We start from the raw sequence: 220,178 nt of genomic DNA, 5'->3' as shown, positions 1-220,178 counted from the left end.
CGATGCGATGCCCGATCCACGAATACGAAGGAGACATCACGGCGATACACTCCGCTGCTCCTGACGAGGTTGTCTGGTTTGACCATCTGAATGGGAAATTGGAGTTGTTGCTCTGCATCTAATGAAGAGGTCATGGGGATTGTTAGAGGTTGCATTGTCACACAGACCAGTCAGTGGGGGTTGGTGAAAAGTGCACCCAGGAGACTTTTCAGGATATTATCACTCGCTACTGATGTTAGCTGTGGCCGGAATCAAAACCATTGTTCCACCAATCCATCCCCAATAATTCACTGGGATTCATTTGTTACTGTATTTGTTGATGTGAGTGCATGCACACTACTCCGAATTAGTATTTGAGAACTGTGAGTCACTTGAAGTCTTTCGTAACGTACATTGTCACGGGTGGCTACGTACGGTGCAAAAGAAGTTCAACATACATACAAATCGTGCGTATGAGTATTGATATTCAGTGTCGATGCCGCAGGCATAATTGCAAAAGGAAATTACATCAAGTCGGCCAAATTAAAACATTAAACATCCTAACAGTAACGGGGGAAATATCCCAAGCCACCCCAGAAAGGCTGCCTTGTGAAGTAAGTCATTTGCACAGATCACGAGACTTGTAAGGAAGCACTTAACAACGCTCAAACGGAAGACAAAATATTTATAAAAGTGTGTCTTAAATATCTTAGCAGCTTCTATCTCAATGTGTGAAAATTGCAATGAATTTTGTCAGTGTTTGGTGACGAAAAAAGTACTTGTGTCATTCCAAAACAATCAGCCATTCAAGTGTCACGCAATCATAGTTTGGAGATAAAACTCCTTTATTTAAAGTTCCATTGTTTAAAAATGTCATAGTGTTGAATTAGTAACGTTAAAATATTAACAATCAGTAAAATACACTGTTCATCACCACCACCACCACCACCGTACAAGCGTAACTCCATAACTATTGTTAATATTCTTGGTTCTTTCGGTAAAGTCACGTAGAAGGGAAATAATAAAATAAAAAAATTTAACATAATAAAATACAATTCTCACGTTTCGGCCACAACGCACGCAGCCGTCCTCAGGTGAAGAACAGGTTATGTTTTATTTGTATTATTTCCTTACTACGTGACTTTACCGAAAGAACCAAGAAGACGAATCCCTGCAGTCACGAAAGCTTTAAATCGAAACTATTGTTAATTTAACTTGTGTAAGCTTCTGCAGAAACATGCGTGGTCTTCGAGGTTAGGGTGGGTGTTGAACATTTGTTCCCTCAATCTTCCGATTCCCTACGGGATTTATGCAAGAGGAATACGTACATTTCCGTGAGAACATAGAAAGATATGGTTTTAAAAAAACACAGCTACCACCTTTTCCCACCTCCAGCTGGCGTTTCCCACTGCAGAGGCATCTTGCTTTCATCAAATTCTCTCCACCGCGTCTTAAAGTATTTTCTCATATAGCCTTTTAACATATTGTTAGCGAACACATATTAAGGCAGACACAGCACATCATATACACAGGCAAGTTAAATAAGTGTAAAAACACACTTTCTCACACACGCAAATGGACGTTCCCACGAAAAGAAACAGACATAAGTAATTACATATATGCATTCATACACTTGCACAACTAAATACAAAATCACACGTTATTTAAAAAAATACACCACTGACATATACCCGGCTGAACGGACGGAACGATTGCCTCATGGTGGCCATTCTTCTTCTGTGAACAAGGGCCTGCGTCGATATCTTCAATGTGCCGGCATCGCTTCCCGTGGCTGTTCCTGCAAGTTTCTTAATAATATTCACTTGCACAGGGACTTAATGCAACGCTAGCCATGCGACATCAAAATTGTTTTCCTGGCTGCCGATTGGCTGGTGTGTCGGGAGTGGTGACGAAATTCACAGCAACCACTGACGTGCGTCCATCGATGCGAACTGGCTGGGACTCGCAGATACTCTGGGTTTGTTGCACGATGCAAATTTTTGGAGCCTAAGCAAAATTCTTGTCTGTACTCAAGGGCCCCTTGATGTCCACTATTGTCGTGTGCTTTTGTCCTGGTGATCCTGTTGGCTCCCAGGACTATGATTGCATAGAAACTGGATGGTCACCACCCACAATAATAATTGGTTGTCCTGGGCCTGGCTGGACCTATCAGGGCACGTGCAGTTGCGCATCTGGAAAGGTCTGAAACGGAATAGCTGCTTTAGAGTTAATTAAAATGTTATGGTATATTTTCAATTCCAGTGGATTATTTTATTAGACAAGAGAAAGTGTTCTGTTATTGCTAGGGCCTCGGCACTGTTAGACTGTACGTTGAGTTAGACCCAACCAGCTATGTTCCACAATGGCTGATTGAATGCAAACCTGGTGTTCCTTGATACATGTTTTGATCTGCAAGTTTGTCCCACGTAGTTTTTAATTCTGTCGATACACACCCTCTACCTGCGGTGCAGGCAGTTGTCCTTACTAGAGGGCAGGAAGTTCAGCATGCCGAAGTGAAATAGATTGGCTACCACTGGGGAAAGCGAGGACTCCCATGGCAGTAATCTCTTATTGTTCGTAAAAGCACTCAATCCCACGTGAAATATTTAGCCTTTAAAGGATAACTCTGCGAGGTCAGGATAGTTCTTGGGTAGTCCTCTTAGCACGAGTCCATTCCTCATGTTGTCTAACACCTGGATGGGGACTTTGGTTAACACACACATCACAGCTCAACAATAACGCTCCTGTAACGATACTTCTGTAGTATTATTGTGGATTGTGCAGTTCTTCACATGTGATAGTGTCTTGACAATGAAGGGCTATATCCCTCTTGCCAAGTACTGAGCCAATGGGTGCTTACAATGAGCTGCAATGGAACACGCAGTGGCCATCGGCAACAAACGCTGTTGGAGATCTGGAGGCCGTTGATGACCCCATAACTAAGGGTCCTGGTTTCCTTCTGAAATTAGTTGGTTGGGGTCACTCCTTTTTTATTTACTCTTCGTCTGATCAAGCCACTCCTCAATCTTGTTAAAATGACAGATGTAAAATCTTGACTTAATGCTTTTGTGACTGCAGGGATTCATTATTTTTCGGGTCTTTCGGTAAAGACCCAAAGAATATGAAAGCTGTAGTTTGCCTATTCCTAAAATGCGGCCAGGAGGGTTTGTCCATCAGTTCACAGCATTGGCCACAAACTCCTTGCGGTAATTCCTAACCGTCGGGGGGCAGACGTAAACACGAAGAATCAAGACAAGCGCACACACACACACCTCACTGCTGTGAGTCATTTCCGACATGCATGCGCTCGTGAACTTTCAAGTGATGGCTACGCATAAAACTGCTGGAGCACACCTTGCACTGGTACGGCCGGAAGCCAGTGTGGGTGCGCTCGTGCACCTGCAAGTGGTGGCTACGCAAGAAGCTGCTGTCGCACATCTTGCACCGGTAGGGCCTCTCGCCCGTGTGCGAGCGCTCGTGTGCCTTCAGCATCCCCGTCCGTGAAAAACTATGATTGCAAATCTTGCACTGGAACGGCCTCTGGCCCGTGTGCATGCGCTGGTGCGCCTTCAAGTGGTGGCTACGTGAGAAGCTGCGGGTGCACGTCGTGCACAGGTAGGGCTTCTCGCCTGTGTGCGTGCGCATGTGCGTCTTCAAGTGGCACGACTGCACGAAGGACTGATCACACGTCTTACAGCGGTACGGTTTCTCGCCCGTGTGTATGCGTTGATGTTCAACCAGGTGCGAGTTCCACGTGAAGCTCTTGTTGCACACGGAGCACTGGTAAGGCTTCTTTTCCGCGCCGCTGTTAACGTTTGCTGTTAAAAAAACGGGAGGGCTTGTGTTTTTACTGAAAGGCTGCTGCTGCTGTTGCTCTAATGGTGTGTTGTCTTCAAAAATGTTTTGCCCATCATTTGGTAGACGGTCATTGATGCTCAGAGCCTCCACTCTCTCAGGAATGTGCTCTGTTGCCTTGATAAATCTGGTCACATGCACAGTGCTCTTGTCTTCAACTTCAGCGTGGCTCTCTGTCTGCTCCTCAATCTGTGAAACTTTCACAACGTTCATGACGTCCAATCCCACCTCTTTACACAAGAATGCATCTTCGATGATGAATCCGGAGTGACCTTCACTGTTGTCTCTACCTACACAGAAAACAACAATGAAACCAACTTTACACAATTTTAACTTATTAAATCCGACGCCAAAGCACAGCTACAGGCTCACGAACAGTTTAGCATCACAATAACACGTCGTCAATTTGGCAACGGCATCCATGAACTCTATCTTGAGGATGCAGCTTCAGCATTGGTGGCGGCTCACGCCTGTAATCCAGCACTGCAGAGGCAAGGGTTAGTGGATCACAGACATGTTTATCAAACTCCCTTCCCATGGATGTCGAGGTGCCATGCCCTGGCTTGCCAAAAGTATACGTGGAATCCATCCGCTCCAACGGTATGGGATAGAGTGTTGTCCCCTCACAAGTGTCGTTTTTTTATCTGGGTGCTCCTGGTTTTCCTTCCACATGTTCACTCTTATGAAATGGTTGATAACATCTTAATAAATAGACCGCACAGCTTGGGCCATGGTTGGCAACAGCTCACCAGCTGGCTGCCTTCCTGTTTGTTTGTGGTTCCTTGCACCTCAGGGTCGTCTCTCATCGACCAGGAGAAACTGTGCACAACTGCAAGTTGGAATTATTATTACAACCTAAGGCATGCAGTGTGTCAGTTGGTAATTGTTTCCAGGCTTGTGTAATATTCGTGTAGACCAGGGGTCGGCAACCTACGGCTCCGGAGCCGCATGCGGCTCTTTACAGGCTGCTTCTTGACGATATGTACGTATGTACTCAGATGCATTGCGGCTCTTGAAATACTGAATTTTGTACCGAATTGGAAATAAATGGCTCTTCTTGTTATTTTGGTTGCCGACCCCTGGTGTAGACCATAGAGCATTTTCGACAGGTTTACACATTATAAACGGAATTGTTGTGTTACCTTTATCAACCTCTGATTTTACTGGAAAAAATGTATGGTGGGGCTCCATGTCGTCCTTGTCTGGAGATGAGTTCTCTCCACCCTCATCTGGTCAAAACCACAAACACTCCGTCAAGGCAAAATTCTCAATCAAATATTGGAACACTATAGATTTAAAGGGTTGCTTAATCTAGTGTATTTTAACCAGCAGAGGTCACATTTATCATGCAATTTTTTGTTATATGAATAAACATTGGAAGTGCAATAATTGACAATCATGCATTTTAAAGTTTGTACAACTTAGGAGCTTCGTCAAAGGAAAGCATCTTACCATTTACTGCGTAATCATTCATTTCATGAATCTCATTGTCTAAAGGTGTTTCAGCCCCGGTGGCTGAAGGGGAACCAACAGCGCATGTTCCATTTTTGTCCATGTCTCCCAGCTTCTGTGCGGACAACAGCAGCTCGCGGCTCAAGCCACTGAACAGCGCGAGCAGCACGTCCACCAGGCCTCCCAGCGTCACATCACCAGGGGAGGAAGCAGCGTCGTCCCAGCGCGGCGTCCCAGCGTCGTGGGGCTCGGCACCCTGCAGGGCCTTCACCACCTGCCGCAGCACAGCGTAGAAGCCGAAGGGCAGGCGGTCGCGCGCCGTGGCCAGCAGCTCGGCCCGCACGAGGCCGTCCCCGACGCAGGCGCGCAGGACCCCGTAGTCCCGGATGCCCAGCTCCGAGTCCATGGCCCGGGCCACCTCCGCATTCACGCCTTGCGCCTCCAGCCACGCCGGGAAGTCCCCGCTCGGCTCCAGCAATGGGGTGGCCACTGCACACGCCATCCTGATGGGGTGTACAAGACCTTTGTTGGCCATAGCCCTAAATATCCTTTGCACTTTGGTGCATCTTAGGTAAGAAACATATTTTATAGCTCTAAAGCTTAAATTTATTCTGGAATGTATTTGCAATGTGAATACCATCATTTTACAATTGATACATTCATTTAAGCCTGAAGTCCCATTATTGAAAAGGTGTTTTATGCTATGTTCACAGTGGTGCATAAACACAAATAATACTTTCGTCAATAACATTGCCCTAAAAGAAAAATATTTTGTAAAAGGCGACAATTTGAGCAATAACCTTCGTGAAACGTGCTGTGAAGAACATTCGCTGTTCTTATGTAGTTTCCTTGTAGGGCAATCTTATAGTTTAATGTGTTGTTTTTATTATTGCATGGGGTCGGCCTCTCCATAATTTGATTATTTTGATTGGATTTTCCTTTAAGCTCAGTTGGACATCCCTGATGTCATATCCACTATTGTTGTTAATACGGGCTATGTAAATCATACCATATGGCTTCCTCCCCTGCCCCATCTACATTGCGGTTGGATCTTCTATGCTTTTGTGCCAACAAGTTCACCTCCAGCAGGTGCACTGAACCGTTTTAGTTTAAATCAGGACATTTATTTATACTGGAGGAATCCAATGAGCTATAAAGCTCTTTTTCACAGATGTCCAGTAAGGGCAGGTCAGAACGTTACAACAAACAATGCATAAATACGATAGGTGTGCAAGGTATAGCAAAGGAAAACAAATTACTTCAAAAAATATCAAAATAAAACTAAAGATATGTTTTTTAAAATCTAATAGCTTAGTGTTAAAGCCCACTGAGCTATTAGCTTCTTTTTCAGAAGTGACCAGGCCACAAATATCACGTGGAAATTTATAGCAGCAAAATCTAATCGCATGTTTCTTGATGAAGACGCCTTTGGACAAATGTCAGAGCTAAACACTGCACGACTGCTCCCACTGTCATTACCGTAATTTTGCTGTATCATTCATAGTACAGTGCGATTATAATCACTCCTCGACCGCGACACCCAAGCGATGTTTATATTATCCCACTCAAGGAGGGAACACGCCTCGTGGTTGATCGCACCTTGAAGTGGCCGCTCAATACAACTTCAGGCTGTCAGCTGAAGACCGTATCCTGAGCTTAAGCTCAGTATTGAGCATCAGAGTGAATCTTTGCCATGCATGGTGGCGCAACGGTTAGCGCGCTGCGCTACGGACCCGGCGACCTGAGTTCGATTCCCGCTCACGGGCCACCAACACCAGTGACGATTATCTGAACTGGTCCTGGGCCACCCCTAGGTTGACTCGGCCTCGAGTAAGTACCATGGTGCGTGGTGCTGGCCACCCACCCCCTCGCGTGTCGTGCCATTCCTTCATAGGTGCTTGCTAACAACACTTTCCCAAAAAGTCTGTTAAGGCTACACGGGGATCTTTGTATAATAACATTCATTTTAAAAAGCCAGCCATTCTCAACACACAGCATCAGTCATGGTAATTTTTTTTCTTTTACCACACTTTACCACACACTAATCAGCGCAAGTTGAAGGATGGAACGGCATGACCGGTACAGCTATCACTTGCGACTGATTGTTAGCTGGTAATCGAACTCAGGTAAATGGCTTCGTAGAGCTCCAACCACCACCGTTTGAAAATAATAATAAAAATTTAGCCATTCATAATTTACTGTTGAATGAATGCCCTCTCTGGATGCACAGCGACAAACTGCGATATCGCTTCACCGATTGCACTGAACGCAATCGTGTATTTGTCTCTAGCACAGCGCGGTAACAACTGCACCACCGCTCCTCGCTAAGAAATGTTTAATCCCCCCCAAATTGGGAGGGTCACGCACGTGTAAGGGTCACGCAAGGATGGGCCGGCAGGGTTCAATTTGGGATAAAAAGCGGGAAAGCAGGAGGACGTGGTGGAGGACTGGTTCGGGGTGGCAGAGGAGGGAAGGTGTAGATAAACGAAACTATACATATTTATTTTGACCAGGTAAGGCCCCCTCCACTAAGCGATGAAGCTCTGTTTTAGAAGCTACACGGCCATCACAAATGATAGCTCAACGAGTTGGCTTATCGTCACGTGGACATTTATAGCGGTAGCCAAATAGTACACTCAAAGTATGTTCCTAGATGTGGGGGGGGGGAAACCACGGAGGACCCGGAGAACAACATCCACGCGACCACGGGGAGAGAGAGAGAGAGACACGCAAACTCCAAATATACAACAGCAGGCGTCAGGGTCGGGATCGAACCCACGACCTCCTGTATACCAGGCGAGGTAGTTAACATCCCCTAGCCACCGTAGTGATGATGATGAGAGACACCGCAAACTCCACATATACAGCAGCAGCAGGCGTCAGGGTCAGGATCGAACCCACGAATCTCCTGTAAACCAGACGAGGCATTTAACGTCTCCTAGCCACGGCGGTGCACATGAGAAGATGCGGATGAACCAGACGGAATATTTTAGGATGGAGGAAGGAAACGGGGGGGGGGGGGGGTGTGTGGTTGAGAGTGGCGCTAAAGCTTCCTATGGAACAATAACGTAGCTTCTTCACCTTACCGGGACGACTCGCGTGGACTTTACTTTAAACGGGCAAACAACTGGCTGACACACAAAAGAAACAACTGCGGAAAACCAAACAAACACGCGGCACACAAATACATTGGCGTACGAGCGATTTCCCATTTTTTTTTTTAAACATTAAAACTTTCAAAGCACAACTCGCTTCAAGACTTACGGTAATCGCGACGACAACCTCTTTGTGTGTCTTTTTTTTTTAAACCGCGAGGACTTTAAGACCGGATTCCCCGGAATTAAACGCGATCGGCGGCAGGCTGCGGGGGGTGCTGACGAACACGTGTTTCCGCAACGCGCTGCAGTCAGGGGGGAGGGACCGCGGCGATTTGCAAAAAAATTGCAAGCGCGGTTTCAAATGTTGGTGCGGGATAACGACGTTTCGGGACTTTACCGAAAGAAGTAAAGAGTATGGATCTCTGTAGTCACGAAAACTTCAAATCTAGATTGTTCTTGCGGGGTTTTAAAAAAAAATGTTAACTCGAGCCAATCACTAATTCATAAGAATGTTTTTGTTTGGTTTAGATCGCGTAAATATGTGTCGTTAAAGCCGACGCCACCCGACACAGTCAATCAGTAAAGGGGGTTGTCACGTAAACAGAACGTGGCCAATTCGTTACTATTGTATACCAAAGAGTATGGATTCCTGCAGTTACGAAAGCTTCAAATCAAGGGTGACACCTGTCGGCCAGGAGTGGTAATTACGGTCGTAGCTGCATTACATAATGTCTTATTATAAAGGGGGCGTATCTGGGGTAAAGGTAGAAGGCGGAGTCAGTCGAGAAGCTCCGGGAACCAGCTAGAAGGTTCTGGAAAGGGGGCGTGGAAAGAGGTGGAGCTTGGCCGCGCCGGGACAGATATAAGGGGGACCGACCAGAGGTTCGTGGCTGTTACGGGTTTTGGCTGCGTCGATGTTTGTCGTCATCTTTTCGTCATCTCTTTGTCTCCGACCATGTGGCTGATCTTCTGAAGACTCACTCCGTCGCCTATGTGTAGCTGCGTTACACAATGTATCGCCCAGTGTGTTCTTAATAAATAAGAAGCCTTCTTCTACTCGACGTGTCTGAGAAGTCGCTCAATACACTAGTATAGCAGCACCGGTTGTGTGTTGGAGAGTAAACTCACAACAACTACTTTTCGAGTACGACGTTTCGCCAGTAATTACAACTCGCATCATCAGGAAATCTAAATGTGTCGTTAAACCCGTCACCACCCGACACAGCCAATTAGTAAAGTTTGTCACGTAAACAGAACGTAGCCAATTCGTTACTCATACAGCACACCGATGTGTTGGAGAACAAATCCATAACATTTACAATCTGAGTACGACATTTCGCCAATAATTACAACTAGCTTCATCAGGCGGACAACCATCATGCTGGACAGTCAAATCTGGCCAATTAGTAAGGGGTTTGTCACGTAAACAGAACGTGGTCAATTCGTTACTAGTACAGCACACCAGTTGTGTGTTGGAGTGTAAACCCACAACATTTACAATCTGAGCACTCGGGTGTGTTGGAGAGCAAACCCACATTTACAATCCGAGTACGACATTTCTCTGGTACTTACAACGAGCATCATCAGGCGGACAGCAAGATTGGTTTAACGACACATTTATATTTACGCGATCTCACCCCAAAAAAACCCATATATTATGGACAATTGAAAGCCTGTAAATGTTGTTGCGGGTTTTACTCTCCAACACACAACCGGTTAGTGCTGTACTAGCAATCGAATTGGCGTGTTCTGTTTACGTGACAAACCCCTTACTAATTGGCCGTGTCGGGATTGGGTGGCCAGCAACCACGCCCGGCCGCCTTTGTCTCCCCCAGTGACGATATTTGCTACACACCGCACTAGGTGCTCATTTGAGGCTGAGTCGACATACGGGGGAGGCCCAGGTCCTGGGGGAATCGAACCCGGATTACTGGGTTCGTAGCACAGCGTGCTAAACTGCTACACTACCGCTCCCCACTGACAAGAAGATACATATATACACACAGTAACAAGGCGACGTTTCGGGAAATGGCCCTTCATAGCACATAGAGAGGGCCAATAGGTATTGCTGTATAGTGGATAAGAAGAAAGACCCAAAGAGTATGAATAAGACGAGTTGAAGGATGTACTGGGATGCTTTGGCCAAGAAGAGTTGCATTGTATGTTTTGTATGTACCATGTTGAACTTCTCTCGCACCGTACGTAGCAAATTGTGATAATCGGAGGTGCGGGGAGCAGGGGGTGACAAGAAACCGAAGACAAAAAAGCAATTATCAAGAAATGAGTTATCCATGTAGATGACTTAAAAGTGCACCGGGTCTTCCAAATTGCTTTGGCGATGCGTGGAAATCGGATAACCGAGGCACAAGCATTGTTTTCCTAAAGCGGTTGTTGTGGTGATCATAATTATTATTTTCAATTAAACTTTTTTTTAAAGCGAGGCCCCCTGTGAGATCCCCCCCCACAAGTGTCAACCACGGCGATCACGAGGATTTGCTTCTGCATCGAGGTCTATAATAAGGTAGGCACTGATAAGGGGTTGACAGGTAGGTATGCTATACACTACATTATTATACGTTACACTACTATACATTATGGTACGCTACACTACACTACTATACACTATACACTACATGATTCCATACCCGTCAACCCATACGGTTTACCAGTATTCTTTTACAGGATAAATTTAGTTTTCAGGTTCATACGGCGTACAGCCGTTTCAATACGGGACATTTGTATTTGTGTTTCTCCCTTGTGATGGGACTTTGTAGGATGAACGTTGAGAAAAATCCACGCGACCACTGGGATAGAAAGAGACACCACAAAGTCCAAATATACAGCAGCAGGCATCGTCAGGGTCGGCATTGAACCCACCACTCCTTCATACCAGGCGAGGTAGTTAACATCTACTAGCCAAAGTCCAAATATACAGCAGGCATCGTCGGAGTCAGCATGGACCCCACGACCTCCTACACACCAGACGAGGTAGTCAACATCTCGCAACTGTGATGATGATGAGAGAGAGGGAGACACCGCAAACTCCAAATATACAGCAGCAGACATCATCAGGGTCAGGGATCGGCCCTACGACCTCCTGCACACCAGGCGAGGTAGTCAACATCTCCTAGCCACCACTACTGCTGCCCACCACGTTTCAGTTTCATTTATTTGGTATAGCCCTGTGAACCATTTGGCTCCTGAATCGGGTGCAACAGCAACAAGCAAAAACATGAACAAGAAAACATCTTAAAGTGACTATGCGCAAACAGAAAAATCCAGGAAAAAACAGCAAAATTTTCCTTGAAAAGCACCGTACACCAACGCTGTGTGCAAAAATCCCAGTGGGATGAAAGTCAAACATCAACAACCACAAGACAACTTAGATTAAAGCCATCAGTCTAACTCCGTGCTACAACAAACATGGCCAAACCAAAAAACGTAGCACCCCACCCCCTCCTCCGCCCCAACAGCAGCCCTGTAGCAACCCGAGGTACACTGGTGGGGTCACCCATCCCAGGCACGACCCAGGCCCTTGAAGGAACCCCGCAGCTTCACAGCTTTTGGCGGAAATTTCTCGCGAGGCTTTTAAATCCCAACCCCCACCCCCGCAACACGGAGTTGTTCGCGGACCCTAAGTGACGAATCTCGCGCGAGAGAGAAAGAGGGGACAGGGTTTTGTCCACCCTGTTCGTAGAGTCCTGGACATTTGTTAATTTTTATTTTGTAACATTTTTTATTTTATTTTTTTATTTGTTGTTTAATTCTTCTTCTTCTTTTAAGAATCCGACAAAGTCTAAAAAAAACCGACCCGAACCCAACAGAACCCATCAACGCGGAGTCCCCTGGACACGCCACACAAAAGCGCGGTGAGGTTTACCTGTAACAGTACTCGCATACAATTGTTATTGTGTTTTTAAAAATATTAATCTTTAACAGTCAAAAGTGTTCAATATGTGTTTTTTTGGGATCGTTTTATTCGTGATACATCCTCGCTCGCTCTCTCTTAATTTGTGTTGTATCGTTGCTTCTGCGCTACAACACAGCCAAAGAGAGCGATCTAAACTAAACCGTTGTTGTTATTGTACCACGTGTAAGGCCCCACTGAGCTACAATAGCTTCTTGTTTTTATATAAGCGACCTGGCCATCACAAACGATAGCTTGACGAAGTGGGATCATCATCGTCGTCGTGTGGATATGTGAGAGCAAGCCAGATGCTCTAAACGCCTCGTGTTGATTATAAACGCCTCGTGTTGATTATAAACGCCTCGTGTTGATTATAAACGTGGAGGGGAAACAACAATCCACGCGACCACGGGGAGTGAGAGAAAGAGAGACACAAAGTGCAAATATAAAACAGGCGTCAGGGTCGGGATTGAACCCACGACCTCCTGTACACCAGGCGAGGTAGTTAACATCTCCTAGCCACCGTGATGATGATGAGAGAGACACACAAACTCAAAATATACAGCAGCAGGCGTCCTGTATACCAGGCAAGTTGGTGAACATCTCCTAGCCACCGTGATGATGATGATGAGAGAGACACACAAACTCAAAATATACAGCAGCAGGCGTCCTGTGTACCAGGCAAGTTGGTGAACATCTCATAGCAACCGTGATGATGATGAGAGAGAGAGACACAAACTCAAAATGTACAGCAGCAGGCGTCAGGATCGGGATCGAACCCACGACCTCCTGTACACCAGGCGAGATAGTTAACATCTCCTAGCCACCGTGATGATGATGAGAGAGAGAGAGACACGCAAACTCCAAATATACAGCAGCAGCAGGCGTCAGGATCAGGATCAACCCCACGACCTCCTGTACACCAGGCGAGGTAGTTAACATCTCCTAGCCACCGTGATGATGATGAGAGACACACAAACTCAAAATATACAGCAGCAGGCGTCAGGATCGGGATCGAACCCACGACCTCCTGTACACCAGGCGAGGTAGTTAACATCTCGAAGACCACGTGGCGCCCCGATGGAGACCAGCAGCGCGCTCTGGGTCGTAAACAAAACGGATCCTCCCCACACCGTGACCTGCGTTTTGATGAATATTAATTCATCAATTATAATTGATGCATAATTATACGTGGTATTCGAGATGATTATTCATATGTATAATCATGCATAAATACTTTTTCATAAATTATAATTGATGAACCATTATTCATCAATTATAATCGATGCATAATTATTCATCAATTCTAATTGCTGCATAATTATACGTGGTCTTGGATATTATTAATCAATTATAATGTATGTATAATTACGCATAATTATATGAATACTTTTTCATATATTATAATTGATGAATAATTATTCATCAAATATAATTGGTGGTGTTGGGGGGGTTGGGCCGGCCCCCTCTTTGAATTCTGCTCCCTCGCCCCCAGCCAGCAGCGTAGTAACGACGACAATAACAGTTCAGGGGGGCAGTCGATCAGGTGCCCCCCCCCCCCCCCCAATATTTTATTTGTCTCGCACGGCCGCCAAACGTATGACGTAAATGACGGCATTTTGATTACAAAAATAATGTAGTTTAAACTGCGTTATAAATCATTCGTTTTGTTCTTTTACACTGTTGTTGAAAACGTGGTGGTTATCAAGGGGGGCCCGAACTCGTAGCTTTGGCCACCAGAGGGGGGGGCAAGGCACCCCCCTGCCCCCACGCTGGTTACGCGACTCCACCCAGCCCAAAGAACCTTCAGGAACCATTGGGCATCCCTGCTTGCACAAATACTTGCACTTTGTGTGTGGCGGTTAAGTAAGGTTGATATGTTTCACACGGTCAGATAATGTAATGTTGCACTGTTTTTGCTTAAATGTAACGCAGTTGAACACATAGGCTTTCGCAACCAATATCCATAATATAGGGGGGGGGGGGTTGGGTTAGATCGCGTAAAAATGTCAACGTGTCGTTAAACCCGCCACCACCCGAAACAGCCAATTAGTAAGGTTTGTCACGTAAACAGAACATGGCAATTCGTTACTAGTACAGCAACACCGGTGTGTTGGAGAGCAAATTAACAACATTTACAATCTGAGTACGACATTTCGCCAGTAATTACTGAAGTAATACATAAGTAAACTATAACATTCTCATCACTTTATCTCTCATCACATTCTCTCTCATCACTTTCTTTCTCTCGATGCAGTCGTGTAGCGGTACAGATGCGATTCGCGGATATCCACGAATAACGAGGGAACATTGTATGGTAAAAAACAATATTCCGGTGACCTCTTGGCACTTCGCTGCTCCTGACGCGGTTGTCCGGCTTGACCACCTGAATGTGAATTCGTAGTCGTTGCTCTCTGCATCTACATCAGCAGCCATACAGAAGAAGAAGCCTTCCTGGCAGAAACTCTTCCTCAACTGGCGACGTGACGCTGGGAGGAGACCTCTCGTGGACGTTCTGCTCCGCGGTGTTTGCCGGCTTTGGCTGAGAGCTGCTGCTGCTGCTGTCCGCGCAGGGACTGGGGAGCGATGGACGGTTCGGCGATGTGCGCCGAGACCTCTGCTCTTCCCCTGACTCGGGACAGTCTTAATAAGGCTATTAAAGTGGAAAAGGAAGAGTTCCTGGAGAGTGGTAATAATATAAACAAGTGAACACGTGCAGTCAACTTAAGACGTACATAACACATGATGTGATTGCTAAGTACTTGCATGGTGTTTGTGGTTTTCCCCAGATGCTTCTTCGGCCAAGACCAGCTTCATCCCTTTCCTGACCGGTTATAGGATTAAAACCGAAGTTTGCGATGGTGAGCGTCTCATCAACATGTTAAACGCACGCTTCTGTTGCACTCTACATCAGCAGTCGTGTTTCCAGCTACTTTATAGTGATAAGTGATAATTGGGGTGCTGCTGTGGCGAGAAGTTAACTACCGCACCTGGTATACAGGAGGTCGTGAGTTCGATCTCGACGATGACCCCTGTATATTTTGAGTTTGAATTTTCTCCCTGTGGTCGCATGGATTTTTCTCTGGGTCCTCTGATTTTTACCCTCCACATTGAGAATATTTGGCTGCAATACATTTCCACAAGATAAGACACTTCGTTAAGCTATCATTTGTGGCCAGGTCACTCCTCAAAAAGAGCTGTATAGCTCAGTGGGCCTTACCTGGTAAAAAAAACAATAGTTTAGTTTTTTAATTAGCATTTACAGATATTATTGCTCAACTAGAATATGGCTGTAAAAATTTGCAGACTTTGTTCCCTCCCCTCCCCAAATAACTCCCATTTGTACCCTCCCACAGACTTAAACGTAGAAATACATGTATAAATACAAGCTCAAATGCACAAAGACAAAGATCCCCCGTATAGCCTTTAACAGACTGTTGGGGCAAGTGCTGTTAGCGAGCACCTATGAAGGCCGGCACGGCACACAAGGGAGTGGGTGGCCAGCACCATGCCCGGCTGCCTTTGTCTCCATAGTGGCGAAATTTACACACCGCACGAGGTACTCATTTGAGGCTGAGTCGGCCTAGGAGAGGCCCAGGACCGGTTCAGATAACCGTCACTGGTGTTGGCCATGAGCAGGAATTAAACTCGTGTCGCTGGGTTTGTAGCGCAGCGCGCTAACCACTGCGCCACCGCTCCCAAATGCATACACATATACATAGACATATATAATATACTTGCATAAGGATGAGCGGACTGCTGTATAAACTTGGTGACCTGAGTTTTAATTTCTAAATACCACTCAGTGGCAGGTGATGTCTGAGCTGGTACTGCCCCCCCTTCACCAACTCACACTTATCAGAGCAATGAGGTATGATCATATAACCCCAATTACTACCACAGTTTGGAGAGGCCTTCATCCAGCAGTGGATTGATAAAGGGCTGTAATTTAATATTATTAATAGGAAGTAATGAATATTAATACATACTGTATATTCATCAGTAGGCAGCTGAATAATGATGATTAGGAAGCCAATGGAGTTATGCACTTTTTAATCTAGATCGAAAACTAATTTGTTTAGAACTGCTCTTTGTGTTTAGCTTCTTGTCGTTCACCCGCATCTCTGTTTAGCACGGTTGGCTGCGTACGGTGCAAAAGAAATTCAACATATATGCGGCTTCACAGTCTTTTGTTTGGTCATGTTCTACTTTAGATGGAGAAGACTTGGAGAAAAATGTAGATTTCGTCATCGAATTCGTGACCTCATTGGCCCACGAGGCACGAGAGACCTCACATGCTCCCAAAGCCGGCACGTCAAAGTTGCTGCAGCGTGGAGCATCTGACGCGGTGAAACGTGAAAAAGCAGATGTCGGTTCCAGCACTCGCCGCATGTCTCTAGCATGCACAGTGGGAAGATCGATTTGGATGAGTGCCGTGCGCCAGAATGCGGTGCGGCAAAGGAAATGTAACTTGGCGCTCAAAGAGATTGGACTGCGCTGCGCCAAACCGTACAGCGTGAAGCTCACCAGGGATGTCTTTAAGAAGCATAAAGCGCTAGGCAAGAGAGCTTATCACTGCGAACGGTGCGGACGAGGCTTTTTACAAAACGGTGCCTTTAAGCGCCATCGACGTATGCACACGAAAGGAAATCTGTATGGCTGTGACTTTAATGAGCGCATGTTCAGGATCTACGGGAGTCTGAGTTACTATTGGAAAAGAGACAAGGGCGGAATGTGGTATCTTTGCAAGGGCTACGGCAAAGCCTACTTGCGCACAAACCAGCTGGGATATCACCAGGGTACACAGAGCAGTGAGAAATCATTTGGGACTTTTAAGCAGTCAAAATCCTCGCTTTTCACCCAACTTAAGAACGAGCAGCGAATACACAGAGGGGAGAATTGCCACCGCTGCGAAAAGTGTGGTGAAACGTTCTCAAAAGTCACAAAACTTAACGGCCATCAGTGCATACACAGGCAAGAAACGCCCCATTGCTGCAAGGTGTGTAACAAAGTATTCTCGCTTGCCAAGCATCTGAACAATCATCAGCACATACACATGAGAGATAAGCCTTTTATTTGCAAAGAGTGTGGAAAAGCCTTCTCACAAGTAACCCAGCTCAATAATCACTGGCGCATTCACACTGGGGAGAAACCCTTTCACTGCAAGATGTGTGACAAAGCCTTTTCGCAGGTCACCAATCTTAACAATCACTATCGCACGCACACGGGGGAAAAGCCCTACCGGTGCCAGATATGCGGAAAAGCCTTCACACAAGTGACAAATCTGAACAATCACTACCGCACACACACAGGAGAAAAACCTTTTCGATGCAAGATGTGTGACAAGGCCTTTTCGCAGGTTGCTAATCTTAACAGTCACCAGCGCATACACCACCCAAAGTAGTAGCCTTTTCAGAGAAAGATGTGCTACATTGCTTTTTCCACACCGTAGTAATGTTAAGTGTTCACAGCATTAGAATTACCGTGTTATAATTCTCCAAAAATTATTTGCTGTAAACTTAACACTTTTTGTGCTGTGACTGAAAATTAAAATTGCTTAGCATACTGACATGTTGACAGCATTTGGGGGAAATTGAGTTTGTAACCAAGTGGTACCCCAGAAGTCAGAGGGCTAAGCTGGCCTCGCTGAGTTTCTGGATTCTCAAGATTCTCAAGTGTATCGATTTCATGGTCTCAACATAGAGACTAATGACTAGGTGCCACGGTGGCGAGATATTAACTACCTTGCCTGTTGTACAGGAGATCGTGGTTTCGATCCCGACCTTGACGCCTGTGGATTTTAATCCGGGTCCTCTGGGTTTTCCCTCCAAGTTTAGAAACATGCATTTTAAGTATTTGTCTGCTATAAATACCCACTTGATAAGCCACTTAGTTGAGCTATTATTTGTGGCCAGGCCGTTTCTGAAAAAAAGAGCTATTATAGCTCAATGGGCCTTGTTTGATAAAATAAAAAATAGATAGGTTTAGACTGCACACACACCCCCAGCACCTCTGATGAGCACGCTTGGCTACGTACGGTGCGAAAGCAGGTTAACATACATACACCATCACATTACGTTTGGTTCTGCACGTAATGTGACTCAAACTCTAGCTCTGAGAAGGAACACATCCTGTGTGTAATCGTTTTAGCCCAGCCCAGGGGTAAAGCGATGCCCACATCCGTGATCTGTTCTCGAACATCAATCGTTGCAACTGCTTTGCTTGAGATGCGAATTCTGTGGAAATGCTTCACACTCTTTTCAGGTAACAGCGTTACATTTGCATGAATCGTAAATCAGAACCGGTTAATCCGTGTGTGTATGTTTAACATGTGTCGCACCGTACGAAGCCAACCGTGCTTATAGTTAAATGCATCAAGCAGTGGTTATTAACCTTTACTCCAGCCTTCACTCCTTCGCTTCTCAATCGTAAAAAAACAATTACAATGTGAATAAGTACCTAGGTTTGATGAAACTAAGTAGTTGTACTTACGTGCCCGTGATTAATTTGCGTCTTTGATGATTTACTTTCTAAAAAGATCTGGCCATGACTCACACCCCCAGAAAAGGCCATGTCGCACCCCATGGGGTGCCTACATCCCAGGTTAAGAACCGCTGGCCTAGAAATAACCTTAAAAAACACATTTGCACAAACATTTGCATTCCTAGCATGTACTGTATATATATATGTGTGCTTTGGCTTAAAAAAAATATCTTCCCATTTTGTAGCTTATCCAGGTTAACGGCGGAGGAGGTGGCCTATGTGTTCTAATATTTTTTTTTCCAGCGCGGTTAATACACAACCCAGATATTTGAGTTCACTCTATGAACCTTATGGCGGGACCCCGGGGTCCCGAATAAACGAAAGTCAAAATCGTAATTAATCAATGGATTTTTGGCGACTCCGTCCCACCGCCCAACATAAACGCCGCGACCCACCTGGCGCGGATCATTCTGTTATGTCATGTCGTGTCCAAGCAGCAGCAGCAGCGAGGACGAATGCGCACAAGAGCTGAACAAGCGAATGCACTCAATGCTCGGGTATGGGCAGGATCACAAGTCTTATCCAAAGCTTCTCAAACTTAAGTCCTTTATTTGTCATCACGGTATGCATAATACAGTGAAACTGCTCTCTTACCTTTATTATTTGTGACCTACCAATGTCTCCAGCCAGGATCAATCGATGACAATCCTCTTACCTGCAGATATTTAACAGATGAGATGCGTTGCACCGTGAATTCCTCCTGTTTGATAATACTTCTCTTGTCCGTATGCATTTGTGCAGATAGGTTTTTTTGCGGTTAAGCTATAGTCCCCATATACCGCTCGTATCAATGCGGATAAGAGGAGTGGCGACCTACTACTCTGTAGAGTAACATTGGTATAAACGCTTGTTACAATATGAACAGCGCATTGAAAACACGTACTATTGTACGTATTTTTACAAAGTGTGTTCACATATCCACACTGAGAAACACGATGATTGACAGAGGGGTGTAAATTATTTTTTCAATAGTGTTTTTAACTAGAGGTACTGCAGGTAAGTAGTTTTCAGTTTTAAGGGCATAGTTTAACAATACAACATTTGCCACCATCCTTCAAACCCATTGGTGAAAAAGAGCAACGTTTTTGTTTACATTTTAATGTTTTATGCGAGATCCGGGGGCTTATGGGTTTTCGGGGTCCCGCCATAAGGTTCCTATATACCCGTGTTACGTATTGTGCATTTACCAGGACAGTGTCTGTGTTTATTTGAGAGGTTTGTTTTCATACTCTTTGGTTCTTTCGGTAAAGTCACGTAGGTATAAAATACATTAAATCACGACGTTTCGATTGCAACACAAGCAATCATCAGGTGGGAAAACCACACAAGAAAATGTTTTGCTGTGAGCTGATGGACAAACCCTCTTGGCTGCATTTTGGGAATAAGCAGGCAACAGCTTTCATATTCTTTGGGTCTTTACCGAAATAACCAAAGAGTATGGATCCCTGCAGTCACGAAAACTTCAAATATAGATTTGTTTTCGTTTAGTAAAAGCATTAATCTAAATATACTTTCCTCTATAATATTCACAATGCGATAGGATGTTAATTTTCGGGATGTGACGAATATTGTGATAACAGTTGTCGCATTTTCACAATTGTATGATTTATTTTAATGTGCTGTACTTCCAGTATAAATAAATATTACTTAAAAGTGCCTGAGCTGCTGTTCTCTGAACATTCACTTTCCATAAATCCTTGCAACTTTACAACCTACAATGCTCACAACTACGAAAATAACGAGGTAATATAATCACCATGGTGTGAATTACTTCGGATAACAATTTGCAAATCACTCATCTAAAGTGAACTATTTGTTCATAAGGATAACTTTGTGGCAGTTGTTTAAAGCAAAGATTTTTTGTCAGAAATAAATACTATATTAAAAAACGAAAAGTTTTCTTGGCTGGATTCCTAGCTGCCTGGCTGGATTTCCCGGCGCGTAAGATACGCAATCATATACCGGTGCCACAGTATACAGGATGAGAAAAAAAATTTGCTCGCTGGCTGGCTGGAGGATGCACAGACAGTCACGTCCAAAAGGATGTGCGGTGTTGTTCGTATACTACATTACGCAAAACGATTATCGGAGGACGTTATTTAGAAGAATCGCTAATATCGCGTCAGCCCGTTGACAGTAAATATTCCCTCGTGGTCAGGAAAAAATATAAACTCTATTCGGAAAAAAAACAATTTGTCTGGATTCCTAGCTGCCTGGCTGGATTTCCCGGCGCGTAGGATACGCAATCATATACCGGTGCCACAGTAAACAGGATGAGAAAAAGTTTTGCTCGCTGGCTGGCTGACTGGAGGATGCACGGACAGCCACGTCCAAAATGACGTGCGGTGTTGCTGGTATACTGCACTTTAAAGGGGGAAAAAACAAGTTGCGACAATCGCAATGCTCTTGTTACGTTATGCAAAACGATTATACGGGTGACGTTACGTTGCAGCATCGCTAATGTCTCGTCAGCACGTTGGCAGTGAACATGCCCTCGTGGTCAAATCCCCACGGTCCCTAACCCCCCGCGGTATTTACCATTAATGTGGGTGGTGGTGTTGGGGGTGTCTCTAGACGGACACACACCGTACACGTGACAGCACGCACGGTCACAATCACAATCTTTCGCATAACATTTAGTGCTCGAATTGTCTGCATTTTTACAGTTTCTTCGTTGTCGTCGTCGTCGTTCACTACGTCTCTTGCTGTAAACGCACCCACCTCCTTCCACCACCCCCACCACGTGCGTCTTCAAGAGGTAATCTCACCCACGCATCGATTTTAACTTCTCTGTCCTCGGCATTAGAGAGCTTAACCACCCTCCCAAAAAAAGCACAAACAGCCACCCATGGAGCCTCCACCGAAGCGACCGAAGACCTACCACTCGAAGTTCTTGCCCCAGTGGACAACTCAGTTCGACTGCATCGTCGCGTCGCGCTTGGGCGAGCAATTCGCCTTCTGCACCGTGTGCCGACGCGACATCAAAGTGGCGGCGTCCGGCGTCTACGACCTCACGGTTCACTTCAGGACGAAGCTGCACAGCGACAACGTGGGACGCGCCGAGAGGACGACGACGAGGAGCGGAGACACGTGGAGGGGGTGCGGGGGGTGGGGTTTATGTTTAAGTTCCATTTGTTTGTGTAAAAAAAAAATCATACATTTCGTTTTTGCGCGTATAAATGCGGTTGAGTGTTGAGCCTCCGATTGGCTGGGTACGGTGCGAAAAAAGTTCAACATACATGTGGGCAGGAGTCGTAAATGCTGTGCTCGTTAAGTGTTGTGCCTCCGATTGGCTAGGTACGGTGCGAAAGAAAGTCAACGTACATACGGGTAGGAGTCCTAACTGCGGTGCTTATTGAGTGTTGAGCCTCCGATTGGCTAAGTACGGTGCGAAAAAAGTTCAACACGTACGGGTAGGTGTCGTAAATGCTGTGTTCGTTAAGTGTTGTGCCTCCGATTGGCTAGGTACGGTGCGAAAGAAGTTCAACATACATGCGGGTAGGAGTCCTAACTGCGGTGCTCAGTGAGTGTTGAGTCTCTGACTGGCTAGGTACGGTGCGAAAGAAGTTCAACAGACACGCGGGTAGGAGTCCTAACTGCGGTGCTTATTGAGTGTTCAGCCTCCGATTGGTTGGGTACGGGGCGAAAGAAAGTCAACATAGGTACGGGTAGGAGTCCTAACTGCGGTACTTATTGAGTATTGAGCCTCCGATTGGCTAGGTACGGTGCGAAAGAAGTTCAACGTACATGTGGGCAGGAGTCGTAAATGCTGTGCTCGTTAAGTGTTGCGCCTCCGATTGGCTAGGTACGGTGCGAAAGAAAGTCAACATAGGTACGGGTAGGAGTCGTAAATGCTGTGCTCGTTTAGCGTTGAGTCTTCGACTGGTTAGGTACGGTGCAAAAGAAGTTCAACAGACATGCGGGTAGGAGTCGTAAATGCGGTGCTCAGTGAGTGTTGCACCTCCGATTGGCTAGGTACGGTGCGAAAGAAGATCAACATAGGTACAAGTAGGAGTCCCGCTGATGTGTGAACACTTTGGGGTTGACATGTATTCGGGACTACATGCTGTCACGTGCTATTAAGATTATATATTCTGTCCTTTTAAGGCTACAGTTGATGAATGTATTTCGGTTTTTGTTTATCTGTCTTGTTGTTCGGTGCATATGTATGTTGAACTTCTTTTGCGCCGTACGTAGCCAAACCGTGTTAATCGGAGGTGTGGGGGAAGGACAACAAACTCAACAAAAAACGCAGTTTTCAATAACTGAGTTTAAAAGTGCAGAGCTCCAGTGGCTTCCTAATATCGGAAGAGCGGTTCCAGATGGTCGCAGAAGCGCATCTGAAAGCGCCGCACGATGCAGTGACCATCTGTGTTTGATGGCCAGCCGAAAAAGAGAGATTCATACAAGAGTTGAGTGTGAGACTAAAAAATTGTCACTTTTATTTTACCCGGTTATAGCCCAGTCAGCTGTTCGCTCTTGTTCAGAGGCGACCTGGCTACACACGATAGCATACCTGTCAACCCTTTATCAGTGCCTACCTTCCATAATAGAGGTTTTTGGGTTAGATCGCGTAAATATATAAATGTGTCGTTAAAACCCGCCACCACCCGACACAGCCAACTAGTGAGGGTTGTCACGTAAACAGAACGTGGCCAATTCGTCACTAGTACAGCACACCGGTGTGTTAGAGAGCCAAGCCACAACATTTACAAACGGAGTACGACGCTTCGCCAGTAATTACAACTAGCTTCATCAGGCGACAGCCAGATTTGTGGAGAAGTCTTCCTGATGACGACCGCTTGTGTTGCGATCGAAATGTCGTAGTTTTTGTGACCCAAAAGACCCAAAGAACATATATTTAAAATGTCAGTCATGCCTCGTGAAGAAACATACAGGTTATCTGCACATCCCATCAGGATGACGGCTACAGTGGACACCCCGGTGCTGGAGCCGAGTGGGGACTTCCCGGCGTGGCTGGAGGCGCAAGGCGTAAATGCGGAGGTGGCCCGGGCCATGGACTCGGAGCTGGGGATCCGAGACTACGGGGTCCTGCGCGCCTGCGTCAGGGACGGCCTCGTGCGGGCCGAGCTTCTGGCCACGGCGCGCGACCGCCTGCCCTTCGGCTTCTACGCCGTGCTGCGGCAGGTGGTGAAGGCCCTGCAGGGTGCCGAGCCCCACGACGCTGAGACGCCGTGCTGGGACGATACCGCTTCCTCCCCTGGCGACGTGATGCTGGGAGGCCTGGTGGATGTGCTGCTCGCGCTGTTCAGCGGCTTGAGCCGGGAGCTGCTTTTGTCCGTGCAGAGGTTGGATGACATGGACAATCGTAAATATGTGGTAGCTTCTGCTTCATCGACAGATGCTGTCAATTCTGATGGCATGGAAATGGAAATGCATCCAAGTGAAGAAAATGGTAAAGCATAACTCTGTCAAATGTGTTTTTACATACATTGAGGTTTATGCATAGACAATTACAGGACCGTTTAACTCATGCCACTTTACATCTTTGGCTTGAAACCTCTTACCATGTTACAATTATTATCCCCATGCTCCCGAGCGCTGGGCGATACACATTCTTCGTGGCAATCTTGATGCAGTGATGGATATTACACATTATAATGGCGTTAGCACCACTTTATATGACAGCCACAGTCATCAGCTTAGTGTTCTCAAATGAGTTTCACCAGCTGCTTGACCACATGATACACTACGTTTTAGTTCTGTCACAGGCCAGATTCAATGCAAGGACTGAATAATGCTTAAAGTTATAGCACACACGATCGACATCTAAGGTTTTATTTCACTTGGTCTTCTGATTTATATAATTGTTGGTAATGCAGGTATTAAGGTAAAACGGTCATTCATTGATCCCAAATATAGTGAAAGAAAAATATTGAGGCAATGACTGCTCACAATGGTAATCTCGTGGTTTTATTTATTTGTCCAGTGAAAGCAAAATTCATGGAGAACCTCATTAAAAGCGAGCCCCCTGAAGGTAAAGTTTTTATCCTTAATTCATGAAGCTTTACGGACCATATTCCACATTTTTCTCCCCATGAATTCAATTGTAAATGTATGCACACGCATCGGCTCTAAACGTTTTGTGTTCGGGTTTGTGTTTGGATGCTATTCAATCACATTTGTGTTTCCCAGATACCACCGCTGATGTTTCCAGTTACGTGCTGCCATCTGAAGAATTGGAACAAGGCTCAGTTGAACGCACTTCAAGTGAGCCTATGTTATATTTGAATTCATGTGTTCGTGGAAAAAAAATGCATTGTTAATTGGCGGCTGGTGACTCAAGATTATAAATCTTCACGAAGAACCAATTGCGCACCTACTGAGGTGCTCCCCATTTGCTATCATGTGATAAGGCATCGTGTGATAAGACTTAGGTACCATTCAGATGTCCGGTACAATAGCAAGGGCGCAATTATGGGGTACGTGGCATTCGTTATGAGACACGTAGGGGCCCAGTCGGCCACAAGGGGGGCCTTGAATAAACGAATTAACAAGTAAAGAAAAATAATCGAAAAAATATTCCTAAAATTAACCATAAATGGCAAAAAACATTGTTACGCGTCAAATACACCATGTAAAATATAGTAGTGCTACTGGTGTTTGTTCCTGAACACCAGGCATTTTTGCTAACTGACATGCGCATGAAAGAAAGACGCGTGATTACTTAATTGTGAGTATTGTGTCCTTACATCTCTTTATTAATACTGTCACTGTGAGTCTGTCTTTTTCTACACCCAATACATGGTGCAACTAAAATAAGATATAGTTATAGCCTACATATTACTGTATACAGGTTAAAAACATCCATATGTATTTCACTAAAAGTGAGTTGGGAGAAAGTAGGGGGCTCACAGTTGTACCTTGCATACGCCCGTTAAAATAGGCAGTTGTGCCCTTTGCACAGTAGCGCAACCTTCACGTTCGTGAATGGCTCACCGAAGTAAACATCATACCTCTCAGATCTCTTAAAGTGACTGTGGTCAATATGCTAATGACAAGTACTTTCACAAGACAGTTGAAGTCAGAGCTGGAAATTAGTTAAATGAAGTTCAGAATCAAATGTAAAATGATGATTTTGTTGCGCAGTCATTAATGATCAGGCTGCCAAACAAATCACTGCACTTTAGAAGCCAGTGTTATACCAGGCAGTTGCCTGCATTCGAATCCAGGATCTCAGCGGTGCCAGCTCATTGCACTGATATTTGAGTCAACCCACCACCTCTAAAAGACTTGTTCTGTTTTAAGAAATTAATTTTATAATGCTGATGATAATAAATATACTGTTTTAAATATAAGACCTTCAGTTAAATATTACACTTTCAGTTATAGAGCCTTGACTTATATCAGTACACAATGCACATTAATTACGTATTGCAAAACAAACTTATATATAAAGTTTACTGGCCGTTCTTAACACGTGACGATGAACTGCCTTGTATTCTCTGAAGGTGATCCTCTCTTGAACTTCCACCCACATCTCATCATCCAAAGAAAAACCCCTCTTCCTGATTCAGGGGAACACCTCACATGTGCAGCTGACAATGAACCACACTCTTTACCACGAGAGGGGTCGGATGGAACACAACAGGAACCATCAGCTGCCATCTCTATTATTAATAGCACATTACACAAACTGGACAACCGACACAGAAGGAGTGTATCAACAGACCAGAAGCAGCCGCCTCCTTTGAGTGAGATTGAGTCACGTGAGTTTGAACTTGATGAAGCTGATCGCGGAGGAAACGCTCAGGCGAAGAACCATGGAGCGAAGCCGCATTGGTGCGAGGTGTGCAAGAGTAGTTTTTCGTCACCTAGCGAACTGGAGGCCCACCTGTGCAGGCACACAGACAAGAAAGTGCATCGTTGCCAGGTGTGCGGGCGCGTCTTCTTGCAGGCCACTGGTCTAAACATCCACCTGCGCACGCATTCGGGCAAGGCGCCATACACCTGCGGCGTGTGTGGTGATGGTTTTTGGCAGTCTAGCGACCTGAAGATCCACTTGTGCAAACACACGGGTGAGAAGCCATACCAGTGCGAGGTGTGTGGGCGCGGCTTTCACCGGGCCTTTGAGCGGAAGGTCCACATGCGCACGCACACGGGCGAGAAGCCGTACGTCTGCCAGGTGTGCGGGCGTTGCTTTTTACGATCGGGCGAGCTGAAGGCGCACACACGCATTCATACCGGCGAGAAGCCGTACGTCTGAAAAGTGTGCGGGCACGAATTTACGAGCTCACATGGCCTGGAGACGCACCTGCGGACGCACACGGGTGAGAAGGCGTACTCTTGCTCGGTGTGCAGGCAGTGCTTCACTCAGCGCTCGCAGTTGAAGAGTCAAGAGTGAGCAAAGCATGGCTTGGGCGAATCCCAAAAAGTTGACTGACACAGTGTTCCACTTACATGGATTACACTGGTCAACAAAAACATTTTTTTTTCTGGCCTGGACTTTTGCAGCTGTTTTAGACTAATTTCAGGGTGCTGATTCCAAATCTGATTTGCTCTATCACATCATTTTTATGCTATCGGCATACCTCATTTTCATTTATTTTACCCGAAATTAACTCTGTCACTTATGATTGCAAGTTGTTGCGAGTCAGTGACTGCTTTAGTGTTAAAATATGGTGCTGTATTTTTAGGATAGTGTGTTTATAATTTCATTTTATGTAGATATCCACATTTATTTAATATTTTTCTTCTGCAGTTTTTTTTATTGAAAATGCAATATTTGATATCTCAAAAACCTGATATGATAGACAAAAACTGATGCCAGATCAGCACCCCAAAATTACCTTAAAACCGTTGGAATACCTTATGCCAGAAAAAGTGTGTTGACCAGTGTTATTGAATGTCTCAAATGTTTACCCTGAAAATAATTAAAAAGCAATACAGACGTGGATAGCTTAACTACTAATTGCACATGAAACCAATACCGTGTTTTCAAAATGTAAAAAAGATGGATATTCCACATTTTTAGTTGGTGCTACTGGTTTGCAGTTTTTAAGAAAGCAGGAATCTGGGAAATGCATGTTGTGATATCCAAATGGTGAAACTAGCAATGAGACTTGAGTCTGACAGAAAAAGGCACAGATTTCTGGAGACATTTCTTTCAACAGAATCAATACAGCACGTGATCCCAAGCTGGTGCCATGTCAGTTGCACTTCAATGTAACCAAAGAAGGAGCAGAACTAATTTTATGAAAAACGAAAATGCTTAACATATGCTCACTCGTATATGCGCCAGAGCCGAGGGCACTGCACATAGACAAATCGCGAGAGTGTACGATCTTTCGTACATATACCTGTTACATGTAACATGGGGGTTTAGTTTCTTGGGATTTATGGAAATAATTCTAGATTTGAAGTTTTCGTGACTGCAAGGGTCCATACTCTTTGTTTTTTTCGGTAAAGTCACGCAGGTAAAAAAGAGAAAATAATTTAAATCACGACGTTTCGGAAGCAACACAAGCAACCGTCATCAGGTGTTGACTGCTCCAGCAAAATTACTGAGGCGTGTGTTTCTCGTAATAACTCTCTTCACACGCCTAAGTAATTTTTCTGGAGCAGTCAACACCTGATGACGGTTGCTTGTGTTGCTTCCGAAACGTCGTGATTTAATTTATTTTCTCTTTTTTTACCTACGTGACTTTTATGGAAATAGTTATTTTTTTTTTATTGTTGGGTGATGAGAGTTAGTGATCATCCCGGCTCTTTAGCATCATAAATTTCGCGTACACATTGCGGATTTAGCTGGGAGGCTCCATTCTAGTGGTTGTGTCCGAAAGTGCAACGGAGTATGCTGAGCAAGAAAGCAAAGTCGGTGTTACGGTACGGGCCTTGGTTATTCACATGAAAAGCTTCTGTCTGGAGCATGAATAAAGTACTGCCACCGTTCATTACTTGCTCACAGAGTTCTCTTGACACGACACGGTGACGAGAAGGAGCAGAACACAACTTAGAGCTCATCTTCTTGGTTCTTTCGGTAAAGTCACGTAGAAGGGAATTCTCACGACGTTTCGGTCACAACACAAGCAGCCGTCCTCAGGTGAAGAAACAGCTGTCGGAAAGACTGCTCCAATGAACACTGCTAAGCTTGGCAGCGTATTTAAGCTCAAGGTTATGTGGAATCCCTCCCCGTAGAGGCGGTTCAATTTCGATTTCAAGCTTTCGTGACTGCAGGGATTCATCTTCTTGGTTCTTTCGGTAAAGTCACGTAGAAGGGAATTCTCAGGACGTTTCGGCCACAACACAAGCGGCCGTCCTTGTGTTGTGGCTTTCTTTTGAGCCTCGTCTCAAATGGTGTTAGACCAGAGGACGCCAAAAGGCGTGTTTTTTTGCATTCTGTGGTTAATACAGACATGGTTCTTTGTAAAAGGGTTAAGTTTGGCGTTTTAACATCTTAACACCTGTTTTGTTGCCAGAAGAAAGGGGAAACCCCTATTATCATTGGATAATGTCATGTATAGTAGTGTACAGGGGCCGTCCATACATGACGTCACGCAATTAGGGTGGGGGTCAGATATTTGTGACGATGTGTGAAGAGGGGGGGGTGAGAAATGTGACGTCACATCAACATGCGCAACTTTAAATAAATATAGACAACACGTCCTACTTAATAAAATAGACGTTTTAATAAATGTTTTCTCCTACAACATCAGAGTGCAGCGCCACATTAAATTCGCACTACAATGACAGTAGTTTAAAGCGATTTGAAGCATGTGTTTTTTTTTTGGGGGGGGGGGCAGAGCTTTGTGACGTCATATTTGAGGGGGGGGGGTCTGACTTTTTGTGACGCCGTGTGACGAAGGGGGGGGGGGTCAAAAATCGTCCAAAATCGTGTGACGTCATTTATGGACGGCCCCTAAGGGGAAAAACAGAACCTCAATTTGCCCTGTACAATAATAGGGTAAGCCCTATGTGTTGAACAGCTGCGCTTCACCGCCCATTGAAAGCCATAAAATCGAGTCGCTTCGGGTTGTGTCCCCAACAAATCCATCATCGTTCGTTGGCTGATATTGGGTTAGGGGCCGTCCATAAATGACGTCACGCGATTTTGGACGATTTTTGACCCCCCCCCCCCCCCCTTCGTCACACGGCGTCACAAAAAGTCAGCCCCCCCCCCTCGAATATGACGTCACAAAGCTCTACCCCCCCAAAACCATATTTCCATTTTGAAGATAAAACATGCTTCAAATCGCTTTAAACTATTGTCATTGTAGTGCGTATATAATGTGGCGCTGCACTCTGATGTTGTAGGAGTGCCGTTATAACAATTAGCGTTGTTATAACAATTTTATATTTATTTAAATTTGCGCATTTTGATGTGACGTCACATTTCTCAACCCCCCCCACCCCGTCGTCACACATCGTCGCAAATGTCTGAACCCCCCCCCCCCCCACCTAGGTGCGTGACGTCATTTATGACCGTCCCCTTATGGCACGGGAATTTATTTATTTCCCACCCACTTTGATTTTCTCAAATGACCGCGGTCCCTAACCTGTGCGATTCGCAGCCGAAGGAGACCGGCGAATTGCGACGGGTCGGCGTGGAGACGGCTGCCCTCAATGATTTTGGTTGTCTTATCGAAAGGTTTCCCTCCACTTCTATATATTTTTAAAATATATATACCGTGTCGTCCGCCGGGCCAAGCCAAGCCAGGCAGGGCTGGGCTGTTTGTGAAGATTCAATTATTTTTTGTATTCCTGAAAAGTGCTGTTGTTGTTGTTGTTCGAGGCTATACGGAAGAGATGCCCTTTTATTCGCGATTATGCCAGAGGATTATTCTTCCAGTCGAGGATCTTGACAAACGCCACGGCTCACTCTTTCGGAGCGACCAATAGACGTAGGAGGAGGAGGAGGAGAAAAAGACGAGTTGGGGTCTTTGTTGCGTCGCACTCCTAATCTCAAAAGTGTCTTCCTTCACAACAGGGTAAGCGTATTAAAAAAAAAAAAACCCTGTATTGTGGATGATATTGTTCGCGAAAGCCTACGTGTTAAACTGAGGGTAAGCGTACTGGCAAGAAAAGCTATCCCACAGATGCTCTGAAACGTGGCATTGTCTTTGTGCTGTTCGCATTTTGGCGTTGTTCTCTGGGTCTTCTAACACGTGGTGAGACCAGGCCATAAACAAGAACGCTGTCTCTGGTGTAGACCAATCAGTTTAAAAGTCAATGCATACATTATTATTAGGGGCCGTCCATAAATGACGTCACGCGATTTTGGACGATTTTTTTACCCCCCCCCCCCTTCCTCACACGGCGTCACAAAAAGTCAGACCCCCCCCCTCAAATATGACGTCACAAAGCTCTGCCCCCCCCCCCCCCCAAAAACATTTCCATTTAGAAAATAAAACATGCTTCAAATCGCTTTAAACTATTGTCATTGTAGTGCGTATTTAATGTGGCGCTGCACTCTGATGTTTAGTTGATAACATTAAAAAGTTTATTTAACTAAGTAGAACGTGTTGTCTATATTTATTTAAAGTTGCGCATTTTGATGAGACGTCATATTTCGCACCCCCCCCCCCCTCGTCACACATTGTCACAAATGTCTGACCCCCCCTTCCCCCCAGGTGCGTGACGTAATTTATGGACGGCCCCTTACGTGACAACCCTTACTAGTTGGCTGTGTCGGATGGTGGCGGTTTTTAACGACCCATTTATATATTTACGCGATCTATCCCAAAAAAACCTCTTATGGATGATATTGGTCGCGAAAGAATACGTTGGAACACTGCACGCCAGAGGCCGCTAACGGGTTTTGATTCCTTACCCGTACCCGTACACGGCCGCACCAGGGTCGCAAACGGGTACCCGTACCCGGCCGGGTACGGGTACCCGTACGCTACCCGTACCCTACCCGAAATGAGTGACAAACGGTTACTCACCGGTGACTCATGGCCTACCCGTACCCGTACCTGGCTGCACCAGGGTCGCAAACGGGCCGGGTACGGGTAGCCGGGTATCGGGTAGGGTACGGGTACCCGGTTGCGACCTCTGCTGCACGCCAATGAGCCTCTACGCACAGCATTCCGCGCATTCGCTGTGCATCATACACCCAAGCTGTTTTCATTCAACCTCCGGACTATACGGCAGATGACTTCAGCCAAGCGCCAGCAAGACAAAAGTTAGCATTGTTATACCTGTCAACCCATACGGTGTACCCTGTATTCTTGTACAGGGAAATTTAGTTTTCAGGTCCATACGGCATACAGCCGTTTCAATACAGGTTGAAAAAAGTCTGTGTTTCTCCCTTGTGATGGGACTTTGTAGGATGAACGTTGAGATTTATAAGGGTGACCAATAAGGTCTGAATTGGTCTGTAATAAGGTAGGCACTGATATAGGGCTGACAGGTATACGTTATGTTCACACATATACAACAACATCAACGAAGCCACCTATGACCTCGAAACACACATGAGTGGACCAGTTGCTAAAGCGTGACCCAGAGTCTATCTTCCTCGGAGTTGACGTTGGACAGGAGTCTTTGATATTCCATCGGCACCCCGAGAGAAGATGTTCCAGCGACTGGCGTTTGCCGGAGCTGTCTGCCGTCTCGACCGGCTGTAGCTCAACGTGGGTCGTTGATGCCCGGACGTAGCAGCTACCGATAACAACCAGCCAAATTGTCCACAGCCACTTTCCCAATAGTCAACACAAAAAGATCGTCATAAACTCCGGCATCCAGGTCCTGTTTATTATCTCGAAACCCAAACACTGATGAAACTTCCAGAAAGCGGATTGGCAGAATTTTTACGAAAAAGCATCAAGTGCATCAACCCTTTCCCAGAAAACGATGATATCTTTGTTTCCACATTAATTATGGCCACTGCAAAGAACATCTTGTGCGGCCATTTTCCTGGTTCAGGAACAAAGCACTTGTTGGCACCTGATGATGTAGCGTGCTCTTTACCACGAGAGCGGTGGGATGAAACATAGCACGTTTCCCTTATGGAATCAGCTACCACCTCTGTCACCAAGATCACCACCGATTAGCACGGTTGGCTACATACGGTGCGGATGGTCATCTCCACCAGGATTATTGGTGTAATGATGACCTAGACAAAGCAGTGGCCCTTATGAAGTCACTGAACTCTCCCCACAGGCAGCAGTGGTGCGAGACAGTCCAGAATCTGGATTTCACACATTCAAGCACTGAAGCTTGGAACTTTCTCCATCGTCTTGGCATTGCAAAGCCGTAAAAGCACAGGCTGCGCAAAGCAATTTAACATGTGAAATTACCACCCAATGAAAACATTTGCACATTCTCTCTCCCAATCAGAATGGCGTGCGCGGTGGCCACTCCAATACTGGAGACGAGCAGGGACTTTCCGGCGTGGCTGGAGGAGCAGGGCGTGAACGCGGAGGTGGCCCGGGCCATGGACTCGGAGCTGGGCATCCGGGACTACGGGGTCCTGCGCGCCTGCGTCGGGGACGGCCTCGTGCGGGCCGAGCTGCTGTCCACGGCACGCGACCGTCTGCCCTTCGGCTTCTACGCCGTACTGCGGCAGGTGGTGAAGGCCCTGCAGGGTGCCGAGCCCCATGACGCTGGGACGCCACGCTGGGACGATGCTGCCGCCGCCTCCACTTCCTCTCCTGGCGACGTGACGCTGGGAAGTCTGATGGACGTGCTGCTCGCGCTGTTTAGCAGCTTGAGCCGGGAACTGCTGCTGTCCGTGCAGAGGATGCGTGACATGGACAATGATAAATATGTCATGGCTTCTGCTTTATCAACGGGTGCTGTCCATTCTGATGTTATGGAAGATGAAACACATCCAAGGGAAGAAAATGGTAATGCATAATTACGTCAAATATATTTTTTACAGTTACGTTTTGCATAGATAATTACAGGACAACGCTTTAGTTTCATTCACGTCACATCACTTTTATTTGCAACCAAACCTTTTTACAATAATTGTCCCCCATGCTCCTGAGCGCTGGGCAATGCACATTCCTTTTGGCAGTCTTGATGCAGTGGTGGAAATTACATGTTAGAATGGCTTCATCACCACTTTATATGCCAGACATTGTTGACTTAATTGCACTAAGTGGTAGGGATGTCACTCTTTCCACAGTGCAAAAAATTGTTATGACTTGGATAGAATCCATCATGGTTGCAGTGGATCCTTTATAAGTGGTGTAACCTCATCAGAAGGTCCTCATTTTCCCACAAAATTTCAGTTTATTTTGCTTAAGTGTTTACTAAGCAATAACGTTGGATATTAGATAGTTTTCCTGAATTCGTCTCTGACTCTGGTTGTACAGGTCTCAGTAAAAGGAATATCAGTGGATACGAGGAGAAATCTACTTTTTAAATGTTTTTCACCCGGCGACCTGCGTTTAATTCCCGGCTATAGATGGTGATAAGGTGTTGAGTTTATCCTGGCTAGCATTTCACTTTTGTAGTCACGAGCTTGGTGTTCTTAAATCAGCCTCACAAGCTGCTTGACACTACACCGTGTCATGCAGAATCATTGAATGATGCTTAAAGTTATAGCAAACGTGATCAACAACCTCAGGTTTGATATCACTTGACCTGCCGATTAATATTATTGTTGGTAACAGGCATTAAGGTAAGAAGGTCAATCATTGCCATTGAATGTTCCCAAATATATCGTTGATTCCGTGTTTCTCTTTTTTTGTTGTCCCGCGAAAGCAGAAAGCAACTGGACCACAGTACCAAATGACTCCAGATCAAACTTGACGGGGAACCTGATTAAAAGCGAACCCCCTGAAGGTAAAGTAGTTTTTTCTTCATTCAACAAGCTGCACTCGCCATAGTCCGCACTTGCCATGAGTTTACTTGGCTTAGTTGAGTTGCAAATGTATGCGCATGCATTAGCTCAAACTTTCAGTGCTAGCGCTTATAACAGGACGTCATTCAATTACATTTAGCGTGTTTTTGCATGCACCACTGCTATGATTACTAGATATCTGCTGCCACCTCGAGAATTGGAGCAAGGCTCCGTTAAATACACTTCCAAATATGGAGCACATACAATCGAACTAATTCTGAAACTACTGAGGTTTTCGGCTTGTGCTAGTACATGTTGTACGGCATGTACACTAAACATGGGGAATGGTTTAAAAAGTTGTATAATCTCCTGTAGATGTAGATGCCGCTCGTTCTTCATGTTCTGCAGAGGTAGATGCCAACACCTATTGCGCGGCGGTTGAGCTTATGACTCTCAGTCCGAACAGGAAACTGGACATACAGACAGGTTCTCTTTTAAGGGATTCATTTAGTAATGCTGATGCTGCAATAACATAACACTGTTTTTAATACAAAATCTTCACTTAAAATTACAGTTTAACTGATATAGACTTGAATAACAGCAGCATACATTACACATTAACTATATATTTTAAAAACCAGTGGACATATATATACAGTTTACTTGGTGTGCTTAACATGTGATAATTAACTGCTTGTTTTCGCTGAAGGTGATCATCTCTTGGACTTCCACCCAAATCTCATCATCCAAAATGTGACCTCACTTCTTGATTCAGGAGTAGATCTTGCTTGTGCAGCTGATGGTGAACCGCACACCTTAGTACGAGAGCGGTGGGAAGAAACACAGCAAGAAGAATCAGCTGCCACCTCTATCACTAAGAACACATCGCAGCAACTAAAGAACCAAAACATAAGGAACATCATGATGAACCAGAAGCAGCCACCCCTTGTGAATGAGATTGAGTCACACGAGTTTCAAATTGATGCAGCCGATCCTGTAGGAAACCCTCAGACAGAAAGCTCTGGTGTAAAACCGCATCGGTGCGAGGTGTGCAAGAGTAGCCTTTCATCACCTGGCGAACTGGAGGCCCACCTATGCAGGCACACAGCCAAGCGGTTGCACCGTTGCGAGGTGTGCGGGCGCGTCTTCTTGCAGGCCAATGGTCTAACAATCCACCTGCGCACGCACACGGGCAAGGGGCCATTCACCTGCGGGGTGTGTGGTGATGGTTTTCGGCAGTCCAGCGACTTGAAGATCCACTTGTGCAAACACACGGGCGAGAGGCCATACCAGTGCGAGGTGTGTGGGCGCGCCTTTTACCGGGCCTTTGAGCTAAAGGTCCACATGCGCACGCACACGGGCGAGAAGCCGTACGTCTGCCAGGTGTGCGGGCGTAGATTTTTACGATCCAACGAGCTGAAGGTGCACACACGCATTCATACCGGAGAGAAGCCGCATGTCTGCATAGTGTGCGGCCACAAATTCACGATCTCCAGTGACATGAAGAAGCACCTGCGGACACACACGGGTGATAAACCGTACCCTTGCTCAGTGTGTGGCCAGTGCTTTGTTCAGCGCTCACATGTAAAGAAGCATGAGCGAACAAAGCATGGCTTGGGGAAATCCTGAAAAGATGATTGAGAGATGTTTCGCATACGTGGAATATTGAATGTCTCAAACGTATATGATATTTCTACACCCCCACCGCATTACCTTTGGCACTCTGGACTAATATAATGTTGATGCACTCAGAATCTCTCCATTAGATACTGACTGCCAGAAAGTATTGTGGTTAAGGAAGGAGAGATGAGCTCTGGGAGTAGAATGGGAACAACGGTGAGGCCACGTAACCCTTTCCCGTTCCGAGATGACTGCAAGTGGCAGGGTGGGTCCCGTTCTCCGCTGAATCATGGAACATGCAAGCTTTCTAGCGTAAATTTTACGTAAAGGCATAGCTTTATCTACGTGACTTTAGCGAAAGAACCAGAGTAATTCCTGCAATCACGAAAGCTTCAAATCAAGTTTGAACCACCTCTACGGGGAGGATTTCCACATAACTCATACTTAACTTCAAATTTAGCAATCCTTGGAAGAACGTAATCAACCAGGTAAAGTGTGAACTGTTGTGTTAACCGATTCTCTGTGTTGCATTTCATTGCATTTCTAAGTTTAGTAGCTTTGTTTTCTTAAATTTCCAATTTCTCTCCCCCTGCCGCTCTCATTGACATGCTAATGTATCTGCCCCCCCCCCCCTATATATAATACCTCGTCACAGAGGCGTTCTTTCTCTGTGTGTGTCTCTGCGTGTGTGTCTCTATGTGTCTCTCCTCTATGTGTGTCTCCGTGTCTGTGTTTGTCTCTCTCTGTGTGTTTGTCTCTCTCTGTGTGTCTCTCTCTGTGTATGGGTGTCTCTCTCCGAGCTTGCATTCACACCTGATGACAGTTGCTTGTGTTGCAATCGAAACGTCGCATTCTATTATTTATTTTATTTTATTTCTCCTGTTTTATTTCCAGAAAGGGTTAACCTATTCTGATTTCATAATTTTAATACTGCCACATTGTTCCCCAAGAGGCTAAACATTTTCTCCCTGATCGTAAATGGTCTCAACCGCCCCATCAAGAGGCAATGGGGGACAACTCTTGTACTTACATTTACACTCAGCAGATGTTGCATTCCTTCAGGAGACGCCTCATGCCAGGCGAAGCTGGGACATTAAAACGCCATTGGGTTGGTGAAGTGTTTTCATTCCACACACTCCTTCAGCAGGAGAGGAGTTCCCATCTTGCGGCATAAAAACCTTTATTTCGTGCTCCCAAACAAATAAAATCCCCAGGGGAGATTTGTCTTGAACAATGGACCGATAAGAAGGGAAGGGAAATACGTGTCTTTGCTGAATATCTGCAACCCACCTCCAATCAGCTCCCATATATTAAAAAATCACCACCTTCGGGGGGGGGGGAGGGGGAGAAATAGCATGGCCCAACCGGTAAGAAGCAAGCATAGAGAAAGTTTGTAGGCCCCTCGACCAAGGAGGAAGAGGTGCTGTCGTTCAATCCGGTACCAACCAAATTTGAAATCCCACCTCCATTTCTTTACATATTTACAGATCAGAGACGCCATAACAAAATCCCCCGACAAAAACCTAGATGGACCCCCCCACCCACCCTATCATAGACTGGCTGTAAAAGCCAAGGCCTAACTATAGACTCGCGGGAGCTTACCATTTTCTGGGCATGGAAGGCGCCAGGATCAGATCAGCAGCCAACCAGAAAACTATGGAATAGAAGCCGCCTTCCCTGAGAGATCATACTGCAGAAATGGTCCCAAATCTGGCAAGCCCCTAGATCCGGCCCAAGGTTAACACCACTCAGACTGGTAGTTTAAATTTATGTCTGACACCTACATGACAAGTGGAACAAGGGCAAAATTCATGGCGGCGACTCCTGACTGTCCATGATTCACCTGAAGCACAACATAAACCTACTGGAATGCGTTCTGGTCATGCCCGGACATCGCAAAACTATACAAGAAAATCTCAGGCCTTTTAAGGCTATATGTGGCACCAACCTTCTCTCGAATTGAAACCACCCCGTGAGGCCTAAAACCAGGTACCCTTTCAAAACACCAGCACGGCCTACTCCAATATTTTAACATAGGCAGTGAAACCATCTTGGCTTACTGGAAAGACCATGAACCCCCTTCGTGGGGACAATGGTACAACACCCTGCCAGCCCACGCCGGGATCGAACACCTGTTCCACAAAGTTAAAAGGGGAACGAAAAGGAGTTTGAGGCCAAGTGGTCCCCCCTCTGCCGGAGATAAAAATGAGAGGCGGAGGCGGAGAGGGTTGGGGCTGGGAGACAGGAGCGGGTAAGGGAGGGGTAGAACCCCCAGCCCCTCCGCCACTTTTTTGACAGCTAAGATAAGATTGACAGAATAGAGAGGTGGACACCCCAACATGTAAAGCTGCGTGTATGTTGTATGATTTGTCACGTACATTCTCCCCACCCCTCTCCCCCCCCCCCCCCCCTGACGGAAGACTCCCTCACCTGTACATGGTCAAGTACCGAAAGTCCCCTCCCCTTCCTCCCCACAGAGGTTTTTCTGTTCCCCTCACCAGAAACCATCGAAACGTTGTACCGGGCTCGTGTGATTACCACAATAAAAATATTTTAAAACCCTCACCACCCCTAATCCGCCAATGTGAGCACCCCCCCTCCCCGCATTACAGGAGATGACTATACAAGACCCTCAGATTGATCAATCCCATTCCTCCAAATCAGACAACTTGAGTGCCTTGAGAAGTATGGAAGAAATTAAACTTCGGCACCGGCATATTGACCCCTGGAGAATGAAAAGGAGTACACGCACACATGCAAAGCACACGGTGCCCGATCGAGGATCAATTACATCTTCATCCCAAAAGGTCTGCTCTCACAAGTTACCAAACCTCAGATTTTAGATTTCCAGCTTCATGACTATGCCCCAATCCTGACACAATTCATCATGGACCCAGAAGATGTAGCCCATAGAGCCATGGTTCCTCGACCTTAAATTGCTATCAGACAAAGACTAATGTGGAATAGATCACAGTGGATATAAAGGGCTTCTTTGAGATACAAACTTTTATTCTTGGTTCTTTCGGTAAAGTCACGTATTATTTCCCTTCTACGTGACTTTACCGAAAGAACCAATAATATGAATCCCTGCAGTCACGAAAGCTTTAAATCGAAATAAAAACTCTTGATTCTACCTACCTCCCCATTGATAATCCGAGATACTCTAAAATCCTAGCTGGTCCTTAGCGTGCATGGAAGGAGAGAGGCATGCAAGGACATCCTGACACTAGATCTAGATGAGGGGGGGGAGGGGTGCAAAAATCTAGTGAGAGAGAAAGAGAGGGTGTGGGGGTAACTAGAATGCATGGGTAAGTTTCCACGCTAAAATAATAAACGTGTTGGTATTTAATACCTTCTCACTTGATGCAGAAAATCTGGCTGTGACGGTCCCACCTGATGACGGAGACTTGTGTTGCCTCCGAAACGTCGTGATTTTTATTGTTTTATTTTTATTAATTTTAATTTCATTTTTTACCTACGTGACTTTACCGAAAGAACTAAGAGTATTTAATACCTATTGGTATTCAAAGACTTGGTAGATTTGGCTGTCCATCCTTTCGGTTGGGGCTGCACTACCATACATACTCTTAAAAACACATTTTGGAAAAGGACACATTTTTATTACTGTCTGTCATCTGTGTTGACTATTAAGACACAAGAAACAAGAAGATTGGAGTTACTCTTTGGTTCTTTCGGTAAAGTCACGTAGAAAATAAAATGAAATAAGAGAAAACGACGTTTCGGTTGCAACACAAGCAACCATCCTCGGATAAGAATGGATGATAAAACAAACGCGGAAATAACACAGGCAGACACACATGCAGAGAGAGACACACACAAAGACACACCGAGCGTGACACACCACAGACACGGAAACAACAGGCAGACAACATGCAGAGAGAGACACACACAAATACCGAGCGAGATACGCACCAAGAAAAAAAACAGACACGGCAACAACATAGGCAGACACACATGCAGAGAAAGACACACACCAAGACAAACAGGAGGTTGCGAATGCTTCCATAATCCGTGGCACACCGCGGCCCACAGCAAAAGCATTGAACACCGCACGTAAAACTCTATCCGTAGAAGCACATGCGGAAAACGCAACGTTTTCAGAACGGAGCTGTAGAGAAACGGAGGGAGGATTTTAAATATATTTGCATCTCTGCGGACTGTATTGATGTGATGTGTTTAGTGTACACGCATTTAACATGCCGCTTTGTATTGTACGTTGGTGACGTTGGTTGTGAGAATTGTTCTTTAACTTACCAATGAGCTGAACAATAATTGGTGCACTAAACGCTTGCGCACGTGACAATGTTTGGCTGTGTCAGGTGGTGGAGGGCCTTAACACAAATTTGGTCATACCATTACATGACCTCACCAAAAAATATATTATGAATCAAATATGACGTATTGAAATATTTCACCGCCCATTTTTATAACTTTAATTCGACTGCTTTGTTTCTTAATAAACTCATTGGCTTAACTTGGATGAAAACAGCATTTCATTCGAATTGAAACTCATTAAACTAATTAATTTCTTCAGAACTGCTTTTTGTGTTGAGTTTGTTGTCCACTGACGCGTACGGCCATTTAAATCCAGTAACATTTCTGTGTTTCGACTTACGAACGGGGGCGTAGGGGTCCCAGGACCGAATTACGTTTCTTGTTTAGTTTGTTGTCCAACTGACACGTATGGCCATTTAAATCCAGTAACATAGCTGTGTTTCGACTTACGAACGGGGGTGGTGTGGTCCCAGGAACGAATTACGTTTCTTGTTTAGTTTGTTGTCCAACTGACACGTATGGCCAATTAAATCCAGTAACATTGCTGTGTTTCGACTTACGAACGGGGGTGGAGGGGTCCCAGGAACGAATTACGTTTCTTGTTTAATTTGTTCACTGACACGTACGGCCAATTAAATTCAGTAACATTGCTGAGTTTCGACTTACGAACGGGGGCGTAGTTGTCCCAGGAACGAATTACGTTTCTTGTTTAGTTTGTTGTCCAACTGACACGTATGGCCATTTAAATCCAGTAACATTACTGTGTTTCGACTTACGAACGGGGGTGGTGTGGTCCCATGAGCGAATTACGTTTCTTATTTAGTTTGTTGTCCAACTGACACGTATGGCCATTTAAATCCAGTAACATAGCTGTGTTTCGACTTACGAACGGGGGTGGTGTGTTCCCATGAGCGAATTACGTTTCTTATTTAGTTTGTTGTCCAACTGACACGTACGGCCAATTAAATCCAGTAACATTGCTGTGTTTAGACTTACGAACGGGGGCGTAGTGGTCCCAGGAACGAATTACGTTCTTATTTAGTTTGATGTCCAACTGACACGTATGGCCAATTAAACCCAGTAACATTGCTGTGTTTCGACTTAGGAACGGGAGCGGAGTGGTCCCATGAGCGAATTACGTTTCTTGTTTAGTTTGTTGTCCAACTGACACGTATGGCCAATTAAACCCAGTAACATTGCTGTGTTTCGACTTACGAACGGGGGTGGAGTGGTCCCATGAGCGAATTACGTTTCTTATTTAGTTTGGTGTCCAACTGACACGTATGGCCAATTAAATCCAGTAACATTGTTGTGTTTCGACTTACGAACGGGGGCGGAGTGGTCCCAGGAACGAATTACGTTTCTTGTTTAGTTTGTTGTCCAACTGACACGTATGGCCAATTAAATCCAGTAACATTGCTGTGTTTCGACTTACGAACGGGGGCGGGGCGGGGGAGGGGTCCCGGGAACGAATTCCGTTTCCTAAGTCGGTGACTTGAGAGCAGAATGCATTCAAATGACCGCGGTCCCTAACCCGGCGAATTCACGGGTTGACGAAACTGGCCTGGTGCGTTACTAAGAGAGCGAGAGACGAGGCCAGTTTGACGGGATGGGCTTCAGTTAAAGCTTAAATGTTGTTATTTTTTTGGTTAACACCGTCTCATTTTCTGGACGGGTTGATTGAAGGCTTCGTTATTTTTATTTCTATCTAGTGGTGATTATCATTTGTTTTAATCAACCCCCCTAGACAGAGGCGTTATTCCCTTCGCGAGGTTTTTTTGGTCGAGAGAAGATTTTTCACCTCCCAAACACATCAAGATGTTATTTATATTTCTGTAAAGTAGCGATTTAAAAAAAAATATTCAACCACCCTAGACAGAGGCGTTATTCCCTTCGCGAGGTTTTTTTTGGTCGAGAGAGGATTTTTTTCACCTCCCAACATCAGCCGGAAAACGCCACAGCGCGGTGAGATTGTACCACGTTTCACTCTCAAGCGTCACGGGGTTGTAGACAGACGCGTGGTCGTGCAACAAAGGCGAGTTGAGGCTTTTCGTGGACTTCGCACTCTGTCTAGACCAGGGGTGGGGAAACTTTTTCTGCCAAGGGACATTTGGATATGTATAACATTATTCGCGGGGCCATGCAAAATTATCAACTTGAAAAATTAGCCTGTTATATTTGGTCAAACAATTAATTAACTCACCCCTAATGTGATGGCTGGAACTGCATCTCTTTGGTGAGGCGTGTGATGTTAGCTGGTATTGATGATGTTGCTGCTACTCACAACTGCTTTGCCAGGTTTGCTCCTGAGATTTATTGAATTTCGAGTCATGCCTGCGGTTGCCTTGGCAGGGCCACACCAAATGATTTTCCCACCCCTGGGTCTAGACGAAAAAAACACCTCCCACGTTAACACCCACGGTTTACTTAAAATAAAATAAAAATTATTGCTGTGCTTTTCCCACCTGATGATGATTGCTTGTGTTGCAATCGAAACGTCGTGATTTATTTTAGTATTTTATTTTGTACCTACGTGACTTTACCCAAAGAACCAGATCAACAACTCTGCCGTATGCTCAAACTCTGGTCGGTGAATAGTGACCACGAGGCATTTCATCCGGAAGTGGGTTGGCAAAAGGGGCATCGTCGTACGTGTTGGTTGCCACATGGGCGGGCGAGGTTGCCTTCCACTCCTGCATAGGTGCCCAAGAATTCGAGCCACGGACGTATAAGGGGCCGTCCATAAATGACGTCACGCACCTGGGGGGGGGGGGGGGTGGTCAGACATTTGTGACGAGGGGGGGGGGGGTTGAGATATGTGATGTCACATAAAAATGCGCAACTTTAAATATAGACAATATGTTTTCTCTTACACAATCAGAGTGCAGTGCCACATTAAATACGCACTACAATGACAATAGTTTAAAGCGATTTGAAGCATGTTTTATATTTGGGGGGGGGGGCGGGGGGCAGAGCTTTGTAACGTCATATTTGAGAGGGGGGGGGGGTCTGACTTTTTGTGACGCCGTGTGACGAAGGGGGGGGGGGGGTAAAAAATCGTCCAAAATCGCGTGACATCATTTATGGACGGCCCCTAAATGATGTTAATATTTTACGAACACTAAAGTGAGCCTGTTTTTGCTGTGGACGCGATTGTTGAACTTCTTTGCTGTCCTTCCGATTGGCACAGTTGGCTACGTACGGTGTGAATGAAGTTTCGACATACATTCAAGATATTCTGGGACACTGCATGTTCATGATTCCGCGCACAACGTACATCTGAATGGCCATTTGCTCAAAATGGATGTGAGTGACCATATGCCAAAGTATGTATGACCCATCACCTGTCTTACTTGGAGTGACATTGGACTGACATTCCTCTATTTACTTTACTAGGCAAGGCCCACTGAGCTATATAGCTCTTTTTAAGACGTGACCTGGCTACAAATGATGGCTCAACGAAGTGACTTGTCACGTGGAAATGTTTAGCATAAATACTCTAAACCAGCGGTTCTTAACCTGGGGTGCAAGATGCCCTTTAGGGGTGTGCGAGACATGGCCAGATTTTTTCGTAAGGTAAATCGTCGAAAACACAAATTAAGCATGGGCACGTAAGTACACTTACTTTGTTTCATCAAACCTATGTATTAAAAAAAATACGCTTGAGAACCCAAGGGGTGCATGCTGCAGTAAAGATTAAGAACCACTGCTCTAAACGCACGTTTATTTTAAATGTGGAGTGAAAAACTGGAGGACCAGGAGAAAAATCCATGTGACCACGGGGAGAGAGACATGCTAACTCCAAATATACAGGCGTCAGGGTCGAGATCGAACCCACGAAACCTCCTGAATACCAAGCAAGGTAGTTAACATCTCGCCACCGTGGCACCCTGGCACCTTGAGAAGACGACCGGGAAATTGCGCCCGTGGAACTGTCTGCTAGCTCGGATAGCTGGCTAAACATGGGGCAATGGCACCCATACACTTAAGTCTGGTGGGCCTCCCGCTATGCTCTGTATCAGAGTATATTTTGCACCCGAATGGACTTCCATCAGCCAACATCCAATTAATTGGTAGACAGCTGATTGTCACCATAATAACCATCTCCGGTGCAATGAGGACAACCCCACTACTTTGGCTTCTAGTTTTGTTGGAATATCTCCACACCAGCTGTTAAGCTGCGGTGACCTAGATGCTACTAGACAACGTGTATGCGGCACCGGAGCTACCCCTCCATGTTGATATCTTTATCTGAAAGTCCCAATGCTCCGCTGTGGGTGTTGACACAGCCTCCTAGGCCTGAGGATGCGGGACATCTGCACTGACTGGGGTGAGGAATGGAGGAGACACGTGGATATACCTCGCAAGGACCGCATCGATGTGTCCGCCATAGACCGCTGCTGCTGTAACCTAGGGGTGTGTTACAGCTTCCAAACACCTACTCAACAGCCTGCTTCGTGAACGTGGGGAGCAGGAGACTATGCCGCACTGTGTCCGCTGTGCAATGTGACCGGGCATGTAGAGAAAACAGGCTGCCCTGCAGAAGCTGTCGCATCACTACCATTTTTACGTGGGCGGATATCCTCTCAGAGGACATTTCTTTGTGTTTAATAGCTCATCAGCTTCCTCTTGTCTAAATAAACATTTTGATTCTGCATAATGGCATTCGCTCAGTAAATACGCCCAAGGGTACTGGTTCACCTTCTCACGTGGTCTGCTGGATGTGACCTTGGATTCCATTTTTTTTATGTCTTAATTTATTTACATATTCTGAACATCCAGTGAACATCAGCCGTCGACCCCTGCTTGCATGGTAATGGTGACTCGGGTTGAACTGTGTTGATGTTTGCAGTGTTAAATTGTAAAAAAAAAAGTTCATGGTTACTCGCATTTATACAAATATATAATGTGCATGTACATACCAAGAACAGACTGCCAAACTATCAGCAGAAACTTTCCTAACAACCAACACAGACTCATCATAAAATTTGGCATTGTCTTCCCGTTCATCAACTCAGCACCTGAACACTGATGCAATATGCAGAAAGCGGATTAGCTGAACTATGCCTAACAGCTCGATGATTGCATCCAGTCCATAAACCCAATCCCAGAAAACTCTGAACACTTTGTCTCCACATTATTTTTGGCCACTGTGAAGAACATCTTGCGCATCCACTTCCTGGTTCAACAGCCAATCTTATACCTGCAGTTGAAGAACAGCACCCTTTACCACGAGAGGGGTGAGATGAAACAGCACAAAGAATCGGCTACCATCTGTCACCAAGAACACATCCCACCAAGTCTTTAATGCCATGCTGGGGCCCACAGTCATCACCAGGAATATTGGTGTTATGATGACCTAGACAAAGCAGTGGCCCTTATGAAGTCACTGACCTATGCCCAGAGGCAACAGTGGTGCGAGACAGAGCAGAATCTGGATATTACACATTCAGGCCCTCAAGTTTGCAACCTTTTCCACCAACTCTGCTTTGGCAAAGCATGAATTCACAGGCCATACAAAGTCATTAAACATGTACAACTCCCACCCAAAGTAAACATTCTCTCTTCAAATCTCAATCAGGATGGCGTGCGCGGTGGCTGCTCCAGTGCTGGAGCTGAGCGGGGACTTCCCGGCGTGGCTGGAGGCACAAGGCGTGAACCCGGAGGTGGCCAGGGCCATGGATTCGGAGCTGGGCATCCGGGACTACGGGGTCCTGCGCGCCTGCGTCAGGGACGGCCTCGTGCGGGCCGAGCTGCTGTCCACGGCGCGCGACCGCCTGCCCTTCGGCTTCTACGCCGTGCTGCGGCAGGTGGTGAAGGCCCTGCAGAGCGCCGAACCCCACGACGCTGGGACGCCGCTCTGGGACGCTGCTGCTGCCTCTCCTGGCAACGTGACGCTGGGAGGCCTGGTGGACGTGCTGCTCGCGCTGTTCAGCGGCTTGAGCCGGGAGCTGCTGATGTCCGTGCAGAGGTTGGATGACATGGACAATCATAAATATGTAGTGGCTTCTGCTTCATCAACAGGTTCAGTGAATTCTGTTGGCATGGAAGAGGAAATGCATCCATGTGAAGACAATGGTAATAAATAACTCACTTTTTTATGCAGTTATGTTTTTTCGGGTACCAGGATAAATCTGTTTTCTAAACGTTTTTCACAGTAGTTAACCCCCCAGGTAGGTTACCTGAGTTCAATTCCTGGCCATGATGATGAGGAGGTGTTGAGCTTATCCTGGCCGGGATTTCAGTTTGTAACTTTTGTAGACATAACCTGAACCTGGGTGTTCTTCTTAAATCGGTGTCACCAGCTGCTTTACATTAAACCATGTGATACAGCAGGGAATGCTACAGTTTAACTGTCACAGTTGATGAAATGATTGAATGATGTTTAAAGTTAGAGCTTCTTTTTGTCTTTCGCTTGTTGTCCTTAAAACCTCCGATTAGCACAGTTGGCTACATATGGTGCAAAAGAAGTTCAACATAATACTAAGGTGTAATATTACTTGGTCTTCTAATTAATATTATTGTTAGTAATGCAGGTATTCAGGTCAAAAAAGGTCATTGTCATTCATTGTTCTCAGATATAGGGAGGAAGAAAAAAATAATTGCTGCAATGACTGCTCAATGTTGATCCAGTGATTTGTTTTTGATATGTCCAGCAAAAGGAGAAAAGAAGTCGACCACAGTCACAAATGACTCCAAACCAAACTCGATGGGGAAACTTATTAAAAGCGAGCCCCGTGAAGGTAAATTTATTTTCTTCATTCAACAAGTTACACCAACCACATTCTGTGTTTGCCATGGATTTAGTTTTCTTGAGTCCAGTTTAAATTCTGTGTGCGTGCTTGTACCTGGATGTTATGCAATCACAGCTATGTTTTCCAGTTACCAATGCTAACATTGAGTTGTGTGCTGCTAACTCAAGAATGGGAGCAAGGCTCAGTTGAACACACTTCATGTTAGCCTCCTGCTATTTGTAAATGAATGTGTACGTACAACATATACAGATAGTCCCCGAGTTTCGATGGTCCAACTTGCAATATTTTGATCTTACGATGGCGATACGACAAAATTGTAAAATATTTTAAATTTCGCGCGGCAGGCAAACGCAGCAGCGTACGAATCTTGGTAAGTACAGTCCAATGTGATATGTTACGATACGTTCAATGCATGTATGATACGTAGCTCTAGCGATTTCATTTTAGGGTTACCACGATACGATACGTTCAATGTATGTTAAAAGTTTTTATAGCAGATAGGATTGTTTCCTGAAAAAATTTCTATTAAATTGCAGTTCATATAGGTAGGCTAAGAATTTACCTTGTTTTTTTTACTTTACATTTTACTGTGCAATACAGTATTGTAATTAATAAATCCATACAGTATATAGTTTATACGGTACTGTAAATTGCTGTTTTGCTAGATTATCACCATTCTTTAGGACTCCTGGGTAGGCTAGGCCATCTTCGACTTACGATATTTTTGACTTACGTTGGGGTCGTCATAACGCATCTCCATCGTAAGTAGAGGACTACCTGTAATACATTGTTAAATGGTGACTAAGAGTAGCGAACTTCATGCATTAGAACCAATTCTGCACCTACTGAGGTTTTCCCCTTGTGTTATGTGATAAGGCATCACGTGATGGGACTAAGTATCCATTCAGATATCTCGCAGAGCAGCGCAACCATTCCTGTTTGCGAACAGCTGACAGAAGCAGATCTCCCAGAGCTACCTCCGAGATGCCTTAACGTGATGGTCGAAACATAAATGGGTTACACTTTCACAACCACCCTTTTAAACAGTGTAATATTTGACGCATGACAAACTGACTTTTTCTTTATTTTCAGAGCTGTAATTTAGCCAAAGTAATTTCAGAACCAGAATTAATGTCATTTTTTTGTGCAGTCATTAGTGACTGCGCTGACACCAGCAGCTTCAATATACTTGAGAGCCTGGTTTAATCACGGGCAGCTGCCTGCAATCGAACCCAGGATCGCGGTGCAGTTCAGTAGTCTGATTTTTGAGTCACCCGGCAACCTCTCAAAGGACTTGTGTTCTCTTTTAATGGATTCATTTTATAATGCTAATGTTGCAATAACATACAGTTGAATACAAGTTGTTCACATATATCTTACATGTGAATAAAATGAGTACGCATTCCACAATTGCTAATTGTAAAAAATAAACCCTTGTATATATAAAGTTTAGTTGCAGTGCTTCTTAACACGTGGTAATGAACTGCTTTATTTTCTCTGAAGGTGATCATCTCTTGGGCTTCCACCCACATATCGTCCAAAATAATACCACACTTCCTGAATCAGGAGCAAACCTCGCATGTGCAGCTAGTGATGAACCGCACGTCTTACCACGAGCGCTGTTGAAAGAAGCACAGCAAGAAGAATCGGCTGCCACCTCTGTCACCAAGAACACATCTCCCCAGCAACTGGAGATCCGAAAAATAAGGAACGTCATGACAAACCAGAAGCAACCGCCCACTGTGAGTGAAACTGAGTCCCACGAGTTTGAACTTAAAGCCGATCCTGTACGAAACCCTCAGGCTGAAAGTTCTGGAGTGAAGCCGTATTGGTGCGAGGTGTGCAAGAGTAACTTTTCGTCACCTAGCGAATTGGAGGGCCACCTGTGCAGGCACACAGGCAAGAAGGTGCACCGTTGCGAGGTGTGCGGGCGCGTCTTCTTGCAGGCCACTGGTCTAACGATCCACCTGCGCACGCACACGGGCAAGGCGCCGTACACCTGTGAGGTGTGTGGTGATGGCTTTTGGCAGTCTAGCGACTTGAAGATCCACTTGTGCAAACACACGGGTGAGAAGCCATACCAGTGCGAGGTGTGCGGGCGCGGCTTTTACCGGGTGTTTGAGCGGAAGGTCCACATGCGCACACACACGGGGGAGAAGCCGCATATTTGCCAGGTTTGTGGACATAGATTTTTACGTTCCAGCGAGTTGAGAATCCACACACGCATTCATACCGGCGAGAAGCCTTACGTCTGCAAAGTGTGCGGGCACGAATTCTCGATCTCCAATGACCTGAAGAAGCACCTGCGGACCCACACGGGCGAGAAGCCGTACTCTTGCTCGGTGTGCGGGCAGTGCTTCGCTCAGCGCTCACATGTGAAGAGTCACGAGCGATCAAAGCATTGCTTAGGGGAATCTCAAAAAGATGATTGAGAGGTGTCCCACCCACGTGGATTATCTCAAGTGTATGACATTTATCCAAGACCAATTTAAGGTAATAAAAAAATAAATAAAGGCTTGCATAGGCTTCCATAATAAAAACACAACTGATTAAATACAAATGTAAAGATAAGATTTTCCGTTGTGATTTTTTGTCGCCTCTTGGTTTTTGGTGTTCAAATTTGATTTTTTAAATGTATATGGTGATATCTTGATTTGAAGCTTTCGTGACTGCAGGAATCCATACTCTTTGGTTCTTTTGGTAAAGTCACGTAGGTATAAAATACAATATGGTGATGTCCATTGGTGAAGTTAAGAATGAGACTTGATTCTGATGGACAAACCACAGGTTACCAAAGAAATGATTTTTCCTTGACAAATCGACAATTGAAAGTGTGGTGGTGAAGTTAATGTGAAAAAAGCAAACAGAAGAAATTGTCTGAAACCACAAAATACATGTCAGGGGAGAGGAGAAATATAAAAAGGGACGAAAAATCCAAGCTGAAAATGTAATCTCAGACCTCTAAGAAATCAGAGAACTCAACAATTATTGAACACCGCATGAAAGCAGACAATGGGAGGGTGATAAAAACAAAACAATGGAGACATTTTATGTAGATCTCCACAGCAAAACAAACTCATAACCTGGATGAGGAGGAAAAGAGCTGTCAGTTAAAGTAACATCTGCCCTTTGCAGAATCAAGAAAAAGGAGGGAGGGCGGAGATTGGGGGGAAGACACCCGGACTGGATGGTATATCTGTAAACGTCATCAAGCATCGAGCCCAAATTGTTGGAACAAAACTATCGGATTGTTCGCTTATTGTTTATACTGAAATGAAATACTGCAATAATGGAATGATGGCTCAATCACGCTTACGAAAACAGGTGATGACATTGACTTGAATAACCACAGACCAATTATCCTCATATATATGTACATAAGTTCGCAATAATCATGAGAACAGAATAATGAAATATTTAGAAACCAACTAACCATGGGACAACCAGGATTCTGGAAATATTTCGATAACATCGATGTGATACAAATGAATGGACCACTTAATTATTTCGGACAGTGCTGGCATGACAGGTTTAGTGGGGTTCAGGTAAGGGGAGAGAGATGGGGACAACCTCAACCTCCATCAATTTGGGATGAGGCTGCATTGGTGGGAGAATGAAATTGCCATCTGCTTGGGGAAACGTGGCTGGCTAAATTGGGGAGATATAAAAGGAGATAATGTGAGGTGCGTGGTTCAGAGTAGAATAGGCTCAGCTGCGACGCGTGTGTGGCAGTAACGAAAACGCGTGGCCAAAATCGCCACACGATAGGGTCATGCCGTAAAGGATCCTGAATAAAGTTTTGGCTGTTTAAGAGCTGCTGGAGTTGTCTGTCCATCCTTTTGGTTTGGGGTGACACTCCCATATACCCTTAATCATATTTTTGGAAAAGACCATTGCATTTAACTTATTGTCCCCCGTGTTTGTGGACGATGAATGAGACACGGACGTCACGGTGGCGAGATGCTAACTACATCCTCTGGTATACAGGGGATCCTGACCCTGACGCCTATATATTTGGAGTTTGCATGTCTCTTCCAGTGGTCGCATGGAGTTTTCTCCGGGTCCTCCGGCTATTCTCAACATTTAGAATCAACATCCGTTTTCAGTATTTGGCTACTATACATTTCCACGTGAAAAGCCACTTCGTTGAGATGTCATTTGTAGTTGTGCATCATACGCCCAAGGTGTTTTCAACAAACTTCCAGATTACTTCAGCACAAGCAAGACAGTTGAGTTTATAGTTTAGTGTGTTCACCTATACAATGCCAAAACCACCTAGGAGATCGAAGTGCACCTGAATAGCCAATTTGCCTAAACATGACCCAGCAGCTATCTTCCTTAGAGTAACATTGGACAGAAGTCTGACATTTCATCGGCACCTTGAGAAGACAACCAGAAAGTTTCGTTCATGGAACTCTCTGCTGGATTTGCTGGCTGGCTCAATGTGGGGTACTGGCACCCAAAGACTACATATGGCAGGCTTCTCCCTGTTTTTCAGTTTCATTTATTTGGTATAGCCCTGTGAGCCATTCGGCTCTTGAATCGGGTGCAACCGCAACAAACAAAACATGAACAAGAAAACATCTTAAAGTGACTATGTGATTAGTTATCGCAGAATATTGTGTACCCATATTGACTCGGCTAAAATGCAATTAGTTGACACTTAGCTGATAGGATTTTGTGCATCCAGGCCCGCACATTTTGCAGACTTACAGCTTCTCGCCGGTGTGAATGCGAATGTGGATGCTGAGCTCGCTGGACCGAAAAAAACCTATTCCCCTCTGTTTTACATATGGTCCAGATGTCTTGTGACCCCCCCCCCCGAAATTAATTTACCCCAAACATGTATTCCTTTTCTGTTTTTAAATAAACTCCTTTTAAAAAGTTACGTTTCAGATATAAAAATGGGGGGGTGGGGTCACAAGACATCTGGACCACCCCGTTTATCCCCCTCCTCTTCCATTTTTAAAGACCACAGCATGCATGTGATGGTCTTGACGCGTTGCTTGCGTGGTCCACGTGTGTACGAGCGAGTTGCAAATGACCGCGATCCCTAAACCATTGAATTTGCCGTCGAGGAAACTGGAAGCGAGCAAACGGGAGGCCACGTGAGCGCGCACCCAGCGGTGATGCCAGATCGGAGATTTTCACCCCCTTTTTGTGTAATTTTAAAGATTAAATTTATTTCGTTGGGAGGGGGTTGGACTATTTAACGCGGAATATTTAGGAGTTTCCCCGGAACGTCGACAATTTTCTCGGAGAAAATTCAGAGTTGTGACGTCGGCTTGCTGGTCCAGGTCTCTCACCAAAGCCACTTGGGGTTTGTTTAGTTTTGCTGAGCGGAGCCGATTGAAGAAGCCAACTGGTGTGTGTGTGTATCTTTATACATTTACGTGTATATAAACATCTGTTTAGAAAGCCTTTGAGGAGTTGATGCTTGCGAGGTTGCGACATCGTTTATGGGTCGCTAAAGCAAAGTCTACGCGGTAATGATGTACTCCGTTATACTGTAGAGATTTTACCTCCAGATCTGGCAACGTTGCGCCACGAACTACCAGAATTTCTCCTTTGATGTTAACGAAGCCTCCAAATTTCAGTCGTCTCGGCCTCCTGCTCCTCCTCATTGTTCTCAATATTCTCATCTTTCATCCTTGAGGTCGGTGAAGCGAGTACTCATTTGTGGTAAGTCGATGCTTGTGGTGATGTATGACTGCTCCCCCAAATCAATAATCTTGCCAACGCGAACGTCCAGAGAAGAATGAACGCTTCATTCGGGACCCAAACATCACCGCACCCCTCCTGGCTTTGACATTCAGCCTCGCACAATCTGATGGCTTAAACCATGGGGTGGGAAACCTTTTTGTCTGCCGAGAGCCATTTGGATATTTATAACATCATTCGCGGGGCCATAAAAAATTATCAACTTAAAAAAACTGCCCGTTATATTTGGTCAAACATTTAATTAACTCACCCCTAATGTGATGGCTGGAACTGCTTCTCTTTGGGCGAGGCGTGGTGATGTTAGCTGGCTATTGATGATGTTGTTGCTACTCGCAACTGCTTTGCCAGATTTGCTCCTAGATTTATTGAATTTCGAGTTGCCTTGGCAGGGCCACACCAAATGATTTCGTGGGCCCTCAACAAATGATTTTGTGGGCCTCACCAAATTATTTTGTGGGCCCTCGCCAAATGATTTTGTGGGCCCTCATTACACCCCTGGCTGTAAACCATCAACCGCATCGGAACCTCGTCAACAATTCGATGCGCGCATCTCCTTGAATGGACAACTCAAAAAACCGAGCCACGCAGTCGTGGTTGCGTTTGTGGTCGATGCAAACCCAAAAAACTATGGGCCCTATCAATCTAGATTGGAAGTTTTCGTGACTGCAGGGATACATACTCTTTGGTTCTTTCGGTAAAGTCACGTAGGTAGAAAATAAATTAAACCACGACGTTTCGGGCGCAACACAACCGTCCGTCATCAGGTGGGACAATCACAACAAGAAACAATTGCTGAAGTGGAAAACAAATGTGGTTTCAGACAATTTCTTCTGTTTGCTTTTTTCACGTTAAATTCACCACCACACTTTCAATTGTCGATTTGTCATGGAAAATCATTTATTTGGTAACCTGTGGTTTGTCCATCAGAGTCAAGTCTCATTCCTAACTTCACCAATGGACATCACCATATTTTATTTAAAACCTACGTGACTTTACCGAAAGAACCAAAGAGTATGGGCCCTATCGTGAAAACCACTTTGATTTTTTTTCATTAGAGGAGGAATGGCAAAACTGTCACGAACTCGTCTCCCCGGAGCCAGCAGACCTCGACGTTGACATGTCTTGTTTAGCTCTTGACGTTATTTCTACACGCAAAGTTCGTTTAGAGTAAATCATCCGCCGTTAGCCATTATCGATCCACTACTAGATTGCAGAGGTGTCTCAATTCCCCTTGATTGGACCAGGGGGGTGAAATTAACGCGCTTCGAGGCGCACGAAACATGCCAAGGGTCACCACTTGACGGATGCATGCAGTCATTTTAAGTCCACCGAATGCATTCATGTACACCTCTTATCAGTGCATACCTTATTATAGACCAATTCAGACCTTATTTGTCAGTCACCCCGTGCCCTTATAAATCTCAAAGTTAATCTTACAGTCCCATCACATGGGAGAAACAAACAAATCAATAGTAATTCAGATTTTTTTTTTGCCCGTATTGAAACTATCTTGATTTGAAGCTTTCGTGGTTCTTTCGGTAAAGTCACGTAGGTAGCAATAAAACCAAATTCATTTATTTTAGTTTTCTTTCTACCTACGTGACTTTACCGAAAGAACCAAAGAGTACGTATTGAAACGGTTGTACGGTGTATGGACCTGCACTCGCATTCCTTGTACAAGAATATGGGTAAACCGTATGGGTTGACAGGTATGTGAATATGAGAAAAAAAACAATGTACAGTAATAATCTAGGCGAAATATAACGGTGATTTGATTTACAAAAATGAGGCTAAAGAACATGAATTGCACCCTATAATTCTAAATGTATAACATTACGAGATCGTTTATGGAAAGGAGCATGGCCTAATTTAGGCAAAAACAATAATGTGAACAAATTGGCTTAAGAGCAGACAAAAAACACTTATAAAGAGGTTTAGCTGTTCAAATGTGTTGGGGCAATCCTAACCATCAATGTTTCTTCATACTCTGCTTTGGTTGGGGTTGAATATGCAGTAGATGCAGTTGAGAGGATGAGTGATTGTAGAATCTACGGACGTCAGTTCAAGGTAAAGGCCAGACCAAACTTATTCTTCATTAACACTAGGTACGATTCAGTGAACGGTTGGTACGTCTTCTCTGATGGGAGGATCTTGATCTCAGATATACGCAAAAGAGTTGTGGAATATACTCCAACGAAACAATGTTTTATTTCACCAGGTAAAGCCCACTGAACTATGGTAGCTCTTTTCAGAAGTGACCTGGCCACAAATATGGCTCAACGAAGTGGCTTATCACGTGTAAATTTATACCGGCCAAATAATATAGTTATTTGCATACACATTGAAAGACAAATGTGATCCAATGCTTTTCTCTCCATTCTTTAGATACCGATTTTATGTATGACCAAATAACTCAAAATGCTCCCAATCTCATCAGATTTAAGAAATTAAGCAGTATTGAAGTGTGGCTAGTTGCTTGGATGTGTAAAAACCATGCCCAAGCAGGTTGTCATCAGCTTTAGGGGTACACCTGGGCAGAAGGGTGCAGTACAGAAAAAGTCCCAGCCATCAACAATAATTCCCATGACCAACATGATGTTGGAAGGTCCTCATTTATTGGATTAACACCATGATGGGAGTCTCCTTGTTGTCAACGTGGATTTTGGAGAAGATTCTGCACTTTAATTTCAAAAAGAATGCACTTCATATTTTTAAATTCAAATTTATAAGTTAAAATATAAAATGTATTAATCTCCAACATCCCATCAGAATGGCGTGCACGGTGGCTGCCCCATTGCTGGGGCAAAGTGGGAACTTCTCGGCGTGGCTGGAGGCACAGGGTGTGAATGCAGAGGTGGCCCAGGCCATGAACTCGGAGCTGGGCATCCGGGACTACGGGGTCCTACGCGCCTGCGTCGGGGACGGCCTCGTGCGGGCCGAGCTGCTGGCCGCGGCGCGCGACCGCCTGCCCTTTGGCTTCTACGCCGTGCTGCGACAGGTGGTGAAGGCCCTGCGGGGCGCTGAGCCGCACGACCCTGGGACGCCGTGCTGGAACGATGCCGCTCCCGCCGCCGCCTCCACATCCTCTCCTGGAGACGTGATGCTGGGAGGCCTGATGGACGTGCTGCTCGCGCTGTTTAGCAGCTTGAGCCGGGAACTGCTGCTGTCTGTGCAGAGGATTGGGGAATTGGATGGAGTTAAACATCCCACAGCTTCAACGGAAATATCCTATAGTCTTGAAGACGAGACCATTGAAACGAATCATAATCCGAGTGTGGAAAATGGTATGAAATGCATCGGCCTATTAATCAACATTGTATTATTTGAATAAGGTTGACTGAGCAATGAAGAGTATAAGATGTTAGGTAAATTCTAACAAGTATTTCAAGTTGCACTCTTTGCTATCATAAGCTTTTGGTCCAATCAAATGAGTTCTACCAGTTTCTTGCCATTAAACAACATGGTATAATATACACAACACACTTGCCTCATAACAAGCCACATGATTCTCTAGTCAGCACGACATTACTAAACGAGTCGTTTTACATTAAATATGCTCGTTTTGATCTAACAAATATTTGACGTGGTATCTGAATTTACAATTAAAAGAACAGACTTAGCAAGGCCATACTTGCGGATGATATTTGGCCATGCCAGTCGGTATGAATTGATGATAACCGTGACTGGGAATCAAAATCGGGTTTCCATAGTTCATAACTAATCACTGCTACCACTCGACTGAATGTACTGTTAGTTGATCCTTTCGGTATTAAGAGGAAGGGGTAATCTGTCACAAGCAATGATGCAATAACTGCAATATTGATTAATTTGTTTTACATTTGTATATAGACAATGGAGAAGATGGGTCAACTCTGTACCCAAGTGACCTTACACCCGGCTTGGCTGTGAATCACATCAAAACGGAATTCTTTGCAGGTAAACTCTTTTCTCAATTCAACAAACACTTGCTTACTCACTGTCGAGTTCTCCAGGTGCAGTTTCCAATTACCACTTTTACGCTGCCTCCAAACATTCCTACGTTTGTGCTTGTTGCGTTTCATTTAGTTGCATTTTATGTCTCCTAGATTCTGAAGGTGAACATAACTTGGGTGACCACCCTGACCTCTCTGGTCCAGACCTCTGTCAGCAACCACAGCATGCAATGGGTGAAATGCATGGTGATGAAACAGCTGGCACCTCTGGCTCCATGAAGACTGAGCAGCAACACTCACATTTTCAGAACGATACGGACAAGGTCACGGAAAACTACAGCCAAAATAATATTTCCATCAACGAGGGAGAGCCGTGTGATTTTAAGCTTGACAATCAGAATGCCCTAACTCCTCGACCAGGATGTACTGGAGAGAAACTGCCGCTCAGTTGCGAGGTGTGTGGGCGTGTGTTCTCCAGGTCCAGCAATTTGAAGGGCCACCTGCTCACACACACGGGTGAGAAACCACACCGCTGTGATGTGTGTGGGCGCAGGTTTTTGCGTGCCAGTGTCCTAAAGACCCACCAATACGTGCATACGGGCGAGAAGCCGTTCCGCTGCGAGGTGTGCGGGCATGGCTTCCTGCGCGCCACCGAACTGAAGGTGCACCATCGCAAGCACACGGGCGAGAAGCCATACAGCTGCCAGGTGTGCGGGCAAGGCTTCATGCTGCCCAGTGTCCTGAAGATACACCTGCGCACGCACACGGGCGAGAAGCCGTGTATATGCCAAGTGTGCGGACATCGCTGCCTGCAGCCCTGCGACCTGAAGAGGCACATGCAGATGCACACGGGCGAGAAGCCGTACTCTTGCAGGGTGTGCGGGCAGTGCTTCGCTCGAAGCAATTACATGAAGAACCACGAGCGAACACGACATGGCCTGGAGAGATCACAAAAAGATGTTTGACATTGTCCCACGTACATGTCTCGTGGATGATGACCTAGCGATAGTGAGCGGAGCGGCTCTCAATCAGAAGGTTGCGAGTTCAAATCCTCGGTTGGGGGTTGACTTGGCCCATCCTGTTTCAGGGCACGTTAAAATGAGTACCGTTCAAATGTGTAGCACTGCATACAGCCCAGTGTATGGAGTGGCCAATGGGGGTAGCCTGCATTTTAGCCGCACTCTCCATCCTTTGGGGTAACTTAGCGGTCTTTGACCACCATACTTGCACTCAGCTCTTGTGCTTCCAAGTTAGCTGCTTGTGTGCGGCATTGAGTACACCCCGGTACATTTCTCGGCTAAGGGGCTGTCCATAAATGACGTCACGCACCTGGGGGGGGGGAGGGGTCAGATATTTGTGACGATGTGTAACGAAGGGGGGGGTTTGAGAAATGTGACGTCACATAAAAATGCGCGACTTTAAATAAATATAGAATTGTTATAACAACACTAATTTTGATTAATTATTTGACTATTTGACTATTTGATTATTTAAATTTACTAATTTACTAAGGTCACCTTTTATTTATTCCATGAAGGAGCATTTTGCTTCTCCATGGGAGAAGGGAGAAGCATACATTTAGAATTTGTTTAATGATTGTTATTAAACATTTTGATTCTAATGATTCTACCAGGGCTTTTAATTCTGTGGAATGAATATATGATTGTTATAATTGTACTCTCCATTTTGCTTCGTTATACTACAAAGTTTCAAGTTGATTTTTTATAGTTATAATTACTTTTAATATTTTATAATTATAAGATAATTTCAATATAATATTCTAAACATCTGCACTTTTAGTTAGACGTTGAATATTTTCAAGTGAATTTTATGCTAAAGTCAAGCTTTCCAACACCTTATTAATACGTGTTTTCTCCTACATCAGATTGCAGCGCCACATTACATATGCACTACAATGACAATAGTTTAAATCGATTTGAAGCATGTTCTATTTTCAAAATGAAAATATAGTTGGGGGGGGGGGGCAGAGCTTTGTGACGTCATATTTGAGGGGGTCTGACTTTTTGTGACGCCGTGTGACGAGTGGGAGGGGGGTCAAAATTTGTCCAGAATTTAACGTTTACAAAATAAATCGTGGGATTTTTTTGCCATTCCCACTGTTTCGTGTGTGTTACAAATGCCGGGTGATCAAATGGTGGTGGGGTGGTGGTGGGTAGGGGTGCGAGTGGTGGTGGGGGGGTGGATGCGTGTGGTGGTGGGTGCGTGTGGGGGGGGGTGGTGGTGGGTGGGGGTGCGTGTTGTGGTGGGGGGGTGGGTGGGGGTGCGTGTGGTGGGGGGGGGTGATGGGGGGTGCGATATGGTGGTGGGGGGGGTGTGGGGGGATGGTGGGTGGAGGTGCATGTGGTGGTGGGGGTGGATGGGGGTGCGTGTTGTGGTGAGGAAGTAGGTGGAGGTGCGTGTGGTGGTGGGTGTGGATGTGGTGTGTGGGGGTGCGTGGGGTGGTGGTGGGGGGGGTGGTGGGTGGTGATGGGGGGGGTGGTGGTGGGAGGGGTGGTGGTGGGTGGGGGTGCGTGTGGTGGGGGGGTGGAGTTTGCCACTGCATGCAAATGACCACGGTCCCTAAAAAAACCTCGCGAGTGACACGGCCAGAGGGCCCGAGTGGTACCAGATTGGAGGTTTTTGCCTCCACGTTATTGAGGCGATACGATAACATTTGCGTATATTTATATTATTTCGAGGGTAGCTTTAGTCGTAAAGGGTAGGGCTTGCCTTGATTCCAGATCTTTCGCCAAGCCCAACATGTTTTGCCGAGCTGCTGATGGAATAAACGTCGCAAGCGTCCTTTATTTTGAATGACTTTTTAAAAAAACAAAAAACATTTTTCCGACGTTTTTTTTTTTACGAGCGATTTTTTTTTAATTTAGCAATAAATTCGTTCGAGGGCAATTTTACAAAAAAAACGCCGCATAAGTTATTTTTGTACTTGAAAGCCAGAGGTTTTTTTTACCTTCAGCTCTGGCATCGGCCGCAACTTTTCCGTGGCTGAGGTTTTGACGGAGGAGGAGGAGGAGCGGCAGCGGCAACAACAACAACAACAGAAGCAGCAGCTTCGTCTCGGCCCTCCATCTTCTCTGGGAGGGCAGTCAATAACGTGAGTACTAATTAACGACGCAGCAGTTCATGATTCCCCACACACACCTCGTCGTAACGTCGAGACATCTTCAATCCACTGCTGGATGAAGCCCTCAACGAGTCCGAGCCGCCGCCGCCTCCTCTCGGTTGCCTGGGCACGCGAATTCGGAATTGCCATCAGTTTTATTTGTTGGGCACATTGAAGCAGGCATCTAACGTTTCCGATTGTGTTAAGACGCTCAACAACAACAAAAAGCCCCGAGGGGTAGTTGCTGCTGCTGCTGTTGATGATGATGATGGTGGTTGATGGTGATGCAATTCAACGCGTGGCCCACTTGGCTTCTCCTAATCGCCAATCGCATTCTAATCTTGCCGATGTGAAGACATGTTTGTGCATTGTGTGTGTGTGAGTGGAATACGTGTGTCCTGTATCGCAGGCAACATAATTGTCGGCTCGTTGTGTTGCTTAGGTTCTTGCGCGTTTGATTTAGTTTGGTGTCTAATTAGGAACCGTGTCCCCTACCCAATGAACATCTGGCAGGTCACCCGCATTGATTCGGCAAGCCTGACTGTTGATGAGGCACCGAAGGTCGAAACCGGTCCGTATTTTGCTTATGTTTGCCCAATGCTGATGATCTGCGTTCCCGAAGGCAGTGAATGCGATGGGGGGTGTGTTAAATATATTGGGGGGGTGGTGGGGGTTGTTGTTTTGCTAAGAGGTGGTAAGTGAAGGAGGCTTCCTCCTTCATGTCTCCTGTCCAACCTATACGGTCGTCTTTTCCAAATATTCTGCACAGGTCATCACGTCTGGTATTGGCACTGCCAAATCTTAAGGTGTGCCATTATTGTGTGGTGCTGCAGGGTATCTCATGAGATGGTCCGTGATTTTCTTCTCCCAACAAGCACCATTATGTCATGAGAGAGTTCCATCTGCCATGTGAGCCATGTGGAATTGGAGGCGTATTGTTTGCTAATGTATTAGTATATATATAACATGCTGTTATTGGTGCTTTAGTACGTATCTTATGGCCAAATCGCCCATAATGGGCCCCGATCCCAGAAAAGTAACTAGGATGAGCCTGGAAAAGCACTTGGAGTAATCCCAGGTGGCCAGGAAAACCTGAAACCCAATTGCATACTGGGTGAAAAATTACCAAATTAAAAACATGTTTATAGTAGCCCCGCGACATCGGTACCATCAAAAAGAATAGGTGATATGGGCCAATCACAAATTAAACTGCTTGGAGGGTACACCAGCAAGTATGTTTTTGAGGGGAAAATCTCCAGATATAAGTTGATCACCAATTGTGTCACCATACTTCACCATGCTGGTCCGTGCATGTTGGTGAAGGGAGTACGTATTTTCTCACCTCTTGCAGAGTATTTCACTGGTGTGTGTGCTCCTAATCAGTGTAGCCTCTCAGGTGTTTGAACTCTCAAGCTTCCGAGCCATATTATGGCAGTGGGTACATTTGTGAAGGGAAAATGGCTGTACATTTCTATATTTGCTGGCATATATCAATTCTTAAAATATGGGGCCCAAGGCGTTGCAGCGAACGAGTCCTTTGAAGGTAAATATGCAGAATTGGGGTCCATCATAAAAATTATAGGGAACTATCATTAAATATCAATACTATGTGGGTTTTTTCCACCAAACTAATGGTAGCACTATAATAGTTTGTAAAAATATATATTTCGCCCATCAACTAGCTACATGGTTGGCAGCAGAAGGCATTGCAGCAACATCCATAGGTGTACTGTTGTTTTTATGCTCCCATATCTGTATATGGGGAAATAACAACTGTGATCACCACACCTTAGGCCCCCATTCAGCAGTGGATTTACTACAAGTTTTGTACACGTCTGCCCTTTAACAACATGAGCAGACAAGGAGAGTCATCTTGTTTGGTTTGTTTAATAAATTATATATGTAAAATTGACTTATCTCTGCACATGTCAGAATGGCGTGTAAGGTGGCCGCCCCATTGCTGGAGCCGAGCGGTGACTTCCCGGCGTGGCTCGAGACGCAGGGCGTGAACGCGGAGGTGGCCCAGGCCATGGACTCGGAGCTGGGCATCCGGGACTACGGGGTCCTGCGTGCCTGCGTCGGGGACGGCCTCGTGCGTGCCGAGCTGCTGTCCACGGCGCGCGACCGCCTGCCCTTCGGCTTCTACGCCGTGCTGCGGCAGGTGGTGAAGGCCTTGCAGGGCGCCGAGCACCACCACGTTGGGACGCCGCGCTGGGACGCCGCCACCTCTCCCGGCGACGTCACGCTGGGGGGCCTGGTGGACGTGCTGCTGGCTCTGTTCAGCGGTTTGAGCCGAGAGCTGCTGGTGTCTATGCAGAGGCTCGCCGAGTGGGATGGAGTTAAAAATCTTACAGCTTCATCGGCAGCAGTTTCTGAGAGTCTTGAAGATGAAACAACTGAAATGAATCATAGTGTGCAGAATGGTATTAAATGCACCAAACTATAAATCCATACAATGTCATAAATGAGTATTGTTTGGCAGTGGTGTTGGGTAGATCCTCATTGGGATTTGAAGTTGTTGCCCACTTTTCTGTCATAAGTCTTTAATTTACTAACATTAATCCCATACTTTCCTTGACATTCAACCACATGCTACAATGTTAATCAGACTCAGACTATTTATCCTGGAGGAATCCGATGGGCTATGAAGCTCTTTTTCACCGATGTCCATACATTTCTCCCCAATAACAGGACACATTTGAATCATGTACTGTAGTTGACATTTATTATCATAGTTGGCACGACATAAGTAGGTGATATCCACAATTGTGTGAGCATTAATATGCTCCGGTGTTTTGATATTTCAAAAGCATTTGACGTATCTTAATTTCCCATTTACAAGTTTGGATTAAGCAGCAAGGTTAGTGGCTGGTTTTTATATTTACTGAAGATGAAACAATTAAACCTGGTAATATATCACATTTTTTTCTCCAGCCTACGTGTGTTTCCTCGATTCTATATTTTGGCATTTACAGTGTTGTTTTCCTGTTATAATTTACAACCATTTGTAAATTCATGGGACCTTTTTGCCAGGATCAAAGTATGAAAAATAAGAATAGGTTTTACCCTTTCTGGCAATAAAACAGGTGTTAAGATTTTAAAACACTAAACAGATGCCTCTTGCAAGGAATCAAGTCTGCATTAACCACACGTACTTGTGAACATGCAAAAAAAATTCTGATAATATATGCATTGTCTTTGAAACTGATTGTCCTACACCAGAGACAGCCTTCTTTATGGCCTAGTCTCAGCAGTGTCACCACAGAACGCCAAAAGGCGAGCAGCACAAAGTCAATGCACGTATCAGAGCATCTATAGCTCGGTGAGCAGCTATATAATGGGACCCTTTTTCAAGTTTCAAAGTATGAAAAATAATAATAGGTTTTACCACTTCTAGCAATATAAAAACATGTCAATTCACTGCCGGATGAAGGCCCTCGCACACCCTACCAGTTGTGGAGGTTGTCTGGTTATAGTTCATATCGGTCACTGTAGGTTGTTAATGGGGCAGGAGGAGGAACAGGGACCCATCACCACTATTGTTAGCCTTAACTGAGAAACTCACTTTATCAGGTTGCTGATATACTACAGGTTATGTCATATTTGCCAAACACTGATGCAAATGACTGCTTACAACGTTGAATCATTTGTTTTTTATCTGTACAGACAAAGCGGAAGAAAGTTCAACTCCATTAAAAAATGATGCCAAATCCAGCTTGACATTGAACCGAATCAAAAACGAGTCCTTTGAAGGTAAATACTTTTCTCGATTTAATAAACACAAGCCACATTCAACGTCGGTCTTTTCTTTAAGCACACATGCCAATGATATAACGGCCTCTCATATAGTGCCTCCATTATGGGGTATGCACTTGTTTTGACTGTAATTTCGTCATTTCGGTTTGTTTCCGAGATTCAGTTGCTGATTTTACATGTGCTGTGCTACTTTCTCGAGCTTTGAAGCAAAGCTAATTAGGACGCACTTCGAACGAACCTCTCGGTGTGTACGAGTTAATTTGGAGATGTGTAAAGCAGGTGTTCATGTATCTCTTAAGGTCATCCATATATGCCCTGGGTCATCTCCCTAGAAGGATTTGTGTGATTTATATGACAATATATTTACATGGATATTGACAGTATTGAGTGGGCTATCTTAATTTAAATGCCATGTTTTCATTGATAGAGATTTTAACATTGCTTTTCATTTCTCTATATTCATTACACTTACGATTTGTATGTCAGTACTTTAACCAGTCAAAATGCTTTGTTTTCTGTTGAAGGTGAACGTAATTTGAGCGGCCACTCTGAACTCGTCATCCAAAATGTGACTTCATTGTCACCTTCGAGCAAAAGCCGTGCATCCACATCTCATGCTGGGACCTGTCGGGAGTCACAGCCGGCGGCAGGTGAAATGGATGATGAAGAAACAGCTGGTACCTCTGGAGTCAAGAGGACATCCCAGCAGTTGACAGAGCAATGCTTTTTTTTTACGGGCGACACTGCTAAGAAGAGTGTCTCCGTATACCAAAGCGAGAAGCGCTCCATCTTCGCTGAGGGAGAGTCACATGATTTTAAACTCAAGAAACCCGATGCCTTAAAGATGTCTCAGCCAGAATGTACCGGAGAGAAGTCGCCGCTCAGCTGCGAGGTGTGCGGGCGTGTGTTCTCAAAGTCGAGCAGCTTAAAGGTCCACCTGCGCACGCACACGGGCGAGAAGCCGCACCGCTGTGACGTGTGCGGGCGCGGGTTTTCACGGGCCAGCTGCCTGAAGATCCACCAGCACATGCACACGGGCGAGAAGCCGTTCCGATGCGAGGTCTGTGGCCGTGGTTTCTCTCGCTCCAGTGACCTGAAGATGCATCTGTACACGCACACGGGGGAGAAGCCGTACAGCTGCGAGGTGTGCGGCCACGGCTTCCTGCAGCCCAACGTTCTGAAGATCCACCTGCGCACGCACACGGGCGAGAAGCCGTACAGCTGTGAGGTGTGCGGCCACGGCTTCTCGCGGCTCAACGTCCTGAAGATCCACCAGCGCACGCACACGGGCGAGAAGCCGTACAGCTGCAAGATCTGCGGGCGTGGGTTCTCGCATCCGAACTACCTGAAGAAGCACTTGCCAATGCACACGGGCGAGAAGCCACACAACTGCGAGGTGTGTGGCCGCGGGTTCTCGCACCTCAACTACCTGAAAAAGCACCTGCGAACGCACACGGGCGAGAAGCCGTACTGCTGCAAGGTGTGCGGGCGGAGCTTTTTACATCCCAGCTACCTAAAGAGCCACCTCCGGATGCACACGGGCGAGAAGCCGTTCAGCTGCACAATCTGCGGACAGCGCTTCTCGCAAAGCTATCACATGAAGTCTCACGAGCAGACGCAGCATGGCATGGATAAATCGCAGCAAGAGATGGATTGATCGTATCTCGCATAAACTCCACGGCTCATCGAGGGGCTCAAAATGTATGAAATGTTATAAAGCTGATTTAGTTTGTAGAAAAAATTGAAAACTAATTACACATGCAACTGGTAACATGTATTTTAGATGTCTATATGTATAGCTCTTTTGTCAGTCCACTGCTGGATGAGGGTCTCTCCATGCCATGCAGGTTGTGGGTGTTACTTGACGGTATTCACCACGCTGGTCAGTGCGAGTTGGTGAAGGTGGAGAGCATAGACATGGGAGCATCGTATGGCACACATGGACTTTCCGGCCTTCAGTACCTGTTTTATGCATGGTGGTTACCCATCCTAGTACTATCCAGGCTCAACTCTGCTTAGCTTTTGAGATATGCTGGGACAAGGCACATTCTGGGTCATTTGGTCATAAGGATGTTAATAAGAAAGTGCTTTTCCGAGGAAATGTTTGGTCGCACTACTGTTTTGCCTTTCCCTCGACACTTTAACACCCTCATAAAACTATCAAAGCAATCCCGCTATGCCCCTAGCCTCCATGTGTACTTGCTTGGTTTCAATGACAATGTTTACACGTCCAGGTATAACGTGGCATATCCAACTCGCTTGGCACTCGGGTATAGGCAGATAATTTTAAAATGTCAGATATGTGAACATTAGAAAAAATTACAGTTGACACCATACACATTTAGGTTCCTGGATAAAATGAGGTGCAAACTGCTTTACACATGGGGAAATGCTTAGAAGTGATGAAGAATACATTACTATATGGTATACAATATATAAGACAAGGTTGCTCCAAATGTTGAAAATAGCTAAACTCCAAGGGATTCTAAACAAGGAGTATTACATTCTAGATTTGAAGTTTTCGTGACTGCAAGGATCCATACTCTTTGGTTCTTTCGGTAAAGTCACGTAGGTATAAAATATATTAAATCACGACGTTTCGGGCGCAACACAAGCGTCCGTCATCAGGTGGGGACAACCACAGCAAGAAACAATTGATGAAGTAGGCAAAAGAGCAGCTTGTAACAAGGGGTTATATAGATGAGGGAGGGGGGAGGAGCCAAGGATAGAGAGTGTGGGTAAGGAGTATTACACTTTATCCATCCAGGCAAAGAGTGGATGTCGACCGTTTCTGTTATAACACTGTCCAGTCAGTCGATGGTCCAAGAGACTCGTGGTTTTGTCAGATCGATTGTTTCCGCAACAGTCCATCGCTTACTCGTCCCTGACGATGGTGATGATGTGAACTAACTGGACGGTAAATTACACTTAATGGCTTCTCAATGATTAAATAAGTCATTGCATTTTTGTGTACATGATTTCTGCCATGTTAACCAATGTTGGGACGTGCATTATTTTCGCTGCCTCTGTCATCAGGGCATCGCTTGCTTTCTGTAGCCGTGATAGACATGGCCGATGCCATTTTCTCGGAACTGGGTATGGGCGGTTGATTGGTCAGGGTGGATATGTGAAGGTCAGGTTTGTGATGTACTGTATACAGATCCTACTGTAGGCAGGGCTCTTTGTGTAAATAAAAATTGTGTGAACAGTATCAGTGGTCACTTTTTGTTATTTTGACGATTGTTTATCAAGGACAGCGTCTACCGAGTCCAAAAAGTTTCAAGACGGTCCGGCTAGGTTTTCACAGTAGTGTGCCACAATTCGTATATTTCCCAATAAAGTAACTGTTTTGTGAGTAATTGTTTCAAGTTTGACAATTCATTATTTTCTTCCTGAAAAGTAGCATTGACATTCAAATATATTTTCTGAGAATTGGATTGGGATATTTACTTTTGGCGACATCCAAGGTCGCCAAAATTAAATGTTCCCTGTTTTATTGTGAATAATACATGTATGTCCAGTACAATTAATGTTTACATTGGGGATAATTTGTCCATTTTTGACCATGTTGGTATGCGTGATGTATGTAGACCACGCTTGGTGGCCAAAGTTACGAGTTGGGGCCCCTTTGACAACCACCATAAGAAAACATGCATTTAGATAATGATTTACCTGCTATACATTTCCACGTGATGAAACACGTTGAACTATCATATGTGGCCAGGCCGCTTTTGAAAAATTATTTAATAGCTCAGTGGGCCTTACCTGGTAATATAAAAATTGTTAAGTTTTATTTGTATATTTTTTAAAGTGATTTCTTTATCTTTCCTATACTTTGCACTCCTATCGTGTTTTGTATTGTTATTGTAACGTTATTACTGGTCCACATTGGACTTATGTGAAAAAGAGCTGTATAACTCGTCGAATTGCCCCAGTATAAATATTCTGATTCTGAATTGGGGGTAACAAGACATCTGGACCACGCTGTAATTGGGGAGATATTTCCTTTGAATGGACTATGTTGATGTAGAGCAGAGGTGGTATATTTATTACATCATTCGCGGGCCATACAAAATTATCAACTTAAAAATTAGCCCGTTATATTTGGTCAAATATTTAATTAACTCACCCCTAATGCGATGGCTGGAACTGCTTCTCTTTGGTGAGGCGTGGTGATGTTAGCTGGTATTGATGATGTTGCTACTCGCAACTGCTTTTCCAGGTTTGCTCCTAGATTTATTGAATTTCGGGTCTCACCTGCGGTTGCCTTGGCAGGGCCACACCAAATGATTTCTTGGGCCTTATACGGCCCGCGGGCCAGACGTTCCCCACCCCTGATGTAGAGCAACAGACAGATGTACATTTACATTGAGGTGGTGGGCTCAGATAATTGCCGCAGGAATATCGGAGTGATGCATCGTTGTGGTGACGCCTCCTTTTTCGTATTTGTCAATCGGGCATGTTAAAATTAAACTAAATTGTTTATTTTACCAGGTAAGACCCATTGAGTCACTTAGCTCTTTTTCAGAATCAATCTGGTCACAAATGATAGCTCAATAAAATAAGGAAAAACCGGAGGTCCCAGAGAAATAACGCGACCACGCGGAGAACATGCAAACTCCGAATATATTTTATTTTGATATTCAATTCTGTTTTTAAAAAACCTGACATACAAAAATATGACGTTTTAGAGAATGAAATTGAGGAGTCACAAGACATCTCTAGACGACGCTGTACATCTGAGTCCCGTTCTTGAGTTTAGCTGCCCGTGGTTAAAGAAGCTGCAGGTGGTGAACAATTGTTACATTTGAGACAGCTGTTGTGAAGTTAGACTGATTGCTGCCTTTAAAGGGCCACTTAAGCCGCTACAGATTTATTGCTGAGCTAGCGAATGGGTGATGAGTTGGAGCACAGAAGTGTGGTCCTGTGTTCATGAAAATGGAATGTACCGAATTCTCTTCATTATAGGACGCAGCCTCCCCCTGTTCTTAAAAGCAACGATTGGGATGGTGCCTATTATAATCCGGTCGCTGTGTGTATCGTGTGCGCGTGACCAGATTGGGATTACCCATTACACTGGTCAACACACTTTTTCTGGCATAAGGTATTCCAACGGTTTTAAGGTAATTTTGGGGTGTTGATCTGGCATCAGTTGTGTCTATCATATCAGGTTTTTGAGATATCAAATATTGCATTTTCAATAAAAACTGCAGAAGAAAAATATTAAATAAATGTGGATATCTACATAAAATGAAATTATAAACACTATCCTAAAAATACAGCACCATATTTAACACTAAAGCAGTCACTGACTCGCAACAACTTGCAATCATAAGTGACAGAGTTAATTTCGGGTAAAATCAATGAAAATGGGGTATGCCGATAGCATAAAAACGAGATGTGATAGAGCAAATCTGAGATCAGATTTGGAATCGGCACCCTGAAATTAGTCTTAAACAGCTGCAAAAGTCCAGGCCAGAAAAAAATGTTTTTTTTTTGTTGACCAGTATTATGAAATCATCATCATCATCATGGACAATACAAACTTAGTGACACAAGTTTATGGGGGGCTGCGACTGACTTTCCGGAGCGTCTTATTATAATCCGCAGAATGCTCCAATTCTACGACCGTTTAAAAAAACCCATAGACTTTGGGTCTCAATAAAAGGTTTTAAACCTCCAGACCTGACATCACCGCAGCAGGCGCAGGCGCAGACGCACGTGGTTGTTGTTCCCTCGCTACCCCCCCCCCGTTCCCGATCGGTAACAAATATCTGAACCGCTTCTTCTTGATCGATTCGATACTGCGGTGCAGTGCGTAAACGACAGCACCGAGGGAGACAAAGGCGGCCGGGCGCGGTGTTGGCCACTCCACGTGCCGTGGCCGGGGCCCTTCGTGTGGGTTGCTAATCGCTGACGGAACTTGCCCCGACAGTCTGCCGAGGCTACACGGCGTCTTTGTTTTCGTTTCTTTAGAAAGTCACGAAGGAAGTCGTTGCGGTGTTTTAGCCTGGCGTGGATTGTACTTCTCGTCATCATCATCAATCACCTTGGGGCCGATACAGTGAGTACTCGTTTGTGAAAAGTCAAACGCTGATGGCATGATGCTGGTAGGAACCTCCTGGCTACACCAGCCCACAGGAGATTGTTGTGTCCGTCCGTCCGTCGTGGATCCAAAAATAGGAGGGGTGGGGCTGGGTGGAGAGGGGAGGGTGGGGAGGGGCTGGGTGGGGGGTGGGAGGGGTGGGGCTGGGTGGGGAGGGGCTGGTCACCCCGTGGTGCCCTTATAAAACTCAACGTTTAACCTACTCACGCCGGCTTGTGCCCGCCCTCACAGTCGGCCATATTTGCGGAATACACCACGCCGCCGTTGACCCTGCAGGCCATTGACCGAGCAACCCAACGTTCCTACCAGCTCCCTCCGCAGGAGGAATGTGTTATTGGCCCTCGTCACTTGGAATGTGAAATTGCCACGACCGTCTGGGGAGATGCTGAACTCCCGCATGTCCCCTTTGCTTGATGGGACCGTCAGACCTCTCCACTGTGACTGGATTCTCAACCCTGCGGTGATGATGAGAGGTGACGCATTGGTTAGCGCATTAAATACTTCCACCTGAATTCGATACCCGCCCACGGCTAACATCAGTGGGCAGATATAAAGGTGCTGTCTAGGAAAGAAGTCTGCAGTTTCGAAGGTTTCCATAGCGCCTCTGATTAACACGGCTGGCTGCGGTGCGGTGTGAAATAAGTTCAGCATCCATAAAATCGGCGTTATTATTTCGTCAGATGCTATTGGTCCCTTTTGCAGTTTTAAGGCCCACCATATCACACAAACTGACATGTACATTACAGTGTTGTCGATGGCCTATGGCAAAATCACCCAGAATTTGCCCAATCTCAATGCCGGCACGGCACACGAGGGGTTGGGTGGCCAGCACAACGCAGGACCGCCTTTGTCCCCGAGTAGCGATGTTTACACACCGCACCAGGTACTCATTTGATGCAGAGTCGACCTAGGCAGAGGCCCATGATCTGTTCAGATAATGGCCACCGGTGTTGGCCATGAGCGAGAATCTAACTCGGGTCACGGCCCGGTTCGCAGGGCTACATTTTAAGCAGCAGAGGGCAGTACGGCATTGCAAAGGGTGGTCCAGATGTCTTGGCCATTTAATCCTCTTTAACGTATTTTTAAAAGTTAGATTTATTTAAAACAGAAATGAATATGCAAAGGGGGAAAAAATATTGGGGGTCACAAGACATATCTACGACCCTGTACAATATTTCGATAATAAAGCATTAATGCTCTCTCACCTTCAGCAATCCACACTGAGACCATTGTGGTGAAGTATGGTCAAACAAACCCCCATGAGCGACATGGCATGAGGAGGCCTTCCAGTATTAGATGAACTCGTAAACATGTAAATATACCCCATTCAAAATTAACATGTCCCTTCTACTCATCCCATCAGGATGGCGTGTGCAGTGGCCACTCCGGTGCTGGAGCCGAGCGTGTACTTCCCGGCATGGCTTGAGGCGCAGGGCGTGAACACGGAGGTGGCCCGGGCCATGGACTCGGAGCTGGGCATCCGGGACTACGGGGTCCTGTGCGCCTGCGTCGGGGACGGCCTCGTGCGGGCCGAGCTGCTGGCCACGGCGCGCGACCGCCTGCCCTTTGGCTTCTACGCCGTGCTGCGGCAGGTGGTGAAGGACCTGCGGGGTGCCGAGCGCCACGATGCTGGGACGCCGCATTGGGATGCCGCCGCCGCTGCTGCCACCGCTTCCACCTCCTCTCCCGGCGACGTGACGCTGAGAGGCCTGGTGGACGTGCTGCTCGCGCTTTTCAATGGCTTGAGCCGGGAATTACAAATGTCTGTACAGAAACTGGATGACATGGAGCATCAGAGACATGCCGTGGCATCTCCTTTACCAACAACTGCTGTCACTTTTGAAGATGCAACAGCACAAATGCATTCTTGCATAGCAAGCGGTAATGAATGTCAACTTATAAATCAATATTACATTTTTGGGTAATGTTTCACAGAGGAATGGAGATGATGTTGTTGATGATGTGAGGAAAATTGGGACAGTGGGTTGGAACCCCGAGGTGTGTGGTGTCTTCTCCACGAATTTGGCAATCTGCGAATCACATCTAGAACGCTGCACGTCTGCATCGAGAGAGCAAGAGAAGTAAAGTGATGAGATAAAGTGATGAGAGAGGAAGCGTATTTACATATTTATTTAAGGCGAATACCATCCTTAAAATTTGCTATTCATGAACATCTCCAGAGTGTATACCTCTTGAATAACGAGGGAATATTGGACTTTAGTAAATTAACCCTTCCCCATTCCGAGACATCTGCAAATTGCAGGGTGGGTCCCGTTCACCGCTGAATCTCGGAACACGTAAGCGGTTAGCGTTAATTTTATTTGGAGAGCCATAACGCTGCTGTTTTTAAAGACGTTGCACTCACCACATAAAACTATAGCGACACGACTGCACTCTATGATAGCTGGTGCCAAACTATGCCACACGCCCTTCAATGGGCCCTCACCTTGTTGGAAACGGGAATTACCATGATGAGATCCTGAGCGGGATTGGAATTTGCCGGATTTGTGGTCGTGATCTAGGTGCTCTCGTCATGTGAGCCTTCTTTACACAGCAAGTTGTATTGAACAGTACATTTTATCCACATAGGGATACATTTGACACATTTGCACTTTTGATTGTTCAAGTTCATCATCATAATCATCAATAGCCAGAATCTATTCACTTGTCATAATGCATTCCTTACGTCATCTTCTTTCACAGTCGTGCAATACCTTAATCCTTCTCTGCAGTGATAATCTGTATGGTAATATTCTATAGTTTGGCTGCCAATGTATCAAAAGTATCATCCATTGGCCATCATCCCTTTAATCATGATGTGTCCTGCCCAAGCCAACTTTATATAATGGTCAATGTGACGTCTCTACTATGCATCCATGTCTTTCTCGTCCTATCAATCTCTGTCCGATAATGCATTTCTCCACACTTTATCTACTTTTCATATTTTAATCTTGATTTGAAGCTTTCGTGACTGCAGGAATCCATCATTAGGTGATGATGGACGCTTGTGTTGCGCCCGATACGTCGTGATTTGTTTTATACCTACGTGACTTTACTGAAAGAACCAAAGAGTATTTTCATATTTTGTTCCGTTTGCTTTCTTGCGTACGTGTTTCCGACCCATGTCATACCACACGATGCACTCATTGAAAACGTTCACCTTTTGGCACATTGGTATGTTACTTTTCATTATCAAATTCATTTTCCAAAAGTATTCCAACCTCCTCTCGCTTGCATCTTAATATCGTAATGTTGAACCTTGTTCACCTTCAGTAATTGCCATCCATGTACATACTCTGTGTTCATCAGCTCCAATGTTTTCCTATTGTACAGAAAACGTGGTGTGCATGACTTATGTCTTCCTCATATTCTAGTCCAACTTGGGTTTCATCTCCATCGGGTGATATAATGACTGTCATCGGCAAATATGAATCGGTTATGATATCTGCATTTACTTTCATCCCTTTATTTCTCTGATCCAATTTTTTGAAAACATCTTCTAATGTCGCTGTGCTTATCTTTGTTTCGGGCTATGGGGGGCACGTAAATGACACTTGCAGGTCAACATTACTCGTCATTTTGACTTGTAGTATATTTGGGATTACAGGTGAAGGGGAGATCCAATGTCAATTTAAAGTGTTTTTTTTCTCCATTTTTTTGTTTAAAAAAATAATGTATGCAATGCTTCTTAATCTGTTGTGGCTTTGTGTAGACGAGGCAGAAACGATTTCAGCTGCAGTTAAAGAGGAGTCCGAACCCATATTGACAGCAAGTCTTCGTAAAGCAGAGCTCTTTCAAGGTATGGTGTTTCTTTTCTACAATGAACACAACACCCCTGCTGCCATCCTTTCTGAGTACAAATCACCAACCAAAAGTTGTGTTCACGCTTGTGTCTGGACATCAGTCATATTCTCTTTATTTCTAGATGCTGTTGCTGATTTGAATCATTCTCTACTGCTTCCACAAGTACAGAAGCAAGGCTCAGTAGACCACTCTGCAAACGAATCTCTTGGTAAGTGTGAATTACGTTCATATGTTTGAAAAAGAGGTGGTCTGATATGGTAACTCAAGACTTTTAAAATGTACGTCGCAGAAATTAGGCCGCTCCTATTTCGGTCTTTTGCTTATGCCCTTGGTTACCTCTTCCACTAAAAGTATTCTACATCTCATGGATATTGTATTCTATTTAAAACGGTTCCTATTAAAAGTCTGGATTTATAATAGTAATGACAATTATTTACCCAGGAGAGCCTCACCAAGTATCTAAGATTTTGTTCAGGCAAGTCCTGCATGTAGATGTTTGGCTGGTGCCATTAACGAGTATTTGGCTTCATGTGGGATGAAACCGGAAGAACCCCATTACCCAGAGAAATGTCAAGCATTTGAGGGGGTTACACTCAAGCCTTTTACGTGAACGTTTTTGTCTGGACTAAATGCATTGCGCTGGTTTTTTATGCTCCTGAAGGTAAACCTCACTTGGACATCCACCCCAAATTCATCATCCAGAACGTGACCTCACTTTTGCATTCCAAACCAAATCCCACAGACACTCATCCGTGTCTGTGGCTAAAGCAGGAAGCGAGTATAACACTCAACGAAGACACAGAGAACGGCTGTCTGTCGGTAAATGCGGGCCAGATGCCCTCCGGTGAGGGCACGTCATACGAGATTAAATCGGCATTACCCAACCACCTAGAAAAGCCTCGGTTGCAAACCTCTCAAGACAAGACGCACAGCTGTGACGTGTGCAATTGTAGCTTCACCTCGCCTAGCGAGCTCAAAATCCATCAGCACGAGCACGTGGGCGAACAATTGCACCACTGCAGGCTGTGCGGGCGCAAGTTCCTGAAGTCCAGCTACCTGAAGATCCACTTGCGAGCGCATACGGGCGAGAAGCCCTACTGCTGCCAGTTTTGCGGGCACAGATTTTCACGGTACGGAGTGCTGAAGAGCCACCTTCTGACGCACACCGGTGAGAAGCCGTACACCTGCAAGGTGTGCGGCCGCAAGTTCACGCAGCGCTCCAACATGAGGTCCCATGAACGGACGCAGCACGGCACGGGGGGGTCATGAAAAGGCGTTGAGTGATGGGGTCCTGCACTGTCTAATTAATGCAGTGACTTTCAGCGCTGGGTTTTGAGGGGGCTCCCAAAAATGTATATTGTACTGTTATGTAATGGTTCAAATGAAAGTCTGTAGCACTGTGATAAATTATCTCGGTAATTTGGTAATTAAAATTACAATGACTTTGTATCGATACCAATTATGTGCCGGCATTAATATAGTTTTGCTCTTTGTAACATTTAGCTTTACTATATATCACATAAAAAACAGAACGGAAGTAACCATGGTTAATAAGGGTGTCGTTTTTGGCATCATAGGGCATGGGTAGTGGTGGTAAGACAACAGGAAGGAAGGAATTGAGTATGCAAAGAGAGGCCCCCAAAACTCTAGGTCCCCATCAAAACCTATCTGGCCCTGGTCCCATGTACGTGGATTATTGTCTCAGAATGTATAGTGTGTCTTTGAAATAATGTGCGCCAGGACTGCATTTAAATGGTGATGTTGTTAGAGGACCGCAAAAATTTTGGAAAAAGTAAAAAATCACATTCTCGAAGCTTAAAAATCGAACAGCATGCAAAGCGATGCTAACTTCTTGTTCACTGCGTAATCACGCTTAGGGGCCGTCCATAAATTACGTCACGCACCTTGGGGGGGGGGGTCAAACATTTGTGACGATGTGTGACGAGAGGGGGGGGGGGGTTTAGAAATGTGACATCACATCAAAATGCGCAACTTTAAATAAATATAGACAACACGTTCTGCTTATAAAACAGTCTGCATCAGCAGCAGGCCATGCATGCTTTCCCACCTGATGACGGACGCTTGTGTTGCGCCCGAAACGTCGTGATTTATTTTCTTTTATTTTTATACCTACGTGACTTTACCAAAAGAAACAAAGAGTATGGATTCCTGCAGTCACGAAAGGTTCAAATCAAAAATGTTTTCCCTTACAACATCAGAGTGCAGCGCCACATTAAATACGCACTACAATGACAATAGTTGTCCCATTTTAGTACTGTGCTGTCCGGTAGCATTTTATCGTGCTTTCCACAATTGGCTTGTAATTTTCATTGTATTTTGTACCTGGCATATTAGTGTATTTTTGTAATGTATGAAAACAATTTGGTAAAAATTACATTTTCAATGCATACACTTTTATTTGCACTCAAAAGTATAAAATAAAAAAAAATTGACCCCACAATTAAGCTAATTTTATGTGCTCAATAAAAGTGGGTGGCTTGCATAAAAAAAATTAAACGTCGAATGGAATTTGTGATTTAAAAAATAACGGGGGGGGGGGGATAAAATGTACGAGTATTAATAATAGAATTTTAGTTTAAAACACGAATAGGACCACGATGGGCGGGACCTGGACCGTTTTTTTAATGAAACCTTGAATTGTCACGCAAGGAGGTGAGTCTGTGTGGGAATTTTCAGCTCGTTAGACTTTGTAGATCCGAAGATATTAAGCACCAAATATTACAAAGAATATAAACAGACAACACAGCAAGTTAAATAAAAGTGTGTAAAAAAAAGGGCTACATTTTGTCGACCTGGCAGCATGAAACTTTTGTTTGAGAAACCAGTGATAGCGGGGCACCCTACCTCGGAATCGTCCCAGTAGAGGATATCAAGAACACACATCTTACAAACGTCGTGGTTGGGAAACAAAATAAGAGCCATTTTTTTCTGAAATCGATATTTCAAGAGCTCCACAATGCATGTGAATACATACATACATACCGGCACGAAGCAGTCAGTAAAGAGTCACATGCGGCTTCGGAGTCGCCGGTTGCAGACCCCTGGTTTAGAGTATTTGACTACTGCTATAAATGTCCACGTAATGAGTCGCTTGTTGAGGTATCGTTTGTGGCCAGGTCGCTTCTGAAAAGGAGCTACAGTAGCTCAGTGGGCCTTCCCTTCTAAAATAAAACAAAATGTTAATTAAAAAATCTATTCCATGGCAGATTAAGCTCTTTTACAGATTTTGACCTATGTATGACACTGGATGGAAATGGAATCCGCTTGAAAGGTATAAACAGACTGGGGATGTTTCAATTACAGTACTTAATAATGCTTTCAAGTTTTTAGCAACTGCTTGCTAAAAAAGCTGATTGTTAATTTGAAAGCCTAATTTTGGGGGATTTGTTTTTAATGTATGGGAGTGTTCATCCTTACGAGGCTTGAGTAGTTTTAATGTTATATTTGAGTGTGTGATTATAGCATTTGATGTTTACTTCGTTGCTTCCCAATGCATATATACTGTCGTGTTTTGTATGTGTTCGGCCAGTTACATGAATAAATAGTAATGGAAAAACGTTGGGAGTATTTGTAAGTCATCATTTTGTTTCATAACAATATCATTTGCAGCCTGTTGTTAACACACTGCTGGATGAAGGCCTCCCCGTGTCAACTTCCCTGCATTGTGGAATGGCTTCCTGTACGTGAATTATTCAAGGATTATAGTCGATCGATAAATTCGACTTAGGAACTTTCAGAGATATGGACAAACCTGCCAGTATGTCCAGTTGCCTGTTCGGACCGAGATTCGTAAGTTCAACCGCCGCGGAATAGATGGCGGTGGTGGCATCTACATCAACAGAACGTGAAGAACCAGTGGTATCTACATCTACAGGAGATTATACAACTTCTAAAGCCATTCTCCATGTTTAGTGTATATGCCGTACAACATGTTTGGAATCGACAGAAGTCAATTGGACTTATGAACAAATCGACTTATGAACAGACCTCTGGAACCTAACTCGTTTATAAGTAGAGGAGTCCCTGTATATGTATTCATTCGCGATTATGTTTAAGCAGAGGCTAGTTATTCGTGGATCGTCTTAGAAAAGAGGAACTTCATCCTCTTTTTTTTCTGGATGGAGGAAATGTGCGGATAATCCTATGCATAATAGGATTCACAGTGTTTTATCCCGTGAAACTGCCCCTGACCTACTGCTGCTGAAACAAAGTAAGTTGTTACTTATGTTGCCCGTGCATCATTTGTGTTTTTAGATGATTTACCTTCTTTAAAAAACAATTTGGCCACGTCTCGCACCCCTAGGGGGTGCGTGCATCCACAGGTTAAGAATAGGCACTGATTTAAGGTAGTAAACGTATAGAGTCAAATTTATATTTATGAAAAAATATGAATAGGTTTACCCTTCTGGCAATAAAACAGGTGCTAAGATGTTCAAACACCAAATAGAAACCGTTTGCAAGGAATCAAATACTGATTTAACCACACACATTACTTGTAAACATGCAAACAAAGCACGCTCTGATAATACTGTTATCCATTGCCCCCCTTTGCACGTGAAGGGCTCACAAGTGGCATCATTACATCTATCCCTCGACTTAAGGAACGAAACAGGAGGATTTCGCCACAAATCTGGCTGTCCGCCTGATAATGATAGTTGTAATTACTGGTGAAACGTCGTACTCTGATTGTAAATGTTGTAGATTTGCTCTCCAACACACCAGTGTGCTCTACTAGTAACACCTTAGTATGTTCTGTTTTAGGTGACAGAACATACGACACATTTATATTTACGCGATTTAACCCAAAAAAAATTATATTATGGATGATATTGGTCGCGAAAGCCTACTGCGTGTTAAACTGTCTTTGAAACCTATTGGTCTACACCAGAGACAGTCTTTAGGGGCCGTCCATAAATGACGTCACGCACCTAGGGGGGGGGTCAGACATTTGTGACGAGGGGGGGGTGTTTGAGAAATGTGACATCACATCAAAATGCGCAACTTTAAATAAATATAGACAACACGTTCTACTTAATTAAATAGACTTTTTAATAAATGTTTTCTCCTACAACATTAGAGTGCAGCGGCACATTAAATACGCATGACAATTGTTTAAAACGATTTGAAGCATGTTTTATATTTGGGGTGGGGGCAGAGATTTGTGACGTCATATTTGAGGGAGGGGTCTGACTTTTTGTGACGCCGTGGGACGATGGGGGGGAGTTAAAAAATCGTCCAAAATCGCGTGACGTCATTTATGGACGGCCCCTAAATTGTGGCCTAGTGTCAGACCCAGAGAACAACGCCAAAATGCGAACAGTACAAAGACAATGCCACGTATCAGAGCATCTGTAGCTCTGCGTGAGCAGCTACACAACGGGATACCTTTTTGGCCAGTATACAATCAAAAACAAATATTTAGCAAGCAGCAACAGAGCGTTTAGTACCCGCAGATGTGGCCCAAGGGACAATGATACATTTATCCCACCACCCCTCCCCCATCCCACCCCTCCCCCATCCCTCCCAACCCCTCCCCCATCCCTCCCCACCCCTCCCCACTCCTCCCCCACCCCTCCCTCATCCCTCCCCAATCCCTCCCCCACATCTCCCCACCCCTCCTCCCCCACCCCTCCCCCATCCCTCCCCTACCCCTCCTCACCCCCCCCACCTCTCCCCACCTCTCCCCACCCCTCCCCTCCCCCCACATCTCCCCACCCCTCCCCCACCTCCCCACCCCCCCACCTCTCCCCACCCCTCCCCCCACCTCTCCCCACCCCTCCCCCACCCCTCCCCCACCCCTCCCCTACCCCTCCTCACCCCCCCACCTCTCCCCACCTCTCCCCACCCCTCCCCTACCCCTCCCCTACCCCTCCCCAACCCCTCCCCACCCCTCCTCCACCCCTCCCCCACCCCTCCCCAACCCCTCCCCAACCCCTCCCCACCCCTCCTCCACCCCTCCCCTACCCCTCCCCTACCCCTCCCCAACCCCTCCCCACCCCTCCTCCACCCCTACCCCTCCCCCACCCCTCCCCCACCCCTCCTCCACCCCTCCCCCACCCCTCCCCCACCCCTCCTCCACCCCTCCCCCACCCCTCCCCCACCCCCACCCCTCCCCCACCCCTCCTCCACCCCTCCTCCACCCCTCCCCCACCCCTCCCCCACCCCCACCCCTCCCCCACCCCTCCCCCACCCCTCCTCCACCCCTCCTCCACCCCTCCCCCACCCCTCCCCCACCCCCACCCCCACCCCACCCCCACCCCTCCTCCACCCCTCCTCCACCCCTCCCCCACCCCTCCCCCACCCCCACCCCTCCCCCACCCCTCCTCCACCCCTCCCCCACCCCTCCCCCACCCCTCCCCCACCCCCACCCCCACCCCACCCCCACCCCTCCTCCACCCCTCCTCCACCCCTCCCCACCCCTCCCCCACCCCTCCCACCTGCTTATTAAATGACCGCGGTCCCTTAAGTCAGGAATTCTCCCTTTTGAGAAAACGCGAGCCGACCAAAATCGTCATCGCTCCTTTTACACAACGCGTCTATGGTTTATTTGCCTCGTATAACAGGGCCTCGCAAGAGAATGCCAAAGTAAAACTATGTTCCTTTACAACATTTAATTTCCGCAGATAGATATTAAAACCTCTAAAGTGTCGTCCGTCGTCTCGGGGTAAGCGCGCGCATTCGTTTTGTTGTTATTTGGTGCCAATGCCATACGCGCCAGATTGATGGCCCTCTGTTAAAGCGGTCGTGAACTTTACAGTTTAATAACAGTCACGTACGTGTAACTAGTTTGGTTAATCCACTGCTAGATGACTCCCCCCCCCCCCATCATCGTGCCATACGTGCCAGATTGCTGGCCTCTCGAGACGCGTACTTTTTGGTTTTTTCGGTAATGTCACGTTGGTAAAAAAATTCAAATAAATCAAATCACGCGTCCGTCTTAAGGTGAGGACAACTTAGCGAAAGCACACCGCTTAAGTGTGTCTCCACCTGAAGAAGGACGCTTGTGTTGCGCCCGAAACGTCGTGATTTATTTAATTTTTTTACCGACGTGACTTTACCCAAAATAACAAAGAGTATGAATCTTTGCAGTCACGAAAACTTCTGTTAAAGCGGTCGTGAATTTTACTATTCACGTAATAGATTCACAGACGTGTAACTCGTTTGTCAGTCCCCACATAACCATCCTCCGATATCAGAAATCAATATTTATACTGGAGGAATCCGATGAGCTATAAAGCTCTTTTGCGCAGATGGCTGATGCTGACGTAGATCAACAACTATTTTTTATTGACATTGAGGTGGTTGAGGCAAAGTCATGTGTACCTTCGCCGCTAATGTTCACCGATAGTAATGCACATGAACTTGTTTTTTTCATGTTTAAACCCACTGCATGATGAAGGTTGATACACGCTTTTATTCAACTCACTGTCTGTTGTCGTATTCTCAAATCTTGTAACTCAATTTTAACCCACTTATTTAGAACCATATTTCACAATGGTCACAACGGATTTCTACGGTGCCACGGTGGCGAGATGTTATCTCTGTCGCCTGGTGTCCAGGAGGTCATGGGTTTGATTCTGACTCTGACGCCTGGTTTTACATGGTGTTTCAAAAAGATGGACCCAATTTCAAAGATATAGCGATTTCAAATCGGGTCCATCCTTTTCAAATACCCTGTATATATGGAGTTTTACGTGTCTCCGTGGTCGCGTGGATTTTTCTCCCGGTCCTCCGGTTTTCCCCCTTCATTTAGAATCGACATCACGCGTTTAGAGTATTTGGCTGCTATACATTCCACGTGATAAGCCACTTGAGCTATCATTTGTGGCCAGGTCGCTTCTGAAATAGAGCAGTGTAGCGCAGTGGGCCTTTGTAAAATAAAAAATATATAGTTCAGTAAATAGTTTAGTTTATATATCGTTATTAATCTTGGAGCAGGCGCGCATGTTCATGGGACTAAAGCATCATGAGGTTGTGTATGGTATAGTTTATGTAGGGAGGATGGTGGTATCGTTTGTTTAGCAAACCTGATTCTTTTGATGAGTCCCCCAAGATCGAAACCGGTTCAGAGTTTTCTTACTTAAACAAATGCTGCTCTATGATATTGGTCTCAGCAAAGCCAATTAGCTGATGAATTCAACATGTTTGTGTAAATGTGGGAACATGACCGATGCTTATGTTTAATATACAAGACGTGTGAACGTGGCCATCTTGTATTGGGAGCTCATCTCGGAAGATTTTTCATCATTGCCATCAGCCAGCATCGTTCCATTGCTCAATGAAGGACTTCCCAAACTGTCGCCATCAATGCACATCATGGTGGATGATCTTATATGAAACTAAATATGATGTAATTTGTGATGTAATGAGAAGGCACAATTGGTGGGTGGCTGAGGAATAGATCAGTATCAGGGTAGGACCAGGGCCGGATTAAGGTTTTGTAGGCCCCTGGGCTACAGGTACTGTGAGGCCCCCAGTAATATTTTCAAAAGGAAAACAAAGTTAATAGAAGAGAACATTTATTTTTACAAGGCTAACAACAAATAAAATTTGGGCTGCAGCCCCTAAAGCCCATGCCTTAATCCGGCCCTGGGTAGGACCTATAACTCGGTTATGAAACTCTTGAGTTTTCGTGTCAGACCCATAATGTTATCTTACCCATTAAGTATGATCAACAATTAAAAAGATGATCCAGCATGTGTGAAATAGGGAGCTTGGTCGAGAGCCATTCCATGTTAAGTTTCTATGATTTATCCATGCATTTTCCTTCAGAATGGCATGCGCAGTGGCCACCCCGGTGCTGGAGCCTAGTGGGGACTTCCCGGCGTGGCTGGAGGCGCAGGGCGTGAACGCGGAGGTGGCCCGGGCCATGCACTCAGAGCTGGGCATCCGGGACTACGGGGTTCTGCGCGCCTGCGTCGGAGACGGCCTCGTGCGAGCCGAGCTGCTGGCCACGGCGCGCGACCGCCTACCCTTCGGTTTCTACGCCGTGCTGCGGCAGGTGGTGAAGGCCCTGCAGGGTGCCGAGCCCCACGATGCTGGGATTCCGCGCTGGGACGACGCAGCTTCCTTTCCCAGCGACGTGACACTGGGAGGCCTGGTGGAGGTGCTGCTTGCGCTGTTCAGCGGCTTGAGCCGGGAGCTGCTGTTGTCCGTGCAGAGGCTCGATGAAATAGACAATCCTAAATATGTAGTGGCTTCTTCATTGCCAAGTGCTCCCAGACCTGAAGATGGGACATTGGAATTGGACCATGGTAATCAATAATATTTTAACTTATTCTCCAAAGATTGCATTGCAGGCTCTCTAACAGCACAACTTAACTATTACCAGGTGTTGAGTTAACGTTTTTTGAGACATGTACGATATGATGGATACAAATAAATTGTTACAAACATGTATTCTACTCACGAAAAGGATAAACAAGTATAAGTAAACAATTTGGTGGCCTTCATTAATTTACTGCTGAATGAAGGTCTCTTCATGTTACGTCTGTCACAGGAATCGTTTATCATGTATAGTCTCACTTGAGCCACACAGCTGCACTTTGTTATCACCCGCCTATCTCTGCCAACTTCCCTTTTCTCACACTACTCCTCTTCACGCAATCTCCGTTTCGGCAACCAACACTTTTTATCAAAACCCCTTGTCAACCTTAATCGGTGGGGGGAGGCATCTATATTTCTCCTTTGCTGCTCCCAATGTCTGGAACTCCCTTTCCCCAGTGTTCCGTGCTGTCAACTCCCCCGCCTCTATTTAAGTCCAGATTTAAGACCTTCCTTTTATCCTCTTCTTATGACTGACTTACCTGTCTGTAATTTTTAATTATTATTTTGTGATATTCCATTGGCAGTGGCGCACAAGCACTATCACAAAAGACTCGACACATTTGTGAATAACACTGCCTCAAACGGAAAACTATATAACAGGTCCTATTTCAGGCAACTACCATTATTTATGTGATATGAAAGAGGGCCATTGCCTGAAACGTCATGATTGTATATGCTAGGACCAAGGACGATTGCCCAAAATGTCATCTATTATATACTTTTCCTGCTTTGAGATTGCAGGAGAAGGGACATCCATGGCTAAAAATACAATCCTGGATTTAAAATGTTTCTCAGGAAGTTATACATGTTGAGTAGCATATTGCAGTGGTTTCATATGTTATTATGTTGTGGCTTTTAAATGTGTGCAGATGAACCAGATCTGAGATCAATTCCAGCCATGGATGAAACCAAACCCAACAATTCAGTGGTGCAGATTAAAATGGAGCCTTTGGAAGGTAGATTACAGATTTCTATGATTCCACAAATGCTCGGCACATTTGTCATGTGTAGTGAATTTGGATGTCTTGTTGCACTGTTTGCAAACGAATATAGGATGCTTATGAATATTTATCCTAATGGTATTTATGTCCTGCCTTTGACCGAAGCATCTGGAATTCATACGATTATGCCAAATTTATTAAGCTAAGCAGGGGTGATTGTAAGAATCTTAGAGTAAAAAGGACATCCATGGCTTCATGTAGAATTCTTGTCTCAAACTGTCTCTCGTGAAACTGTACATGTTGAGTATATGCAGAAGTTTTTACATATGGCATTATTGTGGCTTTGAATTTGTGCAGATGAGCGAGAAGAGAGATTGACTCCAACCATGGATGACACCAAGCCCAACATTGCAGTGGTCCAAATTAAAACGGAGCTTCTGGAAGGTAGAGTACAGATATTCCATGGATTCCATGAAGGCCTCAATTTGATGTGCGTGTTGTTTGACATATGCCACCACCCTGCTCAGTGTAGGTTGGTAAGGGGGGGTTGGCCCACGATCGGTTCAGATATCACTGGCCTTTTTAGGTTATCTGTGGCCAATAATCGATCTCAGGTTGTCGAATTTTCTGGCGCGGTTGTCTCAACCATTGCGCCACAGGGTTTCAGAATAGCACGATACATTGTTTTGGCAGATTTTATATTTGCCACGTCACAGTGAGCTAGTGCTGTTTTTCTGCAGAAGGTGAATGTCTCTCGAATGGCTGTCCTGAGCTCATCGTCCAGAAAGCGAAAACTCCACCAGATTTGAGAACAAACCTTGCACGCACAGCCGCCGCCCACCCCTTTGCGTGGCCACAACCGAACGGCATTATAACGGACGGTGAGGAAATGGCTGCAATACTTTCCTTCCAAACACTAATGCAGCAAAAAGATTAAAAATGTATGCGCAACTTAACGATGACCACGTTTTCAGCTGTTTATCAGGCAGTTTTCCTAAATCCTGCCTTGATAGTGCAGTTCTTCTAGTAAAAAGGACATCTGTGGGTATAAACAGATTTCTGGTTTTAATTTGTTATGTCATGAAACTACGTGTTGAGTGTATGCAATGGTTGTATGTATGATGTTGTGGATTTGAATTGTGCAGGTGAGCCAGGAGAGAGGACATCACCAACAATGGATGACACCATATCTAACTTTGCAATCCGTACATATTGAAATGGAGCCTTTGGATGGTACAGTGCAACTTTTCCATGATTCCATTAAGCCCTCAACATGACGTGGGGGTTGATATATTACCCTGGTCAGTGTGGGTTGATGAAATGGGTTGATGCGGGATCAGTTCAGATATCACCCACCTTTTATGTTAGCTGTAGGTCAAAAATCTAAACTGAGATTGCCGGATTTATAGTGCACTTGCCTCAATCGCATCACTGCTGGGTTTTAGGTTATATTTATACGTTATTACAGTTATATTTACCATGTGATGATAAACTGGTGCGGGTTTTCTGCTTCAGGTGAATGTCACGTGGACGGCCGCCCTGAGATCGTCCATAGGACGACATCACCACCAGATTTGAAACGAAATCTTGTGCACACAGCCGCCTGCCCGCACATATGCGTGGCCAAAACCTGACGCTGAAATGCACGGCGAGGAAATCGCTAGTCATTCCTTCTTCCCAAACACTGACGCAGCAACAGCAACTTGCATTTGCTCAGAGGGAGACAATTGTGAACGCTGTCTCAACGAACAACGGTGCGATGTCTTCCGTCCTTGAGGATGAGACGTTCAAGTTTAATCTCAAAGTGACTCAGCCAGAGGTTGCAGCTGAAAAGCGTCACCGGTGCGAACTGTGCGGCAAGACCTACTCGCTGGCGTTCAACTTGAAGCGCCACACGTACGTGCACACGGGCGCAGTGGCCCTGCCGCTGCAAAGTGTGCGGGCACGGCGTGTTGCGCGCCAGCGACCTAAAGGAGCACATGCGCGTGCACACGGGCGAGCGGCCTTTCTGCTGCAACGCGTGCGGGCAGTGCTTCACGCGGGCCTGGCACCTGAGGTCTCACGAGCGCACGCACACAGGCGAGAAGCCGCACCGCTGTGGCTTGTGCGGCAAGGAGTTCACGCGATCCAACGGGCTGCGGTTGCACCAACGCAAGCACACGGGCGACAAAAAGTAGGGTGGCAGAGATGGGTAGGACAACGCGTGCTTTTCCGAGCCGACGACGATGCAGGCGTTTTTTACGTTTTTAAAGAGGAGTGTTCGTTTTAACCAAGATAAGAACCAATCCCTGGGACGAGGCCATTCATGTTGGAATGCTTGTCTCTTATTTTGAAGAGGTGGTTCCTTTTGATACATGGGACATCGGAAAGGTAACCAAAAGACGTCCGAAGATTTGGAAAGAGTGGGAAGGGTTTTGTTTTGATGGGTTCAAACTTGTTTACAAATAAATGCCATTTTTTTATTACATGTAGCCATGGTACACAATCGCAATATTATGACGACATTCATAGCCACTTTTTTTTTTCAATGTCTTACGCAAACGTATCTAAATAACGTAAAACCATCACTGACTGATACATGAATCTAACGTGTCCGCACAATATGTACCATGTAGAATTTTCACAAGTTGCTGTTTTATGGTATTGTGCTATGAAAATGTTAGTTCATCATCGTCGTCAGTCATGATCGTATAGTTGATACAGATCATCGAATTGTACAAAATTATTGTGAAGTGTTTGGTTATAATTGCAGTTGCAGAATAAAATTACATTTATGTATATCGACCTTTCTGGACCAGTGACTTTTGTTTCAATAAGGCCAAAACCAATGGTTGGTTATGACTTAAAGTTGTCAAACAAATGCTTGTTGTGGTGGCTGTGATGGTGGCTGTGATGGTGGTGGCTGCGATGGTTGTTTGGTGGTTGAGTGGTGGTGATGTGGTAGTAATAGCTGCAGAGAAGGTAAAATTTGAAATGAAATTTGAGAATTAACTTAAATTTCGCTATACATTCCTTCACACTCTTAATTCGATCAATATTTTGATGTTGAGTTTCCTTTAAACCATCTCTTATTGGTATTTACATTATACTGTACCGTAATGTGCAATACCAGATTGAAACATGCGTTTGTATTATTTGGCTACTGTACATTTACACGTGATATGCCACTTTGTTGAGCCATCATTTATGACCAGGACGCTTCTAAAATATAAGTTAATAGCTCAGTGGGCTTTACCCGGTAAGATAAAAAATATATAGTTACATTTAATTTTTATGTATATCTTTACGTGATTTATTTACCTTTCCTATACTTTGCACTCCTATCGTGTTTTTGTATTGTATGTATGTTGTAACGTTCTGACCTGCCCCTACTGGACATCTGTGAAAAAAAGAGCTTTATAGCTCATCGGATTTCTCCTCCGGTATAAATAAATTTTCTAGAGTTTGCATGTTCTCCCCGTGGTTCGCGTGGATTTTTCTCCGGGTCCTCCTGTTTTTCCCTCCACATTTAGAATCAACATCGCGCGTTTAGAGTTATTTGGCTACTGATATAAATTTCCACACGATCAGCCACTTCGTCGACCTATCATTCGTGTTTAGCCAGGTTCGCTTCTGCATACCTGTCAACCCGTACGGCTTACCCGTATTCTTGCACAGGGAAATTGAGTTTTCAGGTTCACACTGCGTACAGCCGTTTTAATACGGGCAACAAAAAATCTACTTGGTGACATCATTTTGTCTATTTGTGTTTCTCCCTTGTGATGGGACTTTGCAGGATGACCGTTGAGATTGATAAGGGCACGGGGTGACCAATAAGGTCTGAATTGGTCATTAATAATCAGGTAGGCACCGATAAGGTGTTGACAGATATACTTCTGAAAAATAGCTCCATACAGCTCAGTGGGGGAGCCTTAATACCTGGAAAAATAAAAATGAGAATTCTCCTATGGAATCGCCAGCGCCATCGATTCCTTTGTGGCAGCGAAGTCAAATCGGAATCGATACCCAGCTGGTTGACTTACGTGGGTAGCGTGAGGTTTACTGTACCGTTTACAGTAGGGTAACAACCATCATCTTCTGCTTTAACACAGCTCACGGTTGATTTTTTCTCCCCGTGTGCCTCTGATAACTCCATCAATAACCATAAACGCAATAGAGAATTCCCCGGTGGGGTTAAGGTGATGCAGAGGTGGGGAACGTCCGGCCCGCGGGCCGTATGAGGCCCACGAATTCATTTGGTGTGGCCCTGCCAAGCGGGACTCGAAATTCAATACATCTCAGGAGCAAACCTGCAAAAGCAGTTGCGAGTAGCAGCAACATCATCAATAGGCAGCTAACATCATCACACGCCTCGCCCAAAGAGAAGCAGTTCCAGCCATCGCATTAGGGGGTGAGTTAATTAAATGTTTGACCAAATTTAACAGGCTAATTTTTTAAGTTGGTAATTTTGTATGGCCCCGCCGATGATGTTATAAATATCCAAATGGCCCTTGGCAGAAAAAAGGTTCCCCGTCCCTCTTAACTACATTATAAATAGTGATTATTAACCATGTTATACTAGCAGCTGTTCTGCATTGTAAGAGGTGTGAATGCGATAGCAGCTGCAATAGCCCAGCTCGACTGCAATATTGTTAGAAGAATCGAAACGGTGTGTACAATGCTGCTGTCACTAACACATCTGTAGCAGCTATAAAACATTGTTGTATGTTGAACTTTGAACTTTTTTCGCGCCGTACGTAGCCAACCGTGTTAATCGGAGGTGCAGCGTTGAGTCTATGGGCGGTAGATATGTATTTTGAACTTCTTTCGCGCCGTACTATCCGACCGTGCTAAGGGGCCGTCCATAAATGACGTCACGCACCTAGGGGGCGGGGGTGGGGTCAGACATTTGTGACGATGTGTGACGAGGGGTGGGGGGGGTTTAGAAAATTGACGTCACATCAAAATGCGCAACTTTAAATAAATATAGACAACACGTTCTACTTAATTAAATAGACTTTTTAATAAATGTATTCTCCTACAACATCAGAGTGCAGCGCCACATTAAATACGCACTACAATGACAATAGTTTAAAACGATTTGAAGCATGTTTTATTTTTTGGGGGGGGGGGGGGGGCAGAGCTTTGTGACGTCATATTTGAGGGGGGGGGTGACTCTTTGTGACGCCGTGTGACGATGGGGGGGGGGGGTCAAAAATCGTCCAAAATCGCGTGACGTCATTTATGGACGGCCCCTAATCGGAGGTGCAGAGTTTGAGTCTATGAGCAGTGTTAGCCTATGGGCGGTATATATGTATATTGAACTTCTTTTGCACCGTGCATAGCCAACCGTGTTAATCGGAGGTGCAGCGTTGAGTCTATGAGCGTTGTTTGTCTCAGGGCAGTGTGTATGTTGAAGGAATAACTGGAACAAGATGTTGGGGATGAGAGGATGATGATGAGAGGGATGGGAAAATAGCTTCATAACTTCGGATTTCTCAAGAATAAACAAATTCTGATAATTCTAGATTTTAAGTTTTCGTGAAAAGTATATATTCTGATAAATGGAAGAGAGAAGGAAGGGAGCGAGCAGAAGTGAGCTGCACGAAGCGACGTTTGTTTTCACAGGAGGCGGGGAGAATGCATTCAGAATGGGGGTGGCCACGCTAAAGTCACGTGGTTTACAGGAGGCTTGAGCTGATTTAGATTATTTTCAGTTCAATATGTATTAATGTCTTGGCTGTTCAATACACTCACACTTGCCCATACAGTTACAATAGCTGCGTCACGTGTTCACGTACGTGTAAGGCACAGTGTTATATGACACAGACTAGGAAGGCAATTATAAAGTTGGATACAAAGCCGCATTAGGTACAATTCATATTTTTTTCTCTCACCGTGGTATAGAATTAACACTGGCCAAAGTCGACTTAAACACGGATCCTTTCCTTTTTAAAAGGTAGAGTGACTCTATATCTCTGGCCTCTACATGTGCTGTGCCCAAAACGTCGCCTGTTGTAAAAAAAAAAAAATTCGTTCACGCAGTGTTATTGACGAACGTCTGCAGTCTGTTTTGTTATTTGTGCATGTGCACCACTGACATTGCGGTACAGTTTCGCCCATTAACTTGTTTCATGTATTTTTTAAAGGCCGTCGCTCAACGTTATCGGACGTCCGTCGCAGGCCCAAGGCAGCCAAGAGCTGTGGAAAGTATGCCCCATTGCGCGGCGTTGGGCTGCAGCAACAGCTCCAGGAAAGTCTTTGAGGACAAGGTCTCCTTCTTCAGGTTCCCGTACACGGACCCAGGCCTCTTGAGGCGCTGGTGCCTCAACATCGGCCGAAAGAGCTGGTGGCCGAGCCGCTTCTCCCGCCTGTGCTCCGACCACTTCACGCCGGACTGCTTCGAGGCCAAGTTCTACGACGACAGGATCCGAGCCATCGACGAGAAGGACCCGGTCAAGTATCCGAGCTCCAAGACGCTCAAGAGGGGCTCTGTGCCCACGCTCTTCCTGAAAGCCCATGCCCGAGCTGTGGACCACAGGCACCGAGAGAGACCCTTGCGCGAGTGTGTGCCCTCAAAGGTGAACGGTGCCGGTCTGTTTGGATTTAATGGACAGAGTAGGGAGAGGTTCCCACCCTAAATTCCAGTTGGCAGATGTTACCTTTCCCTTGCAGATGCGGAGAAAAAGAAGCAGGATTAGGCACTCGTGTCCCGAGCCCCAACCCTAGCCATGAACCCCTGACGCCTCAACTCTTACCCCTAAACCATGAACCTTAATCCTTATCCCTAAAACCTAATCCTCTAAACCCTAACCCTTAACACTAAACCATACATTTAAACCCCTGAATTCTGAATCTTTACCACTGACACTTCTAACATTAAGCCCTAATCCCAAAACTATTAGCCCTTACCCTAAACTCTTAATCCTAAACCATAAGATGTATCTCATAACCCTAACCCGTTAAACCTACACAGTAACATAAGTAAGCGTAATTTCCGAATGTTTCATCACCGATCCCCAAGAAAGGGCTGTGATTGAATACAAAAAAAATCTTTGTATACAAATTTGAATGGACAAAAGTGTCGTAAATGCTGTTTCTTTAGCAAATACAAGGCCAGTAGCTTGTGAAAATGTATAAACAAATTAACGCATCGTAAAAGTTGTACAATTTATTTCTGCCCAGCCCATGAAAATGGCGTGCGCGGTCGCTGTACCATTGTTGGACACAACCGGGGATTTTGCGGCATGGCTGGAGGCGCAGGGCGTGAATGCGGAGGTGGCCCGGGCCATGGACTCGGAGCTGGGCATCCGGGACTATGGGGTCCTGCGCGCCTGCGTCGGGGACGGCCTCGTGCGGGCTGAGCTGCTGGCCACGGCGCGCGACCGCCTGCCCTTCGGCTTCTACGCCGTGCTGCGGCAGGTGGTGAAGGCCCTGCAGGGTGCCGAGCCCCACGACGCTGGGACGCCGCGCTGGGATGATGACGCCACTGCTGTCTCCTCTGGCGACGTGACGCTGGGAGGCCTGGTAGACGTGCTGCTTGCGCTGTTCAGCAGCTTGAGCCGAGATCTGCTGTTGTGTGCACAGAAACTAAGAGCCATGGATGATCAACAAGATAAAGCAGATTCTCCTTCATCTGCAGGAGCTAAAAGCCCTGAAGACATACCAGAAATGGATCAATGCAACGAGAATGGTATAAAATCCAATAAAATAATGTTTTTTCAACTCCGATTTTCACATGAATAAATTATTCTAGCTTGCTTACATTCTCACATTATAGACTGCAAAAGTTTAAGACAAAATGCATGCCCTTAGCTAACCATGGTTCATATTTTAGTGTCTGCATGTTCTTGAGCATTTGGTTACCTTAAACTCGTGTTGGAAGTTCCAAGTTACTTTGGTGAGAGAACAAATGCATAGTAGTGCAAGTATGACTATAAAATATATTTCATGAGGTACAAACTGAATTCTGGTTGTTTCAAAACAATTTAGTGGAACTATACATGTTAAGCATATCCATTGCAAATACATATGTTGCTGTTGCTGCTGTTATGGCTTCTGATATGTATAGATGAGCCAGAAGTGAGCTCGGCACCATCCATGGAAGACATCAAAATCAATTTCACATCGGATCAGATTAAAATGGAACCCTTTGAAGGTATACATTTCATATGATTTAACAGCCACTCAATTTGACAAGGAGTTGGTTTGGTTGGTTCAACTAAGTTGCTAACAACTGGGTAAATAAATGGTGCCCAAATTACTTGTGTCTGCATGTCATCCGTTCAACATTTGTCGTGTTATTTTCCAGAGTCCGTTGCCGAGTTTTCCGATGCTGTTCTACTTCCTCAACCATCAGAACGTGAGCCGGCAGAGCACACTTCAAGCGAGCCTCTCGGTAAGTGTGAGCCGTAGGACAACTCAAACCAAGAAAACGTGTGTGTATATATGCGGACGTGTACAACCCTTTTGGTCAATCCACTGCTGGATGAGGGCCTCCCAACATGCGAGTCATGGGGATTTATTTGCTCGTACGTCACCGTGCTGGTCAGTGGGGGTTGGTGAAGGTGGGGAGCATAGACATGGGAGGATATAAGTATGGTACAACAATAGATGTTGCTGTTCTGCCCTCTGCTGTTCATCACGTAGCCCTGTATGTCTATGGTCCCTGACTTCACCTGTCCACACTGACCAGCATGGTGAAGTATGGTCAAATAGCCCCCACAATCGACATGGCGTGGGGCGGCCCTCATCAGCCAGGAAGACGCAGCCTCGGTACGTATCTACAATATATTTATTTATGTTTTTGCTTGCATCTTTTAAGTTGAGAACATTTTAAACAAAAACTTTTAACAGGCGTACTGGTACCTTGTGTGATCCTCTGCTTGCTTATCCCTGCATTTCATTCGCTGAAGGGTCTCTGCCAACTTTAGCCTCTCGAGATGATGGAAATATTTATGTCTGATGGTGACTATGATCGCCTTGGTGTTGTGGAAATGTGTCACTTGTCAAATAAAAAGCTTACGTGCCAGACTTGTCATGAGTAACCCTTGTGCTTATTTAACAGGTATAATACCAAATTTATGATGAACAAACTAAATATTTATCATAATCTTGAAAAATAATTTTCATTTTTTTTCCATAAACCATTGTATGTAGGCCTGCATTCATTATGCGACACTCATATTCATTAGCATGTGAACAGTGCCCCGTTTGGAGACCTTTAAAATAGATTAATTTGGGAGCATTCTTTCCAGCTTATCCCAAATTCTGGCTTCGAAAGGTTTTCCTGTCCGTCACAGAGAGAGAGTTCTAGACAGAGTTCGAGACAGAGATATCGAGGAAAGTGTGGCAAACGATGTTCGCTTAAACATATTGCCTATATGGCCTCTTGTTGTAGCAGCCCCTTTTGCCCACTTCAGCAATTGTTTCTTGCTGTGGTTGTCCCACCTGATGACGGACGCTTGTGTTGCGCCCGAAACGTCGTGATTTAATTTATTTTATTTTATACCTACGTGACTTTACCGAAAGTACCAAAGAGTATGGATCCCTGCAGTCACGAAAACTTCAAATCTAGATTAACATATTTTTATGTTTGGAATGATGTGTCTTCTGCTGAAGGTCTTTTGGACGAATCGCCCGAGCTCATAATCTCCAACTTGACCTCAATGCCAGATACAAGAACAAATCTTACTTGCACAGCCGACACCCGCCCTTATCCATGGCCGTACCCATCTTTAGGTGAAACTAACAGTGAAGAAGATACAACTGCCACCACCTCTATCACTATTAACACTTCTCAGCCAGTGACGCAGCAGCAACGCTTGTTTGTGTTGAGTGACCCAATCAGGAGAACGGTCTTGGCAAACCACAGCCAGAAGCCTTTTGCCGATGAGAGCGAGATGTATGGGTTTCAACTTGCGAAATCGGATCTAGAGAGGCCCCGGCTAGAAAGCACTGGAGAAAAGCCATACCGCTGTGAGGTGTGCGGGCAGACTTACTCGCAGATTTGTGGCCTGAAGCGCCATCTGCGCATGCACACAGGCGAGAAACTCCACCGCTGCGAGGTGTGCGGGCGCGGATTCCCACAGTCGAGCAGCCTCAAGGTCCACCTGCGCACGCACACCGGCGAGAAGCCTTTCCACTGCGACGTTTGCGGAATGCGCTTCTCGCAGAAAAGTCACGTGAAGACCCACCAGCGCAAGCACATGGGGGACACGATCTAACAGCGGTGTAACAGCGGCGCAACGCGTTCAACAGAATCTTTTGAGTGTCTTGCCTGGTCGATGAATTGCCTGGTACTTAGTCCATTCCGTGTCACCAATTCATTTGCGCAGACTTATCATGCTTGTTCACCCAGGAATGGCTCACTGAGTCTCGATACTTTTTAAGGAGGGTCCTGCCAAGTTTTGACAGCAGCGGGTGGTGATGCTATGTGTAAACCCAATTGAGTAATTTGTAGAGAATTTTTAAGCATTGACATGTATTTTGGATAATAATACCAGTTATATCGTATGTTTTTTTTTAAGCTATGGGAGGAAACTGGTTAACCCAGAGGAAACCTATGCAGAACAGGGAGAGAACAAGCAAACCCCACACAGAAAAGCGCATGCGTTAGCACTCGAATCCAGTCGCTTCTTGTGAGACACGACTGTTACCAGTACAGCGTCCTGCTGCCAATTGTCTCCAATGTCACTTGGAGCTCTTGCCACGTAAAATCTGTAAATGTCATATCGCTCTGCGCTCTTTGGTTCCATCGCATCAACGGTATCATTTTTTATTTACAATGTTTCCAGGTCCCTCAAAAATGGCCGTTCAGCTTTTCTCTCCAATGCCGTGCGGAATTCAAGGCCCAGCCAGTGCAGGCAGCAATCCTTGATGATGAATGCGATGATTGGTGTGTAGACAGACCTTGTTGGTCTGTAGACAGACCTTGTTGGCATGTATTGGCATCTGTGACACACTATCGCTTGAAGAGAAGTTGCACGGTCACAAATCATGTTCAATTGACGTTTCTCTGAGGTCTGCTCACCAGAATGTTTACAACAATTAGGAGCACGATATGGAGTCCTAAGTGTTCAGTCTTCTTGGAGCTGCTTGTTTGGGCCATTATATCTAGATGTTTATTGTGCCGAAAATACGCAACAGGAGCATTTTTATGTTTTTATTTAACTTGTGGGTGACGTGTGTTCGAGTTCAATGCATTACATCTCACCTTATGCCGTAGCTATCCAGTTTGCAGGCGGTGCGACTGTACGGGGGCTTAGAGGCCGAAGGTGCCTCGGGGAAATTTGGTAAAGGGGAGAAATTGGACAGGGGCCCTAATTACGTTTCTTGCACACCAGGGCCAATGCCAACCCAAACTGAAAAGGTCTCCAGTATTTGTGAGATTTCAACACTTGTGAAGGATCTTCTTGGTTCTTTCGGTAAAGTCACGTAGAAGGGAAGTAATAAAATAATAAAAATAAAACATAATAAAATAATTCTCACGACGTTTCGGCCACAACGCAAGCAGCCGTCCTCAGGTGAAGAACATGTCTGTCGATAAGACAGAGTCTAAATGACACGTCTTAGGCTTGGAGTGTCATTTAGACTCTGTCTTATCGACAGACATGTTCTTCACCTGAGGACGGCTGCTTGCGTTGTGGCTGAAACGTCGTGAGAATTATTTTATTGTTTTATTTTTATTATTTTATTACTTCCCTTCTACGTGACTTTACCGAAAGAACCAAGAAGATGAATCCCTGCAGTCACGAAAGCTTTAAATCGAAACTTGTGAAGGAGTTTGAGGCCCATTTGGGCTACTCTCAATTAACATAGCGTTTCATGGACTCCACAAAGATGCACTTCAGGGAATCATAAAGGTCTTCCGAAGAGCTTTGACTGCCAAATTGAGATGGTAGCATGGCACCAGACATGTCTTTAAAGTAAGATTTATTATTCCTCTATTGGCATATAAACAACACAATTCGGAGAAATCACTCTGCTTAACGGTAAATGAGTAGCAAGTTCACATTGTGACATTCCAAGCTGAAGATGCTGCCTGATGAACATGAATGTAAATATTGAAAGCGTGAAATATTTTTTAAAGGATACAAATTCATGAGGGATGACTTTAAAATGTCGGCTTAACACAATGGTTTAATGGTGCGAAATAAAGACTGGTACTATTAAATGTTCTATGTTTTGCTGTATTCTGCAATAATACCCTTGTGATTTTATTGGTATTGTATATGGTATGTATTAATTCTACAGCTGCTACCGCAATTGCTGCACAATTCGGTGGACATTTATCACTTTTTGCCAAGCAATTTTTGCAAGAATATACATACTTGTAAAAATCCATATTATCCTTCTTGACTGACGGGAAAATCTTACGGTTATATTGTGTAAAATGTAATTTTAAATAAATGAGATTCATGTTACTTGTCAATGTTTTATTTTTGGTTGCACATAAAGCTTTGTTGATCACAGTGGTGAGTCCTATATGGGCAGTTCAATGCAAATCTTAAGGCCGAGTGATACATTGAGTCAAGCTTCTTCAGTACAGTACTTGGGGCTGATTTATACACGATGTCACAGTAATCAAGTACTTTAGAGGCAGTATGGTAGCTTTTATCAATTCCAAACGGAACATAGGGGGGAAGCAGTGCTTGTGTCGATATAGAAACCAATTTTAGTTTTTTGTCTTTTTTCCAATATAATCAATGTGATCTTCAAAATTCAATTTTGAATCCAGGATGACCCCAAGATACTTATAGATCTTGACTTGCTCTATTTGATCATTATTTAAGGAATCTAATTGGGGGAAAATAAACTAAACAATCGCTACCACTACGTTCTGATTATTGCTAAGCGCGCTATAGTCTTTCCGTTATTGAGGCATGACTTTGTTGCGTAAAATGTACCCCCTCCCAAGTGAAAACGAGGCAAATAAGAGTACTGTTCCGATTTTTTAAATCCTTTATATTAAGTTCACTTGCGTGCTTGCTTGCGCGCTTACGACCGTGCAAATCTTTCGGTCGTTTTTTAACCCACTTCCCGTGATGCAATCGAGCTGACATTTTGCACACAGGACTCGTTGTGCGAGACAATTAATGTTCGTGAAAATTTTTTTCCAAGATTTTACACTGTTTTGGGAAAACAAATTAAATATTTAATTACCAATTGCTTAATGGTGGCAGACAATCATCTGACCCATAGGTGGCAGCCATCTCAAGCCAGAGGACTCCAGCCGCCACGCATATAAAGGATTTATAGTGAAAAACTTTGTTTTTACGGGTTTACTTGTTTATAACATCACTAGCCCCGCCCACTTCTTTATGACCCTTGGGCTACACCCATTTAAAACTTTTAAATCAGTCTGTCTCAACAGCAGACTATGCTTTCCTAGCTAATGACGGACGTTTGTGTTGCCCCCGAAACGTCGTGACTTATTTTATGTTATCTACGTGACTTTACCGAAAGAACCAAAGAGTAGTAATAGTCTAAATACATCTTCTGATTCTGGCTTTGGTGGGCAGGTAGCGGTCACGTGGGTCTGCATCCGGGCTATTGTGAGGCGTCGAGTTGGCGGGAGGCAAGAAGAAGCTGATTGCAATCCATACTCTTGGGTTTTTTTTATTGTAATCCGTCGAAATCCTCGCACAAAGGTACTGTAATTGTAACATCGCACGTTTGTTAATGATAAAAGGTGAAACGAGTCAATATTTACGTGGAGGTTTTTTAAAAAAATCGATCTAGTTGGTCATTGTACGTTGTTTGGGCCTAGTTGGCATGAGGTGAGCCTAAGTTGGGCCTAGTAAACGCGTGGAATTTGCACTTTGTTAATATCGCCGGATTTCATTCGAAAGCAGGAGTTATAAAGTTAAAAGATATGAATGTGTGCGATCGTAATTTGTTAATAAATGTTGACTCGCAAATATGGAGAGATGATTTGTCGATTGATATCGGCAGGAGTGTTGTTTTTCGTTTGGAGAGTTTAATTCTGGGATTTCTAAGGGAAGTTACGGTTGAGAAGTGTTTATGTTGTATACTAAACTAGCTTTACTACTTGGCTTCACCCGGGACTTAATTCACCACGCCCGGCCGCCTTTGTCTCCCCAGTGGCGATGTTCACCCACCACCAGTTAATTGTTTGAGGCTGAGTCGACCTAGGGGAGGCCCAGGATTGGTTCAAATAATCGTCACCGGCCGTGTGCGTAGCGCTCACCACTACACTACAATGCGTTACGCTTCCACGTGTGCGGGTCACACGACAGATTGACGTCACTGCTCACTTGCTGTGCATAAAATATATGCATTATTGAGCTCCCCCCCCCCCCAAATCCATGTCGGGAAGTACGCTAAAAAAAATTCGATTTAAAGCTTTCGTGACTGCAGGGATTCATCTTCTTGGTTCATTCGGTAAAGTCACGTAGAAGGGAAGTAATAAAATAATAAAAATAAAACATAATAAAATAATTCTCACGACGTTTCGGCCACAACGCAAGCAGCCGTCCTCAGGTGAAGACTAGGTCTGTCGGGGAGACAGCGTCTGAATGACGCTGGCTTCAGACGCTGTCTCCCCGACAGACCTGGTCTTCACCTGAGCACGGCTGCTTGCGTTGTGGCCGAAACGTCGTGAGAATTATTTGATTATGTTTTATTTGTATTATTTTATTACTTCCCTTCTACGTGACTTTACCGAAAGAACCAAGAAGATACGCTAAACATTTTGAACAGACACATTCACGACTTCGCCTTTTTTATATATATGGAGATATTAATGTTGATTCGTAATTATAGCTTAATAATTATTAAGAGCTTATGAGTGAATCGGTTAAAATTCCTAACTGTAGATTGTGTTTATCAGAAAATTTAGACTGGAGGAATCCGATGAGCTATAAAGCTCTTTCACAGATGTCCAGTAGGTTCACAGATGTCAAGTAGAGTTACGGGATTACATTGAGAGTTAAGGGTTTGGTTAATATTCGTGGTGGTTGATACAGCTTTTGTTGTTGTACATGTAAATTTATCAGTGTGAACGTTAATGGGGATAATTCCTCTTCCGATAAATATAGCACTTGTTGCTGAGAATCAGGTAACCGATTAATAGGGAACAAGAGTCGGTGAACGGCGAAAATGGAGAGTTGTCAAGGTTGGGTCGTCAGGTTATAAACCACGTTTCAGGCTTTTGACGCAGTTTCCGGTGATGTCTGCCCCATTCCCGGTGTACAATTAAAGGCGTCCAGATTTCATTTCTACACCAGCTGTGTACACAGGCTCCGGGAGAGCGAGAGCTGCGTAAGTGGCGAAATATAAACAGGGGAGAACCATCCCTGTGCGTTCGAAGATCACGGTCAAGACAAGTGAGGCATAGTTGGGCATGGGTTTCATTCACAAACGTGCTTTTAAATAAAAATTTTTTATTAAACGTAAACAAACTCTCGATTTAAAGCTTTCGTGACTGCAGGGATTCATCTCTTGGTTCTTTCGGTAAAGTCACGTAGAAGGGAGGTAATAAAATAATAAAACATAAAAACAGGACCCTGCGGGGTGGGCTGGTAGGAACGAATAACCAAAGAATATAAACATAATGTATTATTACACTTGTTACGCCAGGAAAGCCCCACTGAGTCAAAAGGTTTTTGTAGGGTCCTGCCAAGTGTTTGCAGTAGGGGGCGATGTTGCTACACCTAATCGGACGATACGAAGGGAGAGATTGAGGCCTAGTTCTAGGCTTTAGGCCTAGCTGTAGGCTTTAGGGCGCTGTGAGTTAATTTTTAATTTAAATGTTTTAATGATTTATGTAAAAGCTTTAAATGTAAATGTTTCTATTTAAAAACATGAGGGAATGTAACATTGTTAAACATAACTCCCTTTCACACACGCGGGGGTACGATACGAAGGGAGAGTTTCAGGCCTAGTTCTAGGCTTTAGGCCTAGCTGTAGGCTTTAGGGCGCTGTGAGTTTTTTTATTTAATTTCAAAGTTTTAATTAAAAGCTATCTCAGGGAATTATTAGGGCGCTGTGAGTTTTTTTATTTAATTTCAAAGTTTTAATTAAAAGCTATCTCAGGGAATTATAAGGGAATGTTACACGTGTTTAGCCAGGAAAGCCTCATTAATTTAAATGTTTTAATTAAAAGCTATCTGAGGGAATTATAAGGGAATGTTACACTTGTTTAGCCAGGATAGCGTCACTGAGTCTAAAGGTTTTTGTAGGGTCATGCCAAGTGTTTGCAGTAGGGGGCGATGTTGCTACCAGAATAGCGTCACTGAGTCTAAAGGTTTTTGTAGGGTCATGCCAAGTGTTTGCAGTAGGGGGCGATGTTGCTACACGGACGGACGGACAAACGGACGGACGATATAATCTATTGGTGTCTGGTCCACTTCGTTCCTACCAGTATAATACAATTCTCACGACGTTTCGGCCACAACGCAAGCAGCTGTCCTCAGGTGAAGAACAGGTCTGTCGGCAGACCTGTTGTATTATTTTATTATGTTTTCTTTTTATTATTTTATTATCTCCCTTCTACGTGACTTTACCGAAAGAACCAAGAAGGTAAACAAACTCGCCGCATAAAACAAATGTAACCGTATATCTTTTACCCATCCCACCTAGATGGCGTACGCAGTGACCACCCCGCTGCTGGAGACGAGCGGGGACTTCACAGCGTGGCTGGAGGCGCAGGGCCTGAACGCGGAGGTGGCCCGGGCCATGGACTCCGAGCTGGGCATCCGGGACTTCGGGGTCCTGCGCGCCTGCGTCGGGGACGGCCTCGTGCGTGCCGAGCTGCTGGCCACGGCACGCGACCGCCTGCCCTTCGGCTTCTACGCCGTGCTGCGGCAGGTGGTGAAGAATCTGCAGGGTGCCGAGCCCCACGATGACGCTGGGACGCTGCGCAGGAACGACGCCGCTGCCTCCTCTGCCAGCGACGTGACGCTGGGAGGCCTGGTGGAGGTGCTGCTCGCGCTATTGAGCGGCTTGAGCCGGGAGCTGCTGCAGTCCGTGCAGAGGTTGGATAACGGGGACAATCGGAACCTCCAAGTGGATTATTCTTTATCAGCAGCTCGTGTTGCTTTTGAAGATGGGCCAGCAGAAATGGATCAATCTGAACAAAATGGTAATGCTAAATTGTACCCCCTTTTATTGCTTTGCATCGTGGATAATGTAATGTTACTTTACAAACTAAATGGTACTGATAATACTTTGTACCCCTTGATAATCAGCCAATGATACAGCTGTAATTTATTATTTTATATTTTGGGTGTATACAGTAGATTTCTATATGATTTATGTGTTATATATGATTCATATGTGGTTTTGGAATGGTGCAGGGGAGTCGGAAGAAACCTTAATTCAAGCCTCGGATGACATCAACTCCACCATGACTACGAACCAAATAAAAATGGAACCCCCTCAAGGTACAATTTTTTACTTGTTTCAATAATTGCAGGATTTTTTTAGATGTACTTAATTTGTAGGTAGAGTCCAGTTTATAACAACTAGCGCTTTATTTCGTGCCAAAAATATTTTTGCGTTTGTTTCTTAGATGTTATTTCGGCCCATTGTTTTTTTCAGTTACGATTTCCAATTTTGTAAACCCTTTTCTGCTTCCTCGAGCACTGGAGCAAGAATCAGGAGAGTTAACTTTGAACGAGCTTCATGGTTAAGTGCTGATTGCTGATGTTTTAACACAAATCTGGTATTGGAAGATCACGAAGTGCAAATACCACCTCCTTGATCCTCTGCTAATGCATTGGTTTGAACCATCCTTGTGCAATTCATTTTTCTCACGTGCAGTAGGAATGATGTGTCAAGGGTTCAATATAAAGTCATGCCTCCAATGAGTTTATAGTAAATATTGTGTTGCCAGCTGCTAGATTAGTTGCATTGAATATGTATACAATAAAGTTCATCACAAATAGATAGGTTATATATATAACACATTTTAAAACACTTATTGCATCCCAACAAGGCCATTATCTGATGTTGCTTAGCCTGATATACATATGCACGAATGCAAGATATATTTCATTACAGGACTTTTGTTATTAAAAGGTTTGTTCACATTAGCCCTCCTGTTCATTATGACTAATTAAATCGGTCGTAATTGGCCAACTGCTCGGCCTGCTGAATGCGATGTCCACGTAAAGAAAAAGAAAAAACTCATTAAACTTCTTTTACACATTCCAAAATTACAATTAGGAATGCTGAAATGTCACCCTGAATCAACGCCCGAGTGATTCCAATAAATGACTTCACAAAGCGAATTTTACTTATGTAAGAAATGCAGGATACACTTTGAAATAGTTTTTATCCTCAAAAGGATTATTCACAATAATGGTCTTAATTTTTTATATTACATTTAAAAAGCTAGTAGGCATTTTAAGCTAACCTTGATTTATTTAAAGATTACTTGGTATAATACAGGGTGCTTCAGAAAATGTTTTACACTTCTGATCATTTTTAACAATACCACAAGAAATGTGCCTCCGGGATTCTGGAGACCACCTGGAGAAGATTCCAGGCATGTGTTGACAATGATGGCGAACAAATGGAGACTCTTTGACTTTTTGAAGCTATTAACATACATTTGTTATCATGTTACAGTGTATTATCCGTTCTTTTTCCATTAAAACGACAGTCCCATATAAGTGTTAAAAAATTGAATCAACCTGTACAATAAATGTGTATAGTTTAAATGTGGGCTCTCGCTTTAACTGTTTGCCTTTAACCCACACATTTAAGTTGTGTTACTTTCCACAATCAGTAATAACACTGTACATTAGTGTAAATAGTGGAAGTGTTTAAATGTATATGTACAATGTATTAAACTGGTTTGTTTTCTAATGAAGGTGTGCATCTCTTGGACGACCTCCCTGAACTTGAAATCGAGAACGTGACCTCACTCTGCCATGCAAGAGAAAACCTTACGTCCCCAGCAAATAATGGATCCTATTCACAGCAGACAGCAGCTGAATACACGGTGAAGAAACGGACGCTGCTGATTCTGTTGATGAGAAACCGTTTCCATCAACAATGCAGCGTCGCTCGATTTTGCGGAGAGACACGACCGGGACGGGGGTCTCAGAAAGCCAGAATCCCTCCGTGAACGTGGGCAAGCAGACGTACAGCTGCAAGGTGTGCAGCATGAAATTCTCCAAAAACGACGATGTGAAAATCCACATGCGTACGCATACGGGCAAACGGCCTTACAGCTGTGACGTGTGCGGGAAGCGCTTTACCGCAAGTGGCCAGATGATATGCCACCAACGAATGCACACGAGCGAGAACACGCACTGCTGCACGGTGTGCGGGGGGCGCTTCTTGAACAAGATCAGCCTAAAAAAACACCGGTGCAAGAGTGAATGTAGCAATAATAGCACCGTTGGACGAAGAAAACGCGATTCCGTTCTGTGAAGGGACCCATGCAAACGAGTGGTGAACATGCCTGAGAGAATGACTATCGTGGAGAGAGGAAGTGATGAAATAAGCTGATTTGTTGGAGCAAGACAGATTGTTGCACCACAGTGGATTAAGTGGTGTTGGATTATTTATGTAGTAGCATTGCATGTGAACTCGTGTTTGAGCTCTCACTTTAAAACAGCACATTGGTAAAGTATTGGTGGGAAAAATATACTTTTGTATTTTGAATAAAACCACTGATGAGTTTTGTCAATATTCCTGCAGGGTACTTTATTGGTTTACAACAGAGCCATTTCTGTTAAATCGAGTTTGAAAACATCTAAAATATTTCAGTAAAGTAATATTAACGTGTATATTTTTTGCATGACTGGAAGGGAAACGCTATTTTTTTATTTAAGACACTGTAAATAAAACATTGTTTTACCGTTTGAAAGACTCGTAAAACTACGAGCCTGAACACATTGCAAATAAACTGACGTTTTTACTATCATGTAATGCTATTTTGATGTCGAGGTGTTGTGATGATTTCCATCCCGTTATTGTTTGTAAATGAAGCCACCAAAATTAACACAACAGACATTCCACTAATCGTGCAGTATTCGGTGTCTGGAATATCACCTTGGTATGTATTTTATTAATGATGAAAACTATGTTCCATACTATAATTGACATACATTTAAATGCCTTCTCCAAGATGACCTCGAGCACAGACTAAAGCAATAAATATCCCCTTTTAACCCATCGGCTGCGCATCTTTATTGGGGTACATCATTTCAGCAGCATCGTTTCAAAACAAGTAAAACCCTGGACTGGTTTCGATATTGCGTCTGATGGGCAGAGCCAGGCTTGCTTAGGCCAATGCTGGTGAACGGCCGATATTACAGGCAAGATATGTGCAGACAAGCTCTTACAACTTGTCAGCTGGATCCCCTTTCATTACCAAGCCGCGTGAACTTTTTCCAGGACTGGGCTCTGACGGGATACTCGCTTTTATGAAAAACAGTAGCCTGGTATTTCTTAATCATCACAATGTTCGATGGGCATTCACTGTAGTCGAGCACTGGGAGGTAATGCACATTTATACAGGTAAGAACAACAGGCCCACCAGGGATTATTTGTCGTGCATGGCCCTGCTCCACCAGAGCCCTCCCATTGGCTCTGGGGCGTCAACCAATGGGAGCGGTGGGTTGGGGGGAGTTGTTTTGGGGGGGGGCACCGCCGCGACTCGGGCCAATGAGGAGACGGGCGATGTTTCATTCACAAAATGGAACTGAAGGAGGGTGGCTCCGTTCATAAAATGGAAGCCTTGAAAAGAAAAAAGCGGATCATTTTGCCTCGTGTTTCAACATTCCCAGCCTTAAGGTGATTCAGTTGGGGGTGGGAGGGATGGGGCTGGATGGGGAGGGGCTGGGTGGAGAGGGTGGGGCTGGTTGAGGGGTGGGGCTGGGTGGGGTTGGTCACCCCGTAGTGCCTTTATAAAACTCAACGTTTAACCTACACACGACATGATACACTACACTTATACAGGTAGGAACAACAGCTTCAATACTGCCCACCAGGGATTATTTGCCTGTCTGTCGTGCACGAATGCGCTGTCCAACCAAGTTCCTACCTGCCCACTCCGAAGGAACGTGTTTTCGGACGTCTTTTTTTTATTGCTACTGTACCCAACAAGCACCACGGATCTCCCTTGTAAAGTATCCGGAAAACTGGATAAACTGGACCATTCGAGTAATAGCCGCGGTTTGCGACGTTAAATCCCTTGCCTGGTATACAGGAGGTCGTGGCTTCGATCCCAACCCTGACGCCTGCTGTATATTTGGAGCTTGCGTGTTCTCTCTCTCCACGTGGTCGCGTGGATTTTTCTCGGGTCCTCCGGTTTTCCCCTCCACGTTTAGAATCAACATCACGCGTTTTAGAGAGTATTTCACGACTGCTGATATATTTCCACGTGAAAAGCCACTTCGTTGGCGCTATCGTTTGTGAGCCAGGTCGCTTCTGAAAAAAAAAGCGCTGTAACTCAGCGGGCTTTACCTGGTCAAATAAAAAAAAGTTAATACTGGAAAAAAATAGTGTATTACTTTACTTTGGTACTTTAGTCAACTGAACTCTACTCGGATCGCCGCGGTCAAATCGCCACAGGCCCTACTCCGGCTTCTGCTATCGGCTTCAGTTTAAAGGGACATTAACAGTAACAACGTTAAGAAAAGCAACATAAACAACAGTAACAACATTAACAGCAGAAGCCAACAACAACAACAATAGTTCATTTCACAAGATTAACGCGCTGAGTCAACAGCCATAATCACACCAGGTAAGAAAAGCCTGTCGTGACGACGGTCTTCCTTCGTATGGCTGGAGGGAAAAGCAACCTTTGTTATTTAAACGTGTTATAAACAGGAGTTGAATGGCAAGTATTTTTCTCAACCAATCCCGAGTGTCAGTAGGCAGCGGCAGACGCTGTGTGGATGGCAGCTGTACCGCCAATATTGTTTCGGAATCTTTATTTAGGTTGGACGAATCCGATGATCTGTAAAGCTCTTCTTCACAGATGTCCAGTGTGATTTGATCCACGGATGATCCTGTTTAGCCAGTTTCCAGGCTGTTTGGGCGCCGTGATGACGAGATGTTAATTCTCTCGCCTGGTATACAGGAGCTCGTGGGTTCGATCCTGACGCCTGCTGTATGTTTGGAGTTTGCGTGTCTCATCATCATCACGGTGGCTAGGAGATATTAACTACCTCGCCTGGTATACAGGAGGTCGTGGGTTCGATCCTGACCCTGACGCCTGTTGTAGATTTGGAGTTTGCGTGTCTCATCATCATCACGGTAGCTATGATATGTTAACTACCTCGCCTGGTATACAGGAGGTCGTGGGTTCGATCCTGACGCCTGCTGTATGTTTGGATTTTGCGTGTCTCATCATCATCATCACGGTGGCTAGGAGATGTTAACTACCTCGCCTGGTATACAGGAGGTCGTGGGTTCGATCCTGACCCTGACGCCTGTTGTATATTTGGAGTTTGCGTGTCTCTCTCTCTCATCATCACGGTGGATATGATATGTTAACTACCTCGCCTGGTACACTGGAGGTCGTGGTCGTATGGATGTCTCATAATCTTCCGGTTTTCCCCTCCATATTTAAAAAAAACACGCGTTTCGAGAGTATTTTGGCTGCTATACATTTCCACGTGATTAGCCACTTAGTTGAGCTATCATTTGTGACCAGGTCCGCTTCTAAAAATTAGCTCTATAGCTCAGTGGGTCTTACTGAGTAAAAAAAAATTTGAAAAGTTTAGCAGACAAATATTCAAATCTTCTTGGTTCTTTCGGTAAAGTCACGTAGAAGGGAAATAATAAAATAATAAAAATAAAACATTAAATACAATTCTCACGACGTTTCGGCCACAACGCAAGCAGCCCTCCTCAGGTGAAGAACAAGAAGATGAATCGCTGCAGTCACGAAAGCTTTAAATCGAAAGATTCAAATGTTGAATCGTGACCATTGAATTGTCTGTTAGGTGAATTGTTACGTATGCCTAATTATTATATTCTCCAGTTTCCACAATTTCTCTGCACGTCCCAATCAGAATGGCGTGCACAGTGGCTTCCCCACTGCTTGAGCCGAGTGGGAACTTCCCGGCATGGCTGAAGGCGCAGGGCGTGAACGCGAAGGTGGCCAGGGCCATGAACTCGGAGCTGGGCATCCGGGACTACGGGGTCCTGCGCGCCTGCGTCAGGGACGGCCTCGTGCGGGCCGAGCTGCTGGCCACGGCACGCGATCGCCTGCCCTTCGGCTTCTACGCCGTGCTGCGGCAGGTGGTGAAGGACCTGCAGGATGCCGAGCCCCACGATGACGCTGGGACGCCGTGCAGGGACGACGCCGCTGCCTCCTCTCCCAGCGACGTGACTCTGGGAGGCCTGGTGGACGTGCTGCTCGCGCTGTTCAACGGCTTGAGTCGGGAGCTGCTGCTATCTTTACAGAGGCTGGGCGACGTTAATAATTGGCAGTCTGTCGCAGCTCCTTTATCGACAGCTGCTGTCACATCCGAAGATGTGGAAGGAAAAATGGATCATGTGGAATATGGTAAAAAAGGGCTCATTGCAAAATTGTCGATTGTCTCCGACTTTACTATTGAATTCTTTATTAAAAAAATTATTGGCGAATTTATTTTGCAAAAATCTATCAGGTTTCATAATGTCCTTGGTAGACCTACAGCATACATGTTTCGTGCGGGCAGTAAAATTTATATATCTTGTTTTGACCTCGGATATGTGCAGTAACATCAAAAGACATCTCAACTCACAGCATGGATGACAACGCAAACAGCCTCACAGAAGACCAAATTAAAATGGAACCCTCCGAAGGTAAAGTTTGTACTCGATTCAACATTAGGCACATGACTGGTGTTATTAACTGTAAAATATAATAATTCACAGGTGTTTGTCAAACTACCAATGGATGAAGGGCTCCCCACACTGTAAACAGGACCCATCGATTCTTAATTTTAATCATTGCTGTCCATTCCTGCAGAAGCTTCCAATATGTCGCGAAATGTTGGACATCATGTCAAACACCACACGGTACAACCCAAAAACACATCAGAACTATACTGCACAACTGCAAAAACCTAGATATTCGTATTAATTTTCAAGTGCAAGTTACATTTTTTTCCACAATCGCAGGAACCACATTGTGCGTACGTGTAAACAGTGAAAGTAAATGTGAAAATCTAATTCCGTATACTTAACATTCATCAAACTGGCTTGTTTGCTTCTGAAGGTGAACAACATCTCTGCGTCGGTCTCCCTCAACTCGTCATCCAGAACGTGACCTCAATCTCCAATTTAGGAAGAAACCTCACGTGCGCGGCAAATGATGGACCCTATGCGCCGCAGCAGACAGCAGCTGAAACACACAGTGAAGAATTTGCTGCTGCCGCCGCTTCTGTTGACGAGGAAACGTCTCGATCACTTGCGCAGAGAGACACGACCAGGAGGAGGATGTCGGCAATCTACAGTCAGATGCTCTCTGCCGACGAGGAAGAGTCCAACAAGCTTGAAATTAATAAACCCAATCCCGTAGTGTTGCCTTGGCCAAAATGCGTCGGAAATAAGGCACACTGGTGTGAGCTGTGCGGGAAGAACTACTCAAAACCCTACGGCTTGAAGCAGCACCTGCGAATTCACACGGGCGAGAAGTTGCATCGCTGCGAGGTTTGCAGGCGCACCTTTCTGAAGTTGAGCAGCCTGAAGATCCACGTGCGCAGTCACATGGGCGAGAAGCCCTACAGCTGCGACTTTTGTGGGAAGTGCTTCACCTCAAATTGCCGGATGACGACGCACCAGCGAACGCACACGGACGTGAAACCGTACTGTTGCACGGTGTGCGGCTACGCCTTCAAGCGCCAAGACTCGCTGGTGATCCACTTTCGCACGCACACGGGTGAAAAGCCATACAGCTGCAGGGTGTGTGGGAAGGGCTTCGCCAAGGGCAGCGCCATGAAGAGCCACCTGCGCACGCACACGGGCGAGAAGCCGTACGGCTGCGCGGTGTGCGGAAAGCGCTTCTCGAAGAACAGCTCTCTGAAAAACCACCGCTTCAAGCAAGTGTGCAATGGCTTTTAAAGGCAGAAGAAGAATAGGTATTGGAGGGATCCGATGAGCTATAAAGATATTTTCACAGATGTTCAGTATTGGTGGGTAAGAATGTTATAGCAACAAACACTACAAATACATAGTAGTGCAAAGTACAAGAAAGGTAAAAAAAATCACCTAAATACATACAAATGCAACTAAGCCATCTCCATCCTACCAGACAAAGCCCACTGAGGTTATTAACTTCTTTTTCAGAAGCGACCTGGCCACAAATGATAATCAACATCGCTTCACCCTTTTTATTTGGCATAAGTAAAAGTTATAAAGATGATCAAACACTAGGCAGGCATCAAGTACGTCATGGTTGCGCAGACACACAATTGTGCTGAAAAACGCAAACAAAATATCGCTTTGATAATACATGCATTGCCATTCAAACTGATTGGTCTGTTGTCTCAAAAGCACACATGTATGTTGAACTTCTTTCACACCGTACGTAGCCAACCGTGCTGATCTTGAGGTGCGTGGAAGGACAACAAACGAAACACAAAAATCAGTTCTAAACAAATGCGTTTTCAATCGAGATCATTTGAAAGTACACATAGCTACAGTGGCTTTCTAATATTATTTTTTTAAAAACATGTTTTTACATTAAGCTGCTGGAGGAATGGCAAGGGAAATCTTCAGCCAAGCATGCTTTGGATTTAAAAACAGCTTCACTTTCTCCCAAGGGGTGTGTGTTTGTTATTCATCTATATCATTTCGGCAAATGTGTGGCTTGCCATGTTACAGCACCGGCATCTATCGTATTTTTTAAATGTGTGCTTATTAATCAATAAAGTTGAATGTTATGAATACCTGTCAAAATATTTTTTATGACAATCTTGTTCAGATAATAAAATAATAACTTACAGCGTTTTGTGAGTCCGCTGCTAGACGAAGCCCTCCCTATGCCGTGCCAGTCATGCGGGTTGTTTAACCATACTTCCCCAGGCTTGTCACTCGATAGGTGAAGGTATGGTGTGCTAATCGGAGGTGCGGGGGAAGGACCCAGTTGACGCTTGATCTACCTCTCGGCACGAACGTTAGCCCAGGCCATTGAAGTATTGAATTATGAGACCTCCTTTGCCAGTAGCAAGATATAGTACACCTTTTAGCGTCATCTGGTCCAACAACATGTGAGACTTGGCTCTAAGAAAAGCAGTCTCGGGTGTGGACCAATCAATTTCAAGGACAGTTCATACATTATCAGAGTTGTCTTTTTGTTTGCATTTTGACCGCAAGTGTTGTGGTTAATGCAAACATGATCCCTTGTATAAACGTGTCAGTTTTGTTGCCAGGTAAAAAGGGTAAAAACCTATTACTACTGAAGTATCGAACTTTCCGAGTTCATATTGCAGTGCGCCAATCACTGCACCACCGCTCCTACAGTTAAAATAATCTTGAAATTATGCAAATGAGATACTTAAAAAAAGATCTCGTGTTTTTATACACCTCCAATATCTCAGGTCAACTGGGCTTATACTGTAAGGGGTCGTCCATAAATGACGTCACGCACCTAGAGGGGGGGGGGGTCAGACATTTGTGACGATGCGTGACGAGGGGGGGGGGGGATGAGAAATGTGACGTCACATCAAAATGCGCAACTTTAAATAAATATAGACAACACGTTCTACTTAATTAAATAGACTTTGTAATAAATGTTTCCTCCTACAACATTAGAGTGCAGCGCCACATTAAACACGCACTACAATGACAATAGTTTAAAGCGATTTGACGCATTTTTTTTGGGGGGGGGGCAGAGCTTTGTGACGTCATATTTAAAAGGGGGGGGGGTCTGACTTTTTGTGACGCCGTGTGACGAAGGGGGGGGGGGGGGTCAAAAATCGTCCAAAATCGCGTGACGTCATTTATGAACGGCCCCCTAAACATCGCAGCGGTCAAATCGCCGCGGACCCCTAATTCACGGCCCTCAACGAGGGCCTCCTGCCAGAAGGCGGCATTCAGTTAAGCGAATTAAAAATTGTGTCGTTTTTAAAACAACAACGACGACGACGACATTCACGCGCTTAAACAACAACAACAGCACCAGCACCATTCATCGGCGCTAACGACGAGCGAACGAGGTGAGAGAGAGGGGGGGGGGGATTTGCGATTTGAGTCGAATTCGTGCAACTAACTAACAGTGCGCCTATAAACACACAAGGTTTGTAAGGTCGTCAACTTATCATCGTCATCATCATCATCATAACTCGGCGTCAGTAATCCGTCAGACCCATTATCAGTGCTGCCGACCTTATTACGGACCGCGATTCAGATCTTGCTGATCGCATCCTCGTTGTTGCCTCTTATAAATCTCAACGTGCATCCTGCAAAGTCCCATCACATGGAGAGAAACACAAAGAAATAGACAAACCAATTAAATAAATTGTTTTATTGAAACGGTTGTACGCCGTATGGACCTGAAAACTCAATTTCCCTGTGCAAGAATACGGGGTAAACCGTATGGGTTGACAGTGTATAGTGTATTAAGTGTAGTGTATAGTAATGTAGTGTATAGTGTAGTATATAGTGTAGTGTATAACATACCTGTCAACCTCTTATCAGTGCCCTACATTATAACAGACCAATTCAGACCTTATTGGTCACCCCGTGCCCTTTATAAATCTCAATGTTCATCCTACAACGTCCCATCGCAAGGGAGAAATTCAAATGTAGACACATTTTTTTCCCGTATTGAAACGGCTGTACGCCGTATGGGGCCGTCCATAAATGACGTCACGCGATTTTGGACGATTTTTGACCCCCCCCCCCTTCGTCACACAGCGTCACAAAAAGTCAGACCCCCCCTCAAATATGACGTCACAAAGCTCTGCCCCCCCCTCTCCAAAAAATAAAACATGCTTCAAATAGCTTTAAACTATTGTCATTGTAGTGCGTATTTAATGTGGCGCTGCACTCTGATGTTGTAGGAGAAAACATTTATTAAAAAGTCTATTTAATTAAGTAGAACGTGTTGTCTATATTTATTTAAAGTTGCGCATTTTGATGTGACGTCACATCTCTCACCCCCCTCCCCTCGTCACACATCGTCACAAATGTCTCACCCCCCCCCCACCCAGGTGCGTGACGTAATTTATGGACGGCCCCTATGGAATTGAAAACTCGATTTCCCTGTGCAAGAATATGAGTAAACCGTATGGGTTGACAGCGATGTCATCATCATCATAGCTCAGCGTCAGTAATTGGAGCTCATCAGAAGTCATCAGCATTATAACTAATTCGTAATCAGTAATCGCCATAACTCATCATCCCTCATAATTTTAACTCTCATAATTTTAACTCATCATTAGTAATCGGGGTGGCGATGAGATGTCACGGTGTCACATGCAGGACCTGGATTTGATTTCTGACTGGGGCGCCTTTCTGCGTGGAGTTTGTTCTGTGTGGGTTACCTCCAGGTTCTCGGGGGGGGGGGGGGGGTGGGATGTAACTGGAATTGGTCAAACGTCCAAATGCTGAAAAATAACCTGCAAATTACTCATTTAAAATGTACACATATCAACATCACCACCGATTAGCACGGTTGGCTACGTACGGTGCGAAAGAAGTTCAACATTCATACATACAAAACTTGGGCAGGATCCTCCTGAAAAAGTCTTGAGGCTTTCATGGGTAAACAAAAAAAAACAAGGTAAGCTAAACTCAACATAAGTAATCAGAAATCATAACTCATCATCAGTATCAATCATTAAGGATTCTAAATCGTTATTAATATTGTACAGTAAAACCTTGGATTGCGAGTAACTTGGTCTGCGAGTGCTTTGCAAGAAGAGCACATTTTTGAAATAAATATTAATTTGATAAACGAGCGAGGTCTTGCAATACGAGTAGTACGTGTATACGCTTTGTCTGCCGAGCGTCACGTGATCACAACTGATATACGAGTGCTTTGGATTACAAACACGTTTCCGGAACGAATTATGCTCGCAATCCAAGGTTTTACTGTACCAGCAAACATCAGTATTCTTCAAATGTATGTTGAACTTTTTTCGCACCGTAGGTACCCAAGTTCGCATCCTGTCATTGGTCGATTTAGTCCATCATCTGGGTCCGATTAAATGGGTACCACATTGGGAGATATCAACAGTGGGCAGCCTGTGAGAGAAACTGGCCCTCGCCATGGAAACGTGTAATTTTCACCAGTATCTCAGGATTGCAAACGGTGAAGTGCAGCGCCCCTACAGTTATCTTCGTGAGGGAGACATTTTGACTCTGACTTGACTTTGGTGAAGCTGTTATATTTTACACTTTAATTTCATGATATCACAGTCTCCTATATTCAGTTATTTCTCTGCAATTTTCATCAGGATGGCGTGCGTAGTGGCCGCCCCAGTGCTGGAATCAAGCGGGGACTTCCCAGCGTGGTTGGAGGCGCAGGGCGTGAACGCGGATGTGGCCCGGGCCATGGATTCGGAGCTGGGCATTCGGGACTACGGGGTCCTGCGTGCCTGCGTCGGGGACGGCCTCGTGCGGGCCGAGCTGTTGGCCACAGCGCGCGACCGCCTGCCCTTCGGCTTCTATGCCACGCTGCGGCAGGTGGTGAAGGCCCTGCAGGGCGCCGAGCCCCATGACAAGACTCCGCGCTGGGATGCTGCCACCACTGCCATCTCTTCTGGTGATGTGACGCTGAGAGGCCTGGTGGACGTGCTGCTCGCACTGTTCAATGGTTTGGGCCGGGAGTTGTTGGTTTGTGCGCAGAGGCTGGGTGCTGTGGATGGTGGGAATATTACGGCGACCTCCCATTCGGCTACGGATCATGCCAGTCCCGATGACCTGATGGATGACATGAATCACCACGTGGAACATGGTAAGATGATGGGGCCATTAAGTTTTCTGATTTCAAAATGCCTGTACAGTATGTAAACAAGGTATTTATACTCGAAGTTTTTTTCATGTTATACCACATGTTGTTTGGCATGATGTTTGACATTCCATAATAGAGGTTTTTTCGGTGAGATCGCATAAATATCTAAATGTGTTGTTAACGGCACATTTATATATTTATATGGTTAACGATACATTTATATATTTACGCGATCTAACCCAAAAAACCTCTTATGGATGATATTGGTCGGGAAAGCCTACGTGTTTTACATTCCGTTTCACATGATGGGAGCTTATTCAAGAAATTAATTCATTTCCAGAGGAAGCTTCCGGCACTGGAGAAAAATGTCGGACATGATGCCAAACATTGTGTGGTACAGCCCAAAAACGCATCGGAGACCTATGTGCAACAACCGAGAAGACATTCAGAAGTTATTGATGCGGTGTTTTTGTTTCGAACAGAAGAGGCGGAGGAGACCTCAACTCGTGTTGTGGAGGATTCCAGCACGAACCTAACAATGCAGCAGATAAAAACAGAGCCCTTTGAAGGTGAGGCTTGAGTTTAAAATCATGGTTTAAACACCACAAGCTAATGTTGCAATGATGCGCAATCAGCCGCATACAAAATAAGTCCTAACCAAGTTAAAGTGAGTTTTCTTATGGCCCCATCGTGAATGTAAAGTGTGATTTGTAATTACAAATAAGCCCATTTCCGCACTCTTCTCTTTTCGATGAACGTTCATTGCCCAACACTTTAGTGGTGTAGCGCAGTGGACATACGTGTGTATGTATATATGTGAACTTCTTTCGCACCGTGTTGTTAACGGCACATTTATATATTTATATGGTTAACGATACATTTATATATTTACGCGATCTAACCCAAAAAACCTCTTATGGATGATATTGGTCGGGAAAGCCTACGTGTTTTACATTCCGTTTCACATGATGGGAGCTTATTCAAGAAATTAATTCATTTCCAGAGGAAGCTTCCGGCACTGGAGAAAAATGTCGGACATGATGCCAAACATTGTGTGGTACAGCCCAAAAACGCATCGGAGACCTATGTGCAACAACCGAGAAGACATTCAGAAGTTATTGATGCGGTGTTTTTGTTTCGAACAGAAGAGGCGGAGGAGACCTCAACTCGTGTTGTGGAGGATTCCAGCACGAACCTAACAATGCAGCAGATAAAAACAGAGCCCTTTGAAGGTGAGGCTTGAGTTTAAAATCATGGTTTAAACACCACAAGCTAATGTTGCAATGATGCGCAATCAGCCGCATACAAAATAAGTCCTAACCAAGTTAAAGTGAGTTTTCTTATGGCCCCATCGTGAATGTAAAGTGTGATTTGTAATTACAAATAAGCCCATTTCCGCACTCTTCTCTTTTCGATGAACGTTCATTGCCCAACACTTTAGTGGTGTAGCGCAGTGGACATACGTGTGTATGTATATATGTGAACTTCTTTCGCACCGTACGTAACCAACCGTGCTAATGAGAGGTGCGGGGAAGGACAACAAACTAAACACAAAAGGCAGTTCTAAAGAAATTAGCTTTCAATCTAGATTATTTAAAAGTGCATAGCTCCAGTGGCTTCCTAATATCAGAAGGAAGACCGTTGCAGACGGCCACAAGAGATTCAATGGGTTCCTCCCCACCCCCCCCATCAAATTTCTCCCCCGCTTATTAATCCAGAACCTGGGCCCGCCTACGGTCTTTGGATCTTGGTGCACATAGCCTGCACGCTGAACGATAGCTATACCACTGAGCCTATAATACCTTACAGTGTATTTTTCCATTTTAAGGCTGAGGTGTTGACGAATGTTGGCGAGAGCTTTCTGTGTTTGTGCTAGAGTACCGCTCCAAATGCAGTCTGTTAACTTTTCGTCTAAATGTCTAATCTTAATTCCATCTGCTCTGAGAGTTATAACAATTACAATGTCCTCTGCTGAAAAGCACCTTGGTTCTGTGCCATCACGGCGCACTCACCTCACAATCAGAAGGTCGCAAAATACACATTTTACCAGGATTGTACTCAGTCCATCGTCCTGTTGTGGTTGATACAATTTTGAACCACATAGTCTGGAGTTGACAACAGTGGCTGTCTCTGCAATAGGGTTGTGGCATTTTCACCACTGGATTAGGGCCGTAACGGAGATGTTCACGGCCGCATGTTCAAGTGGTAATATAAATTTTACAGCACAACATTGCGTATTAGACTAGCTATGGACTTAGGTACAGATGGATATGTGAAACCTCGGATACGTGATTATCTATAGAAAATGACAGTTGCACAAGGAGCAAATGCATTACTGGGTTAAAAATAACCACAAACTGCTTTAAATACGGGGAAACTATTTACTCTGCTTTTTAATATGTGCAATTGAATGTATGCGACATTACGAATGTGCGAAAAGTCAGATTGTGAACATATACAGAAAACCAATATGCGACATACTGTACCTATATTTTACGAAATACGTTGTAAAGCAGCATTGATGACAAGTGTTGTCTTTTCTCAGACAAGGCGGAACAGACCCCAGCCCACACGCTGGACAACTCAAGTCCCGATCAGACCATTGACAGAATAAAGACAGAAACACGTAAAGGTATTAGAGAGCCACTCGTATTGGTGTGTCGTACCGCATGCCTGCAACAGAACACAGCACCACAAACGCCGGTGCACGCTCGGAGAGCGATATCGGTGTCAAAAGTTGTCCGTACGAAATTACACTTGAAAATGTAAAGCCTGTTGTCAATCCACTGCTGGATGGGAGCTTCTCCGTGCTACGTGGTTTTGTGAGGGATATTTGATCATACGGCACGCTGGTTAGTGTGGAGTGGTGATGGAATGGTGCACAGATGTGAAGGCATATAAATACAGTCCGACATTTTACTTTGTTGCACTGCCCTCTGCTGACCATCACGTAGCCCTACAGCAGCTTATATCAATTTGCTGTGCATGGTGTTTGCCCATACATGCACGACCCATGATCTCAACCCTGTTTGGCTTCTGAGATCTGATGAGATCTGGGTGATTTGGCCATAGGCTATAAAATTGTAATTGTACTGATGTTAATGGGATAGCAAATAATTTATCTGGCTGGGCAGGTCTGATGGTAAAGCTCACAGTCCGCAGTCGTTAAAGTGAGTATCACTTTGTGGGAAGGTGCCACGGTGGCGAGATGTTAACTACCTCGCTTGGTATACAGGAGGTCGTAGGTTCGATCCCAAACCTGACGCCTGTATATTTGGAGTTTTCACGTTCTCCCTGTGGTCGCGTGGATTTTTCTCCGGGTCCTCCGTTTTTCCCTCCACATTTAGAAACATGCGTTTCGAGAATTTAGCTGCTATAAATATCCACGTGATAAGCCACTTCGTTGAGCTTTCATTTGTGGCCAGGTCGCTTCTGCAAAAACGATATATAGCTCATTGGGCCTTACCTGTTAATGTAAAAATTGTTCGACTGTTGTGGCCCCCACCCTCCCACCCGTGATAGTGGTTGCGGGCTCCAAAAAAACGAGTGCTTCTCAATGTTCATTTGAGCATTAAATTGTAGCAAGGCAGAGAATATTACAATTAAAGGTCTGCTTTATGAACAACTATAATGCCATGCGTTTACCCAGGAAAGCTTTACCGAGTCTCAAGACTGTTTTTACAGGGGGTGTCTTGCTACGTTTGGATAGTTGGCCAGTTCCACAAATAAGTGTTTGGCTTCATATGAGGAGAAACCCGGAGCACCTGCAAAACCTCTCAGCTCTTTTAAACGTACAATCAAATACTGTTGAGTGAGTGCCAATTTAAATTCCCGCGTTGATTAGCGCAAGGATCTTTCACATCCGAAACAATTATTGTGCCTGGCAGATGAACGTCCCGTCGAAGCACGTCCGGGCAACTTCGCCGAAGGCGTGAACTCTGTGCGCGATGACACCACCGATGTCGCGACGACATCTGTGGGCGCCGTCGCCAGAAGCCACTCTCCAGGGCCGGCAGCAGTAGTGCCATTGCACGCCCAGCAGCCATCGGCGATCAGGCCTGGCGATGGGGAGGCGAGCTGCTGCAAGCTGTGCGGGCGCACCTTCGCACGGCCGTGTGGCCTCACACGGCACCAGTGCCCCCATGAGAGGCCGCACCGCTGTGACGTTTGCGAGCTGCGCTTCTCGCAGCACACCCACCTCGAGAGCCACAGGCGCACGCACACGGGCGAGAAGCCATTTGGCTGCGACGCCTGCAGCAAACGTTTCTCGCACAGCACCAATCTGAAGAATCACAAGAGGACGCACACGGGCGAGAAGCCCTATGCCTGCGCCGTGTGCAAAAAGGCGTTCTCGCAGAGGGCCACGCTCAAGACGCACATGCACACGCACACGGGCGAGAAACCGTTCCGCTGCGAGATCTGCAACCAGGGCTTCACGCAGAATTCCACACTCAAGACGCACCTACACGTGCACACGGGCGAGAAGCCGTTCCGGTGCAAGATCTGCAACCAGGGTTTCACGCAAAGCTCCAAGCTGAAGATTCACCTGCGCCTGCACACGGGCGAGAAGCCCTACCGATGCAAGATCTGCAACCAGGCCTTCACGCAGAGCTTCAACCTGAAGGTCCACCTGCACACGCACACGGGAGAGAAGCCATATCGCTGCAGCGTGTGCGACAAAGCTTTCTCGCAGAGCTCTACGCTGAAGACTCACCTGCGCCGGCATGCGGGAAAGAGCCCCTACCAGTGCGGCGTGTGCGACCGGGAGTTCTTGCTCAAGACTCACCTGAGTGCCCACCAGCAGAGTGTGCATGCACGCGAGGGGGAAGTCCTGACGGTGCAGCCGATGTGACGGCAACCAGTGACGGACGGGCATGCCGTTTGTGGCTGCTGGTAGAAGGGGGATCTTCGTGTTGTGCTCCCACCAGCTTGCCTTGGCCGTCGTCTCCTGCGCCAGAATATTGACTGGACCCTGAACAGATCTCGCCTTGACGGGCATCGTTAGTCAAACCCAGAGGCGTAGCTAGGGGGGGGCAGGAGGGTACATGTGTCCCCGGGCGCCAAGGTAAAGGGGCGCCAAAATGAGGCTTACAACGTTACATTATAACTTATTTCGGCGGGCGCGGCAGCCTGAAACTACTGCACAAATCTACACCTCAACCTAAAAGTTTATATATCCCGCCACACACAGCCTACATGTCATATCCCGCCACACACAGCCTACATGTTGGTATGTGATTAAACGGGGGGGGCACCAATTTTTTAGTTCGTCCCCTGGCGCAAAATATCCTAGCTACGCCACTGGTCAAACGAGAATCAAGAGTTTAGCTCGAGCGATGTGTATTCGGATTGTATCGACAGGAACTCTTCAGGTCAGTTCCTGAGAAATTTCCCGGCGCGTGTAGCGAAAAGTCGAACATCGCATCGAACAAGACGCGATACAACCTGAAAAGACACCATAGAGTTATATAACACAACCACAAAACTTTTGTAAAGTGTCTCTTTTGCTCTGTCAATTTTTTTTTCATCACATTGAAGTCATTTGGTCTGTGAGCCTTCTGGACCAACGTTTTCCAGTAGTTGCTAATCATGCAAAGGCTAAGCGGGAAAATTACTCGACTGGTTTTAACTTCTCTGAGCTCCTCAGCAGTGTGAGGAACAATTGCTGCTGGCTTGCATGATGTTGTAGGAGAGAGCTGTCCACTGACACCACAGGGCCAATGCTATATGATGTGATATACTGTGTGGGTTAACATATATCTATCAATCGTTACAGTGCGTTATACATTTTGGCACATTTCAGCTGTCACTTGTGATTGCCGAGGTCTTATCAACATGTGGCGGCCCATGTGACCATGGATTACGGTACCATAGACACCTTCAAAGAAAATAAAGTTAAACTTTAAGGCCAAATGACCCGATCCCACTGTGGTGAAGCTCACCAGACTTTTCAAACTTGATGTTCGATTGGGATGGGCGCTGTTTACTGGTGCTCTGGACATGAACTTGTAAGCACTACTAACCATCTCACTACGGGCTTATAGCAGATTTAGACCATATTTTGTTAATATGCTATGAAATGCATGGTCACTTGTTAATAAGAGTGAGCCTATCTGTACCTACCGAGTGGTACGCCCTGCAGCTGCATTCAAGTTTAAAACACTCAAGTGCATCCTACACCTGGACAATAGGTAAAGTCGCTACTGTTCAGTGTCTCTGGGCACTACTCAGTTAATGCCTACCCTCGTATTACCTAATACACGTGTGCATCTCAATTCAAATCGTCTCCATCGAGCAGCGCTCATCTCCCGTTATTGGCAACACTGAGCCAGTGCTAGAATAAAAGTGTATTTATATAAGAGTGGGATAGTACTTCGAGGGTTGTTCACCATGCAAAATTGCAATATCACATTGTCTTCAGCAGAGGGCGATACAGAATAAGTCCTGTAGTATTTAAAAAAAACTTTTTTTTAAACACGCTTTAATTAAATGTACTAGTAATGGAAGAACTCCACGACTCTAGGAAGTGGCCCCGAAGCTTGCCATACCGTAAGGGACCGTGGTAATTTACAGCCAACGTCAGTTTACCGTGGACAATTGGACCCAAGCCGAAACATAACATATAAAAAATAATGTTTACAAAAATATATTTTAATTGTGTTTATGATAGAATATAGTATTGTCATCAGTATGACATAAGTATACCAAGTTTGCAGTCGATACCACATTGGGAAGTGGGATAAAATTGAGTTACAAGATTTGAGGATACAACAACAACAGACAGAGTGAGTTAAATAAAAGCGTGTAATAATAAAAATGCACTCTGCTCCCGCCTACACTGTATGCGTCTCGCCTTCACCAAAAGCAAATTGACCAGTATGGTCAAGTATGGTCGAAAAACCCCAACAGCCCACACGGCACGGAATGACCCTCATCCAGCAGGATATTGACAAAAGGGCTGGATAGGTAACGGGGACAATCTGTCCATGGGACAATCTGGGATCACAAATTGGTGCTTATTTTATTAACCTTCGACTCTTCGGGGGATGGTGGTTTGAGCCGATTCAAATTGTGATTCCGATTGCAAATCATGCGCATTAACCACAGCACTTCCCGGCTCGGTAAATGTGGAATATTTAACTTACAAATACAGAATTAGTTTTACAATGTATTAAATCCGGGCATGCTTGGTAAATTTTAGTTTTTTACTTTGTCATAATGTTCGTGTTTTCCAGTCTGCTGCACACTTAGCGCTTTAGGGATTGTGGATTACCTTTAATGAAGTGCTGCCTCTGACCAAATCACTCGGAATGTGCCCGATCTTGTTAGATATTGGAACCTAAGCAGAGCTAAGCCTGGAACACGCTTTGCCTCTACCGCAATGGACCACAAGCTTGCAACACTACATGCCTGATTGTTATTTGCAGGGCCTGACCTCGAATTAAACTTGCAACCTTGCCTTTGATTTTTTTTCATTATGTGGTGCACTTTATATGTGGGGCCTGAGTTACATGACAGTGGAAATGAAGATTTTGCTGCATTGTTGGTGTAACATCTGCAAAATGGATAGCAAGAAAATATCTTAGATGTGGCTGTGACAACAAACATGATCTCAATTTCTCACTCTATCGCCACCTGCACACATCCCACACATTTGTATAATCATCTCTTGTATCCCATCAGGTTCACATAGATGCTTATTCTGCACTTGACCCGCAAGTTCTCGCCGTCTCCCCGACAGACCTGGTCTTCACCTGAGGACGGCTGCTTGCGTTGTGGCCGAAACGTCGTGAGAATTATTTTATGATGTTTTATTATTATTATTTTATTATTTCCATTCTACGTGACTTTACCGAAAGAACCAAGAAGAAGTTCTCCAATAGTTTGCACAGCACGGTGCTGTGTGTTCTTGTTGTACCTGTTAATGTAATACTTGTCTACTTGTGTTGTATACAATGTAACAACAAAAAGTGCATGCCATTAAAGCTAACTGTAGACTTACATTGGTGTGCACTATCTTATTGAGTGCAAGACCTGAAGCCAGATGGTATTTGGCTGCTATACATTTCCAAATGATAAGCCACTTCGTTGAGCTATCATTTGTGGCCAGGTCGCTTCTGCAAAAGAGCTATGTAGCTCAGTGGGCCTGACCTGGAACCAGCAAAAAGTTTAGTTTTGAGTAATTTCCTGGTATTTTATCAGCATTGGTATGTTTGGCCAATTCCAGTTAAATGGTATATATTGTTATAAGCTATGGGAGGAAACCGGAAAACGCGGAGGTAACCCACGGAGAAGAGAGGGGATAACATACAAACTCTACACAGCAACCAGAGTCGGAAATCGAAGCCAGGACCATTCTGTAAAGGCACACGTGGTATCACCGCACGCCCCTGCCTCATATGCACTGGAATTGTCGTGACATGGGAAAGCAATGAATGAGTCTTGGATGCAATTATAATTTTGGTGGAAGACATTTTCACATTCAAACACGCAGGGCAGCTGGGGAATTTCGGAAACCCATTGGGACATTTGGTTTAACGAACGAGACGTCTCAACTCCAGCAAGATGATTGTAAGCGGTCAACTTAATCTTCAGCCTTTGGTCTATCCACTGCTGGATGGAGGCCTCCCCACGTACGCTGTTGCCATATCTCACGATTTTGTGATGCAACAATCCATCTAAAATGAGAACAAAATAACAACCTGGACACGAAGCTGATGGCATCGCTCCATCTCCGCACTGGACGTTCTCCCCAACTGTGTTCTCTCCTTTGGCTGTCATTCCGTCACCATTCTCGTCCATCGGTCATCAACCCCCTCTAGCAATGTCCATGGCCACTTAAATTTCGTAAACAGATGCATGGATTGATTCATCTTTGTTCCCAAAGTGTGCGTGTGTGTGTGTGTAAATATAGCTATTTGCCATTATTATTGGTCGTATTCGATTCAGGCTCACCAATAACAATGACCAGTTGTGTGCCTCTCCTAGGTCGACTCGGCCCTAATTGGATCCCTGGCGCAGTGTGTAAACATCAGCACTGGGGAGACAAAGGCGGCCGGGCGTGGTTCGTGCCATACACCAACACCTCTTGGGCGGTGCCAGCCTTCATAGGCGTGCTCTCTAACCAGCACTTGCCCAACAGTCTGTTTTTCAGTTTCATTTATGTGGTATAGTCCTGTGAGCCATTCGGCTTTGAATCGGGTGCAACCGCAACAGACAAAAAACAAAAACATGAACAAGAAAACATCATAAAGTGACTATGTGACTATGCGCAAACAGAAAAATCCAGGAAAAAACTGCAAAGTCTTCCAGAAAAAGCACCGTACACCAACGCTGTGTGCAAAAATCCCAGTGGGATGTAAGTAAAACAACAACAACCACAAGACAACTTAGATTAAAGCCATCAGTCTAACCCTGTACTACAACAAACAAACATGGCCAAACCAAAAAACGTTTTCGAAATCATCAAAATAAAGCCATAAAAGCAATGTAACACTGATCATAGGAACTGTGACTGAAATTTCACAATAAACGACAACAACATGTACCACCAAAGGCTATATGGAGGTATGTGTTTTTGTGTGTAATAAAACATACTTAAGTTATGGTGATTTACAGCCAACGTGAGTTGAGCGTCGACAATTAGAGCCGTACAAAATAGTTTTAAAATATTTGTAAAAATGTTTTAATGATAGAATATAGTATTGTTATCAGTATATGCCACACCTATACCAAGTTTGCAGTTGATACGACATTGGGAATACGGTTGAAATTGAGTTACAATATTTGTGGATACAACACACAGGGTAAGTTAAATAAAAGCGTGTAAAAAGTTTTAAAAATAGATGTTTTGGATTTTTTAATGAGAAAATATCGTGTTGTCATCAGTATGACATACCTATACCAAGTTTGCAGTTGATAGCACATTGGGAAGTGTGTAAAAATTTTGTTACAAGATTTCTTTTTTGAGGATACAACAGATGAAGTGAGTTAAATAAAAGCGTGTAAAAAAAGAGCTTTACAGCTCATCGGATTCCTCCAGTCTAAATACATATTCTGATTCTCTTTCCGTGTTACTTGACCATAACCTCACGACGCCGCACGACTCGCAGCGCTATACCAAATAAATTAAAACGTGAAAACTTAACGCCGGCCAAAGCGGTTTGGTGTAAACTTAAGCTTTGTGATGCAGCCAAACCAGCACTTTTTATGGGATAATAACAACACGTATCTCTCTATTTTACAGTATTGACAACTTTTAATTTCGCGCGTTCGTTGCTACAATAGCACAAACAGTTCTCGTCGGGAAATACGATAAATTCATTAGAAATACAATTGGGCGACTGCACCGATATTTTACACAACGCACGATACGATTATCGTGGACGCACTCTATATCGTGCGACGGCCACGATATATCGCGGATTGTGTTCAAATCGCCGCGGCCCCTAAACTCGCAGATTTTAATAAAGAAAAAAAACATTTTTGCCGGTGCCCCTTGCGGGGAACGCGGAGCCGGAGTTTGTCGATGCGGCTCGCGCGATCCTTCGTCTTCGTCTTTCTTTACTCGCTTCGCAATTGAATCGCCTCCCCCCCCCCCCTCTCTCCTCATACTTTACGAAAGCTCCAAGCGAAGGCGAACGACGACGACTACGGCGGTAAGAGGCGCGGTGGGCGGCCGTGTTGGGCGAAGCGACGGGGATGCCCGGGCGGGCGGGCCGCGTTCATCGTCGCCGATTCTAAATTCTCGCTCCGATGGCCGGGATGTTGTTGTTGTCTTTATGTGTGTGTGTGTTGCACCTGGGTACTGCCCCGTGACTTCCTGTCAGCGGGCGTTCGACACTTCGCGTGGCCTCAAGGTGCACGTAGCCTGGCACAAGCGTCGTGGTGACGTCACCGCCACTTAGTGGCGAATGGCGGTTGTTGTTGTCGTTGTCGTATCTGTCTATTTGTGTGTCTTTGTGTGTGTGTGTTGCACCTGGGTACTGCCCCATGACCTGCCAGCGGGCGTTCGACACTTGACGTGGCCTCAAGGTGCACGTAGCCTGGCACAAGCGTCGTGGTGACGTCACCGCCACTTAGTGGCGAATGGCGGTGGTTGTTGTTGTTGTCGTGTTGTTTAGTGGGGAGCGGCACTACGAACCCGGCGACACGGCCAACATCGGTGACGATTATCTGAACCGGTCCCTGGGCCTCCCCTAGGTCGACTCAGCCTCAAATTAGTACCTGGTGCGGCGTGTAAACATCGCCACTGGGGAGACAAAGGCGGTCGGGAGTGGTGCTGGCCACCCACCCCCTCGTGTACCGTTGCGGCCTTCATAGGTGCTCGCTAACTGCACTTGCCCCTACAGTCTGCTAAGGCTGTTTGTGGGATCTTTGTCTATTTGTGTTGTATTTCGATTTAAAGCTTTCGTGACTGCAGGGATTCATCTTCTTGGTTCTTTTGGTAAAGTCACGTAGAAGGGAAGTAATACAATAATAAAAATAAAACAATTCTCACGACGTTTCGGCCACAACGCATCGACAGACCTGGTTTTCACCTGAGGACGGCTGCTTGCGTTGTGGCCGAAACGTCGTGAGAATTGTTTTATTATGTTTTATTTTTATTATTTTATTACTTCCCTTCTACGTGACTTTACCAAAAGAACCAAGAAGATATTTGTGTTGTGTTCAAGGCGACACGACAACGCGAAACAGGTTGATTGACCGTGCAACTCATTATGTGGACCGCATAGTGAAACCCACAGAGATATGTTGAGTCTTGTAGAGATACGGAGCTACACGTGGATACGTAGAGATGCCTACATGAATGCGGAGATACATAGAAATACATTAAACACAAGCCACGGTGGTAGCGTGTTTGTGGACATGTATCCCAAACTATGGATAGTAAAACCACAGTAGTTTGCGGACCTTCACCGGAGGAAGAGGAACAGCAAAACGCCACGAATGTTGTTTCTCCTGAAGCCCTCCCGTCGCGTCAAGCAGACCGCGACGTTGACATTTTTTTTAGCACCTGAACCATAAAACCATTGGTCTTAGATGCTGCTGTTCCCTACCCCTAAACTACTAAACTATTTTACCAGGTAAGGCCCACTGAGCTATATAACTTTTTTTCACAAGGGATCTGGCAACAAATGATAGCTCAACGAAGTGCCCTAAGCATGTGGAAATTTATAGCAGCCAAATACTCTGCAATGCGTGATGTTGATTATAAATGTGGAGGGAGAAAATTGGAGGGCCCAGAGAAAAATCCACGCGACCATGGGGAGAAAGATACCGCAAACTCCAAATATACATCAGGCGTCAGGGTTGGGATCGAACCCACGACCATCCTGTATACCAGGCGAGGTAGTTAACATCTTGCCACCCTAACCTATAAACCATAACCCCATAGCCACTAACCTATACACCATAATCCATATCACCTAACTCTAAACCTGAATCATAAACCCCATATGCCTAAACTTTTTATCGGTAAACCTTAACACCTAATTCTAAAGCCCGAACGCATAATCCATAATCCTACACAAACCCTGAAAAAGCGTCTTCCATTAATATTTTGTCAACAAATAAAGTAAGCGGAATTGAAAAGCACCTCTTAAAGGGTAGGCACAGAGCAATAAAGATCTGTGGTTAGAGGAAAATCTGGCCTGTGATTGGATATATGTATGCAGGGGCAATGGTCACTCGAACTGGACAACCCAGGATACCTACACTTGACAATCCAATGTTGATAATTTTCCACAGATTACCGCACAATGAACCTTAAATAGTTTAATCCACTTGATCCATCTACTTTCCACAAAACTCACCATTGTTGACTGAGCTTTTCTTGGTTATCAAGTAGTTTTTTTTACAAGACACCATTATATTGTCTAAGCTATGCGATCACTCAATTAGAGATGGCTGGGTGGCTCATGGGTCAGAGACATTGTCTTGGCACTGCTGAGATTCTGGATTTTATTCCGATTAAACCATGTTCTTAAATGTAGCAAGTTGGCCTCAGCCCATTCACCAATTGCCCTTAAGTGGTCCTTAACCTTTACAGCAGCCTCCACCCCTTTGGTTCTCAATCGTTAAAAATATATAATGTTAATAAATACATCGGTCGATTAAACAAAGTAGTTGTACTTGCGTGCCTGTGCTTAATTAGTGTTTTCGATTATATACCTTCTAAAACATCTGGCCATGTCTCGCACCCACAAAAAGGGAATCTTGCACCCCCAGGGTGTGCGTGCACCCCAGGTTAAGAACCACTGAATTACCCCTTTAAAAAACTCATGATACTCGAGTTTGCTGTTTTATAAAATGTGGCTTATTCCATCTCTGAGAATTAAACATTTTCGTTTGACATGCCATGAACACTCTTTGCAGGGCATTTAAAAGGGGACACCATTAGTGTTGTTAGAGGTACCTACAGAAAGTACCGCCTGAATTGTGTAATTTTCTGGGGCCTTTCCATTTTGAAATGTAATCTTGTAACATGATACTATTAGCACATGGAATATAATTTCGAAACGAACATTAAAACGCCTTAACTGTTTTTTGGAGATACATTTCGGATCATGGCCAGACAGGGGTGAACAAATGGATACTGAATGTAACATTTCCAACACTGGCCCAATATATTGTGTGTAGTAAGCATGAGTTTCTTTTTGTAGAAACGTGATTTCAAGGCAACAGAAGCAGAAGCATGTCAAACTTAAGTGTGATTCACAGGGACAAAAGGAACCACCTACTGCACATCCCCATCAGGATGGCGTGCGTGGTGGCTGCCCCGGTGCTGGAATCGATCAGGGACTTCCCAGCTTGGCTGGAGGCGCAAGGCGTGAACGAGGAGATGGCCCAGGCCATGGACTCGGAGCTGGGCATCCGGGACTACGGGGTCCTGCGCGCCTGCGTCGGGGACGGCCTCGTGCGGGCCGAGCTGTTGGCCACGGCGCGCGACCGTCTGCCCTTTGGCTTCTACGCCGTGCTGCGGCAGGTGGTGAAGGCCGTGCAGGGCGCTGAGCCCCACGAAGCTGTGACGCCACATTGGGACGCTTGTGCTGCTGCTACCGCCACCATTGCTACCTCCTCTGCCGGCGACGTGACGCTGGGAGGCCTGGTGGATGTGCTGCTCGCGTTGTTCAGCGGGTTGAGCCGGGAGTTGTTGGTTTGTGTGAAGAAACTGGGTGCTGTGGACAGTGGGAATATTACAGTGACTTCCCATTCAGCCACAGATGATACTAGCCCTAACAACATGATGGATGACGTGGATCACCACGTGGAATATGGTAAGGTTATTCGGTGCATTAAGTATTCTGATTTGAAAATCCTGTATTGAAACAAGGTATTGATGTATTCTTAGGTTATTTTCGGTAAAGTCACGTAGGTAAAAAACATTAAAAAGTAAAATAAAATGAAATAAAAATCACGACGTTTCGGAGGCAACACAAGCTTCCGTCTTCAGGTGGTACCGTCACAGCCACGAAAGCTGTATCACGTAAATGAGAGATTGCAGGAGCTACCACTCCGTTTATATAATGGTTGGAGAAGGTGGTGGGGCAAGGGCCGCATACTTTTTATTAATGCGGTGGGGCCCTTGCCCCCACCACCTTCTCCAACCATTATATAAACGGAGTGGTAGCTCCTGCAATCTCTCATTTACTTGATACAGCTTTCGTGGCTGTGACGGTACCAACTGAAGACGGAAGCTTGTGTTGCCTCCGAAACGTCGTGATTTTTATTTCATTTTATTTTATAATGTTTTTTACCTACGTGACTTTACCGAAAATAACCTAAGAATATGAATCCTTGCAGTCACGAAAGCTTCAAATCTAGAAGGTATTGATGTGTTTTTTTGTTTTTGAACAGAAGAGGCGGAGGAGACCAACATCCAAGATGTGGAGGATTCCAGTCTCAACTTAACAATGAAGGAAGTAAAAAATGAACCTTATGGAGGTGAGCTCTTGTGTTTCAAGGTTCAAACACACAGGCGTGTCTCTGCTAAAACATTCACTGGAGTGGCACTCATCTGTGTTGGCAGTCCTGAACCAACCTTGAACATTCCACATACTCATGATGAGGCCAATCTTTTTAAAGGACAACCACACTTAATTTTCCACAAAACAGTACTCATGTTGGTGACCCTGGAGGGATAGTATGGTTGGAGTCAGCCTGTTGATTGTGGGTCAAGTGCCATATTTCTGGACTAATACACTCCAACGCTCAATGTGATACTTTAAAGTACTATTTCCTGGCTTTCCATTAAGAAGTAGGAAAGTAATAATTCTCATAAATATTGTGCTGTTATTTTTATTTGAATGTAGAACATTTCATAACCAGCAGTTGTATTTATCTCCCCAGACAATGAGACGGAGACTCAATATCCAGAAGCGGGCGACTTTATTCACAGTCACTTGGTGTCCGACTTAAAGAGAGAAAAGATCGGAGGTAGGTTTTGCAGAGCAGGACAACACAGATGATTTGTATAGTGGCAGTGCTCATCTGTAGCTTCGTGACTTGTATGTGCAGTTTGTGGATCACAGGAAATATAGAACCTCTGAGACACTGAACTACATTACAGTGAGGTGCTTGTTGTAGGAAGCAGTAGAGCAAGTAGGCATCTGACAAATTTGTGCAGAGAGGGTTTTCTACAGACACTGCAGATTACTAATTTTAAATCTATACTAATAAGATCATCCTAAGAAAATGTATGTATGAGACTCGGCATGGTTTTCCTGCAGTGGTTAAAACAACGTGTTACTATTAGAGACTCAAATGCTGGTGAAGTGCGCTGTATAAAGTTGAGGCATGAGTGAGATCAAGCGACGATTGGAAGCATCCAGCAGGCTGGCCTCATCACACCTGGCTGTGCCATATCTGGATGGACCCGGGGCTGTCTGCTGCAAAAGCGTAGACAGCTGGTGCAAGTGACAAAGCCATGGTGGAGGGCACTACGACCCTTTGCCGGTCACGCACAAGCGTAGCAATAGTTAGTAGTGCAGGAACCACTGCTTTTAACATTTCCGTTGAAGAGCATCCGCCTTTAACATCTCAAATGTACGTTATCCTCCCACAGATGAACCCTTCCTCGGAGCCCACGCGGGGATTTCCGTCCAGCATTTGGCCTCTGTGCAGGGTGATGCTGACGTTTCTGCCATATCGCCGGGCATCAATCACACACACCATCCTCTCGCCGAGGTCGCTGGCATCCATAACTCGGTGCCAGATGTCCCATCGAACGCCGGGCACGGGCCATCCGCTGCAGGGCCACCTGCCCCTGGACGGATGCCATTCATCTGCAGGCTGTGCGGCCGCAACTACGCGCGTGCCAGCATCCTCCGCCACCACCGCTGCCCACGCTGGCGGCATCGACTTGGTGACGCGCGGCTGGAGCGACCTGCCGCGGTGCTACCACCGCAGACGCAGACAGACCTGCGCGGGCACGCCAAAGACAAGCCGTTCTCGTGCGACGCGTGCGGCAAGCGCTTCTCGAGCAACTCGAACTTGTGCAGCCACAGGCGCGTGCACACAGGCGAGAAGCCGTACCGCTGCCCGGTGTGCGACAAGTCGTTCTCGCAGAGCGGCACGCTGAAGAACCACATGAACACGCACATGGGCGAGAAGCCACACCGCTGCGACGTGTGCGACAAGCGCTTCACGCGCGTCTCCAATCTCAACGTGCATCGGCGCGTGCACACGGGCGAGAGGCCGTACCGCTGCATGACGTGCGGGGAGGGCTTCTCGCAGGGCTCCAAGCTGAAGGCGCACATGCTGACACACGGCACGGTGGGGTCGTCGGGGTCGGGATCGGGGTCAGAGAGTGGAGTGGGTGCTGAGACTTGTGAGGCCAGGGCACCTTGCAGCGCTTCAGCGTGAACAGCATGGGCTGTGTTGGGAAGACTCACACTTGAAGATGCGTGAATGAGTGCTGAGGGAGCCCAAGGTCTCTAGAAACGTAACAATTAGAGAACTATTAAACCATCTAACCTATAAATGTCATTGTTTGTCTGTGTGTCTGTCTGTGCGGCTGAAACTTGCGAAGGATTAGGCTTGCAAACCGTGGGGTTTAGGTTAAAAAAAAAATAGCCAGGTACCACGCCATAAGCCCCCCCCCCCTGGTAAGCAAGCGCTATTCCGTTTTCCCATCCGTCAACTTTAAAGTAGTTTAATTAGTGATTTAGTGCTGTTTTCGTTTAATTATTTATTACACAGAGCGCGCTCGACCATACCAACTCGCACACCTTCGGTGGGGGGGACGGCCCCTACCAAGTCAGGCGTTTGGTGGGGGTGAGGGGGACATTTTCTTTTGTGTTAAAAATGCAATAAAAATACACAACGCTGAGGTAAATTCCTCACTGTGATGTCCTCTTCTCTCCCCCCCGATGCGTGCAGTTACAACAATACAGTCATTAGATGCTACCACTATAGGCCGTAGATATTACTGCAGTGGGTGGGGGGATCGTGGCTGGGGGGGGGGGGGGGTAGCAGCCGTCCTCAGGTGAAGAATAGACGCTGTCTTTCCGACTGCCCTGTTCTTCACCTGAGGACGGCTGCTTGCGTTGTGGCCGAAACGTCGTGAGAATTGTATTTTATTATGTTTATTTTTATTATTTCCCTTCTACGTGACTTTACCGAAAGAACCAAGAAGATGAATCCCTGCAGTCACGAAAGCTTTAAATCGAAAAGCACTCGAATCATTATTTTTGACCAAAAATATTACTTAATTTCGCGTGACATGATCGCACGAAACTTGACGCGTTGTATGAGGTTATGTCATACAGATTTGACCAAAACTTTTTGTGAAATAAATACTTTTAAGAGGACAAACGCAAAGCGTTGCACAACCCACGCAAATGCATGTTTTCTCTTGTCCATATGTATAAAAAAAAGTCTTAACTTGCAAAAATAGAGTTCCATTTTGTTTCATTAGGATCTTATTTACCAATCCCTTCCAGCGGGCATACGTCGAAGCAGACAAATCTCAGCCCAGTTTCAATCTACTGTCTCATCATTCCAACCTGTTAACCAATTGCAGCTAGGTTGGAACATCAGTTTAAATCACTTAATAAGCATACGCCTTATGTCTTATTGTTGCATGTTCTGTAACGAGTACGTGTACCGTATGCTACGGATTCAAAGAGGTTCTCTTCCCCCCCCCCCCCCGTATTTAAGGGCAACATTTGGGGGGGTGCGTCTTTTCCTCCGATTGAAGTTCGTTTGGGTCAACATTTGTGTGACTTTATTGACACTGCGCACACGTTTGGGAAGCACATACTTTCCACCTTTTTTCTAAATCCGAAGAGTACGGGGACGACTGCAGATGAAGCGTTGTAATTGACTGCACGCTGTAAATTTGTAGACAACCTGCCGATTCAATATAAATGTAAGTTGAATACTATTGCGTACTGTCATTTATCTCTGTTGTATTTGTTTCTGCGTGGTGCTTGCACATACAAACTTTATGGGGCCGCACATACAAACTTTATGGGGCCGTCCATAAATGACGCCACTCGATTTTGGACGATTTTTTAACCCCCCCCCCCCCCCGGCGTCATACGGCGTCACAAAAAGTCAGACCCCCCCCCCATAAAATATGACGTCACAAAGCTCTGCCCCCCCCCCCCAAATAAAACATGCTGTAAACTATTGTCATTGTAGTGCGTATTTAATGTGGCGCTGCACTCTGATGTTGTAGGAGAAAACATTTATTAAAAAGTCTATTTAATTAAGTAGAACGTGTTGCCTATATTTATTTAAAATTGCGCATTTTGATGTGACGTCACATTTCTCAACCCCCCCCCCCTCGTCACACATCGTCACAAATGTCTGACCCCCCCCACCCCTAATTGCGTGACGTCATTTATGGACGGCCCCTTGTTGACCCATTCCATGCTCACCACAAGGCTTTTCACCGCGCTCCCTTGAATCGTCGCGGTCAATTCGCCGCGGTGCCCGGGAAATGCCTCCATTCGGCCGCTGTCTTGATTCGCGAGGGCCCAAACAGGAGCGAGCGGCTCTCTCCAAATTTACTTCTCGGCTCCGTTTTCGCTGTTAATTTAAACAACGACAACAATAACAACAACACCCCGACCCGTGCCTCGATTAAAGCGGTCGCGACGCACGTCTCAAGGCGGCGGCGGCAAGTGGGCAGACTTGGCGGCGCGGTTGATGATTTGTAGCGCGGTGAAAAAAAAAAATCGTCGTCCGCCTTGTTGACGTCTTCGTTGCAAGAGCGTCGCCCTTTTAAACATCTCACGGGTGCGTTTTCCTCCTCTCGCACAGACGACGCTTCCCTTCGTCGGATTCCACTCTGGTGGATTTCCGTCCAGCGGTTTGGCCTCCGTGCAGGGCCATGCTCACGGTGTTTTTAAATCCTTTATATTAAGTTCGCTTGCTTGCTTGCTTGCGTGATTGCTTGCTTGCTTACGACCGTGCAAATCTTTCGGTCGTTTTTTAACCCACTTCCCGTGATCCAATCGAGCTGACATTTTGCACACAGACTCGTTGTGCGAGACAATTAATGTTCGTGAAAAAAAAAATTCCAAAATTTTACACTGTTTAGGGAAAACAAATTAAATATTTAATTACCAATTGTTTAATACTGCAGACAATCATCTGACCCATAGGTGGCAGCCATCTCAAGCCACGAGTATAAAGGATTTAGAGTGAAAAACTTTGTTTTTACGGGTTATACTTATTGCTTGTCACGTCTTCGGGGGGGGCATGGAGGAGGAGGGTGGTGGTGAAACGTCGGACACGCGGTTCGTCGTTAATGTCCACGCCATTGTTGTTGCTTAACGCATCTGGTTCTCGTCGGTAATGACAACAACGTTCCGAAGCGGGGCGCTGTGACCTTAACAGGCGGTGAGAGAGGGGGGGGCAAGCAACACGTGGGCGAGATGTTGACCTCTCCTGGTGTACAAGGAGGAGGTCGTGGGTTCGGTTCGATCCCGAAAACACGAACCCGGTCCCGTGGATTTAATTCCTACCCTCCCACACCCCCCCGGGTCCCTCCGGTTTGTCCCCCTGCACATTTAGAATCGGCGTGCGTTTGAGGAATGTTTGGCCGCTACACATTTCCACTGCGTTGAGATCGTAATTTGTTAAAGCCAGGTCGCTTCTGAACAAAAAGAGCTGCTTTCTAGCTCAGTGGGGTCTTACGTAGCGAAACAAAAAAACTATTGTTTGGTTTCGATTGAAAGCTTTCGTGACTGCAGGGATTCATGTTATTGGTTCTTTCGGTAAAGTCACGTAGAAGGGAAATGATAAAATAATAAAAATAAAACAATTAAATTCTCACGACGTTTCGATTGCAACACAAACAATCATCATCAGGTGTGAAAACCACAGCAAGAAAATTAAAAAAACAAAATTTAAAAAAACATTCTTGCTGTGGTTTTCACACCTGATGACGATTGCTTGTGTTGCAATCGAAACGTGATAATTTAATTGGTTTATTTTTATTATTTTATTATTTCCCTTCTACGTGACTCTACCGAAAGAACCAAGAATATAATTCTTTAGTTGTAGCGTTCGCCGCTCGTTGCAGAGCCTCGCGGTTCGAATTCAGCAGCCCGCCCGGGTTATTACTGCCCTAGCATTATCTATGTCATACCGAGTAGGGGGGGAGGGGGTTGAAGATCCCGTGACGCCATTGGCAAGAGAAACAACATTGGCAAGCTAAAAACATGTAGAGAGGAGAGTGCCGTACTCGCAAATAATCGTCTTGTGGTTTGCCATCACAGGCAATCATCGCCACCTGCTGTGAAAACTTGGCAAAATAATATAAAAAAAATTAGTCACGATGCCCTGCGAAACACTCATGGGTAAAACAAGCGTGCACCACGTCGTGCCGAAATGCATCTAAATCTGGGCACCGAAGCGAAGTTGGGTTAAGCCTAAGGGGCCGTCCATAAATGAGGTCACGCACCTAGGGGGGTCAGACATGTGTGATGATGGGGGGGGGGGGGGATAAATGTGACGTCACGTAAAAATGCGCAACTTTAAATAAATATAGACATGTTCTACTTAATTAAATAGACTTTTTAATAAATGTTTTGTCCTACAACATCAGAGTGCAGCGCCACATTAAATACGCACTACAATGACAATAGTTTTAAAGCGATTTGAAGCATGTTTAATATTTTTTAGGGGGAGGGGGGGAAGCAGAGCTTTGTGACGTCATATTTGAGGGGGGGGGTCTGACTTTTTGTGACGCCGTGTGACGAAGGGGGGGGGGTCAAAAATCGTCCAAAATCGCGTGACGTCATTTATGGACGGCCCCTAACCGGAGTGGTTTGCAAGCACGGTTAAATAACTCCCAATGCCCACACGACACATCTAGCCATGGATTGACGAAGAACTGTATTTTATAGTAACCTATTTGCTGTGTTTTTATTCCAGGCGAATTATTTGGTGCACTGGTGACGGTCATTTAAAATGTAAAAACCTCAGGCCAAACGAGCAAAAGGAGTGGAACCTGTCAATCGAACGGGGCGTACTTCGGTTTCCTTTCGCGTGTGACGCTAAAGCCAACACTCGCAGCTGATGAGCTAGTTTTTAAATAATGCTTGTATTTTACATTGTAAGGCAATGTAGTATAAGGGTTATTATATTGGGTGATATATAATGTCGCGTCGATTGACTGGCAGATATGAATGTGTAATTCCCATCATTGAATATGGGTCAGAAATATCTACATTTCTATGGCAGAGACAAGTTCACTCGTTTGAAAACACCAGTTTTGACTTTCCTTTCACAAGTGCCTGCAGCATTACTAAGTGCCGACGATGTTTGTGGTTTTGATTTAAAGCTTTTGTAACTGCAGGGATTCATATTCTTGGTTCTTTCGGTAAAGTCACCGAAAGAACCAAGAATATAAAGATGTTGGTGGTGTTCGCCGGTGTTCTTCACTGATTTTCAGAGGGGGGCCCATTTTTGCCGATAAGAAGTCTGTGTAGGGGCCGCCACATTTTAAACCATTTGGGATTTGGGATTTGACAGCATAATGGGGTGTTTTCTCATTTGTGTATTGTCAGGTGGCCACAGTAAAGGCCACCAGGGGTCGCCAGCGGCCCGCGGGCCTTCCAATGAAAAGCCACTGGTGCTCACAATCAGCACGTGCTGACAGTGAACGGTATTGCGGCTCTTTTGTTGTGGTGTAGGCGGGGGTCGCTCACGATGACCGGGTTCAAGGATATCGATGATGTACTTAAACGCAACTCTTCCCGTGACGGTCACCTCGACGCCTCCTCGCCTCAGCCACAGGTCAGACACGGCAGGGCAGCAGTACAGCCCAAGCTCACGACACCTCTTGAGAATCTGGGTTCAAGCCCAGCCGCAGGCTGGATGTCCCACTTCTGGTGCACAGAATAAAAACAACTGATTCTAAAACCGGCTCGCTTGGGGATTATTTTTAATACGTGTACAGCCCTTCTTGTCAATACAATTTTGGATGAGGGGTCTTCACATGCCATTCAGCTAGTGCTGGTTATTTGACTATACTTCACTATGCTGGTCAGTTTTGGTTGGTGAAGGAGGTGGGGGGGATAATCGATTTGGCTGCAAAAAGGTAGAGTCATCATCACGATCCATTGGCGGATAGTCCACAGGTGTCCACTGCACATTTCGTCATTTGTTTCCACTTTCCTCTGTCTCGTGCCAATATACATCAAGTAGTGACCACATCTTTCTGGCACCAATCTCTGTCGTCGTCGTTAAGCCATTCTTTGTCAGATCTTCCTCTCTTTCCGGTTCCTTCCATTTTTCCCGAACAACACACTTTTAATATTCCTGTTTTTCTTCATCCTACATATGTTTCCAAATAGTGCCAGTTGCCTTCTTATCACTGCCTGCATCAGGTACAGCAATGGATTTTGCTCCACTATCCTTTGATGGCCACCACATAACCCCACAGCCCTATGACAACCTGTTTAGGCATGGTGGTCGCCAATTAAAGCACAAGGCAGGCTTAACTCTGCTTATCTTCCAAGATCTGTCGAGTTCAGTTCCATTTAATGTCATGGATCATAGGCAAGTGTAAACGCTGATCCCAAAATCGAATTGAAAGCCTGACCTTGAAAACTGCATGTAAAGACGCCTGGGGGAGATGCATGCTTGGAATTTCACTGATGAGTTTCAAGATCCCGAAAGATTATTGTAAGCTGATCACGATCATCGATTGCAGGAGGGGTCATTTGTGCTGCTCACAGAAGACCAGACAGACGGAGGATTTCTCATCCATCACTTCCTTTCCTCCTACATAAAAGGTGGCCGATAGAAGTGTTGCTTCACTTAACATAAACCGATCCAATATGCTCTTCATATGAATGGTCGTGAATAATTGCTTCTTATATAGTTCATTTTAGAACCACAGTGAATGTTAAATGGATTTTTGAGTTATTTATTATTTTTGTAAAGCACCCTGGGTTGCTTAGCTTGAAGAGCACTATGTAACAGAAACTTATCATCATCTGTCTGGGATTAATAAAATGAGTACCACATTGTGGGAGGTCAGCAGTACTCATCTTCTAAAATATGATTGACTCTCATGGGAGAATACGCCGAGGCAGGGTGTAGCAGTATCCATCCTCCAGCCCCAATCCCTAGGGCCCCTCCTGACAAAGCCCCCATTGCGAGCTCCTTGCTATCAAGCCTCGACAGTAACCGTCGATCTGGTGCAGCCACAAGGCCTATGGCCGACCCCTTAGCCTCCTCGACCCATGAGGGTCTATCGAACAGAGAACCTGGTGGGCAGGATCAACCAATAATTATTTTGTACATTTAGTGTTCATATAATTACATAGCGATAAACTATCATGAAGGATGGTACTATGTTTCACAGACATAGTCTGCAGTAGTTTCACAGTAGGAGCCAACTATCCTGCGTGTAATCCCAATTGAGTCATCTTGATGGAATGTTTCGAATTTGGACCGTGATGTTGGCAAATGGCCGATTCAATTCGAATGGCGTCATGGGATTTTTGACGTCCACTGTGAAGCAGACAGTGTGTTTTTTTACGGTTATAACACCCGAATTAATAACCAGGGCATCCTCCTGGATTCAAATCGCAAACCTCTGAAGCAAGCAGCGAACGTGCTACCGCTAGGCCATGTAACGGCCAGAACCAAATTTAACGTGATGGGTTTTTTTGTGCAATAATTTTTTATCAGGCTGAGAGCCATCAACTCGCAACATTTGAGAACCCAGTTTAACCATAGGCACAGCAGCCTGGATTCGAACCCAGGCTTCGAATCCCAGCGCTCAGATCTATGAGCCATGCAGCTTAATTGCTTCCGTGTCCTCTCCTCACAGATGGCTGGAAAGTGTGTTTCATTGCGATGGCTCAATCTTTCCACCACTACGCGACAGTCGCGCAAAAACTGGTGAGTCCACTTGTTAACCACAACTCAAGGCCCCACATTCACCGCACTCGAAAAACTTTTAATCATGGGTGGCTGATACCCTCTGCCTCTTCAAACACAGGTTCTCAGCATCGTGTGGTCGATGCTCTACATGAGTCCATTATCATTGGGAGCCTTAGTGAGCTGACTCAGAACGAGAGAGGTGTTTTTTTCGGGCCACTTGGCTACCTTTCATAAGCAAGTTGCACTCGCTCACCCGAGCCGCCCTCAAACAATACAATGCAATGTGGATTGATATAGTGTCCAAATTGCAACTGCTGGCTGGAGAGAGTGGGCATAGGCTGAGGTAAAAAAGATGTTGGGCCCGGGCTTGAACACGATTGGCAGGGAATATGCAGTTCCAGTCCCTGGAGTCAGTGGAAGAAAATGAGAATGGTTAGCGATTTCTCTCAGCAGTTATATTAAAACATGTTAAATTATATTTTTTGTAAAGTTAATTATTATTGTTTAGAATAGTATAACCTAATACAACCACACATTGATCGGTGTGGGGTCACGAAGGTGAGGTCAAAAGACCGGTTCAGATAGCACTCGCCACTGATATTAGCCATGGCCAGGAATCAAACTTATGTCGCCAGGTTCATAGTGCAGTGCACTAACCACTGTGCCACTGCTCTGCCCCCATTAAATATATACAGCATGTGGATCCGTAATACTTGATTCTCACACACACCATTTGATATATTTATAGTTTGTTTCAGAATATGTTTTTAACAACGAGTCCTTGAATTCCGTGTTATGAGGCATGTGATAATTCACCTCCTTTGCAATTTAGTGAATTATCACGATTCAGTCACATTTTGACTGGAACATGAAGAATTTCAATGCTCTGCCAAGATATCTGAATAGATACTTGCTCTCATGAAGTGACACTGATAGCACGATTGGGTGAACATGTTTTTAAAATATAAAAACATTTCTATGAATTATTGTTCAGTATGCTTTTAAACACATTTTTCAAAGAACCTCCCAGACTTTAGATAAACATCAGACATCATGCCGAACAACACGCAGTTAAACCGTAAATAAACTCCGTAAAAAAAGTTTTTTTTTAAACAACGGTTTTATTCACAACTTCGTTTAACTCACGGCCGAGAAGTACGTCAATGATGCGGTGCCTGCTCCCACATCAACAATTACTTGAATTAATTGATTACTTGCGTAACTCGTTGACACGGAGCAGGCTCGCCTGAAACACGTGGCGCCTGCTTCTTGGGCGAGGCGATTCCAGAGTTTAGGGACCGCGGCGTTTTTGACCTACCCAAATACATTTTTAATTAATAAGACGTCCATACAAAATGTTAATTGCTTTAAAAGAGCCAATTAATTGATTAATTAATGCCGATTTTGATACAAGCATGCATTGTCACCGGATCTGAGTACGTGTGCACAATTTGGAATTCATTGGACAACAGGAAGTAGACTAAATTTTGATTACAAGTTAAGTAAAACCGTTGAAAAACATCAGAAAGCTATAAAGCACAACCACGAAAACCAACGTAGCAGTAGCAATCGATGCGTCGTGGCACCTCGACGCTTCGTTTCAACGCAAACATTGAGAAATTGTTGCCCCCCTTTGATGTGACCCCTGACCTTGGGGCTGTGTGTTGCGAGCAGGGTGTGAACTTGGGCTTGGCGCGGCGCGACGGGCAGCTCGTGGTGCTGGAGGGGCTCACCGCGCTACGGGACCTCACCCTCGACCGAGCAGGGGAGCGTGCCGAGCCGGCTTTCCCCTGCAGTGTCCTGCGGTGAGCCCGATATAACCGCACCTTGTTACTCGGCGTTCAGATATCCCGCCTCTCCCTCGGGCTTTGCTTCTTAAACTCGAGTCCCCGCGACACACTGCAGCCAGCCTAAAACTATAAGATAATAATTGAATCGGTCGGACAGCATTATCTTTTCATTGGCTGCGTGAAGTTGTAATGGAAGCTACTTGGCCGATTGTTCCGTATGGTGCTTCGGATCTTGTCGTCCTTAGTTATGCCCTCTGTTCTCTACGCTTGCAGAACGTGGACCCTTTTAAAGCAACGTCTGCACTGGTTGAAACCTTCAGGCTGGCCTGCCTATGTACCATCCTGGGTTTAACCAAGCTGAATTGTGTGAGGAGCTCAGTTCTTTGAAAGGTCTGAACACAGCCTCATGAGTGAGCTCCTCTGGGCTGTGTTGTCTGGATCATGTAGCCCAGCAACCGTATGCCCAAGCAGCTTCTCTTTAAATGGGTGCAGGCTTGTGGAGGATGCTAGTGGGGAGTTTGGAGGTAGTTACGCTCCAACAATAATGGAGTGCGGGGGAGTGCTGCTCATGACAAGGATCGCAGTGCCAGGTGGCAAAAATGCTGAGAGGTGGCATAGTGGGGAGCACAGGTGTTGCATCTGTCTGGCTGGGTCTGTCCCGTGACTTGCCAATGAGCTTTCAAAGCTTCACGTAGCTTGACTCAAGCACTATGGTGACATCACGGCCACTTTGCGGTGAATAAAGCTGTTGTATGTGTTATATGTGTGTGTACGTGTTCAGCCCAGATTCTGAAAGCCTGCGGGATCTCTACACCTCCGTTAAGCACTGCCTGTCGTCTTCGGAGCCCGGGTCCCCGGTTCAACGTCCGGTCCTCATTGTGGACAGCGTGAACTCGCTCTCCGCCCTGGGCTTCTCCGTGCCGGCCACGCTCGCATTCCTCCACTACTGCCGCGTGCTGCTCAACCACACACTGCACGTGAGCGCGCCTCTTTAGTTTACTACTTCAGCATCGCCGCTATGTATGAATGGTGAACGGTGTGTAATCTCCTCCACTCCTTCTCGTTTCACTTGGCTCAACAATACAGTGTTGTGCATTCTCTTCTATTCGCGCACTATCTATTGGTTGCAACTCGCAGAAGGCAGTGAGTGAGGTGGTGGTGTTTCTTTTATTTGTGGTTGCTGTGTTGTTTATTTTGCTGCTATAAATGTCCACATGATGAGCCGCTTCGTTGAGCTATCATTTGTGGCCGGGTCACTTATAAAAAAGAAGCTAATACCTCAGTGGGCTTTACCTCGTAAGATGAAAATAGTTTTATTTTTATGTATATTTTAAAGTGATTTGTTTACCTCTCCTATACTTTGCACTCCTATCGTTTATTTTGTACTGTTTGTTGTTGTAACGTTCTGGCCTGCCCCGACTGGACTTGTGTGAAAAGAGCTTTATAGCTCATCGGATTTCTCCAATATGAATACATATTCGGATGGATTATGATTGTTGTATGGTTGTTGTGGTTTCATGGTTGTTGTGGCCACGGCCGTCAGGATAATACGGCGCCGGATATAGGCGTTGGCTGACGTCGATGGAGTCGCCCAGCGATTGCGCGCGGTTATACGGTTTCGGTTGGGGCAATTGTCGTCAGGGTGGCTGCTGTGTGGTCGAAGTAATTCTGCGCGTTTGGCTGTGACAGGGCGATGTGGTGGTGCTTCTCTCGGCGGACTCGGACGTGGACGACGCCGATGGAGTCACGCTGCACCGCTCCGTCGCGCACCAAGCCCACACGGAGCTGTGCGCCCAGGCCCTGCCCAGCGGAGCCGCGCGCGACGTCGATGGCCTGGTGCGGTTTCTCGCTCCCGTACAACGCACGCGTGACGGTGACGGTGTGGTAGGGGGATGGTTTTGGAGGTGGTGGTGGTAGTGATTGTGCAGGTGATTGTGGAATGTGGTTGAGGTCTGGTGCAGCTCTTACTCTTCTACGACACAAACTACGGTGGCGAGATTTGAACTACCTCGCCTGGTATACAGGAGGGCGTAGGTTCGATGCCAACCCTGACGCCTGCTGTATATTTGGAGTTTGTTGTGCTTATATAGCTGGTGCTGGTGGTGGTGGTGGACCAGCAAAGATATACAAACACCCTTTCTTTGCTGTGGGACGGTCGCACTGTTTGTATGTATGTTTAACTTGTTCCACACCGTACGTAGTCAACCATGCTAATCGAAGGTGCGGGGGAAGGACAACACACAAAACACAAAAAGCAGTTATGAAGAAATGAGTTTTCAATTTAGATTGAAAAGTTCATAGCTCCAGTGATTTCCTCAATCGGAAGGAAGAGCATCCCAGATGACCGCAAAAGCACATCGGAAAGCATGCGATGCAGTGTTCAATAGTTAGCCAAAAGCCACTGAAAGGATTACCAGAGTTTACGTGATGGTTTATGCTCCTTTACGAGAATAGCAAGATGTTGTGGTTAATTTCTGGCAAGCACTATGTGTGTAATGAGTGCGACCTTATAATATATGCGTTCAGCAACGGGAAGCCAATGCAGCTCAGCGAACACCAGATGGACATGGTCGGATCTTGCAGTACCCATCACGACACGTGCCAAATAATATTGTACATGCTGCAGCTCAATGTTTCTGCCAGACGACCTCTCGAGTAGTGAGTTGCGATAATCGATCCTTGTCGATTCTATGCTATGCGCCACCATGTTGGCTATGTCACGACTCAATATTGACCGAATGGGTCGTAGAGCCCTGATATGAAAATTGTAGGACGATATTTTTGCACGTGGCGATCAAACTACATAAGCCGTAGGATTGCGGTTCTTTAATAGAGGCTCTTTTTGGATTAAATCGGGTAAATATAAATGTGTGGTTAAACCCACCACCACCCGACACAGCCAATTAGTTTGTCATGTAAACAAAACATGCCAATTCGTCGGTGTGTTGAAGAGTAAACCCACAACATTTGCAATTCCCGCTTGGTCTCTTTCCAGCTGACAGTGTGGACACGCTTTCCGGACCAGGCCCTGCCCCGCGCCTCTACTAGGAGCCGCTACCGTTACAAACTTCACGAGCGAGGACTCACCCTGTCGCCTGCACTCGATTCGTGACGACCGCAGTGGAAAAAGCAGCAGCAGCCGTGGTGGTGGCACCGTGGCGGTTGTCGTGTGGGCGGGGTGACGTCTTGTTATGAAGCCACGTCCTGCTGATGATTATCGTCAAAGACTATACTACCACCTTGGATTTATTGTTTTTTCTGCAGAACTCTCTGATGTTTTCAGGGTGTAGCACGTGTTTTTCAGCATGGCGCCCTGCGTTTCGATCCTGCAGAAGCTCCCAAAATGTGGAGCGCAACGTCGGACATCATGTCACACAACACTCCAAAGATTCATCAAACAGCAGTTATAGCTTAATTTCAGCCAGAAAATCACGTTCAGTAAACTTCTCACAATACTATCTACATTGTTCTTTAATCTTCACTACCTATGTTATTATCACCATCACTCTCATCATTACTACTATAACTATCATTCCCATCATCAAGTTCACTAACATCACCATTACTATATTCACCATCACTATGTCCACTGTCACCACTATCGCTATGAAATCCACCACCATTATTATCACGATCACGAGCATTACCTGCTATATCAAAACTTTTTTCACTTAACACAGATTTTTGTCGGCAGTATCACGATTCACATTTGACATGTGGGTTTGACCATGTTATGATCTCCAAATATGTGTTGTGTTGTGAAACCCTTCACCAACCAAACAATAAAAATTTTCACATGTATGCGTCTTTGTCACATCAGTTATCGTTTTTGGTCACCAGCAAGATGACAGGAAATATTCACGACAATGTGACAATAGGCATGATGCCTCATTTGTAAACATGCCAATCATCAAGTAAAATTCCATAACTCAAATGTGTCTTGAATGCTGGAAGTTTTCCCCTAATGTTTGGCATATTTCCAAATGAAACATCCTTTTTATTGCTAAATTCGGTTGTGAAAATTACCATAATTTACCACCAATACCACCTTCAACACTTGCCACTAGGAAAAAGTATTCCCACTTACACTAAAGCACCATTACGACGATTATAGTCACCACCATTGCAGTACACACTTCCATCACCAAAATTCGGATTTATGTTGAACGTCGTTTGCACCGTACGTAGCCAACTGTGCTAATTGGAGGTGCAGGGAAGGACAAACTAAACATAAAAAAACAGTTCTAAAGAAATTAGTTTTCAATCTATATTATTTAAAAGTGCATAGCTCCAGTGGCTTCCTTATATTGGAAGGAAGAACGTTCCAGACTGCTGCAGAAGCGCATCTGAAAGCACGCGTTACAGTGACCGTCTTTGTTCGATAGTTTACCTGGCAAGGTTGAATATTTCTCTTAACACGTGCGAAAACACTGAAACGTGGACAGTCGACCTTTTGAGGAGCTGCAGCTCAACTGCAAGCATGGGCTCGATGAGCTGAAGTCACGGAATGATCCAACAGGCTTGTGACACCTGCTGAGATGTGATACATGCCTTGGTTCTGCTGGGGTCGGAAGATTAGGGGAGCGGAGCGGTGGGTGTGTGTAAAAATATTGTCTATTATGACATCACTGCCATACTGAGTCAAATTATTTTTTGTTTTCAGGAGGGTCCTGCAATTGGGATGTTTTTTTTGCCAATTAATGAGTGTTTTCATGTGGGAAGAAATTGGAGCACCTGGAGAAAACCCACGTGTTGGAGAGGGTAACACTATCCCTGTACAGACGAAAAACATGGTGATCGGTACACTTGCTGTACCGCCTTCTCCTGGCAAGCCACTACGGTATGGCACCTCGACGCCCACGTGAACATTTGTGCGACCCACCAACCCTCGCCTCCACAGTAACGAGGTTACGGGCACGCATCGCCACAACCACTCGGCATGTCAGAGCAATGAGCCTCTTACATTCAGGCTCTGGGTTCAACCACGAAGTGGGAATGCCGGTGCTTTGCTCCCAGATGCCGAAGTGTCAGTGATGAGCAGGGCGTGGAGCCACGGTGGCGAGATGTTAACTACCTCGCATGGTACGCAATAGGTTGTGGGTTCGATCCCGACCCTAGTGCCTGTTGTATATTTGGAGTTTGCGGTGTCTCTCCCCATGGTCGCGTCAATTTTGTATCCGGGTCCGGTTTTTTTCCCTACATAGAATCAACACCACGCATTTGGAGTATTTGTCTGCTAGACACTTACACATTCTATGCCACTTCGTTGAGCTATCATTTGTGGCAGGTCGCTTCTGAAAAAAGAGCTGTGTAGCTAAGAGGGCCTTACCTGGTTAAATACAAAATTGTTTATCGTTTTAATATTGTCATTTAATTAACCCCCCTCCCATCCACCTTACAGCCCAGATCTGTCACCCTTACATTTTCACGGGGACAAACTAAACGAGTGACGGAGAAACGAATGCCATGAAAGATGCCATGCCACCCAATTAGTGCACAACCCTGCCAAGCCAGAAACATTCTCCCTGGACAGAAGCGTCCTTCTTCACCCTGCTGTCCGGATATGGAACTGCCTTTCTGAACACATCAGGTGAAATCACCGATTCTAGTCTTCAAGGCCTGAGATATCTCTTAACTTTACACACCTTTGTAGGGACAGTCTTTGAGCTGCAGTCGAACTAATGATTATGCCGATTTAGATGTATTTAATGTCTGATATGGACTATTGTTCACAATTGCACTCACTACAAAAATGTGTCAGGCTTTCAAATGACGGGCACACACGGGATAACTCCAGCACACGCTTTTGTAGAGTCTTTGAGCTGCAGTGAACCAATGATTACGCCTATTAGGTAGATATATTTAATGTCTGATGAGGCTATTGTTGACAACTTGCAACCCAGTGACAAAAAAAATATATATGCTCCATAGAAATGAATGGCGATTTTTTTTTGTAAAAAAATATATTTATTTGTGTGTAGGTCAAAACGCCGCGGTCCCTAAACTCTCGAATCGGCTCGCCCCAGAAGCAGGCGCCACGTGTCTCAGGCGCGCCTGCTCCGTGCGAACGAGTTACGGACATCCTTCGTACCACGCACACAAAAGTTGAAGATTCATTTATAAAGTAAATCAATTAAAGTAAGCGTTGACGTGGCAGCAGGCGTCGCATCATTGACGTACTTCTCGAGGGTGAGTGAAACGAAGTTTTCTAAAAGAAAAGTTATTCTCAAAGGCGAGTTTTTAGGGGTACAGTGATCCCTCGCCACTTCGCTGTTCAAGTTTCGCGGCCTCAGTGCATCGCGGATTTTTCAAAAATATTCATCGAAAAATAAAAATTCAAAAATACCGCCATATCGGCAGCCGTATTGCGGAAAGCAGCGTTGTTTCATCGTGATGCGCGAGAGAAACGGTTTCCCAGGATGCCAGACAAAGAGAGAAACTCTCTCAGAGGCTTTGTACATATCCACGGGCACTCAGACAAGGCACGTGATTGGTTCCCGGCGCGAGATTGACTAATGAGAGCACGAGTGGATGTATCCCGTGAGCTGATTGGCTGCTCATCATTGCATTCTCTCCCAGCTTCTTCCCTTGTTGTACAGTGATCCCTCGCCACTTCGCGGTTCAAGTTTCGCGGCCTCAGTGCATCGCGGATTTTTCGAACTGATTTAAAGGCCTCATTATACCTGTGCAGTAACACCATCATCATCATCATTCATCATCACATTCATCGAACTGCACAGGTCTGTCATCGTCGTCATTGTCATCGTCATTGTCATCGTCGTCGTCATTACTCAAGATATTACTGTCATTGGTGAGTGTAGAACACCATAATACGTATCGTATGAGAGAGAGAAAGTGAATGTATAATATTAAGGTTTTATAATTAAATAGATTTAAGTAAAATATATATATAAAGTATAAATATACATATTTTAAACATTCTGGTACCCACACACATATACGGAAATCCTACTTCGCGGATTTTCACCTATCGCGAGGGGTTCCGGTCCCCATTAACCGCGATAAACAAGGGATCACTGTATCTCACCACTCGTTCACGCTGTCAACTGTGTCTCGCGTATCTTAGTGTTGTGTTCGAAATTAACTTTTCGTTAAGCCCTTACAATGCCTCCTAAGCGCCGTGCCCCTGCGAAAGATTCCTCTAGTGAGCCCAAGAGGAAGAGGAAGATGATGACCATCAGTGAAAAGGTCAAACTTTTAGATATGTTAAAACAGGGCAGAAGTTATGCCGTGGTGGCACGCCATTATGGAGTGAATGAATCGACAGTGCGCTACATCAAAAAAGACGAAGCTGACATCCGCAAAACTGCTGCAATAAGCTTCAATAAAGAAGCGAAACGTGTGGTAACTCCGCGTAATAAGAGAATTGTGAAAATGGAAGCTGCATTAGCCTTGTGGGTTGCTGATTACAGGAAAAAAAACGTGAGTTTGGACACTAATATGATCAGGACAAAGGCCAAATCTCTCTATGATCAAACCTTGCCCGATGACGACGACAAAGGAGATGCTGAAGAAGCCGCTGAAGATGATCCTGACGAACTTCAAGCCAGTACTAGCTCTGCCACGAGTGATTCGCCTCCTCGAGGACGAGGCTTTACAGCCAGCAAAGGCTGGTTCGATAAATTTCAAAAGAGATACGGCCTCAAAAGCGTGCCTTTGTATGGTGAGGCTGCCTCTGCCGAGACCGATGCTGCTCGTCGTTACGTGGAGGATGAGTTTCCTAAGCTCATCAGTGATGACGGCTACCTCCCTGAGCAAGTTTTTAACATGGATGAGACAGGCCTCTTTTGGAAGAGGATGCCTTCTCGTACATTCCTCTTCAAGGATGAAGTGAAGAGGCCAGGCTTCAAGGCCCACAAGGACCGTGTCACTCTCATCATGTGTGGCAATGCTGCAGGCTTTATGCTTAAGCCAGGCCTTATTTATAAGGCCAAAAATCCACGGGCCTTAAAAAACAAAAATAAGGCTCTGCTCCCCGTGTATTGGATGCATAACTCTAAGGCCTGGATAACGAAAGCCCTGACTCTCGAATGGTTCCTCCATTGCTTCATTCCCCAGGTGAAGCTGTATCTGGCTCAGAAGGGCCTCCCTTTTAAGGTCCTTCTCTTGATGGACTGTGCAGGAGGCCATGCAACAGCCCTGCAATATGATGGGGTTCAGATCGAGTTTCTGCCCCCTAACACCACATCTCTAATTCAGCCGATGGATCAAGGTGTCATTCGTGCCTTTAAGGCACTCTACACTCGTTCCACGATGGAGGGCCTCATTGCGGCAGTTGACGACGAGGAAGGCTTCACCTTGAAAAAGTACTGGCGTAACTACAACATTGCGTCGTGCTTGACTAATATCCAGCAAGCATTGAAGGACATGAAAACTGAGACCATAAATTCTTGCTGGAAGAAATTATGGCCTAACGTGGTGCATGACTATGCAGGCTTCACTCCTGACGAAGTTCATCACTCGGCGGTGGAGAAGGCGGTGAGGCTGGCTCGCATCATCAGGGATGAAGGATTCGTCGACATGACGGAAGAAGACGTCAACGGCCTTATCGATGCCCACTCGGACCCACTGACAGATGAAGACCTCCTTGAGATGATGAAGTCTGCAAGTGAAGAAGAAAGCGAAGAAGAGCAAGACGAAGAAATTGAAGAGCGTGGCCTTACCCTGGAGAACCTGCAACAATTGTGCAACATGGCAAGGGCAATGCAACGATTTGCACAAGACATCGACGATAATATGGTTCGAGCTGTCGAGTTTAGCAACCGTGTTGACGGGGTTATGTCCTTGTACAAGGGCATTTTGCAGCAAAAGAAAAAACAACGACAGCAACTACCCATCACCATGTTCTTCTCCAAGGTAAAAACCCCAGTGAATAAAACCCCAGTGAATGAGAGAGAGAGAGAGTGAATGTATAATATTAAGGTTTTATAATTAAATAGATTTAAGTAAAATATATATAAAGTGTAAATATACATATTTTAAACATTCTGGTACCCACACACACATATACGGAAATTCCTAGGGGGCCAATCCTACTTCGCGGATTTTCACCTATCGCAAGGGGTTCCGGTCCCCATTAACCACGATAAACGAGGGATCACTGTAGTGCGTACTTGCGTTGAACGCCTTCAAAGTACAGTCATACCTCGGTATACAACCGCTTTGGAATACATCGAATTTGGTATAAGTCGTGTTTTGACGAGAAAAACATTTCTTGGGATACGACGTCTTGCTTGAGATACGACGTCTCGCTTGGGATACGACGTCTCGCTTGGGATACGACGTCTCGCTTGGGATACGACGTCTCGCTTGGGATACGATGTCTTGCTTGGGATACGACGTCTCGCTCGGGATACGACGTCTTGCTTGGGATACGACGCGCTTGCTAGAGCTTGTATGGGTCGGGATGAGTCACCGCGTACTGGATACGACTGAAACAAAGCTCCTCAGTCTGCCTGTGTAGATCTCGTTCAGTGCACAACCCTTTCTAGAACTCTCCCGTGAATTGTCACGTGTTTTTTGTGTCATTTTAACGTGAATTTTCTTTTGCCAATTCATTCAAGATGGGCCCTAAAAAGGTTCGTGAGAAAAGCCAAGCTACAAAGAAAATGGTTAGGATCACTATTGACGTGAAAAAAGAGATAATAGAAAAGTATGAAAGGGGCATGCGCGTCACAGATCTCGCGGTGGCATACCGTATGCCGAGAACGACAATTTCGACGATTGTGAAAAAAAAAGAAGCCATCAAATCAGCGAACGTTGCAAAGGGGGTGAAATTTATATCAAAACAAAGATCACAGACATTAGAGAAAGTAGAAAAATTGTTATTAATATGGATAAACGAAAAACAGTTGGCCGGCAATAGTGTTTCAGAGGCTATAATTTGCGAGAAGGCTAAGATGTTGCATGCAGATCTTTTAAAAGACATGCCAGGAACGAGTGAAGATGTTAGTGAAGTGTTTAAAGCCAGCCATGGCTGGTTTGATAATTTTAAGAAGAGGACTGGCATACATTGTGTCATGAGGCATGGGGAGGCGGCCAGTGTCAACAAAGACGACTCAAAGGAATTTGATACCGAGTTTGGGGAGTTTGTAGAGGCTGAGGGTTTTAATGGAAGAGGACTCTCCTTCCCAAAAATAACATCTCCTCCCCTTCCTCACCACCATCCTCGTCGGCCATCAACTCCTCTCTGCAAGGTAAAGTGATGTTAAATTGTATTTTTATTTAGTTTTATTTATTTATGCATTTATTTTAATTTATGTATGCATTTTAGTAATAAGCAGTGTCTAAATGATTTTATACAACCCCGTTAATGTATAATATGCCGTATAAAATCAAATTTTTTATTCTCTGGAACGGATTCTTTCCTTTCCCTTTATTTCTTATGGGAAAAATTCGTTTGGTATACGTCATTTTCGGTATGTTCTACCTTCTGGAACGAATTAACGACGTATACCGAGGTACCACTGTACAGTGGTGACACGTAGTCCTTGTGGTAAAGACATTCTCTGGTTTATGTTTTTGTTTGCACGTTCACCACAGGTACTGGTGTGCGGTTAATGCAGACACGGTTCCATGCGAAAGTTTTATGTTTGGTGTTTGAACATCTTCTTAACACCTGTTTTATTGCCAGAAAGGGTTAACCGTCTCGCGTGTGAATGAATTACCATTGTTAAAAAGTTGAATACAGTACGTTGATATAAAGTCGTGGAGCACGGCATTTGAGTGAATTGTATGACGCAATGTATTGATTACGGTAAACCAAAGCAGGAGTTCCTCGTAAAGCCTGGCTCTGCCACTGGAACGTGGAATTACCATCGTTGGCTTTGGCCCACCATTAGAGATGAGCAACCCACCCCTATGTTCACTTGAGTAGCGAGACATTTATCCTTTGGTGAACCAAACTTATACAGCAGTGCCTTAATGCATCCATGCAACCACCCCATTTAGTTTACCATAAAGTATAAACAATTGACTTGGACACAGTCTCTCTTTGGATCCCACCAGGATATGGCGTGCGCGGTGGCCACCCCGGTGCTGGAGCCGAACGGGGACTTCCCGGCATGGCTGGAGGCACAGGGCGTGAACACGGAGGTGGCCAGGGCCATGGACTCAGAGCTGGGCATCCGAGACTACGGGGTCCTGCGCGCCTGCGTCGGGGACGGCCTCGTGCGGGCCGAGCTGCTGGCCACGGCACGCGACCGCCTGCCCTTCGGCTTCTACGCTGTGCTGCGGCAGGTGGTGAAAGCCCTGCGGGGTGCCGAGCCCCACGATGGCGCTGGGACGCCGCGCTGGGACGACGCCGCTGCCTCCTCTCCCGGCGACGTGACGCTGGGAGGCCTGGTGGAGGTGCTGCTCGCGCTGTTGAGCGGCTTGAGCCGGGAACTGCTGTTGTCCATGCAGAGGTTGGATAACGGGGACTATCGAAAACGCCAAGTGGCTTCTTCCTTATCAGCAGCTCGTGTTGCTTCTGAAGATGAGCCAGCAGAAATGGATCAATTTGAACAAAATGGTAATGCTAAATTGTACCCCCTTTTCAGATTTGTTTTGCATCGTACAGTGCTTTTGATTATGTAATGTTACTTTACAAACTGTAAATGTAATTGATAATACTATGTCGTGCCCCTTGATAATCAGACAATGATACAGCTGTAATTTATTATACATTTTAGGGAAAAATGGAGGGGATTTATATATGTAAAATATTATTTATATGTTTCCGATGTGGTTTTGGAATGCAGGGGAGTCGGAAGAAACCTTAATTCCAGCCTCGAATGACAACAACTCCACTATCATTGCGGACCAAATTAAAATGGAACCCTTTCAAGGTACAGTTTTTACTTGTTTTAACGATTGTATCCAGCATTTCTTAGCTACATTTTGTGGCAAAATTATTGTATCGTTTGTGTCTGGATGTTATTTAGGCCTATTGTTTTTTTAAGGTATGATTTCCAATTCTGTAACCCCTTTGCTGTTTCCTCAAGCACTGGAGCAAGGATCTGGAGAGATGACTTTAAACGAGATTCATGGTAAGTGCTGATTGCTGAGCTGGGAGCTGCTACTGTCCATGCAGAGGCTGGGACTTGGGGACGGCCAAGGGGTCTACACTGAGGGCTTCACACCTGAAGCTGATCAGGATTGTGATGGAATGAAATCTGATATAAGTTTACGTGTTGAAAACGGTAACTTACTCTTGGACACAAGTCCATCAAACATGGATAATGAATGTGTCATCGTATTTAAGGTGGCCGTAGAGTTGCTACCTTTCCAGCCTTGACCCAGACGGTCTGGAAATCGGCATCTGTGTTTGGGTGGGAGGAATTAATTTGTAGCGAGATCAGGTATATTGCTGAACTTCATCGCGTATACTGCACGGTTATGGTAGATCTAGGTTGACTGAGAAATGCATCTGGGATTGTTGTGGAAAAGGTAGCCACCCTACCTAGGTGGCTGACTAGGTCAGCAGTCAGAATCTTCACCACTGGTTACAGGTACTAGATGGACTGTTGCATTGTGGGACTAATAAGGATGGCTTTCATTCAGCAGCAGACAGATCATGGCTTATGATGACGATATCAGCATTGATGACAGCTGTGTTTTTCATTTCAGACAAAATGGGAGTGACCTCGGCTTCAGTCGCAGACGACTCGATGGTGCAGATAAAAACGGAGGCCCCAGAAGGTAAATGTCCACATACATTCATCACAAATGGGCATTCACACATTAACAGTAGACTTGGAAGTAGCCAATCAAGCATGTTATTATGGTACTCCAGTGACATTTGTTGTTTTAACAATTGTAGCCGGAATTTCTTAGCTACATTCTGTGCCAAAATTATTGTATCGTTTGTGTCTGGATATTATTTAGGCCCATTGTTTTTTTCAGGTATGATTTCAAATTCTGTAACCCCTTTGCTGTTTCCTGAAGCACTGGAACAAGGATCAGAAGAGTTGACTTTAAACGAGCTTCATGGTAAGTGCTGATTGCTGAGCTGGGAGCTGCTGCAGTCCATGCAGATGTAGGGGTGTTACGGGAGGGAAACGGACAAGCACACAGGGGTGCCCACATCCACGTCCGCAAACGGTTACCACCCTGGGGGGCTGTGGGGGGATGCTCGGATCCCACACAGCCCCACCCCTCGGTGGCAAATTGGTATTAAAGGCGGGGAGCGAGAGGGCTCGTGGTCCAGTGTTGGGGAGCTAACGAGTGAAGAACCAGTGAAGACAGAAGACCTGCAGATAGGCCCTGGAAATCCTCTGACTCGCCATCCTTCTCAGGACCGAGCAGCGCAAGCCAGGGCCCCAGAGCCTCAAAGCCGATGCTCTTCTAAGAGCCGAGTCTGTCTGGCTGGGTGTCGTGACCTGTGCCTTGATCAGGGCCGGGTCAGATAGCCTCCCTTAGCACCCTTAGCGGAGGACCTGGGAGCTGACCAGTTAGGCAGATAGCCTAAGGGTGTGTCCCAGTCCAGTACGGGTGAAGGGGCCGTTACCCCTTCAAGTGTTGTATACGTTGCCCTGTGCCGAGTGTAAAGTTATAATAAATAGTGTGCCTCGACTACACCGTCTCTGTCACTTGTGAACCCACTACACAGAGGCTGGGACTTGGGGACGGCCAAGGGGTGTGCACTGAGGGCTTCACATGTGAAGCTGATTGGGATCGTGATGGAATGAAATCTGATATAAGTTTACTTGTTGAAATGGTAACTTACTCTTGGACACAAGTCTATCAAACATGGATAATGAATGTGTCATCGTATTCAAGGTGCCCGTAGGGTTGCGACCTTTCCAGGCTTGACTCAGACGGTCTGGAAATCGGCATCTGTGTTTGAGTGGGAGGAATTAATTTGTAGCGAGATCAGGTATATTGCTGAACTTCATCGCGTATACTGCACGGTTTTGATAGATCTATGTTGACTGAGGAATGCATCTGGGATTGGTCTGTAGAAAAGGTAGCCACCCTATTGAGGTGGCTGACTAGGACAGCAGTCAGAATCTTCACCACTGGTTACAGGTACTAGATGGACTGCTGCATTGTGGGACTAGTAAGGATGGCCTTCATCCAGCAGCAGATAGATCATGGCTTATGATGACGATATCAGCATTGATGACAGCTGTGTTTTTCATATTATTTCAGACAAAATGGAAGTAACCTCGGCTTCAGTCGCAGACGACTCGATGTTGCAGATAAAAACGGAGGTCCCAGAAGGTAAAGTGTCCACATACATTCATCACAAATGGGCATTCACACATTAACAGTAGACTTGGAAGTAGCAGATCAAGCACGTTATTATGATACTCCAGTGACATCACTGTGTAATGTGTTGCTAGAACGCTATGATGGTTAAGCCTTTTTTTTGCCTCTTTAATGAAGCTTTAAACTTGGACCATAGTCAATCCTAGGCACGTAGCTTCTGGGACCATAGCAAAACTGGAACATTATTAAAAAGTTGGCAAATAAAGAGGTGGCCAAGTGGCCTTTAAAGGTTAGTACTAACCTGGCACAGTTGGGAACCTGAGTTTAAATACAGGCAGTTGCCTGTAATTAAACCGGTTTCTTAAGTGTAGTGAATTGAAAGGCTCAGCTTGGTCACCGATGATTGCACACTCAATAAAAACATTACACCAAATATAGTTCTGCACATGTTCTCAGTAGGAGGGTCTGTGAACAATTTGGTGACTTAGCTGGGTACCATTGAGGTATCTGTTCAAGTGACTCATTATCAGCAGAGGGCAGTGCAGAAACATCTATTGTATGGTCCTGTACAGTGCTCCAACGTCTGTGCTCACTACCTTCAACTTGCACTTACCAGCGTGGCAAAGTACGGCCAAATAGCTCCCACGTCTCGCACGGTATGGGTAGGCACTGACCAAGGCAGTGGATCGACAAAGGGTTGTAATCCACGTGTACCTAATCTGACTTATGTTCACCTAAATTCACACTGATGATCAGATTGATCGCACGGTGGTTGCGGTTTTACGATTGCCATGGCCACCGTTCCTTTCAAGCAGAAGAGGCATTGGTATCAACGCACTGAGACGTACATTGGAGCGACCGTGCCAAGTGCGGGGGCCCAGGGACTCTGTGGCCATTCCTGCCCTAGAGCAGCTAGGTGAAGAGCGATGGGGAGGGAAGATGGGGGCGAGAGGGGAAAGTGAGAGGAAGTCAAATTGAATAATAATTTAATTTATATAGCGCCAAAATTTGTAAGATTTTAATGGTGCATGCAGATTAATTCGTTTGAACTCTTGAGATTAATCAAGAGTCGTGATGGACTGTCCACTCAAAAGCGGTAACCCCAAGCCTAATTTGAGTTCCAGATGGGGCATATATGAAACTCCACTCAGCTGTGAAGGCATTAGTTTTCATCACTTCCATTGATGGCGTGGCAGATTAATACAGCACACAAGGAATACAAACCTTTAGCCAATCAACTGAGGTATGATGGATTTCTGGATGAGCTGATTTTGTAAGTCAGAAGTGGCAGTTTATAGTCTGCAAATGTAGCTGTTTCCAAAGACATTGAGTTAACGTTTTATAATTATATATTATTTGCATAAATCAAAAATTATTGCTTGCACACGTTATTTGACACATGTTTCGTAAGTTTCAAGATCAATCTAAATAAATGTATCCATTAATTGTCATATTCGGGGACACAATTCAATAATCGATTATTTTCGTATTGTTTTTACGGTCTCAATTGTAAATCTCCATTAGATCAAAAAGCATAGTTTCTTTGACACATGATTTTAAATGGGTTTCGTGAGTGCAAAAATCTATTTTTAATCAATGAATTGATGCATTCTGACATGCATCGGGCAGAACGAGGGTGGACGATGATGTGGAGAAAGGCGTGGATCAGGATTTGTGCTTGAAAGTGCATTGGTGCCTCATCCTTATAGTGTCTTGAGATCCGATCATATTGAGATGCTTTACAAACCAAGTTTTTGTACTCTGAAGTGAGACTTGTGGAAGCTTATGATGCATTCATTTATTTTTTGCTTTTTTATATCTCCCTTGTATTCCTTTTTGCCAGTCGACTCATGTCAGACAGGAAGATAAAATAGAGTATGATCCAAGAATGATAATTGTACGAGGAACCGCATCATTATCGATGTGTTGAATAGTTGCATTTCATAGTTACACAGCAAGTGGCGATCCTTTGTTTATCTGCCACTTTACAATAATTTGGATTTTTCTGATGTACAAACACAATCTTCTTCTTCTCAGACGAGGAGACTGTTGAACCCTCTTCGGGTTTCATCATCCGTCTCGTGATGCCGATGCAAGTCGACAGTCAAGTCGTAACCTCATCATCCCCACACGACGGAACCACACAAGGTCTGTCTGCTGGTAGCCACGTTTCCAGGACAGTTCCGTCAACGACAGCAACGATAACACCGCCGCTGCCACCGGTAATAACGACGGTAACCACAATGACCGACAACGGCACTCAAATTGACCGCTGCTTCGCGGAAATGAAACCAGACATGCAAGAGCAGTTCGCTCAGCCCAGAGCTTCGATCATCGCACAACAGCCAGCCGCGTCCACCAGAGGCAACAAGCTGTACTTCTGCAACCTGTGCGGCCAGGGTTTCACACAGAACGCCATGCTCAATATCCACCTGCGCAAGCACACGTGCGAAAAGCTCTACATATGCGCCATGTGCGGCCGAGGTTTTTCCAGCAGCACCAACCTGAACATCCACGAGCGGACCCACACAGGCGAGAAACCATACCGCTGCGGTGTGTGTGGACAGGCGTTCACGCAGCCCAACAGCCTCAAACGACATCAGCGCATGCATACCGGCGAGAAGCCATACCGCTGCGGAGTGTGCGGCCAGGCATTCACGAGCAAGCCCAACATGATATACCATCAAGGCAAGCACCTGAGCCAGACACCGCCACAACCTCTGCCACCGCAGTGATGAATGGTTGTGCAATGTGCTGATGCATACCTTCAAACACGAAATGGGTTGTGTGTGACCTACGGTATTAATACTGAGACAGGGATTTCCATCACTACCAGGGGTGCTGCCCTATGCAAACTTTCCTTGGTTATCACCTCTACCTCCCTGTTCTATTTTCCAATTTAATCTGCTGTTGGTAAATGCATCAAGATGTGATTGCATTTAGATACTATGTAAATTGGAATTGTCATTTGCATTGCCTTTTTGGAAATGGCTGTGGTGGCGTGCATATAGACAAATATATTAATGAAATCATGCTTGGACATTGCAAAAACTGGATTTTTTTTCAGAAAGTTGAAAAAAGCTATTTTTCTACATACCATGTTTCCTAGGATTTAGGGTATAGGAGTAAATGTCAGGGACAAGTTTTCTAATCGATTAAGTTATTTATTGGACAATTTTATAGCATGAGTTATGTGCGACTGGTTTTGTCAAATTATAAATCGTTGTTACAAACGTTCACAAGGAAAGTCACACATTGCTTCTCCCTAGATTATCTTTCAACCCACTTTCTTTGGCCAATGGTTTGGAAAAAAATCCCTTCATAAAAAAATCATTAATGGTTGCTGTTATCCTGAACTACAGTAATTTACGTAGTTTGCAACCCTTTGTAAATCAATTGCTGAATTAAGGCTTCCCCACACTGTATCAGGCAGGTTAGGTTAGCATAGGAGGTGAAGGTCCCAGGACTGCTTCAGTTATCACACGCCACTAATGCTGGCCACGGCCGAGGATCGGAATTCGGGTCGCCAAGTTTAAAACACATGGTGCCAAACACTGCATCATCTATTCCTCCAACCAGCAGGGCCAAATACAAGATAACCTGCCTTTGCCACCACACTTCTACTTTTGGTTGTCCACCATATCTTCACTCCAGTCACCCTACACTACAGCTCCACAGTAGAACTCCCCACAGTGCCACTCAAAACCTCCTCTCTATACCAAGGACGAGGGCCGTCGCTGCCAGGCATCGTTTCTCCGTGGCAGCCCCCGCCGTCTGAAATGCCATCTCCGCTACACATTCGCAGCACATATACTGGTTAGAAATGCTTAAAGGTCCCACGTCTATTGCCTGGCTTTAGTCACATGTAGCTTGGCTCCGCGCCTCAGTCACTCATGTCTGTAAAATATTTTGCGCAGTACAAATTGGGTTATTTATACATTTATTTCAATTCCAATAGCAACAATTTTAATGATTACAACGATTTGCCATGATTCTGTTGCACTTTACATTACATTACCATTATTCTGATCTCAACAGCAAATATTTTACGATTGTCATAAGTTAGAAAAAAATAAAACTCGTCAACCAGATTCTAGACTTTAAAAAAATCCACATTGGATTAAAATAAAATGCAACCAAAAGTTAATTTTGAGGCATTACAAGGCTTTGTTTGGAACTGAGCTTTATTAGACACTAATGTGTCACTGCTGTACCATTTAACAAATCTTCATCAAGGCAACTTCATGCTGGGAGCATGAGCACCATTTACAGATTTTGTACAAATTTGCCTCGACTGCCAAGTGAATTGCTTTCATTTCAACTGGCATTGTCCTGTTAACTGACCCTGTTACTGATAGTCTTGGGCTGGTTATCCTTTTAACAGAGCTGCTTTGCTCAGTGGGCCTTGCCAGCAGAAATAAAGTCTGACAGCCAGAAAAAAGCCCTGATTCACATTTTTATGCCTGGCTGTGGTTTAGTTGTGTCAAAGCAGAATACTAGTCCACCAGATAAACATGCCCCCCCCTGCGGACATGCATCACATGATTGTACTCCCTTTTACTGGTATCAATGAGTGTGGCTGTAGTACAACGCAGGGTTATCAATAAGAAAATTACATCTGCACAGCAGGGAGGCCCGTGTCTCTGTCAATCTTTCTCCGTGCATTTCACGGGACGCTGCGCACGAACCCACTACATGCACACCTGTCCACCAGACCATTGTGCCAAGAGGTGGAATCACTGTGGCAGCGCCATTCCCTCGTGCTTGCTTCGATGGTACTTCATGTTGCGCTTGTTCGTGAAAGCCTGTCCACACACATCACAGTGATAGGGCTTCTCACCCGTGTGCGTGCGCTGGTGCCGCTTGAGGCTGCTGAGATGTGAGAAGGTCTGCGCGCATACGCTGCAGCAATACGGCTTCTCAACCATGTGTGTCCGCTCGTGGACATTCAGGCTGCTACTGTTTGAGAAGCACCTGCCGCATGTGATGCAGCGGAATGGCCTCGTGGCCATGTGTGTGCGCAGGTGCACGTTGAGGTGGGCTTCCGATGTGAAGGTTTGTACGCACATCTTGCAAGAGTAGGGCCTCTCCTCACCCCACTGAATGACCCCCTGACCACCACCACCACCACCGCCACCATCAAGAGGGTGGTACTGGGGGATTGGCATCATTGGAGGCCCCACGGTTTGCCGGCCTATGCCCGCCCATGTCTCCTCACCAGTCTCCGTCATCTGCAGCGATGTGTGAGAGATGCAGCCCATGGTCGTGTTCATGGACTGGAAGCCAAGATCTGAAGGTCGTCCATTTATGTACATGTCTGCGTTTATCATGAGGGAGATACACATTGAACAAAGTTATTTTTTTTTACTTTATGAAATTTAAGGCAGCAGATGATAAGCATGTGCCGATGTGTCTCCGATGGTGTTACGAGCTGCATTAAAAGCGCGTCATTCCAAGTAGCCTCAGGCCATGACTCCTTGTAAAAAAGGTGTCAGTTTTGTTGCCAAATAAAAGGGTAAAAAAACAATTATCAGATATCAGAAATGTTTATGCGACATCTTCCACATAGCAATGTACTGCTCACACTGCCTGTGTTCCAAATATAAAAAAAAATTATCGAATGTTGCCAGTGAGAATAATTGGAGTATAACCTGGGATAAAAGTGAAGAATTATTTTTTTTACTTTTTATAAAAATCTATATTCAAATGGATTGTTTCTTACCATCTTGGTCTTCCAATTTTATTTTGTGCAACGGCTTGTTTGGACTGGAGTCTTCGGAAACCAAAGTTGCAACTTCTCCCGTGTATTCTGCACAGAGCCACGTGTTCATAAATGGTTATTTGACGAAATACACAATAATTTGGCATTCTCTCCTCAATGTCGACTGAGATACATTGCACATTAAAAGCATTTTGTCCACTTGGAGATGTGTATGATGACCGAATTATTGAATACAGATCTTGTGCAACTGTCGGTTACATTTATTTTACCAAGTGAGAACCCACGAAGACTGCAATTATTATTTTATAAGGGAAACGTGACAAAATACTTTTAAGCACTGAGACAGTTATAGTGTGTATACATATGTGAATTGTGTTATGCATGTACATAGTGTAGCATACGTGTAGTGTTGTGGCTTTTTTGTAGAGAAGGCTCCGCGTGTCTCGAGCTGTAGACAATTATGTCCAAGAAATATTGGGAGCATTATAAATTGCATTATTATTGTTCTAAAACAAGGTCAATAAGGTCATCCAGGAGGTTCTTGGGACAAGAGCTGGATTGATAGCCGAGTAGTTATGATTATGGTAGATTATTCCCCCCCCCCCCTCCACTCCCGCATCCCTCTTGCTATAGGCATTGTCTATGGTGCACCCCATTCAAGTCATGATCAACTGCATTGACTGGAGGTGGATATATGTTACTGGAGTTTATACATTTTTTTAACTAAGAACTCAAAAGACCAGGAGAGTCATTTGCAAGATTGACATCTGAATCAGAATATTTAGACTGGAGGAATCTGATGAGCTATGCAGCTCTTTTTTCACATGTACAGCACAGCAGCAGACGTGGCTGTGAACCGTGACCACCAGAGATGCTCCTACATTGTGGTAATCAGCAAGACTTGAAACCACAGGATATGGCCATGATGCAAAGCTTGCTTGGACCAGAAGACAGACAAATTCAAAAGCAGAGATGAGGCATCTTCAGGTAAAAACAACTTCGGTTGCTTGGCTGGGCTCCTGAACTACATGTGTTTTGAGAGAGAGTTGTCGTAGATGCACCTCGACTCGCCACAAGTGCCGTGGTGACGTTACCACCACTTAGTGGTGAATGGCAGCTGCCATTGTGAGTGGTAGATGCAAATACATAGTTTCCCACGAGTGTTTAACTATTTGTATTGGCTAAGTTGTCGCTTGGAGTGTTGCGACCTGCTGTCATGCACTGTCATATCTGATGGCAAGATGACACCATGACGATAGCATGTGTGTAATATACCATGTGTGTAATATACCATGTGTGTATATAGTGTATTGTGACGATATAATTATTTAATCGTGTTGAAGGTGTGTTGCAAAGTGCAGTGACTGATTCAGAAAATGGGCCGAGACTGTCAAACTAGCCACGTGGGGATCATAGGTTATGAAATGACAGGTTGTTAGCTCTCATATAAACCCATGTCTCCATATTAAAAACAAGAGTTTTAGTCTCAATGGGCTCTCATTTTGTTATATATATATATATAAATAAAGAACATTTACATATTGGTGTATGTGTACTTTAATTTGCGAGTATTGCCATCCCATCATGGAGTTGTCCTTTAACCTGGCAAAGGGTGAAGCTGGGGCTGGAATCTACATCTGGGATCTGGACTGTAAACTCATCTGACCGCTCCATTGTCTTGGGTTCCAAATGCCTTATGGAATAACTGTGCACAATGCATTTGATTTGCTATTTGCATGGCACTATGCCCTATTATATAAAATATAGGGCTGTAAATCATGTGCTACAAGACCTGCAACTTACTCAGCTGGTGAGATCTGTCGGGACAGCAAGTGGACTCTGGACTCATATCTGTAAAATGTTGAAGATCATTCGCTTGTACTCATGGGTTTTTTTTTGGGCACTCCAATTTCTTTCCACTTTACGAAAGAACTGGCCAAACGTGAACAAGAAGGACTCAGGCTTTCCCATGTACATTAAATTAGTATTAAAGGTAGATTGGTCCCTGCCATAGTGTAAAAAGTATCTACTCGGACAAAATTAGTCTCTACGTGACCTCTGCAAAAGATTACCAAGTGGTCTCATCTTTGTCTAACAGTCATCACACATATAATCCCTTGAGGATTTTAGGGCATTACCTTCTTTCAGCAGGTGCTCAGTGTGTATAGATAATTCATTCCTCTCCTCTGAGGGCAGCTCTTTATTGACTGCCAGGTCCTTGTATTCAACATCCGCTGTAGGTGGAGTGCAGTCAGCAACGCAAATTTTAGGGTTCTCCATGGCTCCCAGCCTCTGCACAGATAGCAGCAGCTCTCGGCTCAAGCCGCTGAACAGCGCGTGTAGCACGTCCACTAGGCCTTCCAGCGTCACGTCACCAGGAGAGGAAGCGGAGTCGTGGGGCTCGGCGCCCTGCAGGGCCTTCACCACCTGCCGTAGCACGGCATAGAAGCCGAAGGGCAGGCGGTCGCGTGCCGTGGCCAACAGCTCGGCCCGCACGAGGCCGTCCCTGATGCAGGCGCGCAGGACCCCATAGTCCCGGATGCCCAGCTCCGAGTTCATGGCCTGGGCCACCTCCTCATTTACGCCCTGCGCCTCCAGCCATGCCGGGAAGTCACTGCTCGGCTCCAGCACCGCGGTGGTCACTGTGTACGCCATTCTGATGGGATGTAGTGGGCAATTCCAACAAGAAAATACATGTAATGTCTCGGGTAATTATTTATTTTAAGCATCCCGTTTGGGAAATGCCATGAGATTCCAGATTTTGTTTAAGTGACCAACTGACTCTGGTTTTGGGCCAGTCTGTGCTGTAATTGAGCGAATTAGAGTTGGGACTATCGACCGACTACTTGACTATATTTTCATCTACTACGTTTTTGTAGTCAATTACTCAGGCACGTTTAACAATGGCAGCTGCCCGCACATTCTGCCTTCCGAAGGCAGAATACCCCTACAAGCCAAATCCAGTGTTGCACGGCTCGTTATGCCAAGCCAACACACGTGGGAACAGAGGGGGAGATTTTTACCCCAATTGCTATGTGATTATTCGGATGATCAAACCTAAATCAGTAATGAATCCTCCAAAATAAGCCAGCCGATACTCAGCTATAGACTGAATTGGCCTGAGCTGTGGATACGATTGTCTGGGTTACAATGATTTTTGGATGGTTAGAATCGACTCAATCTTTGTGAGTCACGAATGTGTGATGGGGAACCAATTAGGGGGAGGCGAGGCAATAAAGTGATTGGGATGTGGTTGCTAGATTACACTATTTAAGGGAAGTGAACGAGTTGAGATCCTATCTTAATCTGGCTTTCTATCTTCTGCCTGATCACGCTGCTGCTTCACAGTAGATAAGCAACATAAAAAAACATCTGCCCTAACAGTATCTGGCCTTGGTCGCTGGACTCTTTGTCTTTACCAGTGTTCTTCACGAATATTCAGAGGTGGTGGGGAGGGCACTTTCGCCTATAAGACATCAGTGTGAGGGTGGCCGCACATGTGAAACCATTGTCACCCCACCCCCTCGTCTGGTATAAATTAGGTAGAGTTGCAAGCCCTGCAATTGCCCTTGCTAACACCGCTGCTGGCAGAAGGGCTTTAATTCTACGCTGGCGCAGACGATTTCAGAAGAGGTCAGAATCTGAATTATTTATTCAAATCGTCGGAATCCGATAAGCTTACAGAGATATTTTTTCAGAGATGTCCAGTCAGGTGGTCGTACCCACACTTGACCCCACCACACACGACCTGTCCCAATGAACCGTAGCTTGCGGCGTGGGTCCCCATTCATACTGCAATGCTGGGTGGCCAGAGGCGGTGTGGGGGATGGGGATGAACGTGGTTCAGAAAGGTAAACCTCTTATTCCAATAGCCGCAAGCCTGGGTGTTCGAACCTTGATTGGCAAGTTCGGTGACCTTTAACCTATAAGGATGAATTCAGCATCACACGACGTCAAATTACACCGTCGACCAGCGATCACTTTACGATTATATTGTCAATGAAGTCCAGTAAAGTGTAAGACAATGGGTTTTTTTTTATCGCACCGTCCCCTCTGCCGCCCACCACCTCGCCCAGACGTCACCAAAGCGCAACTAACCTGTCTGGCTTCAGGTGCCATCATTCCACGTGAGATTTGTCAACGGCACGCGGTCAAAATGAATTAAGCAGAGTACATATGTTAACGGGGGTTTTAAAATAATATAAAATCAGATGCAAGTGAAAAAAATCGCTTACCTCGTGGAATGACTTTTTTGGGGTTAAAAAAAAAATGGTGTAAATATTTGTTGTTGTTGTTGTTGCTGCATGCGGTAGCTTCCAACGCAAAAGAATAAATCCCTAAAAGGACCTCCCCCCCCCCCAAAGCCTTTCGGGCTCTGCGGAGACTCCTCGGCCTCCTCGTCTCGTGAACAGAGACGACGGCTCGGACTGCAATTGGTGGACTGGGGGCGTGACGTCATCGTGACGCGTGCGAAGAGCGGCGCCACCTTGCCTGGGGGTTGGTTGGAGGTTGGTGGGGGGAGGGGTTGGAGGGTATTGGGGGGTTAAGGCGGGGGGGGAGGGGGAGGGGGGGTGGAGGCGGATGGGGGATGGAGGCAGGGGGGGGGGAGGCGGAGGGGGGGCGGAGGGGGGGCGGAGGGAGGGGGAGTGGAGGCGGTGGGGGGGGCGGAGGGAGGGGGGATGGAGGCAGGGGGGGGAGGCGGAGGGGCGGAGGGGGGGCGGAGGGAGGGGGAGTGGAGGCGGTGGGGGGGGCGGAGGGAGGGGGGATGGAGGCAGGGGGGGAGGCGGAGGGGGGGCGGAGGGAGGGGGAGTGGAGGCGGTGGGGGGGGCGGAGGGAGGGGGGATGGAGGCAGGGGGGGGGAGGCGGAGGGGCGGAGGGGGGGCGGAGGGAGGGGGAGTGGAGGCGGTGGGGGGGGCGGAGGCGGGGGGGCTGGAGGCGGCAGGGGTGGGGGGTGGGGGATGGGGGCGGAGGGGGTTGGTTGAAGGCGGGAGGGGGGGATGGAGGCGGAGGGGGTAGGGGGTGGAGGGGGATTGAAGGCGGGAGAGGATGGAGGCGGAGGGGCGGAGGGGGGGCGGAGGGAGGGGGTATGGAGGCGGAGGGGGGGACTGAGGCGGAGAGGGGGGACTGAGGCGGAGAGGGGGATGGAGGCGGGGGAGATGGAGGCGGGGGGGGCTGGAGGCGGAAGGGGTGGGGGATGGGGGCGGAGGGGGTGGGGGGTGGTGGGGGATGGAGGCGGGGGGTGATGGAGGCGGAGGGGGATGGAGGCGGGAGGGATGGAGGCGGGGGGGGATGGAGGCGAGGGGGGGGCAAGATGAACAGTTGAATTTATGTGCCATTAAAAAGGGCCATTGTCCGAAACGTCACCTATTATATATTTTTCCACAGTATTATTTACCAATGTGTTAATTGTGCGTGTGGGTTCGATCCCAACCCTCACACCTGCTGTAGATTTGGAGTTTGCATCTCTCTCTCCCTGTGATCGCATGGATTTTTCTCCGGGTCCTCCGGGTTTCCTCTCCACATTTAGAATCAACATCACGCGTTTAGAGTACAGTATTTGGCTACTGCAATACATTTCCACGTGATAAGCCACTTCGTTTTGCTATCGTTTGTGGCCAGATCGTTTCTGAAAAAGTGCTTTATGGCTCAGTGGGTCTTACCCGGTAAAATAAAAACAGTTTCGTAGTTTAAAATAAAGATTATTTAGGTCATGCCAATAAAAAAAAAACCCACTGCTCTCCAATGTTAGGTAGCTCTTATGAGGCAGTCATGTCCCATCACAAGGGAGAAAAACAAATAGACAATACTTTTACTGGTAGGAACCTCCTGGTTACATCAGCCCACAGGGGATTATTGTGTCCGTCCGTCGTGCAGGGAGGGGCTGGGTGGGGAGGGGAGGGTGGGGAGGTGCTGGGTGGGGAGGGGCTGGGTGGGGAGGGAGGGTGGGGCTAGGTGGGGAGGGAGGGTGGGGCTGGGTGGGGAGGGTGGGGCTAGGTGGGGAGGGGAGGGTGGGGAGGGGCTAGGTGGGGAGGGAGGGTGGGGCTAGGTGGGGAAGGGAGGGTGGGGAGGGGCTGGGTGGGGAGGGTGGGGAGGGTGGGGCTAGGTGGGGGTGGGAGGGGTGGGGCTGGGTGGGGAGGGGCTGGGTGGGGAGGGAGGGTGGGGCTAGGTGGGGAGGGGAGGGTGGGGAGGGGCTGGGTGGGGAGGGGGTGGGTGGGGAGGGTGGGGCTAGGTGGGGGTGGGAGGGGTGGGGCTGGGTGGGGAGGGGCTGGTCACCCCGTGGTGCCCTTATAAAACTCAACGTTTAACCTACTCACGCCGGCTTGTGCCCGCCCTCAAAGTCGGGCATATTTGCGGAATACACCACGCCGCCGTTGACCCTGGCCATTGACCTACCAGCTCCCTCCGCAGGAATGTGTTTTTTGCCCGTATTGAAACGGCTGTATGGACGTGAAAACTTAATTTACCTGTTACAAGAATACGGGTAAACCGTATGGGTTGACAGCTTTTGGAATGTGAGCATCTGCCTGCTGATGATCTGATGCGATTGATGGTTCCACGGGCATCTTCGAGGAGCAATGTCAAAGCCAGGAGCTATGCGATGGTTATTTGGGTCTCGAATTAAGGCAGTGTTATTTACGAATGTGGTCATTAAATCCTTTATATTAAGTTCGCTTGCTTGCGTGCTTGCTTGCTTGCTTACGACCGTGCAAATCTTTCGGTCGTTTTTTAACCCACTTCCCGTGATCCAATCGAGCTGACATTTTCCACACAGACTCGTTGTGCGTGACAATTAATTTTCGTGAAAAAAAATTCGCAAATTTTACACTGTTTAGGGAATTTTTTAAAATATTTAATTACAAATTGCTTAATGGTGGCAGACAATCATCTGACCCATAGGTGGCAGCCATCTCAAGCCAGAGGACGAGAACACTCTAGCCGCCACGCATATAAAGGATTTATAGTGAAAAACTTTGTTTTTACGGGTTTACTTGTTTTTCTTGTTTGTTGGTCGTTTTTAAAGCGCAACACTGCCATAGCTGCAGCATAAAAAACAATTACAAGAGGCCCTTGAATATCGCGGGGTTACTTTCATGGGAAGTGCCGCTTAAGTCTTATCTAAATTAGTGGGTTTAGGTCATCATCATCATCGTCACGATCTATGGACAGATTGGTCGCGATAGTCGATGGGTCGAAATCGCGAACGATGCACCCGCGATATTCAAAGGTCACCCCCTAGGGGCCGTCCATAAATGACGTCACGCACCTAGGGGGATGGGGGGGGGTCAGACATTTGTGACGATGTGTGACGAAGGGGGGGGGGGGTTGAGAAATGTGACGTCACATCAAAATGCGCCACTTTAAATAAATATAAACAACGCGTTCTACTTAATTAAATAGTCTTTTTAATACATGTTTTCTCGTACAACATCAGAGTGCAGCGCCACATTAAATACGCACTACAATAACAAGAGTTTAAAGCGATTTGAAGCATTTTGATTTAAAGCTTTCGTGACTGCAGGAATTCATATTCTTTGTTCTTTCGAGTAAAGTCACGTTGAAGGGAAATAATAAAATAAATGTGTATTTTTATTATTATTTTATTTCCCTTCTACGTGACTTTACCGAAAGAACCAAGAATACGATTTGAAGCATGTTTTTTTTTGGGGGGGGGGGGCAGAGCTTTGTGACGTCATATTTGAGGGGGGGGTCTGACTTTTTGTGACGCCATGTGACGAAAGGGGGGGGGGGGTCAAAAATCGTCAAAAATCGCGTGACGTCATTTATGGACGGCCCCCTACAGTAAAACACTGTTGCGGTGGCGTGGGTGGCGTGGTTCATATTCTTTTTTTTAAGTAAATTGCCACGGTCCCTTGGTATCCAATTCAATGGTAGGGGGGAGAAGGAAGAGACTGTGGGTGTCATCATCACCGCGACCCCTGACCCGACCAGGGAAGGGGGGTCGACCCGAGCCTCATTCTGTTGCAGCCACCGGGCGACTCGAAACGCGACACCGTGAGGGAGGACGCCGTGGAGGTGAGGGGGGTGGTGGTGGTGTGGAGAGTTTCTTCCTTTCTCGGGAAGAATCGTCAGCTGTTGGTGGTGGCGGCGGTGGTGGCGGCGGTGGTGGTGGTGGCGGCGAGGCGACGGGTTGGTGGTTTCCACTCCCATCGACCCACCCACTCACCAATTTAATTTGTGGGTTTTTTTTCAATCCCAGAGTTATCGTGGCAGGCACAGCTGTATCGGCTCCCCAAGGTCCTTCACCTACCCATAGGTAAGATTGTTAATGGGATCCGCCTCGATGTTGGGGGGTAAAAAAAGTCTTAATCGCGGCGTTATTGCAGCAACAACAACAACAACCCTCTCGCGCAGTCTCCCAATGATCATAATCGTCCGCTATGGGTCCATCCACTGCTGGATGAAGCGGATGGCCACATCTCTACGATGCTGCGATGTTGTAACTAACAATACCCCCTCCACCCCGACCTTCTCCTTACCCCCACGACACCTTACACACATTTTTTTTTTAAACAACCACGAATTAATGGGTTTTAAATCAACCCCGTGGGTGGTTGGGGTGGGGGGCCTTGTGAGATGGATATCGCTTTCGTGATTGCGTCCGTGGGTCAGCCCGTGTCCAATTGCGTTCGGTCGAAGACGTTAAACCTATAGGCGACTTGGGCAATACAAATGGTGACGTGCTCGGGAAGGGACGAGGCCCTTTCTGTACTGCAGCAGTGGATTGATCATGGCTGGTGCTGATGGTCGTACATGTACACGGCAGCAGCATTGCTAATCAGCTCTGCGGCTTATTGACGAGCTCCGCTGGTGTGCCTCTCATTTCAAAGTCAAGTCAGTCGTGCTGTCTCCCTGCCTCCACTGCGGTCGTTAATCTTCCAAAGTTTCTCGCATGTTTTTGTGTCATGTCTGTATGATACGTCTGTTCGTTGTTTGCCGTCATGTTTGTCGTATCGTCATGTAGGTCCGTCTGGGCTCGTCTGTTTGTCAGGTCCGTCTACCGAGACGTCTGTAAAAAATAGCTTTATAGCTCATCCGGATGCCTCCCAGGACAAATAAAGATTCTGATTCAGTCAGTCGGTCTGCCCTGTCTGTTCGTCAGTCCGTGTTCGTCTGTCCGGCTGTCTAGCTGTCTATTGAACCACTCTTGTTGCGGACGTCACCGTCTATCATCACAACTGATTATAACTTGCGGGGTGTATTTTAAAAGTGTGCTGATAACAGCTTGGCACCGTCAGAATTCCGTTGCTGATGGTGATTACATACATCATGGGACCTCCTGCTCACCCCGAGCGAGCTCTCATTACTCTGATAGTGATTGTTTTTGTGCTGTACGCCTTTTGGCGTCCTCTGGTCTAACACCTTTTGAGACTAGGCTCCGAAGAAAGCTGTCTCTGGTGTGGACCAATCCGTTTCAAAGACAATGCATATATTATCAGAGTATGTTTTTTGTTTGCATTCTGACCACAAGTATTGTGGCTAATGCAGACATGATTCCTTGTAAAAGGTTTCAGTTTGGTGTTTTAACATCTTAACACAGAAAAAAGGGGAAAACCTATTCTCATCCATTACATACATGTCAACTCATGGGTTACCCGTATTCTTGTACAGGCAAATTGAGTTTTCAGGTCCATATGGCGTACGGCCGTTTCAATACGGGCAAAAAATAACGTGTTTGTATATTTGTGTTTCTCCTTTGGCATGGGACTTTGTAGGATGAACGTTGAGATTTATATGGGCATGGGGTGAGTGGGTGACCAATACGGTCTGATTTGGGCTGTAATAAGCCCAATTCGAATGATTGTCCTGTTTCCTCATATCCACAGGCAAATGCGTATCGAGTCAGGGGTGCATATAATTTGAAGGGCAGTTGGTAGGAGGGCGGATAGGATCAGTTTCACTCTCACTGGCAAACGAGAAGCAGAGTACAATTCAAAAGGAGTGCCGATTTAACCTCCGATTAGTGCAGCTGGCTACGTGCGGTGCGACAGAAGTTGAACATACATATACATGTATGATGTGGGGTGATAACAATTTAACGGCAATACTATAATGATAAACCACAGCGTTTGTCGGTCTACACTGGTCAAGTAAAATTGTTGTTTAGAATAACGTAACCGAATACAACCATATGTTGATCAATGTGGCTTGGCGAAGGTGGGGCCGCAAAGCCGGTTCGGATATCACTCCCCACTGATATTAGCCATGGCAGGGTATCAACTAGGGTGGCTGGGTTCACAGTGCAGATCGCCTAACCACTGCTCCACTGCTGAACCTATTTTGAATGATCGGAGTTTTGTTTGGTGTGTGTAGAAAACTATAGTGAGTGGAGAAAACCACATGTATGAAAGGAGAGCATGCAAACGCGATTTAGCAATGTTGGAAAGCTGACCTGGTTTGTTACTTAAAATAAATCCAATAACACTCAAATCGATGGCTATATTTTATTATTGGATTTTCCTCCACACCCCATCAGGATGGCGTGTGCAGTGGCCACCCCGGTGCTGGAGCCAAGCGGGGACTTCCCGGCATGGCTGGAGGCACAGGGCGTGAACGCGGAGGTGGCCAGGGCCATGGACTCGGAGCTGGGCATCCGGGACTACGGGGTCCTGCGTGCCTGCGTCGGGGACGGCCTCGTGCGGGCCGAGCTGCTGGCCACAGCGCGCGACCGCCTGCCCTTTGGTTTCTACGCCGTGCTGCGGCAGGTGGTGAAGGCCCTGCAGGATGCCGAGCACCACGATGGGACGCCGCGCTGGGACGACGCCGCCGCTGCATCCTCCCCTGGCGACGTGACCCTGGGAGGCTTGGTGGATGTGCTGCTCGCACTATTCAGCGGCTTGAGCCGGGAGCTGTTGTTGTCCGTGCAGAGGCTGGGGGCCATGGATGGTGCCGGTACATATGTTGAGCCCTCGAGTCCACCTGGGGAGGAAGTTCAACACCAGGATGACGTGACGGCATGCAGCGCGGCAACGGAGTTGCTGGAAGCGAGCGAGTGTGAACCTCCACCTTACAGTGAGTTTGTACTTTTCTCATTCAATGTATTGAAGTCCTCACCCATCGTAATATACGTGTAGGTTTTCAGAACACACTGAAACGGTGGTGGCTATGCATTCCTGTAATCCAGCACAGTGGAGACAGGGTTGGTGGATCGACCTAATCTTGTGACACTTCCTGTGGGGGTGTGGAGGTGCCATATCCTGGCTCGCCAGGAGATGGCATACAGCAAAAATATGGACTCCATCGGTTCCGTCCCCCTCGTACACGTGACTTTTCTCACAGGGATCGAATGCACGACGTCCTGCATCCCAGGCAAGGGAGTTAACATCTCGCCACTGTAGTGCCAAGAAAGACCCTAGAATGGACCTAGGAAGATCCTTGTTGAACCACGAGATAGACCCCCACTTAAATTACACTCTTACTGAAACCAAAAAGAGTGACGTAAGCGGGAGAGATCCTGACTGAAACTGAGAATAGACCCTCTACTCAACCTAGAGCGATGTTTCTCAACTTCAATTCTCGTGATCCATCCTTTTTGTGGTTACCAGTCTTTCTGTTCTCTCCCACTTTAGTCCTTTGCTAAATCGCATATCTTTTGCAGAAATTCCCTCAATCCCATTTTATCTTTGAGCGTTCTTCATTTCACTTTATAGACCCTTTCCAGTTGTCAAATCAGCATTTTTTTCTGCCTTTTTTGTCCCCTACATCCTTGCAGTCCTTTCTTCACCAAGCTGTCATATAATAGAATGTGCCCAACTCGCATATGTATATTATTGTGCACATTGATCTACTGCACACTGCATTGTACCTGATGGTTGGTAATCAAGGGCATGCTATGAAGGGCTATTTCCCAAAACGTCGCCTGTTATAAACGTTTCCATTTAAGGCTACAGTGTTATTGACGAATGTATTCAGTTTTTGTTCTTTGTACCAGTCGGGGTCGCAAGGACTGAACTTGAGAAACACTGCCGAGAGAGAGAGAGACCCCTATTTAAATCAAGAGACCCCTACCAAAGGCACAGATATTGTAAAACTTGTAATTGAATGTGTCTTTCGGCAGATGAGACGGGGGAGAATCTGATACCGAACGTGGACTTCACCGGCTTGGAATGGTCGGGACACATCATTAAAATGGAGACTTGCGATCACGGTGAGGTGTTCCGTGTGCCTGCACAGATACCGTGTATATTGCAAGGGTGGACCTATAGCCATTGCACTGTGGAAGTCAACACAGGTGTCCTGACTTTGAGTGTGCATTTCCAGACGAGGTGGAAGAGGCTGTGGACGATGGTGACTTGATTTACAGAGAGCGCACGCTGCAAATGGACCCATCTAATGGTATGACGGCTGTGCACTCGTGCAGTTCAATTGTCCTTTAACACCTCTTTTCCACTGGCACATCTGAGCTGCAACAGTGCGTATGAATCAGAATCTTTATTTATCCTGGAGAAATCCGATTAGCTATGAAGCTCTTTTTTACAGATGTCTGGTAGGAGCTGGTTAGAAAGTTACAACAAACAATACAACTAAAACGACCAGTACAAAGTTTATGTGACATCAGTCAGGGGCATGGCTGGCTTCTGCAGTGGAAAATCAATCAGGGGCCTCCTGGAGCTGTGCCGAGGTGGCACAGCATGGCCCTGGAACCTGGCTCGGTTAACCTCCCGAGGGTCCATTGAGGTTCAGCATCTCGTGCGGCAAGCATGGCTCGCATAGTTGTCATAGTCAAACCTGTCTCCCTGCTCAAACGAGCCATGGGCAGGGCTCATCTCGGTTGGTGGTCTAGTGCCAGCAGTGAAAATTCCACATTCCTATGTTGGGCATCAATTGCTCCATGCGACGTCCACTGTTGACTTCCCACAAAAAGGCTCCTTTACACCTACTCTAAACAATCGGTGCCAGAGCGAAGCATGGACTAACTGACAGGATGGTATTGAATTTAATAATCAAGGTATTTAAATGGAGCATTTAAGTTAATTTGATATCAATAAAAAAATACCTTGAATGATACCACCTGGTCCTCCTCCACCTCCACTATCAACTCTTCATTCTCCACTTCTTCCATCCATCATCTCCTCTTCTCCCTTCTTAAACTCATCCGTCACCTCCGTCGTCATCTCCACTTTCTCCACCTCCAGGCCAAAGCTCCTCCTCTGCGGGCTTCATCATCAAGGACGTCACCTCGCTGCAGGACTCTGCCTGCCAGACGCTCACCAACCTCTCGGGCCGCTATCCCCGTGCCCGCCGATCAGCCCCACCACGACGCCGCTCCAAAACCACCATCACCACCGCCACAACCACCACCATCGCCTCCTCATCCGCCACCACCTCCTCCTCCTTTACCTCTTCGGCCCCAGCATCATCGTCAACGACATCGGGACCCTTCTCTCCTCGCAGCAACACCGCTCTGCGTCCGATCGCCAAACGTTGCGCGCCCGTGCCAACGCACGCATCAACGTCAGCGCCAGCTTCCACAAACTACCGGACGCCCGTGGCCTCTGTGCCCAAGTACAGGCCCATCAGGCCCAGGCCGATGGATCCGTCGAGGGAACGCTCGCGCCCATTTGACGCTGCTGCTGCCGCCGCCGCTGCCGCCGCCACCATCGCTAACGTCGCAGCTGGCCCAGCCCTCGCAGAGCAAGGCTCGCACCGCTACCAGGTGCGTGGGCGGCAGAACTTGGTTGTGCTGCCCAGGTACTCGTGCGGGGACAAGAAGCCCGAGGGGTAGGGTTGCCGGGGGGCCCCTTTTGTCGGCTCGCATGTGGGCTTGTTCCTTGGTTATCTAATTAGTTTGAATCTCTGCACGACCATTCCTATGGTCCATTTGGCAGAATGCCATCGGGTACGGTCACAAAACTCCTGGGACTGATTTCTATGGTTTGTATGACAGGGACTGCGGTTCGTATGTTTGAGTTGCAGTGATGCCAATACCCTGTACCCACAGCAGCGTGTCATTGTACTTCTTTCATGATATACGCATGGCTTTAATTTCAGTTGGGCCTGTCCGGGTCCGTGAACCGAAATATATTTGCATACCCGGCACACCACATCCAGTATACCTCTTGCAATAGCTGTGATTGCTAGTCACGTGCCACCTACTTCATTTTCGGTCAGAAATTAAGTCCTTTATGTGATTCGTGGTTTGCCATATTTATCCAATATTCACCTCATTTTTTTTTATTTTGCGGTGAAATGTATTGGCCACTAGCGGCAGCAGAGCTAACGTGAACCCATTACGTGCAAAGGTGTATGAATAAAAAAAATGGATTCTTGCATGTACGATCCATTTCATGTATCATGCGTCCAGCTGCCGGTGGTAGTGATGGTGCCAATGACGATTATGATGGTGATGTTTATTCGAGGATAAATAATGATGGTTTGAGTTGACTTTATTGAACATATTTTTACAGTCACAACAGAGGACACGCGTATATGCAAGTAGGATTGGTAGTTCTGGAGATTGTGCCCTCTGGGGGCTGAGCTGACTGTTAAGTGGGATTTGACCTTGAAACCCTTCCCATTGTTTGCATATAAATTACAATGGATATCCATTATTGGTTGGGTTATTCATAGAGTAATAGTGGTGGGTTTAACGACACATTTTTATTTACACGATCTAACCCAAAAAACCTCTTATGGATAATATTGATCACGAAAGCCTACGTGTTACACTCGGGAGCACCTATTAAGGCCAGCATGGCACACAGGGAAATGGCAGTGGTGTGGCCACCACTACACCAATCACCTATGTCTCCCCAATGCTGATCTTCACATATACAACACCACCAGGTAACCATTTAATACTCATTTAGCTTAGGAGTGGCTAAGGCCAGGGTGAGATTCCAGTTGTCACTGACGTTTTCAGTGGCTGGGAATCGTACCCAGGTTGGAATCGCAGTGCCTTGTGCAAACTATTGCAATTAAGAGTGACGCACGATAACAACCACAGCGACCATCTGCCACTAAGTGACGGTGATGTCACTTGTACGCTTATGGCAGCCTAGGTGGACTGTGATGCCATGTAACATGTCGAAAGCTCACTGGCAGGAGCTCATGGGACATTCCCAGGTAATATGGGTTAACTGACTGAGATGACCGACACACACAACCTACGTTTCACAAATTTTTATTGTGTAGTTTGACATGTTTGGTTTTCTTGTTTGCTTCGCAAGTTGGAAGATAAAAAAAGTGTGACCGTAATTGTTGCAACATCAAAACGAACCTGTAACATATTTCATGTGATAAATAACAATAAACTCAATCAATGGAGACCATTGGAGTGTAGCGATCTTAAATTTAAAGTGCACAATAACGTTTTGACTCCTGAGCGAGTGAAGGAGACAATAATGAATTTAAGTTCTAAGTTTATTTTGTTTAACCACGTGAGAACTCTGAGAGACCAGGGTGAGTCTCATTTGCAAGAGTGACCTGGGGCATTAGCCAGTAGTGGGCGACAATTTCTATGTTTAGTCTCAAGGTGTTTGCAGTGGAACTTTCGAATTTGGCAAAATGCTGACGCCAGCACGCAATAGCCTCCTCTTGCAAATGATGTCAGGGGATCTTTAATGTCCACTGTGATGCAGACGGCATGTATCAATATTCTTGGTTCTTTCGGTAAAGTCACGTAGAATGGCTACTTGCGTTGTGGCCGAAAAGTCGTGAGAATTATTTTATTATGTTTTATTTTAATTATTTTATTATTTCCATTCTACGTGACTTTACCGAAAGAACCAAGAAGATGAATCCCTGCAGTCACGAAAGCTTTAAATCGAAATGTATCAATATGGTTATTACACCCTCAGTCTCTTATCATTATATTACTCAAGAATAAGTCTTCGTTTCACCAGGTGAAAACAAATTGAGATTGGAAGTCTTTTTGTAAGGCTGACATGGATCAAGGACTGATGACGGTGCATTGCATTTCAGACTTCCAAAACGTACACCATTAAAGAGGCCGACGAGAGGAATTCAGGTTGCACATGAGAACGAAACACAGCATGTGAAAGCATGCGGAACATACCACAGCGATTATCGTAACGGGCACATATCATCATGGTGTACTCTACTAACAAACACAACATTGTCATGAAAAAGTATAACATTTTTATCGAATGAGATCATGCGATGAGAAACAATTGAATTAACTTTCCGAGGACAGGACATGTATTAATTATATACAGTTGGGAAAAGATCACCCAAGCAATGTTTTTGGCTATTTTGTCAAGATGTGAATGTTGAGATAGGGTTGCATTTAGACGCTCTATAAAGCCAAAGAATATTGTATCAAATTTGCCCCTATTAGGATAAGTTATGTGGGAGGCACTGCTTTTTTCTATTGACAGCCCTAAGCTAATTGTGGAAATTCTATATTCCCATGGCAGTAGCTTTTCTCTACATAGAACACTCACCATTGACTTCCCACAAAATCGCAATAATGTAACCTCCTTGCAGGATGATGATGATGATGGGCTGAGGTGGTTGCCACCCCGGATTTGAATTTGTGAGCTGCGGATTATGAGTTGACCTCATTCAAATGTGTCCATTTGTGTACATTTTAATAGTACTATCAATGAGTGTCTCCTAGTCATGTGTACATTTGAATAGTACAATTAACAAAATGAATGTCTCCTAGTCATGTACCGATTAATCCCTCCAGTGTTTGGATGAATTGTCACGAATCATGGTACGAATAGATTATATAATTCTCTTTAAAAAATGGTAAAAAAATAATTGATTCTTTCACGCACGACTTGTTACATACAAAGTTATCGTAAGAATCTATTTTAGTTTATGAATCAATGCATCCTTACACGGTATAGTTTCTCGCAAATTGAATTGGCCTATAGAAAGGGATATTTGGTCCAGAGGACAAATGATGAAGACAATGCTGATATTACATATTTGAAATGAAGACTAAGGTCATGTTGGAATTGGTAGCGAGGATGGTGGTGGCGATGACAACTTCGCAACAATCGTTGCAACAGCACACTAAAGATGATGACGATTATGACGATGATTGACAATCGTGAAGATGATGATGGTGATGACAATCATAAAGATAACGACAGTGATGATGATCGTGATGATAACGGCGACACTGTTATTTCCGCAGGCGGTCGCCGCTAACTGCCAGAGCGCTGCGGGGACCCGGGCACCCCTGAACCTCCGCGCATTCCTGCAGAGGCGCGCGCCACACCTCTTTGAAGCGTGCCAGAGCACAGGCATGTTATCGCAGTCCTCGAGGAAGGAATTGGTCAAATTGGCCGTTTCCCACCTGGTCGAACGGCACGGCTTGTACGTATTCCTGAGCAGTTCGACAGTGTCGCGGTGTGGTGAGGTGTTGTCTCCCAATCAGACGGACGGACAGATATGCATACAGATATACATACAGATATACAGACAGATAAACAGGCAGGCAGAGTTAGAGAAAGGCAAGAACGCTGGCAGGATTGACCAGACACGTATGCAGACATGCGGGCATGCAGGCAGTTATGCAGCCAGTCACGCAGGCAGAAAGACAGACATACAGGCAGACCAGCAGGCAAGGCAAGCAGAGAGACAGACGGGCAGAAGAGAAAAACAGGCTGACGAAAGGTAGGCACACAAGTAGATTGGCATGCAGGCGTATATATATAGAGACCTATAAACAGGTAGATGGTCTAGCAGACAGACAAGGCACACACACAGACACATAGATAGAAAGAACAGGTAGACTGTCACAGGCACACTGATTGGCAGGCATAAAGGCAGATGGCCAGATAGATAGCTAGACATACGGACATACGCTAGGTTGTTGCTACGTAGATATACTCATTGTTCGGGATAAACTATCTGTTGTGTTTCTGTGTTTGTTACACGTATGTGCGTGTGTCCCCTCGTGTGCTGTGGTAACCGTAATAGTTGCTCACTAACACAATTTTAAAGTGAGGTTCGTGAGGCTGAAGAAGTCCTTGTCTTGGCATATGTGCAGTTAGTGTGTGTGCGTTTGTGAGGAGTGGTGGTGTAGTGGTTCGTGCACAGCACTGCAAACCTGTAGACAGGCGTTCGATGCCCAGCCATGGATGACATCAGTGGCAAGTGGATTCTGAACCTGTTCTGGGCCTCCCCTAGGTGGACTTTGCTTTAAATAAGTAGCTGGTGCGGTGTGTGAACTTTAGCACTCGAGAGACAAAGACAGCAAGGCATGGCACTGGTCACCGCCTTCACGTACGCGATATGACCTTAATAGGTACTAACGGCATTCAACCACTCAACTAATAAGGCTATATAGTGATCTTTATGCAGTATATATGTGCGGTTATATGTGCGAAAGCATGATGTATGTGTGCATCTTTGCACGTATTGTGTATGTGTAGTCCTGGGCGGTAACCGGTTAGTGTAATCCGATTACCAAAGACCAGCACCAGTACTATATTATTACCAAATATAGATATGTAGACAATATGTCTCATAAAGCTGTCTCCACTTAAATAAAAGTAATGTTTACACAACCCATAGGTCCCACGGACTTCTGGAAGTGAAAGATTTTCAGCAGTGTTGATTCATTGCAAGCAAAACTCTGAACCAGTTTTAATATAAGTGTCTACAGAGACAATGTATGTCTCTGTACACACTGAGCATAGTGCTGTCATTTATGAATTTAAATCAACCTAGCATGCATTGATTTAAAGATGCGTGGATAGCCCTTTGTTATTATGCTGCAGGATTTGGGCCTCCCCCACACTGTGCTTCTCATAACATAGTCCCACAGCCTATAGTCACCTGCTTTGCACAGTGGTGAACCATCCCAAGCACTATCCAGGCTCAAGCCTGCTTAGATCTGTCAAGATCGGGCATGTTCCGAGTTGATTAGGCTGATTTAAATGAAGTAATTTTAAACATAGTCAAGTAATTAGGTTATGTTACTTTTAAAATTACAGATATGGAATTTTATTACGATACTTCTAAAATGCTATAATCAGCAATAAGGGGCAAATTACCTATGAGGTCAAACTCCCCTCAACATTGGCTTAAGTCCATGCTTAGTAAGATAAATTAAAAACTCTCCAGCGTGCGACTGTGGTCATCCAGAACAGACCGTACAACATATAACAACGCAATGCACAGTCCACAAATACGAAGGAGACATCACAGCGATCCACTCCGCTACTACTGACCTGATTATCTGGCTTAACCACCTGAATGTAAAATTGTAGATGTTGCTCTGCATCTACATCTGCCATACGAAAGAAGAAGAAGAATACATTGCATTGTTTTAAGCAAGGAATTGTGGGATTAAAGTCTTTGGAGTCGATGTCCGGCCTGCATAACTTTACAGGAAGAACAGGATGGATACGGTATTTGTTTAATTTATTAGAAGTAAACCGCATTAGTTTATTGTATGGTTTGAAGCATAACTAGCTACTAGGATTGTTGCAATTCAATTTCAATTCAATGCATGGTCATTTATTGACACATTTTAGTCTCATTTATAGACACATTTTAATCTAATTTAAAGGTCTACTTTTCATCATTTGAATGGTTTATTCCGTCTAGTTATGTGTCCCCTTGGTTCAGTTAGTCTAGGTGTACATTACAAACATGTGCAAATTGATACATGTGTTATGAAAACCTGAGCTCGAATACAAGTTTCAGCCGCCCGTGATCAAACCGGATTCTCAAGTGTTGGGAATTGATGGTCTTAGTCCAGTCACTGTCAAATTGTTTGCTTTTTCACCTACTTTGGCTATGTCTGATAATAATTTGAAAAAAAAATCGATTTGAAAGTAATGCGAACAACATTTATCATTCACAGGGAATGTGGGAAAGTGACGCAATACACCGCTCGGCGAGAGTTCCATGACATGATGCATAGAGCAGAAGTGGGAATACGTTAAAACCTTGGGATTGCGAGTAACTTGGTCTGCGAGTGTTTTGCAAGACGAGCAATTTTTTAAAATAAATATTAATTTGATAAACGAGCGAGGTCTTGCAATACGAGCAGTACGTGTATACGCTTTGTCTGCCGAGCGTCATGTGATCACAACTGATGTACGGGTGCTTTGATATACGAGTGCTTTGGATTACAAACGCGTTTCCGGAACGAATTATGCTCGCAATCCAAGGTTTTACTGTAGGAGAAATACTTTTTTGTAATAAAATCATAATGGAGATCCAATTTTAATACATTAAGTATTACACTGCATGTATCAGGCATTGAGGCATGGTTTTGGGGGGGGGGGGGGCTTATCATGACGCCGCATGGGTCTTTCTGTACTCCCCCAACACCCTCTAGCTACCCAAGTTCCGTGGAGAAGACGAGCATCTCCCAGGAAATAATCGACATCTTCCCGTCCCAGAGACTGGACATCGGGGGCTCTAGTGTCACTGGCCATGTGAGTTTATTTACCTAATCTGCTGGTTATATTCTCGGGTAGATGAGTGAGTTTAGCAAATGAGTGAGTGGGTATGTGACCGAGTATGTGGATATGTTATTGGTTGAGAATGTGAGCGATTATGTTGGTGGTTGAGTAAGTTGGTAAAAGAGTGGGTGGGTGAGTACATATGTTGAACTTCTTTCGCACCGTATGTAGCCAACCGTGCTAATCGAGTAATTTTGTGCGTACGATTGTGAGCGAGTGTGTTGGCAAGTAACTGTGTAAGTGACTGAATTAGTGAGTAGGTGCGTAGGTATTGTGGGTGGGTAACAATGTGGTAAGTAAGTGGGTGAATAAGTTGGTGGTAAGAATGTGAGTGAAAAACATTACATTTATTGCAAAAGAGTCCTTAAAAAGACATTGACCAAGCAACCCCGTGCAGGATCCTTCTGAAAATGAGTCTGACACTGAGTTAGAATTTAATAATCGTCGTTAATATTATTTCAGTACAGGGGTGGACAAACCACAGCTCAAAAGCCGCATGCGGCTCCTGGATTGTTAAAAGTGTGGCTCAAGAGATATACAATTGTTTTACTTTTCAATGTAACCTCATTTGAAATAGGAAAAATCTGCAGAAGCAGGAGTGGCCCGGGGCACTTGCACCTGGCAACAGAGCCAAACATGATTACTCCTGGGGAGCTTTCACAAATGCACACCGGCCCCGCAAATCTTGCTGCTCTCAGCCATATGAAGATTTTTTGCATGTGGCACGTACGGCGAGGAAGTTTGGCCACCCCCGTTACAGCATAACAAATACGCACGATCCGCATCGAACAATCTTGCGCCTGTGTCTGCCACAGGAACATTTTTACGACCCTCAGGGCCACACGGGATTTGTAGAAGTCCGTCTGCGGAATCTGCGGCGCAAGCTGAACGCCGACCAGAAAAAATTCTCGAAAAGGCACAAGCGGAAACTGGAGGAGGGCGGGTGCGGCATGGCGGCGGCGATGGCCGTCAAGCGGAGCCGGACACTGCTGCTGGACCCGAGCGACGCCACGAGCGACCCAGAGCAAATCCCGCGAGATTTCCAGCGCCTGGTGGCTATTCCCGGTCTGGTGAGTTGAGTCAGATTGCGGGTGGTGGTTGTGTTGGTGGGTGGGTGGGTGGCTGGGTGGTGTGGATAGAGTGGTTGGATGAGTTTTTGATTGAGTGGGTGATTTAGTGAGTAAGGTGAATGAATGGGTAAGTATGTTAGATGAAATTGTGATATTGTGGGTTATTGAGTGTTGGACGATTACGTGGGTTTGTATGTGAGTATGAGTGAAAGAGGCGATGAGTGAGTATGAATGGGTGGGTGAGGGTGGTGTGTGAATGAATGTGTATATGAGTGGGTGTGTTTATGCGTGAGAATGTGATGAATTTGGTCATGGAGTGATTAGGCAAGTATGGGTGTGTATTTGAGTGAGGGTAGGTGGGTGGATGTTTGGATAAATATGTAGGTAGGATGCACGTGTAAGTGGTTGGGTGACTATGGATGAGTGTATTGGCAATGCCATCAATGTTTAGTGACAATTGCAATATTCTAGAGATAATAATAATGACCCTAATTATTATTTGATTGATGACGACAACGACAGTAATGGGGGGGCACCTTTGACCCCGCTGACGAACATCGCGGTTAAAAATCTCAAAATTGTCCCCCTCGCCCAGCTCGATGCGGAGTTCGACAAAATCTCATACGGGAAGGGACGCAACTTTGTGGAGCGGTGGGAGCACACGTACGTGCCTAAGCTGCGCCGGCTCGCCGTTCACGAGTCCGAGGACGTAAAGATCCTCCTCCGGGATGTGGAGGTGGCAGCTACCCCCGGTGAGCACGGTCCACACACACCCCCGCTCTTTCAGCCACAGAGAGACGCGGCTGCAAGGCAGCCCCCTCGAAGGGAAGGCGCAAACAGAAACGAGTAAGAACGTGTGTATTTTGAATTTATTTCACACCATACATAGCCAACCGTGCTAATCGGAGGTGCGGAGCAAAAAAATGCGTGGATTTACATGACGCTTTATTACAGTGCAGGGGTGGACACACTTTGCACCTCCAATCAGCACGATTGGCTACATACGGTGCAAAAGAAGTTCAGCATACATACATTCTTTCCAATGTACGTGCGTCCGCGAGAGTATTTAATTCTCGAAAACTAAATTATCTGGAACGCACCCGATCTCGTCAAGATCTCAGAAGCTAAGCAGGCTTGAGCTTGGGGTTGCGTGGTGGGCAGCAGTGAGCAGCGCAAAAAATCTATTGTAGTACGAAACAGTAATTTATTAACACAGAAGATGCATTCCTGCAAAGTGCTGCATTAAGTGCAGAATTACTGACTATATATATACACACTACGGGGAATGAATAAATAAAAATTGCAAATTTGAATCACATTTGCACTTTTAAATGATCCTTGCAGTTATCCCATGGCAGGGCAAATAACCGAGATGAGGGTATGCCGCATAATGTATCATTCCGCATACTGTATCATTCTGCGTACAACATCATACAGCTTAGCCGCGCAGCTCAAGAAAGTAGTTCATTGTCGACTGCTCAGAAACTGCGTCATAACGGGGGGCGCGTTCCGCTTTGTGTGAAAAGTGTAACCCCCATGGAAGAACCTCGTTATAGCAAAAGCACATTTTATGAACACACGTTAAGCGAGGATTTCAATTGCTTCTATATTCCCACCTCTATACTCTCTGCCATCACCAACATCACACTGACCAGTGTGGTGAAGTATGGTCACCCCCACAAACCCACATAATATGCAGAGGCCCTCATCCAGCGATGGACTGATACAGGGCTGTACATTTTTACTATATTGAGATGTTTGGGCAATTATTTTGCAATGAGTGTTTCATGTGTGTGGAGAAGCAAACCCGCATATGGTTGGGATAGCACTCAACATCTTCCACAAACGGGTACCCACCCGCTTTCTGTAACGATTTTTACTCGGCAGTCTCACCAGCCCAATAGGTCAAGAGTTTCACAGCATGTGACGACAATCTACGCCTGATTCACCGACCCCACCTCCCTTTCCCGCATTCAAGGGCCCGTAAACATGTGCACGTCACCTGACTCCGTTTTCTTTTTGCTATCGTTGCCTCCATGTACGATTCTTTCTCATTCAGATGAAGTCTGCTTCACGATGCTCAAAATCTTGACACACCTGCTCCCCCCGACGATGGCCGGCCCAGCCAAGGGCTCCAAGTGCAGCATCAAATGTGCGCTTCCTTACCTCGTCGACTTTGCTCCGGTGAGTTATACGCCAGGAATAGAATCGGGGTTTTGGCGAAACCACCTGTGATTAAACCGGGTTCTCGGGTATAGACGTATGTACGTTGAACTTCTTTCGCACCATATGTAGCCAACCGTGCTCATCGGAGGAGCAGCAGGTTGATGGTCTCGGCTCGGTCACCAATGGCCACAACGATAAAAATCGTGTTAAATTTGGCAAAAAATCCATCTCTTGAGAGTGTTAAATACTGGTTTGGTTGTCATGCGGCACACATTCCTCTCTGTAGCGGGGATGCCTGGAAGAAAGCTGCACACTAATTTGTGGATAAGAGGTCACTATGAAAATATTTCAGGAGTGGTTCTGTAATATCTCTTTCCATGGGCCATTCTCTGACATGCGGGGGGTGCTGCGCTGCTCTGTGAGACTTTTTTATTAATTCATCTCATGACAATGTTTAATTTATGATAGCGTCGTTCATGCAAATTGCATCTCGCCACGCTGAGGAACCAGACAAGCTGGAAAGTAGCTATGACCCAGGTGGTATAGGGGCAAAGCCTACCGAGGTATCGGGTCAATCATGCACTGCAGCTCTACTAATAATTGTTCTAATCAAAGAATCACCTTCCAATGTAGGATTGGCTGCTGTGTTTGCTTGTAATAGTTCCTTCCGCCCAAGTGCGCTCTTCCGAGCTGGGCCACGTGTTGTGCGTATCTTCTGTCAAGGTTTTTCGCCACACAATACTGCGGGGATTTACCTTAGTTCCTGAAGAACTGATATGGGCATCTTCTGGAGTTGATGTAGATGCCTGCAGGAGTGTGTGGCAGAAGCTTGACAGAAAAAACCCCCAGCACATGGCCTGATCTGGAAGACCACACTTAGATTACGAGTGCCTGCGAAAACCAACCGACTAAACTTTATTTCAATTCTACACTACAAATGTACATACCTGTTCTGTGCTGTATAAATGTATTTGACATTGTATAAACGTATACTGCACACATATTTTAACATGTTTCTATAAGTCTTTGCCATGTTTGTGCCACTTGAAACCTGCCTTGTAAAGGAGATGTTCCATCTTCTTGGTTCTTTCGGTAAAGTCACGTAGAAGGGAAGTAATAAAATAATAAAAATAAAACATAATAAAACAATTCTCACGACGTTTCGGCCACAACGCAAGCAGCCGTCCTCAGGTGAAAACCAGGTCCGTCGAGGCGACAGAGTCTCATTCAGACTCTGTCGCCTCGACGGACCTGGTTTTCACCTGAGGACGGCTGCTTGCGTTGTGGCCGAAACGTCGTGAGAATTGTTTTATTATGTTTTATTTTTATTATTTTATTACTTCCCTTCTACGTGACTTTACCGAAAGAACCAAGAAGATGAATCCCTGCAGTCACGAAAGCTTTAAATCGAGAGATGTTCCATATGAAGGGATAAATCCGGGTTAAAATATTTAAATCTGCAAAATACCCACGTACGAATCGACAGGTGGGCACGAGCGCCAGTGCGCTGCTCGACGACGCTGCTGTCTTCCCTCCGCGGACTCAGCCCTTCCTCGTCGGCCTTGGAGTCGGAGCGGTGGCGCCGGCGGCGGCGGTGGGATCGGGGCGTCCGAGCTACGCGATTGTGGCACGCGGCGCCGGCGTAGCGCTGCCGCTGCGGCAGTCGACACTGGTTGGAGCACTGGACCAGCTCTTCAAGTTGCTCTGGGTGTGCGGGGTGCAGTACCCGGCTCAGGTGGCACCCGTCTATGGCTTCCTCGAGCACGTGTATGGCATGCCGGCACCGCGAGCACTCTGCAGGAGGAGCAAGGTGCTGGAGCTCGTCGGAAAGCTGCAGCTCATGTGAGCCTGAGGCGGAGCATTCGGCAAAGTGCGAACAAACGTACAGCGGTGGCCCGTGTCCAAAGGAATCCTTTGCATCGTTGTGCAGGAATGAACCCTCCGATGGTGGTTGATACAAACACAGCAGTGCCCTGTATCGGTGTCTAGGAATGGCATGGCCCTCCAGTAGTGCCCGCTACACACATCAGTCGTCTATATCAATGTCCAGGAATGTATCAGCCTCCAGTGATGTCCGCAACACACTAAAATATCCTGTATCAATGTCGAGTAATGTTTGGACCTCCAGTGATGCCCACTCCGCAATGTTTCCTGTATCAGTGTCCAGGAATGTGTGAACCTCCAGTGATGTACACTACACACAGCAGTCCCCTGTGGCAGTGTCCCAGAATATGTGGACCTACAATCGCATCCACTCCACACAACAGCGTCCTACATCAATGTTCAGGAGCGTATGGACTTCCAGTGATGTATACAACACACAGCAGTGCTATGTGCTCTCCAGAATTGTATAGACTTTCAGTAGTGTCCACTACAAACATCAGTATTCTCTATCAATGTTCGGGAATGTATGGATCCCCAGTAACATACTACATGCAGTATTCCCCCAAATTAGCATCTAGTAATGTATGGACTTCCAGTGGTGGTCACTATATACACACACACACAAGTCCTCCGAGTCGTCAGATGTGGACAGAATTTCATTGCTTTTGTATCAGTGTCGAGGAACGGATGGAACTTCATACGAACGCTATGTATGTGTAATGGTATCAATGTGCACATGAAACATGGAAGGTGAACCTATAACAACCCTATCTTCTATAATAATGTCCGATTAATAGAGCGCGGTGTAGAACTCGTGCAGCGAGTCACTCACAAAAGTCTAGAGCACACGGCACAAAGCCCAAGTGTCGCCCAAATGCTCTTTCATACAGATATATCTTCAGCCGTCTCTTGAAGACTGTAGACGATCGCTCATTGCGTATTACCGCAGGAAGCTTACTCCACAGACGTAGAGCGGAGACGGTGAAGCGACATTCGGCGAGCTCGGTCGCGAATGGACTCCTGGTGGTAGATCCTTTGCGCCTCTGCCACATTTTATGACGCAAGAATACATGATGCTGCCGTGATGGAATGGTTTGCAAATTGAACTTGTAATCTAGAGGTTGTGGGTTGGGTTTGTTGTGATCTCCCAGCGTGGCAGGTAAAACAGTGAGCAAGTTTTTTAAATCTCCAAAAGGTGCGGCTACTCCGACCTCTTCCAAGGAATCTGGCCAGGGTGAATGTGGACCAAATGCCCTCTAGAGCAGTGGTTCTCAACCGGGTGTACGCGGACCCCTGGGGGTGTACGTGGCAATGTCACAGGTGAGGTGTTTCTAACCGTGTGAAATTATATCATACATGCGAGTCATTGGTGAATAATAATTTATGAATCTGCCAAGATAAAATGACAAATAAATCCATATAACCTGGAATGATATAAAAGACCTTGCTAAACTCATTGATCGTAAGTAATGTGGGGTTTCAAAGGGTAACCTGCGAGCGTGAACAAATGGCGTCATCCATGCAAAGGGTCCGGTGATTTTTTTTGTATTCGCTTGCAGTTAATAGCAAGTTGGGATACCTCACAAAATGGACAATTGGTGAAAATATGTTCATTATTCATACATTTCTCAACCATGTTGGGCCAGGAAAGGGGGTTACTCGGTTGAAACAAAATTCAACAAGGGGGGTAACAGCCAAAAAAAAGGTTGTGAACAACTGCTCTAGAAGGGCTCTAGAGCTCCCTCTAATGGAGGTCCTGCCAGCAGTGATGTGAGCAAGCAATTGCAGGGCTCCACCTTTACCTTATCTTTTACATTACTCTGTTACCAGGAACTCTCTTACTGTTGATTTGGTTGTATATCTGGAATGGATGTAATATATTTACGACGTGTATCGTTATTATCCAACACTTGTTGCGGTGTACTTTATGCATAGCCAAGTTAAGAAAATCTCTCACGGGAGACATTCCAAACTCTCACGTATACTGATGGTTTTATGGTATATTTGTGTATTTTGCATTGTTTGCTGTTTTATTCCCGTGTCATGTACATGCAAACTTAATGATTTGCATACATAATGCATCATTACAGGTTGCATATTGGTACCGTCATCCGGAGGCACCTGGTTTGATTCCAGGTCAAGGTGGTATAAACTCTCGAGTGCGAGTTTGTTATGAACAAGCACTTCTAAGTGCTGTACGCTCGTTACGTCTGTTTGACGGACTGCCTGCGAGGGGCAGCGGTATAACACGTGCGTATGTCCACCGCACGATATACTCCAACCCCTGTAATCGGTGTGGTGGATAAGACACGACAATGGAGATTTACAAAACTGTGCTGTGCATCTGACTGGACCCTTTAAACATTGAGAAGACTGAGATTTCTAAGGATTATTTAACTAACATCGTCGTCATCTTCCTTCTGGGAAGGGTAAAATGTGCACCACTTGGTGCAGCAAAATCAATAGGGTGGGGGTTGTGTTTTCATTAAGGATTGTTCCTGGGAGAAAAATGTGGAATTTCCAACCTTCGCTGCAGAAATCGAAAGCTGTTGATTGGACCTCACTGAAGGAAGGTGGGAATTCCACCACTGGCGAAAGGCCAGCACGAATTATAAAAAAGCATGTGTAAATATAGGGATACTTAAGACTTTTAACAGGTGTTGTATTGATTAACTTTCAGTTACGCTTCAAAATGTAAAAGTACCTGATGCAGTATGTACTCTTCATATAAATTGTCTAAATGAGTTGTCCATTCTGGTCATTCTGTAATCCTGGGGTTTGTTACTGGTAACATCGAGGGTCAGATGAGGCCCATGATGGTTCTTGGAAGTGACCCACCAAGCTATTGAGTGGCCAGAGATATGGTCACGGAGACAAAATGTAGATTATATTCTTGGTTCTTTCGGTAAAGTCATGTAGATAGAAATTAAAATTAGAAATATTTTAATTCAAAATAAAACCAAAAAAATCACGACGTTACGATCACAACACAAGAGTGTTGTGATCGTAACGTCGTGATTTTTTGGGTTTTATTTTAAACTTAATTTTCTATCTACGGGACTTTACCGAAAGAACCAAGAATATGAATTTCTGCAGTCACGAAAGTTTAAAGTCAAAATTTAAAATGTAGATTAGTGAACTGAAAGTGATTTAAATTAGATAACAGATGACATTGCTACAGATAAAAACACAAGGATTTGTAAGTTGAAAGATAAATGAGACCGACGAACATAAGGTACAGATTAGTGCTCGGATGTAATGTCACATGGCATCATAACATCTGGATGTCATCAGTTTTAATAGCTGTCCTAGGTATACATTTTGATGTGTTTTCCAGTTGTCCTTCCAATATATGAAGTGTTTGGTTAACTTTGTCTAACGACCTTGTTTTTCCTCATTTAACCCAAACACAAGCTTTCAGACTTTTTTTATTAAATCATAACTTTTCCCTGCAGGTCATCTCCATCTGACAACGGTCATATTTTCTGTCATCAGCAAATATGAGATGCTTATGTTTCTCCATGAATATTTATGCCTTTTTCACGAATACAGTCAATAGAAAATTATTTCTTCTGTCGATGTTTATAACTTCCGTGAAAAGGTATCACCTAGATTTACTTTTGACACTACGCAGAAAATAGTAATTTGTGCATAGTGCAAATATATATAATAAAAACTGCTTCACACTTTCCATGGAAAACACTGCTCAATATTAATTAGAAATATAATTTTGAACAACATTTAAAGGCATATCCATCACACCGTTCAGTGAAGATCCTCGAATACAGAATGTCGGGGGAAGCTATCGGTAGATCCTGCTATCCACACAGAGCTTCAGTTCGTACAGGTGTAGTGAGTTCCGGAGACACTTGTAGAGGCGACGCGTTTATTATAACGCACAACAGTAACAGACCTTCGTATACAGACTAGGGACTCAGCCTACGTCTAGCGTGCCTGACACCGGCTACGCTCTCAGGTCCTCTGGCTTCGAATTACCTCGGGGAGGCTAACCCAACCCAGCCAAGGTGTGGGTCTAGACCACTGGCTTCCTCGGACCTGGCCCTTACAAGGATGTCAGGCTGGGAGTCCCATGGTCCCACCACTGGCCCGCACAGAGCCCCGGCTTTTACAAGGACTGCGGGGTTAGGGGGTCCAGGGTCCTAAGCTGGCTGGCCTTCTGTCGACTGGACCCCAAACTAGAGGCCGACCGAAACAGAATTTCTGGTTTCGGTCGAAACCGAAACCAGACCGAAAAAAAAATGGACTTTTGGCTGAAACCGAAAGTTTAACTTCACTTTCGGCCGAGACCGAAACAGAAAAATATCTAACCGAAGTTACCGAACACAAGATTTATGAAATACTGTACTAGCTTTACTACCCGGCTTCACCCGGGACTTGGATTCACCATGGCCGTCCGCCTTTGTCTCTCCAGTGGCGATGTTGACACCACACCACTTACTCGTTTGAGGCTGAGTCGACCTAGGGGAGGCCCAGGACCGGTTCAAATAATCGTCACCGGCCGTGAGTGGGATATATATCAGTTTCGGCCAAAATCGAAAGTGAAAAATTGACTTTTGGCCGAAACCAAAAGTAAAAAATTTACTTTCGGCCAAAACCGAAAGTATGCCAAAAGTTGGCAATTGGCCACTTTCGGCATACTTTCGGTCGGCCTCTACCCCGAACCTTTGGAGAGGTTCGCTTATATTCACCTTCCCCACCGAGGGGCGGGGCTGCGTGGGATCCTGGAACACCCCGCAGCCCCCTCCTGTTGGGAGGGGCAGCGGGGGATCCCAGAACACCCCGCAGCCCCTCCTGCCTTTGGGCTGGGCAATGCAGCAACTCCCCTGCCGGTACGAGGTACCGCCCTTGGTGGGCCCTGTTGACCACTGCAGGTAAGTGTGGCCCATCTCCGGCGCTACAACGAAGCGCGGATAGACGCAGATAATTGAACTTAGAAAATTTCAGCAGTTCCAGCTCCGCGCTCTTGACCTGAGCCACCCTCAATGAAAATTGTATATAAGCAGAACTCCGTTTGGTGTCTCCACATTTAAATTAAAAACAACTTTTAATCAGAGGTCTATTTGTTTTCCCGACAAAAACGATGCATCGACATATGTTGAAGCAAGCAAAATCTGGACTAATTTAAACCTTCTGGGTCTCATCAGCAATCAGGCTTGTTAAATACTGTAACCTCAACAGTGCCCTCCCCCTCTTACATCCGTGACCTCCACCCATGTCCCAACGCGAGTTCTTGGGTCGTCTGTGCGAGTTATTGTGTGTGCGCCGAAGTCGTACCTCTGTTCAATGGGTGACCATGGTGGCCTTTTACTGTGGCCCCTAAACTGTGGAATTCACTCTCTCGGTTCCCGCATTAAGATTTTTCTTTTTTAGAGGCCTTTTATTTGTTAATTTGGTTGTGTGTTTTGGGAGTGTGGTGGGGGGGGTATTTGTATCCGTGGTTAAATCATGAATTATTTACTTACTTGCTTTTAGCTTTGTACAACCTTGCGACCTCTGGGTGAAACGCACTTTCTAAGTGTAAATTACGATTATTATATGCAAGGAGGCCACTGGAGCTTTGCACTTATTTATTTACAACTGCTTTGTGTTTAGTTTGCTGTCCTTCCCCCTCAACATGAACACATTTGGCTACATATGGTGCAAAAGACGTTCAACATACATACAGGCAAGAACACTCCACCAAAACCATGGCCCTGTTCAACGCAGAAATAGCGTTATTAATATTACAGACTAATCAACTGAAGTCGCAGACCCGGCTCGTTCGTGTAGCCCCGACATTTCACTCGCTCACGGGCAGTGTTCCACGTCCGCACTGGTGGAATCGCAGCATGGTGGAGCGCGTGAACGTCTTGCCGCACACGCCACAGTGGTACGGCCGCTCTCCCGTGTGCGTGCGCTTGTGCGACCTCATGTGGCAGCTCTGCGAGAATGTCTTTCCGCACATGTTGCAGCGGTACGGCCGCTCGCCCGTGTGCGTGCGTAGGTGGCGCTTCAGGTTGGAGGTGTGGGAGTAGCTCCAGCCGCACAGCTCGCACTGGTACGGCTTCTCTTTGGTGTCCTCCAACTCAGCCGCCTTCGGGCGTTTTAACACGTACGGTCCATTCTTGCCGACGGAGGCGGCCCGGATTCCCGGGTTCGTTTTCCTGTTGCTCGATGCAAATGAGCGTTGATGCTTCGGTGGATGGGATTTTTTTTTGGCGGCAGTTTCTTCACCATATGTTTCAGCCGCCTCCTGCTGAGGCCACAGATAAGGTTGAGTGAACGCAGCGGTTGTGCCCGATGCTGGCAGTGAAGTCACGTTCTGGATCAAGATTCCGGGCTGGTCAGCCAAATGATGTTCACCTTTACCAGAAAGTCAATCAAGATGTCATGGCCAAAGCCGATGCCACCAATTAGATTTTGCAGCAGTAAAAAAAAAACTACAATGCATTTATGTATTTTCATAACGAACGCCGAGTACAGACTCCGGGGTCCCAAAGACACCAGGTAGTCAGCAATAAATAGCATAATTTAAGCTGTAAAAGATCATTAGTTATTGAGCAAGGTTATAAGAACTTGGGAAATGCGACGATAGCAGTGGTATTCCAAAGACAAGCAGTGCAAGGAAAGAAGCAGAAAGAGTAGCGTTTCCACAAGCAGTATGATGGCAAAAAACAGTGTGGTAGACACAGTCCTCAATATTGGTGGAGGAATAAATGAGTGAAGTTCATGGGAACATAGTAGGAATGATACAATAAGTGATGAGGTCACCGACCATTGGTGAGTGACAATCGGCAAGTGCGCATATATATTGTCCATATACTTATAAAAATCCTCTATAATATACACATACATGTAATGAGCTTGTTATGAGTGGGAAACGTGAGCAGATGCAAGCCCAACATTTAAGATCCTATGTTAAAACTACTCCTATTGTAAAGATTGATTAGAGATTGGAGGGTATATAGTAGCTTTTCCACGGGTCGGCTTGTTTTTATAAATATGTAATCGTAGTTCACATCCCTTTGTTAATCCACTGCTGGATTAACAAAGTGTTCTTCCCAAGTGTCATTCACTGGGGTCATGTAACTGTACTTCACCACACTAGGTGGGAATCAAACTCAGGTCGTAGGGTTAATTAAAGCGTTGTGCTAACCATCGATCTGGCCTCAAACCTACTCTCAATGAGAAAACATTTTCTGGGAGAGGAGGCAATGCGGTGCGAACACAATCTCGCGATGATGCTGGTGCTGATCTGCATCGAGTCTCATGTACTTAAAGTCACCCTTTAAACTGCATCGGTGTTGCACGTCTGCAACCTAACTCGATCTCTTACCGAGTGGCTCGTTTGTAGTATACGCTTCAGAGTTGCACTGCGACGGTTGAGGTATCAGCACGGGATTTGTGAAATCAGTGACGGCATCTGGAAAACGCGTCGGACAAGACCGAATGACAGTCAGACAATACATGCCACAAAAATGTTTCAGGCAATTTGCAGGCTGTCATTTATGTCTAACCAAATCGCCTAGAATGCACCTGATCCCATTAGATCTCAGAAGCTAAGCAGGCTCTTTGAATCTGGACAGTGGTTGGTTGTGGTTAACCACCATAACAGTTTTTTTTAATATAATATACTAAGGGGGCTACTATATATACTACGGGGCTACGTGATGGGCAGAAGACGGCAGTGCAGCCAAATCCATTGTTGTACTGCACTGTACTGCCACGTCTATTTTCCGCCCGTCATCAACCTGCACTGTGCAGCGTGAAGGGTGGTCAAATAATTACCATGATTCGCAGAGTGGGGAGGGGCCCTCATCCAGTTGTGGATGGGAAAAAAAGTACATGTACATTTCAGATACTTCATGTATGGAAGTCAGGGAGTCATAGGCAGAGAAGAGGAAGGTCTTGGAACTAGGTTCACAAAAGTTGCTACATATGGTGAATGTGTTGCATATTTGATTAATCAAGTAAGGGCTGTACCTTGAAAGGGCTCCATTTTAAAAAGGTTCACTGTCAAGTTATTTTTTGAGTCATCACCGACTGCATCTTCTATCTCTTCTGGCTCATCTGCAACACACCCAAATGACACATCGACATGTTTTATATAGATAGTACGGTCGTGAGTAATTGATTGAGGGAGTGATTTTTTCTTAGAATGGAGTAAAATTCTAGAATGGCTGAAAAATCTCCCAGCACTTGGGAGCAAAATTCCAAACATCACGCGGTACAACCCCACATCGCATTTGAGGCTGCAAAATATTAATTTTAGCAAAAAATATAGTTTTGTCTGTGGTCAAGATTTAAATGATAAAATCATAACAATTTACGGCCCTTTGCCACTCCAGTGCTGGATGGTGCTCTACGTCAAATTTTTCAATGGGGCTGTTTAACCATACGTCACCTCGGTATAGACATCACTCGAAGCAATTTTGAGCCGTCACTGGAATGACGAGTTTTGTGCTTGTTCTCTCCTGACATTGTCACTTAATTTAAAAATTGACAAATCACAAGAACATTACTTTATAATGGATGCTGCCATGGTGTAATGCTTGACACACAGGACTTGCAATCCAGATTTTTGCCGGTTCTGCGAGAGTGCGACAGCTGAGGTGATTGCGAGAGTTTGTTAAATCACGACGCCTCTGTCCAGCCAGCAGAATGGGTACACCACAGTCCATTGGCAAGCTGCGTGCGGTGGGATAAAATGTACTTAATCTAACCTCTTGCAAGATCTCTGGCCAGTGTGCAAGATTAGGACATGTTCTTGATGAGGGGTTCTCTAGAGCTCCCTCTAATGGAGCTCCTGCCAGCAGTGGCATGAACAAGTCATTGCAGTTTGCACCTTTATCAATTTTATCTGTAATATTAGTAGCCAGCATGTCCTTTTAGAGATGAACGTCCATCCCTCCAGCCAGCAAGAATATTTTTTTTTCCAATATAGCATGATTGTATGACAATGTATCCCGTGCATGCATTTGCACAGGATACACGTCCAGGGTGACATCAGCACACACATCCGGCTCAAAAGCTGTAGGTTGCGGGTGACGTCACCACCGCGCCCGATCACTTGGCTGAGCGCCAGCCAGGAATCCCGGCAGGAAACCAGACAGAAAAGTGTTTCTTATGTAGTATGATATTATTACTGACAGGGTAATGTATAAATACCATGTATTAGATCATCTTCCATTTCAGTTGTCAATTCTTCTTTACTGAACACATCTGTGTCTAACGAAGCTTTAGGATATTGAACTCCATCCCAATCACTCAGCCTCTGCACGGACAGCAGCAGCTCCCGGCTCAAGCCTTTGAACAGGGCGAGCAGCACGTCCACCAGGCCTCCCAGCGTCACGTCGCCAGGGGAGGAGGAGCCGGTGGCATCGTCGTCCCAGCGCGGCGTCCCAGCGTCGTGGGGCTCAGCTTCCCGAAGGGCCTTCACCACCTGCCGCAGCACGGCGTAGAAGCCGAAGGGCAGGCGGTCGCGTGCCGTGGCCAGCAGCTCGGCCCGCACGAGGGTGTCCTCGACGCAGGCGCGCAGGACCCCGTAGTCCCGGATGCCCAGCTCCGAGTCCATGGCCCGAGCCACCTCCTCGTTCACGCCCTGCGCCTCAAGCCACGCCGGGAAGTCCCCGCTCGGCTCCAGCAACGGGGTGGCCACTGCACATGCCATTCTGTACGATTCGTCTGTGGGGAGAAGATGTGGATATTTAATTTCATTGGTTTACATTCCGCAGTAGAAGCGGAACAAAACCACACCTCATATGACCTCCAAATACTCCAAATGAATACAAAACCTACCTGTACTCCAATCCCATCACGACCTCCCCCAGTTCAATCCCAGATAACTTCCAGAACCCGCTCACTATATTCAAGCCATTTGATGGACTCGCCCCTGCCTATCTCTCCCATTTAATCTCCCTTTACTTCCCTCTCATCTCACTCTGTTCTCTCCATGCACTCTTAACCACTCAACTCACCATACTCCCCTCCACACACACACTCTCAACTCCAATAACCAATGATTTTTGTCCAAGTTCCCAGTCAATCATTGCCGAGTGGAAGGATGTGCCCACTTTCCTCTGCTGTCCCCATGATCTGGAACTCCCTAGTATGTGTGTACCTATGTTGAACATCTTTGGTGCCGTACGTGGCCAACCGCGCCTAATCCGACTTGAAAACAGAGAACGCAACGAAAGAGGCCCCCTCATCCAGCAGTGCAGTGATATGGCCGAATGAGCGTTTCCAAACATGATATAACTTCGTTTCAATCACCAAATAGAAACCTTTTTGCAAAGAATCAAGTCTGCATTTGACCATTCCTGTCAATCTCCTTATAAGTGCCCTCTCTTATTACGGACAAATTGAGACATTATTGGTCACCCCGCGCCCTTAGGAATCTGAACATTCATCCTACAACGTCCCATTACAAAGGGAGAAACACATATAGACTTTATTCGCCCGTTATGAACCTGAATACTGTACTCGATGTCCCCTGTACATGAATACGGGGTAAAAAAAAAAACGTACAGTATCACCGCGTTTGCATTTCATAGACCCGATAGACCTCGGGCGGTTTGTATCTCGCAGACCGCATTGACTGACGTGCCAGCGGTCGCATCTCACGGAGGGCATCGGCGGGCCCTGGCTCGGTGTCTCCGCCACTCACGTCGCTCAGCCGCCGGGGAGAAGGACGAGAAGACGGGCGAGGCCCCTTGGTTTTTTTTCTTCCTGATTCCGCGCGAGTGAAGAAGGCCGCAGCCCGGAGCGCGAACGCAGCCTGCCCAGAGGCGGGAACCGGGAAATGAATGAGGCGGGGCCCCCTACCTCCCACCCCCCCCCCACACGCCCCCCCACCTCGCCCCGCCCACACGCCCCCCCACCTCGCCCACACCCCCACCCCGTCACACGCCCCACCCACACGCCCCCCACCCCGTCACACGCCCCACCCCGTCACACGCCCCCCACACGCCCCACACACCACCCACACGCCCCACCCACCCCACACCCCCACCCCGCACAGGCTCCACCCCCCACACGCCCCACACGCCACCCACACGCCCCCCCACCCCCCCCCCACACGCCCCACCCCCCCAAACGCCCCCCCCCACACCCCCACCCCGCACAGGCTCCACCCCCCACACGCCCCCCCCACCACCCACACGCCCCCCACCCCCCCCACACGCCCCACCCCCCCACACGCCCCCCCCCACACCCCCCACACGCCCCACCCCCCCAAACGCCCCACCCCCTCCACACCCCCACCCCCTCCACACCCCCACCCCGCACAGGCTCCACCCCCCACACACCCCACACGCCAACAACAATCGCCATTCGCCACTAAGTGGTAGTGACGTCACCACGACGCTTGTGCCAGGCCATGTGCACCTTGAGGCCACGTGAAGTGTCGAACGCCCGCTGGCAGGAGGTCACGGGGCAGACCCAGCAGGTGCCACGGGTCGACTGACCGAGACGACCGAGATGACTGGCTGATGCACCACCTGTGCCCCCTACTGTGCCAACTTGCTGTGCTTTAGCCACCCGGCGCTCCGCTCGTTGTTGTGAGCGTCGCTCCTCCGCCCTCCGTTGTTGTTGGAGGGCGACTGCCTCCAACTGCCCAGTAGCGTCCTTCATAATGGACAATTATGTTGGTCATGATTGTGTTGATAGTGGTAATGGTGCTGATAGTGGTCGAGAAGCTGCTCTTAGCTCGTGTTGCGTGTTGCAAGTGATGGTAATTTGAAGATGGTAAATACGAGTGGGATGTTGGCTGTAGAGGTGACGGACACCCAGAAATGATAGTGATACTATTCGTAATGGCTTTAGTCATGCAAATTGTGGTTGGAAGATGTTACCCACATGCCCGATTAGCATGGTTGGCTGTGTACGATGCGAAAGAAGTTCAACTTACATCCACGTCGTCGGTGATGATAATTGTGGCGATAGTGATGGTTGTAATGTAGTTAATTGTGCTGGAAATGATGATGGATGAGTTAACGGCAGTGACGATACTGCTAAAGGAAATGATATCAGCGATGGTGTTACTGGTGGCAACGGTGATGATCGTCATGACAATGATCATAGTGGCAATATATACACACTACATTAAAGGCAAAACACGTGCATATTCATTATACTAAATACTGTACGTAAAATTATTACAAGCGCACGTACTGTAATGTAATTATCCATATGGGAGGATGGGGGGGGTTGCATGTGTACGCATATTAATAAAGTTGACACATGTATGCACATGTATGACTATTTCCATACGTGCATATCCATATTTTAATATTATGTACCCTCATCGAATTACGTACATATTCAAGCACGCATTGTATACACACAACACATCGTGTATATAATACACGTTACATTTCTTGAGCACTCGTAAAACTATTGCAGGTGCATGTACAGTATTGCTGTGTAATATCTAGTGGGTGGGTTATGTTCTACTTAAACACAGTCCGCAGGGGAATGCACCAGGCATTGCGTGACGTAACAATCTTCCTAGGGCCCACGTGGTCTACCACTCTGAGCAGTAACCCGCGTGCAGTGACGTCACCACTGACGTCACTAACCTGGCGCTTAACTTCGTAAGAAGGCACGCGGTTCGAGTTACAGCGCCACCTAGATATTCGCTCTTCCACTTGTGAATGGGAGTTTCTCTACGAGACATTTATACAAGGTAAGTGATTGTTATGATGTTGAGGATGGTACAATGATGTTTGTCACGATCGTGGTGATTCTAGTGGTGAAGGTGCTGATATTGGTGTGGAAACTGCTCTTTATTCGTATTGTAAGTGATGAAGAGGTCGTTTGTGGATCTCTATGTGCTTTTGTGGGTCTCTCTGGGTGTCTGTGAGTCTCCGTGTGTATCCCTGCGTATCTCTGGGTGTCTGTGGGTCTCTGTGCATGTCTGTAGGTGTCTGTTCGTGTCTCTGGATCTCTATGCGTGGTTGTGGGTCTCTGTGGATGTATGTGGATGCATATGTATGTGTGTGGCTTTCTGCTCCTCTGAGAATCTCTATGATCTTCAGTGAGGTCTCTGTATGCGCCCGTTGGTCTCTGCGTAACTTTGGGTCTCTATGGGTGTGTATGGGTCTCTGTGTGTGTTTTTGAGTCTCTCTGTGTGTCTGTGTGTGTCTATGAGTCTATCTGGGTGTTTGTGCCTCTATGTGCGTGTCTGTGGGTATCTGGGTTTCTGTAGGTCTGTATGCGTGTCTGTGGATCCCTGTATGTGTCTGTGAGTCTCTGTGCGTGTTTGTGGATTTCTCTGGGTGTCTTTGGGTCTCTATGTATGTCTTTCCGTCTCTGTTTGTCTGTGCTTCTCTGTGCATGTCTATGAGTCTCTTTGGGTCTCTATGCATGTCTGTAGGTCTCCGTGTGTACCTGTGGGTCTCCATGCGTTTCTCTGGGTCTCTGTATTGTCTGTGAGCCTCTTAGCGTGTCTTTAGGCCTCTCTAGGTGATTGTGGGTCTCTGTGTGTGTCTGCGAGTCTCTGTGCACATTTGTGGGTCCCTGTAGGTTCCTGTCGGTCTACGTGCATCTGTGGGTTTCTGCGCGTGTGTGGGTTTCTCTGCGTGTGTGGGTTTCTCTGCGTGTCTGTGAGTCTATGCTCACAAGTAGCAGAGCCAGTATCTGGCTCTGTCACTTGTGAGCATATTGAATGTATTAAATGTTATCCCATACTATACGTAAAATGATTACAAGCACACGTACTGTAATGTAATTGTCCATATGGGAGGATGGGGGGAGGGGTTGTGTTGCATGTGTACGCATATTAATAAAAGTTGACACATGTATGCACCTGTATGTCTATTTCCATACGTGCATATCCATATTTTATATTATGTACCCTCATGGAATTACATACATATTCAAGCACGCATTGTATACACACAACACATCGTGTATATAATACACATTACATTTCTTGAGCACTCGTAAAACTATTGCAGGTGCATGTACGTATTGCTGTGTAATATCTAGTGGGTGGGTTATGTTCTACTTAAACACAGGGGACCCACGAGTCCGCAGGGGAATGCACCAGGCATTGTGTGACGTAACAATCCTCCTAGGGCCCACGTGATCTATCACTCTGAGCAGTAACCCGCGTGCAGTGACGTCACCACTGACGTCACTAACCTGGCGATTAACTTCATAAGAAGGCACGCGGTTCGAGCTACAGCACCACCTAGATATTCGCTCTTCCACTTGTGAGTGGGAGTTTCTCCACGAGACATTTATCCATGGTAAGTGATGGTAATGATGTTGAGGATGGTACAATGATGTTTGTCACGAGCGTGTTGATTCTAGTGGTGAAGGTCCTGATATTGGTGTGGAAACTGCTCTTTATGTAAGTGATGAAGAGGTCGTTTGTGGATCTCTCTGCGCTTTTGTGGGTCTCTCTGGGTGTCTGTGAGTCCCCGTGTGTATCCCTGGGTATCTCTGGGTGTCTGTGGGTCTCTGTGCATGTCTGTAGGTGTCTGTTCGTGTCTCTGGATCTCTATGCGTGGCTGTGGGTCTCTGTGGATGTGTGTGGATGCATATGTCTGTGTGTGGCTCTCTGCTCCTCTGAGAATCTCTATGATCTTCAGTGAGGTCTCTGTATGCGTCCGTTGGTCTCTGCGTAACTTTGGGTCTCTATGGGTGTGTATGGGTCTCTGTGTGTGTTTTTGAGTCTCTCTGTGTGTCTGTGTGTTTCTATGAGTCTATCTGGGTGTTTGTGCCTCTATGTGCGTGTCTGTGGGTATCGGTTTCTGTAGATCTGTATGCGTGTCTGTGGATCCCTGTATGTGTCTGTGAGTCTCTGTGCGTGTTTGTGGATCTCTCTGGGTGTCTTTGGGTCTCTATGTATGTCTTTTGGTCTCTGTTTGTCTGTGCTTCTCTGTGCATGTCTATGAGTCTCTCTGAGTCTCTTTGGGTCTCTATGCATGTCTGTAGGTCTCCGTGTGTACCTGTGGGTCTCCATGCGTTTCTCTGGGTCTCTGTATTGTCTGTGAGCCTCTTTGCGTGTCTTTAGGCCTCTGGGTGATTGTGGGTCTCTGTGTGTGTCTGCGAGTCTCTGTGCACATTTGTGGGTCCCTGTAGGTTCCTGTCGGTCTACGTGCATCTGTGGGTTTCTGCGCGTGTGTGGGTTTCTCTGCGTGTGTGGATTTCTCTGCGTGTTTGTGGGTCTACGCTCACAAGTGACAGAGCCAGATACTGGCTCTGCCACTTGTGAGCATATTGCATTTATTAAATGTTATCCCATACTATACGTAAAATGATTACAAGCATACGTACTGTAATGTAATTATCCATATGGGAGGATGGGAAGAGGGGTTGTGTTGCATGTGTACGCATATTAATAAAAGTTGACACATGTATGCACCTGTATCTCTATTTCCATACGTGCATATCCATATTTTTACATTATGTACCATCATGGAATTATGTACATATTCAAGCTGTGTAATATCTAGTGGGTGGGTTATGTTCTACTTAAACACAGGGGACCCACGAGTCCGCAGGGGAATGCACCAGGCATTGTGTGACGTGACAACCTTCCTAGGGCCCACGTGGTCTACTACTCTGGGCAGTAACCCGCGTGCAGTGACGTCACCACTGACGTCACTAACCTGGCGATTAACTTCATAAGAAGGCACGCGGTTCGAGCTACAGCGCCACCTAGATATTCGCTCTTCCACTTGTGAGTGGGAGTTTCTCCACGAGACATTTATCCATGGTAAGTGATGGTAATGATGTTGAGGATGGTACAATGATGCTTGTCACGATCGTGTTGATTCTAGTGGTGAAGGTGCTATTGGTATGGAAACTGCTCTTCGTATTGTAAGTGATTAAGAGGTCGTATGTGGGTCTCTCTGCGCTTCTGTGGGTCTCTCTGGGTGTCTGTGAGTCTCTGTGTGTATCCGTGTGTATCTCTCGGTGTCTGTCCGTCTCTATGCTGTTTGTGGGTCTCTGCACTTCTGTGAGTCTCTGTGGTCATTTTGGGGTATTTGTTTGTGTCTGTTTGTCTCTGTGCATGTCTGTAGGTGTCCGTTCGTGTCTGTGGATCTCTATGCGTGTCTGTGGGTCTCTGCATAATTATCGGTCTCTATGGGTGTGTATGGGTCTCTGTGTGTGTTTTTGAGTCTCTCTGTGTGTCTGTGTGGGTCTATGAGTCTATCTGGGTGTTTGTGCGTGTCTGTGCGTGGCTGTGAGTATTTGGGTTCCTATGGGTCTGTATGCGTGTCTGTGGATCCCTGTATGTGTCTGTGAGTCTCTGTGCGTGTTTGTGGGTCTCTCTGGGTGTCTGTGTGTGTCTATGCATCTATGTGGGTCTCTGCTCCTCTGTTAGTCTCTGTGGTCATATATAGGTCTCTGCATGTGTCTGTGGGTCTTTGTGCGCGTCTGTGGGCCTCTGTGGATGTATGTGGGTCTATGTGCGAGGCTGTGGGTCCCTCTGGGTGCCTGTGGTTCTCGATGCGTGCCTGTGGGTCCCTAGGCATGTATATGGTATATGTGCATGTCTGTGCATCTCGCTAGGTCTCTATGCGTGTCTTTGGGGCTCTGCTCCTTTGTGAGTCTCTTTGATCGTCCGTCGTTCTCTGTGTGTCTGTGGTTCTCCATGCGGGTATGTGGGTTTCTGTGTATGTCTGTGTATCCCTGTGTGTGTCTTTCTTGGTGTTTGTGCTTCTCTAAGCGTGTCTGTGAGTCTATACGCTTTTGTGAGTCTCTGTGGTCGTCTCTGTGTCTCTGTGAGTGTTTGTCAGTCTATGTGCGTGTACGTGGCTTTATGTGCGTGTATGTGGGGTTCAATGCATGTCTGTGGGTCTCTGTGTGTGTTTGTGGGTCTCTGTGTGTGTGGGTCTATGTGTGTGTATGTGCGTCTCTGCTCTTCTGTGAGTCTCTGTGGTCGTTCTGTGTATCTGATGGTCTTTGTGCGCATCTGTGGATCTCTGTGGGTGTCTGTGGGTCTATGTGCGTGTCTGTGGGGTTCTGTGTGTGTGTGGGTTTCTGTGCGCCTATTCGGGTCTTTGTGTGCATTTGTAGGTGTCTGTGTGTGTCTATGGGTCTCTGCATTTCTATGGATCGTTGAGTGTGCCTCTGGGTCTTTTTGGATGTCTGTGGGTCGCTGTGCGTGTCTGTGGGTCTCTTCGATGCCACGGTGTCAGATGTAGAACGTCCAGTTTGGTCTGAAGTCTTTGGGGTGGGGGGGGGGGTACTAGCCCTGCACCCCCCTGTGGACGGCCCGAGTATTGGGTGATAGAGGAGACAGTAGTGATAGGAACGCTCATAGGATAGTGGAGGAAGTAGTGACAGTGAGGATTGTATTGGTGATGATTCTGAGCAGAATGAAGATGCTGATCAATGTACGTATGCATGTTTAATTTCTTTCGCACTTTACGTAGCCAACCGTGCTCATCAGAGGTACGGAAATGTGACTGATGAAAGCGATTGTGATGATGTCATGATTTTGATGATTTCTTTAAAAATATATGTATAAGTAGATGCCACCTATTGATTAAAATGCATCAATGTTTCTAACTCTATAATTGCATAACGATAAAGAGATATACGTTCTCCAGAATACAGGGCTTTTTGGGTTAGTTTGTGTAAATATAAATGCGTCGTTAAATCTGCCACCACCTGACGCAGCCAATAAGTAAGGTTTGTCACGTAAACAAAACGTGCCGAATCGTAACTTGTTCAGCACACCGGAGTGTTGGAGAGTAAACCCACAACATTTACATTTCGAGTACGACGTTTCGCCAATAATTACAACCAGCATCATACTTACGCGATATAACCCAAAAAATCCTCTTATGGATAACATTGGCTGCGAAAGCCTCCGTGTTAAACAGATACATAGTGGATGCAACTGTTAGCACAATTAATCTTAATCACTCTACTAAATTGGCTAAATCAATATAAATTTGAAAGCTTTTATGCATTATCTTCTTGGTTCGTTCGGTAAAGTCACGTAGAAGGGAAATAATAAAATAATAAAAATAAAACATAATAAAATAATTCTCACGACGTTTCGGCCACAACGCAAGCAGCCGTCCTCAGGTGAAGAACAGGTCTGTCAGAAAGACAGCATCTGAATGGGCACCACCAAGCTTGGCAGCGTATATTTAAGCTGGGTTGGAGGGGGGAAGGGGCGCCTTGACAAAATAATTTGCATATCAAGAGGAATTTAGCATATTTGAGGACGGCTGCTTGCCTTGTGACCTGAAACGTCGTGAGAATTATTTTATGATGTTTTATTTTTATTATCTTATTATTTCACTTCTACGTGACTTTACCGAAAGAACCAGAAGATGAATCCCTGCAGTCACGAAAGCTTTAAATCTTTTATGCATTAGTTATGTCCATGCATCTGTAACGAAGGGCCACTATATAACTCGTAAGAATGATCTATTATTAGGTACTTGTCGTATGCCGTTTAGAATACGTCATGAAATGTTTCGTACAAGAATAAATATGAGTTTGCCGCAATAAATAAATAAATACGGCTCGGGAATAACTTACTTAAAACAAAATTAATATACAGCACAAGTTCGCGTAACGGCGGGAAACATATGAAAGACAAGCGGATGAGAGTGGGTTTGAGTTCTTTTGGAAAACTGAACTTGATTCTGATTAGAAACAAAGACATTCGCAACGAAAAAATGTGCAGCACGACCACCAGGAGATTGGCTCGTGTGCAGATGATAGTTGGATTGTTACATTGCAGGTTTGTGAGAGATGCGGTCAGCTTGGGGGAGGGCCTTCGACCAACAATGGCACTTTATCATGGCTGCTGATGATTATATTACCGTACATTAGAACAGTGGTTCTTTATCTTGACTGCAGCCTTGCACCCCTTTGGTTCTAAATCGTGAAACAAAGTATAATTTAAAAAGAAATACCTAGGGTTGATAAAACAAAGGAGTTGTACTTACGTGCGCGTGCTTAATTTGTGTTTCGATGATTTGCCTTCTAAAAAAAATCTATCTTGGATGTCTCGCACCCCCAGACATGGCATCTCACACTCACAGGGGGTGCATCGTGCGTGCACCCCAAGTGAAGAACCACTGCATTAGAGTGATTGCCATTGCATGCCATGACATTTTCGCATACTGTACCTCAACAACGAGTGTACTTTGCTCATCTCTGATGGAAGGCCTTAGCAAGTGATAGAAATTCAATATTCCTCGAGGACATTGACTTTTCACAAATTGATACTCATGTTATCATGAGCCTTCCAATGATGATGGACTGACTGTCAAATGTTTCCGATATTTGCATTCACAATTTGTTGAGAGGTCTGCGGCAGTGCCACTTGGACAGATTTCCTTTGCTACAGAGATAATGCACCTCCAATGTACTGCAACCTGGTTAAATGAAGGACACTGATGCGTCTTCTTGGTTCTTTCGGTAAAGTCACGTAGAATGGAAATAATAAAAATAAAACATAATAAAATAATTCTCACGACGTTTCGGCCACAACGCAAGCAGCCGTCCTCAGGTGGAGAACAGGTCTGTCGAGGAGACAGAAACGTCGTGAGAATTATTTAATTATGTTTTATTTTTATTATTTCCATTCTACGTGACTTTACCGAAAGAACCAAGAAGATGAATCCCTGCAGTCACGAAAGCTTTAAATCGAAATTTAAGAGACTGATGCGGTTTGAGGTTTTGACACGAGTTTTTGTGCTTTGTGACAGAATCATCTCTGGAGATGAACCGCAAGAGGAAATACGTAGAGGTAAGTGTTCACCTAAAATTTAAACCGATATGAAGTCACTTGACGGTAACACTCCTTCCTGAAAGATGCACTTCACAATACAGACTCCCGCTTACTTTACAGGACGTAAATAATAGTTTCATGATATTTAAAGTGACATGCTCACCACACAGTAATGACAAGGCTACTCGCTCAATTCACAACATGGGTTCTGTTCACAGTTCACATACCTATGTGTACACAATGTGTTACATGATGCAGATGCGAAGAGATATGTATGTCTGCATGTCCGTGTTTTATCTCTGTGTGTCCATGTATCTGCGTTTGGCGCTCTGGCCTATGAACCTCGCAACCCCAGTTCGATTCCCACTCACGACCAATAAGTGGCGAATATCTGAACTGGTTAAGGACCTCCCTTAACCTTGTGTGGTGTGTAAAGATCAGCATTGGGCAGACAAAGGTCTGTGCCAACCTTGATAGTTGCTCACTAACAGTATTTGCCCCAACAGTCTGTTCGGCTATATGGGAGATCTTTGTCTTCGTCCGTAAACGTATGTGTACACGTATCTGTGGCTGCACCTCTGCGTGTGCACCTGTGTTCTTGTGCGTGAGCCTGTGCCACATCTTTGCATCTTTGCGTGTTTTCTGTGTCACTGTGATATCTGTGTGCACCTAGGCATGCTCACGTGTTTCTCTGTGTGTATCTGTAATGCATTATTAACACAGCCACCTGCGATGGATGGAGTCAACTTCTCGGTAGCAGGGAGGAGCTGCACACCACAAGGTTCGAGTGCACTAAAATTCAGCATCATTAACCACGTGATTTACCTGCACACACACTCATCCAAAGGTTCACATAACCAGAGTCAACCCTTGAATGGTTCTGTACCTCCATTATAGACCGCACACATTTGAAGTTTCAATTATAATTCTTGATTGCTTTCTGATTGTAGTTGCATGTGCTTGTTAGACATGTATGTGTGCATGCATGAATGTATGCGTTTTTGTTTTTGTTCATGTGTTTGGGTGCAGAAACCTTGGCAAGATTCAAAAAGAGGATGACGATACTTGAACAGAATGAAATCCTGGAATACGATGATATTTTTTATTTTAAGATTTGCGACACACGAAATGGGATTAATAATTATGGCTACGACGACTTAAATTACCACTACATTCCGGTAATACTCTCTTTCGTGGGTGCCGTGGGTGCGAGATATTAACTACCTTGTCTGGTATACAGGAGGTCGTGGGTTCGATCCCGACCGAGACGCCTGCTGTATATTTGGAGTTTGCATGTTTTCCCCTTGGTCGCGTGGATTTTTCTCTGGATCCTCCGTTTTTTTTCCCCTCCACATTTAGAAACATGCGTTTGGAGTATTTGGCTGCTATACATTTCCACGTGATAAGCCACTTCATTGGGGTATCATTTGTAATCAGGCCGCTTCTGAAAAAGGTATATATACCTCAGCGGGCCTTACCTGGTAAAATAAAAAAACTAAATAGTTTTTATTTTATTTTAATATGGTGCATGTTAAACCCAACTAGTCCACATCCCACTGAAACACATAAAACGACATGCAATTGCCTGATGACACTGGCTGTAATGACCATGGAAACGTTGTACCAATTTCTAGATTTGAAGCTTTCGTGACTGCAAGGATTCATACTCTTAGTTTTTTCGGTAAAGTCACGTAGGTAAAAAATGAAATTAAAATTTATACATTTATTATTTTATTTTATTAATTTTAATTTCATTTTTTACCTACGTGACTTTACCGAAAGAACCAAGAAGACGTTGTACCAAGTTGTTAAGTGTTGTGAATTTCTTTCCAAATTACTGGTGTGCTGAAGTAATCATAACATTGGCATGTTTGTGCACGTGACAACTGTATTGATTTGGCTGTGTTGGGGTGGAGGAGGGTGTACGACACACATTGGCATTTTACTCACGAGGCAAACGGACCCAAAATTATATTATGAATTATAAAATTGGTTCGAAAGCCGATGTGTAAAATTCGTAAAATGCATTATGAATGTGCATACATGGCTGAAAACTGTTTTGGAAAAGAGTTAGATTTTAATGGTGGCTCAGAGAAGTCTTGCCTATCAAATCACTCGTATAGAATCTCTGAGGTCTTGCGTTTGAAATCTGGAAAATATTTTAAAAAATGACAATGTCTCCAGTGGAGTTGATGGCTTCAGCTGGTCCCCGATCAACACACACAATTAACGTCATTCTGCCAAGCTCTGAGCAAAATACTTCGAAACTTATCAGACGGAAGAAACTCTATGACTCACACTTTACATATCATGGGGAAGTGATATCCAGTTTGAGGTAGGAGGCATTTGGCAGATACATCACAAGTATCTCGAATATTGTTATTTGCGTTTGGATATACAGTAAATGTAAAAACAATAACCAAACGCGCACTGATTGAGCGATGCTTTAACATTGAGCCATGATTTAGCACTAAATGAGGGCACTGATTGAATAGCTGAACTGAACTCTTCTTTAATCTTGTTCCAGGTTGTGAACGGACACCTGGCGTACCGTTACCAGATACTAAGTGTACTTGGCAAGGGGAAATTTGGCCAAGTGCTGCTTTGCCAGGACCATAAGACCAAAAGTAAAGTGGCTTTGAAAATGCTCCAGCACTCATGGTAAGAGTTCCATAATGGCAATGACCACATTTATATATGGATGTGTAATAGAACAATACATTTTGAGAGAGCTAATGGGTGTTACGCTATGATATAAGCAGAGGCAACACTATACGGTCTAAATAGTAATCAGAAGCTGATGTTTTCCATATGAATTCAATAATAGATCGTGAATATTATCAAGCAACATCAGAAATAATATTTATGTTTTGTGATTGAGTGTTTGTGTATCACCACGCCTCTAAACGTACAATACTGGTGAGTGGGTTGAAATATTTTAAAAGTTTCGCTCTTAAACAACTCTACAGAATAAGGTCTATTGCCTGAAACGTCCCCGACGATATGTCTTCCTCTTTCGGGCAATGTTATTGATCACTGTGTTCGAGTTTGTTATATTTGCTTGTGCCCTCCTGCCACTGCATTATCACATTACATCATGGGACCTCCTTTGCCAGTACCAAAATATGAGAACAGCGTTTCCCCTTTTTTTCTGGCAACAAAACAGGTCGGTTTCAGTTTGGTGTTTTAACATCTTAACACCTGTTTTGTTGCCAGAAGAAAAGAGGAAACCCTATTCTCATATTTTGGTACTGGCAAAGGAGATCCCATGATGTAGCTGCTCACCCCGAGCTCTCATTACTCTGATAGTGCTGTTGTCTTTGTGCTGTACGCCTATTGGCGTTCTCTGGTCTAACACCGTTTTGAGACTAGGCTCAAAAGAAAGCTGTCCCACTTATATTTGTTTCTCCACAGCACCAAAAACCCGAATGGGGACCACGAGGTGGACATAATGAATGCCCTGCAGTCCACCGATGAAGAAAATAACCACATCATCAGACTCCTCGACAAGTTCACATTCAGGGGGCATTTTACTATGGTCATGGAGCTCCTTGTGTGAGTATAATCACATCTGTCTAAAGCTGCCGCGTTCGTTTATTCACACGAGTTTTTAAATATGGACGACAGGTTATTGAGTTTTTTTTTTATGTACCAGCAATTTACTTTTTAGATTGTGTTGGTACTTTGTAGAATATTAGCAAGCCCCTGGAGCTATGCACTTTTACATCTAGATTGAAAATGTATTTATTCAGAACAGTTTTTTGTGCTTAGTTTGTTATCCTTCCCCTCCACGTCCGATTAACATGGTTGGCTATGTACGGGTGCGAAAGAAGTTCTACATACACATGTACAAAAGACACATGTGGCTCTTTAAAGATACACAGCACTGTTTACGATGCTCTCCTGCCTTACTGGATACATATTAGCTGAGTGACACCATTGTACAAAATGCAATACATTAACATGAGACGTTTTCATAATACAAGACTCCTCTACTTATCAACAGTCGACTAACAAACTTTAAGAGATATGAATAAACCTGCCCGTATGTCCAGTTGCCTGTTCGAACTGAGAGTCGTATGTTCAACTGCCACAGAATAGATGGCGGGGGTGGTATCTCCATCTGCAGACCATGAAAAACCAGTGGCATCTACAGGATATTATACAACTTTTAAAGCCATTACCCTGTGTTTAGTGTACATTCCATACAACATGTTTGGAATTTGAGAAAAGGGTTTTCCCCATTTTCTGGCAACAAAACAGGTGTTAAGATGGTAAAACACCAAACTGAAACCTTTAACAAGGAATCATGTCTGCATTAACCACGTATACTTGTGGTCAGAATGCAAACTAAAAACATACTCTGATAGTATATGTATTGTCTTTGAAACTGATAGGTCCACACCAGAGACAGCTTTCCTTCGAGCCTTGTCTCAAACAGTGTTAGACCAGAAGACGCCAAAAGGCGTACAGCACAAAGACAACACACTATCCGAGTAATGAGAGCTCGGGTGAGCAGCTACATTATGGGACCTCCTTTGCCAGTACCAAAATAGGTTGGACTTACGAACACAAAGAAGATGAGAACTAACCATCGATCGTGTCCTGTCTTGCAGTGGAGACCTGAGAAAGCAGCTCATGCTGAAATACGACAACGACTTTCCCATGTCAAGAATCAGGCTCTATTGTCAGTCCATCCTGAAGGCTCTTGTAAAGTTCAGGAAAGAGGCCATCATTCATGGGGACCTGAAGCCAGTAAGTGAACAACACCAACCTAATGCATCCCTTCATGAATTCATCTGTTTGTATGATTGCCTTCGTGTAGCTGTGGGTAAATATAACTCTCATAACTATTTCATAAATGTGTAGGGGTATCAGGGGAAGGATTTCCACCAATAGGAGGGTTAGTGGGAGGGGTAATCGAGGAGGCATAAGGGGAGAATGGGCGGGAAGAAGGGGCTTTTGGCGGGAACGAGATTGGGACAGCTGGGGACAGGTGTGGATGGGAGGAAATGATTAAAAGACGAACCCCCCTGCAATCTTGTGTCGGCTCTCCTTTACAAATGCACAGATAAAACTAAGACTTGATTTAATTTAGGACATTTTGAAATCTCTTTGCTTGCTCTGAAGTACACTGCAGATTATTGGAAATTACATCCATAGCAATGACAATGTTCTGAGCAATAATTACGACTGCCAATGTTCTATAAAAGGTATAAAGGTGTAAATAAATGAAGGAGTGAACCGCCAACCAATTCACAAAATGAAATCTTACCTTACAAACTCCATGTGGCCACTGCGCTGTCTGACATTGACATGCTAATCTCTCACAATACAATGGCCACCCCCTACAGCTCCGTAGTACCTCCCACCAGAGGTCGCAACCGGGTACCCGATACCCGTACCCTACCCGATACCCGGCTACCCGTACCCGGCCGGGTACGGGTACCCGTTTGCGACCCTGATGTGGCCGGGTACGGGTAGGCTGTGAGTCACTGGTGAGTAACTGTTTGTCACTCATTTCCCAACGTCTTGTCTCTTCTCACAATTCAAGTTCCTAGAATCAACCCACCCACGCCTGCAACATGGCTTCATCCCAAAAGTCGCAATCAGGTACCCGATACCCGTACCCTACCCGTACCCGACCGGGTACGGTGTAGGGTACGGCCGGGTACGGGTACCCGTTTGCGACCCTGGTGCGGCCACACATTGGCATTAGCTGCCCCGCCCATCTCTAAACCATTTGTAAACAGCTCTTTGATTGGTGTAGACCGACTGCAGGTTACAGAGACCTCTCCAACATTAACATTAGCTGCCCCGCCCATCTCTAACCCTTTATAAACAGCCTGCCTTGGCAGATTTCCCCCTCTTTTTTCACCTGAAGACGATTGCTTGTGTTGCGATCGAAACGTCGTTATATTGTTATTATTTTGATTATTTTTTCTATCTACGTGGCTTTACTGAAAGATCCAAAGAATATGAATACAAACTGCATACTTAAGAGCTGCATGCCAATAGGACTTTTAACAAAGAAACCACTCTTTGTTTTTTTTCTCTTCCAGGCAAACATTCTGATCAAGAACCATACAACTGGCAATGTCAGGATCACTGACTTTGGCGTCAGTGTCAAACTTGTGTCTCCAAGTAAGTGAATTAACCTGGGTGTCTGTGTGTGTGTGTGTGGCGTAGTCAAACAGTGTTTAGCACTTCAGTATACTCGTAGTTAACCCAGTTTCAATTCCAACCATGTAAAACACTGCCAATTGGTATTGGAGCAGGGCATAGGCCTACCCTATGTAAAATTTGCCTAAAATATAACAGTGGTTGGTGCAATTGTGCCCTGTCATGTATACCTTAAAAGTCGAAGAATATCATGGAGTGATGTTTACGTATTGGCGGTTCTGGACCAGTGGGGGAAATTCCACATTCCCCTGTCAGATGCCATTTTTAATTGGTACGACTACTTTTAACAACATATAAAATGGTAATTTTACCATCTCCCGACCAGGATTTCAACTTACAACTTCCCAAACTGTCAGTCGTCAAGTGCTTTAAGCACAGCACCACATGGCTGGTATATTGGCTTAAATGGTAGAGACGTGTCCTGTGCATGTGTGTGTTGTACTTTATCTGTGTGGACTGTCTAAACCAGTGTTCTTGACTAATTTTCAGAGGGGGGGGGCACTTTTGCCAATAAGTCATTAGTGTGAGGGCCGCCACACATTGGAAACCATTGGGGGTTTGACACCATGACGGGGTGTTGTCACTATTTGTGGAGTGTCTGGGGGCCGCACTAAAGGCCACCAGGGGCCGCCAGTGGCCCACGGGCCTTGCAATTGTAGTGACATAAGAGGGGAGGGGCTGCTGGGGGCTCTGGGACCCTAGGCAACCCAGACGCTTAAGCCCCTTGGCGCCAGGCGCTGGGTCCCCAGGCAACCCAGACGCTTAAGCCCCATGGCGCCAGGCGCTAGGTTCCCAGGCAACCCAGACGCTTAAGCCCCTTGGCGCCACCAACGGGGGGGGGGGGCTGTGTGTGCTCTGTGGGATATCTGGGGGCGCACACAACCCCACCCCTCGTTGGGGACGAGGCATAAAAGGGCAGCTCCCTGGACGATCGGGAGCAGTTGTAGCTCAAGACCCAAGACCAGCCATCTCAGGACCCTGGGATGCTGTGAGAGCCAGTGGTGGGACTCTGGAACTCCCAGCTCTACGTCCTTGTGAGGGCGAGTTCCAGAGCGTAGCCAGAGTAGTGGATCGAGGCTGTGTACCTAGGCTGTGTACCTAGGCTGTAACAGAGTATCAGGACTGTTGGATTGTAATAAAGAAGTTACCTCTACAAGTGTCTCCGGAACCCGTTACACAATGAAGAACACTGGTCGAAGCAAACAGTAACACGCACCCCCTTACGTGCTTGATTGTGCCAATCTGTGTGCGTGGTGAGCAGTTTTTAAACGCTTTGGAACGTGCCCATACATGGCGCCCGAGATGTTCCTCATGCTCCAGATTCGATGCTCGGTGGACATGTGGTCCCTGGGCTGCGTGATCGCCGAGCTCGTCTCTGGGTCCAAACTCTTCTTCGGCAATAGAGATCACATTGGCCGTGTCATCAAGGTACTATAAGCAAGAGGGTGGCATACAGAATGTTGTGGGTTTTAATGTAAGGTTGAAATCTTTCAGTGGAGCTGTCTTTATCCTCTGGACCCTTTCCCTGGTAAAAACGGTGCTCTGCTGCCAGTACATTTATGTTGAATGGGCATCGTCTTCATGTGAACAGATACCATTTGGGCAAGCAGAATTACATTGGAGTTAATCGATCACCTCAAACAGATTGCCACTCTTAAGATACTTAGTTTTTATTGCTCATCGCAGAGGTCACATAGTAATTTTAAAGAGTAATGTTTGTTGATTAAACACAAAAAGTATATATTTTTATGTAAAAACGTGTGCAAGAGACGCAGATAAAATATCAATTTGAGAGATATTCAAGATATGATATCTGTATTTACACTGTGCTCACACTCAATGTATCTGAACTCAACTCTGTGCAGGTATTGGGCGTACCACCATTGTGGATGATCAACTCCTCAGGCAACCAACTCATTACCATTGGTGAGTAGAGGGGAGGTGTGATTGCTACTTTGGTTGCTATATTTGTCAGTTAAACACCACTCTCATGTGCTCGTAATCCTCAACAATAATTCCCTATTATGTGTTTTCTCTCCGTAAACAGACAACCAGGGCTGCCCCATTGTCAAAGGCAAGGCCATCGTCCCACACAGCATATCTCTTCAGACACTGCTCAAAACTAAAGACAAGGCGTTGCTCGACTTCATTCAAGGTTGCCTTGAGTAAGAGACATACTTATATTGTCTATGCATTGTCGTGGATAATTATTTTCGTGTCTATCATCAACACCGTCTGGAAAAATTGCACACAGCTGAGGGTGGAGTTTATTCAGCCCCTCTCAGTAAACTTCACTCTCAGCTGTGTGCACTTTGTCACATCAGAGCAATATTTAAAAACGTTGTGCCTTCTTACATTAATTAAACCTTTCCCATTCCGAGACGACTGCAAGTTTCAGGGCGGTTCCTGTTCACCGCTGAATCCTGGAACATGCAAGCGGCTCAGCGTTAATTTTATTTAGAGAGGCGTAGTACCGCCGTTGTTTTTAAAGACATTGTACTCACTGCAGAGAACCGTAGCGACAAGACCGCACTCGACAATAGCCGGTGCCAAACTGTGCCATATGCCTTTCCATGTGGCTTTGTGGGAGCCTTGGTACCGATAAAGTTAATTTATATGTTCTTCCGATTCCGTTCTGATGACGTACACGTACAAAAAACGGAAGGTAAAAAAGGTAAAAAAAATTAGGATATGGTGGGTAATTTATTGGGTGTGTCTTAGCCCCACCCTATGAGTAGAATAAATGTTGGTGATAAACGGGCCCCTAACGATCCCCGTGTATATCTTGGCAGGTGGGATCCCGTACACCGGCTCACACCAGAGGAGGCTTTGGAGCACGACTGGGTGCAGGGCAGGAAGATGGCCAAGACAGATGCCGCGGTGCCAAGCGGCAACGTTCGACTCCGCCACACTGCAGCACCACGAGAACAAAGCTCTTGGTCAAATGAGACCCAGGCATCTTATGATACTCCAGGGGGATGCGGCACCTTATCGCCAACAAAATGCATGAGCCAGGAGCGTGATGGTGATCACGATGCTGGGTCAAGTCTTAAAGAATTTGTGACAGCCAGGAGCAAACAGTGAGTTTCCACATGCAATTGCACATATGAAGAATCTTTGGGTTGGTTGTGCTATTATGCCACATCAAAACACCTACCTACTCAAATGAGCATTGGATAATTTTCACCTCCATCTCCAACCCTAACTCACTGGTGGAGATTGTACTCTCCTGTCTCTCTCAAACATTCACTGTTGATTTCCCAAAAGGTTATATTCATGCAGTACATTATTTAGAGCTAATACATGTACATCGTTAAGCCAAAGTACCATCAACAAGATTAATATTCTGTATCAAAAGAGACCAAAATCTGCATTGGACAGGGTGAGGATTCTATTTTGTAGCAGTTTCGATTTGGTATATGTTCTATAATGCATTTAAATTCAACTCTTCAATCAACTTAACTTAAAAATACACAATTATCTCGAGAAAGTTCCATAATTATTTCATTACCCAAAAAACATCTTTCGCACCATCTTTTGTTTTATCGTGGAGGAGATGAATCCAAATAATTATTGTACTTGATCTGGCTGGTTGGTTCTCCCAATAGTGTTCCACTCCCTTGTCCCACTCATGCAGCATCTTAAGACACGACTGCAATTAGCTGCTTATATGAATTTAAGTTGTAAAATGTAACATTGGTTTCCAATATAGATTGGTCCCTGTCATGCGAATGTGCAATTTACACCACTGACCCCACTGCCCGTTTGGGGCATGGAAATGCTTTGAATCTGGAGTTGCAATGCAGTAGGAAAGTATAAGCACCCCTAGCAATGAGTAAAGGCAGCCGACGCGTAACAATGGCACGCATGTCTATCTTCCAGGTTGGATTCTACTCTCTGCCCTGGCAAGGAAGATCAAGAGAATGCCGAGAATGAGGAGAAGGAGAAAGAAGTCATCGTAATTTCAAGGATGAAGCCAGGAAAGGGACATACACGGGGACTTGAGCACGTGCGGCAGTGCTTACGGGCATTTATCCGCATCAACCGGAAGCGCTGCTGCTGCGGCTGTGATGTAGCCGAATAAAGACTCTGTTACAGAGCTGGTTTGCCGGTTTCGGACACAGATCTCCCCGATTGAATATTTTTAGGTATATTTTGGTACATTACAAATTTAACAAAAAAAATTGATGCAAGTGCTGTTAACGAGCACCTATGAAGGTCTGCACAGAACATTAGTGGATGGGCTGCTAGAATCACACTGGACTGCCTTGGTCTCCCTTAGTAGCGATGTTTACACGTCACAGCAGGTACTCATTTAAAGCCATGGGTGGAAAAAACCCGATTTTTCCAGCGGTAGGCATCGGGTTTTTTCTTTAATACAATTAAACCCGATTTCGAGGAATTAAACCCTGGTTTAATGAATACGAAACTCTGATCCAAGGCTTAGGCTGCTTCCTCGTCGGTGCTGCTATCGTACTCGGGGCCGTCGGGCACGGGGCAGTCGTAGAATACGGCGGGCAGGTTGGTCTTGATGAACACGAGCTTCTCCACAATCGTGGGTGCCAGTGAGTTTCTTAGCTTGGAATGGATGAAGCCCATCGTTGAGAAGTGCGGTTCTGCAATTAGAACCAATTAAACTGGATTTTTCCCAATCTCAGATGATCGGGTTTAATAGAATTTTTTTTTTTACCCCGATTGTAAAAAACCCGACTTAGTTGGCCTTGCGGAGGCCGAGGACCAATTAAGATCATCGTCACCAGCGTTGGACATAAGCGGGAATCGAATTGTGGTTGCCCGGGTTCGTAGTGCGGCAGACTCCCCAGGGTACGAACGCTCTTGGGTGCCCTGTCCCAAACTAAACCATGCAGCACCTGAGTTTGGTCCCAGAACAGGTGATGCCCACCGCGGGATATCGACAACTGAAGTGGAGAAGACGCAGACCCCAAGATGTGGCCATATTGCAACCTGCCCACCACGCCACTTGCACACATCCCACGCACACACCACGCACACCACCCACACACGTCCCACCCACACACAACACACCACGCACACATACACCCCACGCATACACACACACATACCACACGCCCCACACACATCCATCCCACGCATACACACACCCCACACACATATCATGCACACACCCCACAAACACACACCACGCACACCACCCACACATGCCCCACCCACACACAACACACCACACACCATGCACACATACACCCCACGTATACACACACACAAACCACACGCCCCACACACATACATCCTTATACACACACCCCACGCACACACCCAGACTAGCCCTTAGGTCAACTGGCACGCACAAATCGAACCTCTCCACCTGGGTTTTTATCCCGGCAACCTAATGTGTGACCTTTTTAACCCATATATAATAAGAACTGTATGTATATATATTAGTTTAGTTTCACCATGTATTGAATTTAGAGGAAGATATTCTCACAGTGACAGTATTAATGCAGAAGATTTAAATGTGCAATACGTCTTGCTTTCATGCAAGTTTTAAAACAATCATTGTGTTCAATAACGAACACCAGTAGCGGTACTATGTTTTACACGGTGTATATTTTGTAAATATAATTTTTCATTTGGAGCAATGTTTTTTGGTGTTCATGGTTAATTGTTGTAACGTTTATTAAGATTGTTTTTACTTGCTTGTATCACACACACGCATACACCCCACACATACACACACCACACAACCCCCACACACACACCACGCACACATACACCCCACGCATATGCACACCACACACCATGCACACATACACCACACACACAGCATGCACACACCACACAAACACCCCACACATACACACACCATGCACGCACCCAGACTAGCGCTTAGGGAAACTAGAACACACAAACCGAACCTCTCCACATGGGTTTTCATCCCGGCAACCTAGCGAGTGACCTGGCCATGGGTTTCCCCTGTGAGAGAGAATTGGCAAAGTTCGGTGTCAGATGGAGACTCCCGGACCCTGTGGTAAAACATGGGTGAGTTTGACGCGAGACTACCTCCAGGAGAATCCGGTTGATTGTAAAAGCAATATGGAAAATAGTGTTTGACGGACTGTATGTGATGGTGCACCCAGAGACATGAGCACACAATGGGGGTAAGGTGGAAAGGGCAGGTGCCATTGTAATTCAACAATACAGTTTTTTTCTGAGACGATCAGATAATGCGAGTGGAATAATGCATCGCGCATCTAAAATTATTCTTGATTATGACAATAAAAACCGTTAGAAGTGGAGCAGTGTGGCCCTGACATTGTGTGTGTGTGTTGAGTCGTGTGCCGAGTGGTAGTGTCGTGGTGAGCGACCCGATTTGAATTCCCCTCTCATGCCTAACACCAGTGATGATTATCTGAACCGGTTCTGGGCCTCCCCTAGTACGACTCACCCTCAAATGAGTACCTGGTGCGGTGTGTAAATATTGCCACTGGGGAGACAAAGGTGGCTGGTGTGTTTTCCACCCACCCCCTCGTGGCAACACGTTGACCTTAAGCCGCAGCGACTGCTCACAATCCTCTGATGTAAATAAATCCGAACTATGAACATGAAATGAATGCATAATAGAGGTTTTTGTGTTAGATCGGGTAAAAATATAAATGTGTCGTTAAAACCCCCCACCACCCGACATAGCCAACTAGTAAATGTTGTCACGTAAACAGAACGTGGCCAATTCGTCACGAGTACAGCACACCGGTGTGTTGGTAGAGCCAAGCCACAACATTTACAAACTGAGTACGACGTTTCACCAGTAATTACAACTAGCTTCATCAGGCGACAGCCATATTTGTGGATAAGTCTTACTGTTTCGTTCCTTATATAGAGGCAATCCTCCCCCCCCCCCCCCCCCCCCCACAATGTGCAAGAGCGCAGAAGGGTGGTCAACACATCTACATTGTCATCCTCACACCCGAAAAGGGCAATGCCAGTTATGCCACTATCATCATGGATAAAACCACGTACAACAACAAAATTCAGGACCTTCTTAATGATGGCAGCTATACCAAAATCAACAGAGATCCCACCAACCGCTTAGCTACAATAACCAACAATATCATCACTAATTCCACTTCTCTAATCGATTCGACCAAGCAGCGTTCTCTAAAACCTTCGGCTGCTCGACCACCCAGATTAACTCACCCACCTACAAACTGGCCCGATTTATGTCTGAGACCCTGCTTCCTTTCACGGGCAAGACCACCTCAGCTGTACTTAACTCAGCTCACTTGGTTTCTCTAATCAAGGACATCTCACTGTCTCCAGATGATTTACTTGTCAGTTTCGATGTAGTCTCTCTGTTCACCAAGGTACCTATACCTGACACCATTGCAATAATTGAAGACTTGCTCCAACAGGGACTGAATCCAGATGTACCAACTTTGGTAACGCACTGCCTTACCAACACTTACTTCACTTGGAATGGTACATTCTACAAACAAAAAAATAGGGTACCCCAATGGGTTCTCCCTTATCGCCAGTGGTAGCGAATGTTTTCATCGAGAAATTTGAGACAGATGTCATTCAGACATCCACCCTACGTCCTTCCTTGTGGAAGAGAATGCGTAGATGACACGTTCGTCATCTGGCCACATGGCCTGCCAGCACAACCAATTTCTCAACCACATCAATTCCATACACCCATCTATCAAATTCACCATGGAAGTGGAAAAGGATGGCAAGTTACCATTCCTGGATGTTTTGATCGAGAAGAGACCTGATGGCTCGTTGGGACACTCTGTCTACAGGAAATCCACCCACACGGATGCCTATCTAAAGCCTGACTCCCACCACCACTTAGCCCAGAAGAATTCCCTCATCAAAACACTACACGATAGGGCCCGTTGCATCTCCGACCAGCACCACCTAGCTGGTGAGTTGGAGTACGTACACCAAGCCCTCAGGATGAACGGGTATTCTGACCGTACCATCCGCAAAGCTGTCTCCCCAGCCATGGGGAGACAACCATCTGAGGATGCAACCAATACCATCACTTTGCCATACATAACAGGGGTTACCAAAAAGATTTCCAAAATCTTAAACAAACACAAGATCCAGGTTCGTTTCAATACAGTACATAAAATCTGTAATTTGATCCCATCTGTAAAGGATGTGATTCCTGCCATGCAATACCCTGGTGTCTACAAACTGAGTTGTGGTTGCGGCAGCAGTTACATTGGGGAAACGAAACGACATGTCTCGAACCGCGTTCGTGAACACAAGGCAGATCCGAAACACGGTAGGACCAATACTTCTGCCATTGCTGATCATTGTTTTAACGCTGTGGGCTCACACGAAATTGACTTTTCCAAGACTAAGGTACTCTGCAAACCTACCGGCTATCTTCAGAGATTTGTTCATGAAGCCATCCAGATATATTAACACAGATAAAACTTCCACCGAGAAGATGGGTACAAACTGAGCAATCATTGGAAGGATGTTATTAACCGGGTAAAGTCTTAACTGACTGTGATGTTTCCATCCTACCTGCCTATGTCAGCTGTTATTTCCGACTCTCTGTGTCTTTCTCTCTCTCTGTGCATCTCTCTCCGATCTCTACTCCAGTACTCCAGTGACCCGGGTACTGCCCCCCCCCCTTCTCTCTTCCCCCCTGCAGCCGATATCTCTAGTGCTGCCGCAGTGGTCCAATTATATTTCTACCTACGGGGAGTTTACCGAAAGAACCAAAGAGTATGGATTCCTGCAGTCACGAAAGCTTCAAATCAAGAATGTATATGCTTATAATGAGTCTGAGTGACAGGGGTGGTAAAAGTTATTTT

General features: G+C 45.7%; 16 protein-coding genes across 42 annotated transcripts; 13 read left to right on the top strand and 3 right to left on the bottom strand.

Moving 5' to 3' along the window:
• Nucleotides 1-795: 795 nt before the first annotated feature.
• On the bottom strand, nucleotides 796-9,070 carry LOC133359222 (zinc finger protein 514-like). Its single transcript, XM_061577673.1, has 4 exons — nucleotides 8,551-9,070; nucleotides 5,287-5,789; nucleotides 4,977-5,063; nucleotides 796-4,124 (listed from the first exon to the last, which is right to left on the bottom strand). Exons 2-4 carry the CDS (start codon nucleotides 5,786-5,788, stop codon nucleotides 3,253-3,255), a joined length of 1,461 nt encoding a protein of 486 aa, XP_061433657.1. The 5' UTR covers nucleotide 5,789; nucleotides 8,551-9,070; the 3' UTR covers nucleotides 796-3,252.
• Nucleotides 9,071-9,302: 232 nt separating this feature from the next.
• LOC133359227 (zinc finger protein 420-like) lies at nucleotides 9,303-20,655 on the top strand. Of its 5 annotated transcripts, XM_061577681.1 has the most exons (5): nucleotides 9,303-9,528; nucleotides 10,822-10,905; nucleotides 14,721-14,980; nucleotides 15,081-15,152; nucleotides 16,506-20,655. In XM_061577681.1, the coding sequence occupies exons 3-5, from the start codon at nucleotides 14,878-14,880 to the stop codon at nucleotides 17,693-17,695; spliced, it is 1,365 nt and encodes a 454-aa protein (XP_061433665.1). In that variant the 5' UTR covers nucleotides 9,303-9,528; nucleotides 10,822-10,905; nucleotides 14,721-14,877; the 3' UTR covers nucleotides 17,696-20,655. The 5 variants fall into 5 exon arrangements, with proteins under 5 accessions (XP_061433665.1, XP_061433666.1, XP_061433663.1 ...); XM_061577682.1 differs by lacking the exon at nucleotides 9,303-9,528 and having other exon boundaries at nucleotides 10,770-10,905; nucleotides 14,724-14,980; XM_061577679.1 differs by lacking the exons at nucleotides 9,303-9,528; nucleotides 10,822-10,905 and adding an exon at nucleotides 12,042-12,253 and having other exon boundaries at nucleotides 14,724-14,980.
• Nucleotides 20,656-21,397: 742 nt separating this feature from the next.
• LOC133359218 (zinc finger protein 79-like) lies at nucleotides 21,398-28,276 on the top strand. Its single transcript, XM_061577666.1, has 5 exons — nucleotides 21,398-21,933; nucleotides 23,754-24,250; nucleotides 24,785-24,832; nucleotides 24,991-25,065; nucleotides 26,307-28,276. The coding sequence occupies exons 1-5, from the start codon at nucleotides 21,683-21,685 to the stop codon at nucleotides 27,059-27,061; spliced, it is 1,626 nt and encodes a 541-aa protein (XP_061433650.1). The 5' UTR covers nucleotides 21,398-21,682; the 3' UTR covers nucleotides 27,062-28,276.
• A 2,026-nt stretch (nucleotides 28,277-30,302) lies between these two features.
• Nucleotides 30,303-38,773, top strand: LOC133359221 (zinc finger protein 514-like). The gene is made up of 4 exons (XM_061577672.1): nucleotides 30,303-30,782; nucleotides 33,136-33,644; nucleotides 34,513-34,590; nucleotides 35,298-38,773. Exons 2-4 carry the CDS (start codon nucleotides 33,137-33,139, stop codon nucleotides 36,215-36,217), a joined length of 1,506 nt encoding a protein of 501 aa, XP_061433656.1. The 5' UTR covers nucleotides 30,303-30,782; nucleotide 33,136; the 3' UTR covers nucleotides 36,218-38,773.
• Nucleotides 38,774-41,931: 3,158 nt separating this feature from the next.
• On the top strand, nucleotides 41,932-50,220 carry LOC133359219 (zinc finger protein 771-like). 5 transcript variants are annotated; one of them, XM_061577671.1, is made up of 5 exons: nucleotides 41,932-42,539; nucleotides 46,086-46,582; nucleotides 47,161-47,247; nucleotides 47,604-47,629; nucleotides 48,763-49,061. In XM_061577671.1, exons 2-5 carry the CDS (start codon nucleotides 46,087-46,089, stop codon nucleotides 48,883-48,885), a joined length of 732 nt encoding a protein of 243 aa, XP_061433655.1. In that variant the 5' UTR covers nucleotides 41,932-42,539; nucleotide 46,086; the 3' UTR covers nucleotides 48,886-49,061. The 5 variants fall into 5 exon arrangements, with proteins under 5 accessions (XP_061433655.1, XP_061433654.1, XP_061433653.1 ...); XM_061577670.1 differs by lacking the exon at nucleotides 47,604-47,629 and adding an exon at nucleotides 44,794-44,920 and having other exon boundaries at nucleotides 41,948-42,469; nucleotides 48,763-50,220; XM_061577669.1 differs by lacking the exon at nucleotides 47,604-47,629 and having other exon boundaries at nucleotides 41,948-42,469; nucleotides 44,794-46,582; nucleotides 48,763-50,220.
• A 2,156-nt stretch (nucleotides 50,221-52,376) lies between these two features.
• On the top strand, nucleotides 52,377-58,932 carry LOC133359224 (zinc finger protein 227-like). 2 transcript variants are annotated; one of them, XM_061577676.1, is made up of 4 exons: nucleotides 52,377-52,624; nucleotides 55,750-56,264; nucleotides 56,830-56,916; nucleotides 57,066-58,932. In XM_061577676.1, exons 2-4 carry the CDS (start codon nucleotides 55,751-55,753, stop codon nucleotides 57,875-57,877), a joined length of 1,413 nt encoding a protein of 470 aa, XP_061433660.1. In that variant the 5' UTR covers nucleotides 52,377-52,624; nucleotide 55,750; the 3' UTR covers nucleotides 57,878-58,932. The 2 variants fall into 2 exon arrangements, with proteins under 2 accessions (XP_061433660.1, XP_061433659.1); XM_061577675.1 differs by having other exon boundaries at nucleotides 52,377-52,941.
• Nucleotides 58,933-59,522: 590 nt separating this feature from the next.
• On the top strand, nucleotides 59,523-75,637 carry LOC133359027 (uncharacterized). The gene is made up of 9 exons (XM_061577398.1): nucleotides 59,523-60,024; nucleotides 61,966-62,456; nucleotides 63,700-63,786; nucleotides 64,314-65,441; nucleotides 69,610-69,853; nucleotides 71,259-71,776; nucleotides 73,608-73,694; nucleotides 73,821-73,907; nucleotides 74,361-75,637. Exons 2-9 carry the CDS (start codon nucleotides 61,967-61,969, stop codon nucleotides 74,966-74,968), a joined length of 3,249 nt encoding a protein of 1,082 aa, XP_061433382.1. The 5' UTR covers nucleotides 59,523-60,024; nucleotide 61,966; the 3' UTR covers nucleotides 74,969-75,637.
• A 4,560-nt stretch (nucleotides 75,638-80,197) lies between these two features.
• On the top strand, nucleotides 80,198-86,893 carry LOC133359232 (uncharacterized). Of its 6 annotated transcripts, XM_061577691.1 has the most exons (7): nucleotides 80,198-80,384; nucleotides 82,493-82,974; nucleotides 83,917-84,003; nucleotides 84,346-84,432; nucleotides 84,729-84,869; nucleotides 85,134-85,221; nucleotides 85,504-86,893. In XM_061577691.1, exons 2-6 carry the CDS (start codon nucleotides 82,494-82,496, stop codon nucleotides 85,202-85,204), a joined length of 867 nt encoding a protein of 288 aa, XP_061433675.1. In that variant the 5' UTR covers nucleotides 80,198-80,384; nucleotide 82,493; the 3' UTR covers nucleotides 85,205-85,221; nucleotides 85,504-86,893. The 6 variants fall into 6 exon arrangements, with proteins under 6 accessions (XP_061433675.1, XP_061433677.1, XP_061433678.1 ...); XM_061577693.1 differs by lacking the exon at nucleotides 83,917-84,003; XM_061577694.1 differs by lacking the exon at nucleotides 84,729-84,869.
• Nucleotides 86,894-88,005: 1,112 nt separating this feature from the next.
• Nucleotides 88,006-100,976, top strand: LOC133359216 (zinc finger and SCAN domain-containing protein 31-like). 6 transcript variants are annotated; one of them, XR_009757158.1, is made up of 6 exons: nucleotides 88,006-88,378; nucleotides 90,117-90,548; nucleotides 91,153-91,660; nucleotides 92,039-92,125; nucleotides 92,279-92,742; nucleotides 93,589-93,709. XR_009757158.1 is itself a non-coding variant. In XM_061577664.1 (6 exons), exons 2-6 carry the CDS (start codon nucleotides 90,180-90,182, stop codon nucleotides 100,836-100,838), a joined length of 1,317 nt encoding a protein of 438 aa, XP_061433648.1. In that variant the 5' UTR covers nucleotides 88,006-88,378; nucleotides 90,117-90,179; the 3' UTR covers nucleotides 100,839-100,976. The 6 variants fall into 6 exon arrangements, 5 of the variants coding, with proteins under 5 accessions (XP_061433648.1, XP_061433647.1, XP_061433645.1 ...); XM_061577664.1 differs by lacking the exon at nucleotides 93,589-93,709 and adding an exon at nucleotides 100,573-100,976 and having other exon boundaries at nucleotides 92,279-92,365; XM_061577663.1 differs by having other exon boundaries at nucleotides 91,231-91,660; nucleotides 92,279-92,365; nucleotides 93,589-95,547.
• A 5,995-nt stretch (nucleotides 100,977-106,971) lies between these two features.
• On the top strand, nucleotides 106,972-121,846 carry LOC133359025 (zinc finger protein 629-like). Its single transcript, XM_061577397.1, has 7 exons — nucleotides 106,972-107,467; nucleotides 108,164-108,986; nucleotides 113,349-113,848; nucleotides 114,328-114,414; nucleotides 114,991-115,077; nucleotides 116,391-116,477; nucleotides 117,733-121,846. The coding sequence occupies exons 1-7, from the start codon at nucleotides 106,972-106,974 to the stop codon at nucleotides 118,695-118,697; spliced, it is 3,045 nt and encodes a 1,014-aa protein (XP_061433381.1). The 3' UTR covers nucleotides 118,698-121,846.
• Nucleotides 121,847-124,351: 2,505 nt separating this feature from the next.
• Nucleotides 124,352-131,801, top strand: LOC133359244 (zinc finger protein 37 homolog). 2 transcript variants are annotated; one of them, XM_061577713.1, is made up of 5 exons: nucleotides 124,352-124,503; nucleotides 127,568-128,124; nucleotides 128,708-128,791; nucleotides 129,197-129,283; nucleotides 129,912-131,801. In XM_061577713.1, exons 2-5 carry the CDS (start codon nucleotides 127,605-127,607, stop codon nucleotides 130,709-130,711), a joined length of 1,491 nt encoding a protein of 496 aa, XP_061433697.1. In that variant the 5' UTR covers nucleotides 124,352-124,503; nucleotides 127,568-127,604; the 3' UTR covers nucleotides 130,712-131,801. The 2 variants fall into 2 exon arrangements, with proteins under 2 accessions (XP_061433697.1, XP_061433696.1); XM_061577712.1 differs by having other exon boundaries at nucleotides 128,705-128,791.
• A 960-nt stretch (nucleotides 131,802-132,761) lies between these two features.
• On the top strand, nucleotides 132,762-143,793 carry ELP6 (elongator acetyltransferase complex subunit 6). Its single transcript, XM_061577726.1, has 8 exons — nucleotides 132,762-133,093; nucleotides 136,000-136,102; nucleotides 137,022-137,103; nucleotides 138,150-138,220; nucleotides 139,877-140,007; nucleotides 140,774-140,969; nucleotides 141,682-141,828; nucleotides 142,988-143,793. The coding sequence occupies exons 2-8, from the start codon at nucleotides 136,016-136,018 to the stop codon at nucleotides 143,102-143,104; spliced, it is 831 nt and encodes a 276-aa protein (XP_061433710.1). The 5' UTR covers nucleotides 132,762-133,093; nucleotides 136,000-136,015; the 3' UTR covers nucleotides 143,105-143,793.
• A 2,230-nt stretch (nucleotides 143,794-146,023) lies between these two features.
• On the top strand, nucleotides 146,024-157,975 carry LOC133359240 (uncharacterized). Of its 5 annotated transcripts, XM_061577703.1 has the most exons (10): nucleotides 146,024-146,181; nucleotides 146,572-148,869; nucleotides 149,577-150,209; nucleotides 151,000-151,525; nucleotides 151,755-151,841; nucleotides 151,998-152,042; nucleotides 152,623-152,694; nucleotides 152,899-152,985; nucleotides 154,147-154,218; nucleotides 156,244-157,975. In XM_061577703.1, the coding sequence occupies exons 2-10, from the start codon at nucleotides 147,118-147,120 to the stop codon at nucleotides 156,939-156,941; spliced, it is 3,972 nt and encodes a 1,323-aa protein (XP_061433687.1). In that variant the 5' UTR covers nucleotides 146,024-146,181; nucleotides 146,572-147,117; the 3' UTR covers nucleotides 156,942-157,975. The 5 variants fall into 5 exon arrangements, with proteins under 5 accessions (XP_061433687.1, XP_061433688.1, XP_061433689.1 ...); XM_061577704.1 differs by having other exon boundaries at nucleotides 146,024-148,869; nucleotides 151,021-151,525; XM_061577705.1 differs by having other exon boundaries at nucleotides 146,024-148,869; nucleotides 152,941-152,985.
• Nucleotides 157,976-158,258: 283 nt separating this feature from the next.
• On the bottom strand, nucleotides 158,259-164,337 carry LOC133359250 (zinc finger protein 629-like). The gene is made up of 4 exons (XM_061577725.1): nucleotides 164,164-164,337; nucleotides 162,067-162,584; nucleotides 159,929-160,015; nucleotides 158,259-159,523 (listed from the first exon to the last, which is right to left on the bottom strand). The coding sequence occupies exons 2-4, from the start codon at nucleotides 162,581-162,583 to the stop codon at nucleotides 158,943-158,945; spliced, it is 1,185 nt and encodes a 394-aa protein (XP_061433709.1). The 5' UTR covers nucleotide 162,584; nucleotides 164,164-164,337; the 3' UTR covers nucleotides 158,259-158,942.
• Nucleotides 164,338-167,822: 3,485 nt separating this feature from the next.
• On the top strand, nucleotides 167,823-188,209 carry LOC133359241 (uncharacterized). Of its 3 annotated transcripts, XM_061577709.1 has the most exons (12): nucleotides 167,877-167,962; nucleotides 168,147-168,203; nucleotides 170,424-170,959; nucleotides 172,005-172,094; nucleotides 172,208-172,282; nucleotides 173,083-173,603; nucleotides 177,057-177,238; nucleotides 180,219-180,318; nucleotides 181,161-181,415; nucleotides 182,011-182,167; nucleotides 183,475-183,599; nucleotides 185,068-188,209. In XM_061577709.1, exons 3-12 carry the CDS (start codon nucleotides 170,425-170,427, stop codon nucleotides 185,425-185,427), a joined length of 2,400 nt encoding a protein of 799 aa, XP_061433693.1. In that variant the 5' UTR covers nucleotides 167,877-167,962; nucleotides 168,147-168,203; nucleotide 170,424; the 3' UTR covers nucleotides 185,428-188,209. The 3 variants fall into 3 exon arrangements, with proteins under 3 accessions (XP_061433692.1, XP_061433693.1, XP_061433691.1); XM_061577708.1 differs by lacking the exon at nucleotides 168,147-168,203 and having other exon boundaries at nucleotides 167,823-167,962; XM_061577707.1 differs by lacking the exon at nucleotides 167,877-167,962 and having other exon boundaries at nucleotides 167,998-168,203.
• Nucleotides 188,210-191,038: 2,829 nt separating this feature from the next.
• Nucleotides 191,039-196,266, bottom strand: LOC133359248 (zinc finger protein 892-like). The gene is made up of 5 exons (XM_061577720.1): nucleotides 196,132-196,266; nucleotides 194,634-195,149; nucleotides 193,449-193,535; nucleotides 192,802-192,888; nucleotides 191,039-191,828 (listed from the first exon to the last, which is right to left on the bottom strand). Exons 2-5 carry the CDS (start codon nucleotides 195,133-195,135, stop codon nucleotides 191,266-191,268), a joined length of 1,239 nt encoding a protein of 412 aa, XP_061433704.1. The 5' UTR covers nucleotides 195,136-195,149; nucleotides 196,132-196,266; the 3' UTR covers nucleotides 191,039-191,265.
• Nucleotides 196,267-220,178: the final 23,912 nt, after the last annotated feature.

This window comes from Lethenteron reissneri, chromosome 64, assembly GCF_015708825.2.
Source record: "Lethenteron reissneri isolate LAM-NWPU_2019-01 chromosome 64, ASM1570882v1, whole genome shotgun sequence".
Taxonomy (NCBI): domain Eukaryota; kingdom Metazoa; phylum Chordata; class Hyperoartia; order Petromyzontiformes; family Petromyzontidae; genus Lethenteron; species Lethenteron reissneri.
This window is presented reverse-complemented; position numbering and strand designations above follow the sequence as displayed.

Excerpts from the sequence above, each read along its gene's own strand:
- LOC133359027 (XM_061577398.1), top strand. The coding sequence starts at position 61,967 with ATGGCGTGTAAGGTGGCCGCCCCATTGCTGGAGCCGAGCGGTGACTTC. Across the intron at positions 63,787-64,313 it reads CAAAAACGAGTCCTTTGAAG|GTGAACGTAATTTGAGCGGC; the intron begins GTAAATACTTTT and ends TTTCTGTTGAAG. Across the intron at positions 69,854-71,258 it reads ATCACCTTGGGGCCGATACA|GATGGCGTGTGCAGTGGCCA; the intron begins GTGAGTACTCGT and ends TCATCCCATCAG.
- LOC133359248 (XM_061577720.1), bottom strand. The coding sequence starts at position 195,135 with ATGGCATGTGCAGTGGCCACCCCGTTGCTGGAGCCGAGCGGGGACTTC. Across the intron at positions 192,889-193,448 it reads TAAAATGGAGCCCTTTCAAG|ATGCCGTCACTGATTTCACA; the intron begins GTACAGCCCTTA and ends CGCGTTTTCCAG. Across the intron at positions 191,829-192,801 it reads TACTACAAACGAGCCACTCG|GTGAACATCATTTGGCTGAC; the intron begins GTAAGAGATCGA and ends TTTCTGGTAAAG.
- LOC133359219 (XM_061577670.1), top strand. The coding sequence starts at position 46,087 with ATGGCGTGCGCGGTGGCTGCTCCAGTGCTGGAGCTGAGCGGGGACTTC. Across the intron at positions 46,583-47,160 it reads GCATCCATGTGAAGACAATG|CAAAAGGAGAAAAGAAGTCG; the intron begins GTAATAAATAAC and ends TGATATGTCCAG. Across the intron at positions 47,248-48,762 it reads TAAAAGCGAGCCCCGTGAAG|GTGATCATCTCTTGGGCTTC; the intron begins GTAAATTTATTT and ends TTTTCTCTGAAG.
- ELP6 (XM_061577726.1), top strand. The coding sequence starts at position 136,016 with ATGACCGGGTTCAAGGATATCGATGATGTACTTAAACGCAACTCTTCC. Across the intron at positions 140,008-140,773 it reads TTCCCCTGCAGTGTCCTGCG|CCCAGATTCTGAAAGCCTGC; the intron begins GTGAGCCCGATA and ends GTACGTGTTCAG. Across the intron at positions 141,829-142,987 it reads CGCGCGACGTCGATGGCCTG|CTGACAGTGTGGACACGCTT; the intron begins GTGCGGTTTCTC and ends GTCTCTTTCCAG.
- LOC133359221 (XM_061577672.1), top strand. The coding sequence starts at position 33,137 with ATGGCGTGCGCGGTGGCCACTCCAATACTGGAGACGAGCAGGGACTTT. Across the intron at positions 33,645-34,512 it reads ACATCCAAGGGAAGAAAATG|AAAGCAACTGGACCACAGTA; the intron begins GTAATGCATAAT and ends CCGCGAAAGCAG. Across the intron at positions 34,591-35,297 it reads TAAAAGCGAACCCCCTGAAG|GTGATCATCTCTTGGACTTC; the intron begins GTAAAGTAGTTT and ends TTTTCGCTGAAG.
- LOC133359025 (XM_061577397.1), top strand. The coding sequence starts at position 106,972 with ATGGCGTGCACAGTGGCTTCCCCACTGCTTGAGCCGAGTGGGAACTTC. Across the intron at positions 114,415-114,990 it reads AAAAACAGAGCCCTTTGAAG|AAGAGGCGGAGGAGACCTCA; the intron begins GTGAGGCTTGAG and ends TGTTTCGAACAG. Across the intron at positions 116,478-117,732 it reads AAAGACAGAAACACGTAAAG|ATGAACGTCCCGTCGAAGCA; the intron begins GTATTAGAGAGC and ends TGTGCCTGGCAG.
- LOC133359240 (XM_061577703.1), top strand. The coding sequence starts at position 147,118 with ATGCCTCCTAAGCGCCGTGCCCCTGCGAAAGATTCCTCTAGTGAGCCC. Across the intron at positions 151,842-151,997 it reads TAAAATGGAACCCTTTCAAG|CACTGGAGCAAGGATCTGGA; the intron begins GTACAGTTTTTA and ends TGTTTCCTCAAG. Across the intron at positions 152,043-152,622 it reads GACTTTAAACGAGATTCATG|ACAAAATGGGAGTGACCTCG; the intron begins GTAAGTGCTGAT and ends TTTTCATTTCAG.
- LOC133359241 (XM_061577708.1), top strand. The coding sequence starts at position 170,425 with ATGGCGTGTGCAGTGGCCACCCCGGTGCTGGAGCCAAGCGGGGACTTC. Across the intron at positions 173,604-177,056 it reads AAGGCTCGCACCGCTACCAG|GCGGTCGCCGCTAACTGCCA; the intron begins GTGCGTGGGCGG and ends TTATTTCCGCAG. Across the intron at positions 181,416-182,010 it reads TGGTGGCTATTCCCGGTCTG|CTCGATGCGGAGTTCGACAA; the intron begins GTGAGTTGAGTC and ends CCCCTCGCCCAG.
- LOC133359250 (XM_061577725.1), bottom strand. The coding sequence starts at position 162,583 with ATGGCGTACACAGTGACCACCGCGGTGCTGGAGCCGAGCAGTGACTTC. Across the intron at positions 160,016-162,066 it reads TGAGCACCTGCTGAAAGAAG|AATACACGGGAGAAGTTGCA; the intron begins GTAATGCCCTAA and ends GGCTCTGTGCAG. Across the intron at positions 159,524-159,928 it reads AAAATTGGAAGACCAAGATG|ACATGTACATAAATGGACGA; the intron begins GTAAGAAACAAT and ends TGATAAACGCAG.
- LOC133359227 (XM_061577681.1), top strand. The coding sequence starts at position 14,878 with ATGGACGGTTCGGCGATGTGCGCCGAGACCTCTGCTCTTCCCCTGACT. Across the intron at positions 14,981-15,080 it reads GGAAGAGTTCCTGGAGAGTG|ATGCTTCTTCGGCCAAGACC; the intron begins GTAATAATATAA and ends GGTTTTCCCCAG. Across the intron at positions 15,153-16,505 it reads TAAAACCGAAGTTTGCGATG|ATGGAGAAGACTTGGAGAAA; the intron begins GTGAGCGTCTCA and ends GTTCTACTTTAG.
- LOC133359244 (XM_061577712.1), top strand. The coding sequence starts at position 127,605 with ATGGCGTGCGTGGTGGCTGCCCCGGTGCTGGAATCGATCAGGGACTTC. Across the intron at positions 128,125-128,704 it reads GGATCACCACGTGGAATATG|AAGAGGCGGAGGAGACCAAC; the intron begins GTAAGGTTATTC and ends GTTTTTGAACAG. Across the intron at positions 128,792-129,196 it reads AAAAAATGAACCTTATGGAG|ACAATGAGACGGAGACTCAA; the intron begins GTGAGCTCTTGT and ends TTATCTCCCCAG.
- LOC133359222 (XM_061577673.1), bottom strand. The coding sequence starts at position 5,788 with ATGGCGTGTGCAGTGGCCACCCCATTGCTGGAGCCGAGCGGGGACTTC. Across the intron at positions 5,064-5,286 it reads GAATGATTACGCAGTAAATG|ATGAGGGTGGAGAGAACTCA; the intron begins GTAAGATGCTTT and ends GGTTTTGACCAG. Across the intron at positions 4,125-4,976 it reads AAAATCAGAGGTTGATAAAG|GTAGAGACAACAGTGAAGGT; the intron begins GTAACACAACAA and ends TTTTCTGTGTAG.
- LOC133359218 (XM_061577666.1), top strand. The coding sequence starts at position 21,683 with ATGGAGCCTCCACCGAAGCGACCGAAGACCTACCACTCGAAGTTCTTG. Across the intron at positions 24,833-24,990 it reads TAAAAGCGAGCCCCCTGAAG|ATACCACCGCTGATGTTTCC; the intron begins GTAAAGTTTTTA and ends TGTGTTTCCCAG. Across the intron at positions 25,066-26,306 it reads CTCAGTTGAACGCACTTCAA|GTGATCCTCTCTTGAACTTC; the intron begins GTGAGCCTATGT and ends TATTCTCTGAAG.
- LOC133359216 (XM_061577661.1), top strand. The coding sequence starts at position 90,180 with ATGCCCCATTGCGCGGCGTTGGGCTGCAGCAACAGCTCCAGGAAAGTC. Across the intron at positions 90,549-91,152 it reads GCGAGTGTGTGCCCTCAAAG|CCCATGAAAATGGCGTGCGC; the intron begins GTGAACGGTGCC and ends ATTTCTGCCCAG. Across the intron at positions 91,661-92,038 it reads GGATCAATGCAACGAGAATG|ATGAGCCAGAAGTGAGCTCG; the intron begins GTATAAAATCCA and ends TGATATGTATAG.
- LOC133359232 (XM_061577690.1), top strand. The coding sequence starts at position 82,494 with ATGGCATGCGCAGTGGCCACCCCGGTGCTGGAGCCTAGTGGGGACTTC. Across the intron at positions 82,975-83,916 it reads GACATTGGAATTGGACCATG|ATGAACCAGATCTGAGATCA; the intron begins GTAATCAATAAT and ends AAATGTGTGCAG. Across the intron at positions 84,004-84,345 it reads TAAAATGGAGCCTTTGGAAG|ATGAGCGAGAAGAGAGATTG; the intron begins GTAGATTACAGA and ends GAATTTGTGCAG.
- LOC133359224 (XM_061577676.1), top strand. The coding sequence starts at position 55,751 with ATGGCGTGCACGGTGGCTGCCCCATTGCTGGGGCAAAGTGGGAACTTC. Across the intron at positions 56,265-56,829 it reads TAATCCGAGTGTGGAAAATG|ACAATGGAGAAGATGGGTCA; the intron begins GTATGAAATGCA and ends ATTTGTATATAG. Across the intron at positions 56,917-57,065 it reads CAAAACGGAATTCTTTGCAG|ATTCTGAAGGTGAACATAAC; the intron begins GTAAACTCTTTT and ends TATGTCTCCTAG.